Source organism: Chelonia mydas, chromosome 20, assembly GCF_015237465.2.
Source record: "Chelonia mydas isolate rCheMyd1 chromosome 20, rCheMyd1.pri.v2, whole genome shotgun sequence".
NCBI lineage: Eukaryota > Metazoa > Chordata > Testudines > Cheloniidae > Chelonia > Chelonia mydas.
Window position 1 is genome coordinate 2,635,947 of NC_051260.2, and position 219,204 is coordinate 2,855,150.

At 60.3% G+C, this 219,204-nt stretch overlaps 11 protein-coding genes, 2 non-coding genes and 1 pseudogene across 34 annotated transcripts; 3 read left to right on the forward strand and 11 right to left on the reverse strand.

Annotated features, from left to right (window-relative positions):
• The first annotated feature begins 6,009 nt into the window (after positions 1-6,009).
• IL23A (interleukin 23 subunit alpha) lies at positions 6,010-6,989 on the forward strand. Its single transcript, XM_037883722.2, has 3 exons — positions 6,010-6,102; positions 6,436-6,579; positions 6,833-6,989. The coding sequence occupies exons 1-3, from the start codon at positions 6,010-6,012 to the stop codon at positions 6,980-6,982; spliced, it is 387 nt and encodes a 128-aa protein (XP_037739650.2). The 3' UTR covers positions 6,983-6,989.
• Positions 6,990-7,716: 727 nt separating this feature from the next.
• STAT2 (signal transducer and activator of transcription 2) lies at positions 7,717-25,748 on the reverse strand. 9 transcript variants are annotated; one of them, XM_043532604.1, is made up of 25 exons: positions 25,546-25,686; positions 21,871-22,034; positions 21,292-21,442; positions 21,084-21,182; positions 20,681-20,773; positions 20,425-20,503; positions 19,822-19,907; positions 18,501-18,721; positions 17,792-17,950; positions 17,241-17,333; positions 16,912-16,971; positions 16,662-16,682; positions 16,117-16,210; positions 15,798-15,854; positions 14,114-14,197; positions 13,918-14,016; positions 13,503-13,638; positions 11,897-11,946; positions 11,726-11,814; positions 11,234-11,373; positions 10,659-10,847; positions 10,333-10,390; positions 9,857-10,004; positions 9,730-9,796; positions 7,717-9,374 (listed from the first exon to the last, which is right to left on the reverse strand). In XM_043532604.1, the coding sequence occupies exons 2-25, from the start codon at positions 21,999-22,001 to the stop codon at positions 9,235-9,237; spliced, it is 2,544 nt and encodes an 847-aa protein (XP_043388539.1). In that variant the 5' UTR covers positions 22,002-22,034; positions 25,546-25,686; the 3' UTR covers positions 7,717-9,234. The 9 variants fall into 9 exon arrangements, with proteins under 9 accessions (XP_043388539.1, XP_043388535.1, XP_043388540.1 ...); XM_043532600.1 differs by adding an exon at positions 24,300-24,354 and having other exon boundaries at positions 9,730-10,004; positions 25,546-25,638; XM_043532605.1 differs by adding an exon at positions 23,666-24,354 and having other exon boundaries at positions 9,730-10,004; positions 18,501-18,649; positions 25,546-25,601.
• A 1,487-nt stretch (positions 25,749-27,235) lies between these two features.
• Positions 27,236-30,022, reverse strand: APOF (apolipoprotein F). 2 transcript variants are annotated; one of them, XM_043532606.1, is made up of 2 exons: positions 29,442-30,022; positions 27,236-28,422 (listed from the first exon to the last, which is right to left on the reverse strand). In XM_043532606.1, the coding sequence occupies exon 2, from the start codon at positions 28,386-28,388 to the stop codon at positions 27,264-27,266; it is 1,125 nt and encodes a 374-aa protein (XP_043388541.1). In that variant the 5' UTR covers positions 28,389-28,422; positions 29,442-30,022; the 3' UTR covers positions 27,236-27,263. The 2 variants fall into 2 exon arrangements, with proteins under 2 accessions (XP_043388541.1, XP_043388542.1); XM_043532607.1 differs by having other exon boundaries at positions 27,236-28,425.
• Positions 30,023-30,119: 97 nt separating this feature from the next.
• Positions 30,120-53,844, reverse strand: TIMELESS (timeless circadian regulator). Of its 3 annotated transcripts, none has more exons than XM_037883675.2 (30): positions 53,706-53,844; positions 47,577-47,717; positions 46,922-47,075; positions 46,260-46,374; positions 45,659-45,721; positions 45,336-45,437; positions 44,778-44,933; positions 44,261-44,394; positions 43,753-43,840; positions 43,290-43,466; positions 41,961-42,178; positions 41,461-41,564; positions 40,849-41,018; positions 38,789-38,917; positions 38,108-38,259; positions 37,865-37,962; positions 37,367-37,493; positions 36,748-36,949; positions 36,175-36,326; positions 35,667-35,752; positions 34,966-35,089; positions 34,437-34,519; positions 34,127-34,269; positions 33,302-33,515; positions 32,799-32,867; positions 32,283-32,401; positions 31,881-32,073; positions 31,680-31,737; positions 31,248-31,330; positions 30,120-30,892 (listed from the first exon to the last, which is right to left on the reverse strand). In XM_037883675.2, exons 1-30 carry the CDS (start codon positions 53,806-53,808, stop codon positions 30,792-30,794), a joined length of 3,858 nt encoding a protein of 1,285 aa, XP_037739603.1. In that variant the 5' UTR covers positions 53,809-53,844; the 3' UTR covers positions 30,120-30,791. The 3 variants fall into 3 exon arrangements, with proteins under 3 accessions (XP_037739603.1, XP_037739604.1, XP_037739605.1); XM_037883676.2 differs by lacking the exon at positions 53,706-53,844 and adding an exon at positions 53,379-53,525; XM_037883677.2 differs by lacking the exon at positions 53,706-53,844 and adding an exon at positions 53,218-53,240.
• Positions 53,845-59,808: 5,964 nt separating this feature from the next.
• LOC102932828 (major intrinsic protein of lens fiber) lies at positions 59,809-64,908 on the reverse strand. Its single transcript, XM_007064936.3, has 4 exons — positions 64,473-64,908; positions 61,968-62,132; positions 61,311-61,391; positions 59,809-60,596 (listed from the first exon to the last, which is right to left on the reverse strand). Exons 1-4 carry the CDS (start codon positions 64,842-64,844, stop codon positions 60,411-60,413), a joined length of 804 nt encoding a protein of 267 aa, XP_007064998.3. The 5' UTR covers positions 64,845-64,908; the 3' UTR covers positions 59,809-60,410.
• Positions 64,909-68,741: 3,833 nt separating this feature from the next.
• Positions 68,742-75,161, reverse strand: LOC119564332 (annotated as a pseudogene).
• Positions 75,162-78,190: 3,029 nt separating this feature from the next.
• Positions 78,191-82,081, forward strand: SPRYD4 (SPRY domain containing 4). The gene is made up of 2 exons (XM_037883721.2): positions 78,191-78,386; positions 80,073-82,081. The coding sequence occupies exons 1-2, from the start codon at positions 78,215-78,217 to the stop codon at positions 80,618-80,620; spliced, it is 720 nt and encodes a 239-aa protein (XP_037739649.2). The 5' UTR covers positions 78,191-78,214; the 3' UTR covers positions 80,621-82,081.
• A 15,045-nt stretch (positions 82,082-97,126) lies between these two features.
• RBMS2 (RNA binding motif single stranded interacting protein 2) lies at positions 97,127-121,462 on the forward strand. 6 transcript variants are annotated; one of them, XM_037883705.2, is made up of 14 exons: positions 97,127-97,383; positions 109,657-109,847; positions 112,255-112,313; positions 112,726-112,817; positions 113,826-113,983; positions 114,336-114,415; positions 115,002-115,111; positions 116,223-116,269; positions 116,485-116,578; positions 118,896-118,946; positions 120,001-120,111; positions 120,193-120,273; positions 120,719-120,805; positions 121,298-121,462. In XM_037883705.2, exons 1-13 carry the CDS (start codon positions 97,318-97,320, stop codon positions 120,797-120,799), a joined length of 1,221 nt encoding a protein of 406 aa, XP_037739633.1. In that variant the 5' UTR covers positions 97,127-97,317; the 3' UTR covers positions 120,800-120,805; positions 121,298-121,462. The 6 variants fall into 6 exon arrangements, with proteins under 6 accessions (XP_037739633.1, XP_037739634.1, XP_043388546.1 ...); XM_037883706.2 differs by having other exon boundaries at positions 97,130-97,383; positions 109,660-109,847; XM_043532614.1 differs by having other exon boundaries at positions 97,191-97,383; positions 113,832-113,983.
• A 7,794-nt stretch (positions 121,463-129,256) lies between these two features.
• On the reverse strand, positions 129,257-155,387 carry BAZ2A (bromodomain adjacent to zinc finger domain 2A). The gene is given in 31 exon segments (XM_043532608.1): positions 129,257-132,853; positions 133,327-133,470; positions 133,604-133,836; positions 134,111-134,257; positions 134,492-134,624; positions 134,997-135,280; positions 135,621-135,746; positions 135,748-135,779; positions 135,861-136,016; positions 136,446-136,656; positions 137,188-137,741; positions 137,834-137,972; positions 138,100-138,159; positions 138,541-138,703; positions 139,713-139,787; positions 140,715-140,929; positions 141,149-141,403; positions 141,750-141,956; positions 142,063-142,128; positions 142,275-142,336; positions 142,958-143,174; positions 143,516-143,617; positions 143,828-143,936; positions 144,062-144,122; positions 144,235-144,423; positions 145,265-145,486; positions 146,588-146,773; positions 147,469-147,996; positions 149,740-149,877; positions 153,069-153,200; positions 155,273-155,387. Coding segments are annotated over 30 exon segments (5,247 nt in total). The 5' UTR covers positions 153,133-153,200; positions 155,273-155,387; the 3' UTR covers positions 129,257-132,684.
• A 12,986-nt stretch (positions 155,388-168,373) lies between these two features.
• On the reverse strand, positions 168,374-174,188 carry ATP5F1B (ATP synthase F1 subunit beta). The gene is made up of 10 exons (XM_037883698.2): positions 174,036-174,188; positions 172,755-172,937; positions 172,036-172,210; positions 171,414-171,535; positions 170,856-171,040; positions 170,377-170,535; positions 169,987-170,109; positions 169,620-169,832; positions 169,019-169,220; positions 168,374-168,600 (listed from the first exon to the last, which is right to left on the reverse strand). Exons 1-10 carry the CDS (start codon positions 174,166-174,168, stop codon positions 168,503-168,505), a joined length of 1,593 nt encoding a protein of 530 aa, XP_037739626.1. The 5' UTR covers positions 174,169-174,188; the 3' UTR covers positions 168,374-168,502.
• On the reverse strand, positions 171,139-171,212 carry LOC114021058. Its single transcript, XR_003565717.2, has one exon. It is a non-coding gene; the product is annotated as a small nucleolar RNA SNORD59 (small nucleolar RNA).
• LOC114021059 lies at positions 172,634-172,707 on the reverse strand. The gene has a single exon (XR_003565718.2). It is a non-coding gene; the product is annotated as a small nucleolar RNA SNORD59 (small nucleolar RNA).
• An 8,561-nt stretch (positions 174,189-182,749) lies between the features above and the next one.
• Positions 182,750-196,338, reverse strand: PTGES3 (prostaglandin E synthase 3). The gene is given in 9 exon segments (XM_037883728.2): positions 182,750-183,934; positions 184,528-184,552; positions 184,878-184,940; positions 185,823-185,912; positions 186,220-186,318; positions 187,039-187,108; positions 187,276-187,389; positions 196,071-196,117; positions 196,120-196,338. Coding segments are annotated over 9 exon segments (732 nt in total). The 5' UTR covers positions 196,324-196,338; the 3' UTR covers positions 182,750-183,914.
• Positions 196,339-201,028: 4,690 nt separating this feature from the next.
• Positions 201,029-216,790, reverse strand: NACA (nascent polypeptide associated complex subunit alpha). Of its 6 annotated transcripts, XM_043532609.1 has the most exons (11): positions 216,636-216,778; positions 214,893-214,964; positions 212,716-212,859; positions 210,497-210,544; positions 206,915-208,999; positions 204,473-204,558; positions 203,897-203,974; positions 203,200-203,346; positions 202,722-202,850; positions 201,756-201,878; positions 201,029-201,156 (listed from the first exon to the last, which is right to left on the reverse strand). In XM_043532609.1, exons 2-11 carry the CDS (start codon positions 214,960-214,962, stop codon positions 201,142-201,144), a joined length of 2,925 nt encoding a protein of 974 aa, XP_043388544.1. In that variant the 5' UTR covers positions 214,963-214,964; positions 216,636-216,778; the 3' UTR covers positions 201,029-201,141. The 6 variants fall into 6 exon arrangements, with proteins under 6 accessions (XP_043388544.1, XP_043388545.1, XP_037739641.1 ...); XM_043532610.1 differs by lacking the exon at positions 212,716-212,859; XM_037883713.2 differs by lacking the exon at positions 206,915-208,999 and having other exon boundaries at positions 216,636-216,746.
• Between the last annotated feature and the right edge of the window lie 2,414 nt (positions 216,791-219,204).

The following is a 219,204-nucleotide window of genomic DNA, read 5'->3' on the forward strand; positions in this document are numbered from 1 at the left end:
GGCTGGGTTTCGCTGCGTGCCACTTGGAAATCCCATGAGATCCGTCAGCCGTGCCCTCCCCTCTCCCCCCCCTGCACCCCGCACCTGAGCGGCGCTCGCTGGCTCCTGGGGCCCTGCCAGCTGGCAAGGACGGTCAGGAAACATGCCAAGGCCGGTGCTGCTCAGCACAGCAGCCCCCTACCCGCAGCCCTAACGAGTCCTTGCTCCCTGCCCCTGCTCCCGGTCCTCCCCAGAGCTTGGGGCGGCCAGCACGTAGCCGGGTGCCGTTGGGGGCCAAGGGCGGGTGCTGGCAAGGGGGCGGGGCTGTGGCGGTTTGGAGTGGGGGGGGCAGGGGTCTCCCCCCCACCGCGCACAGGGGCTGGACACTCCTGGCAGGGTGGCTGGGTTTCTAGGAAGGCGGGTGTTTTTCCTCCCACTCTTTCCCTCGAGGCTCTCCCTGGCTGCGGCAGCCTCAGGGGTTCCAGCGCCGAGGGGGAAGCCCCTGGTGGTGCCAGCTGCGGCCACTTGCCCTGCAGTGACACGGGGCCGCCAAAGCACCAAAGCCACCGCTTGGCAAGGCAGGGGCCTCCCCGGGAGAATTCCTTTCTGGCCGGGCGCCAGCCTGGCAGGGAGGGCGGGGGTGAGGTACGCTGGGCCGAGCACCCCCGGGTCCCCCCGATTGTGGGGTGGCCGGCACACGGCAGCGGGCGGCTGAGGGCAAGGTGTGTGCTGACGGGCGAGGGCGTGAGGCTGGGCAAGGTGCAGCCGCACGGACATGTCTGCCACTGGGCACGGGGGGGGCACGGGAGGGAGGGGGCAGCACGTGGGGCAGCTGAGCCCTCTGCACCCAGCCCGGCCGGACAACGGGCTCCCGCCTGGCACTGCTGTGGGGCCACCGTGCTCCCCTCCCCTCCCTGTGTCCCCCATGCTCCCCCCTCTGCCCCCACATGCTCCCCCTCCGCTCCCTGTGCCCTCTCAAGCCCCCCCTCACCCCTCAGGCCCCGTGAGCCCCCTTTCGCCTCCAGCCCCCCATGTACCCCCTCCCCTCCCTGTGCTCCTCCTCTAACCCCTCAGCCCCCCCTTGCACCCCCTCCCCTTCCTGTGCTCCTCCCTCTAACCCCTCAGCCACCCCATGTGCCCCCTCCCTGTGCTCCCCCTCTAACCCCTCAGCCCCCCTATGCGCCCCCTCCCCTCCCTGTGCTCCTCCCTCTAACCCCTCAGCCACCCCATGTGCCCCTTCCCTGTGCTCCCCGTCTAACCCCTCAGCTCCCCTATGCGCCCCCTCCCCTCCCTGTGCCCCTGTACGCCCCCCTCACCCCTCTGCCCCCCATGCTCCCCATCCCCTCCCTGACCCATTCCTGCTGCCTTGCCCCCTCCCCTCCCTGTGCTCCCCCCTCTAACCCCTCAGCCCCTCCACCTCCCGTGATCCCCCTCTCACCCCCAGCCCCCCCATGAGCCCCCTCCCTGTGCTCCCTCTTCTCCCCCCACCCCACACTGCCTCAGTGCTTGCCCTGTGCTTCCCCCCCCTCAGATTTCCCCCCCTCCCTCCCAAGGCCCCCCGAGGACCCGGAGTCAGTGCCTGGCCCCGGCCGTGCCCAGGTGCCCGAAGGCCGGTCCCTGGCGCCTCACCTGCCCATGGCTCCAGGGGAACCTGCCCCCCCCCCACATCCTGGCGGCCGCCGCGGGAGGAAGTGGCTCCTTCCCATTCTGCCCTCGCCCGCCCCCGACGGGCGCCGGCCCCACTGTGTTTTCCTCGCCAGGCGGGCGCCCAGGATTCCTGGATTGTGACAGGCCTGGAATGCCCGGTTCACTGGGGGGGGTGTCTCCAGCTCCCCCCCCCGCCATGCTAAGCAGGCATCCCCCCCATAGACTGAGTGCTCTGCTCCCCCCACCAGCCCCACTTGCCTCTGCGGGGGGGAAAGCCCTAACCCCCACATCCCCGCATTGTACGGCTAGGTTGGGTCCCCCCCCAGGCATCAGCTGGGGTCCCAGGGCAGCGTGAAGGCAGAGCAGCCTGTGGGGGGTCCCGGGGGCTCGGGGGGGGGTGTCTCTGAGATGGTATCGTCCTGAGCCCCCCCACCCCATCCAGTGCCAGCCACCAGCCATGTGGCTCTCGGATCCCTCTCACCAGGGGAGGTGTCATCCCCCCGCCGCCCCAGGACGCCCTGCCCCTTTGCTGCCCCCCCCAGTAAATCCATCCCTTCGCCCCTGCCCCTGGGCCCCCCCACCCCCTCTGGGTCCTGTCCCTTTGCCCCCTGTCCCCTCGGACTCCATCCCTTCACCTCCCACCCCTTCTGGGCCCTGTCCCTTCATCCCTGCCCCAGGACCCCATCCCTTTGCCCACCCCGGCCCAGACCCTATCCCTTCAGCACGCGCCATCCCCCCCGGCCCCGTCCCTTCACCCCCCTCACCCCCTCTGGGTCCCGTCCCTTCGCCCCCTGGCCACCTGCCCAAGGGCGCCCCCCCCACCCCCTCTCGGCCCTGTCCCTTCGCCCCCTGGACCCCCCACCCAGGCCCCGTCCCTTCGCCCCTCCACCCCCTCTGGGCCCCATCCCTTTGCCCCGCCCGGCCCAGACCCCATCCCTTCAGCACGCACCATCCCCTCAGGCCCCATCCCTTTGCCCCCCCACCCTTCCCTGGGCCCCATCCCTTTGCATCCCCCCCCAAGGCAATGCCCTTTGCCCCCTGCCCTCAATGGTTTTTTCTCATTCCTCCTTGGTTTGAAATTAAACTGAGCGCAGCTCCCCGCTGGTGGGATGAGCCCCCCCGCAACTCCCTTCCCCATGGGAGAGCCGCCTCCACTCCTGGCCCGCCCCACGCTGGGCAGCGAGCATTGCAAAGGGGGTTACTGTGGGTTGACGTTTGATGCCTTGGGGAGACATTCACGCAATCAGCCCAGTGCCCTGCCTGCCTGATCGCTGGGGTTCTCAACCACATCCCTCCCAAATAACAGGGCGCCCTGCCCAATAGTTGTCTGTGCCAGGGAAACTGAGGCCTGACAAGCTCAGCCAGGGTGGGCGCACAACTGGGTGAGTTGAGAGGGAGCAGGAGGGTCCAGTGGTCAGTACAGGAACCCAGGAATCAGGACTCCTGGGTTCTTTCCCCAGCTCTGGGAGGGGCTGGGGGTCTGGTGGTTAGAGTCAGGAGGCTGGGAGCCAGGACTCCTGGGTTCTGGCCCCAGCTCTGGGAGGTGCTGGGGGTCTGGTGGGTTAGAGTCGGGGGCCTGGGAGCCAGGACTCCTGGGTTCTGGCCCCAGCTCTGGGAGGTGTGGGGGGTCTGGTGGATTAGAATTGGGGGGCTGGGAGCCAGGACTCTGGGAGGGCAGTGGGCTCTAGTACTTAAAGCAGGGCGCTCGGGCCAGGACTCCGGGGGTCTGGCGCCCGTTGCTGACTCTGGGATGACACACTCAGCGGTAAGAAAATACCTGGGGGTTTGTTGGGTTTGGGTTTGGGGAGGGGGTCGCGAAGGGGGATTTGGGAGCTGCCCGGTGTTGCCCCCCTCCCCGCCCCAGATCAGGTGTCACTCTCTGTGGAGAGCCACAGGGAGCCGAGGAGCTGGCGTGATCCCTGGGTCCCGCTCCCCCCGCTCCCACCCCCCAGTATCGCTTCTGCTTTCGCGGGGAGGCAGCGATTTCGCAGTAACCGGCCCAGGCGGTGATGACATCGTGCTCAGCCGGGACAGGCACTGACACCATCCCTCGGGGGTGCTACCTGCCGCCCCAGGGGAAACCCCACCTGCCCTAGTTGAGTCACCTGCAGAGCCATAAATAGCCGAGGCCCAGCCCAGCGCCCCACACACCAACCCAGGGCAACCCGGCGACATGCAGAGTCTCAGGAGCCACTGGCCCGGCGCCCTCCTCTGCTTCTTGGGGCTGCTGGCTGCGTCCCGGGGGAGGGTCCTGCCGGGGGCACCCGGCCCCGACTGGCAGCTCTGCAGGGATTTCTCCAGCCGGGTCAACAAGCTGGCCTGGGACATAGAGGGCAACATGAGCTTGGTGAGCGGGGCCGGGCAGGGACTGACGGGGGGTCTATGGGGGGTCAGAGAGGGGGGCAGGGGAGCCCCTGCCGGCAGGAGGCAGATGTGTGGTGGGGGGGCTCCAGGGTCCCAGCCAGCAGACGGCCCTGACCTGCCTCACGGGGCTTGAGAGGATAAAGCCTGGGAAGTGCTGAGGCCGCGGGGATGGGCTTGACCCCTGCAGGGCAGGCAGAGCCGAGCCAGCTGGGGGCACTTGCCTGGCTGCTGTCTGGGCAGCCCCCAGGGCCGGGGGTCCAGCCCCGCCGGCGGCATGACGGTCAGCTAGAAAGGGGCTTTCAGCACTTGGGCAGCGCCAGCGACAGGAGCAAGAAACCACACGGGGCTCTAGCTCCGACAGCCAGAGGGGGCATGGACGGGCTGGGTGGGGGGGACATGTCCAGTGACCGACAGCCAGCCAGAGGGGGCATGGACGGGCTGGGTGGGGGGACATGTCCAGTGACTGACAGCCAGCCAGAGGGGGCCTGGGCGGGGGGGGGGGGGGGGGACATGTCCAGTGACCGACAGCCAGCCAGAGAGGGCATGGACGGGCTGGGTGGGGGGGACATGTCCAGTGACCGACAGCCAGCCAGAGGGGGCATGGACGGGCTGGGTGGGGGGGGACATGTCCAGTGACCGACAGCCAGCCAGAGGGGGCATGGACGGGCTGGGTGGGGGGGACATGTCCAGTGACCGACAGCCAGCCAGAGGGGGCATGGACGGGCTGGGTGGGGGGGACATGTCCAGTGACCGACAGCCAGCCAGAGGGGGCATGGACAGGCTGGGGTGGACATGTCCAGTGACCGACAGCCAGCCAGAGGGGGCATGGACAGGCTGGGGGGGACATGTCCAGTGACCGACAGCCAGCCAGAGGGGGCATGGACAGGCTGGGGGGGGACATGTCCAGTGACTGACAGCCAGCCAGAGGGGGCATGGATGGGCTGGGTATGGGGGACATGTCCAGTGACCGACAGCCAGCCAGAGAGGGCGGGGTGGTTGCGGTTCTAGGATGGACAGACAGGAGGAGGGTAGAGATATGGGGTGGGAGGGCTGGGGGCGCATGGCTAGAGCCAGCCAGCCAGATGGGGCATGGAAAGGCTGTGGGGGACACGTCCAGTGATGGACGGATAGACGGGAGGGGGTGTGGACAGGTGTGGGGGGGGAGGACATATCCAGTGATGGACGGACAGACAGGGTGTATGTGGACAGGCTGCGGGCAGGACATATCCAGTGACGGACGGACAGACGGGGTGTATGGGGACAGGCTGCGGGCGGGACGTGTCCAGTGACGGACGGACAGACAGCTGCAGGGCCCCGTTTCCTTTAGGGCAGGGGTATTTGGGGGTTGGTGCCCCATAGGCCCTTTGGGGCGAGTCAGGGCTCCCCGCCAGCCCCTCACCTGGCCACTCAGGGACGTCCCTGAGGGCGATTCCTCCCCCCTTCCAGGAAGCAGCTCCAGAAATTCACAACATGTCTAAAAAACCCAGCGCATGGGCCTATCCCAGCTCTGAGCTGGGCCTTTCCTGGGATCTCAGGGGCTAGGGAGCACCAGCCTGGGACAATTGGGGGGCAGGGGGAGGGTCTGGTATTGCATCTCTCTAGGGGGTGACCCCCTGAGCCTTGGGCCCATGCCGGGGGGGGGGGGGGCGAGCAGGGGCAGGTGCACAGAGGAGTGTGCAGCAGCTGAATGGGGGGCGGGGGGACGTCTGGAGCGATGGACGGAGGTGGGGGGGTGGCCGGGGTGATGGATGGAGAGGGGGGCTGGGGGGAGTGACTGGGTCAATGGATGGAAGTGGGGGGATGTGAGGGGCCAGCTGGGGTGATGGATGAGGGGGGTTGTGGGGGGGGTGGGTCAGGCAATGGATGGACATGGGGGGCTCTGGGGGCAGCTGGGGTGATGGATGGAGGGGGGACTGGGACGGGGTGGGGGGCAATGGATGGAAGTGGGGGGCTGTGGGGGAGGGCAGCTGCCCCCTAGCACAGGCCGTGCTGACCCACAGCTCTGCTGCTCCCAACCAGATGCACCTGGTGGAGGAGAAGCCCAGCGAGGACCTGACCCCCCAGATCCGATGCAGCGACAACTGCGACCCCGACAAGCTGGGCTCTGACCAGGTACCAGCCCGACGGGCCCCGCGGGTGGGGTGGGGGGGGACAGATGGGCGAGCTGGGGGCAGAGGGGGAAGGGCAGATGGGGGAAGGGCAGATGGGCGAGCTGGGGGGCAGGGAGGGAGAGAGATATAGAAAATAATCATTCAGCCCCCCTCAGTAATGAGGGGCACCTTGGGGGGGGGAAGGGCTGCTGACCTCCCCCCATAGCTGAGCCGGGGTCTCCCCCAGCCCCAATCCCCCTGGACTCGGGAACAAGCCCCTAGCTGTGGGTGGGGAGCAGCAGGGATGTGGGGGACCCCCCCCCGACACCCCCTCATGCCCCCCTCCCGCCCCCAGAGCTGCCTGCGCCGGATCCACGAGGCCCTGCGGCATTACCGCGCCCTGCTGGACTCCAACGTCTTTGCCGAGCTGAGGGGCCCGGCTGACAGCCCCATGGCCGCGCTGCAGGGTGCCCTGGCCCAGCTGACCAGCCTCGTCCAGGTGAGAGGGGCCCTGCGGCCTGGGGTCCACCAGCCGCTGGGCTGGGGGAACTGGGGCCCACGGGGGGCAGCAGGGGGTGTGGGGAATAACCCCCCAGCAGCAGCCAGGAGCCCCTGTTGGCCGCCTCCAGGCCTGGGTGCCACCAAGCGCCCAGTGCCATCTCCCAAGGCCTGTGCCTGGCTGGGGGTGGGGGTGGGGGTTCTACCTCCTGGGCCGGGGCCCAGCGTAACCCCGCTGTCCTTTCGCCCAGCAGAACGGCAGCTTCGCCGAGGGGCCGGGAACCCCACCGCCGCAGAGCCAGCCCTGGGAACGGCCCCTAATCCAGCACCGGATCCTCCGCCAGCTCTGCTCCTTCTCGGCCGTGATGGCGCGGGTCTTTGCCCACAGCGCGGCCACCCACTAAGCTGAGGGGGAGCATTTATCCAGGAGCGACAGAGACCCCCGGCTCCTGTCCGCCCGGCCAGTGCAGCGAGCCCAGCCCCGGGCTGAGCTCCGCCTGCTTCTGGACTCTGATGGTTGTTGTAAACCCCCCCCCGTATTTATTGCCCGGCCAGCGGGTTATTTATGAGCAGCCGCTGTGTATTTATGCCCCCACCGGGTGGCTATTTATGTTATTTATCGGCTCCCCAGCCGCAAGTGCCTAGTAAAAGGTTTGATGTGTACAGACGGGTCTATGCCTCGGGGTGTTCGGGGGGTTTATTATACGGCTAGAAAGCCCTTGGGGCAGCACAGAGAAAGAGAACGTCCCAGGAAAGTCCTCATGGGTCAGGCCAGGGCCCAACACCCTCAGCCCCAGCCCCGAAGAGTCTGCGGCTTCCACGAGCCCGCACTTTACAGCGGCCCCTGGCCCTCCTCAGTCCTTTCTTCTGTTCCTGGGCAAACCTCGGCACCTGGCCCTTCTCCTCCTCGGCTCTTTGTTCTCCAGCTGGTCCCACCTGGCCAGCTTCCTGCAGAGGATCGGCCGACTGGGGTTGTTAGTTGCTAGGATTCAAATGTCCGGGCCGTTGTCCTCTGGGGCAAGGGACTCAGGCCCCGCCAGCCAGGCATCAGTCATGCCTGGGTCATTGCAAGGAGTAAACCTTTCCCCTACCGCATACCTAGTTAACGATGCAGCACATAGAGAAACTGAGGCACACACAGTCGTCATACAAAATATTATGAACAATTCCCAGCCACGTGGCTGGCACCGGGGTGGGGGAGCAGGGGGTTGTAAGGACCACGGCCCCCTTGGGCCATGCAGATCAGGACAGTACAATCTCAGAGACCCCCCACCCCACCCCACCCCAGCCCCCCTGCAGCAGCTCCCCAGGAATGGGCCAGAGCCTCTCCCACAGAATATCAGGGTTGGAAGGGTCTTCAGGAGGTCATCTAGTACCAAGCCCCTGCTCAAAGCAGGACCAATCCCCAATTTTTGCTCCACATCCCTATAGGGCCCCCTCAAGGATTGAACTCACAACCCTGGGTTTAGCAGGCCAATGCTCAAACCACTGAGCTATCCCTCAGGGCAGTTATAGGGGAAGGGGCTTCTGCCGTCAGCAGGCACCAGGAGCATCGTCCTCCCTGCTCTGCTCGCCCCCGCACCCCCTCGGGAGGAAGCAGCATGGTTGAGGGGCGGGGGGACACGGATGGACTGAGGGGCAGAACGCCTGGGATCTGGTCCCAGCTTGGATGCCCTGGGAAGCCTCAAGCCAGTCCCAGCCCCTAGTGCACCCCCTGGGGGCCCCACCTGGTAACACACGCACACACCCCTCCCTGCTCCTCCCCACATCCAGCTCCAGGCCCCCCTGCCCTGGAACCAGCCCAGCGTAGGGGGCCTCAGGAGCCAGCCAGGGCCCTGCTCCTGGCCTGGGGGGAGCAGAGCTCCGCTTCAGCGAAGGGCCAGTGGCTCCCCTCCAGGTGGGGGGCTCCCCTCCCCTGTAATCTGTCGGGGGGGGGGGCGGGGGGGGAAGAGAGTGGTGGGAACAGTAGGAGAGGGGGTGGTGCCCTCTGGTGGCCACACAGAGCACAACAGCCCCTGGCAGCAGGAGGGTGTGGCACACACAGGGCCCCCACACAAGGGGGACAGACAGTTCAGGGGATTCCCTCCCCTCCCAGAGCGCCCCCCCCCACAGCACCACAGTGAGCTAGGGTGGGGCAGGTTTATTTACAAGAGAGAGAGTTTGTCTCACGGCCCCTGGGGGGCAAAGCCACCCACACCCTCAGCACTAAGGCCAGAGCCCCCCAGCCAGGAAGGCCCGAGAACCACAGCCCCCCACCTCCAGGCCAACGAGAGAGCCCACGGCTCCAGGGAGCAGCCCGTGCAGGGACAGGGAGACATGGCTACGCCATGGGGGGAGTTCACAGGGTGGCTCCACTCCTCCCGGACTCCTGGGTTCTATGGTAAAACTCTCCCCCCCCGCGAGGACCTAGGGCAAGGCACCTAGCTGTGGGCTCAGGCTGAGAGCCCCCACACCCAGAGTCCAGGGGCTTTCACCTCCCATGGACAGGTTGGGCAGGGGTTGGGCCAGACCCCCTTGGCCTCACTGATGCCCCGAGGCCTAACCGGAAGACCGGGAGAGGGCGGAGCCAGGGCCACCCCCCAGTACACAGTGGGGCTCGGGAAAAGGCCCTGGCCTCTGAGTCCCCCCAGTGATGGGGCAGCAGTGGGAGATGCTGTCACTGGAAGTCCTTGGAGTCGACCTGGAGTGGGGGGAAGTCGTTGGCCCCCAGGAACAAGGTGTTGCCAGGTAGCACCGGGGGGGGCACGTCGTCCGGCAGGGGCAGGTAGGGGTCTCCGCCTCGGAGCATGTTGGAGCCTGCAAGAGAAGGGGAGCCGGGCTCATGGGCACGGTTCCCTCTAAGCTGTGCCCATGTGGGAGCGCATGGACCCGAAACCCCGCGCTCCCGGCGAAACATGGCGCCCACAACAATTTGCACAGAAGACATTTTTTGCGCACACGGCCTGTCAAAAATTAGAGGGAACATTGCTCATGGGGAGCCGGGGGCCGCAGGGCCTGGGGAAACGGGACACAGCCAGGGCTGGGAGCGTAGGGGGCCGCGGGTCGGGAGTGAGGGGCACCGGCAGAGCTGGGGGGAGGGGGTTGGCCTCTTTACTCCCCCCACCCTCTTGGTGCCAAGTGCCCTCCCCCAGGGCGGGAACTGGAGACTCACCAGCCGAATCAAACCTCATCAGGTCCAGTTCCTGCTCCAGAGCCTCCAGCACCTCTTGAGTACTGGCCCCCGGCTCCAGCGCCTCCAGCCCATTGGCTCCAAGCTCCAGCGCCTCCAGCCCATTGGCTCCAAGCTCCAGCGCCTCCAGCCCATTGGCTCCAAGCTCCAGCTGATCGGTCCCCAGCTCCAGCACCTCCAGCTGATTGGGCCCCGGCCCCTCAGCTGCAGGGGGGGCCTCCACCATGCCCTCCGGGAGCCACGGCTCATTGGGCTGCCTAGGAAGACAGGGGGCGCCTGGCTTAGTGAGTGTGCGGTGGGGAGCTCTCAGGAATGGGGCAACCCCACCCAGCCCCCAAGACCCAGGCCCATCTCGAGCCGCTCTGCAGGGGTGGGGGTGGGGGGATTTGAAGGGCTGCGTAGCCGAGACTAGGGAGGGGAGAGGGTGTAGCTGGGAGTGCCCCAGGGGAGCTCCTGCGGTCAGTGGGGCCGCCCGGCTGGGGAGAGGGGCTGGGCCCTTGGATGGGGTGGGGGAGAAATCAGGTACTTCCTGGGAAGGGCTGGGGCAGGCCAGCACACAGGGACCCCGGCGTCCGGCTCCCTCACCTGGAGGACACTCTGATCAGGCGCTGGTTCAGGTATTTCTTCTGCTCCAGCAGGTCCACTGGAGGGAGAAAGGAGAACAGAGGGGTGAGAGAGAGGGGAGCCAGGCAGAAACACGCCCCTGCCCCCCACCCCCTCCCGAAAGACCCTCCCCACCCCCGCTACCAAACCAGCCGGTCACCAATTCTACGTATTCTATCTGTGGCCTAGGTGAGGAGCGTTGTACCAGGGCTGGGAGGAGTGAGGGGCACGGGTACAGCTGTGGGCGGGGCGGGGGGAACCCAGGGCTGGGCTAGCAGGGCCTGCGGGGGGAGGCCACCGGCCGGTACCTTCCCTCCTCTCGGTGTAGTACTTCCCGAAGGCCTCGTCCCGCGGCGTGCTGGGGTACAGGAACTTGAGGGGGTTCTCGGGGATGTTCTCGGCGGCCACCAGCTGGTAGTCATGGATGATGTCCGGCAGCGCCAGCGACTTCAGCTCCATCTTGGTGTAGGGCTCCACGGAACGGACCTTGGGCTGACCTGGGGCGGGGAGGGTGTCAGCTCAGCGAAGGGAGGGGGGTGTCACTGCAAGGGAGAGCCCCAGAGACAGGACAGGCTGCACCAAGGTCTCCCAGTGCCGGGAGGAGAACCCAGGAGTCCGGATTCACAATGCTCCAATCCAACCATTAGGTAACACTGCCCCCGCCCCACGATAACTGGCATCCAATGAGGGGTGCAGGGGCCTGGGAGCCCGGACTCATGGGTTCTCTTCCCAGCTGTGGGATGGGAGTCGGGTCCAGGGGTTTGAGGAAGGGAGGCTGGGAGCCCGGACTCCTGGGTTCTGGCACCAGGCACTTGCACTGGGGAAGAGAAGAGCCTGGCTCCAGACCTGGGGAGCAGGGGGCCACGCCCTGGGGCAGACCCACCTTTCTCCCCGGGCTCCACCCAGCTGCAGGTGATGCCGCCATCGCGGCTGCTCTCACTGAAACGCAGCAGGAAGGTGCCCATCTGCTTCCTCTTCAGCAGCTGCCGCTCCCGCTTGCGGCTCACGAAGCCCATGATGTGCCTGGAGGGGAGCGGAGCCCGGGTCAGCTGCTGGCAGGGCCCCCGGAGGAGGCCCCCCGGCGCCCCCTCCCCACCACGCTCAGCACCTGGGGTCCTCACTCCGCCGGGGCTGCACAGCCCCTATCCCCTTTACCGGGGTGGTGGGGAAGCTGCTCCCTTAAACCCTCCTCTGCCCCTTCCACTCAAACCCCCATAATGGGCTGCGCTGGCCCCAGGTTCAGGGTCTGGAGAAAACCCGGGCGGGGGGGGGGGACACTGCAATTCTGGGTCTGACCACACGGGGGAGCAGGCACCCCATGCGCTGCTCAGATCATCCCCCTCCCCGTCCCCGTCCCCTCCCAGCCAGCCCCTACCCGTCCTTCCAGAGCTGAGCCAGGTGTTCTTGGATCAGGCTCAGGATCCCGTCCAACCAGGTCCAGAAGGAGAAGACGGGTGGGTTGTCCTGCAGCAGAGAGAAGGCGAAAGGCTGAGGGGGGGATTCCAGAGGCGGGGGGGACGGGACCAGTCACTCAGCAGCCGCTTACCTTGGCGAACCTGGCCCAGGTCAGGGTGCTGGCGGGGGTGGCTTCCAGCCCTTTAAGATGGGGGTGGGGGAAGAAAATGGGGGGAGAAATTTGCAGGGTGAATTAACACAGCTTCTGTGGGGTCCTCGTCCCCCTCCCCAGACTCAGCACTGACCCCCCCCCCAGCAGGGACCATCGCTGTGACATTCTATACTCGAGGGAGCGCCCTGTAACCCCCATATTCCGCATCGACGCCAAATGGGGATATTGCGTAGGAAGCAGGCCGTGGGAGGGATCGGGGCAAGGTTACGAGCTGTGGAAAGCCACCGTTCGAGCTAAACGTGTGTGTATCATCAGTGCCTAGGAAATCGTCAGAGTTGTGTTGTGGGGTTGTCACTAGAACACGCTGTGGGAGATACCAACTCCCCAGAGACAACGACAAGGGGGGGAACGAACACCCGGGTGGGTGCTGAAGGGACATCACCAGCCATTGTCCAGCAGAGAAGTTACAATTCAGTGGCTCAGCACAGGGGAGACACCCGGGTACTGCTTCACCTGGGGAATCAGCAACGCCCCCCAGACATGGCTGGACTTGCGTTCTCCAAGCACCTGGACTAAGGGTATAAAACAGAAGGGGGGGGGGCCCATGCTGGGCCTTTCTCCTGCCCCCACCTACGCTGCCAGCAACAAGGATGCTCAGAAAACTCCAGCAGAGGAGACTGGTCCAGGTTTCAGGGGTGAAATCTGCATACTATGAACGGCTATATCCAGCGGTTTTATTTTCTCTTGGTAACGAACCCTGACTTTTTGCCTATCACTTAAGATCTCTTTTGTCGTCAATAAACTTGTTTAACTGTTTATCTTTACTAGTGAGTTTGCCTGGGGTGTTTGGTAGGGGGTTTGCAAAGGCTGGCGTACGCCCACTTTCCATCGATGAAGTGGGGAACCAATTAATAAATTGGCACAGCTTGTCTTGAGCAGAGCAGGACGGTATATTCCTGGGGTGCAAGGCTGGGAGCTGGGCGGATTCGGCTGGTGCCTCTCCCTGTGTGATTCGCGAGTGGCTCTGGGAGCAGCCACACAGTCTAGCTGGGGGCGGGGGGGAGGGGGCCCACATGCCGTTGTGCTGAGCGCCTGGAGGGGTTTGCTGCTTGTCACCAGCAAGGCATTGTGGGAGATAGCCCAGATTAGTGAGTTCAGGGGTCCCACAGTCCCAGGCTGCACCCCGGGGATCCCGTCACAGTTGCCCCCCCGACACTGCAGAGGGGAAAGTGGGGTACAGGAAGGAGAAGCGACTCCCCCAAGGTCAGACCTGGGAGGAGAACCCAGGCGTCTTTGCCTGCCCTGTGCCATTCCTCCCACCCTCGCTGCACGCTCCACACATGTGGGAGGGGGCAGCACAGAGGCCAGGGGGTCCGGCCCAGCTGCTCTGAGCCCCGTGGACTTGGGGGTCTTCCCTTTAGGCTCACCCTCCCCTCAGCACTGCCCAGAGACCCCGGTGATGGGCTACGGCTGGGACAGGCCTGGGCCTTTCCCGCCCAGGGGAGTCTGCTTTGTAGCCGATAGGGGTGCTAGCCAGGTGCTGACTCCCCCCTCTCCCCATTGTTGCTCGGGGGGGGGCCATTACCAAAGAGCTTTTCCGCTAGCATGTGCAGCTGGTCCTCGTCCAGCCCGCGCTTGGTGGCGACTGAGAACTGCCAGCTCAGCACCTCGGCCAGCTGGGCCCAGGAGGCAGCCGGCGGCGCGGAGAAGAACAGCTGGTTCTGTGGGGAGAGAGCGGGGTTAGAGGGGGAGGGGCTGGGGCGCCCCGTAACCAGATTGGGGCCCTGCCGGGCCCCGCTGCTGGAGCAGCATGGGGGGGGGGGCGTACGGGCCACAGGGACGTGGCTGCCAGGGGGCCCCCACACCTGAGCCGAACCGCGCGTAGGGAAGAGATGCCCTCCTCCCACTGTGGTGTCCTGACCCCGGCCCCCTACAGTCCCTAATTGCGCAGAGCAGCTGTGCCGCTGGCTTGCTGGGGTGTGGGGGGGAGAGCCCCTCACCTTAGGGTCTGGGCTGAGCATGTTGAACCAGAGCACAGAGGCCCAGGCGCTGGAGAACTGGTTGTTGCTGGAGATGATCACCACAGGCAGGGTGGATGTCTGTGGGGGGGGAAGAGGAGAGCCGTCAGCGGGGGAGGGAACAAGACCACCCTCCCCATGCCCCCTCCGCCCCCACTCAGGCCCTCCCCTCGCCCACCTGCAGCTCCAGCACCAGATCCTGGTACTTATAGTCCAGTGTGAACGTGATGAGGTGCAGCTCCTCCGTGACAGCCGGCAGGCCCTGCAACAGAGACGGGGGGGGGGGGGCAGTCAGCCAGGGTCCCAACCCCACCCGGCCCCAGACCCCTCTTGGCCACACGGGATGGCCTGCCCCTGCCTCCGCCCCCATGGGGGTTTGGCCCCCCCCCGGCGTTTCAGCGCCTCCCAGGGGGTCCCCGCAGAGGGGTCACCACACTGGGTCCAGGTTTGTTAAGGGAAGTCATAACCCAACAGGTCTGAAGCGGGGCTGGGCACCTCCAGGGGCAGCAGTGAGACCCATCTGGGGTGGCAGCCCCCAGGGGGCAGCATGGGGGGGGCTGTCACCAATAAACCCAGTGCCAGCTCTCCTCCCCCACCCAGCTCTGCCCTGGGGCTGGTCATAGAACATCAGGGTTGGAAGGGACCTCAGGAGGCCATCTAGTCCAACCCCCTGCTCAAAGCAGGACCAATCCCCAACTAAATCATCCCAGCCAGGGCTTTGTCAAGCCGGGCCTTAAACACCTCTAAGGAAGGAGATTCCACCACCTCCCTTGGTAACACATTCCAGTGTTTCACCACCCTCCTAGTGAAAAAGTTTTTCCTAATATCCAACCTAAACCTCCCCCACTGCAACTTGAGACCATTACTCCTCGTTCTGTCATCCACTACCACTGAGAACAATCTAGATCCATCCTCTTTGGAACCCCCTTTCAGGTAGTTGAAAGCAGTTATCAAATCCCCCCTCATTCTTCTCTTCCGCAGACTAAACAATCCCAGTTCACTCAGCCTCTCCTCATAAGTCATGTGTTCCAGTCCCCTAATCATTTTTGTTGCCCTCCACCGGACATTTTCCAATTTTTCCACGTCCTTCTTGTAGTGTGGGGCCCAAAACTGGACACAGTACTCCAGATGAGGCCTCACCAATGTTGAATAGAGGGGAACGATCATGTCCCTCAATCTGCTGGCAATGCCCCTACGTATACATCCCAAAATACCATTGGCCTTCTTGGCAACAAGGGCACACTGTTGACTCATATCCAGCTTCTTGTCCACTGTAACCCCTAGGTCCTTTTCTGCAGAACTGCTGCCTAGCCATTTGGTCCCTAGTCTGTAGCGGTGCATGGGATTCTTCCGTCCTAAGTGCAGGACTCTGCACTTGTCCTTGTTGGACCTCATCAGATTTCTTTTGGCCCAATCCTCTAATTTGTCTAGGTCCCTCTGTATCCTATCCCTACCCTCCAGCGTATCTACCTCTCCTCCCAGTTTAGTGTCATCTGCAAACTTGCTGAGGGTGCAATCCACACCATCCTCCAGATCATTAATGAAGATATTGAACAAAACCGGCCCCAGGACCGACCCCTAGGGCACTCCACTTGATACGGGCTGCCAACTAGACATGGAGCCATTGATCACTACCCGCTGAGCCCGACAATCTAGCCAACTTTCTATCCACCTTATAGTCCATTCATCCAGCCCAGACTTCTTTAACTTGCTGGCAAGAATACTGTGGGAGACCGTGTCAAAAGCTTTGCTAAAGTCAAGGAACAACACGTCCACCGCTTTCCCCTCATCCACAGAGCCAGGCCTGGCTCTGTAGGTGCCAGGGCCGCCCCTGGCCGGCAGGGCACATGCAGGAAACCCACCTCGCTGGCACCTTTGCTGCCTTTGCCCGAGGCCCCGGCCCTCTGGTCCTTCAGTGACTGCAAAGGAGAGGGGGCGGGAGTCAGCTCTTGGCCCCTGCCCACTCAGCCCAGCCCACAGCAGGGGGGCCATGGGGCCAAAGGCTCCCCCACCTCAGAGTCCTGGCTCCCCACTCCCACTCCCCAAGCTGAGAACCCAGGCATCCAAGCTCCGCACCCCACCCGCCCTCTGCTCCCCAGTCCACTGAGAACCCAGGCGTCCGGGCTCCCCATCCCATCCCACCCCCTCCCCGGCGTCCGGGCCCCCACGCTTGGCCCATACTATGTGCCGGAAGTCGCAGACCAGCCCCTCCATGTGCGGATCGTCCTGGACCAGCGTCTTGCTGGTGGATGTCAAGATGTTGAACTTCCGGAACCTGCGGGGAGAAGCGAGAGCGGCGGGGCCGTGAGGGCGGTCGTGCCGCGCTGGCGCAGAGACCCGGGTTCGAGTCCTGGCCGTCACATGGCGGGACAGAGCCAGAGACCCCGATGGCGGGCGCCCAGTAAATGCTCTCTCTCCAGGCTCTCTTGGGTAAGAGCCCTAGGCCAAGCGTATGGGGGGCACTGCTGGCCAGAGGGCAGCTCTCAGCCCCGGGCACCTTGGCTGGAGCAGAGCTGGTGCCGGGAACAAACTGGATCCCTGCCCTGGGGCCAGATCAGGGCTGGCGCCCCCTAGAAAGGAAAGGCCCCGCTCCCCCCTCTGCCCCCAAGCCAGCCAGTCCCTGCCCTGGGGCCAGGTGGGAGCCAGCACCCCCTAGAGGGGAAAGGCCCCATGTCCCAGTCCGTCCATCCCCCCAGGTTTCTCCTAGGTGCTGGCCTGGTTCTCACCCTTTCACATCGGGGGGATGCCTGCAGGAGGAAAGACAGGACACCATCAGTAATCAACTGGTTCACTGGGGACCCTGCCCCACCCCGGGCTCCCGCAGCCCCAACCAGGGTTTCCTTGTCCCCATCCCCCAGCCAGAGCTCCCTGTACCCCTGGCCCCCACCCCCTGCCTTGCGACTGGGCTGGCCTCCAGGCCCCAGGGGGAAGGGGGTTAAGGCCCTCATGGTGGGGATAGGGGGGGACTTGACTCACTGGTCAAGGATGATTTTCGCCTCCAGCCGATGGCTTCGATCCTGCAGCTTGACCAGGAGCCTGCGGGGAGAAGAGCCTGTCACCCTGGCCACTGGACTGGCAGGGCACATGGCCTGCATGGGGGAAGGGGGGGCACGCTGCCCCCAGGGCTCAGCGCCCCTCACCCTCTAGCACCTGCTCCCAACACGGCCCATCCTGCCAGGGCCAGAAGCAGGGACCTGCCCCTGGGAGGAAGGCTGTGGAGTAAGCACCAGCCCCCCCACGCAGGATGGTTGGGGACAGGCGGGGCGCCACGGGCTGGGGGGGGGGGGGGGGGGGGGGGGGCTCACCTGGCGCGGACGGAGAACTTGCTGCCAGTTTTCAGAACCAGGGGCCTCTGGTTGGGGAAAGGCATGATGGGCTGGATTTCCACCACGAAGGCACTGGGGGGTGGGGGAGGCGTTAGCGCCGCAGGGTGCCCCCCAACTCGCTTCAATTCCGCCCCCCCACCGAATACCACGTAGCCCAGCGACCCCCCCCTCCTCTGGCCTGAGCAGGCCAGATCTCTGCACCAAGGAGCCCCTGCCCCATGCATCTGTGGGGCCGCCCCCCCCACCAACCCCCCTTGCTCCTAGGGGCAGCCCCGTGGCCCCTCCACACATCATACCACCCCGTCCCACACTCCTAGGGGCAGCCCCACACCCCCGTGTACCAGCCACCCATGCACCCCCATGCTCCTAGGGGCAGCCCCCCACTCCTCCATGCATCATCCCACCCCCTCCCTGGCTCCTAAGGGCAGCCCCTGCTCCTCCATGCGCCAGCCCCCCCCCCCACCCTCAGGTTCCCATGGGGCAGCCCCCCCCACCTCCTAGCCCCCTCCCCTGGGCACAGCCCCCAGCACCTCCTCAAGAGGCAGGAGAGGTGCTCCTGCAGCCGGCTCTCCAGCAGGGGCCGCTGTGCCTCCAGCGGGTCGTGCAGGTAGGTGAGCTTGGCGTGCTGGTCACCCAGGGCCCGCAGGAGGCGCCAGAGCTGGAAAAGCACCTCGGCCGCCGCCGTGAACCTGCCGGCGGAGATGAGCCGGGTCAGCCCGGGGTGGGGGGACCCCTCTGGGACGCCTGGCCGGCCAGGGAGCCGCATCACCTGGCGGGATATGCACAAGGCGGCCGAGAGATCCCCGTTGAGCCGGCCCAGGGGGACTACGGCTGTGTCTGTGTCCGCCCGCGTGACCCGCTTCCCCCCAGGCAATCACTCGCTCGTTTCTCTTCCCTAATCAACGGCAGGATCCTTTCGGACAGGACTGGCTAAAACCGCCGGCGCTGGGACCGGATCTAGGGGCCGATGGATGTGGGGGACATGCCTGGTCCTTTGGGACGGGGAGTCACCTGAATATTGGGGCAATCACGGACCATCTGTGCAGAGGGAGGCTCGCCCGGGTGGGGAGACAGGCTGCAGAGCCCCAGGGGCTGGCTGGGACACCGGGGGGTTCACCCTTGTCCCTGGGTTGGGGACTCGAATTGCAGAGCGTACAGCCAGCCAGGGGTTTGCGCTCAGCTGGTGGAAGGGTCCCAGACTCCCAAGGGGGGGTGCAGCATCCTCCAATCACCCCCTACCAGGTCTGCAGGCGGCTCAGGCTGGTGTCGCAGGCTGCCCCGAGGCAGGCCCTCCGTTGCCGCTCCTTCCACTCGGCCAGCTCCTCCAGCAGGAAATCCCGCAGCGTCTCGCAACGGCCCAGCAGCTCCTGCGCCCGGGCCAGCACGTCCTGCCGGAGAGACTGTGTCCGTTGTGACCCCGGGCGACCCACGAGGGGCCCCAGGCCCTGCCCCACCGGCTCCTGCCAGCTCAGCCAGGGGACGGCAGGGGGGGGAGATAAATCTCTGCATTAAGCATCTTCACATAACTTTCATATGACTTTGTGTTATGCCCCTATTTTCCTACAACTTTGTATCAGATCCTTATAGAGCAAACTTTAAATGGAGCCCTGGTATAATGTTAAAAAAAGGTCTTTTTGCTAGGAGTACAATAACATCCTCCCCACCCCCCCTTTTTAATCAATTGCCCTGTTGAATGACCCAGCGCGGAAGGCAGCACCTCCAGACAGCTGCAACGGTTGGAGCGGGGATGGAAGCCAGACCCCAGGCCAACACAATTTGTCAAGTGGGCTCACTAAAGAAGAGCCGACATAGTGACGGCCTTGGGGGGTTAGAAGCCAGCTCCTTCTTTTGAAGACACCCTCTTTGAACAGCATCGGGACGAGGCCCAGAAGGGAGCAGCACAAAGGACCAAGGGACACGGACACAGATTTTGCATCTGGGTCAGATTTGCAGGAGGGGGAAGCTGCTATAAATGTGAGGTGTCTTCGAGAGGACCCCAGGTCTCGTCTTGTCAACATGGGAGCATCGATCCGGTCGCCCGGCTCCACCCCGCCCCCATCTAACTCACCTGGCCAGTGAAGTTAAGGGGAGCAAGTCATTGGTAACAACAACAAGACAGAGTGAGTGAGTGTGTGAGAGATATCTATCATATGCGTATGATACAGGGCTGATGGATACATGTATTATCAAGAAATGTGATGCTTTGCCTTATTCCCCCTGAACAGACCCTGTGCAGTACTTTAAGTACAATGGGGGTGCGGCGGGGGGGGGGGGGGGAAGGATGACAGGGAGAACCCCATGGGGAAGACACCAGCCCCCCTGGGGCGACCAGCTGTGCACAGCTCCCAGCTCAACATTGAGCCCAGGCCGGCTAGGAGGCAGCTCCTGGGAAACTGAGGTACGGCCGGACAAGACCCAGTGGGGAAGGGACCCAGGAAACCAGCCCCCAGAGAAGGGGGGGGGGGGATGACTGCCACCTTGACCCAGCTGCTCCAGGGACCCACGGAGCCCCGCTAGGACTGCCCCCCAAGCAAGGGGCTGGCCCCGTGTAGAGCCTCACCTTGCGGCTCCGGTCCAGGTTGTTCAGCATGGCCTGCAGCTGCTCCGTCTGGCGGGCCAGCTCGGGGCTGGCGGGAGCGCCGTTTGCTGGGGAGACGGCGACAGGGCACAGTGAGGGTCAGGGGGGACAGGAACGGCAGCCATGGGGTCAGAATCTGCCCCCTAGCGCAGCACAGCGCCCCCTGCTGAGCCCCCCGCCCCCTAGCTGGAACAGGGGCAGCGCTGACTCCAAGGGGAGAGCGCCCCCTGCTGAACCCCAGCCCGCAGAACAGGAGGCCTCAGCCCACTCGCACTGCCCTGGGGCAGGGAGGGCAGCGCTGGCTCTGGGGAGGAGCTCTCCTCTCTGAGTCATCCCCCAGCCCCTCCCGGGGTCCGGCTCTGCCCTTATTTAAAGGGAAAATCAAAGATCTACACCCACTGTGCTCTCCAGCGCCCCCAGCCTGGCCGCTCCAGCACGCTGGGGTACAGCAGGCAGCGGGGATCCCCCACCCCTCTGACTACCCCTAGCCCCCAGTGCTGCTCAGCCCCATTACGCCCCTCTCCACCAGCCAGCCGGGTCCTGCCACTCTGCGGCCTCCAGGCCCTGCCCGGCTCGGCTCCTCACCAACCATTCGGTGCATCTTATAGCGGAAGTCGAAGGTGTCCTGCAGCTCCTCCAGGTGCCGCACTTCGCGATCCAGCTCCTGCGGGGGGCGCCAAGGGAACCGGTTCAGGGGCAGGGAGCGCCTGGGGCCCGGGCACTGGCACAGCATCTGGGCCCTGGGGGGATGGAGCCACCTGGTCGCAGGTTCAACCCCAGCTCTGGGCGGGGAAGGGGGCAGCACACCAGGCCCCATACGTGATAGTCGGGCCGTACCCACCTGCACCGCTGCCCTGGTCTCCGCCAGGCGCCGCTCGATCTTCTGCTGCCGGTCTGTCTCCATCGGGGCACTGGAGGTCGGCTGAGCTGCAGCCTGCAGGGGGGCGCACAAGGGACAGGCCCCTTTTAGCCCCACAGGCGCCGTGCCCCAGGCTGGGATCCCCACCCCACCCCCCAGACAGAGCCAGCTGCAGGGCCATGCCGGGGGGAGAAGAGGGCCTCATGGCAGTGAGCCGCGGAGGAGGCTCTCCCCATTTGCGGGTGCCAGGGGGCGCCAAGCCAAGTTGGGTGCGCTCTCCCCTTGCAGTCAGGGCTGACCCCGATGCCCTCACATGGCACTAGGGGGCGCTGTGCTGCGGGAAGCCAGGTGGGGGGGGATACCATAAGCCCCGCCCCCGGCTTGCCTGCTGGGCCTTGAGCCCCCGGTTCAGAATGGCCTTCTCCTCCCGCAGCAGGTTGGCAATGACATTGGCCAGCTGCTCCGGGCACTCCTGGTACTTGGCCTGGAAGAGAACGGGGGGGGGGGTGGGTCAGTGGGCCCGGGTACAGCACCCTGACCCCCCCCCCAGGCCAGCACCCCCCCGTTCCCCCCCCCAGTGCCCCGCTCCTTACCTGCAAGTTGAGCTTGGACTTGCGGAGGTTGTGCTTGAGCACGAAGTCCTCCGTGCGGGTCCCGAAGCGGCTGTACTGGTCGTCCAGCAGGGCCAGCAGGGTGTGGAAGAGCATGTGGGCTTCGGCAGAGTGGGGCTCGGCCGCCCGGCTCCTGGGGCAGGAACAAGGGGGCGCACTGCAGAGCCCCAGCCACGGCCAGCTCCCAGACGATCCCACGCTGACCGGGGGGGGGGGGTGGGGGGGGTGGGGGGCGCTGTCCCTTTCCTGCCTGTTCCCCACAAGTCCAACGGGGGACCCATGGGGCCACGCCAGGAGAGGCACCCAGGGGTCGTTGGCTGTATGCTCTGGGGGAGCCCACAGCTGAGCCAATTCCTGGAGACCCACCCGCCTTCTCCTGCTCTCCCTTCCCTCATATCGGGGGGGGGGGGGGGGGAGGGGGGAATCTTTCCCTTACCCCCGAGCCCCCAAATCAGACCCCCCCCCCCCCCCTTAGAGCTGAGACAACCCCTGTGCCTGGGGATCCCAGCTGCCGACTCCCCCTCCCACGGTTAACCCTTCCCTCCCCGGCCCCACAGTTACCAGTTCTGGTCTTCGAGCCAGGGGGCCAGGTATTGCCGTACTTCCATGGGCAGGTGGTCCTCCGAGTACAGCTCGTGCACCTTCTCCAGGTAGGCCTTCTCCAGCAGCTGGACCTCCTGCCACTGGGCCATGGTGGGGCCCTCCCTGGCGTCTCAGCCCCTCCTCTGGGAAGGCAAACCAGGGCAGCAGGTGAGCTGGGGGGAGGGCCTTCACACCCCCCAGCCCAGGAAACCAGCAAGAGGAGGACCCCGGGCCACAGAAACAGAGCCAGGGGCTGGGACACGGGCCCTTCCCCTCTCAGGGGTGCCGGCTCCGATCCAGCCCCAGGGTGGGGACTGGCGTGCGGGCTCCCCAGGGGTCAGGGCCTGGCTCCCCTCCAGGGACAAACCTGCAAATGCCTTTGTGCCACGGCTGAACCCCTGCCTCCCTGGAGCCTGCTGCCCGAGCTGCTGGGGGCATGGGGCTGCTGAGCCCCCCACCCCCGCTGTTCTTAGAACCACAGAGAGGCCCAGATGTGGCAGAACCCTCCCCCGCTCACCACATCTGGGGCCGCTGCTCCTGGCTGGTGGATGCCGCTACTTTAGTGCTGCTTTATTCTGGTGGTTGGCATTCGCATCCCCCCCACCCCCAGCCAGCCTGCCCCCGCCCCCACCCTAGGGCCGGATTGGAGCCAGTGCCCCCTAGAGGGGAAAGGCCCCATGCCCCATTCCCCCCCCCCCAAGCAAGCCAGTCGCTGCCCTGGGGCCAGATCGGAGCCAGCGCCCCCTACAAGAAAAAGGCCCTGTGTCCCCATTCCCCTCCCCCACCTGCCAGACCCCGCCCTGGGGCCAGATCAGAGCCAGCACCCCCTACAGGGGAAAGGCCCCATGTCCCTGACTCACGGGGAGGACCATGCCTGGCACCGTTCCCGGTTCCGCAGCCACCACGGGAAACAGCCGCTGTTGCCTTGCCAGGATCAGACGCTGGCCCGGTGGCTCTAACCCAGCTCCCCCCGCAGGCCCTGACCCCACGGTGCCACTGAACCAGACTCAGCTCTGTACGGAAAGGGGGTGCTGGAGACACGACCCCCCCCCCCCCCCCCAGCACTCCCAGCTCAAAACAAACACTAGTTTCCTTTAGGGGCAAGAATCCAGCCCGGGCTCCTCCCACCTGCAGGTCTGCCAGTGCCCCTCACTCCCGACCCACAGCCCCCTGCTAGCCCAGCCCTGGATGCCAGCCCAGCATAAAAGGAACCCCCAGGTGGATTCAAAGCCGCAGAGTGATTTGGCGCAGTTGGCAGAGGGCACCCGATGCCCCCCTAGGTCGTTCCAGTCTCCCTATCACTTTGCCCGTAGGGGCCTGGAGGCCGGGACGTTCACGTGGGCATTCGAGAACTCGACCGAACAGCAGCATGTGGATGTGAAACTAGGAGAGAAGACTCAGGTGCAGATGGTACCAAAACAAACCACGTGCCCCCAGCCGCAGCCCCGGGACCCAACAGGCCCTATGCCCCCGAGTGCCCGGGCCTAACGCTGGGACGTCTTGGGGGAGCCGGGGAAATGAGTGCTCCAGTTACGGCAAAGCACCCGCAACTGGCCCTGACTCAGGGGGGTCTGCGGGCCCTCTGCAAAGCCAGCCGCTCACTTTGGGGCCCCCCTGGAGCTGGAAAACGTTTGTCTCTTTAAAGGCATGAACAGCACAAATCCTTGGGAGTCTTGGGGGCTTTCAGCCAGAAGCGGCTCATTGGAACTGTGGGGGAGCCCAGGGTTCGGCTAGCAGGGGCTGCAGGAAACAGGCCGGGTCGAGGGCAACTCACCAAATGCCCCCTAGTTCCGTTACTAACTTCCGTGCCAGCCTCCTTCCGCTGGCCTGGCTCCCGGCAGCTTGGCACCCGCAGCACTTGCAGCCATTTCCCAACACACACCCCCCACAAACCCTGCCTAGCAAGTCCCAAATCGTGTTCAGAGCCCTGAGGTGCCTTGTTCCCCTACGCTGATCTGCCAGGGAGGGGACAGGCCTGGGCCTGACTAGACACGAGCTCAGTCAATGACCCCATGGGACTTTCTGGCCTCCAAGCCTCTGTCACCCCAGGCCCCCCGGGCCTGAGCATGAACCCCATCCTCTCCTCCTCGGACCCCCCCAGACTGGCTCCCCCCGCAGCCAGCTCCCCTCCGGGCTTGGCTCCCGTGGGGTTAAACCCTTTGGGGTGGGCAGAGGAGGGATTCGGTGCAGCCGGGCAGCGCCAGGCGGATTTCTGCCCCCACCTAGGGGCTCGGGCGAGGAGTTCAGAGCCAGCTTTGTGACAGAGCGTCCCAGCTACCCGGCCGCGAAGTGGGGCAAGCTCGTCGGCGTTTGGGATTCCCCAGCGAGCTCCCCAAAGGGAAGCCGGGGGCTGGTAGGGAGGGGCCCTGCGGGGGGCACCCAGCTGCCCACCATGGGTGGGATATCACCCTGCACAGCCAGAGCTGGGCAGCGTCGCCAGCTGCCACCTGCATCACCCGAAGCCTGAGGGAGAAGGAAACTGAACTAGACTCAGTTCCCTGATCCCCCGGGGGCACTTTTCTTATCTCTGCCCCACTGGGGACTTCTGCTCTGCTCAGGGCCTTACGCACTAGGGGGTGGCGGGTGCCAGCCGCTGCCCAGAGCAGCGCCACCTTGCCCTGGCCATGCCATGACACCCCTACCCGCCATGACAGCCTCGTCCCGCCCCCTTCCCCACAGGGGCTCAAAACAGGCGGGAGGACCTGGGGAAGGGAAGGGAGGGTGGGGGGGTAACATTGGCCAGGAGGCTCCTGCCCCATGGGGGAGGGCACCATGACAGCCAGCCCTGCCCCCCCGCCACGGGTGGGCTTTTGCTGATGCTGAAAGACTCATCAGCTGGCACTGAGAGCAGCCCCCCCAATACCCCTCCACTGCACTGCCTCAAACTCCCCTGTGCCCCCCAGAACCCTCCCCAGCTCCCCCGTGCCCCCCAGAAACCCCCCAAGCTCCCGTGCCCCCCAGAAACCCCTCCCCCCACTCCCCTGCCCCGCCCCCAAACTCCCCAGTGCCCCCCAGAAACCCCTCCCCTGCCCCTAAACTCCCCAGAAACCCCTCCCCTGCCCCCCCGCCCCCAAACTCCCCAGTGCCCCCCAGAACCCTCCCCAGCTCCCCCGTGCCCCCCAGAAACCCCCCAAGCTCCCGTGCCCCCCAGAAACCCCTCCCCTGCCCCCAAACTCCCCAGAAACCCCTCCCCTGCCCCCCCGCCCCCAAACTCCCCAGTGCCCCCCAGAAACCCCTCCCCTCTGCTCCCCTGCCTCACCCCCAAACTCCCGAGTGCCCCCCAGAAACCCCTCCCCTCTGCTCCCCTGCCTCACCCCCAAACTCCCCAGTGCCCCCCAGAACCCTCCCCAGCTCCCCCGTGCCCCCCAGAAACCCCCCAAGCTCCCGTGCCCCCCAGAAACCCCTCCCCCCGCTCCCCTGCCCAGCCCCCAAACTCCCCAGTGCCCCCCAGAAACCCCTCCCCTGCCCCCCTACTCCCCAGTGCCCCCCAGATACCCCTCCCCTCTGCTCCGCCCCCAAACTCCCCAGTGCCCCCCAGATACCCCTCCCCTCTGCTCCCCTGCCCCGCCCCCAAACTCCCCAGTGCCCCCCAGATACCCCTCCCCCAAGCTCCCCAGTGCCGGGGCCCCCCAGAGCCAGCCCCGCCCCCCTCACCTCGCCGGGCCGCTACCTCCCAGGTGCGCGAACCAGCTCGCAGGTCCCTACGGGTTGCAGTGCCGGGCACCGCGCTGCCCTCCCGCCGCCCAGGGATCCCCTCTTCCGTGTCTGGGAGGAGACCCCGCCCCTGCCCGGCGCTGGTTGGTGGAGACGGCAGCGGTGGGAGGGGAGGCGCCGGGCGGAAAAGCCGAGCCCGAAGCAGGAGCAAGCCGACCGACTTCCCAGAAATCACGTCACCCGGGAGGCGGGGACTGGGATAGGGGGCGGGGCCGAGATGGGAAAAGAGAGGGAAGGAGGGGGCGTGGCCTAGAGAAGAAGGGGTGGGGGGAGCAGGAGAGGGAGAGAATGGGGAGCAGGGAGGGGAGGGAGGGGAAGGGTGGAGGTGGGGAGCAGGGAGGGGAAGGGGAAGGGGGAAGGAGGAGCAGGGAGAGGAAGGGTGGAGGTGGGGAGCAGGGAGGGGAAAGGGGAGCAGGGAGAGGAAGGGTGGAGGTGGGGAGCAGGGAGGGGAAGGGGAAGGGGGAAGGAGGAGCAGGGAGAGGAAGGGTGGAGGTGGGGAGCAGGGAGGGGAAGGGGGAGCAGGGAGAGGAAGGGTGGAGGTGGGGAGCAGGGAGGGGAAAGGGGAGCAGGGAGAGGAAGGGTGGAGGTGGGGAGCAGGGAGGGGAAAGGGAAGGGGAAGTGGGGGAGCAGGGACGCCCAGAGCCCATGCACTGCACTGGGCCCAGGCACCAAATCAAGGGGCCAGGACCTTCCCCTGCTCGCCTGCAGCCAGAGTTCACCGGCCTGCAGGTGGGGGGACCTGGCAGCCAGCTGCTTTCAAGCCCTGCCCTTGCGTACCTAGTTCTGGGCATCCGTGGATCTCAAAGCACTTGACAAACGGGCCCAAGTTAGGGCCAGAACCCATAAGTCCTGGCTCCGACTGCCCCGCTGTAATTACTAGCCTGCACTTTCCTGGCTGGTAGCAAAACCCTGCGAACGCCGAGCTGCATTAGCCAGGCCGAGGCTGGACTGGGCAGGCTGCAGGAGGCGATTTGACCCCAGGGTCCTTCGTGACTCAAGTTGCAGTGGGGGAGGTTTAGGTTGGATATCAGGAAACACTATTTCACGAGGAGGGGGGTGAAGCACTGGAATGGGTTACCTGGGGAGGTGCTGGAATCTCCTTCCTTAGAGGTTTTTAAGGCCTGGCTTGACAAAGCCCTGGCTGGGATGATTTAGTTGGGGATTGGTCCTGCTTTGAGCAGGGGGTTGGACTAGATGACCTCCTGAGGTCTCTTCCAACCCTAATCTTCTATGTGATATGATATCTGGGAGACATTTGGCCACCCAGTACCTTTGAGACCTGCTGATCTTTAGACTCAACTCGTGGCAGCTGGCTGCCCTGGGTCAGGCTAACCATGGCCAGAGATCACATGCCCCTTATCAATGTCAAGCACAGGCGCTCATGCTGAGTTGGCAAGTGGCGGGCGGGGTCCTTCCCTCCTCCCCAGAGCACCGCACAGGGAGCTGGAAATTGGCCGGAGAGACTCCAGCCCCCGTGCCCACTGCACCTGAGAGAGCCAGCCACCAGGGCCTGGGCTGAGACCCACCAAACTCATTGCACATGGAGGCCACAGCTGGGCATGAAGCTGGGCTGGCTGTGAGCCAGCTCCCCTCCCCGGAACCCCCCCCATCATGGACACCAGCACTGGGCTCAAGGAATGGGCAGCGCCCCGCTTTATTCACACCCAGACCGATGGCGGCACGAAGGAGCTGGCCGTGGTGACGGGGCTGGAGGAGCTCATGGGCAGGGCGTCGGACGGCTCCACCTGCCGGAAGTAGCTGATCAGAGACCGCACCCCCACTTTGATGGCCGGCTTCAGCCCCATGCCTATGCCGAGGCCCAAGCTGCCCGCTGGCCCGCCCACGAGCCCCAGGAGGACGTCGTAGCTCAGGTCCAGGGCCGCCTCGATGCCCCGCTCCTTGGCCAGCTCCGTGCAGTTCTGGAAGGCGTAGTAGATGCTGGTGCCCATGTTGTAGTAAGTGCTGACAAGGGGCACCCACTCCAGCAGGCTGTGCACCTTCCGCTCCCGCTTGCTGCTGCAGGCCTCCGGGCTCCCGCGCCGGTTCCTTCCTGCCCAGCGGCACCGGTGCAGCCAGGCCTGGGCCCCGTGGCCTGGCCGGGAGTAGGCGCCAGGCTGTCCGATCACCAAGAAGGAGGTGGTCCCGTTGGAGGTCACGCCGGCGCAGGCAGACCCCAGCCTGTGGCAGGCCACGGCGGCGGCTGGGAAGGTGCCGTGGGTGCTGGCCACCGGGCCCAACAGCCGGGAGCTGTCAAGCCGGGCCAGGCCCGAGCAACGCCAGGGGCCCACACCTGCCAGCTGATCCCCGTTGAAGAGCAGGGGGGTCCCGCCTCTCCTGGGGGTTCCCGGGAGTCCTGCTATCCCCAGCAGCAGCGCGTTGGCATCCTCCACCCCCACCGCCCCATAGAGCCGCAGCACCAGCCCCTTGGCCTGGCGGGGGCAGCCGGCCCCTTGGAGGGAGAGGGCTAAGGCCCCGATGATGAGGGTCTGGGGCAGCGGCGGGAGCTGGGAGAAACCCTCCAGGGCCTCGGGCAGCAAATCCTGGCAGGAGACCCCCACCCGTGGGAGCCCTGGCTGGGGAAGCCGCCCCGGGAGGGAGTCAAGCAGCATCCTGGCAGCAGCCTGATGGGAGCTGGGCGCGCCGGGAGAAGCGGGGAGGGGGGCCACTTCCATCCCTGGGGGCTTGACGGTCCCAGCAGCGCCTCCCGGTGTGGCGGGCAGCTGGAGGCCCTGTAGCTCATGGCACAGCAGAAGCAGGCAGAAGTGGAGAACTGGCTGTTGCATGGCGGGCCGGTCTTTCAGGGGCGCAGCACAGACCCTGCTGAAGAGGACACGTCACAGACACAAGATGCCAGAGCCCCTCCCTGCAGCAGGGGACCCTCTGGCAGGGGAGGCCAGCTACTGCTGCAACTGGGCTCGAGGGACCAGCCTTTGGCTTCTGGAGACCAGGGTTCAAATGTGCAGTGCCTGGCTGGGACAGGAGACTGCGGGTCAGGGTGACGGCAGAGCTGTGGGGGGCAGCGTGGCCTAGTAGACACAGCGCTGGCCTGGAACTTGGGAGGCCTGGCTTCTATTTCCAGCTCTGCCTGGGCCTGGGCCTCAGTTTCCCCACTGAAAAGCACTTTGAGATCTGCAGCGGGACATGCAAGCGAAGAATCAGGCATCATTATCACAGGGGGAGTCCAGTCCTGGGAGAGCAGGTGGCTGCAGGTTGGGATTGAGGAGCACCCGCAGTCCCTTTGAATTCCCAAGGGTGCCATAGACCGGGCCCCCGGGAGCCAAGCACGGGGGGGGACCTTCAGACAGCAAAGCAGGTCCTTATTTCCCAGTGTTGCAGCAGCTGCACTAAACTGGGGGGGTGGGACGGAAAATGCACCAGGGAGGAATTCTCTTCCTGCCCCAGGAAACAGTGAAGCTGGTGAGCACCTATTTGGCCATTCCCACTGAGCTGCCTGAGATTGGAGAAGAGCCCCCACCATCAGCAGCAGCCCAGGGCAAGGGGCAAATGCCCCCCCACCCCAAGCTCAGCCACACAGGCCCCCTCCAGCTCAACGTGTCTGATTGACAAAGGCAGCCTCCAGTCCTCCGCCCCCATGGGCAAACAGGGCATTTCCCCCCACGCCCAGCTCGGTGGCATGGATTTGCACACCGATAGCAGTTCCCCCCGGCCCCCAATGACAGAGCTGCTCCCCACCGGTCCCTGCTGGGGTTTGGCGACCGACACTGGTGCAAAGCCTCGTGTAAACGTGCAGCACCCCCAGGCCTCGTCGGCTTCAGGCAGCGAGAGCAGTGGGGACAAACCTCTGAGGCAGGGGGGTGGTTACAGCCTCCGCTCACCTGGGCACAGACGAGATCAGGAGCTCCTGGGCGCCGGGAGGGATGGCAGGATGCCTGGCCCAGAGCCTGCCTGGCCCCTTTTATAGCCCGCCTGGGGGAGGTCTTCAGGCCAGGTGATCCCTTATCAGGCAGCTGATTGCAACAGCCTCAGGCCCCTGCTCCCCCCTTCCAGGGGCAGGTGTGACAGCCTTCCCCTCTGCAGCCCCCACATGCTCTCTCTGCAGCAGGGTGACCCTGCCCTGGCAGGGTGACCGCTGGGCAGGCAGGGACCACAGGGCTGGGAGGGGAGGGCAGCAGGGACCAAGGGAGCTGGGTGAGGCAGGCACGGGTGTCGTCCCTGCCCTGGCTGGGCTCACGCCAGGGCCTCTGTTCACCTTGTTTTTGTAGCTGTTGGTAAAAAGTCAAAGACCCCTCCCCACTGCAATGTCACCAGGCTGGGCCAGGGCCCCTCCCAGCCAGCTCTAGGGTAGCAGCCACTGCAGGCATGGGGGGGGAGAGGAGAACCATCCTAGGGTCTGAGGACAGTGTAGGGAGGGGAGATCTGAGCCGGGGTGAGAATAACAGGGCGCTGCTCCCCTCCTGCATATGGGGCCAGAACCCAGGAGTCCTGACACCCTGTCCCCTCCACCCCCAGCAGCCCTGGCCCGCCCCCCACCACTGCAGCAGGGAGACAAGAGGGAAGGTTGAGCCCGTTTTATTTTGGCCTTTGCTCATTTGCAATGACACAACACCCAGCCCCTGGTTTGTTTGCTAACTCCTGCTGGAAGTCAAACGACAAAGGGGGCTGGGGAATAGGAATGAGATGGGGAGAGCTCCCGCAGCTGGGGGCGGGGGGCAAGGGGAGTTAATGCCCCTGGGTACCCAGCAGGCAGCCGAAAAGCATGAAAGCAGGTGGCAGCAGGGGCTGGGAGCTGGCTAATGAGCCGGGGGAGAAGGTGGGACACCCCCCACTCCCCCAGCCCCTCCCCTGAGCGAGCCGGGGTGATGGCTGGTCTAGCCCCACTGATCTGCCAGAGGCCCCACCCTGCCAGGCTGCCAAGATGCTGGCCCAGCAGATCCAGACCCCCGTCCCAGACACCGCACACAGCCCCTCCCTGGCTGGCTCGCCCCGGCTCTTCTGGGACAAGGAGCACAGGGACCCAGGGCCCACCCAGCCGGACACGGCCTAGCCCAGTCTGTGTGGGGCCAATAAGCAACGGGTGGAGGGGAGTGTCTGAAGCATAGCCGGGCACCCCGAGAGCAGCCTGGAGGAGCATTCGTGCGGGGGGGGGGGGGGGGGGGGGGGGGGGGGAGAGAAAGGAGTCCAAACCGATGGGCGGGGGGGGGGGGGGGGTGTCTGGCCAGGCCCCTTTAATCTTCCTCCTCCTCCTCAATCCGCAGGCGCTTCCTCCGCCGGGGGGGCCGTGTCCCCTCCCTGTCCGAGGTGGGGTCCGGCTGAGCTGGTGCCTCAGCTGAAAGGAAGAACAGACGAGGGACCTCAGGGCTGAGTCCCCCACACCCCTCCCGGCTCAGCCCCCTCAGCTGAGCCCCCATCTCTCTGCCCCTCAGGCCGACGCCCCTCTCCCTCAGCCCATCAGCCCCCCAGGAGTGGCCCATCTTACTCAGCCAGGGGCTATTCCTCCCCCTCCTGCCCCTGCCAGAGCAGGAGGCACCTGGGGCCCCACTTGGCTCTGCCCCTGGGGTGCCCCAGGATGGCAGCTGCCACCAGTGCCCATCCCCCATCCTGTGTGCGTGGGGGAGGGGGGGGCCTCTTGCACCCAGGGCCAGCCAGGCTGCAGGGATGGGCAGAGGGAGGTGCTCGGAGACCTTGGATTTCGGGGTCCTCGTCGTCGTCGCTGTGGATCACACGGCTCCGCTTAGGGCCCAGTTGCGACTGGACGGGACGGACCCTGCAATGACGGGGAAAGGATTAGAGGCAAGCCCGGCACCTCCCACCCCCAGCTCTCCGCTCCAACCCAGCCCAGTGCTTTGTGAACACTAGACTTCAACCCCCCTGGATAGGACATCATTACCTGTTAGAAATGGGGAAACTGAGGCGCTGCCTTAGGATGTCCCTGCCCCGCAGTAAGAAGTCAGAGGCAGAGACACAAACAGAACCCAGGAGTCCTGGCTCCCAGTTCCCACTCGCTCCAACCCACCAGGCCCCACTTGCCCTCCCAGAGCCAGGGATAGAACCCAGGAGTCCTGTGTAGGCACAGAGCCCGGGAAGGGGGTTAGGTTACCACCCCTGACTCTCACCTCTGCAGATCAGACCCTGGGGACACTGGTGGCTGCTCGGGGCCAGGTGTTTCCTCCTCTGAAATGGGACAAGAAAGTGAAAGCATCAGAGAGAGAGAGTGTGTGGACTGAGCAACACAACAGTACCCCCACCCCACTGCCCAGCCGGTCCCCTGCCTCCTGGGGCAGCCTCCAAGGCCAACCCCCGCACTCATCGCTCACCTGGCAAGGCTGGGGCCCCTCTCTTCCTCCTGGCCAGCCGCAAGGTCTGCAGGGCCTGGGCTCTCTGCTCCGGGCCGGCGTCCGGGCCCCCCGGGGAGCCTTCCTCCCCCTCAGACTCCTCCTGCGCAACAGAGGCAGCCAGGCGCCGGAGCTGCTCGGGGCTCAGCTTGGCCGGGATGCGCCAGAAGGATTCCTGCAGGGGGCGGGGGTGGGGCATTAGTGCCAGGCACAGCCTGAAGGGGGCACTCAGGTGGGGGGGGGTCCCAGTGCTTATGCCCATGTCCCTGTTTCCCCACTACTTGGATTGGACCCCCCCACAAAAAATCCTTTCCCCTCCCCCCAGGGCACAAGCCAGCCCCCCTCACAACGCCTTGTGTGTGTTGGGGGGGGGGAGGTAATTACCTGCTCGTTAGCTGGGGCCCGAACCCCGACCTTCCTCAGCAGCTTCTGGAACCCCTGGTTCTCCATGGCGTCCTCGTTCTCCTCCAAGAGTGGCACCAAGGGCACGGGCTGGGCGGTGCCTGGGGACAGGGGGCGCCGTGAGGATGAACCCGCCCCACACACGGGGGTTTGGGGGGGTCGGGGCTACAGCTGCGGGATCCTTCGAAACTGGGCAACGCCAAGTGGGGGCGCTAGTGACAGGGGTTTGGGGGGCCCACGTGGGCACAGCGTAGGGGAGAGATGCACATGGATCCCCTCCCGATGCCCCGGGCTGGCCCCAAGGAGCCTCTCACTCCAGCCGGTATTGGGGTGCCCCATTTCACCCCCAGGAGGGAACAGATCCCATTCATGAGCCATCCCCCCAGGACCTTCTGTGCGGAGTCCGGGGAGAAGCTGCCAGCACCTCCCGAGTGCAGCAGGGCCATGCCCGGCGCCAGCCGCCCTCCCAGCACCAATCCTGCCCCCCCTGCCACTAACCGTCTTCCTCCCGGTCCTCGGCCGCTCGGTTCAGGCAGTTTTGAAGCCACAGCAAGGAGCCCGCCAGGCCTGCGGGCACAAGGGAGGGCGGGGGTGAGAGATGGCCCCCGGGAAAGGGGGGGGGAAGACACACAACGCCGCACCGAGCTGGAGATTCACAAGCCAGGGTTCCCAGCGGGCAGTGGGGCCAGGTCAGCCCTGGCCCAGAGTTCCTGGGGGAGACGGGGTCGGGCTGAACGCGGACGGGGCCCCTTTAAGGAGCCGTGGGGCTGCACTCTCTGGGGTTGGGGGGCCAGTGCGGGCAGAGGCCTTGACCCCTGTGTGTCTGGGCTGGGGAGCCGAGGCAGCCAGCATTCACTGCCCCCCATCCCACCCCCAACAGAGGCCCAGTGGCCCCCATCCGCTCAAGCCAAGCAGCAGCCTGCATGCCCCTCAGGCCAGCAGGAGGCACTCACAAGTGCAGTCCCCCCTGCTGCCACTGGGGGAGCCAGCGCTCTCCTCACCTCCCTGCCTCAAGTGGTGCGCCAGGCCCTGCACGTCCTGCTCCGGCGCCGCCTGGTTCTCAGTGCCCTGCTCCCTGGGCCCTTCCGTGGCCCTGTCGCCTGCGCCCCCTTCCTCCCAGGCCGCCTCCTCCTCCTCCTCACTGTCGCTCTCCTCCTCTTCCTCCTCCGCAGGGTCCTCCCGGCCAGCCGCACCCCATGGGGATCTGTCCTCGCTCTGGAAGGGATGGGAGCAACGGTAAAATCATATGGAAAGGGTGGGGGGTCCTGCCCAGGCTCCATCAGGGGGAAGAGGGGGAGAGCTGGGTATGAGAGGGTGCCCAGCCCAGACTCAGCTGCATCTGATCATAAAGGAGTAGGGTCCAGTGGGCTAGAGCCGGGGGGAGGGGCGGGGCACGGCCTTGGGAGCTAGGACTCCTGGGTTCTATCCCCAGATCTGCCACCAACTCAACATGTGAGTCACACCCCCAGCTCTGTGCCTCAGTTTCCCCGTGCGTACAATTCGGAGCCCGCCCTCGGGGAGCAGGTCTATAAAGTGCTCAGGGACCCTCCAGAGAAGCCAGCGAAGACTGCTGAGCAGGGAGCTATCTTCTCGGCTGAGGAATGAGCAACCTCACCCATTGGGGAAGGGATCCCCAGGGCAGGGGGGTGCCCTCAGAGCCCCCCCCCCATGGGCCTCAGCCCCACAGAAACACATCCCACACAAACAAGAGGGGAATGGTTCTACACAGCCAGGTGAGCACAAAGACCTGGGTGCAAGGGGGAACCCACTGACCGCCCCTCCCAGCAGGGGCAACCCCCCCCACCCCCACACACACAGTGCCGTACCATGCCAGGCAGGCCAGGCTTCCTCTTGCGTTTTTTGTACAGCTCCTTGCGCTCTGCCACCAGCCCCAGGCTCAGCAGCTTCTCCACGACGCGGGCTTTGGAGCGCTTGGCCGTGAGGTGCTTCATGATGTTACCCAGGATATCTGCCGGGGGCAGAGAGATTCTGCATCAGGCTGGAGAGCCCCTTTATCACACTGGGTGCAGGGATACGAGGGGGTGAGGAGGTTAATGAGCCCCAGCTGATCAGAGGCCCCCCCCCAAATCAATCTGCTCCCACCCCCTGGGGCAGCCCCCTGCGGTCCCCGCTCACCGTCTGCGCCCTGGAACTCCTCGAAGAGCCGCTGCAGCTCCAGCTCCTGCTCCTCCGTCCACAGCACGAGGCGCGTCCCCTTCCTGGGCCAGAACACGGGCACTCAGGGGCAGGAGGGACTCCCGCCCCCGCGTCCCCCAATCACGGATCGCACCGCGCTGGGACAGGGAGGGACTCCCCTATGGTCACAGGGCATCAGCCGAGAATGGAACCCAGGAGTCCTGGCTCCCAGCCCTCCCCCGCACCACTACTAGACCCCTCGCCCCTCCCAGAGGCAGGACTAGAACCCAGGAGTCCTGGCTCCGAGTCCCCCCAGCCCCACAGTGCCCACCCTCCTTGGATACCCCCGCCCCCCATGCAGAGAGCAGGAGGATTTACTGTCCCTGCCACGCAGAGTCCCCGAATCAAGGTCTGGGTTGTGCATGGACACCGGGGTTCTTTTCACTTTGTGCCTGGCTCGGGGCTCCCCCTTGCCCCCACCCCTCCAAGCCCCGCCGTTCAGCTCCCGAGAGGTGCAGGGGGCACCCACCTCTCCCGCGGGAAATCCCTCACGCTCTCGGCCAGCCCCAGCCGCACCAGCTGCTTGATGACCTGTTTCCGGGTCCGGCTGGGAGCCCGCAGGTGTGCGAGGATGCTGCCGATGACGTCCGCACCTGGGGAGAGGCCAGGGCGCGATTAGGAGAAACGGCGCCCCCCGCCCTCCCCAGCTCCCCAACTCCCTGTCCCCCAACCCCGGAGCAGGGCTGGGAGCCTGGGACCCCTTTAGTCACCCCCGCCCCCCCATCATCCACCTCATACATGGGCTGCCTTGGCATGTGACTGGCAGGCTGCAGTTACAGGCAGACACGGGGCGGCTGGTACCCTGGAGGTTTGTGAGAGGCCCTGTGGCAGCTACCACAGCAAGGCGTTGTGAGGCACCCCAGGTTGCAGGGCAGGGGTGATAGCCCCCCACATTAGTCTGGACTGTGCCCTGGTACGTCACAGAGCCCTTGCTGTACAGATGGGGAAACTGAGGCACAGGGAAGGGTAAAGTAGTTCACGGTCAACATGGCAAAGCCAGGGATAGAACCTGGGAGTTCTGAGTTCCAGGCCCCACTGTTCCAACCACTAGCCCCCACTCCCCTCTCAGAGCTGGGACAGAACCCAGGAGTCCTGGCTTGGCCTGGTGAGTCTTGGGCAACTCCCCAGAACCCAGAGGCCCTGGCAGGTCATTAACAAGACAGCTGGTACCTTCCACTCCCTTGTATTTCAGGTACAGCTCCCGCAGCTCCTCCTCCTCCTGCAGTGTCCACTTGGGGGCCCTCCGGGCACCAGAGCTGGGGGAAGCAGAGACCCGGTGAGACGCTGCTGGAGTCGGAGACCCTGCCATCCCCAGCTGGGACCCCAGGGTTCTAGCCACCTGCAGTACGTGGGGTGGGGAAGGAGGGACGCCCGGCCATAGGGTCACCGTCCTGCAGTCTGGCCTTAAATGGGGTGCCAATGTCCCTCCCCTGAGAGCCACCCCCGTGAGCAGAGCTTCCTGGGGACTGTGTGCAGCCGGTGTCAGCGCTGCCCCTGCCCTAGCACAGCATACACTGCACCAGGGGAAGCAGAGCATAAGCTAGAGCAGCCCCAAGGCTGCTCTAAGTAGCAGCAGGTCCGGGCCAAGAATACGGGTAACGAAGAGGGGGCTTAGACCCTTCACCCCCACCCTGTCCCAGGGCCTCCTTCTGGCTGGCAGCCCCCAGCCCAGACTCACTCCTCTCCTTCCTGCAGAGAGCCGTAGCCCTCCGTCATCTCTCGCACGGTGGCCGTGGTCTTCCAGAACAGCAACTCCACATAGACCTTCTTGTTGGTCGCTGCCAGGGCAAAGAACTTCCCCAGGATGTACTTGGCAAAGGTCACCAGCTCCTGGGGAGGCAGGAGAAGGTTAGAGGCCTCACGGCACCATAAACACCCCCCTTTTCCCCAGCACCAAACTGGGAACCTTCTGGACTGAACGCATCGGCCTGGACCGCTTGAGCCAACAGAGGAGCTCCCTTAGGGGGCAGCAGTAGTAGGGCTGTTATCTCCATAGCTGGAGCGTAATGGGCTAGCACAGAGCACGTGACAGAGGGGAGAGGAAGATCATGCATGGCATCATGGGTATTCTCTGCTTCCCTGGGCCCGCAGGGAGCAGGGCTTAGCTCAGAGCAGCCCCAAGGCTGCTCTAACTGACACGGGAGCGTGGAGGTTCGAGGCCCCTCTTCTCGGCCTTGGCCGTTCCCTGCTGGCAGGTTGGCGACGCAGGCGTAGCCTGGCAAAGGGCGGGCCTTGTCCCGGGGCCCCTCACCTTGTAGGCCGTGGCCAAGGGGTCGCTGAGCAGGCGGTTGAAGATGCAGAAGACGGAGAGCTGGAAGAGCAGTGCCTCCATCTTGAGGTCGTAGGCGATGCGATGAAGCATCTTGGCCACGCAGTGGTTGGTGTGGGCGCTATTCTGCCGGTAGCCCCGGAGCAGCAGGACGTAGGCCTTGACCACGCTGGCGCTGGCAAACCTGGCCCCCCCAGCCCCCGACATACAGGTGGAACGGCTCAGCCGAGGGACAGGGCCCCTGTGACACCCCTTCCCCACACACAAGCAGCAGGGCTCAGCCTCCCTGTACCCAATGGGGAAACCAAGGCACAGAGCAGGGAAACGACTTGCTCAATGCCACACAGAGCCAGGAATAGAACCCAGGAGTCCTGCCTGCCCCCCAGGTCCCTCCACATGCTCAAGAGTCACCCCGCACGGTGACAGCATCTGCCAGCCCGGAGACGTTCTGCCCAGCCTGGGGGCTCAGTGCGCCCAGCGTTCGGATCCAGGGCACCTCGACCTCCATGGCGGGGGGCTCGTGAGCCCAGCTGGACTCCTGGAGAGAGCGTGTCCCAGCCCTGCTGCCCTGACCCGACCTCCCCCCCTGCGCCCCCCTCACCGTTTCAGATAATCCAGGAAGCTGAACTCTTTTTCTGACACCTGGACAGACGCCAGTTCTTCCTCCACCTCCTCTTCCTCCTCCTCCTCCTCCTCCCCCGGCTCCTCGACCTCGGGCGCTGCTTGCCCTGCGATGTCCAGACACCCCAGGATGACGGGGACGCGGCGCCACCAGACATGGGAGGCCTCCCAGGGAGTCGATGACAGCCCACGCAGCCGGCTCCTTACCCCGGGGCTGCCCACCCATCACCACCCCTGCCCACACCCAGCCTAGGCACTCGGAGGTTAAGCGGACACGGGGCTCCCAGCTGAGCGGGGAGGGGCCGGGGGGGGGCGGAATGGCTGGACAGAGCCAGCCAGCTGCGTCCGGAGGGAAACGCGAACTGCAGCTGGGGGCCAGGCTGGAGCCGTCAGACTGTGTGTGTGTGGGGTGCGGGCACTGGGGTGATGGGAGAGGAGCCCCCCCAAATGACCCCCGCCCCCAGGCAAGGATGCTCACGAGGAAGAGGAGCGAAGAGAATCTGTCTCAGCAGCTGGATCTCCTCCTCCAGGGCCGCCTGCGGGGAGCCGAACACGTCCTGTTCGGGCCACACCTCCCTGGGAAAGGGACACAGGCAGGTCGGGCCGGGGCGCCAGGGAAGTGAGAGGCCCCGTCGGCCGGGGCTCCCCCCGGCCAGGGCATAGGGTCCCCGCCCCACCCCAGCCACCCAGCCCGCCACCCCCAGTGGGGCCATCGCAGTACCTGGCGGAGCGGAGCAGGGTCAGGGCGGCCGGCGCCTGGTGGCCCAGCAGGCTGTCCTGGATGCGCACCATGGCCTCCGCTCGCTGCTCCTCCACCGGGGTCTCCGAGGTGGCGTCGAAGGGGACCACATCTTCCGGGAGGGGCTCAGCCCCCTGGCAGGGAAGTGGGGGGGAGGCTGGGGTCACTCAGCGCCTGGCAGGGAGGGGCCAGATCCAGCCCTGCCCAGGGAAGTGCCACAGAACAGCACCATGTCCCACTGGGGGGCTGGCTCCATTCAGGGGGGCATCTGCCCCCTGAGCCCAGCCCCCCCAGAATGCCACCTGCCTCCACTGAACCAGGCCCCCCACCCCCACTGGGCTTGGGCCCCCAGAGCGGCACCCCCTCCACCAAAGCAGCGCTCCTGCCCCATGGATTCAGCCAACCGTGGCCACTGGGGGCCCGTCCTGCCCCCAAACACGATGAGGATACAGCTGCCCTTTCAGGGTTGCCCCAGATGCCCACGCTGGGGGGGTCCCCACAGACTCCCCTGCCACCTAGCGTGGCCCCTGAGGGGTGTGGCCTGTGCATGCGACAGGCCCACAAGGCCACGCCCCTGGTGATGCCCAAGCCATGCTGGGCCCGGTCCCCCAGGGCAGCCCCGACCCAGACCCTGCAGGGACCCCAGCCGCTGCCCCCTCCTACCTGGGCGCAGGCGCCAAGCTGCTCTGCCAGGCTGGGCCACAGCTCCTCCAGCTCCTGGGGGGCGCGGGGCTGTGCTGGGGGGGCCGCCCGGCCGGCCCGGGGCTGCTTCTTCCTCCTCACTCTTTTGCTCTGCAGGGAGGAGACGGCGTGGTGAGAGGCCCCCCCAATGCTCCCCCCAAACGGCTGGCAGACCCCAGGCTGCACGGACCCGAACCCCCTGCCCCGAGGCACACAGGAAGCCTAGCTTCTGGCACCCCCTGCCGGCCACCAGGAGTAAACTGTGAGGTAAGGGAAAGCTGGCCACAGCTGGGCGGGAAATGGGGGGCCGTGGGCCAAACCAGGGGTCGGCCCCGCTCCCCCTGTACCCACCTGGGGGGGAGAGAGGGGTTAGCATGGCCGTGTCAGATCAGGGGCACCTCCCCCTGTCCAAGGGGGGCAAATAAGCAGGTGCCCCGATACGAGTCAGCTCTGTGTTCTCGGGGAACCAGGGCGCAGTATCCAGCCTGTGACTCAGGAAGGACACCCCCCGCCCCAAAGTGTCTGCTTGAGCCAAAACCGATCAGGGAAAAGACTTGCAGAGAGCAGTGAAGGATGCTGGGAGACACACCTAGACCCCTCGTGACAGGATTAAGGCAACTGCCCTAGCCTCATCTGCATCGAAGATGGGATAGGGAGGCATCTCCACTAGCATACAGAACGGAGAACAGAGATTCCAAGGCAAGAACCGCACTGAACCCTGGGACCAGAAAAGCAGGGAAGCACTGCATGATGGGGGATCTCTGCCCCAGATGTGAAGGAACCCACGCCTGCACACACCCAGCTCAGCAGTTATCAGACCAATTCTAGACATGAATCCTTGACTGATATCCAAAATACTGAAGCAGCCTAAGCATTGGGAGCTCCCTGGAAAGACCACTACTCAAAGCCAACAGTGATCAGCCCCTATTGTCTAGCCTAGAGAAAGCCCTTGAGTCATGAGTTTACCTATAAACAAATCTCTGTTCTCCCTTGAACCATGGTTGTTTCCCTACAAAAACCCCGACGCACACTCCAGTCAGTTTTCTCATGCCTGGATCCAAACTCTGCATCAGTTCCACTGGGACTTCATCGTCTCCGGACTGATCGTGCTGGGGGCTCTGCCTGTCTCCAGCACTCAGGACCCTGACCTACCACCATCACCTGGGAACCACGACCAGTTCAAGCCTCATGGGGTGGTGAGACCCCAGCTCTCTCTCTTTCTGTTTTCTTTTCTACCTCAGGTATAACTTTTTAACCCTGACTTGTGTGATCAGCTATAGTTTTCTGTATCTGACTTTTGTAATCACTAATAATGTAACTGTTATGTTGGTTTAGGCTCTCCTTGTGTGGTTATCACTATTATTCAATAAATAACTTTTATGGTTAAGCTGGTTGTTTCCCCTCTCTCTCTCTCAGAACTTTACTCTTTTGTGTTTTTAGCTTCCCCATTTACTCTGAAGCCACGCTTCTCTTACCTAAGCTAAAGATCCCTGTAACGCCCAAAAATACCGTGGGGTTTGCTCATCAAGTGGGTTACCACCAGAACAATCGTGACGTGAAAGTGGGGATTAGGGACGTGCTGAACCTGGGGCATACGAGGGTGGCAGCTTGGAAGTGCTGCTCGGCCCAACCCACCAAGTCCAGGGACATATAAGGGGGTCAGCGTGAGAGTGCTAATGGACCCGGTCCACTCAGAGAGGGGTGTGTGTGTGTGTGTGTGAGAGATATGTGTGTGTGAGATATGTGTGTGTGTGTGAGAGAGATATGTGTGTGTGTGTGTGTGAGAGATATGTGTGTGTGTGTGTGAGAGAGATATCTCGGTCCTGTAGGATAGCGCCATTAGGAGGGGGCTTGCAGAAGGGAGAAGAGGAGCTCCACATGAAAACACAAATTACAGACACCCCCCCCCCCAGAAGAGTGACCCTAATAAATGAGCGTACCCCAAAGTAACGGGCAAATCTGGTAACACCCCCCACCCCAGACACAACGACCCCCGAAGCACCTCCCCCCAGCCCAGCCTGGCCCCACCCCCCCCCGGCTACCTGAACCACCAGGTTGTTCCTGCCCCGGCAGAAGGCCTCCAGCATCTTGAGGAAGAGGTGGGTGGTCTCCACCAGGTCCCGCAGGAAGGAGCGGGGCTGGCGGCTCTCCTCGAACTTGCGGAAGAGAGCGAGGAAGAGCTCCCGGTACTCCATCAGGTAGAAGATGTTATCTGAGGGGGGCAGGGAGGGGAACACGTGTCACAGCAAGGGAGAGCGAGAGAGCAGCGCCCACCAGGCAAGTGGGATGACACAGGACTGGTGGGGCTGGGCAGCCTAGGGGAAGGGGGGGTGGGTTTCCCTCTAGAGGGCACTGTCCCCGATCTGGTTGCAGGGCAGGGGACTGGCTGGCTCAGGGGGGTAGGAGATGGGGCATCGGGCCTTTCTCCTCTAGGGGGTGCCAGCTCCGATCCGGCCCCAGGGCTGGGACTGGCCCCGATCCGGCCCCAGGGCCACCATGACCGTGTCGCCCCATATCATAGCTGGGGAGCCCCAGTTGAGAGCAACGCCCCCCCCAGCTGGCTCCGAGGCCCAGGCCTGCGATGTGGGAGCAGCGCTGAGTGCCCTGGGGGGGTGAGGACTGGCCCCTGGGGGCGTGGGGGGCCTTGCACTCACTCTTAATGATCCTGCTGCTGTCCCGCACGGCCTCGTCTGGGGAGCGATCCATCTCCTGAACCGTCGTCAGGAGCTCCCGGTAGGCCTTCAGGGCCAGGTGCATTCTGGGCACGGAGCAGAGGCTGGTCAGGAGAGTGCCCCCCCCCCCCCCCCCGGCCAGCAGCACTTGGCACCTAGCTCAGGTCGGGGGGGGGCAGGACACAGCATCCCTGGCCCCCCAGGGGAGGGTAATGTGGAAGGCAGAGGGTGAAGGGAGTCAACCAAGGACTCCCAGAGTTGAGAGCTGGGGAAAGAACCCAGGCGTCCTGGCTCCTAGCCCGTCCCTCTTCTCTAACCCACTATACGCCCCCTCCCAGAACGAGGGATAGAATGCAGCAGTCCTGGCTCCCAGCCCCCAGCTCTAACCACTAAACCGCCCTCCCTCCCTGCACAGGGCCTTTCCGGTCCCATCCAGCGCCCCCCAGGCCTGGTGGAGAGGGGCAGCCGGGCCCCCTGCTCACCGCCTGGCCCACGACGTGGCCTCCTTCTTGTCCAGGAGCATGGCCTCGTAATAGGCGGTGAGGTTCTGCTCGATGAAGTGGAAGGCGCGGACGCTGACTGTCTCGGACACCAGCTCAGGCCGGAAGTGCCGGCCGCGGTTGAAGGCCATGAAGAAGGCCATGGCCCACAGGTAGTAGGTCTCGTCGTGTTGCTGGCTCTTCTCCCGGAGCAGCTGGTCCTGGGAGCGCATACAGGTTGGTGGGGGGCCAGCAGGGACCCTCCTGCCCAGCCCCCCACCAAGAGACCCTCCCATGCTGCTTCAGGGGCTGTCATAAATATAAAGGGAAGGGTAAACCCCTTAAAAATCCCTCCTGGCCAGAGGAAAAATCCTCTCACCTGTAAAGGGTTAAGAAGCTAAAGGTAACCTCGCTGGCACCTGACCAAAATGACCAATGAGGAGACAAGATACTTTCAAAAGCTGGGAGGAGGGAGAGAAACAAAGGGTCTGTGGCTGTTTGTACGCTCTTTTGCCGGGGATAGACCAGGAATGGAGTCTTAGAACTTTTAGTAAGTAATCTAGCCAGGTATGTGTTAGATTATGATTTCTTTAAATGGCTGAGAAAGGAACTGTGCTGAATAGAATGACCATTCCTGTCTGTGTGTCTTTTTTGTAACTTAAGGTTTTGCCTAGAGGGATTCTCTATGTTTTGAATCTAATTACCCTGTAAGGTATCTACCATCCTCATTTTACAGAGGTGATTCCTTTATTTCTATTTACTTCTACTTCTATTAAAAGTCTTCTTGTAAGAAAACTGAATGCTTTTTCATTGTTCTCAGATCCAAGGGTTTGGGTCTGTGGTCACCTATGTAAATTGGTGAGGATTTTTACCAAACCTTTCCCAGGAAGTGGGGTGCAAAGGTTGGGAGGATTTTGGGGGGAAAGACGTGTCCAAACTACGTTTCCCAGTAAACCCAGTTAGAGTTTGGTGGTGGCAGTGGATATTCCAAGGGCAAAGGATAAAATTAATTCGTACCTTGGGGAAGTTTTAACCTAAGCTGGTAAAAGTAAGCTTAGGAGGTTTTCATGCAGGTCCCCACATCTGTACCCTAGAGTTCAGAGTGGGGGAGGAACCTTGACAGGGGCGCTGATGCGATTGGAGCTAGTGATGCTGAATCGCCAACCCCGGAGCTGCCCCCCTCGCCCCCTGCATCCCTGCCCTCCCAGAAGCCAGGGGACGCTGCTCAGCCTGGGGTCAGAGGCTCCCAGCTGTGCCCGTCTGGCAGGCGGGGCCGGTGGGAGGCTGAGCCGGGGGGTGCCCGGTGCTGCTGCGACCGCCATCTGGGCTCACCTTGACCAGGTGCATGAGGGGGTTGTAGCAGCTCTCCAGGAAGTCCCCGCAGAACTCCCGCAGGAAGAGGCGGACGTTGAGGGCCGAGCGCCGGCACGGCTCTGCCTCCCGGGCCGGCTGCCTGCGCCTGGGGACCCGCCGTGGCTCCTTGCCCAGGTCGTGGCTGTGGTCCTTCAGCTGGGGGGGGGGGGCGCGGGAGGAGAAGAGTGAGGAGAGGACCATCCCCCGCCCCCAGCCCGATCGCTCTGTCACAGATCCACAGGTCCGGTCTATGTCCCAGCCGCGGGGCACGTGGGATCCAAACAGCCTTGGAACAGTCTCTGCTGCCTTCCTCCAGCCCTGCTTCTTCCTCAGCCCCCAAGAGAGAGCTCCCCGATCTGTCACCGCCCTCCCCACCCCAACATACACACAGCTCCCCTCCCCCCCCGGTAAGGCCAGCCAGGTGTCGGGGGGAGGCACCTACGTTGTGCAGCCCCTTGTGGAACACGAGGTCCCTGTCGCCGATGGATTTCAGCCCCTGGACCACGTAGGAGCCGCCGAACCGGGAGTGCCTGGGGGGAGAGGGGTTGGGGTGAGTGGGAAGAAGGTGAGCTGCAGCGCCCCCCAGAAGGCAGCAGCCTCTGGCCCACAGGAGCGTGGTGCCCTCCCACCTGAGGGGCATGAAGGGTGGGCCCGAGCAGCTTCGGCAAAACTCGGTGCCCCTCAACCCCGACCCACAGCCCCCCGCTAGGCCAGCCCTGGGCTCCCCCCGCCCCACAGCTCTGCTCACGCCCCTCAACCCTGACCTGCAGCCCCCTCCTACCCCAGCCCTGGGCTCCCCCCTAAACCCGACCCGCAGCCCCCTGCTAGCGGCTGCCCACCGGACAAACAGCACGCCATGGAGATCTAGATGGCGTGTGGAGCCCCAAACCCATGTGGCCAGGCCGGTGTCGAGCCCACTTCTCCAAGGGGAGCCACAGCCCCCAGCTCACCTGCTCCCTCGTTGGAAGGCCCGGCTCTTCCTCTCCGCCAGCTCCCTCTGCCGCAGCAGCTCCAGGTCCCTCACGTCTGCCGCCTGCTCCTTGGCCGGGCGGGCCTGCCCCGTGGCCGCCAGCTGCTCCGGATCCTGCTGGGACAGCAGGCTGGTGACCTCCCCGTCCTACGATGCGGACCGGCCCGGGGGACTACATATCCCAGCGGGCACTGCTGCACCGGCCTGGGGGGCGGGGTGGGGGTTAGGGTGAAGGCACCAGGCCCTGCTGAGAGCCCTTGCAGGTGGGGTGGTGAGGCCAGCAGCCAGGGGCTCCATGCTGAGCCTCTTGGGGAGACGCCAACACCCCCATGCACAAAGGGGTCGTCCCCCAGCCCCTTGGCACAGCTGGCTGCCGTATGTTCCCCCCCTGCAAAATATACATCGCTTCCCACCCCCACCCCCCGGGAAGTGGATTAATCCAGCCAGCTCCCAACCCAGGGGGGCAGTGGGGGGGGGGGGTCGCCCTCCTGTCTCACCTGGTCCCGGAACATCAGCGAGACGATCTCCAGCACGTGCAGGCCCCACTGCTGCTCGGCCGAGGAGCTGGCCAGGAACTTGAGCAGGTCGTCCATGCCGCTGACGTGCATGGCCCAGAGCACCCGGTCGTGGGCGCTGGCGTCGTCGTCCACGCTCTGGCACGCAGGGAGGGGTGTGGGGCTGAGCGTGGGGGCTCGGCCCCAGCGTCCAGCCTCCCCTGGCTGCCACCCGGCCCTCTGGGGGGGGAGCTCACGCCGCACAAGAGCGGAGCCTGGCTTCACCCCGCACCCTTCCCCGGGGGCACGGCGTTCTAGCGGGGAGATCCCGGAACTCGCGACCCACCCCCCACGCGGCTCTGGGGAGCGAGGGATGAGAACCGGGTGCAAGAGATGACAAGCCCCCTCTGCCCTGCCTCCAGTGGGGGCAGCTCCCCCCAGGCCTCTTCCTCACACCAGGGCTCCTGGCCATTCGCCAGCCGCACGTGGCAAGGAGACGGAGACCCCTCCCCTGCCCACCAGGGGGATCAGCCTCCCCACAGCCCCCGCCCCCCCCAATACCTTCTCCTCCTCGGGGTCCGCGGGGATATGAAGCACGTTCCGCACCAGCAGCAGAATTCTCTCGACCAGCAGGTTGTCCTCTTCCTGCCTCTGTTCCCAGTCCTGGCGGGGACCAACGAGAAAGCAACTGACGGAACGTGACAGGGGCCCCCCCGAAACCTGCTGCCTCCCAGCTCATCCCGGCCCCCGGAGGCAGGTCTGGGGCCCAAGCTACACGGCTTGGATTGGCTCTTGATTCCCATGGCAACTGGCTGGGTGCCAAAATCCCCTTGCCACCCCCAGCCCAGCCCACCCCCGGCCCCGCAGGCCGGGGCCACACTTACCAGCTGCAGCAGGTGGTAGAGCTTCTCGCTCAGCACCCCAAACACCTTCTCGCTGGCGAAAGCCTGGCGGGGAGAACCCGGCATTAGGGCAAGGGGCTGGCACCGGGAGAAGAGCGCCCCCTGTGGCATAGGGCGGGAGGGGTATGGCCCCAGGATGCCGGGGGGATGTTGGCTGATGCGGAGCCAGCAGGGGAAGCCTAAGAGCAGACAGGCCTTGCACCCACCCCTCCAGCTCCAGGGCGCAGGCAGCCCCGGGAAAAGGCGGCCAGCTCTGGGGGGGAAGCAGCCAGCCACGGGGCGGAGAAGGGCAATTTTAGCTCCGGGCACCTGGACACGGATTTCCCAGTCATTCCAAATCCCAGAGGCCCCGCCCCGCTCCTCCTGGTGGCACAAAGGGGGCATCCAGGACTGGAAAAACCCATGGATCTCTCTGACCATCCCCCACCCACTCAGCCCTGTGTCAGACTGGGACAGGTGGCTACTTTTAATTAACAGGGTGATCTTGGTTCACCCCCTCGCTGCGATGGGGGCAGCTGCCCCCCTTCCCCACAGCCCTGTTATCCCAGGGGAGGCCGGGGGGAAAGAGGGCAGGCAGCCTCACCTCTTTGTAGGCCTGCAGGTAGGACACAACCTGCAGGAAGCAGTGCCGGGAGCCGGGGTCGTGCGGGACTTTGCCGAAGCAGAGCAGGGCCGGCTGGGTCAAGTTCACCATTAGCCTGTGCGGGGGAGACGGGGGCGGGGACAGGGACACAGACATGGCAGGAGCCTCCGGCAGACCCTTCCCCTGGGGCACAGCCACCCAGCTCTCGGGCGACTTCTCAGCAGAGCACCCCCTCCACCCTGCCCCTCGAGGCCAATAAGCTTGCTGCAGCCTTGGGCCACTAGCACCCATTTAGACTGAGGTCCCAGGTTCAATCCCAGCTCACGCACCCAGGGGTGTGACTTCCTCTCCCAACCCAGCCCTCCACACTGCCGCCGCCTCCCCACCCCCGGAGCTCCAGAATTGGGACTGGGGCAGACAGTTCTGCTCCTCGGGACCCAGGCAACGCTCCCACGTGGGGGAGACAGGTTGTCCCAGGCTGCGGAACTACCCGCCACAGGATCCTACAGCTTCCTGCATCTGCCTCCTCGGATATGAGCCCAGAGCAGCATGGACACTGTAGCTATAAAACCCCAACCCCTGGAAGGACGCTAGCCACGGTGCTTGACGCTGGGCCGGGCGGAGAAGCCCGCAGGCTGGGAGCGGACACCGTGGGGCCAGACCTGACGACAGCATCGAAGAGCAGCTTGTCCTGCGGGTACTGGGCGATGAGGGGCAGCAGGTCATTCTGCAGGATCTGGGCCGCGCCCAGCTGCTGGCGAACATCCCGTGTCTCGTCCTCGTAGCGCAGATAGCGGATCAAATCCTTCACGCTCTCTGTGGGGGGGAGCAGAGGGCGTGACCCACACAAGCACCCAGCCCGGCTTCTCTGTCCCACCCAGGCAGAGTCCCAGCCCTGCCCACACAAGCAGCCGGTCTCCTCCCCCCAGAGCTGGGCGCATCGAAAGGGACCACGCAGTGGCTGGGACGAAAGCCGCTTTGAAACACCCTTCAGGCGGGGGCGCTTCTCCCTTCGAGGTCTGGGGAAGGGCAGAGCTGGGGGTCGCTACCCTTTTAAGAAGGATCTCAAGCACTCAGTGATGCCGGGGGGAAATGGGGGGAAGGGTCGGTCAGCACCCCCTTACTGGTGAAAGCAAGGCACGGAGAGGAGAGGGGACTGGAACCCAGGAGTCCTGGGGGGCAGCTCCAAACCAGGAACCCACCCATCCCCTCCCGGGTCGGCCTCGTGAGCCAAGGATCTTCCCACCCAGGGACTGGCCCCCCACAGCCTCAGCGACCGTCAGCCCCCCATTCCGGGCTGGCCCCTCGCCGGCGTACCCAAGCAGTCGGGCTCCTTGTGGTAGACATCCCCCTCCAAGTAGCCCAGAGCGCTGCACGTTGCCAGGAGCTCGCAGTTCATCATGTACAAGTCCATAAATCCCGGCCCGGCCAGAAGAGGAAGCGGACAGAGAGCGAAACCTGCAAGGACAGCGCCAGTTAGGCCTCCCCCACACCCCAGGCCGGGAGCCGCCCGTCCCACCCCTCACTCCAGCACTTCGCACATCGACAGCACCAGCCGCCCCAGGGTCTCCGAGCCCTTCGCCAGCAGTCATGAGGGGTTAGGGGCGGGGGGGGGGGGGGGGAATCACTCTCCCTCCATGACCAAGTGGGGAAACTGAGGCAAAGCAAGATTAAGTGACATATCAAGGGTCATGCAGCAATCCAGGAGCACAGCTAAGGGGTAGAACTCAAGAATCCCAACTCCCAACCCACACACCAACCACTAGACCCCACTCCCCTCCCAGAGCCAGGGACGGAACCCAGGAGTCCTGGCTGACAGCCCCCCTGCTCTAACCACTAGACCCCGCTCCCCGTGAACCCAGCAGCAAGCAAAGACCCAGCTGAGAATGGGACGTGGTCGCACAGGCAGGCACTGGGGAGCTGCCGAGCACTGGAATGAGTGGCGAGCGGGAGCCTGGGGGACCAGCCCACGGCACCTGTCTCTGGGGCAGAGCCCTCCCCCCATGGCCCAGCTGCCAGCGGGGGAGTTGCTATGGAAGCAGCGCCCGGTGCCCTAGAGACCAGGACAAAAGCAGCGGGCTCAGGTGGCCTGCTAAGCAACGCAGGCAGATGGAGACACGTGGCAGCTGGCAGGGAGAAGGCTGGGGGGGAGACCAGGACAAGGCCCCCCCCAAACATCAAGGCTTCTTCAGTTTCCCACTCAGAGAGCTGCAGCCTGGGGGCACAAGGCACCTGCAGCTCGTGCCATGCCACACCCAGCCTCTCACCTGCCCCACTAGCACCTCCAGCTTCCCCTATCCTCCCCCACGCTGGGGCCCAGCAGCAGAACAACCCCCCGCCCCAAGTTAAAAGCGTCCCTACAGACGCGACAGGCCCGGAGCATGGTACCCGCCAGTTCCCACAGTCCAGTGGTTCGGGGGCAGGATGCTTCCCCGTCCCCAGCCAGGTGCTACCGTGACACAGTGCCCCGAGAGAGGAAGCGACCTGCCTGAGATCACACAAGGAGTCCAGGGAAGAACCCAGGAGTCCTGGCTCCCAGTCCCGCACTCTGCCCACTCAACCCCCCCACTCCCTGCCCAGAGCTGGAGGCCTAGCTGTTAGCTATGTGCGTCACAACCTGGCTGTCCTTCAAACAGGCAAATTCAAACTTGAGAACAGGAAAGGCTATTTATTCCCTACCCCATCCCCAAAGCACTGCGAGCCTGTGGAACTCTCAGCCACAGGAGATCACCGAGGTCACGCACGGAGCGGGACCGGGCATTAAAAAACAGCCAAGAGCTTTGGCCAGGCTAGAAACATTCATGCTCCAGGACACAATCCTCCCACTAACTACCAGGGTCAGAAGGAAACGGCCCCTGGGGCAGCTGCCCCTGCAGGGCCCTTTGCCCCTGCCCTCAGCGGAGACAGGATACCGGGCCGGATGGCTCCCTGGCTGATGCAGCCTGGCCAGGGCTGGTTTATACCCATCATCACCTCCCTTTGCTGAGCTCCAACCCAAGGCAGCCCCGACAACGGGCAGGGGAGGTAGGTGGCCCAGAGACAGGAGTGACACCCAAACAACAGCCCCCCTTCTCTCCAGTACAGCTGTGCACCCCTAAGGGCCCAGGAGAGAAGCAACCGGAGCCCTTGTCCACCAGAGCCAGGCTGGGCCGAGGGACCAGCAGAAAAGCTGCACAGTCTGGAGCAGCGTTTGCTCCAGGATCCTCCCCCCCCCGCCCCCGGGGCCACGCCTCCTTTCCCTGCAACCCCCTTTCTGCTTCCAGCCCAGCCGGTTCCCCCGCCCCGGGGCTCATGCTCCGCCAGTCCGCACTGGCCCACACCCCTACCTGCCCTACGGATCCTGGCAGATTAACTCTCTGCTGCTGGCGCCCGCCCTAAAAAAGCCATTGCGTCCCCTCCCTCCCTGCCCCCCGCTTCCCCAGTGCGCCGGCACCGCCCCCGGGAGCTGGCACATCACCTAACTCACTTATGCAACTGCTCCACTTCCCCCGAGCGCGAACCCATTTCCCAGCCACTGTCCTAGCGGGGCCAGGCCGGCCCGGGAGGGGCTGGCCACGCTAAACCGGGTCACTGTGTCGGGGAGCGGAGACATCCCCTCCCCATGGCCAGACGATTGGTATTTCACCCACTGGCTGCACACACCACAGCCTGATGCCCCGTGCCAGGGCCGGCCCACGGCACCCAGCGCCCGAAGAGTCAGGCAAAAGGCACCGGTGCCAGCCTGGAGAGCTTTGGGAAGGGGACAGACCGGCCGACCCGCCCCCCGCAGCGAGGGGATTTACGCCCGCTTTAGGGAGCTGAAGGGATTTGTGGAAAGTTCAGCAGAACACAGGTGGGAAGAGAACCCAGGAGTCCTGACTCTCAGCCCCCCACACACTCTAGCCACTAGACCAGCCCCTCCTCCCCAATTAAATCACCCCATGAGGCAGCGAGACAGACAACCTACCTCCTACTTCAGTCTGAGCCCCGGAGGGCATCTGAGACACCAGCCTGCCCCGGGTGCTCCCCTGGACCAGAGCCTCGTCCAGCTCAAGGCTGGGGGTTTCAGAGGTACCCCCGGAAAGCCGTGGCATCCTGCCCCCCCCCAGGGCCTCCAGCTCTTCCGACCCCCATGTAGAAGGGTTGGGCTGGTGCCAGGGCCCCACCCCTTTCCCAGGGAGCCTCACCAATCCCCCTGTTGAGAAAGCCAGCCTCAGTTTCCCCTAGTGGGCTGCTCCAGCTGGGGTGAGGGCAATTCCTAGGGACCTGACCCGACATTTCTAGTGGGGAAAAGCAAAGTTGGATGGGGGGGGTGTGCCCTCTAACATCTAGCTGGCCTCATTTTCCACTTCCCCGCTTTGTCGATTACCCCTCAGCCCACCAGAGGCTCCCAGCCCCCCACAATCAGCCCTCTGCTGCCTCGGGGGAGCAGCGAGGGGGGGAATGATCGTGACAGACGGCACCTCTCAGCGATGTGGTGCTGTGTAAGGGACCTAGCTGGGCTGGATTCTCTCCTCAGACGCCCCCCCCCCCCGCCCCCGCCTCACATCCCCAGGCCAGCTCCGTTAACAAAGGCTGAGCAAGGAGGCTGAAATAAATGGGTCACGAGGCGCCGGAGCCACGGACGTCACCGCCGCACATGGGCCCAGCTCCATGGCAGCCAGCCTGCTCAGCAGCCCCCTCCCCGCCCCTGGCCACAGGAGACAGCTCCTATCTGGACCCCATCTCCGCTGCCTCCCCACCCAGCTCCCTCCCCGGCCAGTTCCCTTTGCCACGAGAAAACCTTGCACTGGCTCGAAGCAGGTTAGGTAAATGGGCGCCAGCCCCTGGAAGGATGCTCTGGTTCCGATCCAAGAGCCGCTTCCGGCACCAGTTCCGTCCAAACCCTCTGGGGACACGCTTCAGCCGAACCGAGATCGGAGGGCCCACCCTTTGCTGAAACGGAACCGGTTTTTAAAAAGACGGGTTTACACTGGGGCAGCTTCCCCACGCAGCTGGGACTCCGTGCCCACGGGGCAGCGGCTAGCCAGGGGGAGCCACTCCTGAGGACAAGGAGACGAGAAATTCCCATTCTCGGAGGCCCAGCAACCTGGCAGCTCCAGGGCACGCAGCAAACTGGTGGTCAGGAAGAAACTGCCCCCAGCAGTCCACTGGGGCTGTCCACTAGTGGCTCCCTTGCAGCAGCTCATGGCACTGGCTCCTTGACTATCCAGAGGCCAGACCAGCCTTGCGGGGCTGAATTGAGGAGGCGGGGGGTGTCACGGAGTCCCTGGGCGATGCTCTGGAACTGCTCCCTACCAAGCCGCAGGGACTCTGGGGAAGTCTCCTCTCTGAGCAGCCTGTCTGCAGCGCAAACAGCTCTCACGGCTTCCATCTTCCTGGGTCTGACCTCGGAGCATTCAGCCTCCTCTGCCCCTCCGTGCGCTTCCCCCAGCGAGTCCACCCAGGCGGGCTCCTGGGGAAGCCAGAGGTCCTGCCCCCCAACTCTGCAGTCAGACGTGACTCTCAGCCAGCCAGTAAAACAGAAGGTTTATTAGACGACAGGGACATGGTCTAACACAGAGCTTGTAGGTGCAGAGAACAGGACCCCACAGCTGGGTCCATTTTGGGGGGCAGTGAGCCAGATAACTGCACTTCACTCCTCGTCCCCAGCCAGCCCCCAACTAACTCACTCTCCAGACCCTCCCCCCCCCCGCCTCGGGGCTTTGTCCCTTTCCATGGCCAGGAGGTCAACGGAATCCTTTGTTCTCCAATCCTTTAGCTCTCACCTTGCAGGGGGGAAGGCCCAGGCCATCAGTCGCCAGGAAACAGGGTGTCGGCCATTCTCTGTGTCCAGACCCCTGCACACACCTGCCCTCTAGGGCTCTGCAGTGATCATACCCCCTTACCCCACCACCTAGATACTTAAGAACTGCCTAGGGGAAACTGAGGCACCCCCACAATATTCAGAGGAAACATTAAGAACAGTCCCACTTCGTCACAGGGGGGTGTTTAAATTAGCTCCATGTGTTCACTCCCCTCCATCCCTCCCAGCAGGGCAGAGCTGTTGCCAGCAAAAAGGGGGGGGGGGGGGGCGGGGGAAGGAAGAGCAGCATCTGCAAACAGGCCTGGAGAGCAAGGAGCCAGGGCCCCAGACACCCAGGGAGCCAGCCCTGACAGAACTAGAACTAGGCCCAACGACAGAACCAGCACTGCCAGATTTATCCCCCCGCTTCCTCGCATGCTTCCCAGCCTCTGGAATTTGCTGCCCCAACTGGTCAAGGGGCCCAGAATTGATTGGTCTTTGGGGCACGGTGAAGGGGGATCCTTTGCCCACGAGGGGGCAGGAGGGAGGGAGGGCACAGACTGGTTGTGGGAGCCCGGTGGAGCCAGATCGCCACCCAGAGCCGGGAGGAAAGCCACGTTTTGATGACGCTCCAGTAAATTATGAAATAATAAAGGATGCACACAAATAATCCCCACTCGGGATGGGGGGGGGGGACCTGTCTGGTTACACGGATTCCTTCTGCCACGCAGGGCCACGGGCCGTGAAACCAGTCGCTCTCTCCCAGCCTTCGGCCCGACAATGCTCCGGTTTAGATGAACCCCCTGGAAGGAGGCAGCGCGGGGCTCTCACAGAGACCCCCGCTGCACAGGGCCCAGCCACCTTCTGCTGGGGCCACGGCCCCCCAGCCCGCTTCGAGCCGTGGTGAGCGTCAGCGGGCCGGCGCGGGGGGACACCCGGGGAGCTCAGTTCCCCAGGGGCCCCAGGCAGCATCAAGGGAACCCGATCCGCCAGCGCAGTGGGGACACGTGCTCTGGGCTCCAAGCCCTGGGCCCCAGAGAGCCCAGCGCCGCTCGAGGGCCCCGGGAGGCAGCTGGGAAACTCCTGCTCTCATCCAGCAGCCGGAGAACTTGGGGTTCAGGTTTTATGGGGAGGGTCTCCCCAGCCCGACCCAGCGCTGGAAAAACCAGGGACTGGCTGGAAACCGTTACCTACGTGTCCGCTCTTGCTGGGCACCCTAAATCGTCCCCGTCTCCCCGCAGGGCGCGGGGCGTTCGACACCAGGCAAAAGCCCTCGGCAGCTGCAGGGTCTGGCTCCCAGCTGACCCCCGCCCCCACAACACTGTCCATTGCTAGGCGCGCACGGGGGCACCCACCAGAAGGCAGCCACCTCTGAGGGGGAGGAGGGCAGCTGATGACCAGGCCGGGAGGAAAAATACGGACCAGTTCTTGCCACCGGCGCCTCGTGATCTGAATGCACAGACCCTGGTTCAACCCCCCCAGAAATCTACCCCCCAAAATCTCTGCACAAACCCCGGCTCAGCCCCCCCGCCCCCCGGAACCTCCCCAGACCCCGGCTCAGCCCCCCCCATCCCAGTACCCCCCGGGAACCCCCCCAAAACCCGGCTCAGCCCCCCCCCCAGGAACCCCCCCAAACCCCGGCTCAGCCCCCCCCAAGCCCAGTGCCCCCCGCGCTCCCCTACCCGGCCCGGGGCTCCCGCGGCGGCACCGAGCCTCGGATGGCGCCGAAACCCGGCCAGGCCTTAAAAGGGCAACAACAGCCCCCCCCTCCCCCCCGCCCGGCATGTGCAAATCGGAGCTGCGAGCTCCGCCAGCAGCGAGTCTCCCCCGGGGGTGGGAGAAACTGAGGCACGGACAAGGGGAGGGGCCGCATCTCAGAGCCGGGGATAGAAGAACCCAGGAGTACTGGCTCCCCCTCTTGCTCTAACCACTAGCTCCCACTCCCCTCCCGGAGCTGGGAACACAACCCAGGAGTCCTGCCCTCCCCGGTCGGGGAGGGGAGGGGAGGGGAGGGGAGGTCGCTCTGGATGCCCCCATCCGGGTCTCCCTTTCTGGGGGGACCACAAAGCAGGATAACGCCACTGCCCCTTTTAAGAGCCGCACAGAGCCGGCCAGTCCCCTCCCTCCTGAGGCCCAGGATTATGGAGCGAACCACCCCGAAGGGGGGTGTGTGAATGCACACCTCTACCCCAGGCATGGGCTGCTCCAGAGCCCCAGGCATAGTAACGCGCGTGGGGCGTGCAAGGATGAGCGTGCCTGGGCAAGGGCTGTGTGTGTGTGTGTGCGTGCTGGGAGAGGTGAGTGTGCAAGAGGAGGTGAGCGTGCAAGGAGAAAGGTGGGGGTGTGTGTGCAAGGTTTTTTTTACTAGGAAAGATGACCGTGCAAGGGGTATGTGCTGTGATAGGCAAGTGTGCAAGAGAAGATGAGTGTGCAAGTGTTGTATCCTAGGAGGTGTGTGTGTGCCAGGAGATATGTGTGTGCAATGAGGAGGATGTGAGTGCAAGGGGTTTGACTGTGAAAGGAGAATGTGCAAGGGGATGTGTGCTGGGGGAGGTAAGTGTGCAAGGAGAGTTTGCCAGGAGGGGTGAGGTTTACACCTGCGGGAATTCTGCACCAAAAAAATTAAAATGCAGGGCACAATAGTTTACAATTCTGCATATTTTATTCAATAAATAAATGTGGAGCCTCCCATGTGGCAGTGGTAGGTAAGTGTGCAAGAGGAGATGAGTGTGCAAGGAGAAGGGCCACTGGCTGCACGGAGGTGGGAAATCACCCTATAGTCCCCCCCCCACACACATGGACTCAGTGGTGAGGCTGCACCTGGCCTTGATACCCCCCACAGGGCCCTGCCCCTCTGTGCCAGGTGCACCAAGGTAGCAAAGGAGAAGGATAGAGTCTTGCACATAAGCCCAGCCCTGGCCCCTGATCTAGGTGTGGGGCAGGCAGGCTCAGCCCAGCAAGATCCAAGTGTGGAGGGGCTTAGTGTGGGGGGATCCAGGCGTGGGGTGAGAGGGTTCTGGGTGAGGCAATTTGTGTGCGGGCAGCTCTTTGGGGGGTCCGGGCGCGGGGGAGATCAGGATGCACAGGGGCTCATTAGAGGGTTCCAGGTGCAAGAGGAATGGGACTCTGCGGAGGGGTCCAAGTGAAGGCGTTTGGAGCTCAGCGGGGTCAGGGTGGGAGGTCTGGGTGTGAAGGGCTCAGCGCAGGGGGGGTGTCTGGGTGTGGAGGGCTCAGTGGGAGGGGTCCAGGTGTTGTGAGACTCGGGCTTGGTGGGGTGGAGATCTGGATGCAGTTGGTTGGGCCACAGTGGGGTGTGGGTTCAGTTATGGGAGACTCATTGGGGTGATCCAGATGCGGGGGGCGGGCTCATCAGGATGGGGGTTTGAGTGCGGGGGGCTTAGTGGCGATTGGTCTGGGTGCAGGGGTGGGGGTCCTGATGCAGGGGGGTGGGACTCGGCGGGGGGGTCTGGGCGCAGAGGGACTCTGGACGGGGTGAGGATCAGTGAGGTGAGGGTTCGGGTGCAGGGGGCTCAGTGGGGAGTTCTGGGTGTGGGGAATCTGGGTATGGGGGGGTCTGGATGCATGAGGGCTGGGCAGACAGGGTGCACTCCCTGTATGGTAACCTCTCCCCCCGCAACTGAGGAGCGATGTGGGCAGGAAGCAGGTGCAGGGGTTGGAGCTTCCTGTAGCCGGGGGAGGTTTCTGGGGGTGGGTCTGACCCGGCCCGACCACTCCTTGCAGGGGAAGAAGAAGTCCCGTTCACCCCCGGCCTAGCCAGGACTAGCAGCTGAGCCCAGCACAGGATAGGAGCCACCAGCAGGGGTGTCCCCAGCCCTGCCCCCCTGCAGTGATTTACCTCCGTGCTAGCTGCTCCGGGCACCCAAAATGTTGCACTCGCTCTGCTGGGGAGGGGCACATGGCCGCTCTTGCGGCTTCCCTTTGCATCCCCGTCAGAAAGGCACTTTTCTGCGGAGAAGCAAAGCAATCTGCAGGGGGACATGAATTCTGCGTGTGCGCAGTGGCACAGAATTCCCCAAGGAGTAACCCAGTAGCTATCTATGGTATTTATCTGGCCCCCCCACCACTACCCATAGTATCTTTAAAGCATCGGGCATCGCAAATGCCCCTGTAAAGTGGGGCAGGGCTGTTATCCCAGATGTGAAATTGAGGCACAGAGATGCTAAGGCCCAGATTGCCCAAGGTATTTAGGCACCTAACTTCCATTTTGCTGGTGCAAAATCCAGAGGGAAGGTGATGGGAGGAGAGGGGGCAGGTGGACCCCTATAGCCCGGCGTGTGGCTTGACCAGTGCAGGGGGGGCGGGTGTCATTCTTTCCACATGGCACTTTTATTCCCTGTTTTGTTTTGTTTTTTCAGTTCATTCTTTTTTATTTGAAAAGGAAACGGAACAAACACAAGCCCCGCTGGCAGGAAGCCGAGCTCAGAGCATTCCCGGTGCTGCCCCTTCTGGCTCAGGGAGCTCGGCCGGTGTTGGGGTGGGTGGGCAGGGATGCCCTGGGATGAAATGCGGTGCTATGGCTTTAAGGGACCAGACCACTGCATGCACGGAGCCCAGTAGTCCCCTTGCTCTCTCCCCCCCCCCCCCCCACAAAGCCATGCTGAGGGGGGAGAGGGCCAGGGGCAAGTCCTTCAGCGTGTCACTCATGCCAGCGGAGACGCTCCCCACCTCCCCGTGTGTAACTCCCCCCCCCCCCCGCCATGCTTTATGCCTGGGCCCGATTCTCACCTTGCCCTGCACCTTGTGTCGGTCTCGGGACCCATGCAAAACTGGGCGTGCAAAACTGTCGCATGCCCATTCGGAGCCGGCTGGGGATGCGCTGGGAGCTGAGGACTGGCATGGAAAGGGTTAATGGAGGGGGAGGTTTCTGCGAGACCCCTTAGCAGGGACCCCAGCTCCAGCAGTCTGCAGGACAATCTGCCTGGGGCTTGTGGCCCTGGAGGTGGGGTCTAGCGTCAAGCCCAGCATCCCCCCGCCCCCACCACCCAGTCTTGTGCAGGGAGGGAGCAGCTGCAGCCCTATGGGGCTCCCCTGCCCCCCCCCCCCCCCCCAGCCATGCTATTGTTGCAGCCCCAATTCCAGAGCACCAGGTACAGACGCTACCGGCTGCCCTGACTCCTGCAGGGGCCGACTGACCGAGGAGACCTGTTTCTGCCCTGGATTCGCTCAGTGGAGCTACTCCACATTCACACTGCTAAAAGCAGGATCCGGCCCTACCTCTGCTAGGATCCACAGCCCCTTTCCCTCAGGCCAGGCCAGGCCTTGGAGAGACCTGCGTCTACAACTCATTCCAGCCTCGCCATGGACAGGGCCGTTCTAGGGTCAGAGTTTTAAAGGCAGTTGCGCCCATTTGCCCCGAGTGTGGATTCAAGGCCTCTGGCTCCTCATTGGCCCAGCCCCGTGACCCAGCGCGAAGCATCCAATCCGGCCACACTTTTAGGCCCTAGGAACGGCCACACTGGGGCAGAGCAATGCTCCATCCAGTCCAGTGTCCTGCCTCTGCCCGTGGCCGGTGCCAGCCGCTTCAGCGGGCGTGAACAGAACAGGGCAATTTTGACTGATCCGTCCCTCGTCAGCCAGTCCCAGCTTCTGGCAGTCAGAGCTGATACCCGGAGCATATGGGCTTGTGTCCCTGATGTTCTTGGCTCATAGCCACTGATGTATCATTCCTCCGCGAACGTTTGTAAGTGCCCCACAAGACACAGGCCTCGGGCAGGGTGGCACCTGGCAGCCGGAGGGAACCCCCAGGTCTTTGTCTCTGTCCAGCTGCCTTGCTAAGGAATCCCAACGGTGCCCTGTCTCGTCTCTGCCACTAAGGGGCGCTGCAGCCATGGTTCCAGGGGCAGGTGGGGTTTGGGCGCCTCAGGAGGGCATTAGAGCCAGCAGGACCCCAGGGTGGGGTGAAAGCCACGCCCGGTAAGACAAAGCACAGGAGATGCAGGCAGAGGGGCGGGTGCCCATGGAGAGCGAGCGGGGCTGGGCGTGGGAAGATGGAGGTATACGAAGCACGCGAGAAACCTGCTCATCCAGCCCGTGCTGAGGCAGGGCCCAGTGACCCTAGAGACCTGCCCTGACAGGTGCGTGTCCCACCTGGGCTGTAAAGCCTCCAGTGACGGGGATTCCCCAGCCTCCCTGCAAGCCGGTTCCAGAGAGTTGGAAAACTTTTCCTATCTGCCCTAAATCGCCCGTGCTGCAGATTGAGCCCCTTGCTTCTTGTCCTGCCTTTGGCGGACGTGGAGATCCCCAGGCTCGGCAGAACAGTCCTGAAAAAAACGTACCAGCTCCCACCTCGGTGGACTTTTCTCAAGATCAAACCCGGAGTTTTAACCTTTCCTCGTAGATCTGGGTTTCTAACCCTTGGCTCAGTTTTGCTGCTCTCCCTGGACTCACTCTAGTTTGTCCACAGACGAGGCTCCTGTTAACACACCCGAGTGACAATCGCCTCTTCCGCAGCGGCATCCCGCCGCTGGCTCACCTTCGACCTGTGACCCCCACGCCCGTCCAGCCGGCGAGTCCCCTTTCGTAGCGGTGCGTTCGATTTCTCCTCCTTTGCCCTTGTCTTCGTGGAATTTCATCTTGTTCTCAGCCCAGTCCTCCGACGTCTCGAGCTCAGTTTGAATTCCAACCCCACCCTTGCCGCCCCCCCCCCCAGCTTGGAGTTGTCGGCAGATTTGATGAGCGCACTCTCCGCCCCATTATCCAAGCCGTTCATGAAAATATTGACAAGGACCGGAGCCAGGACTGGCCCCAGCGGGACCCCCTAGCTGCGCCCCCCAGCGAACCATTGATGTCTACTCTCCGGGGCCGGTCTGTCCTTTGTCTGGTAGTTTCATGTCGACCACTGCTCCCTAGGCTGCTCACGAGAATGTCACATGGGACTGCGTCAAAAGCTTTACTCCAGCCAAAATATATCACATCTGCTGCTTCCCCCCACCCACTCAGCCTGTCGCTACGACAGTTTGGGCTCCTTGTACCGTCGCTCCTGCAGGTTTCCTATCGCGTGCAGAGCTGGAGTAAGGGGTGGTGGCTGGGGGAATCAGCGGGGCTGGGACACAGGGCCCCCAAAAGGTCTGTTTGCTCAAGGGGGCTGTGGGCAGCGTGGGGAGGGGCAGAGCTAGCAGCCCTCCTCGGTGTCAGGGTTTTACGGACACACACCCTGTGAGGCAGGGACGTAGCCTTAATCTCCGGTTACTGATGGGGGAAACTGAGGCATCGAAAGGGGGCTGGCCAGGCCCACCGTGAGATAGCAGCACAGCTGGGAACAGAACCCAAACTGTTCACACAGGGGGACACTTAAAGGGACAGTGCATGCTTTTCACGCCACTTCTGGCAGGCCAGGGTCTGAGCCCCCTTCCCTCCCCGCCGGCAGGGACTAAGCCCACCTCCTCCCCCAGCATCGTCCCCATTTAACAGGCAGGGACAGTGACTGGGGGGGGCAAAGCGACTGGCCCAAGGCTGCAGAACGGAATTGGGGCAGAGCTGGGGTTCGGCCTCCACAGATCCCGGCTCCAAGCTCAGTCTGAAGGCTCCTCCCGACACACTGCTGAACAAAGGTTCCCAACCCAACCCGGGGAGGCCGGGCAGTGTTCTTATCCCCATTGACAGAGGGGGAAACTGAGGCACGGGAGGGGCCTGACTCACCCAAGGGCAACAAGAGAGCTGGGCACAGAACTCAGGAGTCCTGACTCCTAGCCCCCCCTGCTGTAACCACTCCCCTGCCAGAACCAGGGAGAGAACTCCCAGCTCCCACCCCACATTAACCCAGTAGACCTCAATCCCCTTCCTCAGCTGGGAATGGAACCCAGGAGTCCTGACACCCAGCCCCCCCGCTCTAACCACTAGATTATACTGCCTCCAAAGAGGGTTTTTTTTGTGGGGGTGGAGAATTAAATTCACTGACAGGATTGACACACCGGGGGGGGGGGGGGCAAGTAAGGGAAACTGGGGGGGGCATAGATCTAGTTTAACCCTTTCCTTCCCCCTCCCCTGGTCACACACACAAAAGCACCCACACACGGGGGCAGTTCTGGACACTGGGGGCAGTTCCATGTGGGGGGGCATCCCCAGCACCAAGTACAATTATTTCCAAGGTTTTATCACAGCAAAAAAAAAAAAAGAATTAAATTAAAAAAACAACAACAACAAAGAGATACCAGACCCCCTCCCTGCTGCCCGCCCCCCGGGTCCCCCGGACCCCCCTTGCCATCCGTGAGCGAGCGCAGCACATTCGGTCCCTTCCATCTCCCCTCCGCTGTGATTCCTACCGGCCAGTCAGAACTACAGTCCGGATACTGGGCCAGGCTTTGCCGCCGGTTCCGTCCCTGCCCCGGGGGCGCAGCGTGTCTGGGGGGCGCTGCCCGGGCTCCTCTTTATAGTGCCTGCGTTTTCAGCTCCATGGGCTCCCCGGGGGACTCCGAGGGGGCCTGGCTTTCCGCCGCCTGCTCGCCTTTGAGGATGGCGAGCCGCTCGGCCAGGCCCCGCATCCGGGGGCAGAGGACAAAGTCGTAGAGGAGGCCGGCCAGCGTGGCCCCTAGGATGGGCCCAACCCAGTATACCTGGGGGGAGGAGGCACAAGGGGCACGGGGGTTAGGCAGAGCCTTTGGGGGGTGGGTCATCCATCCCTGAACAACCTGCGCCCCACCCCCTGCTTTGACCTCCTGTCCCTTCACGCACTCCCCACCCCCACCCCGCTGCTGCGGGAGCCTCCCTGTCACCCTGGATTTCTCTCTGTCCCCTTCCTTTGCAGTCCCCTGGAGCAGCCCCCCCCACCCTCCCCGGATCTCGCCGTCTTGTTTCATCCCTGAAATTCATGGTAGTGGGGGTGGGGGGAGAGCCCGCTGCTCTGAAACGCCGCTTGAGCTGGCATGATGAGACCCAAGACACAGGGGTGAGCTGTTCTCAGTCCACCCAGCAGGGGGCAGCGCAGCACACTGTAATGCAGCCCCCTCTGGGGAGGGACATGGCAGCTGTTTATACAGGGATTGTTCCACCCAGCACTGATCTGCAGCCCCCTCTGGGGAGATACATGGTACCTGTTTGTACAGGGATTGTTCCACCCAGCAATGAAATGCAGCCACCTTTGGGGTGGAACATGGCAGCTGTTTAATGGCTGCATGAGCATGCAGGCCAGGGCATGAAGGACGGTTGAACCCTCAGGGTAGGGTATCTTGGGAAGCAGGCCAGGACACCAGGGACGTCCGAAGGCCGGTGTGGACCCAAAAGAATGGCTGCGGGGAGCAGCACGCCCCTCCCTGCTGCCCCCTCCTTACCCAGTGGTTGGCAAAGTTGCGGGTGATGACGGCAGGGGCAAAGGACCGCGCGGGGTTCATGCTGGCTCCTGTGTAGTACATCTGCAAGACAGGCAGCGGGAAGGTGAGGTTCCCCCGAGATCCTAGCCCCCCTGCAGCGCTGGCTGGCCTAGGGGTGGGGGCAGGGGAGTGGAGCACCCATGGGAGGGGGTTGGGGGTCCCAGGCTGCAGGGTTTGTTAGGTCACTTTGGGTGCTATGCCCAGGGCTTCTCCCCCCCGGGAGGCACTCTAGCCCACCTCTCTATAGTCATAGCCATTTCTAGGCCCCCCCGGGGGTCTCTATGGTGAGTCTGGCACCCCAAAGACCCCGCTGCCGGGGGGGCTGGGGGCTGCAACCACAGAGACCCAGCTCAGGTCATAGCATAGCCCCTGCCCTGACCCCCCAGCCATAGGGAGGTGGGGGGGGAGGTTTTATGCAAAGGCCAGGAGGCATGGTTGTACATATGCAAATTAGGGCATTGCCTCATTTACATAACACCTGGAGCCCTCTGGGCCTGGGCTGGGGGTCTTCGCTTTGCAGCGGAGATGAGTGGGCTGGGCTCAGGCTGGGCACGGCCTGCCAGGACCCCGCGGAGCAGGGCCCCAGGTCTCGGGGCAGGGGGAGCCCACGTGCGTTACCCCGAAGAGGTGTCCCAGGGCGAGGGAGAAGCCGATGGCCAACGCCACCGAGCCCACGCGCCCGTCATGCCGCTCGTCACACGTGGCAAAGAAGCAGAGGACGAACTGCAGCGTCAGGAAGATCTCGACGGTGGTGGCTTGGGCCAGGGTCACGCCGGGGTGGATCTGCAGAGACGGGGGAACAGAGAGAGGGATCCAGCTGGGATCAGCAGCGCCCGTCCCAGCACTCGGGGCGGGGGGAAGGGGGCAACCTCCCCAGCGTAGCCCCTGCTTCCAGCTCTCCCTCCACGTAGGGGTCCCTCGAATGTCCCTGGTCAGTACCGTGCCCCTCGCTGCAGCACCTCCCTTAGCCCACACCCGGCCAGGTTTCCTGCACCCCCCCGTCCCAATGCTGCAGACACTGTTAGCAGCTTAGAATCGTCGACTATCAGGGTTGGAAGGGCCCTCAGGAGCTCATCGAGTCCAACCCCCGGCTCAAAGCAGGACCAATCCCCAGTTTTTGCCCCAGATCCCTAAATGGCCCCCTCAAGGATTGAGCTCACAACCCTGGGCTTAGCAGGCCAATGCTCAAACCACTGAGCTATCCCTTCCGCTGCCGCGCTTCCAGCCCCCGTCCGCAGCGGGCGCTGCTGAGCGGACTCACCCTCTCGGGGCTGGAGACGCTGGCTGCAGAGGGCGCCTGCCGCTTGGGCTGGGCATATCACATCCACGCCCCGGGGGGGGCCCTAGCCGAGCTCATCGAGCCGGGGGCTGTGCTGGTGTTAGGACCCTCCGCAGCCTGCAGCGACACCGGGGGCCACAGTTTCCCCAGCCCTCGGGCAAGCAGAACCCAGTGTCCTGTGGACGGCACAGGGCGGGAGGAGAGACCCCGCGCGCGAGGGAAACCCACCCCCTGGGGGGACAGGAGGAAACAGCTCCCAGAGGCCCACGCTGGCCCAGCCTTTAAAGGGGCATCAAGGTGCGGGAGGGGGAAGGTCTAGTGACAAATCCACTTCACCAGCGCCACCATGCTGAACGCCACGGGCCATGCAGGGCTCCCCAGAGACGCAGCTCAGATCCTGCCGCGCTAAGGGGAATCTCCGCTACCGGTCAGCTGCACAGGGGCTAGGACACACTACAGAGCAGGTCCACTGCCGATCCAGAAAAGGGCAGCGTGAGCGTGTCTCTCTCCCTCTCTCACACACACACACACACAATTGTACATGAAGTCAGTGGAGGACAGGACTCTCCCAGGCAGCCACCACCGCCCGCCCAGCCACGCTCGCTCGCACTGAATAAGCAGCTCTGTCTGGTGCCAGAAGCAGCACATGCTGGCCGGGGGACTGAGCCGCTTTGCGGTCTCCTGAAGGCACCGGGTGGGAACAGCACCTGATCAGCGGGGATCTGCTCTTTTACTAGATCTATTGGGGGAGCTGCTGAAAACTGCAGGCAGGTCCGTGCTCCAGCTGCTGGCGCTGGGAGCAGAAGAGGAAGGGTTTGGCTCCCGGGGAAACTGAGGCGCGCAGGGACAGTGGCGTGATTCTATCCCCGTCGTGGCGCCAGCACGGCTCTCGGCTGTTCTGGAGTAAGGAGTGACTCTAGGCCCTCTGACACTGGGCTCGGGATCCCCACGGGCGCGACGGCAGCCCAGCTATTGGGGCAGCGTTACTCCGCTGTCTTCCTGCCCGTCAGTTTCCCCCTGCGTGGCTGCAGCGGGCCCTGAAGGGGAAGAGGCCCCACTGCTGGGTTGGGGTCTCCCAAGCCCCGTGCGCTCAGCTCCCTGCACAGCTCTCAGGCTCTCCGGACGCCCCGGCACAGGACCGTCGGGTCTCGCCTGGCCAGGAAGATAAACTTAGGAGCACAAAGCCGGCCTTGGGAGACAGCTCCCCCTGCCCCCAGGGATCCTACCTGCCCTGTAGCGCGGACCCTCACCTCACCCAGCCCTGGCACCCCCAAATCACTCCCTGCCTTGGGAACCACTCCTCCATCCTCACCACTAGGTTCTCCTTCCCGAGCCAGGGAGGGAACCCAGGAGTCCTGACGCTGCTGACTGCCCCCAAGCCAGGCCCTTTCACAGACTCCAGCACTGGCTGCCGTGGGGCTGTGGGGGGAGACGTGACGCGGAGGGGCATGGGTTCTCGTTCCTCCTGCGCGGGGCCCACGGCTCGAGGCGCAGGCAGCCGCAGGTCCGGGCAGGGATGGGACGACGGCTGTGCCCAGCATGGGGAGCGACTCACTGCTCTGGTCCCCGTGTTGCTGGAGATGGGGCGGGGGGCTGGGTCTGAGCCCCATAAACCAACCATCTCTTCATGTGGGCATTATGAGGTCAGGACCCTTGCTCCCCCAGGGTCTGGGGTCCCCCTCACCCCCACTGTGGGGTCCTTTCCCAGCCCATCTCCTGATCCTACCCCAGCCCAACCCCCCCAGAGACAAGCCCCTCCTGAGCCCCTCCCCTTTCCCCCAGGGTCTGAGCCCCATCCCGGCACCCCCAGCAACAAGGAGCCCCCCCATTCCCCTCCAGGTTACCGTGTTGAGTGCCAAGTTGCCGCGGATGGCAGCTGGCGTGAGCCCGTAGAGCACGGCCGCCCCGGCCACCCCGCCCAGCACCTGGGCCACCATGTAGAAGACAGCGCGGAGCAGGGAGAGCTGGGCGCCCACCAGGAAGGCGAAGGTGACGGCCGGGTTGACGTGGGCCCCGCTGACGTGGCCCAGCACCTGCACCAGGGTGGCCGCGGCCAGCCCGAAGGCCAGGGCCACCTGCAGCACGTTGAGGGGCCCGACCCCCCAGCGCAGCGAGGCCCCCAGCCCGAAGAAGACGTAGATCATGGTGGCGAAGAACTCGGCGAAGACGGCCCTCCAGAAAGAGGGGGAGCGCACCTCCCACATGGCGGGGGGCATGGGGGGCGCGGGCTGGGCCGGGCGCCTGCAAACTCACTGCCCCCACCGGCTCTGGCTCCTTTCTACGGGGGACGCCCAAGCTGGGGGGTTTATATGGGGCCCTTGGTCCAGCCCAGGAGGTGGGATTCGGGACTGGGACTCTTAACTCCTTCATTGCCTGCAGCTGGGATGGGCCGCCCTCGGCTGTATAAAGGCTCCCCCTCCCCAGCTGATGCCAAGAGGGAGGGACAGGATGCGGAAGGGACTCAGGGGTGAGGGGAATCGGGGGGGGCGACATCTTTCAGGGACCCATCCTCCGCTCCCCACCCCGGGAAGGGCCCTCCTGTCCCGCCGACCCAGAGTTCAGCCGCTCCCCGCCACCCAAAGAAGGGGCAGAGCTGAAGACTGTCGCCCTGGCTGAGCTGGGGGGACGGACAGAGCTGCTCCCCAAGTCACCTCTCCTATCCGGTGGGGGAATCAGGGTCTCCTTGTCACTGGCCTCCAGCAACGTGTGGGGGGAGGTAGATGCCAGGCAAAGGGGGCGTTATGGGCCGCGGGGGGTTGGGTTATCTGGAGCAGTGTTCGGGGCAGCACAGATCCCTCTGGGGAACCACCAGACCATGAGGGGGGAGTGCTGCTGGCCCCATCCTGGGGCATCCGAGCCCCTTGGGACACCAGAACGACCCAGCCTGGGGGCCAGGCCCCGTCTCCTGCCACGCTGGCTCCTCACGATCGCCCAGGAGAAACAAGGCGTTATACCTGGGCCTCTTGGGGCAGGAGAGCAGCTGCCAGGACCATGGCACAGGGCTGGGGGCACGCTGCCCGCCCCTCGTATGTCCTGCCCTCCTTACACCCTGTGGCCCCGCGCCATGTCTTGGTGGCTCTTGCCAGCGGTGCCAGGCTGGGGGCACCACATCAGCATCTGGCAGGGACCAAATTGGGAAGATTTTTTTCTCTTGGCCCCGGGCGACAAAACCCCGAGGGCCGCCCCTGCCCTGCCCTGCCGACCCCTGAGCCAGGCGGGCTCTCTGCACCACGGCAGCGCCCAGCACCTTCGGGACTGCCAGGGTGGGGTTCTGGCAAGGAACTGGGTGACTGGTGTTACCCTGAGAGGAGGGGCCAGGATTAGGCCTGAGCCCTTCCCACGCCACTGCCTGGATCCCCACCCCAAGCTGGAGTCACGAGGTCAAACCCCATTCCCATCTGAAGCACCCCCCTGGATCAGTCCCCTGGGGGCTGCAGGATCAGGCCCATGCTGTGCCCCTCCCTGCTCCCTCTACCCATCCCCCCAGGGCGGGATTTTGTCTCTCCAGCACTTTGCAGCCCATTCAATGGGCCCGGTTGTTTGCCAGGAAGGTTTACTCAGCGCTGGCTTAACGGGAGCTAATTCCCGCAAGCCGCGGGGGATTAGCCGCGGCTGTGCCATTGGGCAGGCGGGCGAGAATCTGCCAGGCCTGCAAGCGGCCAGGATAATGGGTTTGCTTCACTCAGCACCGAGCGCCCGGCCGGGCCTCGGCTGTCAGACCCGGGGTGGGGGGATGGGAACCAACCTGCCCTCACTCGCAGCCACTCCACTCTAGCTCGAATTCAGGAAGGGGGAACCTGGTGGGGGGGCTATTTGTGTCTGGTGCTGAACACCCCTCAAAAGCTTTATGCACCCACAACCCCCCGGGCTGTTCTCCCTCATTTCTAAGTGGGGAAACTGAGGCACACAGACTAGAAAAGTGACTTGCCCAAGGTTACACACAGTAAGTCTGTGGCAGAGCCAGGGACAGGGACAAAACCAAGGAGTCCTGGCTCCCAGCCCCCCTGCTCTACCCACGAGCCCCACTCCCCTCCCTCTCCTGGGGACAGAACCCAGGAGTCCTGGCTCCCAGCCCCCCTGCTCTAACCCTCTAGCTCCATTCCCCTCACGCTCCTGGGGACAGAACCCAGGAGTCCTGGCTCCCAGCCCCCCTGCTCTAACCCACTAGCCCCATTCCCTTCACGCTCCTGGGGACAGAACCCAGGAGTCCTGGTTTCCAGCCCCCCTGCTCTAACCCACTAGCCCCATTCCCCTCCCTCTCCTGGAGACAGAACCCAGGAGTCCTGGTTCCCAGCCCCCCTGCTCTAACCCACTAGCTCCATTCCCCTCATGCTCCTGGGGACAGAACCCAGGAGTCCTGGCTCTCAGCCTCCCTGCTCTCGCACTTTGGCCCCTGCTCCGGTGCCCGCTGGCATCCAAGCACGGTGTGAAGACTCCCCAGCGACGGTTGTCATGGTTGCAGGGCTAGTTACCCCTCTGCTCCCCCCCCGCCCCCCGCAGCGTCTCCCCTTAGCCTTTACCCACCACCCCGGGCGGAACGCCCCCCAAATCTCCCACTTGCAGACTGGGCCCTGAGGCTATGGCCCCTGGCGCATCCATCCTTCCTCGGGCAGGTCCAGCTGGGCCCAGCCCCCGCAGCTCTCCCCTTGGCGGGCTGGGCCCTGACGCACAGTGACCAGGCAGCTGCTCACCCAAAGCCGGCTTTAATTGGAGCAGCAGCTACAGCATGTCGGGGAAAGGGGGTCAAACCCACTGCCAGGCCGCGCCCACGGCTGTTGTCCCTCGGGCCCTGCCATGCCGCTCGTTCGGCCACCCAGCTCTGCGGGTGCCAGCTGGATTCCCCCGGACGACGTGCCCTTTCCAGCCCCTGCCTCAGCCCCTCCGCCCTCCTGCGTTCCCGGCCCTCTCCCTGCCCAAGGGGTTGATGAGTCGTGGGGTATCTCGAGCCTGCTTGTTTTCCCAGCCAGCCCCCTGTGAAACTAACCCGGCCCATCCCTCCAGCACCGCCCCGGCACCAGGCCCGTCCCTGATTACCGGGCAGCTCCCGATCCGTCCCGACGGTTCATTCCCCTCCAGCTTCAGCTGCCAGGCACTGGACCCCGCCCTGCCTTGGCCCGCCGGCCTGCCGAGCCCTCTGCCCCGCGGATCACACCTGGAGCAGGTCGCTCCAGGCGGGCCCAGGGGATGCTGAGAACGAGTGGCCGGCTGCAGCCAGAGCGGGGTGAGCCCCGCTCCCAAGTGGTGCTGCTGGCTTGTTCTGGGGGCGATCAGCAGTAACCGGGGGGGGGGGGCACTGCTGTAGCCAGGGTGGCCTGCATCTGTGGGGCAGGGGAGGGTCCAGACCTATGAGCAAACCCAGACTGCGAATGGGGGGGCACGAAGCCAGAGGCCGTTTTGCCCTTGAGCTTGGTGGCCGTGGGGTCCGTGTGGTGCCCAGCGATCAGGCTGCAGCACCCAGCTCTGGCCCCAGCTGCCTTGGGGCCCCCTGTCTGGGGCGCCCCAGTGCCCCACGGGGCTGCAGGAACAGCAATGCAGTGAACCAGGCCGGGCTACGCCACCCACCGCTGCCAGCCTGGGAGCCAAGCAGGAGCCTGCCAATAATGATCAACAGTACAGAGGAGCCGATAGGCTCCCAGGCAGCACCAGGGCTGTGGGCATGGACCGTGCCAGAGCTATCCTCACCCACAACGAACTCTGGCACGGTGCCAGCATGGACAGAGTGTGCCTTGCGCCCCCCCAGGAGTCAGGGGAGCGGCACTGCCATTTTGAGAGGGGGAAACTGAGGCACAGAAAGCAGGCAGTCACATACTGAGTGAGTGGCATTGCTGCGGATAGAACGCAGGAGTCCTGGCTCCCAGCCCTCCCTGCTCTAACCACTGGATGCCACTCCCCGCCCAAAACCAGGGATCAGACCCAGGAGTCCTAGCTCCCAGCCCCCCCCTCTATGCACAGGCTATGCTGTCTGTCCAAAAGTGGTGGCCCTGTTTCTCTGAGCCCCAGGACTGAGCTGTGGTGGGTTCTGATCTGAACTGGCCCTGGTCTTGCCCGTCCCCTGCCTCCACCGGTGGATGCTGGGTGCAGCTGGCACCGGCGCTGGAGCAGCACTGGGGGTAGGGGTCGCTCAGTGGGGCTAGCAGGTGGGGTGAGGGTGGGCTGGATCATGACAGTGGGGGTCGCTCAAGGAGGCTGGCAGGTCCTTAGTGGGCAGGACGGGGCGGGGGAGGCCGTGCTGGCTCAGCGCTGCTCCCCCTTGCGGGGTGGCTTGGCACGGGCGGTGTCCTGGGGGGTGGCGGAGAGGGAGGAGCGGGACACGCTGGCCGTTTCCACAATGTCGATGTCCCGGCAGGTCAGGCAGGCGACCAGCTTCTCCCGGGAGGCGCTGGAGGCAAAGAGGAACTCGTAGGAGAGGCCAGCCAGCACCGCGCCCAGCGAGGGGCCGATCCAGTACACCTGCGGGGGGTGGGGGGGACAGGGGTCAGCGAGATCCAGGACACCTGGGTGGGGGACAGGGGTCAGACAGGGCCCAGGGAGATCCAGTGCACCTGGGGCGGGGGACAGGCCAGGGGTCAGACAGGGCCCAGCGAGATCCGGTACACCTGGGGGGGGACAGGGCCCAGGGAGATCCGGTACATCTGGGGGGGGACAGAGATCAGACAGGGCCCAGCAAGGGGCTGACCTAACACACCTGGGGGGGCAGGACATGGGCTCAGGCTGGCCCCACGCTCCCCACACGCCCACTGCAGGCTGCTCAGCTCCAGGTCCTGGACCCAACATGGCCTTTGCTGGCTGGGCACCCCCTGCCCTCCCCCCCCACATGCACCCCAGCCTGGCTCACCCAGTGATGGTCCCAGATGCCCGTCAGGACGGCTGGGCCCAGCGATCTGGCTGGGTTCATGCTGCCCCCGGAGAACGTCCCCTGCAGAGACAGCAGGGTGGTGAGTGGACATTGCGGGACCCCGCCGGCCCAGCCTTGCCCTTGCTCTGGGGCAGGGGCATCTCTTACCGCAGCCAGCGCTCCGGCCGTCACGGAGAAGCCGATGGCCAGGCCGCCCGGCTCGCCCGCCCCTCGGCGCCGCTGGTCCTCCACGGCGAAGATGGTGAAGGCCAGCTGGAAGGTGGAGAAGGTCTCCATGGCGAGCGCTTGCCCAGCGTTCCCCTCGCTGCTCACCTGGGCCCGGGAACAAGACAGGGCAACTCACACCCGGCACCGGCCCGGCCCTCAGGCCACGTGGGCAGCAGGGAGAACTGGGGGCCTGTGCCCCCCGGACGAGACACAGTTGGGCGTTCACCCCTGGGGGGCATCTGAGGCTGTGTTGATGTCCTGGTGACCCAGCAGCGAGAGGTCTGGGGGGGTCCCCACTGGGCTGTGGGGACAGTGAAGGGGGGTCGAATACGGTCAAGGTGGGATCCCTGCTTCTGGGGCACGGGAAGGTGCGAGTCTGACAGGTGGCCCTGCCCAAGGGGTTGAGGGGCCACACTTCCATTGGGGGTCAGGGCAGCACTGCAAACGGGCCGCTGGGGGGGGCAGGGTGGCACTGCCAATGGGGGGCCAGGGCAGCCCTGCTGTCCCCCTGGAAGGCAGGTGTACCCTGTATCAGCACGCGCATCTGTCGGGCTGACCCAGGGACCGGTTACCCAGCTCCCCCAGTGCCCACGGGCCCCAGACAGACGCTGGGAGCCAGAAAGCCCAGGGCCTGAGGGGCGGCCGGGGTGGGGCCCCCTGTGACCAGGCTGGGACACTCACCCTGGTGACGAGGTGGCTGGCGGCCGCAGTGGGCAGCGCCAGGCAGACGGCGGCCGAGGCCAGGACGGCGCCCAGGCACTGGACCAGGATGTAGGCGGCTCCGTGCAGGGCATCCAGCTTGCGGGTGCAGAGGAAGGCCAGGGTGAGGGCTGGGTTGGCCTGGGCCCCGCTGACCTCGCCGAAGCAGTGAGCCAGCCCCACGGCCGCCAGCCCGGCCGTCAGAGCCGGCTGCAGTGCGGGTGGGGCTGTGATGCGCCCAGGGCCGCCGGGGCACGAGGCGCCCAGCACCAGCCAGACGAAGATCAGGGTGCCAGCCGCCTCCGCCAGCAGGGAGCACCAGAACCGACGGCTCCGCAGGTCCTGGGGAGGAGGGGACACACAATCAGCAACCAGGTGGGGGGGGAACCATGGCAACAGATATGGGGGCGTCTGGTCCCATGGCAACGCGCAGCGGGGAGTCTCGAACCATGGCTGCAGAGGGGACACTGTGGGGAGGGCAGGTTACGGGGCAGCGTAGGGGGCTGGCTGTGAGCTCTTCCCATCACTAAGCCATCAACCAGCAGATCAGACCCCTCCGATCTTGCCCTCCCCATGCCAGGGACCCCTGGCACAGACGTGCTTCACCAACCTCAGTCCCTCCACGGAGCCCGGGATGGATGGGTCTTAGTGGGGTCAGGGAGGAGCTGGTCTCAGGCACCGTATCCCCTGGTTTGTGGGGGGGTTGGTTTGGATGCTGGACCTAATGGAGCTGGAGCTGAGTATGGAAAGAAAGAAAGAAAGAAAGAAAGAAAGAAAGAAAGAAAGAAAGAAAGAAAGAGCCTGTCCCTGGATGGGTGGATGGATGCAGATGGGTGGAGAGATATGGATGGATGGACAGACAGATGGATGTGGCTGGATGGAGACGGATGGATGGATGCCAATGGATAGGTGGATATGGATGGATGGACAGATGCGGGTGGGTGGATGTGGACAGACGGATGGACACGGGTGGGTGGGTGGATATGGACGGATGGGTGCGTATGGGTGGATATGGCTGGACGGACTGACATGGGGGGGTTGGTGGATATAGACAAATGGATGGACGGGGGTGGGTGGGTAGATATGGACGGATGGACAGATGTGGGTGGGTGAATATGGACGGATGGATGGACGGGGCGGGTGGGTGGATACGGACGGCTGCGCGGACGGATGGGCAGAGAGTTCAGAGAAGTTCTCCCAAACTTCCCAGGTGCCCCATAGCCAGGGGCCCGCTCAGCTGCCCGCTGGGGTGAGGGCAAGGCGGGCAGCCCTTACCTCGCCGATGGCCATGCTGCCGGCTGGCTCCCGAGGGCTCTGCTCTGGGAGACACAGGGTGCTGCGCCGCTCTCCCTCCAGGGATCCTCAGACCCCCCCTCCCGCCCCTCCCGGCCAGGCTCCTCTTAAAGGTATAGCAGCCACGGGCGCTGGGCAAGGGGCCAGAGGGGCATCGGGGCAGAGCCCGAGGGGGCCCGCTGGGCAGAGCGGGCAGCAGCGTGTTTCCAGGGACACCTGCTCCTGGGAACCCCCCCCCCGTCTCCTTAACCGAACCCACAGCAACCAACCCCCACCCACACATGCCACTCTCCTGACCCACAGCCCCAGCCCTGGGCTCCTCCGCTCCCCCCCGCACGGCCAATGCCCCACATTCCCCTGCAAGTCCTGCCCCGGGCCCCCCATCAGCTGATGCTCCTCACTCCCGACCTACAGCCCCACTCCCCCCGCTATTCCCGAAGTCGGCTTCTCCTGAGCAGAAACTGCCAGAGTTTCTTTAACGGGGGCCCTGGGGGGGGGGCTGACAGGACCAAGCGTGTCCTGTGGCCGTGGGTAAAGCCGGGTGTGCCCCCAGCACCCCCGGAGCAGCTCCGCGGGTGGGGTTGCGGTGCGGGATGGGCAGGGCCCGGGTGGGGTGGGGGGTTGGGGTCTGGGATGGGCAGGGCTGGGGGGGGCAGGATGGGGCGGGGCGGGGGGTGTGTGTTGGTGACTCAGGTGCCTGGAAACCAGCCGGTGTCATAGCAACCTGCCCCTTTGAATCTCAAAGAGGAGCCAAAGGCCTTCTGAAGGGGGTTGTCACGACGACCGAGGACGGTTGTCCAGGGCTGGGATTCTCCCTCCTACCAGAGATGAAAGGAGAGAGGAAGGGGGGCTGCGGAGCTGGGGGCACGAGGGAGGGCGAGTGTGCCACTGGCTGTGCGAAGGCACAAGGGAGGGTGCAAATGAGTGTGCGAATGGCAAGTGTGCAAACGAGTATACATGGGGCGACCATGCAAGTGAGTGTGAATGTGGGGTGTGCAAATGAGTGTGTGAATGGCAGGTGTGCAAACGAGTATACATGGGGCAACCGTGCAAATGAGTGTGCACAAGGACAGCATGAAAAAGAGCACGCGAGGGCACGAGGGAGGCAGCGTGTGCCTGAGTGACGCTACGTGGAGCAGGTCTGCACGGTCGGGTGGGGCAGGTGGGGGGAGCGAATGCACATGGGAGCGTGTGCACCGGTGAGTGTGAACGTCTGTGTCAGAGAGTGTGCGCAGGCAGGGGGAGGTGTGGATGGAATCAGGCACGCAAGGAGTGGGGGGCTATCAGGCCAGGTGCCCTGTGATTGCGGGTGCGAGTCTCCTCTCACGCTGCTGTCACACCCATGTACCACGAGTCCTGCAGAGCCCAGCCCCAGCATGGGGGGGGCACCGATCACAGCGGGGGCCTCTGGAGACTGCAGTAGCACCAATGCCCTGGGTGAGCATGGGGAAAGGTCCCCCCTGGACGCCAGGACACACGGGGGTGCGTCCTTGGGGGCACCAGGCGCCTGGGTCTGCGGGTGAACAGGTGTCTGGGCTCAGTTGCTCCATTTTAGAGACAGGGAAAGTGAGGCGCGGGGGAAGCACGTCCTATTGGTGCAGCTGCGATAGAAGCCAGGAGTCCGGCCTCCCGTCCAGCAGACCAGTACGGTGCAGGCGGGGGACAGCGCTGGGCCGCCTAGGCTGTAAACCCCCTTCGATTGGAGGCCAGGGCCCTAAAGCCGCTGGAGCCGTCCCTGGAGAATTCCCCTCCGCGCTGCTCCCCCAGCGTTGCTGGCTCAGCAGAGCCTCCCCCCCGCCCGCCCCCCAAGAGCTCCAGCTGGAGTCAGCGGGGCTTTACAGCTGAAGCACCCGGCTCAGCAAAACCTGGGGGTGCAGCGGCCCCGGGCTGACCCCGGCCGGTGCCGCGTTCGCTCTATTCTTCCTGCCATTCTCTGCGCGGCGTGTGCTGACTTGCTGCAAAGAGCCAGAACAATCAGCGGCCTCAATAGCTGAAACAAAGCCCCCCCTTTCCCCCCCTCCCCGCTGCCACCCAGCTGGGACTCCAGCCCCCCCCGCCCCCCAAACACACCCACTCTGGGTGGGCAGCCCTGTCAGGCCCCATCAGCATCAAACGCCGGCCCAGCGAGAGCCCCGCTCTGCCCACTCCTGCTGCTGCCCTTGCCGTGCCCTCCCCGCGGGGCCCGCTCATGGGTGGGCACCGACGTTACTCTCGCTGTGCCAGCTCCCTGCCCGCCCCAGCCACCACGTGGGGGCCCCTGTCGTTGGCATCTCCACCCTCCACCCGCCCCTGTGCACACACACCCCCTTGTGCCCCCCAGAGCCAGGCACTATGTGGAAAGAGGCCCTCTCCCCCCGCCCCAGGGAACCATGGAGACACCCCCCCAGCGAGGACCAGGGAGAAGCCCCCCTCCCCCCTTTGCACGGAGCGGGTGCTGCTGTCCCATCGCACCTTTATCCAGCACCCACCGGGGGTGACACACACATACACACACACACCCCGCCGCCTTTCAGCGGCTCTTCCCCGATCCCTGGCACCGCTGCCCACACACGGCAGCACCCGGGGCTGTGCCCAGGGGGCAGGTGTTCGCGTTGTCCTGTCTCCCTGGCTCTCCTCCCACCTCTGGGAGCCCTGGGGTGAGGTGAGACTGGTCTGAGACCTGCTGGTCTGGGGCAGGACAAACCAGCCCCCTCCTCCCCCCACCCTATAAACTCTGTGCTGCTCCAGCCAGTCGGGGGCACCACCCGGTTCCAGGGGCTTGCTCTGTTTGGGGCATGAAACGCCCGTCCAGCCCTCACCTCCCGCCCTGAGCCAGGCAGAGCGCAGGGGGACAGTGACTGGATGGGCAGCGCTCTCCCCAGGAGCAGAAGGAGGGGAATAAATGGGGTCAGGCATGGAAGGGCCAAGGGAGAAACCTCCCTCAGAACGGAGCTTGGCCGACCTAGATCTGGGCTCCTCGGGGGATTTCCTTCCTCTCGTAACTGAAATATGTGGGGCCTGTGAAAACACTGAACCCGATTATTCCATCTCCTGGCGCTCCAGGCCCGGTTCTCCATGGCCCTGCGCCTTCTTGGGCAGTCATGTGTCCCCGCGCGGATACTCACTCACGCAAAGAAACGTGGCATTTGTGAAACCTGATGGGATGATTCCCACAACTGGACCATTAAAATCACCAGCTACAAAACCCTGTGTAGGAAGGACAGAGGGGAACAGAGGTGGTTTTTTTGCGGGGGAGAGGTGCTTTACATGAAAGACACCCTTCCCGGCTTTAGAGATACTGGTAACTCAAGCACAGGATCTCCACTCAACTCCAGGCGCTAGGACTTTAACGAAAACAGTAATTATCACGAGACTCATGACAAAATCACGAGAGCTGGCACACTGGTCACGTGTGGAACGAACCGTGGTGTTCTTCCCGGGGGCTCTGATTTGGGAGACGTATGCTGGAGATTCCCTGCTGCTGGCAGGGAAACATCATTCGCGTTTCTGAAAGTTACAGGTGTTGAAAAACTGGAGAGGGTGCAGAAAAAAGCCACCAAAATGATTTAAGGTGCTCCCCTGCCCCTAATCAATCAGAGCTTGTCCGTGGAGAGGAATGGCTCTACAACAATGCCTGACAAAACAGCGAGAGGTTTAAGGAGCAAACTCTATTTGGCTGGTCAGAGAGAAGCTGGAGGGTGAGCTGATTACAGTGTATGAGTACCTTGGCAGGGAGATAACACCAGACATCTAGTGGAGACAGGCAGAACAAAAACCAACAGCTGGTAACTGAAACCAGACAAATGCAAATTAGAATGCAGCAGGCCCATTTGTTTTTTAAACGAGGAGGGTGATAAAGCATTGGAACAAATTACCAAGTGTCCTCAGATCAAGACTGGCTGCCTTTCTGGAAGGTGCTTTAGCCAAACCCAAGTTATTGGGCTGAACGCAGGGGGAACAAGGTGAAAGGTGTGGCCTGTGTTGTACATTTCGTGCCCACTTTGCACTGGTCTAAATGACTGTACAAGATCTGGGATGATGGAGAATCAGGCCCGAAATACAGAGCTCCCGCGACAAAAATCTCCAGCGGCTTCGCTCGGAACACAGGGGATGTGAGTGAAACGTTACTTGGTACCAATATGCCACAGCACGGTAGTGGGGAACAGTGTAAGTGGCTCTGGCTCCCAACCCTGTTCTTGCTGGGTCCCCCGGTGAAAAGAAGCAGCTGGTGGCTCTTGCAGCTAAGGCCGCCCCCAGGCAGCAGCAGGGTTGCAGGTTCCATTAATTACTGAACTGTTGAGCACCCCCAGAGGTGATGTCCAGAGCCGAGAAGGAATTGCTGTCCGCAGCTTCAACGTCACCACTGACCTGCTGTGTGACTGTGCGTAAGTCACTTCCCTACCCCGTGCCTCAGTTTCCCCTCCCAGTCTTCATCATACAGTTTAAGGCCAGGGGCTGTTTCTCAGCATAGGTGTGTACAGCGCCCAGCACAATGGGATTCTATTCTACTCAGGTGCTTAGTCAGCCCTCCTCAGCTAGGATGGCGACAAAGGCTGTATAAATTCCTGAATACGCTTAGATTAGACCGAATAGTCTCTGGACTGAGAGGAAGGAGGGGCCAGTGCTTAGGGCCCCAGCCTGTGACTTGGGAAACCCAGGTTCTGCCACAGACTCCCGCTGTGCAACCTTGGGCAGGTCACTTCAGTTTCCCCACCTGTACAATGGTGATAATACCCCCGCCTCGCCTCCCAGGGGTGTTGTGAGAGTACATATGTTAAAGACTACGAGAGGCTCAGATACTGTGGTGAGGGGGGCCAGGTGACCTTAGCCAGAGAGATCCTTGTTGGGGCCAGGACAGCCTGCGTGCTGTTTCTGTGCAGCGCCTGGCGCACTGGGGGTGCTGCTGTCAGACCCATAAGAATCAAGTTGTTCTTTATGGCACAGTCAGTTGAGGTGGCTGTCGAGGACCATGGGGACGTTACAGTGGATTACAACAGGTACTGAATAGTAATAACAACACTTTGCACTTCTCTGGGGCCTTCAGACCACACGGAGCTCGGCAAATATCTGGGCCCTACTCCGCCCGCCCTGGGTCGGGGCTCTGGGGGTCAGCCCTGCCCCGCAGCCGGGAACAGAGAGTCACAGAGTGAGAACAGGTTTCAGAGTAGCAGCCGTGTTAGTCTGTATTCGCAAAAAGAAAAGGAGGACTTGTGGCACCTTAGAGACTAACAAATTTATTTGAGCATAAGCTTTCGAGAGCTACAGCTCACTTCATCGGATGCATGTAGTGGAAAATACAGTGGGGAGATTTTATATACACAGAGAACATGAAACAATGGGCGTTACCATACAGAGGGTAACAAGAGTGATCAGGTAAGGTGAGCTGTTACCAGCAGGAGAGCGGGCGGGGGGGGTGGGGGTGGGGAACCTTTTGTAGTGATAATCACGGTGGGCCATTTCCAGCAGTTGACAAGAACGTGTGAGGAACAGTGGGGGTGGGGGAGTAAACACGGGGAAATAGTTTTACTTTGTGTAATAACCCATCCACTCCCAGTCTTTATTCAAGCCTAAGTTAATTGTATCCAGTTTGCAAATTAATTCCAATTCAGCAGTCTCTCGCTGGAGTCTATTTTTACAGTTTTTTTGTTGAAGAATTGCCACTTTTAGGTCTGTAATCGCGTGACCAAAGAGATTGAAGTGTTCTCCGACTGGTTTTTGAATGTTATAATTCTTGACGTCTGATTTGTGTCCATTTATTCTTTTACGTAGAGACTGTCCAGTTTGGCCAATGTACATGGCAGAGGGGCATTGCTGGCACAGGATGGCATATATCACATTGGTAGATGTGCAGGTGAACGAGCCTCTGATGGTGTGGCTGATGTGATTAGGCCCTGCGATGGTGTCCCCTGAATAGATACGTGGACACAGTTGGCAACGGGCTTTGTTGCAAGGATAGGTTCCTGGGTTAGTGGTTCTGTGGTGTGGTGTGTGGTTGCTGGTGAGTATTTGCTTCAGGTTGGAGGGCTGTCTGTAGGCAAGGACTGGCCTGTCTCCCAAGATCCGTGAGAGTGATGGGTCGTCCTTCAGGATAGGTTGTAGATCCTTGATGGTGCACTGGAGAGGTTTTAGTTGGGGGCTGAAGGGGAGGGCTAGCGGCGTTCTGTTGTTTTCTCTGTTGGGCCTGTCCTGTAGTAGGTGACTTCTGGGTACTCTTCTGGCTCTGTGAGAACGGGGGGGAGCCCTGGGACTAGAACCCAGGTGTCCGGGCCCCCCAGCGCCCCCGACCACTCAACCCCACACCCCTCCCAGAGCTGGGGAGAGAACCCAGGTGCCCGGGCCCCCCGGCACCCCCTGACCACTCAACCCCACACCCCTCCCAGAGCTGGGGAGAGAACCCAGGCGTCCGGGCCCCAGGGCAAGGCCCCCCCAGCCAGTCCCCCAGGCTCGGCTCTGGAGCAAGGACTTGCCCCGCCCCTTTGGCAGGTGGGGGGGGTCAAAGGTCACGCCTCGGCCCCGCCTCCCAGGCTCCCGCGGAAGCCAGGCCCATCCAAGATGGCGGCGCCCCTGCCCGGCTACTTCCGCCCGGGTCACGTGAGGCGGGAAAGCCGGGGACTTGTCCCACGCGGCTCCAAGATGGCGGCGCCCATGCTGAGCGCTCTGCGGCGGCCGGGCTGGGGCCTGCGCGGGGTTGGGCGGGCTCGCGCCAGCGGCCCCCACCGGAGGGGTAGGCACCGGCCGGAGTCCTGCCCCCCGGGAGCCCAGCCCCCCAACCGCCCCGCCGCCCTGGGGGGAGAGCCGCCCCCTGGACCCGCGGGGGCTGGGGTCCGCCTGGCCTGGCGGTGCCCCCCCCCCGCAGCTAGCCCTGGGGGGCTGAACTGCCCGCTGGGGCTGAGGGGGCTGGCGGCTGGGGCTGAGGGGAGCAGGGGCTGGGGCTGGGGCTGAGGGGGTTGGCGGCTGGCACTGCCCCCGGGGGTGGGGGCTGGGGCTGAAGGGAGCGGGGGCTGGCACTGCCCCCGGGGGTGGGGGCTGGGGCTGAAGGGAGCGGGGGCTGGCACTGCCCCCGGGGGTGGGGGCTGGGGCTGGCTCGGGGCTGGCGTTTTCCTGGTACTGCCCCCCTGGGGTGGGGGCTGGCTCTTAGGGGGCTGGCACTGGCCCCCTGGGTTGGCTCAGGGGTGGGGGGGCTGGTATGACATCACTTCCTCAACACTGAGCTGCCCGGTTCCTGCGCTCCCACCGCCTCCTCTCTCTTCCCCAGCTGGCCTGGGCCCTGACCTGCTCTCTGGCACTCTTCACCCCCCCCCCCCCCCCCCCCCCCCCCCCCACCCCCCCCCCCCCCCCCCCCCCCCGTGCTGGGACTGGGACCCTAACTCCCATTCTCCTTGCTGGGGCAGTGTGTGGGTGTCGTCGTCGTCCCCCCCAAGCTGGGTTGCCTTTGCAAATGTTTGGTGCGACCTTGTCAAGTGATTTCCCAGTCCCTGATGCACGGCCCCTCCCAGCCCCTGAGACTCGCAGCTTGACCTTTCTCCCATTTCTCTGCAACCCACTTCCTGGCCAGCTCACTCCCCTCGCTGAGACTTGGCTCCCACCATGGAAAAGATTAGAGCAGCTGCAGGGGCGGCTGTTTTTAAAGGGACTTTGAGCTCAGCCCCACGGTTAAGCTTTGTTTAAGAACCATCCGAGATCTCACGTGAGTTACTGTGATTTGCTTTGCATGAGTGCCTGGTGGGGCGCAGGGATCCTGTCTGGGTGCTCACAGGGGTCCCCACACCAGAGACTGGCTTCAAATTGAGAAAAACGGGCACTGGGTTCTTTTGATCTGCCTCCTACTTTAGGATTCATGCTTTTCCCTGCTCCTATGAAGGTTACAAACTTACTCCTATGTTTTTTGCTGGGAAGCTGAGATGCTCCTGTAAATCAGCTCACTCCAGGAGCCAAGACATTTAGCAACATTGGGGGGTTTCTTGACTCATGATGAAATTGCAAGAGTTGGCAATGCTGTGATCATTAATGCATGTATCCTTGCAACGCCCCTTGTGAGAGAGGGAACTGCGATTAACTTCATTCTACTGATGGGGCAGAAGAGAGATTTTCAAAAGCGACCTGCCTGTAAGATTCAGAGCAGGGTCTGTCTTTTAACTACATCAGTGCGGTGCCTTGCACAAAGGGGCCCTGATCTCAGGTGTGACTAACCCTAAAAATGTCAGGTGTTAGCAAAACAGGAAAGGACCCCAAAATATAATTTTTATTTTGTGTGCCCTTTAAACCAACAACCTAACTGCCTCACCCCAGCCCACTAATGTGAATTATCTTGGTTCTAGTCATCTTGGAGTGGAAGAATTTGCTGCCCTAGTGGATTCTTTCTGTGAGCTCTCAGTAAAGCTTCTCCTTGTTTTTTCCCCCTCTCCCGCAGACATCAGTTTCAAGCTAGATGAGCGAACGGCTCACAGCAGCCTGGATCTCTCCAAAAAAGACACCGGCGTCATTTACCGCATGCTGGGGATTGACCCAACCAAAGTCCCCCAGAACCCTGAGCGATTTCGGGAGTGGGCTGTGGTGCTGGGGGACGCTGCCGTGTCCAGCGGCCAGCACTACTGGGAAGTGACAGTCAAGCGCTCGCAGCAGTTCCGTATCGGCGTGGCTGATGTGGACATTTCCAGGGAAGGGTGCATTGGGCACGACGACCACTCCTGGGTGTTTGCGTACTCCCACCGCAGGTGGTACGCCATGCTGGCCAACGAAACCACCCCCATCAGTAACATCGGCAACCCTGAGCGCGTGGGGCTGCTGCTGGACTACGAGGGCAGGAAACTCAGCCTGGTGGATGTGGGCAAACAGGTGTTCATCCATACCCTGGCCACGGATTTCCAGGGGCCCGTGGTGCCCGCATTTGCTCTCTGGGATGGGGAGCTGCTAACTCATTCTGGGTTGGATGTGCCCAAGAACCTCCGGGACAGTTAATGGTCAACCGCAGGGCCTGGGATGTCTGGACATGCCCTCCTGTAGGGAAACCTCCTTCAGCGTGAGGCAGAGAAAGGGATTTGGTCAGTCCCCTCACCCCGTTCAGTCCCGAGGGGGCGCTCTCCAGGCAGCTCTAGAGCTTGCTTTCCCCTTGGGAAGGAGCCGTCCCCTCTCAGTCCCCAGCTAGGAACCAACTCCAGCTCTTCTGCTCAGCTAAAGCAGGGTCCTCAGGCCAAGATTCTGCCCGCTAGGTCTGTGGCTCAACCCTGGAGCAGAGAAGCCCCTCGCTGCCCCCGGAGATCAGGCAATCCCAGACTTGTTTCCCTTCTCCATCTTAGCTAGTCCTTAGGAGCTTTGTGGCCATCTGCCACTCCTGTGCCAAACGCCCTGCCGGTCCCTGCGCCTGTTCCCCCATCAGTGCTCCCGGTGGCAGATTTGGATTTGAATGACATGAGGCTTTGCTGGAGGGAGGGAAGCGTCACTGTCGCCCCCTTCTGTCTCAGGGAGGGGGGGACAGTCAGGCGCAGCAGTTCTCAGCTGGTCGGTCGTGCGTCTCAGCGGCTGCACCTGAACCCAGCCGGAAACCTAGATCCCATTCCTGTGTCGGCAAGGGCCGTTACGCTTCCGTTTCCACAAGTGCTTTATTAAGACACAGCTTATTAAGCCGTGCTTTATTAAGAAGCTCCCTCTTCTCCCACAGCATCCCCACCAAAGCTGTGGTCGTTTCCCCCCACTGTCTGGAGCCAATCAGCAGGCCCCAGGGATGGGCGGGCAAACGAATCCTGGCGCCGTTGCTTAGTGCAGCCACAGGGGTGTTCCTGGATGCAGGGGAAAAAACCCAGGAAGGAGCAATACATTTGGGCAGGGACTTTGTGTCTGTAGCTTTCCTCTCAGCCATGGTTTGTCTGGCTTAGCCGGGGGAGGGGGAACAGTGCTACCCCCCCAACCCCATTAAGGACTTTGCCACTGCCCCTTCCCAATCCTTCAGGGCAGGGGTGGCCAACCTGGGGCTTAGAAGGAGCCAGAATTTACCAATGTGCATTGCCAAAGAGCCACAGTAACACGTCAGCTCCCCCCAGCCCCCCGCCCCCAGTGTCTCCTGCCCGCCGCGATCAGCTGTTTTGTGGTGTGCAGGGAGCTCAGGGGGGAGGAGCAGGGGCGCGTCAGACTCGGGGAAGGGGCGGGGGCCTTGGGGAAAGGAGTGGAGTGGGACAGAGCCAGGGGTTGAGCAGTGAGGACCCCCCAGCGCATTGGAAAGTCGGCACCTGTAGCTCCAGCCCCTGTGTCTATGTGAGGAGCTGCATATTAACCTCCGAAGAGCCGCATGTGGTCCCATCCCTCAGCAGCCCCGGTGCATCCGGCTACGTTCACACAAACCCAGCCCCCCGGCGGTGCTTTGCTGACTGTGTGTATTGGTGGGTCTCCCAATCCCCTCCCCTGTAATAAACCGGAGAATCCTCAGCAGTGTGCGTCCCCTCTCTCTGCGCCGGTGCCGCTCTCCGACGTGTGCCAGGAGGGGACTCCTAGCGGAAACAGCCGCTCCCTAAACAGTGCCCAAATGCAGCCAGGTTGGTCTGTCTGGGCCCCACCCCCCACAGCTTTGCTGATGCTCCTCACTCCTGACCTGCAGCCCCCTGCTCTCCTAGCCCTAGGCTCATCTCAACTCTGCTGTGCCCCTGAATCCCAACCCGCAACCCCCTGCTAGCCCAATCCTGGGCTCCCCTCAACTCTGCCGGTGCCCCTGACTCCCGACCCGCAACCCCCTGCTAGCCCAATCCTGGGCTCCCCTCAACTCTGCCGGTGCCCCTGACTCCCGACCCGCAACCCCCTGCTAGCCCAATCCTGAGCTCCCCTCAACTCTGCCGGTGCCCCTGACTCCTGACCCGCAACCCCCTGCTAGCCAAATCCTGAGCTCCCCTCAACTCTGCTGGTGTCCCGACTCCCGACCCACAGCCCCCTGCTAGCCCAGCCCTGGGCTCCCCCCACAGCTCTGCTGGTGCCCCTCCTGACCTGCAGCCCCCTGTTCAGTAGTGGTCCATCTTCCAAAAGCCAGAATCTTGCTCTCAAATAAGGCCCCAATCCTCCCCTCCTCTCTTCGGATTGATTAGGTGTGTTACAGTTGCACTAGGAGCGCCAGTCCTGGGCCCGTTGTGTGAGGTGCTGCACAAACAGAACAAAAAGCTACTCTGGCCCCTAAGGAGCTCGCAGTCGAAGTGCGCGTTCAGGCCTGGTCAGAGATCTGGCCGTGCAGAAGCCTCTACGGGACTCTGTGTGTATTACACAAGAACTGCAAGAATCAGAAGTCGTGGGGCTAACAAGACGTGCTTTAAACCAGTGCTCCAGCTGCTGTTCTCTGCTGGAGCTGCGCTTCCCCCTTCTTCTGTACGTGGTGGTCTCTGGGAAGGCAGTGAGACCCTCTGATCCGACTACTACGGAGAGAAATAACCAGCACCCACAAAACGATCATTGAGGTAACCCAAATCCACACGCTGATCTTAAGAGACCCACCCCCACCCCAGAAACAAAGGCTGGGCTGGAAGGGACCGCAAGGTCATTGCATCCAGCCCCCTATGCTGAGGCAGGACCAGATAACCCTAGACCAGCCCTGACAGCTGTTTGTCCCACCTGCTCTTAAAAACCTCCAATGTCGGGATTCCACAACCTCCCTTGGAAGCCTGAGTGGGAGTTTAACTACCTGTAGAGTTACAAAGTTTTTCCTAATGTCCATCCTAAACCGCCCTTGCTGCAGATTAAGCCCGTTGCTTCTTGTTCTCCCTTCTGTGAATGTGGAGAACAATTCGTCACTGTCCGCATTAGAACAGCCCTCAGCATATTTGCAGACTGTTCTCCGGTACTCCCTCAGTCGGCTTTTCTCAAGACCAAACCTGCCTGGTTATTTTAACTTTTCCTCACAAGGTCAACCTTTCCTTTGTGTTGCTCTTCTCTGGACTCTCTCCAATTTATCCACCTCTTTCTTAACGTGCGGCACCTGGAACTGGATACGGTTCTCCAGTTGGGGCCTCCCCAGGGCTGAGTAGAGCAGGACAGTTACTTCCTGTGTCTTACATATGATGCTCCTGTTAATACAGCTCAGAATGACATTAGTCTCTTCCAGCTGCATCTTCAACTTCATTGAAGATTCACCTGCATGTCTACTAATGTGATCTATGCCATCACGTGCCAGCAGTGCCCTCTGCCATGTACATTGGCCACACCGGACAGTCCCTACGTAAAAGAATAAATGGAAGCAAATTGGACATCAGGAATGGTAACATACAAAAGCCAGTGGGAGCCAGCCAATCTCCCTGGCCATTCTATAACAGATTGGAAAGTAGCTAAACTTGAACAAAAAACCTTCAGAAACAGACTGCAAAGAGAAACTGCAGAACTAAAATTCATTTGCAAATTTAACACCATTAATTTGGGCTTGAATAGGGACTGGGAGTGGCTGGCTCATTACAAAAGCAGCTTTGCCTCTCCTGGAATTGACACCTCCTCATCTATTATTGGGAGTGGACCACATCCACCCTGATCGAAGTGGCCCTGTCAACACTGGTTCTCCGCTTGTGAGGTAACTCCCTTCTCTTCATGTGTCAGTATATAATGCCTGCAGCTGTAATTTTCACTCCATGCATCTGAAGAAGTGGTTTTTTACCCATGAAAGCTTATGCCCAAATAAATCTGTTAGTCTTTAAGGTGCCACCGGACTCCTCATCTTAAACTTGTGATCCACTCGAACCTCCAGTTCCTTTTCAGCAGTACGACCACCTGGCCAGTTATTTCCCCGTTTGGAGTTGTGCATTTGATTTTTCCTTCCTAAATGTAGTACTTTGCACTTGTCTTTATTGAATTGCATCTTGTTGATTTCAGACCAATTCTCTCATTTGTCAAGGTTGTTTTTAATTCTAATCTTGTCCTCCAAAGTGCCTACAACCCCTCCCAGCTCAGTGGCATCCACCCATTTTATAGGCATCCTCTCCACTCTATTATCCAAGTCATTAATGAAAATATTGAATAGAACCAGACCCAGGACTGACCCCCGGGGGACCCCAGGAGAGACGCTCTCCCAGTTTGATAGCAAACCATTGATAACTGCTCCGAGTACCGTCTTTCAACCAGTCGTGGACCCACTTTATAGTAATTTAATCTAGACTGGATTTCCTTAGTTTGTTTATGAGACTGTCATGTGGGGCCATGCCAAAAGCCTTGCTAAAATCAAGTTCTATCACATCTACTGCTTCCCCCCATCCACTAAGCCAGTAACCCCATCAAAGAAGGAAATTAGGTTGGTTTGGCATGTGTTGGTCTTGACAAATCCATGCTGGCTTGTCCTTATAACCCTGTTATCCTCTATGAATTGGTTTATAAACGGATTGGTTAATCATTTGTTCCAGTATCTTTCGTCGTATCGAAGTTAGGCTGATTAGTCTATCACTCCAGGGCCCTCTTTATAAAGGTAGGTTCTGTGTTTATCCATCTCCAGTCCTCTGGGACCGCCCCCATCCTCCAGGAGTTGTCGAAGATAATTGCTTCACCTAGTTCCTTACGTAGCCCAGGACGAATTTCATCCGGCCCTGCCAACTTGAATAGATTTAAATTAATGAAATATTCTGTATCTTAGGGTTTCCCTGTTCGGGCTTGTTATTTAGCAGGTTGAGCATCTGGTCACCATTAATGTCCTTAGTGAAGACGAGGGTGGATACAAATCAATGTTATTTTTAAAAAAATTAGAATTTTTTTATTTAAATCGGATTTTTTTGATAAAATTCTTTTTGAGGGAAAAACCTGTCTAAAGATCGTTTTAATTAAGATACATTATAGCTCAAAGATCTCTCATCATGGAATAGGGATTATAAATTCTAATTCTATAGTATGAGACAAAATATTCATGTCATGTTTAAGAAAAGTTTTGTAAATGCATTCCAATGGTTCATGGATTAGGGACCCAATCTTATGGGGCTCCACAGGCTTCTGTATAGATTATTTAGGTTAATCTTTCTATCTACCCAATGGGACTCAGTGCTCAGTCTAGAAGATACCATCAGAGATGCTTAGTTTTGCAGTTTTCAAACTGTGGATTTGTGTCTCCAGAGGTAACATGCTTGTTAACAGCAAAAATGTTTTTAAATAAATAATATATAGAGGTGAGAAATAACAGATCTCAACGCTATTGTCCCTCTGCACATTTGTGTACACAGAGGCAATCCCTTACCTCTCTCTAAAAGTGCAAAGTTTCAAGAAGTTCAATGAATAGAAGATTGTTGGGGGCGGAATAGATTTGGACATGGAGAAGAAGTCTGGAGATAAATGTGAGAAGGGAGGGACAGGCGGCAGAAACAAAAGTGAAACTGTTTGAGCAGCATAGTCCAGAAATCTTGCGGTCTTTCTGAGTGTGGCCTTCATTGATTGGAGATCTACATACCATTCTGTCACTAGAAGCGAAAACCTATAATGGCAGCAGGCTGTAAAAGAGACCCAGTTTGGGAATACGAACCATTCAAGAAATATATGTTTGCTAATGATGTTTTAAAGAAAGTCACACCAGTGAACTGGTGGAAGTCACTCAAGCACTTGGATTCAGAGGCTGTTGAAGTGATCATCTCACTTTTAACAGCAGTAGCTTCTTCTGCCGGTGTGGAAAGAACATTTTCTTCCTTTGGACTAATTCATTCCAAATGGAGCAATCGTTTGGGTCCTGAAGAAGCAGGAAAGCTGGTTTTCCTTTTCCAGATTATGAACAAACAGGAGGACGAAGGTGAAGACGACTGAGTTAACTGCAGAAGCCAGTATTTTAAGTTTCTCATGTTGGCCTGGCTGACCTCGTCCATTTAAATTTTTTTTTAAAAATATTTCCTTGAACTATTTTAGTTTAAAACAATTTTAACAAAAACAAACCTGATTTTAAAAAACTTGAATGTTTAACTAAATTCAAAAATTCATATGCTTGTTTTGTTATAATATTATATGTTTGCTGTTGAAGAAAAAAAATCCAGAATATGTAACGTTGTTGTTTTAGTTAAATAAAACAATTTAACTGTCTGTCTGGTGATGTTCTCCTCCTAATACAGCATGGCAAGGAAATCCTCCAAATAAATAACCTGTTGAATTGGAGACAGTTCATCTCCCAATGACTTCATAAATATCTGCTTCAATTACCTTTGGTAAATGAAATAACCAAACAATTGTTCGTTTTCTGATATAGCTGTAAAACTAACCTGAAAAGTTTTCAAAATAAATCACTTAAAATGTATAGTGTGTACCTTCTAAAAATGAATCCTACATCTCTCGCTGAGTTGTGAAGAATACGTATTAAGGTTATAACAACCAACAAGAAAGCACTTTTATGTAGAAAACCATGATTACATCAAGTCTTCCTGACTAGTGAGTTAAATCATGATTTAAATCAATTTGATTTAGATCAAATCCACCCTGGTGAAGACTGAAGCGAAACACGCGTTAAACCCCTCAGGCTTCTTGATGTCGTCAGTTATTAGCTCTCCTTCCCTGCTGAGCAACGAACCTCCACTTTCCTTCATCTTTCTCTTGCTCCTAATGGATTTAAAGAACCTCCTCTTCCTGGCTTTTATGTCGCTTGCTGGATGTAACTTGTTTAGCCTTTCTCTCCCTGCTTGTGCTAGTCCTTTGTGCTGCTCCTTAACAATTGGGCCATGTTTCCACTTTTGGTAGGATTCCTTTGTGATTTTCAGGTCATCAGCGAGCTCCTGGTGGAGCCCCATTGACCTCTGCCTGTTCGTCCCTTCCCAGCGGGAGAGTTTGCTGATGTGCCTTGAATATTGTCTCCTTGAGAAACTGCCAGCTCTCCTGAGCTCCTTTATCCCTTGGATTTTCTTCCCATGTCAGTGCCCACGTATAGTGACCTACCCTTGGGGTGGGGGCACACAGGCTAGAAATGTGTGGATCCCGGGGGCGGGGTCTGGCCCTGCCTATGTTTGACATCGAGATAGAGCTATTGTGATATATTTAGTAGCCAGTGACGCAAGCCCCAGAGAGAGCAACAGTCTCTGAATGTTTAGGGTCAGGGATTAAATTGGGATGGGGGGAAAGGAAAATCATAGTCTCCCCCCCAGCACTGCACCCATGCACCCACCCTGGCCAGGAGATGCGTGCACCCCCCTATTGATCCTTCTGCTGCTGCTGGGGGCTGCTGTTCATTGCCTCCCATCCCTTTGGGGCAGGGGAAGCGCAGAGCCCACTGGCTGTGCCATGCCTAGGAGAGGGGATCCCCCAGCCCCCTATCTCCTCTTCCAGGGGCGCTGCCCCCAGCTGGCTCCAGGATGCCCTGATGAAGCGCAGAGCTGAGGCTGTCTCTCAGCCTGGAGCGAAGAGCATCTGGGGGAGGGGAACTCGGGTGTGAGGCGTCTCCACCCAGGTCTCCTGCCCCTTTAAGGGAGCTGGGAGCAGCTGTGTGACAAGTACCCAGCGCAGGTGGGAAGGGAGGGACCAAGCGGGGGGACTGACACAGGCTCTGGCCTAACAGCGAGGGAAAGGGCTAGCGGGAGAAGGGGAGGGACCCAATGGGGAATAGAGGGAGGGGATCCAGGAGCCCCCCCATCCTTTCCAGTCTCCCTGGGTCACATGGCAGAAGTGGCCATGCAGCTAAGATGTTTGGGGGGTCCCTCTCCAGGGGGGCAGAGGAGGCAGTGCCTGGGGGGGTCCATCCCAAGGGGAACACAAAGGGGAGGGGTGCAGTATTGGGATCTAGATGCATCCCTGCTTTTCAATGCGTGTTGCTTAGTGATTTCCGTGCAAGGGGGAGAAGAAAGACAGAGAGACAGACACACACCCCCGTGCCATCCCCAGCCCTGCTCCCCTCTCTGTGTCCCTTTGCTTAGTGGCCTGTTTGTATTAGGGGCCTGTCCAGGATACGCTGCACCGGGAGCTGCCCAGACAACCTACCGGGGGAAAGGCCCTGCCCTGGGGCACTCAAGGGCCTGGCATAAGATGAGACAGCGGGTGGGTGCAGCTGGGCAGAGGAGACAGCATGCCAAGGTGTGGCCAGAGGCCCCGATTCTGCAAATGGGTCCATGGAGAGTGCCGCCAGGGCCCTGCCTGCGTGGATCAGATCTCAGGAGTGGAGCTTACGCCTCTCGAGGGGGGTAGTGTGGAAATCCGTGCCTGTAAAACTCTAATCCAAGCAAAGGAAAACCCCCTACCCCCGCAGGTCACTGGTTTCCCAAAGCGCTGTTATCCGAAGGGGGGAATAAACGGGATAGAGAGACAGACTTAAAGGCATTTTAGTGTGTGGTGGCAGCATGTCCTAGTGACTAGAGCCCTGGACGGGGGCTTGGGAGACGGGGGCTTGGGCACATCACTTTCCCCTCTCGCTTGTAAACTCCTTAGGGCAATGAACTGTCTCCCACTAGCGGGACGTGCTGCACCCACCACAACGGGATTCTGCTCTACACGGGTTCTCATCCAGCCCTCTGCCAGACGGCGTAGAACATCCTGAGCACGCCAGGGCGGGAAAGGGGAAAATTAGTCTGTGGAACTCTCTGCCACATGATGGCATGGAGGTAGGCAGCAAGTGTGAAAAATCGGGACGGGGGTGGGGGGTAAGAGGAGCCTAGATAAGAAAAAGACCCAAAAATCGGGACATCTCGTCACCCTACCTGGAGGCCAAGAATTTAGCAGGACTCAAAGAGGGATGCGATGTTTCAAGGGAGGACAGGACTAACCGGAGTTAGAAGAAAGAAAAGGAGGACTTGTGGCACCTTAGAGACTAACAAATTTATTTGAGCACAAGCTTCTTGAGCTACAGCATGAAAACTTATGCTCAAATAAATGTGTTCGTCTCTAAGGTGCCACAAGTCCTCCTGTTCTTTCTGCGGATACAGACTAACACGGCTGCTCCTCTGAAACCAGAGTTAGAAGAGTTGATGCTAACACAGATTTTTGGAAGGGAGGTAAAACCTCACGCTCCGGGATTGAAACCAGTCTCTTAGAGGTTAGAAAGAAACCTTCGCAGGGGCTTGATTATCCCACAGCTGGCTCTGGTCCCTGTCCGAGGCAGGATGCTGGTGCAGATGGGCCAGGGGTAAGGAATCCCGGGGGAAAATCACTCCGGGTCTAGTGGAGCGGTTCCTGTGACCCCACAATAACCAACCACTGCAGCTTCGCCAAGCTTCTCCTCCGTTCTAGTCGTGTGTCATCACCTGAGGAGTGACGCCCGCCCGCCCCCGGACATGACCCGGGCGCAACACAGAGTAACAACACATGGGTAAAAAATGTAGGCCCGTCTGGCTTGGGCCTTGGGTGTTTAATGGGAACCAGACGTCAGTTTTCTAACCGCAGCCACCTGACGGTTCCAGGCCGCTCTGAAACGCCCCCGGTTCATGCACATGTAAATATTTATTGCATCAATACAGGCTAGCCCGTAAACCAGCCGGCCGCTGCTCATTTCAGACCCAGACCTCCTACCCTGTTTGCTCTCTCAGTTTGGCTGGTGAATTTTATGCTTAGGGGGAAGGCGGAAGAGAAGAGTCAAAGGCTTGCTTGGCTCTTGCTTGATGCTGCCCGGCCGTGGTCCCCATTCTCTCCCTGCCAAGGGAGGTCAGGAATTACCCCCGCCCAAGAAAGGGCAGAGACTGGGAACAGACCCCAGGAGTCCTGGTGCTCAGTTCAGTGCCTTTTGCTGCAAGGTCATCTTTCCTTCCCTTAGGGATTTCAGTTCTGGTCAGACGTGCAGTCCCATTGCAGAGGGGCAGGTTCTGGTTTAGCGACTAAGACCTAACACCCCCCAACCCCACCCAATAGTCAGGGGTCTGGGGACTAATTTGCCACTCTTGGGTTTCCTTAGAGGAACTAAAACCCTGTGGATTTTTACAGAGCCTTTTGCATCATGGGAGGTAGGTCCCGCATCACGCACCAGAGGCAGCAGGTTTAAATTTTCTTCACCCCACGCACGGTCAGCCTGGGGAACTCCTTGCCAGGGGATGTGGTGAAGGCTGAAAGTATAACTGGGTTCAAAAGGGAATGAGCTCCGTTCATGGACGAGAGGCGCCCCACTGGCTATTAGCCACAGTGGTCAGGGACGCAGCCCCATGCGCTGGGTGTTGTAAATCCATGGGATGCCCACATTGTGAATACTGCCTGCAGATGTGGGCATCTCATGCCATCTCAAAAAAGATCTGTTGGAATTGGGAAAGGTTCAGAAAAGGGCAACAAAAATGACTAGGGGTTTGGAACGGCTGCCGTATGAGGAGAGATTAATAAGACTGGGGCTTCTCAGCTTGGAAAAGAGACGTCTAAGGGGGGATATGATAGAGGGCTATAAAATCATGACTGGTGTGGAGAAAGTCAATAAGGAAGTGTCATTTACTCCTTCTCATAACACAAGAACCAGGGGTCACCAAATGAAATTAACAGGCAGCAGGTTTAAAACAAACAAGGGGAAGTATTTCTTCACACAACGTGCAGTCAACCTGTGGAACTCCTTGCCTGAGGATGTTGTGAAGGCCAAGACTATAACAGGGTTCAAAGAAGAACTAGAGAAGTTCATGGAGGATAGGTCCATCAATGGCTATTAGCCAGGATGGGCGGGGACGGTGCCATCTGATTGCCAGCAGCTGGGAATGGGCGACAGGGGATGGATCACTTGATGATTCCCTGTTCTGTTCATTCCCTCTGGGGCACCTGGTACTGGCCACTGTTGGCAGACAGGACACTGGGCTTGATGGGCTTTTGGTCTGACCCCAGTGCGGCCGTTCTGGTGTCACCTACTGCCCAGGTGGGGCGTACCTTGACACCCCACTAGGTGGCAGCATTCCTCCTTCATTTCAGTGCCCAGAGGCTGGTGTCCCTTGGGTTGCAGGCAGGAGGGGGCAGTTCTGCGGAGGATTTGGGGTGGGATCATGGGGCCTTGGAGCTGGCCCTCTCTCCACCTGGGGTGGGGTGGGGGAGGGGCACATGTAGCACCCCTCGCTGTTTGCCCCGCCCGCCAGGAAAGGACTCACGATGCCCTGCGGGCCCAGGAAGTTGTTTCTGAGCCATGGGGCATCTCGCCGGCTGGGGGAATGATGCCCATATGAGAACGGGATGCCGTCTTGCCCGCACCCAGCGCTCTGCTCCACCATACTGGCACCAGAGTCATCCCAGGGCCCACAGAGCCGGGCAAAGCAGCTGGGTTATGCCAGGCAAAGAGCCACCCTAGGGGAAGGGAGGAACTTACCTGATTTATCTGGTTTCACTGCCTGGCCTAGGGACCCAGGTGTTCTGGGTTGGGGACGCCCAGAGGGCAGGACTGCTGAACATTTGTACAGCAAAGCATGTTTCCTAACATGAGCTAACCCAGCCTCGCAGGGAGATGGGGATGTCCTGTAGTGATCAAGGGTCACTGCCCTCTGCTGGATATTATCAGAGCAGCGCAAGTGTGTGTCATAAGCCCTATACTGCTATCAAGGAATGAAGAGTCTCCTTTAGCTCAGGAGCTGGGGGCTGGGTTCCTAGAGCAGAAGGGTGCCATTTTAACCCTGCTGTCACCATGTCTGGCATTGAGTGATGACAGGGAAGATATTGGGGGGGCAAGAATTTGATACAGAGGGGGGAAATAGGCACAGGAGGGCTGACTTGCCCCGACACCCTCAGTGGTAGCGCTGGGACTAGAACCCAGGAGTCCTGAGGCCTATCTAGTGCCCTACGCACTGGTCCACGCTGCCTCTCCTGATGCCGGGTGAGCACATCCACACAACAGAGCTGATGTCCTAGGCTCCTTTGGGATGGTCCTGCAGAGTCCATTCCAGCTGGGTGCCAGGATCCAGGTTGGGTCTTTCCCCCTCCCCTCTCTCAGAGAATTTAGGGGCTCAGGAGGGGGGTGGAGTTTGGATTCTAGGCTCCGCCTGGTATGGTGGCAGGGAAATCCTGGACTGGAATCCTTTCCATAATGGGCCCATCTGGAATGGACTCAGGCTGCAATCCCAGCTCTGGGCCCCTGGCAGGGCGTGTGTCAATGGGCCCCCATCCCATCAGGGGAGGCCGTGGGTTTGGGGCTGGGTGCAGGGGGATTTGCTCTGACCCTGCTGTAGCCCCGAGGTTCCCACGGTAACCCCCCCACCCCAAGCCATGGGTAAGCCCATGGGTGCCCGTCAGTGCAGTTCCCCGCCTTGGCCAGAGGGGGACACTGCAGAGGGCATTCCCCTCCCCCCCCACCCGGGCTGGCCTTGCTGGAGCTCGGCCTGCACTCTGGCCACATGTTCCCTGCCCGGCCAGGCCCCTGCTGAATGGCTGGCCGGCCTCCAGCACATCTGCAGGGAGCGCGGCCCAACGGCTGCAAAACCCGGAGGCCATGACGACAGCAGAGGCCACTCCGGCCTGTTTCCTCCCCCTGGGAGGGCATGCCCCAGCTGGGTCCCAAAGCCTGAGCCTCCCCCCCCCCACACCACCACCACCACAAGGCACCTGCTGCTGCCCAGGCTCCATCTCCCCCCCCCACACACACACATGTCGTCCCTCTGCAGATTGGAGAGAAGGAGAGGGGGAATCCGCAGAGTCTGACTACCCCAGCACAGTCCCCCCGCCCCCCGTCTGCCATCAGCTTGAGGACCAATTGGGTTTGATCTTTGCGGCCCCTGTTGCAAATAGATCCAGCCTCTCCCCGACTTTTTCAGGCCATTTGGGGAACCCCCCTTGGCTTCGCCTGAGGACTGGAGCAGCCCCCCTGCTCCTAGGTCACCCAGGGACCACGTGGCCTCCTGCACCATCAGCTCTTGAGCTAAGGCTGGGGGGCGTGTGACCCTATGCAGCCCTGATGGGGTTTAAAGCCCCCCCCATGCCCCAGAAAGCAGGCCAGGCCTCATCTGGGGGGTGGGGGCAACTGGGGACAGAGAGCTGGGCATCCCGGCATTCTGTGTTGGGGGGAGCTCCCCATCCCGCCTCCCCTTAGGGGGCCTCCCGGATCCCAGTCAGCTCCTTCCTCTTCCCTGCCCCCCTCGCCCGGGAGCTATGCGAGGAATTCACAAACAATCCGGCCCTTGGCTCAGGGTCCGGCCTGGTGTGTGTGGGGAGATCCGGTTTCCCGGCTCCGGCCAGCTGCGTAGGGAGCCCAGGAATGCGCTGCTGACCCCAGGCAGCCCCCCACCCCTTGTGCCATCTTCCTGGGGCCTAGCCAGGGAAGGGGCAGACAGTCCTGCTGTCCCACCTGGGTTCGTGCAGGGGGTCTGGGGGGGATGCTCCAAAGTTGGGGGTCTGAGAGGGCCACACCGAGGGGCATGTTCTAACAGGCGCATACATTTGCATGCATTTTTCTGAGTTGCTTTCTTTCCAAGGCCCAATTTCGGAGCACCTCCTCCTGGCCCGTTCTGCCCCGTGGGCGTTCTCCTGTCTCCCCTACCCCATCTGTCTGTCCTCCAGGACCCGAGGCATCCCAGATCCGCTTTGGGGGCTTGAGCCCACCCTCCGACTCCAGGCCACGTTTTCCTCCTCACTCCTCGGGAGGGCGGGAGAGAGCCTCTACCTGCCTCTGCTGCAGACTGGGTGGGGCCCTGGCCTTTCACCTGCTGCAGCTGCAGGGAAATCCCGGCCTGGGATCTAGTCCCTGGTGGCCTGGGCTGGAGACTGGTTACCCTGCAGGAGGCATCTGTGACTGTAACAGGGGCTGGTCCTATGCTTGGCCCCCCAGCTCCCCAGAGGGCTCAAAGTGGAGCTGCAGAGCGAGAGGAGGCGGCTGCTGTCACCCCCCTCCCCCATTGCGAGGAGCAAAGGGTCTGTGACCTAGTGCTTAGAGCAGAAGGAGATGGGATTCCTGACTTCTTCCCCTTCTGTCACAGACTCACTGGATGAGCTTTGGGGAGCCAGTCTCCCAGGCCGCTCCGTGCCTCAGTTTCCCCATCTGTCAGATAAGGGTTGCTGATTCCCTGCCCTTGGGGAAGAGCTTTCCATCCAACCCTCTAATCCACCTGTCTATCCCTCCATCTACACCCCTATTTCCATCCTCCCGACTTTATCTGTTGCCCCACTCTCTATCCATCCCCCCATCCCTCCCCGCTAGCCATCCATTTCCACACCTATATACTTTTCTCTCTCTCCTTCCCAGCTCACCCTGCCAGGCATCTGGCTCTAATTGCCTCTCTTCGCTGCAGCTCAGCTCCCCTGGGACCCGGCTGCTCCCTCCCCAGGGCTCCCTGCCCCCCTCCCCTCCCCAGAGCAGCATCTGCAGCTGGGCCCTTTGTTTGTTCCAGCCCTGGAGCTGGGCCTGGGCTGGGTTCTACATCCCCTCCCCTTGGCGTGATGTTTCTCTCACCTCCAGGCCCCCGCCCCAGAGACACCCCCCCCCACAGGAGAGAGGGGGGGCATCCAACCCCAAATACCTGGAATCAACTGCCCCATGAAACCTCACCCTGAGCCCGTAAAGCTCCTCCAGGTGAAAGGAGCTGGGGTGGGTGCCCTGTCTTGGGGGGAGCCCCTTGTGTTCTGTTCTGCAGGGGGGCTCCCAGCCTGCCTCCCCCGCCCAGGATCTCCCAGCAAGCAGGGATGGGTGTGGACTGGGGACCAGCTTGCTCCAGGGTGAAGCTGGGCAGGGGGCTGCTGTTTTTTCTCAGTTCCCCCAGCAGCTCAGTGTGATCGCCCCAATTCCTCACCTCCTGAGCCAGCTGCCTTGGGGCCAGCACACCCTAGAGGGGAAAGGCCCCATGTCCCATTCCCGTCCCCCCCCGACCCTCCCCCCAGCCAGCCAGTTCCCACCCTGGGGCCGGATCAGAGCTGGCGCCCCTAGGGAAAGGCCCCGTGTCCCAGTCCCTGCCCCCTTTGCCCCAGCCAGTCCTCTCAGCTTGGGCCATCCTGGCGTCACAGCTGCAGAGAGATGACAGGGCCAGATTTTCCGGGCCTGCCCCACAAGTGTACTCTGTGGTGTGTTCGGGCAGCGCCCAGCGGCCCTAGGCAGGGGTCCAGGCCCTGCTCGGCACTGGGCAGAGGGCAATGCAGGGGACCCCTGCCCCAGACGGCAGGGAAGGGGGCCATATGGGAGCTCTGGGCTGGGGACAGCCGGGACTGGAGTTGAGCCCGGAGTAGGCCTGAAGGAGACTCAGGGTGATGGCCGCTGGGCTGACCAGGTTATTGCTGAGAAGTCAGGGGAGGGGGATCTGGTCCATAGATCAACCCCCCCCCCCCGCCCCGAACTCCAGGGGATGATGATGGCTGCAGCCGGATCCTTGGCAAAGGGAGGCGCTGGGGGTGGGACCATGAGCCCTCGGGGAGGGGCACACGGAGCAGCTGGGTGACATGCAGCACGGGAAGGGTTAAGTCTGTCCCCATCCTGAGCTGGGTGTCCCTGCCCGCCATGTCTCTGGATGTCTGGGCCTGGGTGGGGCCTCGTGCTCCCCGAGTACAGAGAGCAGGGGGCTGGGGGCCCCATGGCCCCGAGCGTTCCCCATCCCTCGGTGACTCATGTGAAAGACACACAAGGGAACACCCAGACGGGGCAGCGTGGCACGACCCCGCCCAGAGGGGGCGACGCTGAGACCGGCTCGCACAGCCCCTCCTGGCCTGGGGGGATGACGCTGAGACCGGCTCACACAGTTCCTAGGGTGGGGGTGGCCCCAGGGTGACCCCGTTCCTGCCAGGAATATCCCCCCAGCTGGAGACCATGCCCCCCTCCCCAGGGATGTTAGGCTGGGGCTGCCCTCTGTCTAACCACCCCCGCCAGTGCTGGCCAGCAGGGGGTGCTGCCCTGCACCCACCTGCCCCTCACCAGGCCCCAGGTGACAGCCCTGCCCAGGGCAAATGCTGGGCTACTTTATCTAGAAGCACATGGATGGGAGATGAGTGGGGGGCTCAGTAGGGGGCGCTCTCCCTCGGCAGTCAGTGCCCCATGCACCACTAGGGGGCGCTCTGCTCCAGGGAGTGGGGCCAGGCTCTCCCCTGGCAGTCAGTGCAGGCCCCAATGCCCCAAGGTCTGCCAGGAATAGGGGGGCTGGCTGGAGCAGGGGTGAGAGGCCTTCCCGGGGGTCTGGGCCTGCTCGGCGGGGCTGTTCCCCGTAGGGTGACCCATGTCCCGATTTTATAGGGACAGTCCCGATTTTGGGGTCTTTTTCTTATCTAGGCTCCTCTTACCCCCCACCACCCATCCTGATTTTTCACATTTGCTGTCTGGTCACCCTAGTTCCCCGAGTAGCGCGGGGCGGCTGGCCGGAGACGCGGCGTCGGGCCCAGCGCCCCGAATGCCGGCCTGCGCCTCCGCACCCTGCCGCCGGGCCCGGCTTCCCGCAGCTGGGTGCGTGCAGCGCCTGGCGCTCGGGGGGTGGACCCTGATTTCTCCCTGCCACTCTCCTAAAGCCGAAACCAGGGCCACACCCGTCCCCCCAACACCAGGAACTTCGGCAACACCCCAGCCACCCCCCGCGCCGAGTGGCTACTGATTCTTTGGGCTGGTTGCCCCCGGGGCCGGCATTACTTCGGGGACCCGGTGCTCGGTGCTGTGCAGGAGGTCAGACTAGAAGGATCCTCACTGGGTCCCTTTCCGGGCTGGGGATCCCCCCCCCACCCCGCCCCGTCGGGGAGGAGAACCGGCCCCTCCCTCGGGCGCCGCTCCTTCCCCGGGGCGCTAGGACCCAGTGGAAAGTTGTCATCCCAGCCCCGGATTCCAGGCTGGCTTCCCTGGGTGTGACGTCAGCCAGCAGCCCCGTCTCCCCCCCCCCTCCAGCGGCCCCCCCCGCCCCGTTCCCAGGCCCGTAACATTAGGCAGGAAAATGTTACTTTCCGTCCAGCCCCGGGCCGCCATCGCCACATTTGGCTACAATAAGACCAGCAAGAAGGTAGGAAAAGCGGCTCCGCCTGGCCCCCCCGCCCCAGCGCGCCCCAATGCCCTTGGCTCCCCGGGAGGGGAGAAGTGGGGGGGGGGTTCCCAGGCCCCCGCGCTCCCTGCACCCCCCCAGGGAGCCGCGGGGCCGGCTCAGGCCAGCCCGAGTTAGCCTTTGTGCTTGGGGAAGTTGAGGGCCCCCCCCCCACATCGCCCCCCCCCGCACCGCCCAGGGTGAAGATCTGGGCCCCCCCCCCCCCCCCCCGCCCCGCCGCGCTGCTCGAATCGCTTTTCCGGGCACCCCCCCCCGCCCCCCGCGCCCGGGCCCAGCTGAGCTGCGTCCCCGTCCCCCCCGCCCCCAGCCCCGGAGTGTGGGGGTGGGCTGGGGGGTGGCGGGGTCTGACCTCCATCTCGGGGTTCAGGGGCAGAGCGAGGTCCCCGTGTTCCGGGGAGACGGGTTTGATTGGTGGGTGAATAGCCCAGGCAGGCCAGGCCTGGCACCAGATTCCCATGGACGGAGGCACGTGGGTGCCAAGCGGGGGAACCCCCGTCTGCTCCCCACCTCCCTCTGGCTATGGCTGGCTCTGGGGCTACCTGGGGGGCGCTGGGGAAGGGGTCGGGGAGGGGCTGTGTCCCCCTTGTGCCAGGCAGAACGCGAGGGGGGTGTTATTGGGCATTGGGGTCAGAGTTAGGGGGTTTGGGGTCTTGCTGGGATTAGATTTGGGATTTGGAGTGGGGTCTCGTGAGTTAGAGTGGGAGGTGACGGGGAGCCAGGACTCCTGGGTTCTATGCCCAGCTCTGGGAGGGAAGTGTAGCCTGGTGGTTAACACAGTGGGGCCTGGGGACGGGGAGCCAGGACTCCTGGGTTCTAGTCCCAGCTTTGCCACGGGCTGGCGGTGTGACCTTGTGGGGGGGGACAAGCCTCTGTGCCTCAGTTTCCTTGTCTGCAGAGCAGACTGGGGCGCGGGGCGGGGGGGGGCAGGTGGGTGAATTCTCATGTCTCTGAATCCCAGCGAGACCCTCTGCCCTTCACAAGCCTCTTCTCCCACAGTGCCACCCCGGTGGGCAGAACCCTTGTGCCCTTACCCCCCCCCCCCATAGCAGTGCATAACAGCTGGCCTCTCTCGGTCCCACGGGGCAGGGATTCGTGCAGCACCAGGGGGCCTCCAATACCACCCCCATGTTCTTTGACCCCCACTTGGACCCCAGATTACACCCAGAAAGATGGTTCTGTAATCCAGACCTCTCCCTGCCCTTTCGGGGCTCCCTTCTGCAGACCATGGCTTGGATTCCCCCCACCCCCTCTTGTCCCCGTGACATTAATGTCCTGAGCGTTGGAGATGAGTCTGCAGCTCCAGCCAGCCAGGCTGAACTCCCCAACCAGAAGCCATGACTGACAGGCCCCGTCACCCACCCCGAGTGTCCGCCCCCCCCCGCCCCCCCCCAGGGTCCACACCGAGTCAGGCCGCCAATGCCAGTACGGCAGGAGATGGGGAGGAAAGTGGAGGGCTCCGAGAAGCCAGCTGTGCAGATTTAAAATCATTCCTTTGTGTGTGCGAGATCTGTCACTTTCCAACCCACTGAACTTTCTCCAGGGGAGCGTGTGGGCCCGTGGCGGGTTCGCGTGTGCGAGCCTGGGGGATCAGCGCGTGTGTTGTCCGCAGCGTACTTGCGCCAGCCTTTTCTGTCGGCGGGAGTGTCCGGGGGGTGTCGGCACGTGTTTTGGGTGCTTTTGGCGTCTGTCTGTCTTTGTGCGCCCGGGTCGTCTCCCTGTAACTGCTGGTGCGTGTCCGGCCTGTATTTGGGGCAGCGGTGTTGGGGTGTGCACCTGTAACATAGATGCCGTGTTGATGTGTGTGGCGGTGAGTCTGATGACATGCTGGTGAATTTGCTCTAGTGTGTCTGGGTTGGCGCGCGTGCGACGGTCGTGCCTGGGTGTCGTACTGGTGAGTCTGTGTGTGACCGTCCGTGGGGCGGAGGGGGGGAAGCAGCAAGGTGGGCACCGCACAGTCATCGGAGTGGTGTGTGGCCTTGTGGAGGAGCTGCTGGGTGTGAGTGCGTTGTCCAGGGGTTTGGTAGGTCTGGGTTTCCAGTCGGGATCTGGGATACGGGGACACGGTCCGCCCGAAGACGCAGCCACTCCACCCCACGTGGGCAGTTCTCAGCCACAAAACAGCCCCACCCCCGACGTCTGTAATGCAGCTGGGGACGCGGGGAGTCAGAATACGTCTTCCCTGAAGTTAGGGGAATTTTTGCCTCATAATTTGCTGACTGTCTGAGTTACTCATCTCGAATGAGTGGAAATACTCTGCAGGGAGCTCTGCGATTTAGGCCATTTCTTGGGCTGAGACATGTTACTTACTGATTTTGCGTATTTAAAGGGGTCCAGTGGCTTGGTGGCTGGTACTGTTTTGTTTTGAGCAGCCCAGGTTGATGAGGCTCTGATCCGGGTGTGGAGTTTCTAGTTGCTGCATAAAACTACCACGACGAATAGCTTCATAGACTTTTAAGGCCAGATAATCCTGCCTAGCAGAGGCCAAAGGAACTTGCTGTTCCTGCACCCAGCCCATATCTTGTGGTCGAGCTAGAACCAATATCTCGAGTGGACAGGAACTCAGCTCAGACTCCAGGGCCACCTAGCGTCCTGTCTCCAACGGGGGCCAGCACCAGATGCTTTAGAGGACGATGTAAGATCCTGCCCTTTAGCCCACATGGGATAATCTGTCCCCTACTCTGGGCTCATCCGGCTCGCTAAGAGATTGGTGTAAGCCGTAAAGCAGGTGGGTCAGTACCAGGGCTGGCTGGAGAAAAACTCCATTTTGTGGGAAATGTTGAGGTTTTGAAATTTGTTTCCATTCCATGTTCGGGGACTGGGGGGAGGAACCGACCACACAGTAACCCAGGGGTCAGGGCACGTACCGGGCATGGGGGAGACTCCGGTGTGGTCTACGCTACAGATTTATGTCGGTGTAACTACATCGCTACGGGAAACATACTTCCCTGAGCGATGCAGTTAGACCAACCTAGTGTAGACAGTGCTCTGTTGGCAGGAGCGCTTCTCTGAGCAGCACCGCTCCCGCCTCTCGCGGCGGTGAATTCACCACGCTGATTTCCCATTGGGGTAGGTAGTGTCTTCTCTACACACCACAGCTGCACCGGCGCAGCACGGGACCTGTAGACAAACCCTCGGACGTGGCCCCGGGTCTCCCCCTCCCAGGCAAGGTCCTGGCTCCTGTTCTGGGGCGCGTCTCGCTCTCGTTCTCCTGCGGTTCCTCGTTTCTAGCGCGTGACCCCTCCAGGAGCTTTGACCTGTGATGGCTCAGGCCAGTCTGCGCCCTGAGCATGTTTCTTACCTCTCTCTGCCCTCCTGGCGCTTCTTCTGGGATCCTCGTCCGTTAGCACGAGGGTTGCGCCTCCTGGGATGTCCACACGGCTTTGGGAACCCGTCCGTGGATTCGGTGCTTCCGAGCCCATGCTGGGTCGTCCGTCCACACCGCATCACCCGCCTGGGTTAACGCTTGCTGGAACCGCGGCTCCCAGCCACGCCGCTGCATCCACGCCTCTGTCTCGGGTCTGCGTCCACACTGCGAAATGACAGGGCTGAGACCTAAATCACAGTGGGACTCGGTTCAGACCTCACTCCCCTGCTCCAGCAGGTCCTAGGGTCTGGGTCCTGAGCCAGACTGATTTGTATGTGGACAGAAGTGGGGCTTGCCTCAAACCTGAGTCAGAGCCCAGCCTTTAGTGTGCAGGATAGACGTAGCTAAGAACCCCAGTCATGGGCCAGGGTCCCATGGTGCTAGGCGCTGTGCATTATTTAGGTCTATTACGGTAGCACCCAGGAGCCCCATTCGTGGGCCAGGGCCCCATGGCACTTGGCGTGGGCTGGCAGAGCTCTGGGAAGCGGCTGTGCTGGTCCCAGAGATATTTGACATCATGGGTTAAAGAACCAGCCCCTCTTGTTAGCTTTGAAATGAAACCCTCGGGCCCACAGGCTTTCGCTTGCGAGCTGCCTGGGCTCAGCGGGGCCCTGACCTGCTCCTGCCCAGTGCGAACTAGACACTATGCACTGGAGCAGGCCCCTCTGCCCCAGTGGCTCGTCTGGGTAACCTGAGTGAGCAGCCCGCCAAGGGGAGCGGGGGGCACAAAACCTAAGTCTATGGTGGGGACGGTCCGATGGGACTGCCCACAATGGCATGCAGCCGATCTGCAACGATTAGCAAATATCTCCACCGGCCGGGGACGGGACACTGGCTGGGGAGGGCTCTGAGTTACGACAGAGAATTCTTTCCCGAGTGTCTGGCGGGTGGGTCTCACCCACATGCTCAGGGTCTAACTGATCCCCAGATTTGGGGTCAGGAAGGAATTTCCCTCCTGGTCAGGTTTGCAGAGACCCTGGTGGTGGTGGGCGGGGGCGGGGGGAGGGGGGTTCGCGTTCCTCTGCAGCTCGGGGCACTTGCAGGTTTCAACTAGTGTCAATGGTGGATTCTCTGTAACGTGGAGTCTTGACACCAGGATCTGAGGATGTCAGTGACACAGCCAGAGGTTCGGGGTCTGTTACAGGCGTGTGGGGGTGGGGTCCTGGACATGCAGGAGGCCAGACTAGGGTCTCTGGGTCTGAGTCGGCAGGCCCCACGCCTGAAAAAGGAATTGCGGTGTTGGGGCGCCCGGGGGGACCCCAATTCTGAGCAGAATAATTACAACATGGCCGTGTAGGTGTCCCTATGGAAATCTGAGCAACGGGGAGGCTGTGTGGCCTCGTGGTAAAGTATGGCCTGGTATCCAGGAGGCCTGGTCCTAGCATCTTGAGCAAGTCATTTCTTGCTCTGGGCCTCAACTTCCGCATCTGTGAAATGAGGTTAATGATCCTGCCCACCCTCGGTCACATTCTGTGGGAGCGGCGCTCGGCGCTGTTCGTTTTATACCTGACAGTTTTTGATGTTTCTGTTAGTTTAAAAAAAAAAATTGTCCAATGAACCTCGATCCTGCACCAGTTTCCCCACATGCCTCACTTCCCACTCCTGAGACGTGCCGTGAGCTTTGGAAGGGCTAAACGTCTGTGTGAGGCGGGGCGCTGGGTACATCAACTAGGCCAAGCTTCCCAAAGGCCCCGCACCCACAGATCGGGCCTGGAGCTTGCAAAGATCTCAGCAAGGCGCGAAAACAAGTGGTCGAGTTTTTCGAGAGGGGCTCGGAGAGAGAGTCACACTGGGAGTTGTGTGGTGAAATGTTGCCCTTGTAATATCATTATTAATTAGGGGTAACAGGATAGCACCCAGGTGCTCCAGTCAAGGCCCCATTGCCGGGCGCTTTACGTGATTTATTAGGTGTCTTACGGTAACATCGAGGCGTCCCCGCCATAGGCTGGCACCCCGGTATGCCAGGCGCTGTACAAAATGCCCGCTCCTGGGCATTGCTTCCTGGCAACTCCGCTCTTTGGCAAACCTGGCGCAGCCAGTGGGTGCTGGGGACTATGACCCCCCGGCTGACCTGCAGCCCCACTGCCAAACAGCAGCTTCCGCCCGCAATAAATCTCTGCAAATGTAGGTAGCACTGGAAGGGAAAAAAAAACAAAAAGGCATTGAGGAATGTCATGGTATCAGCCACACCCAGCTGGCATCACTGCCCAGGCATGTGTTGTGGTGATAATTAGTGATGTCACCAACCATTTCCTGTGGCGGGCGGGAGAGAGAGAGAGGGGACAATTCTCCTGCTGGCCTAGTCCAGCATCACTGGAGGGTTCTGCCCCTCTGTGACTGAGTCCTGCAAGGGGCACTGCAGGAGCTGGTGGGTGAATCCAGACCGGAGCGGTGGCTTGGAGCTCCCTTTTTCACAGTGATCTCGGTTTTCGGAACGGTCCCAGTAAATTTGGGCTCCCGCGTTTGTGAGTTTTGTATCGGTTTTGGTGGGTTTTGTTTTTAAATTCTCGGAGACGTTGACCAAACTTTAGCTCAGAACAAATATTTCCTCCAGAAACAGCGTTTTAATAACGATGGCAACCCCCCCACCCCACCCCCGAATTCTTGTATCTCCAAGAGCTTTGCAAAGGAGGTCAGCGTCAGCGCTGTTTTGCAGCTGTGGAAACTGAGGCACGGAGCTGCCGTGACGTGGTGGCAGAACCAGGAGTTGAACTGAGCTCGCTGGACTCCTGGCCCAGAACTGGGCCTTCCCCACCACCCTGCCTTCCTCTCAGGGCCCCCTCTAGTGCCTGAGAACCCCAGAGTGAAACTGACTGGGAGGGAGTGTGAAACTGACCGGTCTGTTTTCACTCTGGAGGGGCCAACCCTGAGCCTCCAAAATCATGAGTTTGGTTTGAAAGTCAGGGAGATTTTATCTAAATTCTTCTTCAGAGCCTCCTTGTGTCTGAGCCTTGGGGGTCACACTCAGGTCACGTTTTCAGGGTTTTTCCCTGCAACCAGGAGGGCTAGAAATTTACTCTTTGGGTTTTTTTTGTTTTTTTTTTTCCAAATTAAAGCCGAGATTCTCGCCTGACCCGCCGGCTCCCGGAGCCGGGTCTTTCAGAGGAACACCAGATAGTGCTCAGAGCAGCCGCCGATGAAGTGAGCTGTAGCTCACGAAAGCTTCTGCTCTAATAAATGTGTTAGCCTCTAAGGTGCCACGAGTCCTCCTGCTCTTTTTACCAGATAGTGTGAGGCTCGCGATAAGATCATGAGCGTTGGCAAGACATGGAAACCCGCCACTTTTTTTTAAAGCAACCCCAAGGTGGAGAAGCAATTCGTGCCTACGAGCGCCGGGCATGGACCCGGCCCCAGCTGTGCTCGGCGCTGTACCAACATACTTTAGATCATTCCATTCCACTCACCTCTGGGGTGGGCCAAGAACTCAAGCCAAGGGGTGATTGTTCCTTCAATAACCGTGTATTTGTTAAGCTCTTACCGTCTCAGCCTTGGATTGTCAGAGGAAAACTGACGATCTCGCCGGCACATCCCAGCTTAGGGCTCCACCAGGCCAGCCCTCTCTCCAGCTGCCTGCTTGGAGCTGTTCCACTTTGTACAATAATTACACACCGGCTGGGCCAGTGGCAGACACGGGCCCGACGGCCTGGTGGTCAGGGCCCTCGCCTGGGGAAAGCAGAGGTCTGCATCAGGCGGAGCAGGGAGTGGCATCGGGGTTTCCAGCATTGCCATGCTCTGATCACTGGGCTGTTGGCTATTCCGGGGCGGAGGCGCATCTCTGGTTCTGACCTGAAATCCTACCCTGGCCCGGGAACCCGCGGCATCAAAACCGGCGCATTTCCACGGACGGTTTCGGTTGCCACAAACCGGTGTTTTCCCTGGTTTGGTTGACAAACTCCGGAGCAGCTTTGGCGCAGAAGCTGTGCCGTTTCAGACGCTCTGTCCGGCTGGCGCTCCTTCCCTGGGTGTAGTGCGGTAGCAGCCCGACCGCTGGTGGCGCAAGGCGCTGTACATAGGGTCCCTGCCCCAGAGAGCTTCCGGTCTGAAGAGACAAGGGAGGGGAAATCCAGGGACTGCGGAGACTTGCCTGAGGTCACAGGCTGGGGCCATGGTGTTGCTGGGAGAAGAACTCAGGTAGCCTCACAGCCAGGCCCCTAAACCAACCTTGCTCCTGGAGCTGGGGAGAACCCAGGTGTCCTGACACGTCCCTCCCTCTGCCAACGTTCGATTCACCAACCCCCCCACCCCGTTGCTCTCAATCCCACCTAGATTTGTGGCCTCAATTCTTCCAAACCCACCCGTCTCTAACGCTTCCTGTCGCCCTGGACATGCCGCGTCTCTGGCACGGGCGAGATCTGCCGTGGCCGGGGGTCTCTGGGCCACGCCCTCCCCCCAGATGCAGAGTCCTGTCGGCTTCATGGGGACAGCGCTGCAATATGGGGGCCTAAGGGCGGGATTTTGGTAAGGGTTAAGGGAGTTAGGCACACAATAGGAGTCTGGCACCTAACTCCCCTGGGCTTTTTGAACCACCCCCACCCCTACGTGGGTGAAACTAGCCCGCTGTACCATGTTGCTTTCCACGTCCTGCAGACCCCCCCCCCCATTTAACTACCAACTCAGCCATACCTCCCACCCCTCCCCTGGCAGCTGTCTCCGTCCACCTCGCTGCCGCACCCCGACATACCACCTGGGCTTCTCTGAAGCCACCGGCAGCTTTGGGGGAAACCGTGTGCTCGGCTCCCGCAGCCCGGCAGCGAAATGAGCAGCGGAGGGGACAGGAGCTCGCGTCCCGTCCACCCTCTCAGAATAACCAGGTTCAAACACGATGCTGAGAACGTGGCAGGGGCCAAGTCATGTGCTTGAAGCGTGTTTCTTTTCTTGCCTGCGTGGACCCGCGTCCTGCCCCTCGTGGCTGGCTGGGCCGAGACGGGAGGTTTTCCGCCCTCCAGTCTCGGTGGCAAAGGCAGAGCAAGAGCCGGTGGCTGGGAGGTGAAGCCAGAGCCCCCCCGACGAGACGTAGGGCCCAGGTTGTGAACAGGGAGGGGGAACTGATCCTTGGACCCGATGCCCGAGGCATGTGGGGTTTCTCCGTCACTTGGAAGGCTGTACCTCGAGATGGGGCTTTCGCAAAGATTGGGTGTAGCTCAGCCACAAGGTGTGGGCTGGCTGCAGAAATCCTTGGGACGGGGGGGTGTGTGAAACTGAGGCACATACATGTCTTGCTCAAGATCCTGCAGCAAAGTGGGGTGAGAACCCAGGAGTCCTGGCTCTCCGCCCCGCTCAGTAAACGGATCACCTTCTCTTGTGCATCGGGAAAGCTTCAAATGAGGAAAGGGGTGTCAGGGAAACTCAAGTGGGCGTTTCCACTCTGACATTCGTCCCTGACCTGGTTCTGTTTCACCCTGTCTGAGCCCCTTTCCCCTCCCAGGTCTCTGGCGCTGGCCCTGATCCTGTTCAATTTGGGGTCCCTCCTAGTGTCCTGAGAAAGACTCATTTCTCTCTCTGGTTTTGTGAAGGCGACTCTGCTCCCACCTGGCTCTGGACTCACTTCGGGCACCTCCCACCCCCTTCCCACACTGTGCCTCAGTTTCCCCAGCAGTAACTCACAAGGAGGAGTTGATAGATGAGTATTTGCCAAGGGCTTTGGGCTCCCTGGGCAGAGCAAAGCTTTGCTGATGAGCCAGTGCATGTGGGCCTTTGGCGTTGCCCTCTGCTGGATGGCACAAGGACTGCTCACGGGTGGACCATAGACCCCATACTACTTTGTGCCGCTGGAGAGTCCCCCATGAACTCAGTGGGGCTGGGGGCTTTCGGAGCAGGGGGGCCTGAGTTCTAGACTCGTAGCTGTTGTGAGGCCCCGATGCTGTGTGCCTCGTGCACGCAGGCCCTGCACATTCTGGGGTGAGTTCCAACTCCGCGTCTGTCAGTGGGGTGAGCGCCCCAGAGACGCTCCCATGCCGGGCTGGGCTGGGCTGGTACCGGCTGCCAGGGAGGAGCATTGGACCAGCCCCAAGCTCTGCCCCGGGCCAGCCCCTCGTGCCGCTGCTGTCAGGGAGCAGGGAGCCGGGTTCCGCAGAGGGAGATCCTCACGGTGAGCGGCCCTGCCGTGTCCCACGCCTCTCGGCGCCTGGGCCCAGGGAAGCCGGTGGTACCATTCCCGTGGGATCAGCGTTGGGTGCTGGGCAGACGTGGCCGGCACAGGCCTCCTGCTGACCGGAGCAGCTTTGATCACATGGTTCCAATGGCCCCAGGAGCAGCCAGAGCCTGAGAGCGAAGGGCTGAGAGTGCAGGGGCAGAGGGTTGAGGTGGAGGCAGGGAGGGGCTGGTGCCCCTCACTCCCGACCCCCAGCCCCCTGCTAGCCCAGCCCTGGGCTCCCCCCCACCCAGCTCTGCCGGTGCCCCTCACTCCCGACCCGCAGCCCCCTGCCATCCAGCCCTGGGCTCCCCCCAGCTCTGCCGGTGCCCCTCACTCCCGACCCGCAGCCCCTGCTAACCCAGCCCTGGGCTCCCCCCAGCTCTGCCGGTGCCCCTCACTCCCGACCCGCAGCCCCTGCTAACCCAGCCCTGGGCTCCCCCCAGCTCTGCCGGTGCCCCTCACTCCCGACCCGCAGCCCCCTGCTCTCCCAGCCCTGGGCTCCCCCCAGCTCTGCCGGTGCCCCTCACTCCCGACCCGCAGCCCCTGCTCTCCCAGCCCTGGGCCTCTCCTGAGCTCTGAGCCAGCCCTTCCTGAACACTGCAGCGGTTTTGCAATGTGGAGTGACGCCCACACAGGGCGAAGCGGATTCTCCCCCCCCCCCCCCGCCCCCGTGACCTCACTCAGCAAATCACAGCCCAGCCTGGGGAGTAGGGAGTTGCTGTCCCCGGCCCCACATGTGCATTGCACGCCCCTTGCACGCTGGGGCACGAGCGTTCTGGCTCTCCTCGTGCATCGCACGGCCCCTCCCTTCCATCCCTCCGTGCACATCCTGCCCTGCTGGGTCTGGGGCGGGAGATAGGGGTCCAGCTGCGAAGGGCTTTGACAGCGGCCCAGGGGTTAGGGACTGAGCCCTCCCTCCAGGCCTGAGTTGGGGTTGGTTCCAGGCAGGCGGGAGCTGGGGGGGGTGGGGGGCATTTCTCTGCCTGTGCTCGCCCTGTGGCTGAACTGAACACGGGGCCTGCAGTTCAGCAAGGGGGTGTGTGTGTGTTCCCGCCCCCCAGGCTCTGCCCCAGGAATCCCCCCCCCGCCCCAGGAATCCCGCCCCCCCCCCCGCCCCAGGTGCTGCCAGGCGCATCCCTCTGGCTCTGTCCTGGGGCCCGGGGCAGCGGCCGACCAGCGTCACCAGAACCCCAAGGAGCACGTGGCCGGTGGCTGGGAGCCCGGGCTCCTGGCGCCTATTCTGGACGGTGACCTTGGCCCATCCCTTAGCCCCTCAGCTGACTCTGCTGTGCAGGGTGGCGGGCGCCTTACACGGGTGCTGGTTCCACCGGCATCCAGAGCGCCCCCTGGGGGCGAGCGCGGCCCGGGGCTCGTGGCGGGCGCTCAGCGTGGCCGGAAGGTTCGAGGCCGGGCTGGGGGCCGGTGGGCGCTTTGGAGGCTGGGGCTGTGGCCCTGGAGGAATCCGGCTGGGTTTCCGCAGGGGAACCTCCTGCCGCAGCTGAGTCAGCTTCCTCCCTCCCCGCGCCGTCCTGCGCCGGGAGATAAACCCGAGGAGCCAGCAGGCCCAGCCGGTCGAGGGCCGTGCTAATAACATACCCCCCCAGGCAGCGGGGCAGATGGGGAAACTGAGGCACGGGTGGGGGAAGGGACTCATCCAGGGTTGCACGGCGGGGCCATGGCAGAGCTGGGATCAGAATCCAGGAGTCCTGACAACCAAAGGGGGGGGGAGCGGGGTATGGGGAGCCCAGGGCTGAGGGGCTGTGGGTCGGGCGTGAGGGGCACCGGCAGAGCTGCAGGGGGGAGCCCAGAACTTGTCTCCAGGGGTGGGGGGATGGTTTTGGGGGGTGAAGCCTCAGGTTCGACCCCCTCAGACTCAGCCCGCACAGACCCCCCCCCAGCCTCATGCCATTGACTGTACCTAGGATGGTTTAAACTGGCCCCTATAGGTGCTAACTTACTCAGATCCTGGGGGTGCTCGTCTCCCATTCTGCCCCACACCCAGCCCCCACTCCACCCCCGCCCCGCCTCCTGTTCCACCCCACTCCACCCCTTCCTCCAAGCCCCCGCCCTGCCCCTTCCCACCCCTGCTCTGCCCCATGCCCCGCCCCCACTCCACCCCTTCCTCCAAGCCCCCGCCTCTTCCCAGCCCTGATCCTCCCAGTCTTCTCCCTCCCCCCCCAGCACCTCCTGCAGGCCACTGAACAGCTGATCGCGGGGGCGGTTGGTGGGTGCTCCAGCTCCGGAGCACCCCCAGAGTCAGCGCCCAAGCTGGCCCCTGAAACCCACAGCCCTGCCCTCCCCCCTGTGAGCGTCACGGAACGCAGTGAGGGGTCACCCTGGCATCTCAGCCCCCTGCCATGCTCCTCCCCAGGGGTGGCTGCATGTCCCCAGCACTGGGGGGGGGGGGGGGGGGGCACGGCGCGCTCTGGAAGCAGCCTGAGGCAGGAGGTTGTTACAATCCGGCCTCGGTTCAGTGAAAGCTCCCTTTGCTCTCTGTCCACTGCCCCAGCCTGCCACCCCATCCCTCTCCCCTCCCCGCTAAGGAGGGGGCAGGCAGCCTCTCTCTGCGGCTCCCTGAGATCCCTGGGAATTAGGAAAGTAGGCCGGGGCAGGAGGAAAGATTCAAAGAGCCGGAGGGGAAACGTGAGCCAGCCAGCCGCGGATCCCACTTCCCCCACCAACGTCCCTCGGGAGCCCCGCCCCCCGCTCACCAGCTCCTCCCCCTCTTGTCTCCCAGCAGCCTTATGTGGCAGTGGCCCAGCAGATGGCGCCCCCGAGTCCCAGCGGCAGCAACAACAACAGCAGCGGCGGCGGCGGCGGTGGCGGGGGCGGCGGGGGCGGCGGGGACCAGCTGAGCAAAACCAACCTGTACATCCGGGGCCTGCACCCGGGCACCACCGACCAGGACCTCGTCAAGCTGTGCCAGCCGTACGGCGCGGGGAGGGGCCGGGCGGGGGGCTGGCTGCTTCCCGGGAGGGGGTCGGTCTGAACCCCTGAGGGAGGGTTCCCCCCAGGGGGCATCAGGGCGGGATACGGGGCCGACACATCCCCCAGATAGGGTGCAGAAATGGGGGACGGTGGGGGGGTCTGACGGGCAGGAGATGGGGGGTGTCCGACATGGGGGGGGGGCGCGGGAGATGGGGGGGTCTGACGGGCAGGAGATGGGGGGTGTCCGACGTGGGGGGGCGGGAGATGGGGGAGTCTGACGGGCAGGAGATCGGGGGTTTCCGACGTGGGGGGGGGGCGGGAGATGGGGGGGTCTGACGGGCAGGAGATAGGGGGGTGTCCGATGTGGGGGGGGCAGGAGATGGGGGTGAGCTGACATGGGGGGGCGGGAGATGGGGGGTGTCTCAAATGGGGTGGGTGGGAAATGGGGGATCTGACATGGGGGGTGTCCCACATGGGGCACATGGGGTACCCTGGACGCTCCCTTAGACCTTAGCCAGAGGCTGAGATGCGGCCGCAACCCCGGGGCTTGTCCCCCCCCACCCCAGTGCTGCTTCTGTCAGGGGCTCTGAACAGAGCCAGAGACACCCCCCCACACGTCTCCCCGACCCCCCGCCCCAGCACTCCCAGATCACCGCAGCCACTGGTTTCCTTTGGGGACAAGAATCCATCCTGGGCTCCCCCCAGCTCTGCCGGTGCCCCTCACTCCCGACCCACAGCCTCCTGCTAGCCCAGCCCTTGGCTCCCCCCCAGCTCTGCCAAAACCCCTGGTGAGCTGGGATCGGGCCCAGCGGCGTGGGGCCATCGCCCCATTTTGGGAAGGGCTTTGAGTCCGGTGCCCCGCAGGGACTGGGTCAAACTGTCCCCCTGGATCTCTGCATTGGCCGGGGGTGGGGGGACGTGAGGGGCTCCGGAGGGGGTGGGGGGCCCTGCTGGGCAGCATCCATGGAGGGTGGATCTGGCCCTGCAGTGGCCCAGGAGCTGGCATGGGCCGGGGGGGGCTGTCGCTGCCGTAACCTCAGCTCACCCCGGCCGGGAATGCTGGAAGCGGCCCAGAGCCGGCGCCAGCCCTGGCAGGCCCTTGCAGTTCCGATCAGGAATTCGCGGGGGGAGGGGCTCTGGGAGCTGCTCTCAGCTGCGGGGGGCGGGGGGGGGGGATAACTCCTTCAGGGATGGATCAGGATTCGGGGGGGGACGGGGACGGACAGGGTGTTTCACATCACACCCCGATTTCCCAGGGCCCGGCGCCTCCCGCTGTGACATGGCTTCACCCCCTTGTGCTGCGCGGGGTTGCCGGCTCCCGCACAGTTTGTGAAGGGTTAATTCAGCCTCCCTAATTGGGCCCCAATTTGCGGATGGGGAAACTGAGGCACGGGGAAAGGTAAAATGGGAAGGGAGCAGAGGCTAGTGGTTAGAGTGAAGGGGGAGGAGGGGATGGAAACCAGGACTCCTGGGTTCTCTTCCCACCTGTGCTGTTGACTCCTCCTCCCCCCGCCTCAGTTTCCCCACCACCCATTTCCATGGCTGGTGTCTATCCAGGGCCATGGGCCCCTGCCACGTTCCCTGCCCTGCCTTTGGGCTCATGGGGTCCCCCGGTGCCGCGCAGCGCCAGGGACTTGGTCAATCCAGCAGCTGGTCGGATTTCCTCCCCCACCCTGCCTGTCTCAGGTCCCTCCCCGCCAGGAAATCCGGCCGGGCTGACCCGGAGGGGGGATGGGCTGTTTCCCTTCCCTGTCTTGTGGTGATGGTGGGGGGCTCAGAAGGCATCTGCCCTTTAAAGGCCCCCCCCATTGGCTGCGGCATCCTGGGGGAGGGGAAATCTCCTGACCCCCAGTGCTGGAGGGGGGGTTCTGGAAACTGTCCCGCTGGGGATCCCCAGCCCCCCGCACCCCTGGCTTTGCAGCTGCTCAGTGGGGCCTGTGGAGAGGGGGAGGGCTGCCCCCTGGGAATTCCTCGTCTAACCCTTTCCCAGCTGGGGGATCTTTCTTAGCTGGCACCAGTGGGAATTCGCCCCAAGTTTATTGAAGCTCCCCGAGCTCTGCCCCCAACGTCCGCAGTCCCCACCCTGGCTGCAGGATTCGCCTTCACTTCCTGGCCTAAATCAGTGTGGCTGTTAAACAGCCCCCTGCCCCACCCCAGAGGCAGCCGCATCTCAGCGCCAGGCGAGGGATCCCTGTATAACCAGCCCCACCCCAGACTTGGCCGCATCTCAGCGCTGGGCGAGCAGTCCCTGTATAACCAGCCCCTGCAGAGGCAGCCACTGGCTCCGTGCCGGGTGAGGTTTGGGGGTGGCAGGCGTTGTGGGATGCCCTGTTAGGGGGTCCCGCTGGCCGCTCTGCCCCATGCCCACGGTAACTCCTCTCTTTGGCATCCCCCCCCCCCTCCCCAGATACGGCAAAATCGTTTCCACGAAAGCCATCCTGGACAAGACGACCAACAAGTGCAAAGGTGAGGCCCGGTGCCCCACAGTGGCGCTGTGGGGGGGGGTCACTGGTTCCTGGGAACCCCCCTGCTGCTTTCCCCTGAAGTCTGGGCTCTGGATAAATTCCAGCAAAGGGTCCCGATATACCCAGTCCCTGCGCCTCACCCCAGACCCAGCCACATCGCAGAGCCAGGCGAGGGATCCCTGTATAACCTACCCCTGCGCCCCGCCCCAGAGCCAGCTGCATCTCAGCGCTGGGTGAGGGGGTCGCAGGGTGGTGGGAAGCAAAATATCCCATAAAGGGCTTTAAGATAAAAAAACTTCCTCAATATCCTCAATATCCAACAGACACGCGCTGGTCTGAGGCTGCTAGGTCCCCCTCCCTGCCCCCACCCCCCCGATCTGGGTCCCCCCTCACAGCCCCTCCTTCTTTCGCAGGCTACGGCTTTGTCGATTTCGACAGCCCCACGGCGGCGCAGAAGGCCGTGACGGCGCTGAAGGCCAGCGGGGTGCAGGCCCAGATGGCAAAGGTAAGGGCCCCGGATGTTGGGGGGTGTGGAGGGTGTGTGTGGGGGGGAGTTCCAGCCACTGGCCTCCTCCTAAAGCACTGAAAGGTTAATGGTTCCAGCTGTAGGAGCTCCCTTCCCGGGCCCCCACCACCTTGGGGGGTCCCCTGTCCCCCCAAGGATGTGACACTTGCTTTGCAGGTTTGTGACTCACCCTGCAGCTGGTTGGGCACCAGCTTTGCCCAGGTGGCTTTGGGGGGGCGCCAAGCCGACTGGAGAATCGGGGCCATGGGGCTCTCTCGGCCCGGGGTGGGGGGGACGGACGGGGCCTGATCTCAGGCCAGGCCGGAGCTGTGGACGATTCTTCCCAGGCCAGATTTGGACTTTCCGTCCTGCCCCGGGACAGGGAAAAGTTCTGAAATTTGGGGTGTTGTCCCAGGACGGGGAGCCCGGCTGCCCCCTGCTCCCCGAACGTTCCAGCCCCGGGCTCCACCCCAGCTCTGCCGGTGCCCCTCACTCCCGACCCGCAGCCCCTGCTAGCCCAGCCCCGGGCTCCCCCCAGCTCTGCCGGTGCCCCTCACTCCCGACCCGCAGCCCCTACTAGCCCAGCCCTGGGCTCCCCCCAGCTCTGCCGGTGCCCATCACTCCCGACCCGCAGCCCCTACTAGCCCAGCCCCGGGCTCCCCCCCAGCTCTGCCGGTGCCCCTCACTCCCGACCCGCAGCCCCTACTAGCCCAGCCCTGGGCTCCCCCCAGCTCTGCCGGTGCCCCTCACTCCCGACCCACAGCCCCCTGCCTGCCCAACCCTGGGCTCCCCCCAGCTCTGCCGGTGCCCATCACTCCCGACCCACAGCCCCCTGCTAGCCCAGCCCTGGGCTCCCCCCAGCTCTGCACCTCACTCCTGACCCGTAGCCCCATGGGGCAGGGGGAGAGGAGGTAATTCCCCACACAGAGGCCAGTTTCAGGGGAGGGGAGACCCTGGGGGGCTCCTTTGGGGGGTGCTGGGCAGCCCCTCACTGCCGTGTCTCCATAGCAACAGGAGCAGGACCCCACGAACCTGTACATCTCCAACCTGCCGCTCAGCGTGGACGAGCAGGAGCTGGAAGGGATGCTGAAACCCTTCGGGCAGGTGATCTCCACCCGCGTCCTGCGTGACCCCAACGGCACCAGCCGCGGTGTCGGCTTCGCCAGGTCAGAGCCCCCAGCCCGGGGCACCCCTGGGGGGAGGGTCATTGGCACGGGAGGAGATGGGGATGTTGGTGGGGGGAGGGATTGTGGGCGCAGGGACGTTGGCGCTGGGGGTTGTCGGCGTGCGATGGGGAGGGGGATGTTGGCACTGGGGGTGGCTGTTGGAGTGGGGCTGTTGGCGCTGGGGGTCGTTGGCACGGGAGGGGGAGGGGGGCGTTGGCGCTGGGGGTCGTTGGCACGGGAGGGGGGAGGGGGGCGTTGGCCCTGGGGGTCGTTGGCACGGGAGGGGGGAGGGGGTGTTGGTGCTGGGGGGCGTTGGTGCTGGGCTCAGGCCTTCTCTCCCTCCCCCCACCAGAATGGAGTCCACAGAAAAGTGTGAAGCCATCATCACCCACTTCAACGGGAAATACATCAAGACCCCCCCGGGGATCCCAGGTGGGCGGCAGGGCCTTGCGGGGATGGGGGGCACCCAAGGGGGAACCCGGGGGGCACGAAAGGGGGAACCCGGGCAGCGGGAGCCGGGCAGGGGGCTGTTATATAGTGACTCTCCTGGGGGATGGGACCCTTCCCTTCCAGGTTTAACTCCTGCCAGGCTGAACTCGGGACAGCAGGGGGCTGCGGGTCGGGAGTGAGGGGCACCGGCAGAGTTGGGGGTGGGGAACGGGGGCTGTGTGTCGGGAGCAGGGGGGCCTGCGGGTCAGGATTGGGGGCCCCGGAAGAGCGTGGGGGGAGCCCAGGGCTCAGCTAGCAGGGGGGCTTTGGGTCGGGAGTAGGGAGGGCTGCGGCTCAGGATTGGGGGGGCCCCAGCAGAGCGTGGGGGGAGCCCAGAGCTGGGCTAGCAGGGGGGCTGCAGGTCGGGATTGGGGGGCCCCGGCAGAGCATGGGGGGAGCCCAGAGCTGGGCTAGCAGGGGGGCTGCAGGTCGGGATTGGGGGGCCCCGGCAGAGCATGGGGGGAGCCCAGGGCTGGGCTAGCAGGGGGGCTGCGGGTCGGGATTGACGCCTGCCTCTGTCTCTGGGCAGCCCCCTCAGATCCGCTGCTTTGCAAGTTTGCCGATGGGGGGCAGAAGAAGCGCCAGCCCCAGGGGAAATACGTGCAGAACGGGCGGGCCTGGCCGCGGGACGGCGACTCGGTGAGACCGGCTCCCGGGGGGTGGGAATCGGCCCCTTGCCCAGCCTGGGGTCCCCTTTTCCCCCTGTTCCAGAGAGATCCCCCGCCGCTCTCTGGCCCTGGACCAAGGAGGGGCTGCAGGGTCCCGTGCCCCAGGGTTGCCAGGTGCCCGGGTTTCGACCAGAACGCCCGGTCGAAAAGGGACCCTGGTTAAAAGTCTGGTCGGCGGCGCAGCGGAGCTAAGGCAGGCTCCCCACTGCCCTGGCTCTGCGCAGCTCCCCGGAAGCAGCTGGCATGTCCGGCCCTAGGCGCAGGGGCAATCAGGGAAGCTCCGTGTGCTGCCCCGGCCCCAGCGCTAGCTCCGCAGCTCCCATTGGCCGGGAACTGCGGCCAATGGGAGCTGCGGGGGCGGGGTCTGCCGTCACGGGCAGCGCGCATAGCCTGGCTGACCCTCTGCCTAGGAGCCGGACATGCCAGCCGCTTCCGGGAGCAGCGCGGTGCCAGGGCAGGTGGGGAGCCGGAGGTAAGCGCTGCCTGACTGGAGCCTGCACCCTGAACTCCCTGCTCCCATGTCGGAACCGGCACCCTAACTCCCTCCCAGAGTCCACACCCCTCCTGTACCCTAACTCCCCACCCCAGCCTGGAGCCCCCTCCTGCACCCGGGAGCCCTCACTCCCTCCTGCACCCCAACCCTCTGCCCCAGCCCAGTGGAAGTGAGTGAGGGTGGGGGAGAGCAAGTGACCGAGGGAGGGGGGCTGGAGTGAGTGGGGGATTGGGCCCCAGAGAAGGGGCGAGGCAGGGGCGGGGCCCTGGGGAAGGGGCGGGGCGGGGCAGGGCAGGGCAAGGGTGTTCGGTTTTGTGTAACTAAAAAGTTGGCAACTCTGGTGTGCCCCCAACCCATGAGCTGGCGGGGGGGGTCTCTCTACCATATTGGGGGGAGACATGGATGTGTGTGTGGGGCTGATAAGCCCCTTCTCGTCTGGGGGGTGTGGTGGGGGGGTCAGTCCCTGAGATGCTGTGTCAGGGCAGTGGCTGCCTTGGGGGTCGTGGAGGCAGGATGGGGGCGTTCCTGTACCCGGGAGTGGGGGGCTGCGCTTCTGGGCAGGCCTGAGCCAGGTGTTGTGTCCCCACAGAGTGGCATGACCTTGACCTACGACCCCACCACGGCTCTGCAGAACGGGTGAGTCCCTGTGTCCTTCTCCCTCTCATTCCCCCCTATGTGTGCTGGGGGGGGCCACACTCCCTTTCTGTGCATCCCACAGGGGAGTTTAACCCATAAGGGCCATGCTTCTGTGTGTGTTGGGGGCGGGGGGGGGGTTGCCTCCTCTCCCCCCTTCTGTGCCGCCCGCCGTGGAGTTTAACCCTGTGACGCCCGGCCCCCTCCTCCCCTCGCAGGTTCTACCCGACCCCCTACAGCCTGGCGCCCAACAGGATGATTGCTCAGACCACGCTCGCCCCTTACCTCCCGTCTCCCATGTCCTCCTACCAGGTACCAGCGCGGGGGGGTGGCCGGGGGCCTGGCCAAGGGGGAAGGGGGCTGTGTCAGGGTGTGACCCCCCAGGTGGGGGGCCGTGTCATGGCCTGTGTGGCTGTGTTGGGGTGTGATCCCCGGCTGGGGGGGGCCGTGTTTGAGGCTGATGGGGGCCTGTCAGGGTGTGATCCCTCGGCTGGGGAGCCGTGTCAGGGGCTGGCGGGCCGTGTCGGAGTGAGACCCCTCGGCTGGGGGTTGTGTCGGGGGCTGGGGGGGCCTGTCAGGGTCAGACCCCCAGCTGGGGGAGCCGTGTCAGGGGCTGGCAGGCTGTGTCGGAGTAAGACCCCTCGGCTGGGGGGCTGTGTCAGGGGCTGGGGGACTGGGTCGGGGTGAGATCCCCGGCTGGGGGATTGTGTCTGGGGCTGGGGGGGCCTGTCAGGGGCTGGATCAGGGTGAGGCCCCCAGCTGGGGGGTTGTGTCGGGGGCTGCGGGGCCGTGTCAGGGTGAGACCCCTGGCTGGGGGGTTGTGTCTGGGGCTGTTGGGGCATGTCGGGGTGAGACCCCCAGCTGGGGGGCCACGTTGGGGGCTTGGGGGCCGTGTTGGGGTGAGACCCCCAGCTGGGGGGCCACATTGGGGGCTGGGGGGCCGTGTCGGGGTGAGACCCCCGGCTGGGGGTGTGTGTCGGGGGCTGGGGGGCCGTGTCGGGGTGAGACCCCCGGCTGGGGGGGGGTGTCGGGGGCTGGGGGGCCGTGTCGGGGTGAGACCCCCGGCTGGGGGTGTGTGTCGGGGGCTGGGGGGCCGTGTCGGGGTAAGACCCCTGGCTGGGGGGCCACGTCGGGGGCTGGGGGGCCGTGTCGGGGTAAGACCCCTGGCTGGGGGGCCACGTCGGGGGCTGGGGGGCCGTGTCGGGGTGAGACCCCTGGCTGGGGGGGTGTGTCGGCGGCTGGGGGGCCGTGTCAGGGTGAGACCCCTGGCTGGGGGGCCACGTCGGGGGCTGGGGGGCCGTGTCGGGGTGAGACCCCCGGCTGGGGGGGTGTGTCGGCGGCTGGGGGGCCGTGTCGGGGTGAGACCCCCGGCTGGGGGTGTGTGTCGGGGGCTGGGGGGCCGTGTCGGGGTGAGACCCCCGGCTGGGGGTGTGTGTTGGGGGCTGGGGGGCCGTGTCGGGGTAAGACCCCTGGCTGGGGGGCCACGTCGGGGGCTGGGGGGCCGTGTCAGGGTAAGACCCCTGGCTGGGGGGCCACGTCGGGGGCTGGGGGGCCGTGTCAGGGTAAGACCCCTGGCTGGGGGGCCACGTCGGGGGCTGGGGGGCCGTGTCGGGGTGAGATCCCCGGCTGGGGGGGTGTGTCGGCGGCTGGGGGGCCGTGTCAGGGTGAGACCCCCGGCTGGGGGTGTGTGTCGGGGGCTGGGGGGCCGTGTCAGGGTGAGATCCCCGGCTGGGGGTGTGTGTCGGGGGCTGGGGGGCCGTGTCGGGGTAAGACCCCTGGCTGGGGGGCCACGTCGGGGGCTGGGGGGCCGTGTCGGGGTGAGACCCCTGGCTGGGGGGCCACGTCGGGGGCTGGGGGCCGTGTCGGGGTAAGACCCCTGGCTGGGGGGCCACGTCGGGGGCTGGGGGGCCGTGTCGGGGTGAGACCCCCGGCTGGGGGGCCACGTCGGGGGCTGGGGGGCCGTGTCGGGGTGAGACCCCCGGCTGGGGGGGTGTGTCGGCGGCTGGGGGGCCGTGTCGGGGTGAGACCCCCGGCTGGGGGTGTGTGTCGGGGGCTGGGGGGCCGTGTCGGGGTGAGACCCCCGGCTGGGGGTGTGTGTCGGGGGCTGGGGGGCCGTGTCGGGGTGAGATCCCCGGCTGGGGGTGTGTGTCGGGGGCTGGGGGGCCGTGTCGGGGTGAGATCCCCGGCTGGGGGTGTGTGTCGGGGGCTGGGGGGCCGTGTCGGGGTGAGACCCCCGGCTGGGGGTGTGTGTCGGGGGCTGGGGGGGCCGTGTCGGGGTGAGACCCCCGGCTGGGGGGCCACGTCGGGGGCTGGGGGGCCGTGTCGGGGTAAGACCCCCGGCTGGGGGGGCCACGTCGGGGGCTGGGGGGCCGTGTCGGGGTAAGACCCCCGGCTGGGGGGCCACGTCGGGGGCTGGGGGGCAGTGTCGGGGTGAGACCCCCGGCTGGGGCGCCACGTCGGGGCCTGGGGGGCCGTGTCGGGGTGAGACCCCTGGCTGGGGGGCCACGTCGGGGGCTGGGGGGCCGTGTCGGGGTGAGACCCCTGGCTGGGGGGCCACGTCGGGGGCTGGGGGCCGTGTCGGGGTGAGACCCCCCAGCCGGGCCCCGCTGACACCCCTCTTCGCCCGCAGGTTCACAGCCCGTCCTGGATGCACCACCAGTCGTACCTCATGCAGCCCACGGTGAGGCCCAGCCCAGCCCCCCACCCCTCGGGGCGGCTCCCCTGTCTCCGGGCCCAGGGGAGGGGGGCAGCTGCAGGGCAGGGCCAATGAGGCTGCTCTGACATCACTTCCTGGTAGCCGTGGGGCCCAAATGCATCACTTCCTGTTGCTCACCGGGATTTCATCGCCAACAGGAAATGATACCGACTGACTATACGCATCACTTCCTGTCCCTCGTGTGGTCTCTGACATCATTTCCTGTACAGCCTTCCCACCAGGGAAAGGGCCTTTCTGGTGCCCGGTTCTCAGCTGGCCCCAGGCTCCCCCCCCGGCCCTGTGCTGATTGGCCGTACCGACTCCCGTGGCCCCAGGCTCCGCCCCCGGCCCTGTGCTGATTGGCCGTACCGACTCCCGTGGCCCCAGGCTCCCCCCCGGCCCTGTGCTGATTGGCCGTACCGACTCCCGTGGCCCCAGACTCTGCCCCCGGCCGTGTGCTGATTGGCCGTACTGACTCCCGTGGCCCCAGGCTCCCCCCCGGCCCTGTGCTGATTGGCCGTACCGACTCCCGTGGCCCCAAACTCTGCCCCCGGCCCTGTGCTGATTGGCCGTACCGACTCCCGTGGCCCCAGGCTCCCCCCCCCCGGCCCTGTGCTGATTGGCCGTACCGACTCCCGTGGCCCCAAACTCTGCCCCCGGCCCTGTGCTGATTGGCCATACCGACTCCCGTGGCCCCAGGCTCCCCCCCTGGCCCTGTGCTGATTGGCTGTACCAGCTCCCGTGGCCCCAGGCTCTGTCCCCGGCCCTGTGCTGATTGGCCGTACCGACTCCCGTGGCCCCAGGCTCCGTCCCCGGCCCTGTGCTGATTGGCCGTACCGACTCCCGTGGCCCCAGGCTCCGCCCCCGGCCCTGTGCTGATTGGCTGTACCGGCTCCCGTGGCCCCAGGCTCCGTCCCCGGCCCTGTGCTGATTGGCCGTACCGACTCCCGTGGCGCTTAGCACCCCCCGTTGCCAGGTCTCTCTCCTCCCAGCCCCCCCCCCCCCGGCCGCTCTCCAACCTCTCTCCTCTCTGCCGCAGGGGACGGTGCTGACGCCGACCATGGACCACACCATTTCCATCCAGCCCGCCTCCATGATGGGCCCCCTGACCCAGCAGCTGGGCCACCTCTCCCTCAGTAGCACTGGCACGGTAAGGCCCCCGTCCGCCGGCACCGGCGTGGGCTCCTCTGGGCACCAGCCGCCCCCTGACTTCTCCTCTCTCCCTCCCCAGTACATGCCAGCGGCAGCAGCTTTGCAAGGAGCTTACATCCCTCAGTACACGCCCGTGCCTTCCTCCAGCATCTCAGTTGAGGTAAGGGCCCTGTTCCAGGCTGGGGGCACAGCTGGAGGGGCAAGCCCCTGCCACATCCGTCAGCTGCAGGTTCTAATCTCCCCTTCACCCCTCCGCCGCGCTACGCCTCCCAACCCACCTCTGAAAGGCAGCCGCCTCTGGGGTGGGACGTGGCAGCCGCTGGACAGCCGACGCAGCAGTAAGGAACCCGGGGATCACGCACCCTGCGTTGAAATGCAGCCACCTCTGGGGTGGGGTATGATGGCTGTTGAGCAGCCGACACAGCAACCTTGCCCTGGCAGGCTAGGACAGGAAGTGGCGGGGACGCCTGTCTCCAGCTGGCATCAGGTCAGCACGGGGCATTGGCTGGGAGCAAAGAGGCTGGTCAGGATGGGGGTGCAGGGGCCAGACGGGGAGGCCACCCCCACCCACCCCCCTAAGCTCCCTGGGCTTGGCTGCCTTTCAGGAGAACAGCGGCCAGCAGAGCCAAGTGGCTGTCGAGTCTCCGTCAGACCACGCCGCCTACTCCTATCAGTACAGCAAGTAACGGCAGGTAAGGGCTGGGGGGGCGGTCTCAAGGGACGAGAGCCTGTCCCTCTTGGTGGCGCTGGCCCCAATCCGGCCACAGGGTAGGAGACTGGCTGGCGGGGGAATGGGGCATGGGGCCTTTCTCCTGTAGGGGGCGCTGGCCCCAATCTGGCCCCAGGGCAGGGGACTGGTGGGCTCTGGGGGACAGGGAATGGGGCATGGGGCCTTTCTCCTGTAGGGGGCGCTGGCCCCAATCTGACCAGCCATTGGGGTTAGGGAATGGGACATGGGGCCTTTCCCCTGCAGGGGGCACCAGCCCCAATCTGGCCCCAGGGGGGCAGACTGGCTGGCCACTGGGGTCAGGGAATGGGGCATGGGGCCTTTCCCCTGTAGGGGGTGCCAGGTCTGATCCAGCCCCAGGGTGGACACTGGCTGGCTCAGGGGGATGGGACATGGGGCCTGTCCCCTCGGCTCATTGCAACCCCCCGTATCAGTGAACCGTTCTCTCCCTCTTCAGCTGGACCAGGCGTCTCTGCTCCGAGCACTCGCCCCGAGGGAGAACGCCACCTCCTCTTTGATTTGTGCTGCATCTAGAAGATCGAATCCATTTTTTTTTCTTCGTTCGTTTCTTTCTTTTGCAAAGAAAACAGTTTTTTGTAAAAAAACAAACAAACAAAAAACCCGGCAATAGACTCTGCTCACCAAGGAACCAAAGCGGTGGAATGGGGGGGCTGGGTCACCAGATCCACTCCGTGCGGACGGACAGACGGACTGAGGCCTGTTTTAATATGAGGAAAACAAATGTGTTTGGTTTATTTTTTTGTCGTTGTTTTGGAGAAACCCCTTTTTTCTGGGTGGTTCTTTAAGGAAAGGGTTGATCCAGGTGGGTGGATCTGGCTGCCCCGGAGCGGAGAGGCTGCAGATTCAACTCTCTGGGACAATCGTCGTTTTCTTTTGTCAATTAAGGATTACTTTTTTTGTTCCTTTCTTTTTCTTTTCTTTTTTTTAAAGGGAAAATATGCAACGTTTGAACAGGTTTATTTTGAGGGGGGTTTGGTTTTGGTTGTACTGCTCCCCGACGGATTCCGCCCGTTCTCCCCCCCCGCCCCCAGCTCCCCTCTGGATGCTTCTCCACGCCTCAATGCCACTGTAGGATAAAGAATTTTTCCCGGGGGGGGGAAGGGGTTGCTTTAAAAGAAAAGAAAAAACACGCCGCAAAAACCTACAAAAAAAGCCCCACGTTTTATTGTATTGTTTTTTTGCTTTTTTTCTCCCGGGTTTTATAAAAAAGGAAAAAGTCTTTTAAAAAAAAAAAAAAAAAAGAAAAGAAAAAAGAAACACTAAAAAAACCCAGGATCTAATGAGACAAGCCTGGCAGGAATCCGTGACTTTCCAACGGGAGGATGAGGCGGGAGATACGCTGCATCGGGCACTGGCTGGCAGGATTTTGGGCAGGGGAAAAGTTGGTCGCGAACTCTGGGCCAGGACACAGCTCCAGGAAACCTCTAGGATCCTTAATCTTCTCCCTGCTTGAGCTTCGCCGGACAGGATTGCTGCACGTGTTGGACTCCAGCTTGGACTGGGGGGATTCGTGGTCTCTGCTCCGGCCCCTTTCCTTTCCTGTTGGATGCTACGGACGTGGACTCGCCCCGCGCCTGGGTCAGGGCTCCGGACTCGGCCCTCGCCCCCCTTCCAAAAGCCTCGTGCCGCTTTCTGCGTCACCAGTGACGTCTTGTGCTTCCGGACTCTCCGCCCCGGCGACGGAATCCACTGTCTGCCTCCCCTCCCCACGCACCGAAAGCCCGAGGGGACCCGGCACCGGCTCGGCCCCGTCCGCCCTGTGGGATACACAGTGCCTTCGCTGCCCGCGTTCCAGACCGTGCCAGCAGACCCCACTCTGCCGTCGTGGTGACCTCCCTGCCCCCCCAACCACTGGGATCCGTGCACGGGGGGGGGAACAGCCGATTGGTGACACACAACCTCCCCCCTCGCTGCTCTTCACTGCGGTAGGAACAGCCGGTCGGCACAGGCCACAGGAGGACGATGGGGCTCCACCCCGCACCCAAGCTTGTTGGGGGGGGTTGGTTGGATTCTGGGTGTGGCTGGATTGCCCCCCTTCTTCCCAAAAGGGGGGGCTGGGTGGTGGCTTTTTGGGGGTTAGGGGGGCAGAGCTGATGCTGCCCTTGCTGCAGATGGGGATCTCATTTCTATGCACATCCCAGCCCCCTCCTGGATTCCCCCCCCCCACCCCACGCACGTCATAGCAGGAGGCAGGACAAGTGCAATAAACCAGAACGCGGCGCCCCCGCTCCCGATCCCCGACCCCCAAATCTCTTTTACCTGGAGACCAAGCTCTTAAAGGTACCAGGCACTTTAAACTCATCCGCACGTTCTCAAAACAACTCCCCCCTCCCTGCCCCCACCCTTTGTGAAATGCTCTGCTGTGATTCCTTCTCCCCAGATGGTGCTAAACCCTCCCCCTGCCCCACTGGATAGACCCCCCCCAGGCTGGCACAATACTGCCCTCCCCACAATATCTGTTACATTGGATAGACTGTGAAACAGACAGGCTGGCCCCTTCTCTGAGGGACATACTTGGGGCCCCCGCATCCCTGCTTGTCTCCCCTTCAGAATCCCTGCCCCCCCGCCCCAGTCCTAACCCTCCTGGGCTGGGGGGTTGGCCCACCCTGCCCCTTGGAGAAAATAGCTCTTATGCAGCTGACAATCAGTGATGTTCGTATCGCATGCGCGAGTGAGTTGTGTTGTAGCGAGAGAAGCAGACGAATGGGGGGGGGGCGGGGTTGGAGGGAGAAGGCAGCCCCGGCCAAGGGGTTTGTAGAGGGCACAATGGACGATTTATGCAGATGGTGTGCGTGCGTGGGGGGGGGGGGGGGGCATCTCTCCCCTCCCAGTCGATTCTGGGTGGGGCGGAGGGGTGGACACCAGTTAGGGGTTTTCACTTCCCTGTTCCAGTTGGGGTGAAGAATGGTTGGGGCCTGGCAAGTTAAATGTTAACCCTCCACATGCACCTGAGAGCAATTTAAGCTCCTCTGCACACACCCCCCTGCCACCGCAAGGTTGGGGGGGCCTGGGCCTGGAGATCCGACTTTAATGGCCAATCTCCCCCAGGGTGGGATCCGTTCGTTCCTCCCTGGGGCAATGCACCCTCCCCCAGCACCCTATCTCCTGTTCACCCCTTGGCTGCCCGCATGGCCGTCCTTACAGCAGGAAGCCAGGGGGGCATCCAGCCAGCCTGGGGTGGGGTGGGGAACAGCAGACGCTACCTCCACCCCCCCAGCTGCAAGGTTCCTTGGGGTGGCCCAGCACTGGCCTGGCAAGCCCCAGCCCCAAAGGGTGAGGGGCCCTGCAGCTTGGCTCTCTCTTTCCTCCCTAGACACTAAGGCCCAAACATGCCAACACAGAGGAAAGGGGGGCAGAAAGGCTGCCCCACATAATCCATGCTGAGCCCCGCTCCTGCCCGCGGGCCCCTCCCATTCTAAATAAAAGCCCCAGCTTCCCGCTGGGCCCATCGGCAAGGGGGGTTGGCCTCCAAAATGCCCAAATCCACGGGCGTCCGGCGCCTCGCCTGGCCCCGCCCCGTGCAAACTGCGGTGCCTTAATCTGCATTGTGGTGCCTGGTGCTGGTGCCGCTGGGCTCGAACCCGGGACCCGGCGAGCCCCGTGGGGGCAGCAAACCCACGCTGGGACTTGGCGGCATCTGGTTCTTGGGCCTCAGGAACGGTGCAGGAATCCGACAGGCTCCGACGCACTGGGCCGATCCCGGCCCCCGGGGTGGGGAGGGGGGACAGAGCCCCAGGGGAGCCCCGAGATAGCCGCAGGCTGTGGCTGCCCCCCTCCCACAATGGCTGCGTTTGAAGATTTTTGTTCTTTTTCATGAATTTTTTGGTAAGTTTCCTTTTTTTAAAAAAAATATAGAAGACAAATTCCCTGGTCGTTTCCCAGCCCCCTGGCCGGTGCGGGGGGGGGATTGGAGGGGGGGTGGGCTGAGCTGTGGGTTTTGCTGCTCATGTTCTGGGCGTTAAGTTCCACCTTTGGGGGGGGGGTCCTGCTGACACTAGCGCTGCAGGGGGGGGTTGGCGTTGCTGGCCGTGACGGTGTCTTCGGTTGAAATTGTGTGATGCAGGTTTTTTAAAAATATTTTATTGATTTGTGACGTGAATGCACGGGGGGGGGTACTGGTGTGGCATGGGGGGGGCAGGTGATTTGAGGAAGGTTTAAGTGTGGGGTTTTTTTCTGTGGAGTTGCTTTTTTGGGGTGCTTTGGTTGTGCAGCCCCTGGACACCCCCTGCCTGCCAGCTCGCAGGCCTGCGGGTTGCGTCTGAGATTGGGGGGGGTCCTGTCCATGGGGGCCCGGGGGGGAAGCCCCAGAATTGCCAAGCGCCCAGAGCAGCTGGCGCCTCCAGCAGGGGCTCGTTAGAAATAGGCCAATATGTTGCCCTGGTAACACCTCCCCCTACCCTCCCCAGCTAGTTACCTCCCCCAAACACCTCAGCCAGTCCCCCCCCAGTCAATAAACCTCCTGTCCCTGCCCCCCCTTGTGTGCACCCACCCCCTGCCAGTCCCTGACAGGCCAGACCTGGGACTTGCAGCCCTGGGCCAGCTGGCGGGGGCCCAGAAAGCCAGGTTCAGTGTTTTGTTTTGTCCCGTTAACCAAAGAGCCCCGGACCCCACGGCGCCGCCCCACAGCATCAGGGCAGCATCAGCACCCCCGCCCCCCCCACCCAGGCCCTCTCCAGGCAGCAGGAGATGCTAGGTGTCAACCAAAGCAGCTGAGGCCAGGCCTGGGTCAGGGAACAGGATGGACCTTGACAGGCCGGGGGAGGGGGGGGGGGCAGTGGAGGCCCCACAAAAAGTGCAGTGAAACCTAAAAGCAACCCCTCTGCCTCGAGCTGGGTCTCCTGCCCTCTCGGGTGCGGGGGGCCTGCTGGCTGGCCTGCCTGCCCCCCACCCCCTTGCCTTGCATTGGCCTACCCCTCTGTTCGCCCACTCATGGGAGGACGTGTGGGGGGGTGTCTTGGGGCATACCCCTGTTGTATCTAGGAAGGGGGGAGGGAGCAGTGGGGGGGGTGTCTAAGCAGCTGGAGAGTTGGGGAGCGGGGGGGGGCTAGTCTCAGCTCTGCCCCTGCCACACTCCAGCACTTCCAGGCCTTGGGGTGCACCAGGCTGTGGGGTCTCCCCTGGCACAGGCTGTTGGGGGGCACAGGGCCCTGCAGTCCTAGCCTAGCCATGGGCCAAGGCTGGCCCCTGCAGGCGGGTCCCACCCTGGGTGCCTGGCGCGGGGGGGGGTGCCCAGTTGGCACTGCAGCTCCCGCCATGCTGCTGGTGTTCAGGCCGGGACGATAAGAGGCCATTCGCCCCCTCCCGCCCCACTGCCGGAGCAGGGGCCCGGATGGGCAGGAATCCTGCTGGATTTTGAGCCTTGTGCCTTGATGGTCCCCTGCCCGAGATCCAGCCCCTGCAATTCAGGGTGTAGCGCGGGGCGGCCAGCTCCCTGCCCCTGGCTACACAGCTACCTCGCCCCCTCGCCAGCGCGTGGCACCCCCACGGGCGGTGAAACGCTGCGGCCCGTTCCCCATGCTCCGCTGCCCCCCCACCCACCCCGGGGGGGAGCATTCATGGTTTCACAAACCTCATGTTGCTGCTAATTACAGGGGTGCCTGGTCGCCAGACAGGGCCCCGCTGGTTGTTTTTTATTCCATTTCCTGGGGAGAGGAGTGGGGGGGGCCCACCTGGGCCCACACCCCGGGAGCTAACCAAAGAGGGAGAGGGAGACACCTTGGTGCTGGGACGCGGGGCGGGTGGGGGGGGGAGCGAATAAAACAGCCTTTTGCATTAAAGACCAGGCCATGGGCATGGCTGGCGGCTGGGGAGGGCAAGCCACAGCCGGGAGGCTGGTGCCTGCTGCCTCGGGACCAGCCCAGTCTGGGGTTTAATCCCAGCAGAGGAAGCAGATCCTGGGCAGGCTGGAGCTGGGTGCCAGGCCGGGGATGCTGGCCAGAGGGCCCGCCAAAAACAAAACAGGCTCACGCCTGAGGAGGTAAAGGGGGGGTGTGTGAGGCCTCGGGGCTGAGCCTGTGCCAGCTGCTTCACCCCCCCCCCCCCCCGATTGAAATTGGCAGCTCTGAGCCTTGAGATGCAGCAGTTGTGAGCCCCAGATCCACCCCGCATTGCCCAAGCTGTGGGCGCCGGCCCCACCGCTGCACCCGTGGGCATCCCAGCGCCTGCTTTGGTCACATAGGCACCAATTCACACGTGAGACCTGTGGGCGTTGGGGGCAAGCGCCAGGGCAGCCACGGCTCGGGCTGAGCAGAGGGCTGCAGGCTAGCCCCAGCACTGGCTCGAGGCAGGGAGGCGCCCGCGCGGGGCCATAACTGCTGGTCAGGGGACTGGGTCCTGCTGGAGAAAGGGGACACTAAACCAATCACCTCTTTTGCCATCCCCCCTGTGCAGCTTCTGCCCCGCCCCCCCCCACCATGTCTCGCACCGCCCCCCCCCCTCCCCCCAGGAGTTAGCACCCTTTAATTTATACCAAGGAGCATTTTGTACAGGTTTTTAAGTTTTGGGGTTTTTTAAAAAAAATCTCGAGGTTTCTAGTTTTGTATTCTTCCCGCTTCTGTGCTCCAGCCGGGCTTGTGTCCCCACGCCCTCCCCGCCTCTGATGGAGCTCCCACTCGGCTCATGGGGAAGTTTTTGTTTTTAAATAAAAAGGTGGGAAAGAAAAAAAGGAAAGTTGGCTCAGTCTCCTCTGTGGTTTGGCGGTTGCCTGGGAAGGGCCCGGTACGTTAGTGCAGCTGCAGCAATTCTGGCTTCCAGCACCAGGGGGCGCTCTCTGGCAACATTAGTCACATGATGCACAACCCGTGGAACTCATTGCCAAGGGATGCTGTATCAGCCACCGGCCGCTGTCAGAGCTAGGATACAGCGCTAGCTGAACCACTGGGCTGATCCACTGAGGCTGTTTCTTTGTTCTTAAGCCATGGGGGTGGGGAATTCAGGGCCAGTTTATCAGCAAAGGGTTCTTCCAGAGTAAGGAAACACATCCCAGCGTGAGCAAGTCAGCCTGGGACTTGGAGCCCCAGCCGCGTCTAGGCCGTAGCACCGTCAGCTTGGGCGCGTCCGTTTCCCCAGCGCTTTCGGTTGGATCTTTTGCCCAGGAAAACAAACAAACCATTTCAGCCTGGCAGAGCAACTGTCAAAGCCCAGGACGTCAGGGGCAGGTGCCGAGCTGCCCCGTAGCGCCCTGCATAGCACCCCTGCTTGGGCGATGCTCCCGGTACCAGGAGCAGGCTGAGGGTAGGTGCCAGCGACTCCGGCGGGAGGTGGTGGTTAGGGACAGTGTATTCAAGACTCCTCTGCAGCCCAGCATGGGCTCTGCCCCCGGCCCCAGGGCAGCGCTCGCCAGCCAGGACCCTGCAGCGGGTGCTGTTCTGGAAGTGGTCTGAGACCGAACGTGCTCGTGTCACAGCAGGGCCCAGGCTCACCCCTACTCCAGCTGGGTTAATTCAGCACAGGAGAGAAGGGAGCCAGCAGCGGGAACCAGGCCCTTCTCGCGCGGCCCAGGGGGCTGCAGCTGGGGCCTGCGGCGCCAGAGCTGCCAGGCGCGTTCCCAAGCCGAGGGGGCGGGCAGGGAGGCCGGCGGAGATGCGTCAGAAGCAGCTGCCCAGGCATGACTCAGCGGGTGCAGGCAGCCAGCCAGCCAGCCCCCTCTGCAGCAGCAGCAGCTCCCGCACCACTGGCCCGGGGGCCAGCTGAAAGGGACGCGGGTGGGAGCCACCAACGCCTGGCCGCATGGGCACAGGAAGCTGGTGGGGGGGGCAGAGGCCTGCGTTCCATTCCTTGGAGTGCATGCCTGAATCCCCTAGGCAGCTGAGCTGCGTTTTTTAAACGGTAACAGCCTCATTTACCCACCAGCTGCGTATTGGTGCAGGGCCCCCTCCTGGGAGTGCTCCAAGCCCCAGCCCAGGGAATGAGGGATGGGGCTACGCGCCCCTTGCACCCCATGGAACCGTGCTCAGCCTGGAGGAGCGAAGAAAACGGGCCCCAGCCCGTTACACCAGGGCAAGGCCCAGCTGCAGTATGGTCCTTTGCCTGCTTCCTCGCGCGGCTAATGAAAGCCTGGGGATGAGATTTTCCAGCAGGGGCTGGCGAGGGAGGATATGGTACAGCCCGGAAGGGGCTCCTGGGGAATTTTTAAATGCCCTGTAATAAAATGAGGGAAGGGAGCTTCTACTCCGACCAAACTGGGGGGGGAAAAACCACAGGGAAAGAGGAATTTTTTTCCTACAGCTCACATCCCTTTGACTCCATGCTCCTAACTCTCTTAGGCACGGCTTCTGCCTAATCCCCGTTCCGCCTTCCCGACCCGAAGGCCAAACTTCGGCCCTGAAAAGCCAGCCGGGCTCTTGCCCCCACCCCCATCCGCCCGCCCCCACCAGAAACACCCCCGACGCCGCCGTCTCTATCAAACGTGGGTTTGTTTTTATTCTCGCAACTTGACAAGCACTCTCTACGGCTGCACTTGTGGGAACATCACATGGCAACAAACAGGAGTTAATCTAGAATATTTTTTTTTCCTTTAAACCTTATTAAAAATGAGATTGGTCCTAAAAATATAGAAAGAAAGAAATTTAAATTCACAAAACCTGTACATTATCAAAAAGCCACTGAACCACCACGCTGGGCTATATAAAAGAGAGCCAGTCCGGATCCTTTTACTGGGAACGTGAGAATATCTTTCTTTTAGGGCGGCTGGTTCTTCCTGTTTGATCAGACAGAGATGGGGTGGGAGGGGAGAGGGAGGGCCCGTTCTAGACTCCCCCCCCCTCAAAAAAATGTAATTTCCAAAGCCAACTCATTAAGGGTTAAAAAATAAAATATATTCCACATCTTACCCTTTCTCTTACTCAGTCCAGAACGGATTTCTACCCGCTGGTGCATCCCCTGTAAGGAAGCATGGGCTGGCGGGATTTCAGACACGTCTGGAGTAATTTGGGGGTGGGGGGGGGAGGGATGGCAGGGGCTAAGAGGGAGGGTGAGGGTTTAAAATTCAGGGCATCTTATCAGGGAAAAAAATTTTTTTTAAAAACCAACACCACCACACCCTTACAGAGACTCTAAAACTCGCCCATGACAAAAACCAAAACAAAGAAACCTGACAGCTCCCAAATAGTAAAAAAAAAAACAACAAACAACCCCCCCCCCCCCCCCAAAAAAAAACAAAAAAAAGTTTGTTACCGCGCCGTTATTTAGATAAAATATAAATATTTATGCATAATATAAAGTCAGTTCAAACAGACTTCAAATCCACCTCTTCTTTCAAAGCAAAAAAACAACATAAAAAGGGTCTGAGGTTATTTGATAAAAACAAGGCTACTTTTTAAAGACGAGGGGCCGGGGGGTGGGGGAATGCATGACAGAGGCTGCTTCCATCGCAGGGCTTCCCACCCCCCCAAGGTAGGTTGGTTGATTTCAGTGCTTGTGGTGAATGGACGACAGGCTGGGGGGCGGGGGGGGGGGGGGGGGGCGGTGCCCCAGATGTCCCACAGCCGGACTGGACTCTGAAGGGGGCTCCACTAGGGCCCGCCCGCCAGCCGCCCCAAAGCGAGTACCCGTAATATCGTGGTTTGAGGAGCTGGGGGGCAGCCAGGGGGTTGATTACCACACCATCACTCCAGCTCCGTGACTCTCCATCCCCGGACTGGGCTTAAGACTTGGGAAGGGCAAGGGACCCCCCCACCCCCACTTTCCAGAAAGGCCTGGGGGAGACCAGCAAGGGCCGCAGAGTGAATGAGCAAGGGGTTAACAGGGGGCCATCGGCGGGGGGAGTTACTTCCAAACAGAACAGGCCGGGGGGCTTAGACAGAACCCAGCTCAGCCTCCCCTGCCTAGATAAGGCCTGGCCAGCCCCTGCCCCCCCCCAGCATTCACCAGCAGACATTACCCTCAATACTGGGGAGGTGGGGGGCGCAGGCTGCAGCTAATCCATGCAGGGAGCCGAGTGCCCACCCCCCTTCATTTTAAGCTGGGTGCCTAGCCCCCCTAGGCAGCTGGGGAGGATTGGGGGTGCGTGGGGGGGGGGAAGAGAAGCAAGCCTTCACCTCCAGCTCTCCCGCACCCGAGCCAAGGACGGGGTCACGGGGCAGAGGGAGACTCTCCATTTGGACCAAGGGGCCTGGGCTCCCCGCAGTGTCGGGAGCCAGGGGCCTTTCCCCTGCCCTAGAGCAGGTTGCGAGGTTGGCCACCGGCCCTGGTGCACCTTCACCAAAGGGCCCCCCCCCGCCCAAGGTCCCCCAGGCCCAGAGAGCGGTGCTGGGGAGGGCGGGGGGGAAAATGTAGCCTTGAGTAGAGGCGGGGCCTCCCACGAGCTGGGGGTGGGGCTTGCACACTGGGCAGCGGAGTCCTTGGTGGCAGCTGAGCCATTCAGGGGCTTGGGCGGGGGGGGGGGGGGTGTGTGTGTGTGTGTGTGTGTGTGTGTGTGTGTGTGTGTGTGTGTGTGTGTGTGTGTCGACCACCCCTTTGGCCCCTGCATCCCGTTGTGGGGCAGCCGCCAGCCCGAAGGGAGGGGTCCTGCCCTGCTCCCCCTGCCGGTTCTTTGCTGCGGCAAGGTGGGATGGGTGCTGCCTGCGAAGAGCACGCAGGGGGGCTGGGCCCCCCCATGGAGTGCAAACCCACCAGCTTGGGGAGCGAGGGGGGCTGAAGGAAGAGGAAACACCACAAGCCCTACGCCCGGGGGAGGGGCACAAACAGTCAGGGTCCGAGGTAAGGCTGGGATCCCATGAACAAGCCCAGGGCACTGGGGCTAGGGGGTTTCTTGCTGAGGAGCAGAGGCAGGGAAGGAGCTACCCCCCCCCCGCAGAACCACCCCCAGCTCCAGGCCGTGCTCAGCCCAGCCCAGGTCCCTTGGGTGTGTCAGATACCGCCCCCCCCAGATACAGATAATAGGGGTGGGGGGAAGGGACAGTCCAACAGGAGAGAAGGTTCTGACCCAGAGGGGGGTGGGTGGGGGACACAGAGGGACACCCGCTGCTAAAGGGTCTGCCAGGGTAAGACCTGATGGGGGAGAGGGAGGGGCCTTTTGGGGGGGGTTGGAAGAGGGTTAGGGTTAGAGAAGGAGGTAGTATAAAGGTCCCGGAAGGTAGGCATGGGAAGGTCCCGGAAGGTAAAGGCAGAGGGGCAGGCATGGGAAGGTCCCGGAAGGTAAAGGCGGAGGGGCAGGCATGGGAAGGTCCCGGAAGGTAAAGGCAGGGGAAGGAAGGCATGGGAAGGTCCCGGAAGGGAAGCAGCGAGGCGGGGGGAGGGGTGTGTGGAAACAGCACGTCTCAGTGTCGTTGCGAGCGGGTCCGGGCGTGAAGCTCGACGCGAATCTCGAGGAGTTGAGTTCACTTTACTGGCCATTAATGCCTCAGGGACAGCGCACAGCGGTACTGTCCTCATACACGTTCACTACGAACTATTGCTATGTTAAATACTCCCAGCCAAGGGGGGGTCTTTCCTCGTTTGCCGGGTCAGGCGGTGGCGACGTAGAAAAGGAACCCGACGAGCGATCGCCCGGTTTCTTTCTTTTTTGGCTTACACAGTCCGTGAGTCCGGGTGGCTGGGGGGTGGGGTGGGGTGGGGGGGAAGGGAGCAGCTGGGCTGTGGAGACGCCCCGTTACCCCAAGCCCCCTGGTGGGGGTGGGGAGGGGAGCCTTTTCCACGCCACGTCGGGACCAGCCTCCGTCGGGAATTCAGCAGGCAGCAAGATCGGCTCCTGGGGAGTCAGTTCTTTTGCAGGGGGGATGGGGTGTCTCTCCTCTCCCCACCCCACCCCGCATGAGACAGGTCTCAGGTCAAGAGCGTGGAGGGAGGGGGGCTCCATCCCCACACAAGCCCCGGGCTCCCGCTTCACGGGTTAGGAGCGTGTTTTCCCTGATAAAATTCCTCCCACCGGCTCTCGAAGAAGCTCCGCATGGCGCGCCCGGCCTTGCCCACCTCCGAGTCGTCCTCGTTGAAGGTCTGGCAGTTGTCGAACACCCGCGTGGCGTCGGCAGCGAACTCCTCACAGCTCACGTATCTGGGGGGGGGGGGAATGGACTGAGTCACCCCCAAGTGCCCCCCTCCCGAATCACAGCAGCCTCCAAGAGCAGGGAACAGAGTCTCGGGGTTCCTGGTTCCCTGTGCTCCAGGATCAGTTCTCCTGCCCTCTGACCCCACAACCGCCATCCCCCCCATTGCCTGACCCCCACTCCCATCCCATCCCCCATCTTGGCTCTTTCCCTCTATCCTCCCCCCCCACAGCAGTTGCCCCTCTGGCCCAGTGACACCTGGGCAGTGACCTGCCAGCCCCTGGGAAGGAGGAGGAGGAGAGGCCCCCACGCCAGCCCCACACAGCCAGATGGGTGCAGGTAGGTTCTTAGTCCTTGGGGCCAGGCAGCCCAGGGAAGGTCGCGCGGCACCAGCCCGCAAGCTCCATGCCTCCCTTTGGATCCTTGCAGAGAGCCCCCCGCTCCCCAGGAGGAGAGCAGAGCCCCCCGCCCCGGCACTCACTCGCCCCGCAGCAGCCGCGTCCGCATGGTGGCGAAGTCCATGGGGTTCTTGATGATTTTCCTGTAGCCGGGCACCAGCCGGGGGTTGACGGGCTCCAGGAAGGGCCAGGCGTCCTCCTGAGACTCCATCTCCATCAGGATGATCCTGCAGAAGGGGAGGGACATATATCAAACTGGAGTGTACAGTGCCACACACCCCCCACCCCCCGCCGGGACATGCACATGACCCCCCTGATCAGGCCCCGCCCCAGCTGGGGGGCACACCCCAGGGTACGTACTCGCAGAAGGTCAGGTCGCTGCTCTGGCCCCGTGGGGACAGTCTCCTCCGCTTGGAGGGGGACAGGCCCTCCCCTGAGTAGCGGGGCACCGACAGGGTGTCACGCCTCCGCGGCAGGACCCGGCGTCCGGGGCTCTCCTCCTCCTCCGGGAAGCCCCCCCCGAAAAGACGCCCGCCTTTCCGCTTCTTGCCCCGCCTGGGCGAACTGGGGTCGTCGTAATACTCGCCTCCTGCCTGCAAAGAAAGAGAGACTGGGGGAGTCACCCGCTGGGACCGGTCGCTCCCTCCCACAACCTGCACACTGGGGAAACTGAGGCACAAGGGGAGACGCTCCTCCGAGATCACACAGCCACCCCACAGCAGTCCTGGCTCCCAGCAGGGGACCGTGCTGAGAATGGGGTGGGGGAGAGGGGGCGTTATCTGGCCTCAGAAAGAACTCGGTGAGGGGGGCAGCCAGGCTCAGCCCATGCACAGGTCGAAGGCCAGCTGGGCTCCCACGGGAGCGTACCTGGGAGACGCAGACGGAGCAGAACCAGTCCCCATCCGGCACCTCCGTCATCCTGGGCCGGTGGCAGTAGAGGTGGCAGCCGCGGTCGCAGCCATCACACAGCAGCAGGTGTTCGTCGTCGTCCCCCTTTCGGCACACCAGGCACGTCTGGGGGGAGAGGGGAATGCGAGGTGGGCGGGCTGAGAGAAGCCTCCAGCCCCCGACAAGAGCCCAGCCCAGCCGGGCATTTATGTCTCACCCTACTAGGTCCATCCAGTCCTGACCCCCTCCCTGCCCCTACACTGGGAGCATGGCTCCCCCAACAGAGTTCCAGCCCCGACTCTCCCTCCTGCAGCAGGGAGCTCCACCTCTTCCCTGCACGACCCCACCCCAACCCCTTACCACTTTGTTGACCGACTTCTCCCAGGCGATGGATTTCTCCAGCTGGTAGATGCACAGGGAGACCTGGGCCGCGCTCCGGCACCGCTCCAGGGTCTGGCGCCACGTCCGCATCCGGGGAGTGATCTCGTAGGCGCTGGGGGGGACGGACACGGACAGACACTCAGTCTGGCACATGGAGGATGCCCTGACGGGGAGCTGGTCACATGCTAAGTAACCCTCACTGCCACCCCCCACCCAGCCCTGGGGAGGGAGCTACTGACTAGGTTGTCCAGAGAGGGAAACTTAGGCATGGAAAGACAGGGATTTGCCCAAACCACATAGCAAGGCAATGGAAGAAGGAAGAAAACCCAGGAGTCCTGGCACCCAGCAACTCCCTGTGTTAACCCACTAGACCCCACCCCCATCCCAGAGCCAGGAGAAGAATGCAGGAGCCCAGGCTCCCAGCCTGTGCTCTGGAGTCCGGTCCCAGAGGCCCCCGTTGCCCCCTCACGGGCCAGGCACTTACATCTCCGTGCTGCCCAGGTCCAGCGCCTCGGGGCTGCTCAGCACGGCCTTCTCCACCACCACCTCATGCGGGGGCCACAGCGGCTCCTTCAGGTACCGGCGCTCCATGTTCTGCTCCAGCGCCGCCAGCCGCAGGACGGCCAGGTCCAGGGGGTTGGTGGCCTCCCGGCGCGGGGGCAACCCCTCCCGCCGATTCTTGAGGGTGATGTCCTCCAGGGCCCCCACCTTGTGCTCGCAGTACTGCAGGTCGTCCCGGGCCGAGTCGGGGCTCGGACACGTCCAGCCCTGGGGGGAGGGAGAGCCTTAGAGGGGGGCCGGGATCCCGAGGGGGTGCGGTTCAGCCTGCACGGATGCCGGCCGGCTTTACCAGCTACCCAGCAGCACCTGGGGCTGCCTTGGGGTCACTCATCCAGGTGCCAACCTCTTGAGCTCACAGCCCCGGGGGGGACCCTGGAGTCTGGGCAAGGCAGCCGGACCCGGGGAAGGAGTTCGCTGGAATGACCGGGCAGCCGCCTGGGCCAGGGCCCCATCCCCTGCGCCAGGTGCACCCTGCAGCACCCAGGAGGTGTGCAAACCACAGCACCCTCTAGCTCTCCCAAGCTAGAGCGGGGGCCAGGCTCCTCACCCGGATCTGCAGATCCGCCATCAGGACCCGCTGCTCCAGCTCTTCCACCCACTGCAGGAGGGCGAGGTCCATCTCGTAGGCCCGCTCCGTCACGGACCACCGGGCCAAGGCTTCCTGAGACACGGGGGGGGCCGGCGGCCTGGGGCTGGAAGATGGGATCTGAGCAGGAGAAAGGCAGGGTTACAGCCTGGCATCCTCCCCCCTCACCCCACCTCTCCCCGCCCGCCGGCGCGTCCTCACCAGCAGTGGTGCGGGTGCAGACCTCCCGCAGATACTCCTTGTGCTTGGTGAGGTGCTTGTGCAGGGCCTTCTCGCGGATCCCCCGCGGGTGCAGCGCTCGGGCCATGGCCTCCAGCTCCTCCGGGTCCTTGAGCCACCACCAGCCGCTCTGCATCTCTGCAAGGCAGCGAGGGAGCCGGCTGAGCCGGGGGAGGGGGGACCCAGGGGAAGGGGACCCCAGCAAGGAACGGGAGACAATCCGACAATCCCCACCACCGCGCAGCACGGCAGGGAACAGGACCCAGGAGTCCTGACTGGCACTGAAACCCAGCTCCCTGCCTTCAATGAAGACGTGGGCGAACGTGGTCTCCCGCCACCCTGTGCTTCACCCGAGGCTGGGTGCCCCCAGTGAATGGCAGGGCGGGGGTACGACACAAGGGGGAGACCCACCCACCCCCAGGCGAGGAAGGAAAGTCTGGATGGGCAGAGAGGGTGGCACTGGGGGAAAAAGCCATGCTGGAAGTGGCAGGTGGGGAACTGGGCTGCCCCGGGGGAGAAGAGAAGAGCAGGGCTGGGGGCATTGCTCAGCTGCGGGGGGATCCTCACCTGGGGGCACGGGCTGTGCCATCAGCTGGGTGAGATACTTCTGCTCAATCTGCTTGAAGAACTTGGTTGGGGGCCGGCCCCGGCGCTTGGGCTGCCCTGGCGGCTCCTGGGCATTCTCAGGTCCGCCCCGGCCCCTCGGGCACGTGCTGGGCACCCTGGGGCTGGCGTGGACGGGCGTGGAAGCGAGGGGGGGAGAGGCGGGGCCATTTGGCTGGGAGGAGAGAGACAGCGCAGGTGAGAGGTGCCAGGTGCACAGCCCTTGCCCCAGCCCTGCCGCCCCCCCCGGGAGCCAGTCCCTCCAGCCCCGCAGGGGCTCGGAATCGAGGGGAGCCCTGTGACATGGCTCACTTAATTTCCCATGGGCCTCGTCTGTGCTCCTGCCCACCCTTCCTCCCCTCACAGCCACCACCCCACTCCTCCCTGGACTCAGCCCCACACCCTCAGCCCAGGCACCCCGCGGATCCGCCAGGCTCCAGCCAGTTCCCCTGACCCCTCCCTGGGGCCCAGATCCTGCCGCAGGGGCTAAGGGAAGAGGATGGGGCAGCTTTCCAGCCCTGCTTAGAGCGACACCTACAGGGGCCAGAGGGGAGGGTCCCTTTGGCCGTGCCAGCTGTGACCACAGGGTCAGCGAGTCAGGCGCCTGCCAACGGCGAATTGCTAGGCCCCCCCACCCGTGTCCCATTCCACAAACTCTTTTCGCGCCCACTCCAGCAGCGGCCCCAGGCACCCTGGCAGCTCTCACCTGCCTGCCCATGGCCTTGGGCTGGTCCCCGGGGTGAAGGCTGTGAGGCTGGGGGGCTGCTCGTGAGGGGGGCTCCTCCTCCGAGGTAGCGAGGGGGGCAGCGGCATGGCAGGGAGTCCTGGGCAGCAGGTTGAACCAGGGCCCCCGTTTCTCCGCTGTCTCTGGGAAGCTCTCCTCCAGGGCGGGCACCTCGGGGGCAGGGGGGCTGGGGTCCCCCTTCCCGGGGCTGCTGTCCGGGGTGAGCACTGAGCCGTTGAGCAGGGACGACTGCGTCTGGCTCAGCCAGGACAGGAAGGCCGACTGGCTCAGGTCGTGCTGGCTCTGGCAGGGGGGCATTGAGTCCTCCAGGAGCCCGTTGAGGGGCGGGGGCTTGGGCCCGCCCGGCCGGGCCGGCTCCTCTTTGCTTTTCCGCGGCCGGCCCCGCGCCCGGGAGGCCGGGCAGTTTGGCCGGGCAGGGATGGGCACCGTGACCGGTTCCTTCTTCACTGGGGAGATCTCCGGGGCCGCCTCTTTCTCCTCCTCCTGCTCCGTGTCCTTGGGCCCCTCCTCCGTAGCTGCAGGTGGGGGTGTGGGAAGAGATCAGAGCCGTGCAAGCCCCTCCGCTCCAACAGCCCCCCCTCCCCACGAGGCCCCCGACTCAGCTCACCTGCCTCGGAGCCCTCCACGAAGATCCCGCCCAGGTGGGGCAGGACCCAGTACCGCCTGCGGTAGCGGTCCTGGCCCAGTGCCGCGGCCCGCAGGGTCTGCGAAGCGTGAAGCAGCTTCTTCCGAAAAAACATCTGCCTCTGTGCGGGGGAAGAGGGCAGAGAGGGTGAACCGGGGGGAGGTATCGTCTGCTGGGGGCTGTCCCGGGGGCTGTCCCGGGGGATCCAGAGCCCGGAAGCTTCCCACCCCAACATGGGCCAGCCTTACCTTGGCTAGCTTCTCAATCTGTCTCTCCAGCTCGGGGACGCTGGCTGCAGGAATGTTGGCCTGAGCGGGAAAAGACAGGACAGTCAGGAGGAGTGAATCCCCACCCCCTTGCCCACCATGTTCCCCTGGCTCTGCATACGGGACCCCTATGCGGATGGGGGGGGGGGGGGAGGGGGGAAGAGGATAGTCCCTCCTTTAACCCCTTCAACATCAGCAGCTCTGGTTCACCCTCGTGCTGTCACCCCTATGGCGCCGCTGGGGAAACTGAGGCACCACGGAACGAGACTTGCACGGGTCAGTGGTAGAGCTGGGACAAGAACCCAGCAGTCCTGTCTCCCCCATTGCCTCTGCTCGAACCCTTAAAAACGACACTGCCTCCGAAAGCCAGAGGCGAACGTCCCCACTCCCCTTGCCTGGGGCCTGGCCCTGACACACAGCTACCTCCTCATCCTTGCGGGATTTCCGGCCCCGGCTCTCTTCCTCCTCTGCCTCCAGGCCCCTGGTCTCCTCCGGGAGCCGGGAGCTGCGCCGCCTAGGCCCCTCGTCCAGGCCCGTGATCTCGGGCTCCGGGCGGCCCGTCTTCTTGGCCAGAGCGATTTTCAACCTGCCGAGCCACACAGGGAGTGTCCTGAGCGCCAGCCGGGGACACCGACTCCCTTCCGCCCCTCGGGTACCCACGTGGGCGGGGGGCAGGCGCACAGTTTGGATCCAACAGGCCGGGAGCTCAGTTGTTGCCCTGGCAGAGCGGATCCAGCAACGTACAGCCTCCTTCCAGTTCACCAAGACACCTGGAGCCCCTCTGTCCCCACCCCATAAATCTCTCTGCCAGAAGTAGGGCTGGTCATTTAACTGATCGTAAAATAGGCGGTCAGTTCATCAATCAAAAATGGCCCAATATTTTAAAGCACTGACTTATTCCAACTATAAACCACAGCACCAAAAACAAGCCAGAGGCGTTCACGGCCTCCCGCAGGCTGCGCCCGAGATCAGCGATCCCCAGACAGACTCGCGAGCCGCAAGTGGCTCTTCCGTGTCTCCCCCGCGTCTCTCTGCGGCACACGACATTAAAACACCGTGTGACTTAATTATTGACCCGTCTAAAGTATCAGCCCGTCAGGATGCTTTTGCTATGTTCTTAACCGACTGCAGCTGATGAAGGAATAATACAGCAGAATGACGGACCGGGTGAGAATCATATATAAATAAGAACTAGATACTCTTTAAATAGGAGTCCCTAGCGCTCCAGTCCACGGACCAATGAATTCACACGGCGGTGGCGCTGCTGGGCAATGCGGAGCGCTAATTTGGCTCCTGAACCCCTGAGGTCTGAGCATCCCGGCTTAGACATTGGTGCTTCATTCCAAACGATGAGCTACTCCAGCTCAGAACGGAAACCGTGTTGAAATGAAGTTCCAACTGATGAAAGATGCGATCGCAAGGGTAGGTCAGCGCCTACTTCAGGGCATCTCGCTGGAATATTTAACTCTGGTCGAATCATAGGCAGTCAGTTGACATTATCTGGCTAATCAATTGCCCGGAAACTCCGCCCCCCAGCCAGCTCCCAGCCTCCTCCCCGACCCAGCCGGCCGCCCGAAGCCCTCAGGAGCACCCACCTGCGCAGCTTGCCCTCGATGATCCATTTGTTCCTCCTGTAGTTGGACATGTTCTCCAGAGTCTTGTCGATTTCACTGCAAGGACAGCCCAGAGTTGAGTTAGGGGGAGACCCGCAGAGCGGTCCCGTCCGGACCTCTCCCCGCCCCGCGCCCCCTGGGGAAGGCAAAGGAGCAACACCCTCCAGGGTGCCAGGGCCGGATCTCGCCTCCAGGCCCAGCCCGTCGGGTCCCTGCCCATCACGTGCTCGGGAACGGTTCAGAGCGTGTACGGCTGGGGCGGGCAGGACACAGCCCGTAGACTACGAGTCCCAGCATGCAACACTCCCACCTGGACTGGAGCAAAGCTTCCCACTCAGAGCCAGATGGCAGCACTGCATTCTGGGACTTCTTGTCTACGAGCCCGCTGAGCGCTTAGCCCAAAGCATGATAGGATATCTAGTTTCCCTGACCGGCACCGTTCCTAGGGTCAAGGCAACCTAATGCACGCTGGGATATGTAGTCTCCCTATCCTGCACCATTCCCCAGGCTCAATGCAGCCCAGTGCATGCTTGGATATGTATCAGAGTAGCAACCGTGTTAGTCTGTGTCCGCAAAAAAGTGTGTTAGTCTCCAAGGTGCCACAAGTACTCCTTTTCTTTTTGCTGGGATATGTGGTCTCCCTGGGCTACACCATTCCCTAGGCTCAAGGCGGCGCAATGCACGCTGGGATATGTGGTCTCCCTGGTCTGCACCATTCCCTAGGCTCAAGGCGGCGCAATGCACGCTGGGATATGTGGTCTCCCTGGTCTGCACCATTCCCTAGGCTCAAGGCGGCGCAATGCATGCTGGGATATGTAGTCTCCCTAGGCTCAAGGCGGCGCAATGCACGCTGGGATATGTAGTCTCCCTGGCCTGTATCACCCTGTGAGAGGCAACAGCTGGGTTTTGCTCCCCGTTCTCGCCCCCCCCCCCCCCGCCAAGGCTGCAGGGCATAAGCGGCCCCGCCCAGCCCCCGCTCCTCACTTGATGATGAGGGCACTGCCATTGAGCTCGTTGACCAGGAAGGCCAGGATGGCTGCCTTGCGGTCCGGGGGCAGCGCCTGGAAGGGCTTGGTCCGCAGGCCGTGGCATAGGTCGGCGTCGGCCCCGTAGGCCATGAGGAAGCAGCGCAGGATCTCGGAGACGGTGTCCCGGTTCAGGCTGATCTCGGACACCTTCTCCCCGAGGATCTTCAGGGACTGGGGGGGAGGAGGAGGAAGAGGAGGAGGAGAGGAGTTAAAGCAGCGGAGGAGGGGTCAGGGGAGGGTCTTTGCTGGGATACGGGGGAGGCGGGATCCTGGCTGCACAATGCCCCAGGTCATGCAGGAAGTGTGGGGCAGGGCAAGAAACGGAACCTGGGTTTCCCCGGCCCCACGCCCGCCTCGTTCAGACTGAGTCCAGGGGGCTCGGCCACGTACCTGGCAGTAGGAAGGGAGGCCGGGGTCGTAGAGCGCGGCCTGGAGCAGCCGCACCAGCAGATCCTGCACCTCGCCCAGGCTGTCGTCCACGCCGAAGAGCCCCTCCTGCAGGGTGCAGAGGCTGGGGACGTCCCGGGGCACCTCGAAGCCCAGCACCCGGCCGTAGCAGTGCAGGAACTCCACGATGGTGAGGCAGTCAGAGAAGGCCCCGCTGGGCAGGACCAGGCCGGGGATGCGGGAGAAGGCTGGCAAGGGCTGCGGGGGGGTGGAAAAGAGACGAGCGGCTGGTCAGCGGGGCCGAGTGGCTGGAGCAAGGACCCTGCCAGCATGGATTCTCTTCCTCCCCCCGACCCCCAACGCACAAGCGTGTGATACTGGCCTCCCCACCCCCAAAGGGCCAGCGCAAGACGCACGAGGCCCCGTGCCCCACGTGGCGAGGGCCTCGCTCAGCCCTTGCCCTGCGGGGAGCCCACACCTGACCCACTCGTAGGAGCCCAGGGCAGCTGGGGGACGCTCCCCACAAAGCTGCAGAGCCAGACGGGCGCTAGCCTCGGGGTGGGGGGCCCTGACCTCCCCCCTCCCGCCAGGGGGTTCACCCCACCTGATGGTCGCCCAGACACATGTCCTCCGTGGGCTTCTTCATCTCCTCTAGGATCATCTGCTGCCGGCGCCGCTCCTCCAGCCGCCGCTGGGCCAGCAGGTTCTTGTCCACCTTCCGCACAGCCTTGGCCTTCTCCTTGGGCCGCCCCTTCTCCTTGGGCCGCGCCTTCTCCTTGGGCTTCTCCGGCCGCGCCTTCTCCTTCTTCGCCTGGGGGACAGACAGAGCGACCGGCACGGGGGCGAGTCAGGGATGCAGCCTCCCCCCCGCTTTGTGTCTCCCCCCCGCCCCCCCAAACAGGGCCCTCCACACCCACCTTGGCTTTCTTCTTGGCCTCCTTGGGCTTGGGCACTTTGGCCTCCTGCTTCTGTTTGTTCCTTGCCTAGAAGGGATGAAATCCAGCTCAGGTGGGAGGGGAGTCCCAGACTGGGGGTGGGGTGGGGGGAAAGAGACACCCTCCCAGCTCCGGCTGGGTGCCCCAGATGGAGGGGAAACGGACCAGGGAGCCCTCCCCAGCGCCGCTCGTACCTTTCGCCTCATCTTCTTCTTGATCTTGCTCATCTTCAGCTTCTCTTCGTCGCTGAGCACCTCTGCAAATCCGAGGGGGGGGGGGGGGGGGGGGGGGGGAGTCAAGGGTGGAGTCTGGCACAGCCGGGGGGGAACGTGCACCCCTAACCCCACTCCCAGGCTGGGCACAGCTCCCTGGCCCTGGGTTCCCGTGCCCCAGCAGCCACACAGGCCTCTCTAGGCCCTCGCCCCGCTGGAGGGGGCAGGTCCGAGCTGTGGGTGTCACCTGGCGGAGAATTCGTGTCTCCTGGTGGCCAGGAACGCGGCCCTGGGACTGCACGCTGTCTGGAAGCTGCCATTCGACTCGGTAGCGTGCGCCGAGATGGGGGGACGGGAGAGACGGGCCAGGGGTTGCACTGAATGGAGCGGATTGGGCAGAACTAGCGAGGCTGCAGTTTTAGGCCCAGCCTGCCTGAGCAGGCCCAAGCTCACGCCCTCCAGCTGGCAGCGTCTAAGCCGGACTCCTCCCTGGACGGTGCCTTTGCAGCTGGGGCATGGAGCGGGTTGAGGGTGGGGCCGGATCCAGAGCGATGCTGAGCAGCCCCGTCCCTGCTCTGAAATCAATGGGAATGGGCCGGCGCATCGGGGCCAGCAGATGAGCTCCCTTAGGGCACAGGGGCCGCATGGCACACGGGGCAGGGTACCTTGGGCTTCCAGTTTCTTCAGGAGCCGGGCATCGGTCTTGCTCAGCAAGTCGGCCATCTTGGCCTTGGGGGGCCGGCCCCGGCCGCGCTTCACCTTGGGCGCTTCCTTGGCCTTGGCCTTCTCCTTCTCTGCGTTGCGGGGGCGCCCACGCTTGCCCGTGATGGCCTGGATGCGTGAGGGGATTTCCTCCTGGGTCAGCTTCACCCACTGCAAGCCCTGCACGGGAGAGGGGGGAGCTGGAAATCACCGCTGGGTCTCTGCACCAAGCCCTGACCTGACCCCCCAATGCCCGCTTGCCTGGGCCCCTGGGGAAGTCTCCTTTTACGCCCGTGGCGAGGGCACCAGCCGGGCAGGGAGGCTCCAGGGAGCACGGGAGGGACTCCGACCTGCCAGCTGGCAAAGCCATGGGGCCCCGGGCCCTGCAAACCCTGCGCCTCGGGCGCATCCCCAATAAACGGGTGCTCGCCTCCGCCCCACCCACCCCGCTCCCAAGAGACGAGCAGGCCCCGTGGCCGGGCAGAGCTGGCTGCAGCCTGCGCCCCGGGGAAGGTGCCCACCTCGGGCGTGTCCCGCTCCTCGTAGAAGTCGCCAACCGGCATGCGGGGGCTGAAGCTGAAGTGTTCGCGCCGGACGTCCTGCACCACATTCCGGCTCAGGTACTGGGGGAGAGACAAGGCAAATGGGGCTGATCAGGCACCGGGACACCCCCCTCTGCAGCACAACGGGCAACCCCCCCCCCCAGGCTGACACTGGGCATCGTCACGGGGGCACCCAGCAGCAGGGATCTGCCCGCTCCAACCCGCCACGCCAGCCTCCCGAGGGCCACGGGCGAGGGATTCCGCCCTGGTCCTTGACGGGGAGAGGTTTACCTTGATCACCTCCGGGAACTGCTTCATCCTTTTGCCGCAGGGCCCGTAGTACCAGGTCTCCCCCTGCCAGCGGTGGCTGCCCTTCTTGATCCGCACTTCCCTCCTCCACCTGCGCGGGAAAGGCCCGTCAGTGGCCGGCACCCACCTGGGCAGAGCGCTGGCCGTCCCGTCGTCCCCCCCCCCCCCCCCCGGCATTGCTCCAGGACCAGCCCCCGGGCGCAGGGCGCCACCTACCCGTGCTGCAGGGGGAAGCGAACCTCCTCCACCGTGGCAATCCGTCTGCGGGGGACTTCGCCTGCCAAGACAGGGGGCCAGTCACTCACTGCACGCCAGCTGCTCGCTGACAGGCCAGGGTGGGGGCAGGGGAAGGGGCTGGAACAGCCGGGGGTAAACAGCTTCTCACCTACCCCTTGCTGACGCACTGAGCGGGGCGGCTGGAGCCTCCAGGCAGCTGTCCTCAGCCACTTCTTCCTCTTCCTCCTCCTCTTGCTCCAGACAGGCGGCTGGGGACTCTGGCTCCAGCGGGGGGCTGCGCTCCAGAGACTCCGAATCCTCCTCCCCTGGGTCGCCCCCGTCCTGCAGGTCTAAGCTGCTGTCTGCAACACCAGGGAGGGACAGAGACTCGTGGGGCAGGACCCAGCTGGGGTGAAGTGGGGGATACGCTGTCTGCTGGGGTTATTTGCCAGGCTGCCACCCCATGCTGTGTCCCCCCACTCGAGGCAATCCCAGTGATTCGTCTCTGCCCCCCCAACCCATAGGGCAGGCACTGGCACTCCCCTTTCGGGCGGAGGGGCGGGGGGTGCGACAGGATGAAACAAACCCTGTCAAGTCATGCGGCGAGTCTGCAGCCGAGCCGGGACGGCAGCCCCGGTGCCGCATCACCTCTGCTGTAACCGCTGAGCCATGCTCCCAGCAGAGGCTGGCTGCAGGACTGGGGCTCCCAATACGCCCCCTGCTAAAATCCTGCTGTGGGGGACCCACCCCTTCGGCTAGACCCCGAGCCTTGCTGCTTTTCATGGTTCCTCTGGGATTTTTCTCCCCTGGCTGGAGCCCTTAGAACCAACCTCCCCACTCAATACCCCCCGGCTTTCCACAGGCCCACCTCCCTGGGGGTACGCCGGCCATCTGTATCCACCTCTTAGCCGGAGCTTGGAAGCTCTGTGGGGCAGGGATTGTCTTTTTTCGGGTACGTACAGCGCCCAGCACCATGGGGCCCCGGTCTCGGACTCCCAGGCGTTGCCGTAACACACAACACTAGGCAGGATTCCCCCCACGCCGTGCGCCCACCTCCCCGGAAGAAAGTTTGAGCCGCTGGGCTGGAGATAACGCAGCGTCTGCTGGGACACGTAGTCCCCACCAGCTGTGCGCTTTGCAAAGCAGCCCGGGCTGGCCCCACAGCCACTCGTAAGCCGGTTCCGCACCAGAGACGCCCCCTACCTTGCAAGACGGCCTCCCCCAGGACAGGCGGCGAGACGGGGCTGACGAAGAGCGACGAGGGGGCCTGGCTGTCGTCCGGCAGCAGGCTGAAGGAGCTGGAGTTGTTCAGGGAGGGGCTCTCGGAGCAGTCGAGGGTCGAGATGTCCGGAGCAGCCTCCAGAGAAGACTTGTCGTTCACCAGCTGGGAGTTGTCCATCTCGTAGAGATCTCCGGTCCCTGGGTCTGCGGGGTGGGGAAATCGGAGCAAGATGCCTTAGGCGCGTCCTACCAGGGGGCGAGTGTTCACCCCATTGTGGTTACGGTCATGCCTGGGGAGCAGCTGGGGTGGGGTGGGTGTCTGCTTGGGAAGTTAAACCCACACTGAGCGCACTTCCCGTGATTCCAGCGCACCAGGGGTTAACGGATTTCGCTGGCTCCGGCACACCAGGGGTTAATGGATTTCGCTGGCTCTAGCCACGCCCCCGGCTCCTTTGGGAACCGAAACCCAAGATGGCTGTGTAATAACCATCCCGGAAGCGAGTTGGGCTGGGTGACTGTGTATAAGGAAGCCTGGCCCTTTAAACAAGGAAGCCAGGCCCGGTAACCCCACCCCTATTGGGAGAGATTTCATGGCTCCGCCTACGAGTGGGCGGGATTCCACAGCCAGAGGGGTATAAGAGGCAATGCGTGTCCCCACTGCTGCCCCCAGTGCTGATCTGACAGGGTTAGGGGAGGAAGTTTGCACTTAGAGACCACGTGAACCCCGAGCGCTGCCCCTGGGGGTCTCAGCCCCACAGCTGACACCGTTGCTGGGGCCGAGTGGCTCGGGCCAAAGGGAGGTGGGAAGAGTTTGCCAGCACCAGAAAGGGACATTTTTCAAGGACCGGGACGCGGCCCAGCAAATAGTCAGCGGCTTCGGCGCCAGACTTCCCAGCGGCCTGACCCCCCAGACCCGCAACGCCAGCGGGGCAAAGGGCGCAGGCCGACAGAGCCTTTGATTGGTCGAGATCCAGCCCGTTTCACGAACCTGCCCCCTTACTTCCTCCTCCCCTCACCCCAGATCGAAGAGGCTCTCTGAATACCTCACGCCCCCCGAGCGAGCGGCGCGCTCTGGTCCCGCAGCCGGCCGGCCTGGGAGCTTCCCCACGGACGGGGCACGGCACGCCAGTGGGCCCAGCGTTGAGAAAAAGGCAGCTCACGTTACCGGCAAACTCGCCCACCCGCGATGCCCACCCCGCCCTCTCCAAATCACCGCCCCCGCCCGCCCTCTGCCGATTTCATGCCCCAAGCCAACCTCCCGGGGAAGGGGGTCCACCCTCTCGGGCCGGCCACCAGCCTCCCTACCTCTAGCCAGCGACTCGAAGGGCTCCAGGGGGTCTTCGCTCAGGAGAGGAGGGTCTGCCAGGGGACCGGCGATGACAGAGGTGTCACCCAGGCAGCTCCCAGCGGTGCCCGGGGACAAGACGGAAGCTTCCTGGCTGAGCGGTTCCACACCTGTCCCGGACCTGTTGTAGCTGCATATTTGCAGGTCTAGACATGACCGGACCCCCCCCCCCGACCCCAAAGAGAACACGTTAACACAACCCTTCCGTGCCCCTCCCCACACAGGTGTCGGCACCCCCCCCCACAGTCCCAGCACCCCAGGAGGGACCCCGCTTCAGAAGCGGAGCGCCGGACGGCCCCGGTGCCGGCACAGGGCTGCCGTCAGCAGCCCCGAGTCCCGGGCAGCCAAGCCAGGCAGACGCTGCCTGGGCAGCTCCTGGACTGGGGCAGGATGTCGGTTATGGGCAGCTCAGCAGGGCTCATGCCGCGGCCTCCCCCATGGCACAATTGCTGGTCCCCACCCCCCCAGACTGTGCTTTCCACAGCCCTGTTCGCAACACATCAAGTTTGCCAACTCATCTCCTCCCTCCTTTGGGAGGGGGAGCCGCCCACCCGGCGCACCCCTCCTTACCCTCTCCCAGGTCATGGGCTTGATCCCCAACCCCTGCCCTTGGGGAATTCCCTGGGCATGTGGGGGCGGGGGGTGTCTGCAAGTGCAGAACGTGGGTAGGGAGCCAGGCAGCGCTGCTGGGCTCCCTCCACCACTGCTGAAAAAGCCCTTGGCACCCAGTGCAGGGGGCCCAATTCGGAGCAGTCTCAGGGCAGCTCTACACCACAGCAGGGATCTGCGGGGGAGGAAGGGGGGTTGATTTAACCATGACCCTCTCCTGCCCCCCACTCACCCGGCTGCGTCTCCTCCAGTTCCTTGCTGCCCATGAGCGCGGCGCCGGTCTCCTCGCCGGCGGGCGGCATCTCCTTTGCCGCCAAGGACCCCTCCGGGCCGGTGCCCAGCATGGGGGAGGGCTGGGAGGCCGCGTAGAAACCACTGGCGCCGTTTGGCACAAGCTCGAAGCTGTGATCCTGGAAGGAGTCGTACAGCTCCTGCGAATCGAAGCTCAGCCCCATGGAGCCAGAGGTGCCGTTGGCCCAAAACTCCTGGCCCCCCCGGGGGTTAGTGTTGTGCCCCGGGGACGACGGCCGGGCGCCCCCAAGGATGCCGTTGAGCGGGTACTGTCCGAGGCCGGAGAACTGGGAGACGCCGGGGGTCTCCTTGAGGCCGCCGGGCTGGTACGGCGGGTAGTTCCAGAGATAGTCGTATGGGTGGGGCAGGGCGGAGGCGTCGAGGGAGTGCCCGGCAGAAGCGAAGGTCCCTGAAGTACTAGTGTGAGATACAGTAGATAAGCCATTCCCGTTCATGTCGCCATTCAGGCCTGCCGAGGGAAAGGCAGAGCCGTTGGTTAATTGGCTGTGCCGGGGACACAGATTGGGGGGAGATCCCGGCCTTCCTCTCTGCGGGGAAGAGCCTAGGCGAGGGCGGGAAGCCAGCAGGCGTGCAGCACGGGTGAAGGATTTTCCCAGAGAGAGCTTAAAGCGTGTGGGGCACAGACACCCCCCCCGGAAACTCTAGGCCTGGGACAGCAACTGGGAACAGGAAGCCACAGAAGGGCTGTCCACGGGGAACGCCTCGCCCAACCCAGACGAGGTCCTGCCGTCCGGTTCCCCAGCCCCCTAGAGATCACGGTATGGAGAGGGCCGAGGAAGCCAGCTGCAGACTGACCCCCCAGCCCCATGCAAGCAAGTCACCCAGCCCAAAGCGGGGCCTTGGGGAGGTAGGAGGGTTTGTCTGATTTCTCCCCAGCTGCCCAGGTGTCTCCCCCAGACCCCCCCATGGGCTGCGGCAGGGTACTATGCCCCGTATGTTGGGACCCTCTCTGTCCCAGGAGCAGCAGACCTCGGAGACCCGCCGTAGACGGGAACCACGCGGCCAGCCGCCCGTTGGCATCCGAGCCACCCAGAGCCATGGACGCGGGAAGTTTGGCAGCTCTGGCTCCAAACGCAGGGGGCTGCGAGCCGGGGTGGGGCGGGGGGGGGTCTTGGCCCGGCAAATGTCCCCAGGAGAGGGAGAATGCGCAGGTCGGGGTGAAACCTGCCGAGTGGCCCCGGTGTCCGAGCCAGCTCTGGAGTCCCGCGGGGATTAGCTGGCCCTCGGCTGGGCTGCTGGCGAGATCAGCTGACCAGCCAAATCCATGCAAAGACCCGTTCTGGCAAGTTGTTTCTTTTCTAGGATGAAGCAATCCCAAACAGAGCCCCATCCCCCCCGCTAATCCACTCCAACCCAGCCAGAATCCCACCCCCCCCACACCGCCCGGGTTCCTCTCCTGCACCCAGCCCAGTGTCTGCCCCGTGGCCCAGCTGCCTTCAAACCGGGATAACTGGTCCTCTCCAGTGGCTGCCTCCTTGGGAGGAGGATCCCCTGGCCCAGGGCAGCCCGGGCGACCGGCCCCCTCCAAGCCCCACCTTCCTGCTCTCAGCTCCTGGGTCTCCTGAACCAGACGGTCCAGTCCTGCTCCTGCTGGAGCGAACCCAACGCCAACCCCCACGTTGGCTGGCCACGGACTGGGGACAGGAGTCTAGACACGGCTTCCTTCTTTCTGCTGCACGGGGGCTCCGTCCACTCCAGCAGGGGGTGCCCTCAGCGCCTCCCCCTCCCCCCCAACTCCTTGGGACCCCCCTGCTCTCTCACAGGAAGCACCACCACCCAGAGGATGGCCTGGCCGGATCGGGTCCTGCCCTAGCCTGTGCACCCCCTCCTCCCTGGGGACTGGCTCAGCCCCCGCGTCCAGGATCCCAGCCCCCAGCGAACCCGCTGACCACATGCTGCTAGGACGCTAGGCGCCAGTCAAAATGATGCAGGGTTTGCGCGGGAAGTGGGATCTAGTGGGCGAGAGCAGCAGGCCTGAAACCCAGGACTCCTGGGTTCTTTTCCCCCAATCAGACACTGACTCACTGTGCAGACAATGGAGATCCCCGGCTTGGCAGGAGCGGGGGGGTGGTCACTGCGGTTTGTTAAGCACCCCAGGGTGCTAGAGACCAGCAGAGGGTTATTTCTGAAGGGTGGACAGGCCGAAGGGTCCAAGCCCACTCAAGAGGCCAGCCCCCCTCCGTGCACTCACCTTTTCCTTGCGGGGGGAAGTTGATAGGAGACCCGTTAGTGTAGGGGCTGTCCCCTGAGGAAGGTGCGGGCTTCAGTCCTGAGGCAGTGGGGACAGAGGGGAGGCCAGGGAAGTTAAAATGGTTGTTCGTTTCCATTTCTGAGGAGAGACGAGACGAGACACCAAAGGGTTAAAAGTGCCCCGACCTGGAACCGCTGCCCGGGGGGGACAGGATCTTCCCCCCCCTCCCCCCCCCCGCCTACTGGGTATAATGCACCCAGACACCAGGCAGGGATCAAGGCCAGGTGGGGGATATTGTACCCAAGCTCCTTGACTGGGGGGTGGGGGGGTGGTGGTGAGGGAGGGTTGGATGGAAAACAAGCTGAGCCGGAGAGCGGCGCATGAAGAGCCCCCCCCCCCATCCCCCAGAAGGGGGCAGAACGGGTACGAAAGCAACCGAATCTCAAATCGGCGGAAGGAAAGTGGACGCGGAAACCACGGTGCAAATTCCCGGCCTGCGTGACGCTGACAGATGAAGGCTCTGAGAAAAGGGGCCATGTCCCCACTTCCCATCACCGGGAACATTCAGGGCTAGAAAACTCCCTACAGCAGCCCCAAGCAGCCAGCAGCCCTCCGGTAAACAAACCGACGTCGGCGTAAGACGGCGTTTCACTGCTGTGTTGGGAGCTTCGCCGAGGGAAGGGGGCTACCGAGAGATCTCACATGCTCCCGGCCCCGGATTCATTTTTGCATTAAACTCAGCCGCTCCACTTCTGCTCCCAGGGCTCAGGGTCCGGCAGAGGGCTGCAGAGAGTTTTCGGCTGTAGCCGGAGCAATCCCACGGGGCTGCTTCTAGCATCTTCCCACCAGCAGGCCGGCACGTTTCGGTTACAGATCCTCGCCCCCCTCCCAGGCCGGGAGCTGTTTGCCCATTTCACAGGGCTCACGCGCCCCACTGGGAAAGAACAGCATTTCCTGTTGCCGAGATCCACGCGAAAGAGACCATCCGGACGAAATAAGCCAGGGAACGTCATCCCAGGGCATAGAGCCCAGCTAGCTCGGCACTCGTCTTTCTGACGGGTCACTCCTGCCTGAGTGGCGCCTCCCAGACACACCCACCCACCACGCCAGCTGCATGTGGGTCGTATCTTTCGGTCGCTGTGTCGTGGACACAAAGGGCCAGTGCTAACCACACGTCTGGACGGCTGCCCCAGCGCCTCCCCGTATAAAGGAACGGGGACAAGGAGTAAATGCATCACTCTGCCCACCCCCGGCCTGCCAGAGGGAGGGCAGCCCCACCCCGCGCCCCCAAGTCTGGGGCAGAGTAATAAAACTTGCTTTCTATTAGCCTTTTATTGACTTCTCTCCAAGTGGGTGGATTAGCCCCATTTCACAGACAGGGCAGAGAGAGATGGACGTGCTTCCCCAAGGCCACACAGCAAGCCAGAGTCAAGAAGAGAACCCAGAAGTCCTAGTCCCCTGCCCATCTCTAATCACTGGCCTCCCATCATCTCCAACTCCCCATGGGCTGTCTCCAGGGGATTCGTACACCCGACAGCCCGCGGTGCAAACAAAAGCCAGGGGGAAAAAAAACCTGAAATTCAGCCCGACCGATTCCTCCGGCACTGCTGCTCGTTTCCTCTTCGATGGCTTTTGGAACAAGCCTTCCAGGGTATCTGCCGCTCGGCTCTGATCTCTGCCTCCTCCCAACTCCAGAAGAAAACCCTCCTGACCCAGGCACCAGCCTTAGCCACCAAGGAAAGCAAACGCCAACCCCCTCCCGGACGTCGGTAGCTTTCTAGCATGTGAATGACGGTATCCCCAAGAGACCCCAACTATCGATGGGGCGTGTGCCTAGGATTTGGCTGGTGACCCTTCAGGGCTCAGGGAAAGGAGACGCAGAGAGGGGAAGTGACTTGTCTGAGGTCATCCTGCAGCAGAGACTGTTGAGAACCCACGTCTCCCACTTCAGTTCCCCACGCAGGCCATGGTGGATTCCTCTCCGCCTCACTGAGTTACAAGGCGAGGGTTTAACACAGCAGGGCCGAGGGACGGCGTGAGCCCAGCAGCAGCCGTTCTCGAAGGGCCGCACCGAGGCCACGGCCTTGCAAGCAGCAGCAGGCCAGGCGCGGAGTGTCGAAACAGAGACCGGCGATTTCGTCACTCTCTGCGGCATTCGCTGCAATGCTCCCAGGCCGGAGGAGCCCGATGGGCTGCTCCCCGTCAGCGCAGGATAACGACAGCGTCTGATTCACCAACTCGGGAAATTTCAGCGGCAGGCAACTCATCTCGCAGGCGGGGGACCCCCCTCGCTATTGCTTCGTGACGCCCCGTCCGTGCTGCTCACTGGGGCACAGGTCACATTCACTAGCGATCAGCCGAGAAAGTGACCTTCCCTCCCACCCCGCTTCAGAGGCACGTCTCCCTTTCACAGCCACACCAAGAGTCCCCCACCGCACAGAGCATCACCGCCTGGCTCTGATTGCTCCTACAAGCCATGACAAGAACAGGGCTCCAGCCCGTGCCTGCGCTGGGAAAGCCGGGCCAGACACAGTGGTGTAGTTATTAAAAAACAAACAAAAAAAAAACACAACACACCACACACACCCACCCCTTTCCGGCAGCAGTTTTTTAGCTGGCAAACCTGTTTCTGGCCCTTTAAGGGCCAGAGGAGGAGCCGAGAAGCCGGAACCAGACAGGTGACTGCTGCAGGGTCAGCTCTGAGAGCATGGGGACAAGCCAGGCTGGTGCCAAGGTGAAGGGAGGTGCTGGGGACGGGAGGGCGAGGTAGCTAACCGCAGGGCGGAGGAACCCTGGCCTTAGGAAAGCAGCCAGGAGGAGGAGGAGGGTGAGTGCGGCCTGGCTGAGAGGGAACCAAATAAAAGCAGGGAAGATGGGGAATTAATTACAGCGAGGGAGGAGGGAGATGAATAGGATGGGAGCGGTTCGACTAATAGGGTCAGGGTTTGAAAGCAGGAGCCGCGGCTGCGAGAGAACATTGGCTGTAGCCGTGAGCTGTCTGCTTCATTAGCTCCTCCCCAGATGAGCAGCACTGGAGGCGAGCGGGCGTCATTCTCCCGATGGGGTATTGATCGCGGGCCAGTACCGGCACCGGCAGCTTCCAGACGCCTCTCCCTGACCTCCCCCGTCGGTAACGGATTGTCTGTGCGGGGGCTGAGCAGACACATCTCCTTGGGCCTAGCCCGGCCAACAGCCCAGCACGGACAGGACTGGGCAGCATCGGATTCCTTTGAAACAAACAGTACCTTCCCCACCACACCCCAAGACACCCGCAAATCCCATCCCAACAACCCCCGGCCTCGGCTCCCGCCCGGAAACGAGCCACTCACCCCAACCGGCCAGCAACCCTCCCCACACCTGGGCAGGAGACAGAATTAGGCCACGGCTTGTCATTGCAGCCGACCATTTCACAGGAGAGGTGGCGACAAGAACAAGGAGGATTCTGGACCCAGCCGGAGATCCTGAGCAAATGAGAAACATCACAGGCAGGAATGGGCGTGGGGGGTACTTAGGAGGCAGTTGTGATCAATTCAGTGGGCAGGGAACCGGGATGCTTAGAAACCCACGGAGCAGCTCACAGAACCTCGGAACCAGCCAGAAGCTTTCAAGAGACGGCAGCCGAGAGTTTAGGCCCTGTATTATTCTAGGCAGCACCGGTTTGCTAAACCCAACGCCGATTGAAATGCAGGTGGGTGGTCTGTTGCGTTGCTTTCGTTTCGATTAAAAACAGGGGGGTTCTTTGCTTTCGATTTCAGCCTCTCCAACACAGGGGTTTAGCCAAGCCAACATGGCAACAGACTATTGAGACATTTGCAGCAGCGCCAACCACCTGCTTTGTGTTTCCCCAACCACTTCAGACCCATCTAGCCACAAAGGGTTAACCGAAGGTGTGATTTTAAACCAGTTTCTTTAAACCAGTTTCATTAAACCAGCGTAACCTGCGCACACCTCCTTATATTGGTTCCCATCCGTTTATAACTCACATCGGTAACCGGAGGGGCGCAAATGAACCAACGTAACCAGTTTGAAACCGATATATTACCCGCGTCCACACACAGGAGCTAAACCAGTTTACACAGATTTAAATTAAACTGGGACAACTTGTGTCTAGACAAGCCTGTAAAACTGGTCCCTGCTCAGGAACAATAGATGGCTTTAGGCCCAGCCAACCCAGGGCTTTTGTCCTGGTACAACCATGTCCGGTCAGGGGTGCATGATTTGTAGGGGGACTATTCAGCTACCCCAGGACGAGCCTTGGTATGAACCCTGTTACCCCAGCATAGTCCACCCCCCTTCCTGTCCGTTTACATGGGATAACCGCATTGACGCTAGGGGAACTGTACGTTTCTCCTGGTCTAGTTAAAGCGGTACGTCTTGTGTGTTCAGACAAGGCCTTCTACCCGTCAGCAAGGTCCGCCAGAGGTGGATTCAGTGCAGACAGGGTCTGGGCCTCCCTCACCAACAAGGGAACCTAACGAAAGAGGGAAACCGACTATAAAACAAGCGTGAGAAAGGCCTAGTCAGGGGAACCAAGAGCGACGAATACACACGCCCAGCGTCAGCAGCCCCTGAGTTTGGTTTTAAGGTCCTCCCCCCTGTTTTGGCTTGTCCCCAAGGGCTTTTAACTCACTCGGGGAAGGGAGAGCTCTGAAATAGGGTTTTTACATTGCCTTGGACCCTGGAAGGTAATTTTTAACAGGCAGAGATGGACCCGGGCCGGCCAGAAAGGGGCTGCTGTGGCCCAGGTTCCCAAGCTCCGGGAAGTCCAGAAACTGAAACCAAATGGGGTTGGGGAAAAAAAAAAAAAAAAGGACATTTCAAAAACAACAAGAGACGCAACAAACCCGGCTGCCATTTCCCGGCCACTTCCTGCAGGGGGGAGAGGAAAAGGGCTGCTGGCACCAGGGCTCCGTGTGTATGTGTGACACAGCCCTGGACCCCACAGGGGATTCCCCCCCAGCCCCTCCCCCCCAAAATGCTGGGGGATCCCCCCCAGCCACACAGCGGGGGATCCCCTGGCTATCCTGTGATCTCAGCCACAGAACTCTCCCACCCCAACAGACATACCCAAGGATTCCCCCCTCCCCAACCACACACAGGAGACCCCCCCCAGCTATCCATTCCCTGCCCCCCCCCAGCCACACCAGGAGGGGATCCCGCAACAGCCACATCCCAAGCCGCACAGGGGGCTGCACCCCTCCCTACGCAGGGGGATCCCTACCTGGGAGCCAGGGCTCCTGGGCTCTACCCCGCACCCCAAAACCCACCTCGCACAGGGAATCCCCCCCCTCCAAAGAGGTAATCCCCCACAGCCTTGCCCCCTCCCTCCAGCCAAGCGACAGGGGGGGATCCCCCATAATCCTGCCCCCCCAACCCAGCCAGAGGGTGATCCCCATAACCCTGCCCCCCCAAACCAGCCACCGGGGGGATCCCCCATAACCCTGCCCCCCCCAAACCAGCCACCGGGGGGATCCCCTCCCCAGGCTGCGGGGGGGGCTCTCCCACTCCCCCCCCCGCCCTGCCCCCCCCGGACCTGGAGCGACGGGCGGTGCCGGGCCCGGCTCGGCGCCCCGGCGGCGGGTCCCGCTCACATGGCCCGGGCCGGGCTGCGGGCTCGGGGCCGACTCAGCGTGGCCGGGTCCGGGGAGCCGCGCTGGGCAGGAAGCGGGGCCGGGCGGGCAGCCGGGTCCTAGCGCCGCCCTGTTCCCCCCCACCCCCGGGGACGGGCGGGGGGCCGGGTCCTAGCGCCGCCCTGTTCCCCCCCCACACCCCCCCCGGGGACTGGCGGGGGGCCGGGTCCTAGCGCCGCCCTGTTCCCCCCACCCCCCCCCCCGGGGACTGGCGGGGGGCCGGCTCCTAGCGCCGCCCTGTTCCCCCCACACACACCCCCCCCGGGGATTGGCGGGGGGCCGGCTCCTAGCGCCGCCCTGTCCCCCCCCACGCCCCCCCGGGGATTGGCGGGGGGCCGGGTCCTAGCGCCGCCCTGTCCCCCCCCCCCACGCCCCCCCGGGGATTGGCGGGGGGCCGGGTCCTAGCGCCGCCCTGTCCCCCCCCCCACGCCCCCCCGGGGATTGGCGGGGGGCCGGGTCCTAGCGCCGCCCTCTTCCCCGCCCCCCCAATTGGGGGGCCAGGCTGGGTCCTACCACTGCCTTCCCCTCTCCCCAGGGATTGGGGGGCAGTAGCTGCCCCCCTCAAGCTCAGTACAAGAGAATGGGGGTGTCCCCAAGGATATGGTGAGGGGGTGCCAGGGAGGACACTAGGGACACAGAGGGGGAGCGGATAGCGAGGTGGGAGAGGTCCTGATGAGGAGAAGGGCAGAGGGCACTGAGGACACAGGGAGAAGGGGGTTGGGGGGCACCATGGTAGGACTCCCCAGTGTGATGCCAGCCTGGGAGACTTTGGGGCAGCCCCCTCCCCCCCAGGTTGCTGGGGTGTTATCTCCCCTTCCTTAGCTAAAGCTCTAGTCCCCACCCACCCTCAGGTAGGGGCATCTCCTTAGCTTCAGCTCCCTCCTCTATTCAGACACACCCCCACTCAGCTCCAACTCACAGCTTCCCTCCTGCCCCCCAAGGGACCCCCTGCCCCCCTCCATAAAGCTCATGGCGCTTTACAGTGGGTCAGGGCCAGCATGCCCCACCTTGCAGAGGGGAGACCGAGGCACCCAAGGGAGTCACAGCAGGGAACAGAACCCAGGAGTCCTGGATCACAACCCCCCACCTTTGCTCTAATCACTAGGCCCCGCTCTCTGCCCAGAGCTGGGAGCGGAACCCAGGAATCCTGGCTCCCTATATTCTGCTCTGAACATTAGGCAATGCCACCCATCCTCCTCCGCAGCACTGCATTTCCTCACTCCACCCTCCCCAAATCCGAGCTCCCCAGACTCCCAGACGCGTGGCCCCCTGGGAGCCTCCCAGTTCGCCTTTCACCTCTCTCTCACTCGCGCACAGAGCTCGGGAAAGCACAGAAGATGCCCCTCGAAGCGTAGCACAGAGCAGGGAGGACGAAAGCTGGCTAGAGGCTGAGCATTTACAGCCTCTCCCTGGTGCATCCTTCGTTCCCACTGCCCGGCTCCCAGGAGAGCGATCAATCCCACACCCAGCCTGCTCATCTCCATAGCTAACCCCAGGCCAGACCCCGCACCCCCACGTCAGAGATGAGCCCCAGGGGCAGAGTCGGGAACCAGCCTTGGTGGGCGGTGGGTTTAGTTTACCCCATTGTGGATCAGAATCTGGATCCGAAGCCCCATCCCTGCGTCTAACGTGCCCCACAAAGTGGGGGCTCGGACTAGCTCCTTGCAAGACAGCATGGATGCTGGACCTCTGGGGAGAGGCCAGTGGCTGCATCTCCTGGCTTTGCTGAGCCGGGTCCAGACACCAGCGACTTGAGCTTTCCATCTGCCGTAGGTCAGCAGATTGGGGCTGCTAATGGCTCCCTCCCAGCTCCAGGGGGAAAGTGGAGGACCAGGAGGGGCACACGCATGGATCAGAACAGCCACCGGCCGCACCGATCCGGGAGGACGCAGGGAGCGGGCAGCCGGAGCTGGAGAAATCTTACAGTGTAAGCGGGCACAAGCCCCCCCCTCAGCCGCCTCCTCCCGGTGCCGAATGCTGACTCAGCCAGACAGCTCGGTATTATCATCAGCCCTCCCCTAGGCCTCTCACCCAAGGATCTCAAAGCACTCCACTGAGCCAACAGCTAATCCATCAGCACAGCCCCTCTGGGAGGCAGGCGTCACTCCCATTTTACAAGTGGGGAAACCGAGGCACAAGCCGGGAAATGACTCATCCACCCCCCCAAGGCAGCACAGCAAGTCAGGGCAAAGAAAATAACCCAGGAGTCCTAGCACATCCACCCCACCCAGCCCCCCAGCCTTGCATCCCCAGCTCTGCTTCCTGTGGCAGACAGGAGGATGCAGGACGAGTCCAAGGCCCGTGAACCCTAAGACCTGCTGGGTGGTGGGGTGTCTAGGTACTGGCCTAGACCAGCCTGGCCCCACAGGGGATGGTACACACAGCGGGGAAGATGGAACGGTCACACAGTGAGGAGGAGACGGCTCCTGAATCCACAGGGACGTGGACCTGAGAACGTCAAACTCATCACACAGAGTTTGAACCCCCCGATGGCCAATTAGTTACATCCCCTCCCCTGCGCCCCCACCCTCTCACCTGCCCTCTTCAGGAAGGAGCCCAAATACAATCCAGGTGGGCACAAGCAGGCCAGGCCTCCGAGCCTCACGGGCATTTGCCGGCCCGGCCAGCGCAGGCTGCAGCCCCCCCAGCTCTCACTAGGAACGCGGCACTCAGCTGCCCTTTGGTGCAGCCCCTGGGGGGGGGGGGGGGTGTCCCAGCCCCCGGCAGGGCTGCACCAGCGCCCTCCCCATCGCCACGCAGAGCCCAGCTCAACCAGCCCCCCTCCCCTCCCCAGCCTGCCTCCCCGCGGGGGTGAGGGACGCACCAGGCAACCCCATTAGCGAGAGCCGTGCTCAGCTCCCGTTGGGGGCGGGAAGGGGGGGAGACTTTGCTCGCCTCCGATGCCAGAGGCGTAAGTAGGTTAAGGAGAGAAGCTGTGGTAATCCCAAGCGGGGGGGGGGGGGGGGGGGGGCGTTCCAGCATGGGAGGGGGGTGGGTGGATGGAGCAGGCCTCCAGCATGGCTTGGTGGGCTGAGCAAATCTGGGGGGGAGGGGTGCAGGGGATCTCCCCTCCGCATTCACGCACGGGGGCCCTGCCAAGCACAGAGCTGGGCACATGGTCCTGCCCGGCAAGCTCCCCGAGCCGCCCCAGCAGGGCCACTCCCCCAAGTGCTCAGGGGATCCCTCACTGAGCCAGCCCCCCGCTCCCCCCGTCTGCTCCCAGGGCCACAGGCTGAAGGGGAAGGAGCAGGGGGGGTTCCAACCTGCAGCGTTGAGGGAGGGGGTGCCAATCAGCTCCCCTTGACTCTAGGGCCGTGGGACGAGACAACTCCCACCTCTGCTCCCCCCCCACCGCGAAAGGCTTCCAGCCCCTCCCACCTGCATCACTGCTCTCCCTGGACCCCCACACCCCATCTCATCCCCACTCTTGTGGGAAGCCTCCAGCCCCCCAGGCTCTGAACCCGAAGAAATTGAGGGGGGGGCTGCCTGCTGAGCATCCCTCGCCTCTCCTGCCTCTGTGCCACCCAAGGGTGCAGATCCCCCCCTCCACGGCGGGGAGTCCTGGCCACATCTCCAAGCAGGCGTAGGAATCAGAAGTGGGTGGGAAGAGAAGGGACTCTGCATGCGCCTGGTCTGGCTCTCTGCCCTCTCCCAAGGGGGGCTAGCTGGATCGCTCCCGCTAGCCGGCCCAGGGCCCCACTCCCACCCCACCCACTGCTGCCGGGTTGGTCTATTTCTAAACCCTTCTGCTTTTCTCCTGCTCAATTCCGGCCAGTTCTGAACCTTCCGCCCCATCCCAGTGCCCCCCCAACCCACCATCCCAGTGGCCCCAACTGCAACAACCCCTCCCCAAGCTCCCCTGCCCAATGTCCCCCTGACTCCCCCACAGTTGCCAAGCCCACCCAGAGACAAGCTCACAACCCTGGGAGGCAGCAGATGAAGGCCGGAGTGGGGGACCACGTCACCACCCCAACTCCTCTGCCATGGGGAAGATGCCACAAGCCGGCTCCAACAGCCAAAGCATTGGAAGGGGGGGGGGAATCATGTGCCCCCCCCCCAGCGGGGAGAAGGGACCAGGATTGGGGGAGGAGTGCAAGCCCCCCAGCTACTCTCACCTGGCCCCATCAAATACACACAAGGCCTTGTCCCACCACCTCATAGCCGAGGGGGCTTTTAACGCTCTGCTGGAGACAGCTCAGCCCCAGGAGGGATTGGGGGAGCACCCAAGGGGGGGCAGGGAAGAACCATCAGATGATCTGGCCACATGGGCTTCTTTCCTGACCCCTAAGTTACTGGCTGCCCCCCACCCCCGTTCCAGTAGCCCCCTGGGAGCATCCGGACAGGGCAAGGCACAGGCTGGTGTTCAGGGTGGGGGGCAGGATGCTAACAAGTCCAAGGGGCATGGGGGGCGGGGAGAGGCAGTGGGGGCTGCCTCCAGATTGGCCTGTGGCTGCCAACTCCTCCCCTCTCTCCCATGTCACCCCCCCCCCCCCCCATCAGAGACAAAACCAGGAGCCATTGTGGTCTGGGCGCCGCTCCAGGCGGCTGCAAGGTGCAGGGGGAACAGATGGCTAAGCTTGGCGAGCGCTTGTGCCAGGCAGTGGGGGGGAGGCCCACCCCACAGGATCTCCCCCCCCCCCCCGCCCAACCCCTGGAGCGCACCCTGCACTTCCCCTCCCACCAGCGATCAGCAGGCAGCCGGGAAGCCTTCGCCAGCCCGCTCCTTGGCTCTGCCCGTGAATCACCATCAGGACAAGCACGGGCGCGTCCCCAGCCAGGAGGGGGGACGCCTGACTGTGTCCCAGCAGGCCCTGGGAGAGATGGGTGGGGGGGGGAACAGGGCTCCCCCAGCACCGATCTGCCCAGACAACTCCTGGCCCAACCGATCAGGGACGCGGGACCCCGGGCAGCAGCAGCGTGAAACGTGACCAGGCCAGGCCGGGCGAGCCCTTCGCGGACCCCTCCAGCCTCGGCACGCTCTCCTTCCCAAGGACGCGGAGCCGGGGAAGAGGACACGGGCCCCCTCCGTGCCGTCCCTAGCACGGAGCCACAAAGACGGAGACCCCGGAGGGGTCCCATCAAGCGAGGCCGGGCAGCAGGCCCTGGCCCGATGCCAGGCGAGGAGTCAGACGCTGCGCCCGCCCTCCACCCCCACGCACCCAGGAACACCCCCCGCCTGCCACAGCTGCGCCAAAGCAGCTCACGCTTCCCGGGGACAATTTGCACAAGCGTTTTCACTGTGTGTGTGGGTATTTATTTATTGCTGACAGCCCCCCCGGAAACTTTGCTTTCCCGTGAAAATATTTTCCCACGGGCAGATTCACCCCCCTCACCCCGGCCCCCAGAGCCACGGTGGGTCAAAACTTTTCCGTGCAAAGACTTTCACCAGGCCCGTTTCTCACGCCCCAGTTCCAATGCCTCCTCCCCAGTTCTGCCCCTCGCCCCAGCTCCCACTTCACCCAACCCCCCTGGGCTCCATGCCCCTGGACCCAGCTTCCCTGCTGGGGAAATTTGACCCCCACCGGCATCTCCAGGGAGCAAAGGGCTTTCACTGGTCCCAGGATAATCTCCCTGCTGGGCGGCACGTGGCTGTAGGACCCCAGCACCATTAGCCCACCCCCCCACGCAGACCCCCAGAAATGCTGCCCCCCACTCCGACCCCCTCTGACAGTGTGGAGGTCGAGGCTAACAAGGTCGCAAGTTGCCAGGCAGCAGCACAAGACAAGGGAGGAAGCTTCCAGCATCACTCGCCAGTCAATACGAAACAGCTGGAGAGAGGGGATCAGCCAGCCCCCTGCGCCCAGCGGAGACCATGGTGCCCCCCTACCGCGCACCTGCGGCCCTGCCCGGCACCTCAGTCCCCACTGGCCCAGGCTAGCCAGACGCTGCCGGGAGCCGCCTGCACCGTGCGCCCGGGGAAAGAGGAGAAACAGCCAGGCCTAGGCTTCGCTCCAGCTGCCAAGACCCTCTGTTCTGGCCTCCCCCTGCCACCCAGCAGGACCAGAGTGCTTTGCAAACCCTAGCTCAGGCAACGGGCACCACCCAGCTAGAGAGCCCACCCCAGCCAGAGCCCTACAGCCTCCGGACCGGGCCCCCAACACACACTGATCCACGGTTCCCACTTTAACCCCCTACCCCGGGAACCAGGCAAATGTTCTCCCAGTTGTGCAAGTGGGGAAACTGAGGCAGGGAGGTGCAGCAACTCCCAGAGTGGCCGAGCTGGCGGTAGAACCCAGGAGTCCTGACTTCCCGCATCCTTGCTTTAACTACTAGATCCCCTTCCACCCCCAGAGCCGGGGATGGAACCCAGGAGTCCTGGTTCCCAGCCCCTCCCCCCACAACTCTATTACCCAGTGACCCCTCATTTCACATTCATTCCCAACCTGGCTGCAGGGGCCTGGGGAGGACCCCCCTCCATACAAGAACCCCTAAGAGGAGCATCCCAGATGACACCGATCACAGAGAGACCCCCAAGAGCAGGCAGGGGCCAGGCCATGACAGAAGGAGGGAGGGTCCCCCAAACCCATCCCTGGGAGCTGGGCAAAGCCCAGGCCAGCATGCCAGGGAACAATCCTGCCCCAGAGCCCGTGGGGCAGGGAGGGGGAACAGGCCAGATGGTGCTTTACCAGCTGTGTCCCAGGCCCCAGACCACCCTCTGCACCCCCCACTCTGCCCACATCACAAGCCCCAAACTCCCCCAGGCCTCTGCACCCCCCCCACCCCACCAGCTGCGTCACAAGCTCCACCCCCCTCCCACACACACACAATTTGCACCTCCCCCCTTCAGCTGTGTTCCAAGACCCAGATCCTCCGGGGCCCCCACTTTGCCCCCCCAACCCTCCAGCTGCATCACAAGCCCCCCCTCCCCCCCCCCACACACACTCCCCTTTGCAACCCCCCCACCCAACCGCGTCACAAGCCCCAGACCCCCCTCTCTGCTGCGTCACAAGCCCCAAACACCTCCCCCCCCCGGACAGAGTTGCACAAAGTTTCTCCCAGCATCCAACGCCCCCTTCGCCTGGGGGAGGGCAGAGCGGAGGGACACCCCCCACACACACACACTCCAGGCAGCCGGATCGGGGGATCCCCCCCCGGGGGGGGGGCAGGCAGGGCCCATGGCTTTGGGACCCAGGAGGCTGCACGCAGCAGCTGGGCGGGGGGGGGGGCAGGATGGGCTCAGCTGCGGGGAGCCGCCCCCGGGGTGCACCCCGCGCTCCTTACCTGGCCGATGGGGGGCGGGGGGTGCCGGGGGCGCAGCAGCTCCGGGCCGCCGCCGCCGCCGGGCTCTGGCTGGGAGCAGGTGGCTGCAGGAGCCCGGGCGGGCGCTGATGTCACCGGCGGGCGCTGCTCCTCCCCGCCCGGCCCCGTGCAGGAGGCAGCCGGATGAATTATTTAAAGGTGCAGGAGCCATTTGCAGCCGGAGCGGAGCGAGCCCGAGCCCCGGGGAGGGGGGGGCCTGAGCGCGGCCGCCCCTCCCCCCTCCGGCCCTGATGTGCGGGAGGGGGCGGCGGCTGCAGGCCGCAATGGGGAGTCCCCCCCACCCCGCCCAGTGCATGGGGTGCCGTGGCGGATGTGCACTGTAATGCCCCCCCCATGCACCGTGACCGACGTGCATCGTCATGGGGGGGGCCCCCCAATGCACCGTGACTCACGTGCATCATAGTGGCCCCCCCCATGCATCGTGACGCATGTGCATTGTAATGGGGACCCCCCCATGCACGCTGACCCACTTGCATCGTAATGGGGACCCCCCATGCACGCTGACCAACGTGCATCGTAATGGCCCCCCCAATGCATCATGACGCACGTGCATCGTAATGGGGACCCCCCCATGCAAGCTGACCCACTTGCATCGTAATGGGGACCCCCCATGCACACTGACCCATGTGCCTCGTAATGGGGACCCCCCATGCACGCTGACCCACGTGCATCGTAATGGGGACCCCCCTGCACACTGACCCACGTGCATTGTAACGGCCCCCCAATGCACCATGACCCACATGCATCGTCATGCCCCCCCCATGCACCCTGAGCCACGTGCATCATAGTGGGGCCCCCAATGCACCATGACCCACGTGCACTGTCATGGGTCCCCCCCCAATGCACCAGGACCCATGTGCATGATAAGGGCCCCCGCAATGCACCATGACCCACGTGCACTGTAATGGCCCCCCAGTGCACCATGACCCACATGCATCATAATGGACTCCCCCGATGCCCTGGACATGCCACATGCACCCTATAACACCCCCCCAGTACACCAGGCACAGGGTAAAAAGTGGGTGCTGGTGGAAGCTTAAATGGGTTCAAAGCCCTAGGGAGCCGCACCTCGCTAGAGCCCCCTGAGAATGGATTTAGGAGTTAAAAAAATTCCCTTCCCCACCCACCCTCTAGCCCTTGGTTCTTTAGCCCAGGGTTGGAAGCAGCCGGGACCTCTTCCCAGCTCCCCCCAACAGTGCCAGGGGAGCCCACCTCAGCCAGGACTTTCCCCAGCTGGGCTGGGATCGTAGGGTTAGGCCCTGGTCCACTTTCGGATCCTGTCTAGCAGCAAGTGCGGGCAAAACTTTGAGTGAAGCCAGCTCACCCTGCCGCAAACTAATGCCCCAGGAATGCAAGGGGGGCGCTCTTCCCGCAGAGCTGGCATCGCCCCAATCCCCAGCATGCTGATAGGGGGCGCTGTGCCGCTGGAGATCCCGACTCCTCGTGCCCATGAACATCCGTCCAGCACTCCACCAACGGAAGGGTTAATCAGCTGGAGAAGGGGGGTCTTCACTTCCTGTCCCAAACTGAGCGTGTTGCTGAAAAGGTGCTAAACAGCTGCCATGCCCCACCCCAGAGGCAGCTGCATTTCAGGTCTGGGGGAGCGATCTTTGTAGGACGAGCTGCTGGGCTCCATCTCCGAGTGCTGTTACACCACACCACCCCCCAGATAAACAGCTGCCTCATCCTGCCCCAGAGGGGGCTGCGTTTCAGTGACAGGTGATCTCCAGGCTAGCTAAGTTGCAAAGCATCCTGGGAATTTTCTTCCGAAGCCTGGGCCAGTTCAGGCACCGCAAAGGCAGGCGAATGCTTTCCTCTCCCTTCGCCGCTGCGCTAAATCTCGTGCCCGGGGAAGGGGAGAACCCCCCCCACTCCGTCCTGCTCTGGAGCAGCTGAGTGGCTAGCCGGAGCCCTCCTGCCCCGCTGCATGGGGTGCCATTACGGCTTTGCCCCATGGGCAGGCCGCGAAATAGCCAGTCTCTGCCCATGGCCGATGAGGAAATAAAGCTGGTTTTGGCGGGGGTCTGAGCTACACATGGTCCTGGGGCACTGGCTGCTTTATGGCACCTGAAGCTGCCAGGCAAAGGTGGCCCCCAGGCCTGCGAGATAAAGGAATAGGGCAGGGAGCTCTGGGACTGGGCACCACCCGGTTGGAGGGGCGTGAGAGCCCCACTGCTAGCCCCATCCGAGGGGAGAGACACCACCCCTGCTGGCTGGCTTCGCTGCTTCCCTCCCTGGCATGCTCAAGCCTGACCCTTCCCTGGGGCCCTCTGCAAAAAGGGGGTCCCAAAGCCTCTTGTGTTGAATGGGGTGCAGCCCAGGGGCTCGGTGTTCCCCACGCAGCCCCCAGCATTGGGCACCTTGGTCAGGACAGCCAGCAGACCCCAGAGAAGCGCTTTTCCCCTGCCCCTTTCCTGTGCCCTCTGGCGGGGGGCTGGTGCCCGGCCCCTGGCTGGCTGATTGCGTGGGGGAAAGTGTGGGGCGGAACTGGCGAGAGCTGGCACCGGTCACCCACCCGGGGCTCCCTGGCACACAGGCCAAACCTCTCGGACTCTGAGCCGAGGGGAGAGGCCGTGTCACTCCCTGCTGTGTGCTCGGGCCAGCCTGGAAACCCCCCGCCCCAGACTGCAGAGTGCCCCACGGAGCCTGTTCCCCACCTCGGCCCCGACAGGAGGAGCCAGGCTGGTGGGATTTTCAGCCCTCCCCACCCTGATGCTTCTCCCTGCGTCTGCTCAAAGGCAGGAGGAGATGGGCTGGGTGAAATGTCCCCCCAGGCGCTGTGTCCTGAGCCGGGGGAGAACCCATCTCTGCCCTGCACTAACCCCAGGGGAGTGGGGCTGGAAGGGGGGGCACTGGGGCACATAGCCACTTTCCTCTTGCAAGGAGCCAGGGTTTCCCAGGGCTGGTGGGGCTGGGTCCTTGGTCCTAACTTATTTCCCCCCTCAGGGGCTGTGGGGCGGGGGGGAGCTCCTCCCCTTCTCCCACGGTTCATGCCCCTCTCTGACCCCAGACCAGGCTCCTCTCGCAACCAAGGGCCTGGCCTGGATTCAGTGCCAAGTGGGGCATGAAAATCTGACCTCCCCCCGCACACACACGGTCAGAGGCCTCCCCCTTGCGAGGCTCCCGGCCCCTCTGCTCTCACTAGGGGGAGCCCCGAGCCCGGCCCAGCCACACAAAAGGCCCAGCTGCTCTGGGGATGGTGATTAAAGCCAAGAGGCAGCCGAGCAAATGGCTCTTTTGTGTTTTCAAAATGGTGCAAGAGACAGGAGGCCTGGCGGGGGGGGGGAGGGGGCTGCTGGGCACCCCCACAATGGAGAGGCCTGCGGGGGGCAAAGGGGACTGCGGTGCCCCCCCCCCCAGCTGGCTTCACTCCAGCTACCAGGTCCTGTGTAACCCCCTCCCATCTAACCCCCCCCACCCGAGAGCAGCTCCCCAGGGGTCTTGGCTGAATCCCGCATCTGCCTGCCCCCCCCCCCCAACTCCCTCCGGGTCCCAGCCAGCATTTGCTGAGCCACTGGGTGCTTCTCCCCCTGCCAGGCCCCGGCAGGCTCAGCCCCCCAGGGCAGGGCCCACGGGAGGGCAGGCCGGGCGAGGGCTGCCAGCGCCCTGGAGCGTCCTACTCCAGCGGTGCCTTTTTAAATCAGCCCCCAATTAATACGGAAACACCCCTCGCCAACATGGACCACCCTGCACCCCCCCCGGTGAGGCCAGCCCCGGGCTCCCCAGAGCCAGCCCCTGTCCCCGCAGCTAGGAGCCACCACAAAGCATGGGAGCCCCCTCGAGATGCGGCTGGGGCAGATCCGCACGGCTCGGGCTAGCCCCTGTGCATCACCAGCCTCACCAGCCGCGCAAAGGGGCCCTGCCTGCTCCGGGCCGCCCCCTGCCCTGCTGGGTTACAGACGCTGCCAGGAGAGCGGTTTGGAAACTCCCTCCCGCCCCCAGCCCGGGGCCACGCACCGTCTGGCTCACTCCAGATGGATGAACCAGCCCCTTCCCCTCTACGCTTCCCCGGCAGGGGTGGGGCACTTCAGAGCTGCACCCTTGGCACACGCTGGGGGACCCACATGCCCTGAGGCCCCAGGGCTCCGCCCACTCCCATAGCTCTTCTCACCGGGCAGGGCGGGGGCTCTGCTGTCCGCCCCCTCACTGCGTTTAGCCTCCCTGAGGCAGCTGGATACAGTCTCTGGCTCCTGTTGGACTGTTGCCCTCAGAGCCTTCAACAGCTGCCACGTTCCAACCCAGAGGTGGCTGCATTTCAGTGGCCTTTGTATTGCGGTAGTACCCAGTTGCCACAGTCACAGACCTAGGCCCCTTGTGCCAGGTGCTGCTCAGAGACCAGGGGCCTGGGCTGGCTTAACTCCAGCCCAGTGCACAGAGCCCTGAGCTGGGGGGCAGAACTGGGTTCTAGGCCCAGCTCCGCCACTAAACCGGCTCAATCACTTCCCCTCCCCAGCTTTTGTCTAAGGTCCTCAGGGCAGGGAGAGTCCCACCTGCTATACAGCAGCCAGGGGCCCTGAGCTCTTAGGACCTAGAGATGCGGCTGTAGACCCATGGGATCGGCTCAGGGAAGATGCTGGAGGAAACAGAGAGGCCAAAGGGAAACACCCCACTTATTGCACACGAACCTGGCTCGCGAGCTCTCTGGCAGCTGCTGTGGGTGGAATATCCTCGCCCCAGTCCCCAAGCCAGCCCTGCAAGAGGAGCAGTGAGCAACTAGACAAGGCAACCAGCTGGAAGTGCATCCCCCCAGCCTCCCTCTGCTCTTGCACGGGGTACAGGCTTGGCAGAGCAGTGGGTGCTAGTGCCGGACCCAGACACTCAGGAGTTAACAGAGCCAGCCGCAGCCCGCAGGTACAGCTGAGCAACCCGCTGCTTCTCCTCACGGACTCTGCGCTGGCACGTCTCCTGCAGCGCTTCCCACAAGCCCGGGGCTGCGTCATCGCCCGGCTGCCAGCGAAGCCATGTTAAACAGGCACTGGTGCCAGACCGGGGCTTTCAGTGCAGAGGGGGATGGGGTCAAGGACTGGGCCTGGAGCCGGGGCAGTGCCAGAAGGTGGCATTCAGGAGTCTTGCGGTCCTGGATGAGCATATTGGGAAGCAGACAGGGCTGGGTACTCGCGCCTAGGCCAGTGGCCCCACCTCTTAAAGCCAAGCCCAACGGTTGCACACCAAGAGACAGAGGCTCGTTCCAAGAGACCACCTGCCCGTGGGAAGAGAACGGCGCCGGCCGAGGGAGGACGTTGGGTCAGGCCAGCCCGAACTGTTTCAGAGCCAAGGCCCTTTGTTCTCCGCTGCCCAGAAGCGTCCGACATGCTGCTCTGCCATCTCAGGCCCTCGCTACCCACCTCCCCCCAGCCACCAGGGACAGAGTTCAGCCGATCCCCCCACCCGCTAGTTAAGCCTGGGCAGGAGCCAGGCCAGAAGATTGCACCGCAGCATGGCCACGGGGGGTGGCCAGGGACCAGTCAGGAGCCACAGACAGGGGCTCAGGTTGGGAGAGGAATGACTCAGCAGCTAGACTCCTTGCTGCCGCTCGACCCCTCCGCAGGGCACAGAGCCGAGGGGAGGGAAGGGGGCAGCCGAGGCCCAGCGATCAGCTGGGTTGGAAGCTAGTGGCGCTGTTTTACTAGCCCTGTAAGTTATACTGTGGCCCCCAGAATCCCCCCTCACTGATCCAGGTGTCACCCCTCGCCCAGAACTCTGCCCCATGCAGATCCTGCCCCCCACAGCCCCAACAGCCCTGCTTCATGTTTTAGACGGATGTTTTATTGGAAACTTTAAATATACTCTGGAGACAGGACACAACACCCAGCTCGGGCCCCGGGGAGCCGGGTGGGGATGCGCTGGGGGAGGGGTATGACGGAGCCAGTCGCTCACGAGTGCTCTTCGGCCAGCTTCTCCGCCTTCGCCACAGCCTCCTCGATGGGGCCCACCATGTAGAAGGCCTGTTCCGGCAGGTGGTCGTAGGTACCTGTGCAAGAGGGAGCAAGGGGCAGCAGTGAGGAGGGGGACCCAGCTTCCCTGCACCCCAGGGACTCCCCACAAGGGGGCAGCAAACACCAGGGCTCTTATACAGGTGGGGAAGGTCCCTGCAGCTTCACAGGAATCATGCGGGGGGGGGGGGGGGGGGGGTGCTATATCTCCACCCCCCCAGCCCAAAGAGCAGCTCCCCAGATGAAGCTGGAACACACCAGCCAAGCCCCTGCCAGGCAGCCCAGGACAGCAAGACAGCCACGTACCTCAGTGCCCTGCTTGCAGCACCAGGAGATGTGGGTCCGGCCTCCCAGCTAAGAGCAGAGGGGAGACTCCATGGGCCACAGCCAGTGTCCCCCCTACTTCTAGGGCTGGGTTAGCTCAAGAGTCAAGAAGCCCCACCCCTGGCACCTCACCTCCCAGGATGTCCTGGAAGCCCTTGATGGTTTCCTTCAGTGGGACCAGTTTGCCCAAGTGGCCAGTGAAGACCTCGGCCACCTGGAACGGCTGGGACAGGAACCGCTGGATCTTCCGGGCGCGCGCTACTGTCAGCTTGTCCTCCTCCGACAGCTCATCCATCCCCAGGATGGCAATGATGTCCTGGAGGGATTTGTAGTCCTAGGGGGAGAGAGAAGCGCTGCAGGCCACCGACAGGCTGGCAGAGCTGGGGGCAACCAGAACTGCCCGCTCCTCGGCAGCTAACCAGAGCTCCCAGCTGGCCAAGCCTTCCGTACGCAGATCCCACAGGCTGTACCCTTGAGCTTCCCCTTCCCATCAGCCTCTAGGCCAGCTGCTTCCCCAGCCTGGGGGCACAGAAGAGGGGACCCAAGCGCCTCCCAGTCTGTGCTCCTCCCCTCCCCCTTGTACAGACGGGGCACTGAGCTGCAGAGAGAGCAAGGGACTTGTCCCATCTAACAGCAGGGAACTGGACTCTGCCCTTCCACGGCCCAGTCTCACCTCCTAACCACGGGCCCTTTGTCGCTCTCACCCCATACAACCTCCCGTCACAGCTCTCACCTGTAGGATCTTCTGCACCCCCCGGGCCACATCGTAGTGCTCCAGCCCCACGATGTTGGGGTCCATGATGCGGGAGGTGGAGTCCAGAGGATCGACGGCAGGGTAGATGCCCAGCTCAGCAATGGCGCGGGACAACACAGTAGTGGCGTCCAAATGGGCAAATGTGGTGGCAGGGGCAGGGTCGGTCAAGTCATCAGCTGGCACGTAGATCGCCTAGGCAACAAGGGAGATGGGCTATGATGGCTGAGCACCACGGGGACGTCACCCTTGAGGTCATGCTACAGCAGCACTACGGGAAACCTCTCCATGAGCCGGGAGAGGCCTGTGTCCGAGGGCGCACTGACGGGCCACTCCCCAGAACAGTTACCTGCACAGAGGTGATGGAGCCCTTGCGGGTGGTGGTGATCCTCTCCTGCATGGTGCCCATGTCAGTCGCCAGGGTGGGCTGGTACCCCACGGCCGAGGGGATTCTGCCAAGCAAGGCGGAGACCTGAAAGGAAGCAGAGCCAGGTCAGGCGGAGGCTGCAGAGACACAGACGGCCTTGCCCGGATGGGAGCCTTTCACATGGATTGGACGAGGTGGGACAGTTCCATGGTGAGACACAGAAGGGCCACCTGGACCTGCAGGGAGTTCCTCCCCCCTGACCCCCCTTTTCTCTGGTGGCCAGTGCTCCCCAGCTCACCCCGTTGGCCAGGGGACCTGCCAGTCAGGCTGGGCAGGTGACCATGGCTCCCTGGCACCGCCCTGCCGCCATACCTCAGAGCCAGCCTGCGTGAACCGGAAGATGTTGTCTATGAAGAGCAGCACGTCCTGGCCCTCCTGGTCCCTGAAGTACTCGGCCACCGTCAGCCCAGTCAGCGCGACTCTGGCACGGGCGCCTGGGGGCTCGTTCATTTGCCCATAAACCAGGGCGACCTGCAGCACAAAGGGAGCAAACTTGTTACCAGGACAGCTGGGGCTGCTCGCCAGGCCCCACCTAATGCCCTCCGCTGGGCCGTTCCAGGAGCCCCAGCGCTATGGTGACAGACTTACTGCCCGTGGCTAGGGGCAGCCCTAGCTCTGCCCCTAAGGACCACACATTTCCCAGAGGGGCTGACCCCGAGGCTCTTTGCTTGGCCAGCCACAAAGCATTGCTCAGGGCACGCTTCATAGACCTGAAGGTTCGGCTTTCCCTCCTGGGCAAACACGGCGGAGCAGCTTGACCCCCAGGGACCTTATCCAGGGCCCCCCCTCACCTTGGAGGTTGTGTCCTTCAGGTTGATAACTCCAGACTCGATCATTTCATGGTACAAGTCGTTCCCTTCACGGGTTCGCTCCCCAACGCCAGCAAACACTGAGTAGCCACCATGGGCTTTCGCCACGTTGTTGATCAGCTCCATGATCAGCACGGTCTTGCCCACGCCAGCGCCTCCGAACAGACCTGGGCGGGCGGGGGAAGCGGGTGCAGTTGGTTAGCTCAATAGCGCCCTGACAAGCAGCTCCTTTGCCACAAGGCTCTCCCTGCCCCCGCCCCTTTTTCCTTCTCAGAAGATTGGAAGTGGCTTCAGCAAACTCAGAAGAACGAAAGTCACCAGGTTACTCATCAGTGAAGGAAACAGGGCGCATTAGCAAGGGCAGGAACGGACACGACTTCTGAACCCACCACGCTCCTCTTACTCGGCCCCCACACTAACAAAGGTTCAGGGTGGCTTCCTAAGCTCTGAAAGGGAGCCCAGCTCCATGAACCACGTGCTGACCCCCCCTCCCAAACTCCGCCTCCCTCCCCCACATGGCCCCTTTGATTTGCAACGTACCGATTTTGCCGCCCTTGGCGTACGGTGCCAGCAGGTCCACCACCTTGATGCCGGTAACCAGGATCTCTTGCTCTACGCTCATCTCAACGAATTCTGGGGCTTCGGCGTGGATAGCAGCAAACCTGCAAGACAGGGGCCCAGAGGATCACGTCAGCTTGCAGAAGCTGGATGGCCTGGGAGGATGGCATTCAAGGCCTGCTAGGGTGTACTGTGCCACCGGCTGGCGACCTCAGCTGGAGGAGACACGAGCCATTGGGGTTTCTGTTGTTGTGGACAGCTCTTAGCAGAGGTTCAGTTCACTCTGCTTCTCCGCATTTGTACCGCATCTAGGCAACCGGGACCCACACTGGCTGGATTCAAGGCACTACTGAAATCTAAGGGCAGAAGTTACTTAATAGGGAGAAGACATCCGACGTTCAGTTTAGCTCCTGCTAGTCAAGTCCCTGTAACGCCATGGAGACGCCAGTGCAAACTCTCAGCCATTTAACTAGGCCCAGAGGGTCTGTGACAATGCCCGCCCCCCACTCTCTCAGGCAGTCCCAAGTGACATGCAGCCCAGTCTCTTTGCAGGGGCTTGCCCCTTCTCCCTGGCCCTGCAAGGCCGGAGACCGTTTGCACTTACTGTTTGGTCGTTATTGGGCCTCTCTCGTCGATAGGCTCCCCAATCACATTCATGATTCTACCAAGGGTCTCAGGGCCTACGGGGATTCTGATTGGGGCCCCGGAGTCCAGCACTTTCTGTCCTCTCACCAGGCCTTCGGTACCGTCCATGGCGATGGTACGAACTGTGTTCTCACCTGCCAGGGCACGGGAAAGGAGCATTACATGGATGCTACATAAAGGCAATCACAGGTAACAAGACAGTTGCTGCAAAACCTGTCCTGACTGACCACTGCAACTTGTCTTGACTGACCACTGCAGAGTGAGAGTGTGTGTGTCTGTCTGTCTCTCTCCGTACTCAGCAGGGAGGACAGTTCCAGGGACGCCTCGTGGTTAGGGCACTAGCTTGGGAGAGCTATATTCAGCTCCCTGCTCTGACACGTGTGTGACCTTGGGCAAGTCGCTTTGCCTCTGGTACTGGAGGCTGCATAGGTACCCAAGGTGGAAAGGACATCAGAGCAGGTGACATGCACAGGAATCCCTGGGAACAGCTTTCACTGCATCCCCTGCTGTGGCTTCCTCCTAGACAGATTCAGGCCAGCAGCCATTTTAAGCCTGCTCCTCCTCAGACCATAGTAGTGGCTTCAGCACGCTCAGAAGAACGAAAGTCATCACGTTTGATCATCAGCGAAGGAGCCTCAACCCTGTGCCAGTTACAGACCTGGAGGGGCCGCCGCTTACCCAGATGCTGAGCCACTTCCAGCACCAGCCTGGTGTCCCTGCCCTGCACCTCAAGGGCGTTCAGGATCGGGGGCAGCCCCTCGTCGAACTGGACGTCCACCACGGCGCCGATGACAGCCACGATGCGGCCCATGGCAACCCCGGCCTTGGCGGCGGGGGCTGCTTGCGCTGCATAGTCCCGTCCTGGGAGGGGGCAGAGGAGGCGAGAGTCAAGGTCAGACGCTGGGGCAGGGGACAGGCTGTGATGCCCCACCAGGGGATTTGGGGGAAAACAAGCGGCTTGTCAGAGGGAGCTGGGCCCCGTGGGAGAAATGACCCTTGCAGCCGCTGCCATCTGCACCCCGGGGGGACCAGCGCCCCCTGCTCCCAGGGCGAGTCTCCCGGCCAAGAGTTTCGCCTCTCGCTGCTGTGGGAGGCCAACCTCCCCCTGGGCCGCCCTGACCTGGGTCAGTCCCATCCCAGCCCAGGGCTACGGCCCCCTCCCCGATGCCCGTCCCCCCCACTCCCCTCCGGGCCCGGTTCCAGCCCGGCTCCCTCCCCGGCACCGCCCCCCGCTGGAGCCCAGATCTCCTGGGGTCCCCCCCCGCTCCCACCCCCCCCCCACTGCGGCCCAACCCCCAGATCCACCTTCGCTGCCCCCCCCCGCGGCCCGGTTCCGGCCCGGCCCCCCCCGCTCCCTTCGACCCCCCGCCCCCGCGGCCCGGTTCCGGCCCGGCCCCCGCTCCCTTCGACCCTCCCCCCCCCCGCTCCCTTCGACCCCCCGCCCCCGCGGCCCGGTTCCGGCCCGGCCCCCCCCCGCTCCCTTCGACCCTCCCCCCCCCCCGCTCCCTTCGACCCCCCGCCCCCGCGGCCCGGTTCCGGCCCGGCCCCCCCCGCTCCCTTCGACCCCCCCCCCGCAGCTCGGTTCCGGCCCGGCCCGGCCCGGCCCCCCCCGCTCCCTTCGACCCCCCCCCGCAGCTCGGTTCCGGCCCAGCCCCCCCCGCTCCCTTCGACCCCCCCCCGCAGCTCGGTTCCGGCCCAGCCCCCCCCGCTCCCTTCGACCCCCCCCCCGCAGCTCGGTTCCGGCCCAGCCCCCCCCGCTCCCTTCGACCCCCCCCTGCGGCCCGGTTCCGGCCCGGCCCCCCCCGCTCCCTTCGACCCCCCCCCGCGGCCCGGTTCCGGCCCGGCCCCCCCCGCTCCCTTCGACCCCCCCCCGCGGCCCGGTTCCGGCCCCCCCCCTCTGCTCCCTGCCCCCCCGGCCCCAAGGTGACCCCGCCCGGCCCGGCCCCGCCCCGCACTCACGGGCCCCGCCGGCGGCCGCGCCGCGCAGCAGCAGGTCGCGGAGCGGCCCCGCGGCCCCGGCCGGGCCCAGCGCCCCGCGCCGCAGCAGGGGGGAGGCGGCGGCGGCCGAGCAGCGACCCACGAACCCCAACATGGCGGCGCAGAGTGAGCCCGGCCGCCCGCCCGCAGAAGACCTGCGCCGCGGGGGCGGGGCCGCCGGGCCGCACGTGACCCAGGCCAGCGCGCCCTGTTGGGCGGCGGGCTTGCCCGTCCTGCGGCCCCGCGCGCTCATTGGGCGAGGCTCCTGCCCATCGCCCCGGGCGCCTCTCTTCCATTGGGCAGGAGCTCTGCCACTCGGGGCACGCTCCCCCTCCCAGTTGGTCCACGCGAGGGAGGAAACCTTCCGCGGAGCTTGAAGGGGATTGGCCGGTGGAGCTGGAAAAGGCGGGCTCCCTGCTTAAGGGCACAGGCCCCAGGAAGGCGTGAGCACGTGTTCAGCCTTGTCCTTGCCCCAGGGCAGCCCGGGCCTGGCGGGGATGGGGGGGCTGGTCGGGGGGGAGGAGGGGGTTTCCTGACTCCTGGTCCCACAGGCCTTCCTCAGCCCCTGCAGCCGGCGTGGCCCCCAGGGAGCGTCTACACCTAGATGGGCCCTTGGCCTGGTTTTAAGCCAGACGGTCCATTTTCACATGGGTTTGACCCCTCTCCGGTACTGAGTGAAAAACCGCACGTGGGTTGGTCTGGACTCACTTTGCAGAGTGCAAAGCTCCCTCCCCGCTGGTGTGACCTTGCCCCAGACATTCCTGGGGAGGGGGGCAGGGGGGTCACCCGATCCACCCTGCCTTGTAAACCCAGCTCTGCAGGTGGGTTTACAAGGTGCTGCCAAGCCGAGCTTCTGCGCCCACGCTGCAGGGCTTACAGTCTGGGTGTGGGTCGCCCAGCCAGGCTAACGTACCCATGCTGCAGCACGCAGCTCTTGGGGCTAGGATTTCAGTTGCATCCACACTGCAAAATGACAGGCCTTGGACCTAAATTACAATGGGACCCAAGCTCTGACTCATTCCCCTAGCAGAGTCCTGGGATTCGGGTCCTGAAGGCTTGTTGACCTGAGGCTGGTTTGTGTGTGGACGGAAGGGGAATCTGAACCAGCACAGGGATTTGTCCCAGGTCACACAATGAGGCAGTAGCACTGTTAGATACAGAACCCTGGAGAACTGACTCTCCGCTCACCCAGCACAGAACTGGGAAGACAACCCAGGAGCCCTGGCTCCCATTTTCCCCTCCACTAACCGCCTCATTCTCTGCCAAATCAACACCAGTGATGTATTAGTGCGCCGTTCCCACCGTCAGGGGTAGCCCTGGCCCCAAGTTATGCCACCATTTTAAGTCTGGCTTTTTTTTTAAAAAAAGGAGTATTTCCATAACTGTGAAGCTTGAATAGAAACCATAGTGGTTTGATCACTGTAGCGGTGACGTGCATGGCTCAGAGCACGGTGCTCTCCCACTTCGGGTTTGTACCGACCTCAACGATCCACTGCAGGGTTATGAGGTGCCTCGCGAGCCTGCTTCAGTAGCAGACCAATGCCAGTGCCCAAAGCTACAGGGCTGCCATGCTCTCTCCCCTCGCACAGTGCTAGCTTTTCAAAGGAAACATAAAAGTGACATCCTGAGCTCCTGTGGTCACTAAAAATTCCACATCACTTTTTGCGGTGGCTAGTCCCAGAGTCCTGGCTAGAATCTCACTGGGGTAGTGAGCCTCAACCTCTTCCCACCCATGACTCAGTACCCCTTCTCCCATCTAGCCCTTAAGAAGGGTGGTTGCTTGCTGAGAACCCATTCACTATGGTAATTACACTGTCTCCCTAACCCACCAGTTTCATTTGGACACGTTGTTCTCCAGAAATTCCTCTCCTAAACTTATGTGCACTGTTATAAACAGCTGCTGTGATCCACTCAGAGATGGCTGCATCTTAGAGTATATGGGAGGAGGGAAGGTATCCCTGTGATCCGTTCTCCCATCGGTTTCTAAACCATGTTGGCTCCCCTGCCCTTGTCATGAAAAGTGCTATACAAAAAAAAGAAAGAAAGATACTAATAATCAGACATCCAAAATTTTGAATAAAGGAAAGTCTTGAACAGGATGGGGAGCAAAACATCGGTATCCCTTAGGTATCCCTTAGATTCTGTAATCCCAGGTCATACACAGGAATCTACCACCACCACATGAGCAAGACCCACGGATGAGTTATCTACACCTGGCTAAAAAGACTCCAAAAACAGGGAAGGGTACACAGCTTTGACCCATCCACTTTAGGCACGAAAAGTGTTCCAAAACCTTTGAAGAACACTGATGAATCACATCATTGAATAAGGCAGGCGGTGGAGGTTTCTGAAGTCAGTAATTCGTATCCACATGCTATAGCAAGAGCAAGACGTGATCGGTCAACGTGAGACCTTCCGCTCATCAAGATAAACCTGAGTTGGCTGCACACCAATGCACATATACGATAGGAAGGCTTAGCTAAAATAACCTCCCCACTCAGGCCTTGAAAGTGCTTTACAGCCAATCACCTTATTTCACATCCCCAGTATGGAGGTAGTTTATTATCCCCCATTTTACAGCTGGGGCAACCGATGTGCTGAGAGCCGCTTTGCGAATGGTGGCAGAGTACGTCAATTTCAGCAGAAACCAAGATGTCCCCACTCCTGTCTTTTAACTATGAGATGCTCCCACAAGAAGCTCATTACCAAATTGGGGACCGTAATTCTTACCAGCACTGATCCACATCATTTTTAAACAGGGTAGGCAGAATTTCATTTTATTAATATAATGTATCAATTTAAGCATTTGTTCAGTTCTAGTTTTTAATTGATACAGTTGTGCAAAATTACAGATTTTAAACATTTTTAAATTTTTTTGATTGAGTCTAAGTTTAATGACAGTACAGTAGACGTTGAGAATCAAAAAGTTCAAGCTTTATAACTGTTCAAACATAAATTGTTAACATCACGTGTCGAAATATACAAAGTAGATCTCCTTTAAATCAACAGCTGAAGTTCTCAAGTAGCGTTTTTCTTACGTTGCCTCTCTGTAAATTCCAACGATCACCATCAGAAATATTTCTTTTGCTGGCTTGCAGGCATGCAGCAAAACCAACATTTACCCATAAAAATCCAATTCTCCCAAGCCTAATTTTGGATGAACATCAAGGGCTTTACAGTAAAACAATACCTTCATGAGATCCTTAACTCTGACCCTTGGGCATGAAATACAGACACCAGAGCAGCTCTGGAAAAAAAATCTACTTGCCCGAGATGATTATTCTGGAGGGATGATTAGTTTTTCCTGATCCTTCTTTGCGGTAAGGTAGAACAAATAAATCTTCTGCCTGGACTGGTAATTTTCACGGGAGTTTTACAAGGTTGATAATTAAAAGATTTTATTTATTTATTAAACTCCTCTGGCTGCAGATTGATTTCCTTTGCCCGCCCATTGTTTAGCCTTGCCCTGAAATGTAGCCACTTTGACAAATGGACCGGAAGGTAATGCTGATGTCACAGGAGCTTGCGTATTGTGCCTCTTTGTCCTTGGTTGAAGTGTTGCTTTGTAACTCGGTCAATCCTTACGCCTCCTCTAACAACAGTCCAGTAAGCGAACTTCCTCCTGAGCTAGCCCGGCCCCATTGCACATAGCTATCCATAGACCCTGCTAAAGTGCAGACCTAAAATTAGAACTACCGGCCAGCATCTCAAGCCGCCCTGCATTTCTGAAACAGGGACGCTTCTTCCACGCCGTGGTCCCAGGTACGCTCACTGCACCACCCGCGTTCTCACCGCGCGCTTGGAGCGGAGATCAAAAGGGACAGGCACAAATTGGGGACAGGGCTGACCCTTGGCTGAAAGGTGAGCTGTCTTTTTATAGGGGATAAGCACAACGCATGAAGGGCCTGAGCTGGAACACACTGAAGTCAATGGAAAGAATCCCCATCAAGGCCAATGAGCCCCCCACTCCAAGCAGTTGACAGTTTGACTAGTCAGATTAGCATGAGTAATAGCCCCCAACTTGCTAAAAGTTATTCTGCACTTTTTATTCTCATTCTAGACTTAGCTGACTAAGCCTTGGCCGTGTTGCAGTTTACGTATCCCTAGGTAGACGAACTGCGGTATCCTTTTTGTCTGGTTCCTCACGTTTACAGTATTGGATGCGGTTTTTTCAAGCTGCGGGGAGGGCGGGGACACCCCCAATAGAAGGGATTTATAAAAGGACTTTGGATCTGCCCAGAGCCTGACCACCGCTGTTTTACATCTACGCCCTCATGGAAAGAATTACAGTGCGCACACACTCACAGAGACTCTCACTCAAGCTGATATGGACTGAAAACAGCAGTTAATAGAATCTAAGATGAGCCCTGCCTGTTACCATTACATAGGGGGGAAAGCCAGGAGAGGTATAACCTGTCTATGACCTATACATACCTGTCATCCCCTTTACTGGCCCCATAGCTCTGAGTTTAACTGGCCCAAGAGGAAGCAGCCCCGCTTAGGGCTTCGGGGACACACTTGTGGAAAGTAGTAAAAATCATCTCTGCCTGTTGGCACTTTGGTGCTTTCGTTCCCTCCCTCAACCATAAGCTCCTCAGGGTACAGGCAAACACCACTCCTCTTGGTTTGCGTTACACTCTCTTCCCAGCCCAGTATCTGCACACCACAGAACAGCCGCTTAAGCGTTATCCCGTGTAGCCACAGCTCGACCCGCTGGGACTCCCAGTAAGCCAAGGCAAATCAATGCGAAAACCAGTGCAGAGTTGAGTTCATCGGGGCCGTCAGACTCCACAAAAGCCTTTCTACCGTAATGCAGGTTCCAGCTGTTCGGGGACCAAGTGCTGCAGCTCAAAACATACCCTCTCCCCCCAGCATGCAGCTGCCTCGGTCTGGGTCACGTGGCAGCACGTACCGATGTAGGTCAGCACGACGAGCGTCAGCGTCTACCCCGAAGCGTCCCCATTTGGACAGAGTGGCTCGAATGCCAGTGTTAGTTCTGTTGTCTCTGGATTGGTGGATGGATCCCCTCCAAGTCTGCCTGGGGGATCCCCTTTGTTTCCCTGACGCCAACCCTCACTCTAGTCAGATGCATCCTCACTGGGTTCGGGAGATCATATGCGGTCCCTGCAGGCCAAGGGGCCCTGGTCGTCTCAAGGCTCAATTAAATATCAGGGAGCTAAGAGCAGTATGTTTAGCCTGCTCAGCCTTCCTCCTCCACATAGTAGGGAAAAATTTATTAATTTGAACAGACAACTCGGCTGCTGCCTTTTACAGAAACACGCTGGGAGGAGCACAATTGACCCAGCTTTGCCTGGAGGCAATCCGCCTCAGACTTTCATAGAAACAACTCGATTCACCTCTGAGCTGCTTAGCTTCCAGGGAGACAAAACGCATTAGCGGGTCTGCCGAGTGGGTCCTTCTCTGATCACCACGAGTGATTGTTATGCCCAGATGTGGCTAAATCCATCTTCCGGCTCTGGGGGACGCCCCAAGTGGATGAGAGCAGGACGCCCTTGGTGCGCTCTTGTAGATAGTGAACAAGAGAGTTGACAGGTTTCAGAGTAGCAGCCGTGTTAGTCTGTATTCACAAAAAGAAAAGGAGGACTTGTGGCACATTAGAAACTAACAAATTTATTTTAGCATAAGCTTTCGTGGGTGGAGGTCCTAGCCGGAGGGGCCCCAGGGTGTCCAGAATGGCCACTGGTATGGGCCTGAACCCATCCTTGCCTGGACCATTGTCCCTTAGAATGAGGCTGGGGGTGGGGTGGGGGGAGACGTTCCCCATTCTAGAAGGGATACAGATGGTATCACATCCAAGTCTGAAGAAGAAACTGAATGTTTCTGACAACAGAGAGGCAGAACCAGTTAGGAGTGGGGAGGGATAGCCAAGCCCGGGGATGTCGTCGGAGGCTTGCCTCTCGATTGCACCGGGTCCTGTGGAAGCTTGGGAGGTAACGGCACTACAGGGTCTAGACGCAACGAGGTAGGAGCTGTAGGTATCAGTACCAGCTGTCCACCTTCTTGTATTGCTAGTAATACTGGTACCAACAGGCTAAGCAGGTCCCTTGCAGCTGCATATGCTTCTGGGGCAGTTGGGGACAGCACTGTCGATTGCTCCGCAGCGATTTTCCAGGGGACAGCCTGGATGGACCCGGCCCAGCTTCTGCAGGCAGCAATCCTCTCTCCCTAGGCAACGGGAGTCTCAGCATCTCTGTCTCTTCTTGGCTTCAGTACAGACACACTCAATCGACGCACCAAACTTGAGGAAGGCCTCTCTTTTCTCTGGCACCGGTGAACGGGAACAAGAGGCTACAGGCAGTCTCCGGTGGGGCACTCTGTACCAAAGCTGATGTATTTGGGGCGCTTTTCCCGTGACATGACTCAAAATGGAGCCTCCATAAGCAGCACTTGAGCCTCCCCATTGTCTTCCTGTGAGCAGGGCTTGAATCCTTTACAAACGTGACATTTGTCACTAAACTGGGATTCTCCCACACATAACTAGGGTGGGAGTGGGCTGCTGGCCAGCACAGGCTTAGCACAAATCCATCAGGGCTTAAATCCCAGGGAGGCATCGTTCCAGTATGGAGAGAAAAACTGGTCAAAAGTCCTAAAATGAAACCCTAGCACTAAGAACTACATAAGGCTAAACGACAACTAACTTCTAACAATGGGATACATACACAGAGCGACAAGTGCTTCCCTCGCAAGTCTGGAATTGCTCTGACAATCACTGGCGGAGAGAAGGAACTGAAGAGGGTTGCGGTGCGGGGCGGGGAGGGGGTATAGCCCTCTTACATCAGCACACAGCGGCATGTGGCAACAGAGGGCGCTTGGATCACCCTGATGGGTACCACTGCAGGAAAAACAAACAGTCTCTGGCAACCGTGCTTGGGGCAGGACACATCTGCAGTGGAATGGATGCGTGCAAGGACTCACAGAACATCCACTTTCTCTGCATCAGCTGCCTCGCTCATGTTCCCATGCATTTTCCATTTCTAGATAGCCCAGTTCTTTTCCACGCGTTTATATTCAATGCAGGGGTTTAGGTAATTGCCCTCAACGGGCAGCGACTCTATTGAAGCAGGTAATTTGGACCTTAGTTAGATATAGTAATAGCTGGCAGTTGTCCAGCTCCTAACAATATTTAGGACCCCTTTAAAAGGGAAGTTGCTTAAGTAGACATCGCACTGAACAGAGGGACACACGGCTTGTGACTACAACAGCAAATAGAGACAGTAACAGAACGACAACAAAAAGTGAACAAGCAGGGTCACATCTTAGTATTAGTTGCATGAAGCCTGACGTATGTTGTGCCAGGAATAGGCCAGAGGCTCCTGTTCTGCAGAAGGTACCAGGCGAAACCATAAGTGACGACAGTGTCAGGTAACGTTCTTTGATGTACCTATTGGCAGGTAGCAGGGCTGTCATCAGCCCTACCTGCACAGTTCTATTAATGATCTTATTAACAAAGCCCCAGAGACTAGAATGATGCACACAAGGCTGGTCCAGCTTTCATCTGATGGGCACAAGTGACTCCTTTATCAAGGCTTACCAGCCTAGGAAATCTCCTTTCCTTTAAGGGTGAGCCTGGCCCACTTCTCTGCAGTGTCTTTGGCAACTCACTGCTCCTCTCCCATCAGATAGTGTCAAGGCTAAGGCCAGCACCAATGGGGCTTAAATTAAGATCAAAAGGCAACAGAGGTGATCAATTTGCATCCATCTTCTCCCTTCTAGGCCTTCACTCTGCAATTCCTGTATTCCTCTAGCAGAGTCACACCAGCAGTTACAGATTCAAATGGCCCAGCCCTGCAGTCTGAGGTAGGTGAGCCGCTTACACACCTGCGCCTGTGCTTACTGAAGTTGTTTCTGGGCTTCTGCACCTTTGGCTCTGAATTGTTAGGCCAGGCCTACACTATAAGCTTACATCAGTACAACTGTCATGCAGGGCTGTGAAAAACCCACACCTGCGCGTGATGCAATTCAACTGACCTAACTCTGCTGCAGGCACCACTATGTCAAGGGAGGTGGATTAACCACGCTGACGGGAGAAGCTGTCCCAGCAGCGTAGTAGCAGCTGGGCCGCTGCAGTTTAAGTGTAGACTGACCCTTAATAATGATCCCACTGGAAGGAGTCTTGTTTTGAGGAACGGTACAAAGCAGGAGCCTCCTGCTGCAGAGAAGAGAAACTGCTCAAAAGAAAAGTGCTTTTTTGATTCTAAACTAAAAGATGTGTGGACTTAGCAACACCAGACTGTTCCCTAATTCCCATACCTGGAGCATGAGAAAGGCTAAACGTTTGCAGGTTTCGGTCTCTGCATGCAGGGACCAACTCATGGCAAGATTGTTCAGCAGAAGGCCCAATCTTCATGGAGACCCAACCCTAGTCATGGTGAGTTAACTGACTGTTCATAAAGAGATGTACTGAAAGGAGACCAGGCTAGAGTTATGGAACACGCAAATGTGCGTGGCCACAAGGCTAGGGCAGGTAGTACCGCAGGCACTAGAATACGGAAATAATCCTTGAGAGCCTGTTTGCATCAGGAGCAGCACACTTCAGCTGTACCTGTGTGAAGCTTTGCACTTGGGAGTCCAGACGTAGAACATCATGAAATCATGAACCAATGCACCCAGCAGCCTGACAAAGCCCAAGGGCCATTTGGGGGAACTAAAAGTGCCAAAATGCAAAAGCTCAAAGATTTAGGAGGAGGACAAAACATTATTTTATTTTAGTCAAATCACAACACTTCTTTTTTAAACTGTTGTCAAAGTGTACCTACAATTTTCAATTACAGATCCACTTTTCTGAAGGTTTGCTGGGAACATTACAACTTGCCTCCTTCAAACAGCTGAAATAATCCCACACTAATAATCCAACTAAAAAAAAAATCCATTCCAGCAAATAGTAAGAATACATGAAGTTACAGTCAACCAGACAGTTCAAAGGACAGCCATGGAGTCTTCAACAGTTTATTAGAAAGAATGTAGACATTTAAAAAAAAAAATCCCCTCTGCTCTTAACACAGATTGAGGTTTTTCAGTTTTGTAATAAGCTGGTCAAAATAAACGAAACAGAAACCCAATAGTGTATTAATGTTTTGTCACTTGTTTCCATACCAACAGTGCAAATACAATTTGGTCTAAATGTACAGATTGACAAGCAACAATGTACAGCCAGCCACTTTCACCCCTCTGTACTAAGAGATGTAAAAGCTTGAGGGTCAAACAATACCAAATGTACAGGCTTCACCCATTTAAGTTAGGGGGTCACTAGTTTTAGCTAGGATACATCTGGAACACTAACTAGTGATTAAATACAAAGTGAAGCAATTTGTTTTTCCTTTTTATTAAAACATTAGTGGAATACACCTGAAGACACCGCAGAGGTATAGCGTGTTACCAGTTTAATTTTGTAAGCCAATTAAAACATTGTTTCAGTCAGTTGAGTTCCAGGTATAAAAATCTGAAATTTTAAATGATCTGCAGTCCACACTGTGAGGGGGAAAATGCTAATTTACCACTTCCTGTAAATTGAGAATCTTCCCATTGTAATTATGTCTTATGAGGAGGCAAGGAGGCTTTAAGCCCTTTTTATTGCAACTGATTTTGTAGCGATTGCCTACACCTCAATTGTTTTTTGGAAGTCTGGAAAAATAACTTTCCTGCATAACATTATTGCCTCATGTGGCTTAAGACTGCCCTGAACAATGGTACACACCAACCATCAGTGAAACCATTTAAAACAGACTGAACATGGGTTAAAGGATGCAGTATCTGCCTTTAGAGCGATCAAGTCAGGAATTCTTCGGTTATGAAATGTTGTGATGAAGTTCTTTCCCCAAACCCTGAAGACGACAGTTCTCCTTACTCCAGATCTGGCATTTCTGAGGATAAAGGTGGCGCGTTAGTGTTTGGGTTTTGTTTTGACCACAGATCACCTACAAACCGTTGCACTAGGGGCTGTACAGACACGATCCCCGCACCAGTCTAAGGAGCATGCAGCAGACTTTTCTAAGAATGCTTCTGCTACTTTGTCCACTAGTGAAAAGACAAGTTAAGTTCTCAAATATGTGAGCAACTTGAGAACGAGTCCTCTAACCGCTGCATGAAATACAAGAGGTCAGTCAATTAGCATGTACATAGCACCATGTAGGAGATGCAAATTAGTCTCTAGCCTCAACAATTGTTGTTGGGACTGCAGCAATCTGCAAAGTTAAAAAGTGATGCTTGCAACTCCTGGGAAAGTTTATGACTGTATTCGACAGTCCGTTAGACTACATTGCCTAGATGACAGATGTAAGAGTTAGACCTGTATTGAGTACACACTGCAGGTTAACTAGAACACAGTGACTTGTGTCGACATGCAGCACAAAGCTTAGTGCTGGCAAGCTCTCCACAAGACTGTCCTACTTTGGATGAAACAAAGCTTATGCAAGACTAGTGCTCAGAAAAAAATTTGCACGCTAAAATAACTTACTTTCATCATCACTGTCTGGTGAATCCTGGAGAAAGAAGAAAAAAGTTAGCAAATAAGTCAAGCTGTTCCTGAAGCTGCTCCTTCTGCCCTGACACTAGCTCAGTAAACACCACCACTAAACTGAGGATGTTTAAGACATACTTTTGATCAGATTTACCGTGACGACCTCCAGGAAGGACTCTATACCTCTGGTACACCCTACATGCTTCAAGGCAGAATTACCAAGAACCACAGCTGAAGGTTTGTTCAAGCACAACAGCTGTGGTGGTAAAGCCACTACCATTTGAGGTCATTGCAGAGGACACAAAAGTAGGTTTTCCCAAATCTGATGTTCCCCATAAACTACTTACATCATCTGCTCCATCTACTTCTGGCAAATCTACATCTTCATCTCCACCCATGTTGTTCATCATCTGTTATAAAGGGAACCAGTGTTAAATTAGAGACTTTGCCTCACTGACGTTTTCTCATTCTCTGTAAAACCCAAGGAATACTGCATTCCAAGTCTAAAAACAGTCCCAATTATCACAGAGCCCTGTTCCACTTGATCAGTCTCCACTGTGCTTTCTGTAAACCCTTCTACACAAGTGCAGTAGTTACTGTATCTTCATTAAGAATATTTCATGGGAAGATCCCAAGAAAGAATGCAGAGTAGCTCAATTAGTATAAAACTCAAGATTCAAAATATTATTTTAAAATTAACTGCATCTCAATCTGATGGAAAGTCAAATTAATGCATTAGCTGTCCTCTACCTCTGAAGAGGCACGTTAAGTATAGGTTTGGTCACAAGCACAAATAAATCTGGTAATCTTATCAGAGTCCACAGCCACACCCACACAATCTGTTGCACAGCTCAGAACTGGTGGTCTCTGCTCTGGAGAAGACATGCCTTCTAGCACCACCTATGTGCACTTGGTCTACTGCTTCTGAGTGCTATGCAGGCCTCCCTTGGCACTAAGCCTGGTTCTTCAAAGTGCAATTAAGAGATCATAAGGAAAGACTAAACATACAGAAGAAGCAGCCAGTGAAGTGTTTTTTTGTTTTTATATATTATGTATGAAGTTGCTACAATTCTAAAATTGATTTGCTTTAGTTGGAACCTGCCAAGTCACCCATTTGGTGCTGGCAACAGCTGGAGTTTAATGTGGAATGAGTTTGCATTGGTACTGATGGCCAAGGAGCCACTTGGTCTGTTAAGACAACTAAAGCGGTCTGATTGCCTAGCTACCAGCTATTGCTTGCAGCCAAAACCCCAAAATGGAACCCAGGCCTTTGGGTTCTCCTCTTCCCTCACCTCAGAGAAGCGATCAAAATTGGACAGGTCTTCATCTGAATCATCTTCCCAGTCTTTCCAGTTGTTGAAATCCACACTGAGCCAGTTGAGCTACACAGGAATACAAACAGTTATCTCCTTGAGGGAGAAATATTTGTTCTAGGGCTGTGTTGGGGGTAGAGGAAATAGACAGGAAAAGTCTTCCCTCACATTAGGAAAATGTAGGCACGTTCTTCAAGAGCTGCCATTTTGTTTGGAGAGGGGCTGAACGACACAGTAAATACTTAACCCATTCATCGTTTGGCATGACATATGGACTCTCCATAATTTGAGTGGCAGTGACCACTGCTTCCATGAGTATAACCAAAACACAACCAACCAACCACACACCCCAAGCCCCCACAGAATAGAAGTGTACCTTTGCCTTCTCTTTTGTTAACCTTGGCCATGACTGGCCAGATTCTCCTTTTCTTAAACAACACAAGATAGATCTGTCTGTTCTTTTATGCTTGGATTCCTGGAATGAAAGAATTGTCCTATTAACATGGTAGAGTCAGGAGATAGGAGCAACTTCAAGTAAAACATATACATCTAGCATTCACCCACCCATTTGAGAGGTCATCACTCAGTTATGCTTGAGAGGATGAATAAAGTATATACAGTAGCTGCCTCCTGTCACATGGCATGAAAACTCTTTACAATGAATGCTTGAATAGATCACCAAAGTCTACTGGAGTGTCTATAGAACATTGCACTGTGATCTAGCATGTACTAAAATAATCCCTTCCCCCAATTTTGGGCCCAGGATTCAAACTGAGGACAGGACTGCAAAAAGTCATTATCCATCCGAGACTGAAACCCCACACTCCTGCACAGGAACATTTTACAAGCTAGTAAATATACCTGCTCTAACAGGCGCAATGATGCCGACTGTGTTTGTTTTTGGTCCCTTGAGAAAGATGGACAAGAATAAAGCAAGGAGAGCTAAGAAAGGACGTGCAAGAACAGTGGTGAGAAGCACACAGTACGTACTCAGGAGCAGACTTTGACATGCCACTCTTCAAGTAGCAGAAAGGAATGACCAGAAATCCCTTTCTCAGACAAAAATTTCTTTAAGTACGTTAAGTTCCTAATGGGGCTCATTATCCATAGTATCCAAGTACCTCACATATTTAGAGTCCCTTTTTCTTGTATAATTATTAAGGGTACAGAGGACAAACGTTCAGAAAATACTTACATTTGGATCAATATAATTAAAAAGATCGATTTCATTTAAATGCTTAAAGTTATCACTTCCGCCAAGACAACTGTAAGAGAAAAGAATTAAGCTAGTTATGTAGCTGGACTGAAAAGTCCCAAAGCAAACACAGTTGAAATAAAATAAAGGTACTAGCTATTTAGTTAGAAAAAGGGTCAGGTCAGCGTTTAGATAGTGAAATTTCTCTTCCACTTGACAATGATCTCAGTTATTTACCTGAATGTAAGTTTGGATTTTTCAAAATTTACGTTAACATCTTTACTGTCTTCAACGCAAAATTCAATAAAGACGTAGTCCCTTCGGTCATACCACTTCGCAGAAGCAGGCTGCCTAAAAACAGACCATTTAGGAGAATTAGATCAAAACTGAAAACTTGTGCCATTTAATTAAGTCTCTGTTAAAGAGAAATTATTTCTTAATTTTTTTAAAGATAGAGCGTACCAAAGCTCAGCTGTCCTATTCTGCTAGTACATTCAAGGGTGGACATCGCCACTTTATACACACTTCCCTCTTCCAAACAGCTTTAATAGCATCTGTCTAGTTTTCACTGCAATTAAAGCGACTTTCATCAGCAAGAGAAAGTAGCCTTTGCAGTTATGAGATACACTGCAATAAGCAGCTTAGTACAATACGAGTAGCAGCCCAAATGGAGCTTAGGTTGAAAAGCAGACAGAAGCTGGAGAGAGAATAGAAAATTACTCAGTGTTTAATCCCCCAAAAGCATTGCAAAGTGGTAACACTCCTTGAATGCTTAAAAGTTATCACAGCTCATGAAATGGAATGAAGAGATCATACACTTAAGGCAATCAGGCCTCTTGTCTGATAGCAAGAGCTCAAAGGTACTGGAGTAGCAGAACACGAGTGGTTCCTATTTAGCCAGACTCAATATATACCTGTTTTGAAGCAAGTTCTCTAGTTAAAAACTCTATGAAATAGAAAAGTAATCAGAAGACTCAAGTTCCTGAAGATGAGCTGGTAAGAAAGAGTAAGCTCAGTTTAATTTGCATTTGAATGCCATTAGAAATGGCCAGCAAGCGCACAGGTTTGTAAACAGGACCTAGACAGACAGTTTTAAGGGGAGCAGTCTTTCAGACTTAGCAATGAGATTTTCTGCTATTTAGAAGTGCTGAGATTTATTAGGAGTTAGAAATACACTTCACTTTATTTATAAAACCCTCCCACAAAAGCTGCTATCCCTCCGCTCCAAACTACTGTATTACAAAAGCAGAGAGCAGGCAGGAGCCATGTAATTACAAGTTAAACTAAGGAAAATACAACAGGGGCATCCATGACAAGTCTCCAGGAACTGTACCATTTTGAGTTGACGATGTCAGATCTCAGCTTAAGTAGGATAAAGACTTGCTCAGTCCTTTATGGAGGCCTCAAAAGAACACACGTGCAACAATATATGCGCTTCACAATTCAGTAGGCGGTAAACCAATCCCCCAGAATAAATACAAATCAGATCTTTTGCTTTTTGGATAAGATGTAAAGCTGAAGCCCTGACCACACAAGGTCCATCGAGATCTTGTGTCACTTGTGGTACAAACAGCAGTATCAGCGTCCTGGACAAATTCTGACCTGGGTAATTAGATTCTTACTCCTCATTTCCCTCCATAGCTTCGTTTCCCCTCCTCTAGAGCAATCAATGCTTTTGCTGCAGAATGGAAACCACACCGCATAGGCGGCTGTATTTAGGTGCCCAGGAAGCAAAGCTAGTAAAGGACACAGCATTCTTTCAGGGTGACAGACTTTATACAAATCAATTTATTAGCTTTGCTGTCAAGGTTTTGAAATCCCTAAGAGTTCAGTTGCCTAGCCTCTATAGGTTACTTTTAACACCAGCTCTAAACGGATCCCTTGTACGTGTCTAGTGTTGGAGGAACAGACAAGACTTTAAAATTGCCTTATACTGAAGTTATCACTAGTTGGTTTTATATTAAGCAGGAAGTGGGTAGATTTGATCTCAGTACCTTTAAAAGAACTGAGTGAGTATGATTTAATGGCACTTTTTGGTTCCACCTGCACTACAGGTTCAATGGTGTTACAAAAGAGACAGGTTCTGTTTTGCAGCAGGATGTGGTTGTTCCCATCGGAATCCAAGGCCTTAGCCAAGTGTTAGCCATGCCTAAGTCCTGGTTACACTGACAAATAGAACCACACCTTAACTGTAGGGCAGGGTGGGGGGAGGAGAACGGGACTCACTAGGGTCACTAAAGATAACTGCACAAGCAAGCACCTTCCACATGTCTCAGTACCACAGAACAAGAGTGGAAATCCTTTGTCTTCCCCACAACTTGCTAACACTACAAGCAGGCGCAAGTTGGAGTACCATTTCTCCTAGAAGTAGGACAGTGTGAAGTGTCAGTGTACTCATCTGACAGGTAGAGCTAACATGCTTCAGTATACCCAGCTGCATACTTCCCAGCAAAACCTGACAGATCAGTACAGCTGACACGCAAGCCAGGCTGGATAACTGAATTTCTGCATTCTGGAGGAAAGACTAGTCACCCCCCTTTGCATAAGCTGCTGTTGTCATGACCACAAGACAGGAAGCATTTTTCACAAAGTGCAATGGACTTTGGGATACCTTCCTCCAGAGACCTGGGAGGTAGGACAGTAGTAACCCATTTATAATGTTAAAGGGCAGATCTCAGATACAGAGAACCACAATGCTGGAGCACAAACACAGTCCTGCTCATGAGTTCAGTAAATCGTTCCTATATCAGAAACTTTTAAAGAAGTGGTCTCAAGGTTTTATTCTTTAATAAATTTTGACTACCTCAATATACTGGCTAACAGTTAATTATTAATACCACAGAAGTCTAGAGCGTTCAGTTGCATCTGAAAGAATGGGTATTTGCACTTTGTATATACAACACATGTAAAGAGCTAAGAATGTGTGGGACATTAGCTTTTTCCTGCCATTACATGGAGGGATTGAGAACAAGGTGCTCTGCAGTCCAACCCTCCATGTTAAAGCATTGCAATAACCTGCCAAAAAGAGAATCTTAATACAAGGACAAGTTCTCAGACCATTTCAACAGACCACTGCTACACTTTTGAAAGGTAAAGCTTTTGAGAAGATTCTGACTCAGACTCTCAATTGACTGAGTCAAGCATGAAGTATTCTGCAACGTTTGACACAAAACCAATAGCCAAGCACATTTACATGCACCATTACACATTTGGCAAGGTATTTTCTCCATCCATCTTATAATGCAATGTTCAGCAGGTTCTGTAAGTTTATTTTATGAACAGAATTTTCAGGGTTAGTGTCGGATGGTTTTCCCAGCACACTAAAGGCAGTGTTTCGGTGTTTAATTTCACTCTTGCCAGAAAGGGTAAAGAGCTGTTCTGAACATATAGCTCTAGTATGCTTCTGTCCAGTTACTGCAGCAGAGTCTACCTAAAATTATTCAAGCACTACTCTGATTATACTAGGAACCAAGGATAAGAAGCTTGAAGGAAAGAAAATGTTTGTAAAATGGAAACTGTTTATTTTATTTTTGTTGAACTTTTAGTTTGTGATGTCTTACTTGAGAGGTTAAATCTGAAAACACAGTATAACGTTTCATTTGAGAGTATTCCAGTAGCACAAGGATTTTATGTTGCTAAGTGAGCAGACTTATTTTAGTGGACATGGTTTTAATCAAAACCTTTTTCAAGTGTCTTACTTATTAAAAAGCACAAAATCTGATTCACAATCACACTGATTTTGAAGCATTAGGCAGAGGAGAGATTAAAGAGGCTAGGACTTTTCAGCCTGGAAATGAGAAGACTAAGGGGGGATATGATAGAGGTATATAAAATCATGAGTGGTGCGGAGAAAGTGAATAAGGAAAAGTTATTTACTTGTCCCCATAATATAAGAACTAGGGGCCACCAAATGAAATTAATGGGCAGCAGGTTTAAAACAAATAAAAGGAAGTTCTTCTTCACTCAGTGCACAGTCAACCTGTGGAACTCCTTGCCTGAGGAGGTTGCGAAGGCTAGGACTATAACAGGGTTTAAAAGAGAACTGGATAAATTCATGGCGGTTAAGTCCATTAATGGCTATTAGCCAGGATGGGTAAGGAATGGTGTCCCTAGCCTCTTTTTGTCAGAGAGCAGAGACAGATGGCAGGAGAGAGATCACTTGATCGTTACTTGTTAGGTTCACTCCCTCTGGGGCACCTGGCATTGGCCACTGTCAGTAGACAGGATACTGGGCTGGATGGACCTTTGGTCTGACCCAGTATGGCCATTCTTATGTTCTTATATGATGGTGGTGATGGAGAACTCAATAGGGGAAAATGCAAACTTTGGGATAGTATTCTGAGAATTTCAAAGACAGCTTCTAGCCATACACAAATAGTTGCTACCACAGAAGAGACCCACTTTATTGGCAATTCTTGCACCAGCTCTACGAAGACTGATCTGATAGCAAAGACAACTGACTGGGTTCACAATTATGTTTTCCTATGCTCCACAGGAAAAAAGTGTTTCCATTAAGGTCTCGTTCTATCTTTTGGGACCGAGCATAACCCAATAATGCCCACGTAGAAATTAAAAAGTTCCCTCCACCACAAACAGCGATCTTCAAATGTGAAAAAAGAATCCACTCCTGGATGGGTTGTTTGAATTCAAGCAAACCACTCCAACCCACTGGGTGAAAGACTAACTTCCTTCTAGTGACACATTTGAGAAATAGCACGTAAGGCAAGAAGTTTCCTTTCATATTTGTGCGGACCCATGCTGGGTAAATTTAGTAATAAAAGAGTGGTTATTCCCCCAGTTCAATATTTTTAATTCCTTATTTGACAAAAGCCTCACCCTGCTAAGGCTTAAAGGCATGTAGTGAAAAAAAGGACAAGGGTAAGCATGCCCTGCTTTTATTTGCCTAGCCCAGGCATCAGACTTGCTGCCCTTGGATGCTATGTACGTTAGCCATCTCCCAATCTGCTGGTGAGAATATGAAAATCCAACTCCATGGAACTCGATACATCAGTTATCACCCAGAGTTGTTACATCAAAAAGAGAAGGGACAGTGATCTCTCTTCTAATGCAAGAGTTTTGTTGAGCACTATTAACATTTAGCAAGCATTTTCAGTGTCAGAGGAGATACCAGCAGCCTTCTAAGAGTTATATGCATATGTAATAGCTACACATCGGAAGAAACAAGCCATGCCCTCAGCATCTTCGCCAAGATTAACTGGGTCTTACAGGAATAAGGTACTGCACCACTATACAGTATTTCCTAAAAGTCTGCTTAAAAGATTACCCCTAGAATTAAATGGGGGTTCCCTTCCCAATTCCTTAAGCCATGTGATAGTAGGTGATAGTAGCAAGAGGAAACACACTAGACCTATGTTTAAAGTTTGAATTCTCTCGTTTTAGAGTAGCAGCCGTGCTAGTCTGTATCTGCAAAAAGAACAGGCGTACTTGTGGCACCTTAGAGACTCAAATGCTCAAATAAATTTGTTAGTCTCTAAAGTGCCACAAGTACTCCTTTTCTTATCTCTTTTTAGATTTACATTCTCTCTTCTCCCCCCAAAATGGCTTGCTGCAGTCAGGTTAAACTGCTCTGGAAGTCTTGATCTGGATGGCTATCTGCTGGTCAGTGTTTAAAAATTAAGCTAAGTTCGATGGCAACCTTAATTTAGGCCCCCACATGATGTGCCAGGAATCAGAATTTCATAACACAAACAGTAATGCAAGATGCACCAGCACTACTAGCAGAAATTTCAGATGAGGTAGTACTGTGTCTATATTTTAATTTTCCTGGAAGAAAAGAGACTAAATTTTTTACGGTGCACTTGTGCAGTAAGGTCACTCCACATCTATACAACCATTATGCAGCACTAACCACGACACGTTGCCTGACTAGTAGCGGAGAAATGTGATCTGGATTTTCAAGGGCACCAGTTGCACGCATTATCATGAAAGCCTACCATTTTCCTCTCTTCCCTCAGTGTAACCAAGTCCATCTCACAAGAACCACCACCTTTCATCTAGGAGGGCTGAAAAAGTTCATTTAATATTGCTTCTAGTTGGTCAAGCGGTCACTTGAGCTAAAAGGAATGAGGCAGAGTTCTATCACATCAACGTCTCGTTAAGTCCTAAATGCACTATTAGGTTTGTCCAATATTTCAAACAATTTGTACCGTGACACACAACTGTCATATACCCGGAAAGTAACCGGTATCTTTAGCAGAGTTAAAGTAGTGTTCTCTGGCCCCTTACAATAAGTAGCCTTCTCCATACAAGTTATCTGTATTTTACATTCTGGTGCCCTTTGCCACTAGATGAAACACACACACAAGGAAACCAGTTTCATTTACTTAAGAATTATGACCACAGTGCATTAGATCAGAGCCAATCACTTCTGGTTGCCATTGTTCTCAAATAATGAAAGACCACCTCAGCCCTACTGGCAAATTGGTGTGTTAAACCTAAGCGACTAGCACATCACACTGTGCTATGTTTCATCTTGCATCTTAATTCCTACTTCACAGTGACCTCTTCACTAGTTTCCATCTGATTAGAATCCTGCCAAATTAGCCATACTTGTCTGATGTAGAACACACTGCATTAATGCAATGTGGAAGTGACAGACTACACAGGAAACCACCTGGAAGTTACAGCTGGTGCAGAATACAGCGACTCCTCAGCTTAGCAAAGTTAATTGCATGGACTATATTAAAATCAATGCTTCAAAGCTGGCACTGGTATCCTGCAGCATTTGCAGTTCAAGGGGTTGCTAGTGACTGAAGTGCTAAAATAGACTGGGGTCCTAGACACCAAGACAATCTTTCCCCATATACCACCACCATTCAAATCAACCCCCAGGCTATCTTGTTCTTTCCCTGGTATTGAATGCCATAGAGGTCTAGGTTTCAGTGAAGGGATCTCTACTGTGTAATTCTCCCCCAACAAGGCCCGAGTTGGTTCACTTTATTGACATGCTGCAAAGTTTGTTTGGTGAGCAAGAATTTACCTGAGGGTCTGATAGTGGCAAAGCGTATTTTGGTTCACTGGTGAGTGTGGGATTCAGTTTTAGGTAATGAAACTAGCTTTTATTACAAGTTATTTTACATGTGTACCCAGAAACAAGGCAATAAGCATATTTAAAATATATTAAAATAGTTATGAGGATGCTTGTATGTGTATTCTAGAGCAGTGGCTCAAACTTTTTTTTTACTGAAAAAAGAAAAGGAATACTTGTGGCACCTTAGAGACTAACCAATTTATTTGAGCATAAGCTTTCGTAAGCTACAGCTCTCTTCATCGGATGCTGTAGCTCACAAAAGCTTATGCTCAAATAAATTGGTTAGTCTCTAAGGTGCCACAAGTACTCCTTTTCTTTTTGCGAATACAGACTAACACGGCTGTTACTCTAAAACCTTTTTTTTTTTTTTTTACTGGTGACCCTTTCACATAGCAAGCTTCTGAGTGCGACCCCACCTTATAAATTAAAGAGACTTGTTTATATATTTAACACCATTAAAAATGCTGGAGGCAAAGCAGGGTTTGGGGTGGAGGTTGACAGCTCGCAACCTCCCCCATGTAATCACCTTGTGACCCCCTGAGGGGTCCCAACCCCCAGTTTGAGAACCCCCTGTTCCAGAGATTCATCATCTGGTACCATGCTGCAGACCTGCAAAACTAAGCAATTCTATACTGGACACAATACAATTTCCACAACCTGAAGTCAACTCAGGAAGTTTCTGAGTAACACAGTAGTTGGGATCTCAGTTATTTTATGACATGCACACACCTAATATTTTACATTGCTTTGGAATGTAAATGCCTGTACCACTTTACAAATGTTTAGGCTTAACACCCTCCCGAGTCTCCATTTTACAGAGAGACAGAAAGAGAAACAAGGCCATACAGGTGAAGTGGCTTGCTCAAGATCACAAAGCATGTCAGAAGTCAAGCCGTGAAGAGAATTCAGAGCCCTATCTCCCAATTCCCCTAGACCATTACTAGTTCATGGTCTGCCAGAGTAAGTTTCTTGTTTCAGTTTCTGTCACATTTTGCTGCTTGAGAAACGTGGTTTGTAAGAAGATTAACACACTAAAGAACTTAAACAGCCAACAGCAATTAATATAGTGGCTTGCATTCCTTAATCCACAAGGAAGAGAAAGCAATGAAACTGCTGTCTTGTGTCCCATTTATACTTAGTTTTGGACTGTATTGAGGGCTGCTGCTCCAGAAATACAATGTAAGTGGCCAATCCCTCAAACAGGGAAGCTGTAAGATAGCTCAGAAGCTGATCGTTCCCTGAATTCTTAAAGGGGGGGGGGGGGCAGTTACAGGTTTGAGCGACAACCTCAGGTGCTCCCAGGAGAGACAGGAAACCTGGGAACCCTGACAACACCTCACCTTAATAAAAACAAAGGCTGCTGGTTACATCCAGCCCCTCCGGCTTTACTACTCAGCCCCTGGGCTGTAGGGACCCGCCTCGCACCCCCAAATTACCCTCTCTCACACCCAGACAGGTGACCAAGCCTAAGGGCTGAGCTGCTCAGCCCCCCACCTACCCCACGTGGCCCCCCGACAGCCCTCCCCCTCCCCCCACCTCCCCCGCGTGGTCCCCCGACACCGCTCCCCCAAAAGCAACCCTCCTCCTCCTCCTCCACCCCACCTACCCCACGTGCCCCCCCGACAGCCCCCCTCCTCCCCCACGTGGCCCCCCGAAAGCCCTCCCCCAAGCCCCCCAACAGCCCTCCTCCTCCTCTCCCCCCACCTACCCCACGTGGCCCCCCGACAGCCCTCCTCCCACACCCCCCAAAAAGCCCTGCGCCCCCTCCCCCACCTACCCACGTGCCCCCCGAAAGCCCTGCACCCTCCCCCCCACCCCACGTGCCGCTCCCCCCCGAAAGCCGCACACCCGCCTCCCCATCACCTCCCAAAAGCGCCCCCGCCAGGGCCGCGGCCTTGCAGGGCCCCTCCCCGCTGCGGGGGGAGTAGCTCCCTCCCCCACAGGCCGCGCCGCCCCGGCCCTCATCCCCGTCCCCCCTCACATGGCGGACGGCGGCAGGGTCGGCTCCGGGTCAGGCGGCTCCCCGGCTCGGGGCTCTCTGGCGCGGGCGGGGGGGGCAGCGGCGAGAGGGACCGGGTCCGACCAGCGTGAGCCAGCAGCGGCGGCGGCTCCTCAGGGCTCGGCCTAGCACCCACAATGCACCGCGCGCTCGGGCAACGGCGGCTGTTCCAGGCGCTGGTGACGCAGCAAAATACCCCGCGCTCCCGCCTCTCGCCGCACTCCCCGCCGCGCATGCGCCGGCGCCGGCGCCCGCTCCCTCAGCGCGCTTTGCGCCCAGGTGGGCCCGACCGGACGCAGAGCGCATGCGCCCCAACCGCCTCGCGGCTCTCGGCCTTCCACGCGCGCGTGCTCGGGGCAGCCTGCTCCGGAGTGCGCACGCGCGTCTCCCAACGTCTCAGCGCGCACGCGCCTAGCCTCCCTTTCGAGTCTCCTAATTTGCCCCCGGCCCACGCGCGGCGCATGCGCCGATGGCTCCCGCTGTTGCTACGGGGTGTGGGCACAGCTCCCTGCCCAGGATTGCCATGGAAACGAGAGTGGAGGCTGCTGGGACATGTAGTTTTCTTGGGCCAGAGTGGTGCCCAGAGGAGGGGGGGAGCGTGTCTCTAGCAGGGGCAGGTGGGTCTGGGGGTCACAACAGCTGGCACCCCCGCCCCCCATTTGTCCACCAGCTGCACACCTCCTCCAGGGCCAGGGTGCAGGTCCCCTCCCCGCTTCCCTTTAAAGGGCTTTGAGATCCCCAGGCCTCAGGAGCCAGAGCCCTGCTCCCCAGGCCCAGGCCCCCACGGGGGGTCAGGGGTGCGGAGCCCCTTCTGCAGGGAGAGGGCAGCCCTGGAAGGCCTGGAACATCTAAGCAGAGAGCAGCGGTTGTGGGAGATGCGCTCTCTTGCCAAAAATAAAGAGAAAGACCCAGTCTTGCCAGGGGGCTAGAGAATGACCCACGGTAAAAGCAAAAACCTCAGCATAAAGTAAGGCGCAAAGCCCCCCTACATGAAGGAAATAGCCATGCACACGATTTGCTCCTTATTTACGAGGGCTCCTCCTCCACAGCCTGTCTTTTAGGAGCATTACAAAACAGGCTTGGAAAGGTCAGATTTTTATCGGCAAATGTCCATAAATGTCGGTTTCACCGGGCGCACGCAACCCTACGAAAAAATATCGTCCTACACTGAAATGTTAACGATAGGCAGAGGAAAATGCGGGCTTGAGAACTTTCGTTACCATTATACCCTGCCCGCCACCCTCTACAGATTCCCACAATTGTGAACATGTAAATAGAGCAAAAATATTAAAAACGTTTACGAATAAAGATGGATATCCATCAAAATATATATCAAATTCCACCACGTCTAATTATAAGCTCTCCTGAGTTGTCTGGGAGATAGGAAGCAGGCACCCACATTGCAGCAGGGGGCGGGTGGGGGGAGGGGGGGACTCATTAGAAAGCCTTAACATTCCAGTCAACAAAAAAGAAACAGATTCCCTCCTTCCAAAACAGTGAGAGAAGCTGAGTTCATTAGCCTTTCCATTGGATAAAGCTGCATTTTCAAAACAGGGCAACATCCAGGCAGCGAAGCAATTGTCTAGATAATCATAGAATCATAGACTATCAGGGTTGGAAGGGACCTCAGGAGGTCATCTAGTCCAACCCCCTGCTCAAAGCAGGACCAACCCCAACTAAATCGCCCCTGTACGGTGGGTGTTCTTCCTATTTTACAACTCAGGAAGTTGAGGCACCTGGAGAAGTTACTTGCCCTAGGTCAACCCGGGAAGCCGGTCACAGGGCAGGAAGAGAACGCAAGTGTCCTGACTCCCTGTTTTTTGTTTTAACCACCAAACCATCCTTCCCGCAGGGCAAAAATAAAAGAACATCATCTGGATTTCTAACACTTATCCCCCTAACAACAGCATAAAGGGTGTAATATGCTGCCATCCTATCAGACAATCAGTCAAATCGATAATTAAGCCCTATCAATGCCCCTGCAGACTCAAAGCAACATCTGGCAGCTTAGAATAGTTCACACTCAGCTCTACCTCACACCAAATGGGACTCTGGAAGAGATCCTTTCAGGTTTTACTCCTTCTAGTCTCACCTACCAGCCTCTGAATGCAGCCTACTGGAAATCCTACTGGAAATCAGCTACTTTCAAATCCTATCACTTCTCTCTAAGCGCTGAAGTCTTAATTAAAACCATCGAGCCTGGCTCCCTGAACCTCACACTCCAGTATCCTTCCCAAATTTGGCTACAGCATCCGGCCCCCTCTGCTCCATCTTCCTGCATCCTCCGGAAGCTTCCCATGGGAGATTCGGAACTCTGCCTGCTTGGATTTACACGGACAGACAGTGATTAACAGCAGTATCTATAGGGCTTGTGCGCAGCATGAGGGGCTTCCAGCTAGCCGCTCTACCTGATGTTCCTTGCTGCCTGTATTCTCTGCAGTGTAGCTAATCAGTTTGAATGAGTTGTTCCACGGCCCAGTTTCTATTGCACAGGGGGAAAAGCGTTACTAAGCAGTGGCAACATTCCCATTTTCACCGCTCCTGCCTTTTCCTTTCATGTCACTTAGGATTTCACTGGGCATTAGCTCCCTCCCACCACCTGCTGGTCTTGAAAACCTCCCTCTGCACCGCACTCAACTTTCTGGACAAGGACAGGTTTGTTTGTAGGCCTGGGGAACGAGAGAGAAGCAATCAAAGACACATCTCATTACGTGGTCATACACGACAATGCCATTAAAAGTTCTAGAAAAGCAGCGTTTTAAAATGGCAGGTATTGTCATTTACTTTGTACACGCCTAGCACAGTGAGGCCCTGGCCTGACTGAGGCTGGCAGGTGCTACTGCAATACGCATGTTAACACCCCGACAGCAAGTACAGGCAGACTCCACCCTCAGAGTTACACAACAGGGTGTAAAGAAGGGATGAACGCCAAGAAAAACTTCCCACCGCTGCCGATCCAAGGAAGTGGTGGAAGATCCACCAGCTGAGCACGGAGTTGCCAACTCTTGTGATTTTGGGGGTATTTCCAAAAGCTCCAAGTGCTGAAATCAAGAGATCGCAAGGACTGTCTTTTTCCTCTGTTTTTGAACAGTACCTAGCACCGTACAACAAAGAAACGCTGCAGCCCAAGAGAGGTCACTGGACTGGGCCTCAAGAGACCTGGCCCTGCCACTGGCCTGCTGGGTGACCTTAGGCAAGGCACTCTCCTCTCTGTGCCTCAGTTTGCTCATCTATAAAATGGGGGTAACGACACCTCCTCTGTAAATTAAAATCACTAGAGAGACAGGGATGAAAAAAGTAAGTCCCTAGCCTTCATGGTGGCAGAGAAAAGCTGAGACACATGAAGCGAGTGTAACCTAAAGCCTCAGAAACCAGAAGGCAGATCAAAAGAACGTGACATTTCTTTTTATAAAGAGGTCATGATTTTTAGGCCAATCTCATGATTATGTTCATAGAATCATAGGCCTGGAAGGGACCTCGAGAAGTCATCTAGTCCAGTCCCCTGCACTCATGGCAGGACTAAGTATTATCTAGACCATTCCTGACAGGTGTTTGTCTAGCCTCCTCTTAAAAATATCCTATGATAGAGATTCCACAACCTCCCTAGGCAATTTATTCCAGTGTTTAACCACCCTGACAGTTAAGAAGTTTTTCCTAAAGTCCAACCTAAACCTCCCTTGCTGCAATTTAAGCCCATTGCTTCTTGTCTTAGCCTCAGAGGTTAAGAACAACTCTTCTCCCTCCTCCTTGTAACCTTTTATGTACTTGAAAACTTATGTCCCTTCTGTCTTCTCTTCCAGACTAAACAAACCCAATTTTTTCAATCTTCCCTCATAGGTCGTGTTTTCTAGAACCTTAATCTTTTTGTTGCTCTTCTCTGGACTCTCTCCAAATTGTCCATATCCTTCCTGAAATATGGCACCCAGAACTGGACACGATACTCCAGTTGAGGCCTAACCAGCACGGAGTAGAGCGGAAGAATTACTTCTCGTGTCTTGCTTACAACACTCCTGTTAATACAGCCCAGAAAGATGTTCGCTTTTTTTTTTGCAACAGTTACACTGTTGACTCAGATTTAGCTTGTGGTCCACTATGACCCCCAGGTCCCTTTCATGTTGGTAACATCGGAGTCATTAAAACCTGGAGCAGACTAGACAATTGAGAGCTCTAAAGGGAGCACCCCGGCATCACCCCCGGGGGATGAGGCCCCTCAGAGATTTTCTAACCTCTGAACATTAGAATTTGCAAGTGAGCTTTAGACAGCAGGTAGGCTGACCAGACAGCGAGTGTCAAAATCGGGACAGGAGGTGGGGGGGTAACAGGTGCCTATGTGAGAAAAAGACCCAAAAATCAGGGCTGTCCCTATAAAATCGGGACATCTGGTCCCCGAACAGCAAGTGTCCATAAGCTCAATGTTCCACACGCCCGAAGGACCATTCTTGTGCTAGAGTCTGAGCCTTTTGCTTCCCCCTACAGGCTGGTGGACCTTCACACAAAGCAAGGAAACACTCGCAGGGTAGGCAACCTGCGGCCCGCACGCGGATGTTCAGTGACACTCACACTGCCCGGGTCCTGGCCACCGGTCCGGGGGGCTCTGCATTTTAATTTAATTTTAAAAGAAGCTTCTTAAACATTTGAAAAACCTTATTTACTTTACATACAAGAATAGTTTAGTTATATATTACACACTTATAGAAAGAGACCTTCTAATAACGTTAAAATGTAGGACTGGCACGCGAACCCTTAAATTAGAGTGAATAAATGAAGACTCGGCACACCACTTCTGAAAGGTTGCCGACCCCTGCACTAGAATTAGCAGGCGTGCCTTCCCGGGAACAGCAGAGGAGAGACAATGTCAGGCCTGGGACCTCCTCTGCGATCAGCGGTTACACCTCCTTGTGACCTCCGGGTAAACAAAAAGCAAAACAAAACATAAAAGATTTCACCGACAGTAAGCCACAACTTTTATTTATCGATAGAAATAGTACAAATGTTAAATTTCGCTGCATTTTACTCTTCTCTGAAAAACCAAAAGGTTCCTCCCTTCTGATGGCTACATCGTCAATTCCTGGAGAGACAGAGAAAGAATGGTTAGAAAGTATCCCTGGGGGCAGGTCTGCAATTCCCTGGAGATTTCACTAAGCTCTGCACTCCAGCTCCCTCCAGCATGCTGAGGCAGAAGAAACAGAGCGGCGTGAGCTTCAGACTGTTTATCTATCAAGCGGGGCCAAGCGGCCTTGGGGAAGGCTGTTCTGAGGGCAGAGAGCTGGGCGATATCCTGCTTGGATACACGCGGGGGGGCGGGGAGGACAGAGGCAGGGGGACGCCTACCCCCCAAATAATTATTTACATCACAACACAGACCCAAGCGGATTTTGTACCATAGGATCTGTTATTTCCCCCCTTCCCAATGGGTGACGTTGGTGCAGACAATGAAAACTGCCAGAATGATGCAGAACGGGCGAGTTGAGACATGGAGAGAGGAGGGGTTAAGTAGGGATATGTCCTCATGGTAACTGATCAGTGAGCTTCTCACAGGCATCAGCAGTGAAATGAGCATGCCCTGTTCTCCCCATCCAGGGAGGATTCACTCCAAACTGTAACGTCTACTCCCCAAGTTTCGGGTTTGCTCGACTGGCTGGGAACTCCACTCCGGAGGCCACTCACCATAATAGCATTTACAATATCGTTACTGTTGTTCTTCAGGGCCCGGACAGCCTTTGCGCGGGACACGTTCGCCTGGGACATGACCAGCTCGATGTCCTTCACCTCGACGCCGGTCTCGTCAACCTAAGTGAGAAAAGACCAGGACTGTCTCCCAGCTGATGGCACGGATCTCTCTGTGCCGTGCAGGTACAGACGGCCCCGACCCACTGGGGATTCCTCAATTCAACCCAAGCAGTAGGAGCACTCATGATCTGATTTCACTGCTTGCAGATTGGGGAAATGGCTGCTTCATGGAAGCAAAGGAATTACCAGGCTGGATCAGACCCAATTTGGTGTGTTTTCCTGTCTCCTGACAGTGGCCAGCACCAGCTGCTCCAAAAGGAAGGTGCAAGCAGCCTCGCAGTAGGGGATTCTGGGATGGCCAGCGCTCAGGGCAAGTTTCTTCTTTCTACCATTAGGGCAGGAAGGCGGCAGAAGGGACAGGGAATCCCCAGGTACCAAGTCTCAGTGTATTCAGCACGTGTTATAGGGGAAAATGGGCTCAGATGCCTTGCAGGTGAATGCAATGGGGAGATATCACAATGCATACAGCAGCAGGAGCCCAGTAACTGCAATAATCAGTGCTGGTGAGAAGTGCCTGCTCCAGAGTGGGGAAGGATAGTAAACGTCCGGGGCCTGCCCTCTGCCAGGCTTCCCAAAGAGAGGATGGTTTGGTATGATGGTTTGTGTGAGGTGGACATCTGTTCCACTAGAAAATGGGCTGGGAACCCACCCGCAACTTGCTTCACACAGGGGTCCTGGACACCTGCCAGAGAGAGACACTAGGGTGGGCAAGAGGCCCAACGGGTAGCATGTGCCATTAACCACACGTGCACATTAATACAGTGGGTCCTTTCATCTGAACTGCACGGGCTGTGGGCTTCTGTTTCAGACCCCAAACATGACTGGGCCCCAGAGGCAACATACCTCCTCTTCTTCGCTCTCCTCCTGTACGGTGGGAGTCTGTGTGTTTTCCTGAATGTTTGAGACGGCTTCTCCTTGCACTTTGAATTTCTCGGCAGCTGCCAGCTGCGCCTGCTGGGACAGATCTTCGATCTGGGGGTTGGGAGAAGCACAGAGCACAGTGAGATGCTGTCATTTAAAACTGAACCCAAAGAGAAGCTAGTACTTCAGAATGGAGGTTCAAGACATCCAAGGCCTTTCGAGTCAGCCACAGCCACTACAAGATGAGAAACCAGCCCGCAGAGAGGATTCAAAACCCACTCACATCCCACCAGACACACACACACAGCAGCAGGGAAACTTATCTAGCACAGTTCTGTCTGAAGCGAGATGCCACAGAACTGCAATCCCCGAGGTCTGGCTAGGCCACCGCGCTGCTGTGAACACAGATTGAAAGAGCGGTCAGGTGTTCCCCCGTCCATCATGAGCGGGCTCAGCTCACCTTTGCCTCGCCGAAGACTATGTAGGTGTCTGATGCTGGGCTTTTATACACGTCTGGCTTCGTGATGACGAAGAGGATGTTCTTGGATTTCCGGATGGTGACTCGGGTTACACCTGTGACCTGGCGAAGGCCCAGTTTGGACATTGCCTTAAAAGCAAAGGAGAAGGGAAGGAAAGAGAAATAGCTCATTGAGACAGCCTAGGCAAGGTGTAACTAGCTCATTGGCTCAGGACATTGGGATCCCGCAAAGAAACCTCTGACATTACTGCGGCCGAGAAGCCTTCAAAGCCTTGTAGACAGAGGCAGAGTGGAGAGAACCTGGAGGCAGAGTTCATTCCCAGCTCTGCCACCACCTTACTGGATGACCCGAGGTCTCCTCTCTGTTTCAATTTCTCCTGTGGAATGGGTGCACCTCCTCAGCTGGGGGTCACCAGGGCTGGCCTCTGAGGTCATTGGATGAGAAAGGCGGAGGGTCACCCAAGCGCCCCTCAGTTCTGTGCCAGCCTTGCCAGTACAGGAGGCATTGCACTATACAAGCAGCACCATACTGGGCACGACAGGGTTAAATCAAAGGGGCCCAGAGGATATAAGCCCCAATGCACATGGAGATCTTGACAGAGCCATTCCTCTTCCCAGCTGGGCTGGCTGACTCCCGAAGAGAGGGCGAGGAATTGGGCCCACTGCCATGGTCTCTTACCTTTCGTGCTTTCTTTTCACTCCGGCTCTGCTTTGCTTTGCTAACTGGTTCTTCATCTATTTCAGCGGCTGCTGCGAGCTGCAGGGACAGGCAACAAGTGGGGCCTTAGCGAATCCTGGGGAAGATGCCCAAGGAACCAGCAGCAGGGGACCAGCTGAGATGGTCTCTCTCAGCAACCGCTGCTCTGCCGTGCTGGGGAGCAGAGTTCAGGACAGAGCCAGCTCACTGTATGGGGGAGGGAGGAACAGAACTGCTCCGCATGCAGGCATGACTCTCCAATGGCCAGCATTCACAGCGGTGTGAGCTAGCTGAGACAGGATCTACAGGGCCTGGGAGGGGTTGCATCTGCGTGGATTGAAGAATGGGGATTTCCCCAGGGCCTTCCCCCTAAGCTGTGAGTACAGTGAGAGATGCATGTTCACATCCGCCTCAGGTGACTGCCTGGGCTCAATCAATTCACAGATCATGGCCCTCCACAGCGCGAAGACGAAAGGTTCTCGCTCACTTCCAGAAGCCAGGGAATCCTGCAACTCACCCCCACCGCACACGCTCAGCTGCAGGGACCGGACCCCTCACCTGTGCCTGCTGTGTGGTGGCCTGTGTAGAATCTTGTTCTTCGAGTTCTGGCACCGATTCGTCACTGTCGGATTCTGTGCCGGACCCTATGGATACAAACGTGCATTCACATTTTCCAGCGTGGGCCCCTGTGGGGAGTAGCAGGCCAGTCTGGAGGAAACAGACAGACCAAGGAAGCTGACCTGTTCTGGCAGAGCCTTTGCCACGGGGCTGTTTAGGGTCTCGTTATACCAAAGGGTTGACACTGCTCCTTCACCCCAGTTGACACCAAAATGAACTTCAATTCAATAAACTTATGCAAGACCTGGTATAGGAACAGTTCTCCCCACACCGATCCCTCTTGGGTAATAAAGGAACAGTCACATCCAAGGAGGACAACACAGACTAACAGCACCAAACGCTTTGGAAATCCAGTGCTCTGAAATGGTGGGGGGAAAACCTTGTGCGGCAGCAGACAGAAGCCTAGTAGTCAGACTGCATGACTGCCTGCTCCTTACCCTCCTGCTCTCTCTAACAACTAGACTGGAGTGGATCAGGATTTGGTATCTATGAGGCCATTGGGTTTACAGACCCTGCCTACACAGCTGCCACTGGATTTTGGATAGGAAAGGGAGGGTGAATTTGAGGACGGGAAGGGGGGGATGATGGTTGGTATTCTGCCCCGTCTAGAAGCTGAGAAACAGGAAGGAGCTTAAGGTACTCCCCTAGGCGAAGTGGGAAAGTATCTGTACCTAATCAGAGGGCTGAGCTAGGGCACTGGGCACCCCCCATCTCCTTCAAAATTAGTGGGAGTCCCAAGTACTCAGCTCTTTGCAGAATCCAGCTCCAAGCCCAAACCTCTACCTTCATCAGCAGTGAAGGGAGCGTTAGGCAGGAGCAGATGATAAACAAGTGTAAAGGCGGGTTCGACAACACCAGAAGAGCGAGTCAGCAAAGCATAACTCGCATCACCAGGGACCCAGCTGGGGCGGGGAGGAAGACAAAATCTGACACTCTGTCAATGCCTCTTCAGTCTGTTTAAATGACAGCAAAATGGGGGATTGTAGGAGCTCAGGCCTAGAGCAGGTAAAGTGGCTACGAGTTTCCTTGAGCTTGCAGGGTTGCTGTGTGTCTGCACAAAGCCAGGCCCACCCATGGCTCTATTAAAGGGGGGGTAAGACAACAATTAAACCAAGAGCCCTTAGCAGGAACCAGCATCTCCGGATGCTGAAATGCGTATCTGTGCCACTACCAAGAAGCTGTCAGGGATCTGGTAAGACTCAGAGGACCGCGGGAGTTCATGCAAGTCTCTGCTGCAGTGGGTGTAGTTAGCTTGCAAGCCCTGACGTGTTGGAGAATGAAACGTGCCTGAGAGCACAGAAGTGAAGAAGCAGAATCTGTCTGTGCCACACTCAACCCCCAGAGCAGACTGGGAGGGGCGAGTTACAACCCTCCTCTCCATGCTAACAGCCAGTTCAGAAATGAAGACCAGCTAGGGCACAACCCCAGCCCAATCTGTGATTTCCATGTGGCCCAGTCTTACTGGGAGTGGATACAAGGCTCGGTAACTAGACAGACCCATCAACCACTCACACCCTGACCCTCAGGCCCCTGCACTAAATGCTGTGTGCAGCTTGGTTAGGGTGTGCATAGGGCAGGCCACCACACCAATGACACATACAGCAATGCTCCCGTGGCCCAGAAGTGGGCGCAGATAGGTCAACTGACCAGCACACATGATAAGAACTAACACAGGCCACGGAGACACATTTTAACATCAAACTTGTTTCCAGGGAAGTAAACGGATAACCACAGGTGACCCAGCCAGGACGCTAAATCCAAGCAGGACTGTGAGCATCTGCCCAATACAGGCAGATTGAAAGTGACCACGATTAACCCTGGGACCTCTGGTGATCTTTGAGCTAACCTAGATCTCCACAAGGTTGCTGAGAAACAGAGAATTCAGAGAAGAATGGATTAAATACACAGCAGACGTTGGTGAAACATCCAAGTGGGAGGCTACGCAGTTCTGGTGACGCTGGTCCAGACGCAACAGAGTTCAAACCATCCCCCCCGCAAGCCAGCCCCATGCGTGTCCGAGACCCCTCCATTAGTGACGTGAACTGCGCTAGAACAAACTACAGAAGCTGGTGTCCAACACAAGAGCAGACAGCGGGCGGTGACCTGCCTGATACTGGGACGCCACGTACAAAAGGCTTTACCCCAGCCAGGATCCTGGTCAGCGCTCACCAGGCCGCTCATGGCTCAGCACGGGGTTATTTTGGCCTCACTACATAGCATGGCACATCGCTTCTAAATGCTACGTTTCTAGGCTAACAAACCAAGCAGGCGAAGTGTGTGTGGGGGAGGAGGGGAATCGAGGCCCGACAGTCTCTACGAGGTTAGTACTCGGTGGACAGCCGCTGACACTCCATGCACACAGCAAACCGAGGCCGCAAATACCCTTGTCATTCTTCAGCACGGGTTGCTTGGCTGGAGGAAGAGGAGCTGGGGCCTCAGCAGGGGCCACAGCGGGTCTGGGAGAGGAGAGATCCACCAGGATCGGCTGCAAAGGCAGTTCCCCGGCAGGCCCCTCAGGAGGGATGAGAGGCGGCAGCTCGTCGTCATCGATGGTAGCAGCACAGACAGGGGTGGGGGGTCTAGCTGGTGCTTCGGGCGCAGGACCAGGTGAGGAGGAAGGCAGGGATGGTTTAGGAAGCCCGGGGCGGAGGGTTAGCTCTTCAGCAGGGGAAGTAGGCAGAGGTGCAGGGGCTTGGCTACTCGCTGGAGTAAGGGGAGTGGCAGGGAGGTCAGTGGAAGCAGCTGGCGAGGAAGTTGGTTTCTGGGGAGCAAGGAGGAGCTCAGGGGAGGAGGCGGGGGCAGAGCCAGCAGCCTCAGTTACTGCCTTTGGGACAGGGGGAGAGCCAGGGGTCACCAGAAGTGGGGAAGTGGGAGAGGCTGGGGCCACATGGGGAGAAACAGGGGTCCCAGGAGAAACTGCAGCCTCAGTGGGGGTGACAGGAGCTGGTGGAGATGCAGGAGCCTCCAGAGCTGGTGTCACACTGGGAGAAACAGGAGCCACCAAGGGATGGAGAGGGGCTGGGGAAGGAGCCATAGGGGAAGGGAGAGGGATTGGGGGAGAGGCTGGGGTCACAAGGGGAATGGAGGGGGCTGGAGCAGGAGCTGTAGGAGAGGCTGTGGTCTTTGGGGAAGGGAGAGGGGATGGGGCAGAGGCAGGGATCACAGGGGGAGTGGAGGGGGCAGGACCCACAGGGGAGGCTGGGGCCTTTGATGGAGGAGCAAGGGTTTTGATGGAAGTGGAGGGGGTTGGGGCTGAGGCAGGAGGAGCAGCAGAAGCTGAGGCCACAGCAGAAGGGAGAGGGGCTGGGAGAGAGGGAGGGGTCTCAGAGGGCATGGAGAGGGCTGGGGCAGAAGCAGGACCCACAGGAGAGGCTGGGGGCTTTGGTAGAGAAGCAGGGGTCTTTGGGGGAGTGGAGGGGGTTGGGGCAGGAGGTGAGGATGGGGCCTGTGTGGGGGAGAGAGGGGTTGGGGGAGAGGCAGGGGTCTTGGGGAGAGTGGAGGAGCTTGGGGCAGGAGGTGAGGCTGGGGTCTTTGGGGGAGGGAGAGGGGTTGGGGGAGAGGCAGGGGTCTCCGAGGGAGTGGAGGGGGCTGGGGCAGGAGCTGTAGGAGAGGCTGGGGTCTTTAGGGGAGGGAGAGGGGCTGGGGGAGAGGCAGGGGTCTCGTGAGGCGTGGAGGGTGCTGGGACAGGAGCCACAGGAAAAGCTGGGCAAGAGGTTGGTGCCAGAGGGGCAGCACCAGGGACCACCAGAGAAGCTGAGGTCCCAAGGGATGTGAGGGGGGCTGGGGGAGCAGCAATGACTACAGGAGGAACAAGAGGGGCGGGGGAAGTAGGTTGGGCCACAGGGGTAGCAACAGCCAGAGCTGATGTCACAGGGGGAGAAACAGGAGCCAGAAGGGTGAGGGGGGCGGGGGCAGCAGCCACAGGGGGGGTGGCTGAGATTGCGGGAGGAGCAAGAGGGCCTGGCGCCGCAGGGGCCACAGGAGGAACGAGGGGGGTCAGGGGAGAAACAGGAGCTGTCAAAACTGGGCATCTAGGAGAGGTTGGTGCCGCCAGGGGGGCAAGAGGGGTGGTGAGAGAGGCATGGGGACACCTTGGGGTAACAGAAGGAGATGCCAGTGCTGGGCCCCCAGGGGACGCTGGAGTAACTGGGGAAGCAGCAGCAGCAGGCCTGGGAGAGCCTGGAGTGGCAGAATCGGCTGGGGTCCCAAGAGCTGGGGCTGTAGGGGGAATAGGGGGAGGTGGGCTGAGCACTGGGATGCCAACAGCTGCAGCTGGGAGCTTTAAGGGAGCGGAGAAGGTAGGAGGCATCAGAGCTGGGACCACAGGTGGGGAGGCAGGGGCTGCAGGGGGAGCTAGTGCTGGGGAAGCAGGAGAGGTTGGGGAGGGGGGCTGCTCTCGTGACACAGCCGGGCCCGTGGGGGCACTTGGAGAGGAGGGCAGGGCAGGGTTAGCAGCAGGAGCTGGAGCTAGTGCCGGGGAAGGAGCAGCATGAAGAGACGGAGAGAGAGAAACAAAGTGAACCAATGAGAAAAGAAAACCAAGGGGGCCAGGGGAGAAAGGTGAGTAATCCAGTGCGACCCCGCGTGGGCTACAGTCCAGCTACCCGGGCAGACGGGCGGCCCCACACCCTCGCCAGGACACTGCCAGGCGATGGCACTTTAACACCCTGTCCCTTGCGGCTCTCAGAAAGCTCTCCACGCACGACAGACGCTCCCGCCTCCCGCCCTCCAGAGGGAGACAGATCAGTGTATTTTAACACACAAAATATCCCACCCCTAAAGGGAAGTCCCCCGGCTAACCCTGCCTGCACAGCTCCATGCCCCCATCCCCACGGGCACACATACAACCCCCCTAACCCAGAACGCTTGCTGCCCACCCGCAGCGTCCATGTGTCAGTAGCACATTGGGGAAGAACCCTGCTCCAGCTCGTTTTCCGCCCATAACTTCACTAAAATGATCCTGGGGTCCAGAAAGCTGTGGAAATACAGCAGCTTTATTTCAGCACAAAGACCCAGGCAATCATTCTGGCCCGTTGGCCTTGAACCCAGGACCCTGTGCGGGTTTCTAGACACCAGGTACAAGTGCCTGACAAGCCAGACGGAGCGGTCGGTGTCTGGTTGGTTCGGTGTTTGCCTGGCTCTGGAAATCCCCCTGGCTTTGGTGGAGGATGCTGTCCCAGCAGACTGGTACACGCATTCAGTTTTTCTCCCAAAGGGATTCTGGGAGCATAGGGGAAGTAACACACCCCTGTGCTTCACAGAGTCCAATTCAAAGCTTGGCTCCCTCAGCTACTATGGAGGAGTGGTCTGCAGAGGCGGCAGGCCCCAGCATGCAGGGTTCCACCTGCATCCAAACAGGGCAGGATCACATGCCGGGCTTCGCGGTCTCTGAGGGCTGCACCTCCATATTAAACAGGAGTCTGGCTGCAAATGGCTCTTTTTCAGGCAGGTTAGGTTAGGCCCTCAGGCTCCTGGCAAGCGGCTGACGCAGCCTGAGCTGGGCAGAGTGTGAGCACGCCATGCTCAGGGCCAGACAGCACTGTTTGTCGCCTAGCATTTGGGATGCCCGAGAACAGGAAGGAAACATCACAAGTTGCTGTACAGCTCCTGAACGTTGCGGTTTCATTGTCCCAACACACCAGGCTCTCGCACGGATCCTTTATCCCAGGAAAGCAGCCCTCAGATCCTAGGAGCAAACACTCCCTCCTCCTCTAGCCTAATCCATCCCCAGTGCTTTACAAACATGCAGTTAAAAGCCTTGTGTGCTCCTGGAATGCAGGTTTTCTTTTATACATAAGTAAACTGAGGCACACGGCGGTGACATGGGAGAAGAACCCAGGAGTCCTAGCTCCTAGGCTCCTGCTCTCGCACTGCACGTTTTGCTAAACGTTTTTGTTAATGGGACTACCCAGCACAGCAAACATTGTTAATGAGACGCACGGGGGGCACATGAGTTCAGAATACCTGACGCTTGAACAGGAGCATCGGCAGGAGGGGCAGGGACAGCAGGAGCTAAACAAGCAAGAGTGAAAGGTTATTACCGACAAGTCCTTCCAATCAGGAACTGCTGCAAGCAAGAAGGTTCTGCTCCATTTCCAAGACAAACCAGGTCTCGCAAGAATGGTGCCGCTCACCTTTCACCTCTGGATACCACAGTTCAAACCCAGGCTGGGCTGCAATCCAAGCGAGCTAGCATGGGGAAGATGAATCCAGGACAGCGCTGTCCTGATGATTCTGCTGGTCAGGAGCTAGGTGCATTGGACCAGCGGCACACCAAAAATAAGCAGCGCCTGCCCATATGATATATAACGCTAGCGAGGGGCATCAGCCCTTTACTTTCTTGAGCGCTAGATGCACCCCAAACCCCTGAGGGAGAGAGCCCAGCGAGGTCTCTGGAAGAGGGTGGCAGGACAAGCCCGGTGAGACTGAACTAGGGAGGAACCTGTGCAGTCTGTATCAAAGGGATCCAGGGGAAGAGGCCGCACTTGGCAGCGTAGGGGAATGAGCTGGTTCTCATGAGCAGCAATCTGCTTAGCCAAAAGCTGCAGGCATGTTGTTTTGCACAGCAGGCAGAGGGGTCAGGCAAGGAGAGCTGACCTGCTCCAGTTGCTATTCCACCATCAGGTACAGATCCACTGGAGACACTGGGTGTGACTCAAGCAGCCTGGGGCAGCTTGCAACCCCAGAACACCACTAGTTGGACGGGGAACAGCAGAGCTGCTTGGGCTGTTACACCAGCTAACCCAGCATCGGCTTCCATGGGGAGGGGCTAGAGGCTGGGAATGAGGGGGTATTCATGATGAGCAGGAGGGTGGGGAAGAAGTGATCTGTTCCCAGCAGGCCAGAGGCGTGGTCTGCAGGTGTCTGGGATGCAGATGGCTTCTCCACTTTGTTCTCCTGAACAGCTTTAGAATAGAAGGGAAATGCCTTTTGTGAGTCTGACGCCTTGCCTTGCTCCCACACCGGAGGGCCAGGTCTTCTCTCAGCAGGGCAGTGCTGACTAATGCAGAATGCAAGGCTTGGCTGCAGCAGGCAGGTAACCCCAGCGCTGCACTGAGCAAGCGGCTAAGGCTTTCACCTACCCTCCTGCTCCGGGGGGAGGGAGCTGCACCCCTGATCCAGGTATGAATGACTGACTCATTTATGTATCAGCCACTGATTTAGGGAGTCTGCACAAAAGCCACTTTGCATAGGTCACTTGACTGCTGACTCAGTGGCAGACACCAGTTGCTCATGTATTGTTCTGGCTCAGCCTTTCCCAAATCAGGTTTAGTGCCAGTCAGAGACTAGAACCTGTCACCTCTCAGCTGCTGAGAGCCAGATAGCTAGGCCCAGGCCTGCACTCAGTGAGCAGGAATTGGTTTCAAGTGTTAGTGAAATGTACGACAATAAAACATGGCAGATCCCAGAGTGGAGTCTAAAATTGGGAGTCCTGTAGCAAGGGGGAAGAAAGGCCCAGCACATGCCCCCCAGAAGTTACCAGTTTCCAAGTAGGGAAACTTGATCAGTTTCTTAAAGGGGAACTACCAAGTCTAACAAAGGGGAGCTAATCTCGGAAAGGTGCTGAGCCGAGCATGAACCAGGCAGCAGGGGGCATTCACCATAACTTTCCCTTTGAAAAATTCTTTCCAGTCTCCATGAGGCCTCATTGATCCTTCCATATTCACTCAAGATGCCTCAGACAGTATCACTCTGGGACATCACTGAAACAAGACTGCCATGCAACTGCCAGCTCTAATGCCCCGCAATGTGCTCCAGGGGCATCTCCTGCCAACCCAGGAAAGCAATGGATTTCATGGAGGCCGCAGACAATTGATGAAGGCTCCTAGTAACTGGGCTGTGGGGGGTGGGAAACGAAGCCCCATATTGCTGGACCTCAGGAGTCCAGCACTGCATTACGCTCTTTCCACAGGCCAATCTAACTCCAGCAGAGATACACTTAGGTGACAAGAGGTGCAATGAAACCATCTCAGAGATTAAATCTCACACACACGTAATCATACACGTTATCAGAGCCCTCTAACCGATAGCTCCTTTCGAGCCCCACCAGGCTTCAGAAGATTCTGCTCAACGTGGAGCTGGTATTTCTAATGCCCTAGATGAGTCAGAGCCAGATTTTATTTTACAGACAGGGTAACTCTTCGTGCCCCCTCCCCCACCTCCTGTAGTAACTTGAGACCTACCTGAAGGCTCCAGAGCAGCCTCAGCCTGGGAACCCTGGCCTGCCACCTCAGGACTCTTGGTGGCAACTGCTCTGGTCTGCTCAGCTGCCAGTGTCACTCCTGCGAGAGCCCAGCTTGCTTCCCCGGGGGCCGGGGGAGGAGTTACTGCAATAGCATCAGCTGTTGAGTACACACCACATACTACCAAGACCCACCAACTTTTATATGCTCCATGGTGTGGTAAGACAACCAAGAGATGAGAAGAATCAACAGTGGGGAAAATGTGTGAGTTATCCTCGGCGACCCAGCGAAAAACCATGCCCTGGGATGCTGCAGCTCTGTATGCGCCCACGGGCACAAATGGTGCCTGGGAAGTTACCCAGCCATAGGAATTGCATCTACCCCTCAATAAGGCATTTAAAGAAAATGACAGCATGACCATACTGCTAGTCAAATTGAGCTACCTACTTGACTCACGAACGACAAGCACAATTTAATGGAGAACTGGACTTTAGCCCCCCTGCGGGTTACTTCCCCTCACAAAACCTTTTCCCCAGCAGCGTTTGATCATTCAAATGGTCCCAATTTTTCTTCTTGTCCCCAAGTCAAACTCACACAGCCCTTGGACAGAATTCACCGCATTTACCAGTCATGCACTGTGTGGCTCCCCCATGCCTCAGGCCCAGTCCCACAGTCATGCAGTGTGCCCCGACCCTCTAGGCAGAAATGTAGCAAACAAGGCCATACTATTTGATAACTGGATCACAGCACCAGGAAACCTTCAAGAGAGACAATTGAGAAGCACAACATACAGTGGGTTGGAAAATCATTACTAAATTCATACACACTGGAAAACGCAAGCAGGATTCTGTTGCTTTTTTTTTTTTAAAGCTGCACCGACTCTCATTTCAACTCCTCCCTCCCTCCAAAGAGTAGTCAGACGTTCTTACAGCACATTCATCAGTGCTGCATCACAATGCGCGGTGAATGCCAAACCCTGCTGTAACTTTCTGGCTGAAGCATCAGGTTGCTCCCTGTGTCCACTTTTAGCCATTCCATTGGAGAGAATCTGTTATCTAGTCAGTTTCAAGGAGTTAAAAGGAATCTTGGTTCCTACACCTGCTCTAACACCCTGTGAATCTTTGCGGATTTACAGCCATGTTTTCCTATGGCTTTAAAAGGTTTCTCTCTCCCTTGCTGTTTTGGGAGAGACCCAGACATGCAATATGGGAAATTTATTTGAGCATAAGCTTTCGTGAGCTAAGGCTCACTTCATCAGATGCACACAGGAGAAAGAGTGAAATTGACTATACACCAAGTGCCCGCACAGACACAAAGAAAACAAGCTGAACAAAATTAATTTTTCTAATCTGTTTCACTAATAAGGACGTCCAGTGTTACTTGTAACAACAGTAGGTTACAAATGTGTGACACAAGCTGATGACATCCCCTGATGGAGGGAATCAGCATTTTACTGAATGTACCAAGTATGCTTTTGCAATTCCACTGTAGGCCGTGTAACACAGAGCTGGCTGCACTGGGACTGCTTTGTCAGACTCTGAATGTTACCATATATTTAATAACCAATATCACTGCGGGCATCAAGCGCCTTTCGAGCTGGTTGACTGAGAAACACCCACACAATCATGTGGCGATGCTGTGGGACAAACAGTTCTGCCCTGTACACCAGCAGGCAGCCAAACAATGCATGGTTAAGAGAAAAGGCACCAAGACCAATGAAACCAACATCCAGCATTTCACCTGGGTTAGAGCAGCTGAGACCCACATACTTGTGTTTCACCTAGTAACCACAGCAAATCAGAACACTAGTTAAATGAAAACAGGTTGGTATTTTACAGTTAGTATTTCTGCACATCACACACTGCCAAAGCCTTGGTTGTACAGCTGGGCAGCAGTAATGACTGACCCCTTACTGCCCTTCAAGCATGCTACCACCATTTCCATTCAAAGAGCCCTCTTAACTCATCCATCTGAGCAAGTGAAACACAGTCAAGTTACCAGCGCTCAACCTTCCCTTCCTTCTTCAAGGCTTTTAACTAGACTTCCAAAAGCCACCAAAGGTCAAAATATTCTTGTTCTCCCTCCCCACAAACTGGCTTCACCTGTCCTTGAAGTTTAGGCTGGATGAGTTTCGGGATCCTTTCAGAAGGTGTATAATAAAGCAAAGCAACACTAACCTGTCTCAGCCTGAGGCTGAGGCAGTTCCTGCTCTGTGGCTGGGACGGTTTCTGTCGCTTCACCAGGCATTTCTGAGAGCAAGAAAGAAAAACAGATGCCACAATTAATGAAGGATTCAGTTCTTTGGGATTTGAGGAGCTAAGAGAAAAAGTCCCATGACATTCACAGTTAATGTCTCTCCCACAATCAGGAAAGCCAAACAGATGCACTTTTGGGTGGCTACAAATAAGGAAGTTTCATAACACTTTTGAAACAAGCAAGAGAGAAGCTGTAATTTTATTTCACCATGAAATTGCAACTAAGTGGTTGTTCCCATTACCAAACCCTTGTATCACAGCATTTCCCATTTCCAGCAAGTAAGTAAACTCGTTATGCATGTCCTCAGAGGCAACAGGTCTGCAATGGTGATCACAGTGACCAAGAATGTAAAGAGATTAAAAATGGAACTGCATATTCATATGGACATCATGAATATCTAGTGTTACAGTTAATGCAAATGATATGAACTCTTGTGTTTCAGAACAAAACCAAATCTATTAGAGATCTGAATGCCACCTCTGTGTGTGTGCGTGTGTGAGAGATGGGGGTGGGGTGGGGGGGGGGTTGTGTGTCAAATAATCCCTCATCTGCCTGCTGTGGGGTTCTTACACCTTCCTCTGAAGTTTCTGGTACCAGCCCCCATCAGAGACAGGAGATTGGGCTAGACAGACTTTGGGTCTGAAATGCACTGGCAACCGCTATATTCCTATGAAACTCAGCGGCTTCGCTAATAATTCTTGGCCCATATACACATTCTTTGACCCGGCCAACAGCTCTTTACTGACTTCAGTCAGCTCTCACAACTCATCATGAGTTCAAAAGAGGGGTGTCCTCCTCTACTTGAGAGAAAAAATTAAGGGGCAGAAAATTGAAGTGACTTGTCAGAGGCCACATGGCCAGCTGGTGGCAATCAAGGATCAAATTCTTCCTGTCCCATGAACAAAGTACAGGGACCTAGGAGGACCCAGAAGTTTTGGCCAAGGGCACTGGGACAATCCTGTATTGTGAGACGCGCCCCCTGCGACCTTTAGTGCCAGCACCTCTGGTTGCGAGGTCTCCTCAGAAGACCCCACACATTCAGTACAGCGCTTGGGACTGGGTTTATCTACCTGGGCAGGATGAAGGGCTGAGTCAGACCTGGGATGTGAAGTTGTGGGGGCTCCACACAGTCTTGGGGTTTCAAACTTGAGGCTCAGACGCCCGCCCGCCCCCCGAAAGCCCAGGACGTGTGCAAGAGCTGGCTCCACTCCTCACACAGTCCCAAAGTTAGTCTGACAGGAGGGAACTCCTGACCCGCCCCAAAAGAGGCTGGGAGTGGGGGAGACATGGACACCCCCCCATTCGCAAAGGGAAATGACTCTCCCTCCTCCCCCCCACTCAGAAAATCCTCCCCCTCCTCAATTTCTCCTAACCAGGCGACCTTCTACCCCCCACACCCAGTTGGGGGGAAACACCCCGCTACCCACCAGGGAGGGGCTTCCACTGCCCCCCCCCGGACCTCCTCCCCCCCCTCCCCGGGGCAGGGAGGCCCCGCACCAGGGCGGTAGCTGGGACCCAGGCTCCTCCGAAGCGGGGCCCGGGCCGGGCCCCCCCAGCTCCTGCCCGCACAGGCCGGTGCCCCCCCTCGCGGCCCCCCACCCCCAGCACCCCCGGCCGGGCCCGCTGCCGGGCGGATGGCGGCGGATAGACGCGGCGGGACTCACTGTGCGGGGAGCCGGCTTCAAGATGGCGGCGGAAAGAGAGAGACTGGGGCGGAGAGGGCGGTGCTTCCGGGAGAGCGAGCGAGGGCTTCCGGGGCAAGGGTCACTCACCTCCCTCTTCCCAGGACCTCTTCCCCCTCCCCCTGGGACAGGGAGCTCCCCCGGGGGCTGTTCTGTGCGCCTCCCTCCTCTTCCCCAGAGCCGCGCCCCACCCCCTCAGGGGCTGTGCCGTGCTCCTCCCTCCTCTTTCCCAGAGCCCCCCCCAGTGAGGGGCTGTTCCCTGCCCCCCCACCAGGGCTAGGGGACCCCCCCACACTCAGGGCTGTTCCCTGCCCCCCCACCAGGGCTAGGGGACCCCCCCAAGCTAGGGGACCCCCCCACACTTAGTCCCAGGGGCTGCTCCCTGCTTTAAAGGACCCCCCCATTCCCTCTACCCAGGGGCTATTCCATGTTCCTCCACCCTCTCTACCAGGACCTGCACCCCCCAGCTGGGGGGTCCCAAGGAGCTGCCGCCAGCTCCCCCCCCCCCCCCCTTGGCACCCCACATTCTGGCTCTGGCTGCTCCAGCTGCTCCCCGAGGAGGGAGCTGGGGGTTAGTCTGCTCCCCAGCCCAGTTCCCTCTCACCCTGGCAGGGTAACAGACTCAGCTGGGATCGGGGGGCCTGGGCTGAGTGACAATCCTGTCCCCACCGTCTGCGATGGAGGAACGTGGCGTCTCCCCGCCCGCCGGGGCAGGTCGGATTTTCCAAAGAGCCCAGCTGATCACTCTGGATCAGCGGTTCTCACCCTGTCCAGACGACTGTCCCCCTTTCAGGAGGCGGATGTGACTTGCCTACGGCCAAGTTTCACCTCACTTAAAAACTACTTGCTTACAAATCAGACATAACAATACAGAAGTGTCACAGCCACACGGTTACTGAAAAATGGCTTCCTTTCTACTGTATAATTTTAAAATAAATCGATTAGAATATAAATCTTGTACTTACATTTCAGTGTTTCAGAGTAACAGCCGTGTTAGTCTGTATTCGCAAAAAGAAAAGGAGGACTTGTGGCACCTTAGAGACTAACACATTTATTTGAGCATAAACTTTCGTGAGCCACAGCATCCGACGAAGTGAGCTGTAGCTCACGAAAGCTTATGCTCAAATAAATTGGTTAGTCTCTAAGGTGCCACAAGTCCTCCTTTTCTTTTTACATTTCAGTGTATAGTATATAGAGCTGTGTAAATAAGCCATTGTATGAAATTTTAGTTTGTACTGACTTCACTAGTGCTTTTTATGTAGCCTGTTGTAAAACGAGGCAAATCTCTAGATGAGATGATGAACCCCCTGGAAGATCTCTCTGTACCCCCACAGGTATGCATACCCCTGGTTAAGAACCAGAGTGGCTGGGTCATTACACATATTGACTCTATTTCCCCATGTTAAGTATCCTCACACCTTCTTGTCAACTGTCTAAATGGGCCAGCTTGATTAGCACTACAAAAGTTTTTTTTTCTCCTGCTGATAATAGCTCATCTTAATTAATTAGCCTCTTACAGTTTGCATGGCAACTTCCACCTTCTCTGTATGTGTGTATACATATATCTATATATCTTCTTACTATATGTTCTATTCTATGCATCTGATGAAGGGGGCTGTAGCCCACAAAAGCTTATGCTCTAATAAATTGGTTAGTCTCTAAGGTGCCACAAGTACTCCTGTTCTTTTTGCGAATACAGACTAACAAGGCTGCTACTCTGAAACCTGTTCTAGAAAACCTGCTCTCACTGTCAGACACAAACCCCCTCTTTCCCTCCCCCTAAAAACTGGGCAATTGCTTACCCGCAGGTTAGTTAAATTGTGCAAACCTTGCTGGAGATGCTCCAACTTTGACCTGAGAGCAGATTATTGCAGTTCAGCTTAAACCTAGTCCTATTCCACTTAAACTGGCATCCACAGAGGGCTCTAAACTCATTTAAATTCACCCCTTTAGCTAAACCGATGCAAATGACCCTCACACTGATCTTCCTGAGACCTTTCTGACTCGCCCATCCCTCTGAGCCTGGGTCCAGGGCAGGCCAAAAAGGGGAAGTTTTCAACTTAAGAAGTATGTCTGAACTTTTTATTTTCTAATTTCTATAAATTTCTATTGTTTATATTCTACAAACAATAACCCCTAGCTCTTATCAATGACCTCCCTTTGGGATCTACTATCATTATCCCCATTTTAAAGATGGGGAAACTGAGGTATAGGGAGGTGAAGTGACTTGCCCCACTGAACTGGGAACAGAACCCAAGTCTCCTGATTCCCAGTGTGGTGCTCTATCCACTAGGAAACACAACCTCTCAGATTCCTGTAAGAGGGATGCATGAGAATAAAATCATTCTCTCTTCCAATTTGTGCCCAACTCGTACTAGGAGCTGTACAGAGCTGCAGGCAGGGGAGGTCTCTGCCCTGCAGTGTGTTCCCAATTGAAAGCTCCAATCTTGCAACTGGAGCCAAAAAGCTAGATCCCCATGTCCCTACAGAGTCATATTGATTTCTAGTCTAGAGAGGTTCTTACATCATGCTCATCACTAGTACATTAAGC

Coding starts and splice junctions, on each gene's coding strand:
- IL23A (XM_037883722.2), top strand. CDS start 6,010: ATGCACCTGGTGGAGGAGAAGCCCAGCGAGGACCTGACCCCCCAGATC. Junction 6,103..6,435: donor ACAAGCTGGGCTCTGACCAG/GTACCAGCCCGA, acceptor TCCCGCCCCCAG/AGCTGCCTGCGCCGGATCCA. Junction 6,580..6,832: donor AGCTGACCAGCCTCGTCCAG/GTGAGAGGGGCC, acceptor TTCGCCCAGCAG/AACGGCAGCTTCGCCGAGGG.
- STAT2 (XM_043532599.1), bottom strand. CDS start 22,001: ATGGCCCAGTGGCAGGAGGTCCAGCTGCTGGAGAAGGCCTACCTGGAG. Junction 17,951..18,500: donor CTGAGCCGCCTGCAGACCTG/GTAGGGGGTGAT, acceptor CTCCGCCGGCAG/GTTCACGGCGGCGGCCGAGG. Junction 15,855..16,116: donor TCTGCGACTTCCGGCACATA/GTATGGGCCAAG, acceptor TCTCCTTTGCAG/TCACTGAAGGACCAGAGGGC.
- APOF (XM_043532606.1), bottom strand. CDS start 28,388: ATGCAACAGCCAGTTCTCCACTTCTGCCTGCTTCTGCTGTGCCATGAG.
- ATP5F1B (XM_037883698.2), bottom strand. CDS start 174,168: ATGTTGGGGTTCGTGGGTCGCTGCTCGGCCGCCGCCGCCTCCCCCCTG. Junction 172,938..174,035: donor CGCGGCCGCCGGCGGGGCCC/GTGAGTGCGGGG, acceptor GCCCCCTCCCAG/GACGGGACTATGCAGCGCAA. Junction 171,041..171,413: donor CGCCAAGGGCGGCAAAATCG/GTACGTTGCAAA, acceptor CCGCCCGCCCAG/GTCTGTTCGGAGGCGCTGGC.
- LOC102932828 (XM_007064936.3), bottom strand. CDS start 64,844: ATGCCCCCCGCCATGTGGGAGGTGCGCTCCCCCTCTTTCTGGAGGGCC. Junction 62,133..64,472: donor GCAACTTGGCACTCAACACG/GTAACCTGGAGG, acceptor CCGTCTCTGCAG/ATCCACCCCGGCGTGACCCT. Junction 61,392..61,967: donor CCCTGGGACACCTCTTCGGG/GTAACGCACGTG, acceptor CCTGTCTTGCAG/ATGTACTACACAGGAGCCAG.
- TIMELESS (XM_037883675.2), bottom strand. CDS start 53,808: ATGCCGGGCGGGGGGGAGGGGGGGGCTGTTGTTGCCCTTTTAAGGCCT. Junction 35,753..36,174: donor TCTCTGCAGGAAGGAGAGGA/GTGAGTCTGGGC, acceptor TGCTTCCCCCAG/CTCTGGTGCCCGGAGGGCCC. Junction 32,868..33,301: donor GCACCACTTGAGGCAGGGAG/GTGAGGAGAGCG, acceptor TTGTGCCCGCAG/GCCTGGCGGGCTCCTTGCTG.
- RBMS2 (XM_043532611.1), top strand. CDS start 97,318: ATGTTACTTTCCGTCCAGCCCCGGGCCGCCATCGCCACATTTGGCTAC. Junction 112,314..112,725: donor GACGACCAACAAGTGCAAAG/GTGAGGCCCGGT, acceptor CTTCTTTCGCAG/GCTACGGCTTTGTCGATTTC. Junction 116,270..116,484: donor ACCACGGCTCTGCAGAACGG/GTGAGTCCCTGT, acceptor CTCCCCTCGCAG/GTTCTACCCGACCCCCTACA.
- NACA (XM_043532609.1), bottom strand. CDS start 214,962: ATGCCTGGTGAAGCGACAGAAACCGTCCCAGCCACAGAGCAGGAACTG. Junction 209,000..210,496: donor TGCTCCTGTTCAAGCGTCAG/GTATTCTGAACT, acceptor CCCCGGCACTAG/CTCCAGCTCCTGCTGCTAAC. Junction 203,975..204,472: donor CCACCACACAGCAGGCACAG/GTGAGGGGTCCG, acceptor CTGTCCCTGCAG/CTCGCAGCAGCCGCTGAAAT.
- SPRYD4 (XM_037883721.2), top strand. CDS start 78,215: ATGGCGGCGCCCCTGCCCGGCTACTTCCGCCCGGGTCACGTGAGGCGG. Junction 78,387..80,072: donor CAGCGGCCCCCACCGGAGGG/GTAGGCACCGGC, acceptor CCTCTCCCGCAG/ACATCAGTTTCAAGCTAGAT.